The sequence below is a fragment of the Heterodontus francisci genome, chromosome 25, assembly GCF_036365525.1.
Source record: "Heterodontus francisci isolate sHetFra1 chromosome 25, sHetFra1.hap1, whole genome shotgun sequence".
NCBI lineage: Eukaryota > Metazoa > Chordata > Chondrichthyes > Heterodontiformes > Heterodontidae > Heterodontus > Heterodontus francisci.
The window spans coordinates 52,955,775-53,244,132 of NC_090395.1; the positions used below are offsets into that span (position 1 = coordinate 52,955,775).

Consider the following 288,358-nt stretch of genomic DNA (forward strand, 5'->3'; position numbering starts at 1 on the left):
TCTGAGTGTCCACTATACCATCATCGCAGGAGGGACAGATAATCAGTAGCATAAAAAAAAATTGAAGGTCTGAAAAGGGGAGAAAAGCAGAAATTATAGGCAGAGAATGAACAAAAATACAAAGGGAGACACTGACAGCACAGATCCTGGAGTATAGACACCATTATTGGCAATATCTTAAACAGAAAAAAAGAGATAAATGTAGTGTAAAATATAATGAGAGCAAGAAATAGACAGAATGAACTTAGGGAAATTGTAGCCTTTTTGGAGGGTTAGGATAAAAAGACATTTTTTTTAGCACACTTGCGACAAGTTGCTGGTAAATAATGAAGTGCAAATTGGCTGCTTGTGTTTCCTGTGATAATACTGAACCCTTCTTTTAACATATTCACGTTAGAGATACATTGAAATGGAAGCAGCTGATCAGCATTTATATGATAGAAAATTTGGATGTATCAGAATCTGTAAATTAAATGTTGTGCTTAAAAGATTATTAAGAATGAGCTAACCAATTCTTACGTGCCGTTTGCAAAAGAAAACCGACAGGAATGAGAATTTTCAACACATAAATAATCTTATATTAAAATTTACTTGGTTTGAAAAAGGTTAAGATAAATGTCAGAGGTTTTTTGGCAGGTGTGATTTAATAGAATAGATCTTCATTAACGTGGGCACTGGTAGGTTTAGTTAACACAGGTCCCTGCAGTGTAATTGAAAATTTTCAGCATACAGTCAAACAACAGAAGACACGAAGCTCAAGAGAATGCCTAATCAATAGCTACCATCTGCTAGGAAAGCAGTGTTTACTTTATAATGCAATAAAATTGTCTCCCAAGGGCTGTTTTGGTGGTAAATATGCAATATGCCACCTGTCATAGCACATAGAATGAGATGCATTATTTTAGAATCGTGGAGTTTCTTCTATGTTGTTGTAATTTGGGATTTTTATAAAACTATTTTTTTCTTCAGGATCTTCTTTTCTACAATACAGCAGCTGCATCTTTTGCGGCATTACCCTTTGCAGAGATGTGAACTCAAATTGGCTTATTCTAGAGACAGAAAAGAGTTCCCACAAATTAAAGCAACAAATATATTTAATTAAAATTAAACAGTGGTAGGAAACACGCTAAGTGGCAAAAACTTAAAGTACATTACCTATAAGCAGTCATAGAATGAGAAAGTCCACATTGGTCAATTTTCCATTATAAGAATCTCTTTATAAGACTCTGATGAAACTTGTACATTGTTCTGTTTCTGAATAGCAAATTGCAGTTCGTGTAATATATCCGTTAGCGGAATCATGTATCGCTTATGCTAGGAACATACAATCATTTGATCATTTACTGAGACTTTGGAAGAACTAATGAAATGATACAAAGTCAATAGAAATAAAAATCAGGAGAGGTGTAAAAGGAGGTGCTGATTTGTCTATCATCCATTTTACACTATGGCACAAAATTACCCCCATGTGTGAAAGACTTAACCAAAGGTAAATAACATTGATTGAAAAAGAGAAAAATGTGACACCAAAGCATGATGGAGATAGTATAGTGTAATTAGCATTGATTAGATTTTTAGATTAGATTAGAGATACAGCACTGAAACAGGCCCTTCGGCCCACCGAGTCTGTGCCGAACATCAACCACCCATTTATACTAATCCTACACTAATCCCATATTCCTACCAAACATCCCCACCTGTCCCTATATTTCCCTACCACCTACCTATACTAGTGACAATTTATAATGGCCAATTTACCTATCAACCTGCAAGTCTTTTGGCTTGTGGGAGGAAACCGGAGCACCCGGAGAAAACATACGCAGACACAGGGAGAACTTGCAAACTCCACACATGCAGTACCCAGAATTGTACCCGGATTCCTGGAGCTGTGAGGCTGCGGTGCTAACCACTGCGCCACTGTGCCGCCCTGATGCAAGTCTGATGGTGACAGAAAAGGAATCTCAAAACTATGTGACCCAAAAAGTGTTACAGGTAATCTATGTAGGCACAGATACAAGTGGCACAAAATTCAGATCCACAGCACCCATTTTTTGAGTGCTACAAGTGGCCTTAAAGGACTAAAAAGGTGCCTGCGGTGCACGCGCACACTTCTGTAATACTGATGTGATGCCAGAACTGACATTTTGGAGTTTAACACTCCAGGTAATACTTTTTGTCAATAATGCATGGCTGAACTCATGTCAACATCAGGAAGGACACCCCCACACCCCCCACTATCAGTGCTATTTAAAGGGATCACTATTTTCAGTTTTAGTTACTGATTGATTTTTATTGGCTGTTGCTACGATTGTACAAGTGTTTGGTGCTTCCTGGAGTCTTTTAAGTTGTTAAAGTCTTCAGGGAGTGGTGTAGCAGTTGTTGAAGGACTTGGTCCTGACTTCAAAGCTTTTGCGCAAACCAGTTGCTCCCAGACATGGGTGCAGTAGTAGGCAATCACCTCGGAATACAGCAAGACTTGGAGAATGAACAAACACCATTTAGAGCAGGACAAACTGCTAGAAGAGAGGGGAGGTGGAGGGGAGAAGGCTCTAAGTAGGGTGTTCAGGGAATAATTCTCTTACCTGAACCTCAGCAAGGAACAGTGTGTGAGGCATCTCAGCTTCAGTAATGATGACCTCATTGAAAACTACCACTTGCTGCAGCCACAACTGAAGCCTCAGAGAAAGGCAAAGACTGCATTGCCAGTGGCCATGAAGGCGACCATGGTCATAAACGTTTGTGCGTCTAGCTCCTTCCAGGCTGGAGCTGGAGATAATTCCAACATCTCACAGTTTACCATCCAGTGTTGCGTGAGGGAGATCACAGACTCTGTATTCAAAGATAGCTGATTACATTTCATTCCCTCTTGCCAGAGAGCACCAGGCGGATTGTGCAAACAGCCTTGCAAAGATTGGAGGATTCCCCAATGTGCAGTGTGCCATTGACTGTACGCATATTGCTTTGCGGGTCTTGCGTGTCAACTCCGAGATGTACTTAAATGGAAAGGGATTCCACTCCTTCAATGTCCAGCTGATAAGCAACCATCTGCATCAAGTCCTGCAGGCCAATGCCCGGTATCCTGTTCATGATGCCTTCATTCTTCTGCAGTCCATTGTGCCAGCTGCATTTGAGCCACCATGGTTGCTGGGTGACAAAGGCTATCCTCTGAGAACATAGCTGTGACTCCAGTGCGCAACCCACACACAGACATGGGCAGCATGCATAAAGTGAAAGCCATGCTGCCACATGACATATGATAGAACAGACCATTGGTGAGCTGAAACAATGCATCTGCTGCCTGGTCCACTCTGGAGGAGACCTGCTGTACTCAGCAGAGCAGGTGTCATGATTCACGGTGTTTTGTTACATACTGCACTGCCTCGCCATCACGAGGGAACAGTGCTTGCTACCAAATATACGATGAGCAGCTCAGGAGCAGGAAAAGGGAGAGTAGGAGGAAGAAAAAGAGAAGGAAGTGGAAGGAAGAATCCACCACAAAACAAACATTCCAAACCAAATTTACAAATGAAAGAATACAAACATAAACTAATCACCCTTCTGCATTCCCTTAGCATCTGTCTTCTGTGTGCTTTTTTGCCTGTCCTACACCTTCTACGCAATGCTATCCCAATGGCTGCAGCATGGCTGTTGGAAGGCTGATGACTTTCAGTGGGGGAGACTGCAGATGGCCTTGGAGGATGACTTTGCACAGTTGTGGGCCTAGAAGACCAGGCTTCAGATACACCACCTCAGCACAGGCAGCAGCAGTCTGAGCTGGCTGGCTGACAGGGTGCTGGCAGAGTGGCAGTTGATGGGAGGATAAATGCAGGTTCATACAACCTTGGGGCGTGACTCAGCAATTCTTGTAATCTGTTGGAGGACAAATTGCTGGACTGCTGTGAGAGCCTGCAAGCCCCTTTGAGCACTGGTATCTGCAGCCATGATGGCAGCAATCTGAGCCTGCATGGCAACAAACTAACCTTGCACGACAGAGGTCTGAGTTTGCATAGCAGCACCCAGATGTTGGGTGACTTCTGCTGCAATGGCAGCTGAGACATTGGCCATCAGACTCTCCACCATTGTGGGGTCCACAAATGTATTAATGGAATTGGCCACCACTAACATGCTGGAAAGGATGGGCCCCAAGCTCTGCACAAAGTCCTGGGCAAAATAGGTGCCAGGTAATATTGCACACAGTTTTTCTGGAAAGCCTGTCAATGCACCAAACATTTCATTGTGCATACCCTGTGCTGTGAGGGTGAGATGAAGATATAAATGTTAGGTATGAGTCACGATTGATGGAGATTGTTGGTGGATGAGCATGGGGGAGATTGATGCATTGAGCAGTGTGTGAGGCTAGTGGTGCAGTTGAAGATGCCTGCTAATTAACCTGATTGCAGCACTCACTGCATTTGAAGATGCATCCACTGACCTTGACCATTGAAATTCTTGTGGCACTGCATCCATGCCCTCGGGTTTTGACTCCTGACACTGTTCGCTATAGCGATCAGTTCCTACTGCCTTCTGAGAGTTTCTCTGTGGGTTTCCTGTGAATGCAGCATATCTCTGCTCCACTGCACCGCCTCAACCAAGGTCTCCCGTGCAATGTCGGAAAATCTTGTGACCCGCACTGTCCCATGTTGTGCTATTATTATATCTATTTCCGTATCAGAATGAGTTCCACAATGACTTCCACCACCTGCTCCAGCCACAATGCATCTCCCCTTTGAGAGGTGCAGGCTAGCTTTAAGCAGTGCAGGCTAACTTTAAGTGGTGATAACCTCTCACAATTTTGGGCTCATTGCTGAGACATGCAGCCGTTCAACAGTGCAGTGAGTGCTGCAATCAGGTTAATTAAGAGGCAGCACCAAGTTGGTGTGCTACCTGCATCGGAAGCAATGGGTATGGGTTCCCTACTGTGATTAATATTAACAAAAGGAAGACAGCCAGTGCAGGTAATAAAATTTCATTGGTGCTATATATAGCAACACAATTACATAGACTGCAAATAGCTGAGGCCCAGCACTTATCCTTGCAGCACCCCACTAGTAACAGCCTGCATCTTGAAAATGACCTGTTTATTCCTACCTTCTGTTTTCTGTCCTTTAACCAATCCTCTATCCATGCTAAAATATTGCCTTCAACCCTCTGTGGGTGGACCTCAAGGCTTTCCTTTGGGTCTACTACCACATTCCACATAGTGATCCTTGGAAGCAGCAACATGTCAGACTGCAGGGGGAAAATCCTTTGGGGACTTTCCTATATTAATTGCTCAAAGAAAAGGAAAATTCATTTTTGATGGATAGTACAAGAAATACAAGTGGTATAGGGTTGATGACAGTGGTCGAAGCACCAGTTTAAAGGGGGCGGTAAGCTATCCAACACAATTTTCAGGCCACTAGTGCTCCATTTACGCTGGACGGGCTGACTTAAAATTGGGCCTCTGTGGTCTTGTGCTATAATTTTGTCTTTCTTTTTTTACAGTTCTTTCGATCACACTATGCAAGGCAGTTCTTCAAAGCTGGCAGCTGTAAGAAATATAACACCAGTGAGGAAAAACCAGAAGGCAGGACACAAATAGGGAAACAGATAGAGAGCTACAAATGGGTTTGTTCTTATGTTTCCTTTTTTCTAACTCCTAAGAGCAAAAGTTTTGGATTTGTCCCAGTTTTATTGAATTCCTAATTTTGCTAGCTAGCCCTTATCCAATTGAAACGTTGGTAGTGTGAGATGCAATAAACACAGGGGGAGATGTTGCTTTCCTACCCTCTCACAATCTCAATGTATTCATTCGGAGAACACCACAGTTGAATGTATTTATGGCATCATTTGACCCCATGATCATCTGCTGTGGGTCTTCAGACCAAGATTTGTTACAATTCTTAAATAATTATCAAATATAGAATGAGTAAGGAGTGAGCAGAAAAGGAGAGGAAGTATACTGCCCATTGTTGAGCTTCAGCTGTGTTTATCAGACATACAGAATAACCATATTTATTCATGGTTTGCTTCCACCTTTACTGTCTTCAAAAATATCCTGTATATTGGAAGGATTCCCTGCATTTTCTGCTGTGGATTGCCAATGAGTTACAAAAGTGATATGGTTCCAGTCTTATTTTTCATTACTCCATGCACATTACTTCATACAAATCCTGCTCACCCATCAGCCCTGTTCTTGTTGACCTACTTTGGCTTCTGGTCCTCCAACACCTCAAGTTTAAAATTCTTAACCATGTGTTTAAATCTCTCTGTGGCTTCACTTCTTATCTATCTAACCTACTCCAGCCCACAATCTCCCTATCTGAAGTCTCTATTTCGCTGATTTTGGTCTGTTGTCCATCTATCCCTACTCCTCCCTTCTCATCTCTACTGGCAGTCATGCTTTCAGACACCTAGATCCCTCACATCACCACTTTAACCAAGCTTTTGGTTATCGCTCCTAATCTCTCCTTCTTGCGTCTCTAAAATTGGATTAGTGAAAAAAAAGTCCTGCACCCTTTGCTTGCAAAATCTGCTGTGTAACCTGAATGGGTGGAAAGTATTCACTTTATTTATTTTGCAATGCCTTTCAGAACTTTTAATGCTGTGGACTGATTGCTGTTTTGGCTTACATCCATCCTTAAACATTTTCTCTTGTTTTCCTCCCTGACATTGTCATTTGCTGTGTCACATTCTCCATCTGCTGGCAGCGCCTGAGCATCTGGGCTGTTGTCAAAATTTTTCTTTTCAGTCATTTTTTTGTCCTTTCCATAGTTTGGCATTGCCATCTAGTGGTTAGAAATGAAAGCTACTGAAGAGTTTGCTCGGAACAATGGGGTAAATGAAACAAAAAAATCTGGTGGGCATTTCTTTCAAGTAACTTTTTAAATGTAAAATAAACAGAAGTGGTTATAATCTAACAATTAAAAAAAGATAACTGTAGGGTTTAATATTTTGAAGTTAATTATTGGTGCAAATAAATGAAAGTGCTTTATCTCAACAAAAAACATGCCTGATAGAAGAAAAGGACTACTTTTAAGTGTCCTGTGGGGTTCTCTATGTAATGAATGATGAATGTGAGGAAAAACAGACCCATTCCAGTAACATGAGTCAAAGGGATTTCCTTGGAGAATGTCAGCTTCTTAGATCAAGTGTGAATGTATTTGTTCAGCTGATCTGTTTAGTTTGTTTTCAGACGGGTCAGCTTGTTGTTTTTGTAAATTGAATTTCCGCTGTAGCATTCCCATGTGTTACTAAAAACCTTGAAGTAGTTCACTGCTGATCATTTTGAAAGCTGAGGGGATACATTGGTATCAGTGCTGAGAGGTAGAACATTAACAACAAAATCATCCTTTAACTACTGACTGGACCATGCCCATTTGCTCCTTTCATGAAGGACCCATGCCTCCTCTGTGGCTAACTTGACAAAATGAATAAATAAGATACATCGTGCTCCTATCTCACATAACATTCCTATAATTTATACTTTTCCTTAATGCACAAGAGCATGCTTATTTAGGTTTTGGCACATCTGGGCCCAGTTTAGGATTTGGGTTGCATTGTGTCAGAACAGAACGGATGTGGGGAACATATGCTGAATACGCACTGTCTCATTCATTAATTTCCTCAATATTTTCTTTCTTCCACTATGAATTATTATTCTCAAAATCCCACCAGGAACTCTAGTTTGTGTGTTCTCGCCACAGATTAGCAAGCATAATTGCTTGAAAGGTCTGACTCATGCTTATTTAGAAGCAGATTTCTGCAATAAAATATAACATTTGAAAAAAGGTTATCCAGATATAACAACAGAATTTAAATATATCCACTAGAGATCATGGGGTACACTTATTAAAAGTTACTTTGCCTGTAAACTGCCCGATGCAGTAAATATTCTACACACTTGTATATTCATGTGCAATGATTATGGATGTTAAAGCTTCAGCTCAACCCACCAGTGCGGTGATATCAAAGTTCATTTAGAAAATAGCCGAATAAAATGACTACTGTAATAAAGTTCAAATAGCAGATTAGAAGGCAAGTATGAAATAAGCAAGCACAGATCTCATTTTTCGTAGATCAAGTTAGAAGTTGGCTTGATAAATTACAAAGACTGAAGGGAAAGTATGTAGAATATAAATGTACAGAATTTTAAGATTTGCAACGCACATAACAACAATTTTTGATGCTGATCATATACCTGATCATTTTTAGCCACATTCATGTTACTCTAAGGTTGTTAATAGATTGTAAGGTTGTTAATGCAATTTGAATGTAGGCCTGCTGATGCCTTGCCAGTTTTAACTATGCCAGCAGAAGCCACGCCTCACCAAAGTGCTGATTTCATTCTGATATTTAGGTGTAACAACTGTGCTCGACATTCCTTGCTGGTTAGGTTGGCAAATGAATTGGACAGTGTGAAAATTAGATGTACAAGACGGGAAGTTTCTAATTTTAAAGCTAAGTTAGTTGATCTCAGGATTCCACCATTCACCTGAGCACCTCTGAATAAGAGATTCCACCTTCTCATCATTATCCATTGGTCATTTTTTTGAAGGTGCAGATGAGTGCCTGCCTACTGAGGAAAGGTTCAGGCTCAGCTATAATGCCCCACATAATCGGTTAGCTTACTGAGAGATGCAGTGGTAGAATTTTGGATCAGTTATGTTTGATGATTGAACATAAAGTTGGCATAACTACTAAGGAGAATGGGTGGAGATTTGAGGTGCCAGATCTCTGTGATTTTGTACCTTATTCAAGTTCTCAAATGTAATTTTCAAGAGTGTTGGAAGCACCTACCAGTCCATGCTGGATCCATGCATATGAGGATTACACATAATGCAATTCTGTTGTGTGTGCCAGTATTCCTTATAAAGTGGGCACCCAGGCTTGCTAGCACTGTGCTGTTTGCTGAAATAGATTTGAAGGGACGTGCAAGAAAATTGGTGTGAGCTTATGAAGGCTGTTTGGTACCTTTTATCTTGTTTACTTTTGTTTTTGTGCTAACATTACTTAGATAATTCATAGCTTTTAGGGCAATTGCTTCGGCCCTACAATTTCTCACTGTGATCACAAGACATTAGCTGGACCAGGGGTGCTGTATTCTCACAGCTGCATTTATAGAGAGAGTTGCACATAAATTGATCTGTTGGAACGGCAGTGACTCTGGAGGCCATAATTCACAGATAGCAGAGTTCAAAATGAGCCACGGACAAACTCTTCCATAGGCTAGTACTTGTCAAGGTCACAAATGTCATTAACATTTCTGTTTTGCAACTATTCTAGGCTGACACTGGTTAACACAGTAACATAAGTCAATCAGTGCTTCATAGATTTACTAAACTAATAATTGATGTCTTATTTGCGTGATCAAGAAATTTAATCTCCTTCCCATGAATAAACATGAAAGTGCATTATATCAGTGTTACAGAATAAGAGTATTCTCACTGGTCTGGGGTGACAAATTGCAACATGTGTCATTACAGTTCCCACCACTTAAAACATCCATGTTTAAAATGGGCAGTTGCTTACATCGGCCAAAATGCCTAACCATTATCCATCTGCATTAACACCAATTTCAAAATTGCCGTTTATAGCATCTTTAGTGCTTCTTGATTTTGGACAAAAGCCCTGTGCTTACTCACTAGTTTCTCTTTCATTAAATCCACCTCCATATCCAGTCCTTTTTTCTAGCTTGGAATACTCTGGAGTGATGCACAAGTTGCACTCTGATCTTCTCACCCAATTCACATTCCTACAGGTTTTACACTGCCAGTCGTTAGTATTGAAAAGGCCATGGCTTTCAGTCATTTCACATTTGAGCTCTCTAACTGTGCATTTATATTGAAGAATCACATTGATTCCCAGATGAAGAGAAAAAATTTACGGCAGCTAGAACAGTATCAAAGCAATTACACTTCGGTGAAATTGGATGGGAGCAAGTTTTTATTAAGTCAGTTTGTGATTCTAGATCTACTGCAGTACTTGTCAAGCTGACATGGGAAGATATGGACCATTCTGCTCACCTGTATGAACTGAGCTGAGCTGCCCAGCCTGCCAGCAGTCAGGAATCATTGCCATCTTCACCTCTTGCAGTTAAGAGTGATAATGCCTCTGGAGGTAACCATAGAAACTGCCTCTTTTGTTGGTGTACATGGTACCAAGATGCAGATCATTTATGTTATGCCGATGCCAATGACAAGAAATGCCTTTGGCAGCACTATGAAAGCTGGAGTTGCAATACTGGGGCCTTAAATTTCAACCTTTGGTCTACCTCAGGGTTATCGAACATACGGCCCATGGGTGTAAACTGTACCCGGGGCCATTCCTCATCTTCACTGTGACTGGAGATGAGAAATTTCCCTTTGCCAGTTTCACAGGTGACAACCACTGGCATCGGGAATAGCCATTTCCCAACAGACTTGTGGTTTTCCGGCCCAGCTTTTTGAAAAAGTCAGAACCTGCCGGAAAACCCCAAGCCTGTTGGGAAATGGTTGTTCCTGATGTCAACGTTTGTCACCTATGAAACTGACAACGATCTTTTTTTAAAAGAAATGACTTTCAAAAGAACTTTAAAAGAGCGTTCCACTCTCTACAACTGTCTGGGGGGAGGGGGGGGGGGGGGTGGAAACAGAGAGAGAGAGAAAGAGGAGAGAGGGGGAGTGAGAGAGTGGGGACAGAGTGAGAGAGACGGGGGGGAGAGAGAGGGGGGGATTAGAGAGTCAAAGAGTCATTTACTTACAGCACAGAAGGAGGCCATTCTGTTCATCGAGCCCATGCTGGCTCTCCACGGAGATATGCAGTCAGTCCCACTCCCTGACTCGATCCCCATAGCCCTGCAAGTCTATTTCTCTCAGGTGGCCATCCAACTTCCTCTTGAAGTCATTGATCATCTCCACTTCCACCACCCTTGTGCGCAGCGAGTTCCAGGTCATTACCACCCACTGTGTAAAAAGTGCTTCCTCATATTCCCCCTGCATCTTTTGCACAAAACTTTCAATCTGTGTCCCCTAGTCTTAGAAGGGAGGGGGGAGGGAAGAGAGAATGAAACACACACACACACATACACAGTGCAGTGAGAAGGGGAAGAGAGATCAAGGTCTCTCCTGAAAATTGGACATCTATCCAGAACACTCAGTATCACTGCATCAGGTGTGTGGACAGAAACTAACTACATATTAAAGAAAAAACAAGGTGGCCACTGCTGGGACTGCAGCCTAGCCAACGCCATGGACCTGAGAGAGTGGGTAAGTTTGGGTTGCCTCACCAGGGGGATCGGTCGTGCCCTGGTGAGGCTTGGGTTGTCGTTTGGGGGGAGGGGCCATCTTGCATCCCAGGGGTGAGTTGGGAGGCGGGGGCGGCCCTTGATCGGGCACCCTGTACCGGACTGCCATTCCCCCTGCCCCCCGGGGTGTGGAAAGGCCGGCAGCTATCTCTGGGTGGCCTTTCACGTCTCCAGCACACCCACTTGCCATGGGTAAAATACCTGTGGAGCCGTTAAGTGGCCACTTAAGGGTCTTGATTGGCCTCGGGCGGGTGCGCTGTTTCCCCCCCCCCCCCCCCCCCACCCCCCGCCTGACCTCCGTAAACTTGTCCGGAGGCGGAATTGGGACGGGTAGGCCTTCCGGAGTGTGACGTTCAATTTTATACTGCCCTCACGCCACCATCTGAGCCGCTGGGGCGGCATGAAATTCCGGCCACTGTAGCTGTTTCCATTCTTGAAATGAGCCCAATCCATTGTAGTTGTCTTCCATGGATCTTCTGTATAAGTGTTGTTTCTTGTCCACTCCAAGTTTTTATAGCATTCTCAATTCTTTCCATCCTGTATACTCCCAGTATTCCTCCCAACCAACTCATTTCTGCTTTTAATATCTTTTACCCATCCACTTTTCCCATGTTTCAGCACTTAGATCTGTCCAATATAAGGGGACAGCGATCAGTTCGTAAATTCTAACCTTTGTTTTTACAAAAATATTTTTAGCTTTCCATTTTAAAAATTCTTTCTTGGGGATGTGAGCATCGCTGGCAAGGCCAGCATTTGTTGTCCTTCCCTAATTGCCCTTGAGAAGGTGGTGCTTTCTTGAAAGCACAGGGCAGCACAGTGGTGCAGTGGTTAGTACTGCAGCCTCACAGCTCCAGCAACCCGGGTTCAATTCTGGGTACTGCCTGTGCGGAGTTTGCAAGTTCTCCCTGTGACTGCGTGGGTTTTTGCCGGGTGCTCCAGTTTCCTCCCACAGCCAAAGACTTGCAGGTTGATAGGTAAATTGGCCATTATAAATTGCCCCTAGTATAGGTAAGTGGTAGGGGAATTGTGGGGATGTGGTAGGAATATGGGATTAATGTAGGATTAGTATAAATGGGTGGTTGATGGTCGGCACAGACACGGTGGGCCGAAGCGCCTGTTTGAGTGCTGTATCTCTAAATAAAAATAGAAAAATAAAAATAAATAAATAACGCTGCAGTCCATCTGGTACGAGTACACCCATGGTGCTGTTAGGAAGGGAGTTCCAGAATTTTGACCCAACGACAGCGAGGGAAGGACGATATAGTTCCAAATCAGGATGGTGTGTGACTTGGAAGAGAAGTTGCAAGTGGTGGAGTTCCCATGCGTCCGCTGTCCTTATCCTTCTAGGTGGAGAAGGTCGCAGGTTTGGAAGGTGCTGTCGAAGGAGGTGTGGTGAGTTGCTGCAGTCGATCTTGTACATGGTACACACTGCTGCCTCTTTGTGCGGTGGTGGAGGGAGTGAATGTTTAAGGTGGTGGATGGGGTGCCAATCAAGAGGGCTGCTTTGTCCTGGATGGTGTCAAGGAGCTTCCTGAGTGTTGTGGGAGCCACACATATCCAGGCAAGTGGAGAGTATTCCATCACACTCCTGACTTCTGCATGCTTAATCTTGCAAACGAAACAGAAGCAAGCCCCAGCTGAAGATATATAAATATCTTCCCAGACACATTTATCTTTCTATTTTCTTTTGTTTTTTTAAGCCTTTAAGTAGACTAGGGTTGTCCAGCCTTTTCGGGCAGAGGGCCACATTGCGATTTTTGCTTGGCTTGAGGGGTCGGTGGGCAAATTTCGAAAGATAAAGGCATTAAAAATTTATCTTACCAATAAAAACAACAACAAATGTGCATTTTTGTGAAGAAGCTTTAAATGAGAAGACTAATTTATTGACTTACTTTCTCGTCACTATATTGACAACTGATTTAGTGACATATCTGGCATTGTTTTTTCGGTGACGCTGCTGAAACTAAGAGCTGCCCGCTGATTGGCCGGCAGCTCACTGAGGCGGGACCTCCTCCCTCAAGTGGGTGGAAGTCCCCCCCCTCAGGTCAATTAAAGCCTGGGGATCCGTAAAATATGGGACGGATCCCCAGGCTGGGCGGAAGCGGGTTCGTCACCGACATTTACATCGGAGTCCGGCTCCCATTCACCCACTGTAAAATTCCGGCCAATACCTTTCATGGCCCCACACACGGAGGTAACCCTATCACAGATAGGGTTAGAGATGACTGAAGCAGCCAGGGAAGTTCAGAACCAATAACAGTGGGGTGAATTAATTGGCCCTGTTGTCACTGCTGAGTTGATGCATATAAAAACATATGACATTAAAATCTTATGCTGTGCACATATCCTATTGGCAAAATTTCACTTCTAGTTTGTATGTTCCTTACTCATATTTTTCATATATGGGTCAACTTTTACCTTTATAAATTCCCATATTAAAAGTCAGAATTCTTGTTGTACACATTGTAATTACAGTGTCTAGCCACTTGGTGGCTGTGCAGTTTTGAGCTTTTCCATGTAAGTGCATGCTCTGACCTCTGCTGTTCTGTGCACAGGTTTTGAAAAAGGTCAGAGATGGCCTGTCATGTTTTCTTCTCTTTAGGTGGAATAGTCTTTTAATTGAATGAGTGATTCAGAGGTTTATTTGCATATTTTTCTATCATACATTCTTTCTACCTTTCTGCCTCGGCTGAACATTTAGACATCTGGGCTCCTCTATCTTGTGCAGGGTCTGCAAACTGTGGCTCCACAGCCACATGCAGCTCATTAAAGACTCATGTGCGGCTTCTGAACTTGATCGATTGATTGCATTTTGATGGTAATTAAATGGCTTGTTTCTGTTTTAAACTTTTATTAACATTTTACTTGTGAGAAAGTATCGTTCAAGAAACAACATTTTTGTAAAAACCTTTAAAATGCTGTTGAAATGTGTCTGTCTTGTTTTTAATTAATTTTGGCATTTGAGTAACAGCATTGCGGCTGTTAAGATATTGCATTTTCAACTAAATTTTGAAAAATGGCTCTTCTTATGAAGGTTATGAAGGTTACCGATCCCTGATCGAGTGCATTGCTAGTTTACATCCTCTTTTCCCTGTCTGTTCTTTTGGGCACGATCACTGCCCTCAGCCTTTTACTCTGAGCCAACTTTTTGACCTTTTCTCACTCAAATGAAATTTCTACCAGCTTAACCTTTTGAGTCTGTTGCCCAGAGAACACTTTGCCTCTTCACCAATCTGTAACCCATTCCAGGAAGTGGGATGACTCTGTCTCTAATCTGAGAATTTGTTTTTGAATGCTTTTAGCACTAATATTATTTAGAATGCCATAAGTACTTTAAAAACAATTTCCTCATTCCAAGATCAGAGTTGGGAATCAACTTTAAACTTATCTTCAAGGAGAATGTTAAATGGGCAGGGCAAATGTTGGAGAATAAAGGGCCGCTAAGGATCTTAAGACCTGGTTTGACCTGAAAATATTAGATGGTGAGGACTCCATAGAGCTACAATCGACAGTGAGTATGATCATATCAGGCTGTTGTTTGACTAGTCTGGACTGTCAGCAGGCAAGGGATACAAACGATGATAAGGGAGCACTGAATGATACCTTTATGCCCTGCAGCAACAACACCAACTTGTATTTATCTAGCACCTTTAACTTAGTAAAACATCTCAAGGCATTTCACAGGAAGGTCACCAAACAAAATTTGACACTAAGCCACATCAGGTCAGATGACTAAAATCTTGGTCTTAAAGGAAGAAAGAGAGGTAGAGAGACAGAGAGGTTTAGGGAGGGAATTCCAGAGCTTCGAGTCTAGGCAGCTGAAGGCACAGCCACCAATTGTGGGGTGATTAAAATCGGGGTGATTAAGAGGATAGAATTAGAAGAGTGCAGATAACTTAGAATTACAGAAATAGGGAGGGACAAGGCCATGAAGGGATTTGAAAACAAGGATGAGAATTTTAAAATTGAGACATTACTTAACTGGGAGCCAATGTAGGTCAGCGAGCACAGGGGTGGTGGGTGAATGGGACCTGCTGCAAGTTAGGACACATGCAGCAGAGTTTTGGATGACATCAAGTTTATGGAGGATATAGCATGGGAGGCCAGCCAGGAGTGCATTGGAATAGTCAGGTATTGAGGTTACAATGGCATGAATGAAGGTTTCAGCAGCAGATGAGCTGAGACAGGGGTGGAGCTAAGCATCGTTACGAAGGTGGAAACAGGCAGTCTTAGTGATGGCGCAGATATGCAGTCAGAAACTCAGCTCCGGGTCAAATCTGACACCAAGGTTGTGAACAGTCTGGTTCCGCCTCAGGCAGTTGCCAGAGAGAGGTATGGAGTCAGTAGCTAGGGAACGGAGTTTGTGGCTGGGACTGAAGACAATATCTTCCGTCTTCTTACGATTTAATGGGAGGAAATTTCTGCTCACCTAGTACTAGATGTTGGACAAGCAGTCTTAACAATTTAAATACAATAGAGAGGTCAGAGTGGTGGTGGTGAATTAGAACAGGGTGTTTATACATGTGGAAACTACCACAATCTTTTTGTCTTTTTGGTTGATTTCACTGAGGGGCAGCATACAGATGAGAAATAGGAGGGGGCCAAAGACAGATCCTTGGGCAACACTGGAGGTAACAGTATGGGAGCAGAAAGAAAAACCACTGCAGATCATTCTCTGGCAGCGACTGGTTAGATAAGAATGGAGCGCAGTCCCACCCAACTGGATGACAGCGGGGAGCTGTTGGAGGAGGATGGTGTGGTCAAACATGTCAAAGGCTGTAGACAGGCTGAGAAGGACAAGTGGGGATAGTTTACCTTTGTCAGAGTCACATAGGATGTAATTTGTGATTTTGATAAGAGCCATTTTGTTACTGTGGCAGGGGCAGAAACGTGATTGGAGGGATTAAATTGTGGTGTTCCAGGAAAGTTGGGCACAGATTTGGGAGGTGGCAACACGTTCAAGGACTTTGGAGAGGAAAGGGAGGTTGGAGGTGGGGTGTTAGTTTGAAAGGATGGAGGGGTCAAGGGTGGGTTTTTTGAGGTGAGGGGTGATGATGGCAGATTTGAAGGAGAGGCAGACAGTACATGAGCAGAGAGAACCATTAACAATATCAACTAACATGGCAGCCAGGAAGGGAAAGTTGGGTGGTCAGCAGTTTAGTGGGAATAAGGTAGGGAGAGCAAGTGGTGGGTCTCAAGAACAAGATGAGCTTGGAAAGGGCATAAGGATAGGATAGAAAAGTATAGAAAGATGCAAGTTCAGAGCTAGGGCATGGGAGACCTCAGAGAAAGACTGGCCCAGTGGGCTACAGGAAGGGACGGAAGGGGCAGAGGCAACTAATTGTGTGATCTCAATCATCGTGACAAAAAGGTCCATGAGCTCCAGGGTGATCCTGGAATATTATGCAGTTTTGGTAGATGAGAGCAGGACCTGATGGTGCTTTATGTGGTCCAGCCAGATCTAGCAGTGAATGGCTAAACCAGTCGTCTGCCGTACCTGTTCAAGTCTGCATCCCTTGGACTTAAGGGAGTGGAGATGAGATCTATACCGAAGGAAGTGAGAGACAGTAATAGTTTTAATGGGGGTGAGAGCTTCAAAGGTGGAGGGGATAATTAGATCACTTGAAGACAACAATTGGGGTTGGATTTCAGGTCCCATGGGGGGGAGGGGGCTTGTGGGGGGGGGGTGCGGAATGGAGGCAGCCAGGGGTCAAAAATAGCAGCATCAGCCGATGTGCCAGTTTCCCAATGCTGTTCCCGGCGCCGGCCATGTTCACCAGTGAAGACAGAGTTACCTGGAGAAGATTGAGAGCCAGTGTTGCAGGAGACTGCAACTCTCTGGGCAGATGGTCACAGACATCTGTCCCCTTGTTGCTAAAGGCCTCACATGTCACTGTATCCTAGAACGTCTTTGTTTCTGGTTCCTTCCAAGGATTGGCTGCAGACCTTAGTGCCATCTCACAAATGGTAGCACACCACTACATCTCACAGGTTATTGATGCCCTATTTGCTAGAGCTGGACAGTATATTCAGTTCACAACAGATGTGGCCATGGAGGCACGGAGGGCAGAGATTTCGCCACCACTGCTGGGATCCCTCCGGTGCAGGACATCATCAGTTGCACCTTTTTGGCCATCAAGGCGCCCAGTGACTGCCCACTCAGATTCATCAACAGGAAGGGCTTCCACTCCCTCAGCGCTCAGCTGGTCTGCTACTACAACAAGAGCTTCTTCCATCTGTGTGCTCACTTTCTTGGCAGCTGCCATGACTACTTCATCCTCCGCCAATCCAGGCTGCCGCTGCTCTTTAATCCAACCCCCAACGTCCATGGTAGGATCCTAGGGGACAAGGGATATCCCTTGAAGAGAAGGCTGCTCACCCCTCTACAAAAGCTCCAGACTGTGGCGATACAATCAAAGCCATCTGCTCACCATGACCACCATTGTGCAGGCAATCAGGTTTCTGAAGATGTGGTTCTGGTCCTTGGACTGGTTGGGTGGCACCCTGCAATACATTCCTGCAAGGGGCACACTCATTGTGGTTGTCTGCTGCGCTCTCCATAATGTGGCTTGCCAGAGAGGTGTGAACGTTAAGGGTGGTGAGGCCCTGGAAGGAGACAGCTCATTGGGAGAAGAGGAGGAGCAGGAGGTGGGAGAGGAGGAGGAAGAGGAGGCAGAGGGGGAGGATGCATGAGGTGCTCCGGCTTCACAGGACGGGTGGCCAAGCACTGCACAGGGTTCGAAGATCTCGTTAGGATGCCGTGAATGTCAGGGATCATCTTATTGAGGAACATTTCAACTGAGCGCCTCTGACCCAGGATGGTAGGCAGCATATGGAACTCACCCTCGTGATGCCTGTGCTAACGCTTCCATTGAAGCGCAGCCTGGAGCACGTAAATACTTACTGCCAATGAAGGATGCACATCTGCCCAGAGGTTTTGCCATTTCCGTTCAGGAACCCTTAATCTCTCTCACCACCTCATACCTCTTCTCTTGTCTCACCATCAGTAAAAGGAGTCCCACATATGTGGCTTCGTGTCCTTATTTACATAATGCTCAAAAAGGAAAACAGTGCACAGTTACAGCAAGAAGACACCCAGTGACCCACTCAGTTTCCATGCGATGCAGTTGCCTCAGCGTTTGGCCAGTTCTAGGCGGAGCTCCCCTTGTAGCCTCAGAGGAAGTGGAGGCAGCCTGCTTACTTGACTTGCAGCTGAAATGCATGTGGTGGTCATCCTTGTTGTGGAGGTGTCCATGGGGACATCTGCAGAGGCTGCTGCAACTGCATCATTGCAGGGGCAGCCTCTGTTGACTGGCCCTACTCCACAGATGCTCCCACTGTTAGAGCAGCCAAGGAGGCAGAGGATGATGAAAGTGCCCCATGAGAGTTGGCACCCTTCCCCTCCTCGTTGGCATCCTCCACCCTTGGCTGGCACTCAGGATGGCTGGAGATGAGCATCAGATGGGGCACAATTGGCATCTCTTCCAAACATCTCTGCGCTACCAGTGCCACTGACTGGTCCAGGCTACGTAGTGTGGCATGCATCCTGTGTTCATCAGTGAGCAATTCCTGCATGCACTCCAAGTGCTGCCACATGGCTCTCCATGAGACTGGACACTCTGTCAATGGAGGAGCTCATGCACTCATCGCCCTGAGCCACTGTGCCACACACGAGCTGGATGGATTCCCCCATTTTCTGCCCGTGATCCTGCACTTCCTTAGGGAACCTCAACATGTGGGAGCATATCTGCCACTGCTGGTCTAAATAGAGCCTCTTTTCCAATGATGCCTGAGGCCCTGCATCTGTGCCCAGCTCAGCAGGACTGTGTCTGTCCTCCCTCCTCTGAGGGGAACTGCCCACAGTGGCCTCTGCCTTTGGCACTTCCTCCTGCAGACTTGCACCATGCTGCTCACCCAGTGCAACCCTATCTAAATGCATATGAGAACTTACAAAAGTGTGTGTAGCTGTACTGGTGGATGGTGGACTTGTAAGGCGTGACAGTGCTTCTTCGCATCTTTGCTGGCGATCTTAGCCCAGAGATGCAGAGAGAGAAGGTCTCCTTGGGTGGACATCTGCACCTGTGGGAGACAAAAGAAATCTTGAGCCTTGGAGAACAGATGACTCTGCAGTGCTGAGGCTTCCTGATGCAACTCAATGTTCAGCATCCTGTCAGATGGTGTGGAGAGCAACGCGACCCCTTAATGGGCACATTGCCCTTTGTAATCACCATCTCCACCATGAAGGCCAATTTCACCAGGGTGGACCTCCTTATGATCTACGAGCCTGGCTATTTCCATTGTTCGCTCCTCCATAGCTGTGGTGATGTGAAGGTAGGGTATCCCTCCACCTATTTGGGCTCCCTGTCAGGAATTATGTGCGTATTTCTCCTGCAAGGACAAAAGAGAACATGATAAGGCACTGCTGTCATCGATGGCCAATGGCAACTGCTCCAATTCATTGCTGTGCAGGTTTCAGTGCTGGCAGGTCCTCAACAGCACTATGGCTCTGAGCCATTCTGAGCTGTCAGTAAGTGGCCTGAACACACACCCCTCTCATGTTCAGGATGCGCCCTGCGGCTCTTCAGCTGGTGTGTTTGCTGGAGGGGTCATACCCAGAGGCGTGTCCTGAGGATTGGGGGTAGCATTGAACTTTGCTAGAGCATATCAAGTCATTGAACCATTTCCTGCACTGGATCCAGGTTCTTCTCACCATGCTTCTGCCACTAACAGTCAATCCATGCCTGCTTGGTCTGGAAGGGTGGACTCTTCCTGCCACTCTCTGAGAAGAGGACCTCCCTGCTCTCCCTCACGTCTCCATATTAATTAAGTGGTCTCCTCTGTGATACTCAGGGCCTTTTGCTGCTTCCTCCACCCCACCCCCCCCAACACCACCGGGGGCAAGTTTGCAACCTGGAAACTGTCCAGATTTCCGTTTCCCACCCCCTGCAGTGAAAATCCAGCCCTTGGTCTTGATTCTGCATATGTAACAGCTTGGGAGATCAATTAATTTTCAAGATAAATGTTGTCATTTCGCACATCCCTCTTTAAATGTAGGGCTACTGTTGCACTGATTTTAGTGCAGTACATTATACTTTTGCTAGACAATTTTTAAATTTGAAAAGAAAATGCAATATTCTGATGAGTAAGAGCAATGTTATATCAAAAATAAAAGATATTTTAGGGGCAGCACAGTGGCGCAGTGGTTAGCACTGCAGCCTCACAGCTCCAGGGACCCGGGTTCGATTCTGGGTACTGCCTGTGCGGAGTTTGCAAGTTCTCCCTGTGGCCGCGTGGGTTTTCGCCGGGTGCTCCGGTTTCCTCCCACCACCAAAGATTTGCAGGTGATAGGTAAATTGACCATTGTAAATTTCCCCCAGTGTAGGTAGGTGGTAGGGAATATGGGATTACTGTAGGATTAGTATAATTGGGTGGTTGTTGGTTGGCACAGTCTCGGTGGGCCGAAGGGCCTGTTTCAGTGCTGTATCTCTTTAAAAAAAATTAGTAAACTCACCATTTGCATTCAGGTCATTTATAAACTGAAGTGTTTGATTGCCTTAATCAGTCAGTCCACACGGTCTGTCACTTATTCATAAAAGTCTGTACAGTGCTTTGAAAGCTAGCAGTATGGGCTGAATTATTCACTGGAACCTTGACAAACTGGAAGTAGTGTTTTTGTTCACACATCCTTCTGGTCTCTCAGCATATGTCAGAGACATTCTGAGTGGTGCTGTTGTCAAGTAGAGATTTCTTTCATAAACTTTAAAGTCAGAATAAACTATATTCACTGTGGCCTATGCTGATAAAGCAAAATGAAAGAAAAACTTTAAATTATATGAAGTTTAGAAGTATTGATATTTTTTGATTTATTTGATGTAAGTACAAATAGTCTTGAAATGTCTATTCTTTTTAATAGTGCTTCCATCATTATCTACAACATTATTTCAGCAATTTAGATGTGTTTTGTACTCGTGAGCATTTTACTTTTGCTCGCTGTCATCTACTCTCAATACTGTGACGATCAAAGCCTTGCAAAACCCCTGGTATGAATATCCAAAACTTTGTTTAAGATTTTAACTGTGTGCTTCATTCATCTTTGTTGATTTGAATGATGGTCAAGATAGGCTAAAATTTTATTTGGCAACTTTTTAGTTTCATAGGGAGAGGGTTGGACAAAAGAAAAGTATTATTTTAAAATAGTAATTGATGTGTACTTGGAGAATGGAATGGAGGATCTAATTGCAACAGTAATCTACTTGATGTGTAGATACTGAAGTTTTTAAACAGTCACTGTTCTGTCTCCAGTTTGTCTCATGTCAAAATAATGACTGGTGTGGTAAAACCACATTATGCTTTTCTCCTCATTTATTACTGCCTAAGCAAGACATGTCTGTTATCATACTCTTTTTTCATCATCCACTTATTATTCCAGAACACCAAAGCATTTCCTGATGATTTTTGTAGAACTATCCATTAATGACATAAAGGAGTTTTTTTGGCGCTGTTCTTAAATCAAAGTAATTCAGCTAGCATCAAACAAGCTCATCTAATAGTCACTATTTTCATTGGTGTTAACCTACAACCATTTACTTTATTTACCAATACTTTTATTTAATTTATCAATACATTTCTTGAAAGTAAATTAGGGTTTGAATGTTTAATATTTAATTATCAGATCTCTCATGATATTGCTTGCAGTTTTATAACAATAGAAGTGTTATTAAAAAAAGTAGAAAGGGAAATGTTACAGGAAGTAAGTGTGACACTTACAGAAAGTGCAGATAATACGCAAGACGTAAAATAGATTAGTCGATCTCCAGTGGCATTGAATACAAAGCATCAAGACCAAGGGCACTCTTCAGCGCAAGCAGGATTAGAGGGTGAAGGGTTAATTGAAGCACAGTGGGAAAGCAGACAGGAGGCAGGTGGGAAGGGGTAAGTGGAGAGAGTGAGAAAAGAAGAAAAAGCCAGAGAGGACAGGGGTGGATGAGGATTGGTGAAAATCCATTGGGTCAGGTTGAGGGATGGAACAGGGGAAAAGAGGGAGCGGAAGTGGACAGATTGAAGGGATAGGAAAGGAGAGAGGGAGAGATGAGGGGATGGAAAGTCTGAGGGATGGGGAGGTGGAGAGGGACGTGAGCAGGAAAAGAGAGGAGGGAAGCTAAGTAAATTGACTTGCAAATACCAGGGAGGAACATAGGAGCAGGTGCAGGCCATTCAGCCCATCGAGCCTGCCCCGCTATGCAATATGATCATGGCTGATCATCTACTTCAATGCCTTTTCCCCAAACTATCCTCATATCCCCTTATGCCATTTGTATTTAGAAATCTGTCAACCTCTGCTTTAAACATACTCAGTGACTGAGCTTCCACAGCCATCTGGGGTAGAGAATTCCAAAGATTCACAACCCTCTGAGGAAAGAAATTTCTCCTCATCTCTGTCCTAAGTGGCTTCCCTCTTATTTTGAAATTGTGTCCCCTGCATCTACCCTGTCTATCTCTTTAAGTATTTAGTAGCTTTCAGTGAGATCACCTCTGATTCTTCAAAACTCTAGAGAATACAGGCCCAGTTTCCCCAATCTCTCTTCATAGGACAGTCCCGCCATCCCAGGAACAAGTCTGGTGAACCTTCGTTGCACTCCCTCTATGGCAATAATATCCTTCCTAAGGTAAGCGGACCAAAACTGCACACAGTACTCTGGGTGCAGTCTAACCAAGGTTCTATACAATCGAAGCAAGATTTCACTACTCCTGTACTCAAATCCTCTTGCGATAAAGGCTAACATACCATTAGCCTTCTTAATTGCTTGCTGCATCTGCATGTTCGCTTTCAGTGACTTATTGACAAGACACCCAGGTCCCTTTGTACATCTACACTTTCTAATCTCTTACCATTTAAGAAATACTCTTGACAGCTGTTCCTCCTGCCAAAGTGGATAACCTCACATTTTTCCACATTATATTCCATCTGCCACATTCTTACCCACTCACTAAGTCTGTCCAAATCCCCTTGAAGCCGCTTTGCATCTTCCTCACAACACACATACGCACCTAGTTTTGTGTCACCCATGAACTTGGAAATACTACATTTGGTCCCCACATCCAAGTCATTGATATATATTGTGAACAGCTGGGGCCCAAGCACTGATCCCTGCAGTACCACACTAGTTGCAGCCTGTCAATGCGAGAATGGCCTGTTTAACCCTAGAGGAGAGGAACATGGGGAGAGGAAGAGCAGAGGGAAAAGGATGAGGAGAAAAAGGGGGTAGTGAGTGAAAGAGACATAGACAACAGGCAGTGTCCTGGATGATATTGCAATCAGCAGGGAGATGGATCCAGGGGTGAGATTTTTCTCTTCAGTGTGCCATTTTCTCCAAAGTTGGGGAGAGGGCTGAATGGTAATTTTCCCCACAATGGGTGAGGGATGGGCATTAGGAACATAGAAATAGACCATTCAGACCCTCCAACCTGTTCTGCCATTCATTAAGATCATGGATGATCTGTATTTTAACTACGTCCATTCGCCTTAGCTCCTTAATACCCTGGGCCTGCAAAAACCTACTGATCTCAGATTTTAAATAACTAACTGAACGAGCATCTACAGCTTCTTGTAGGAGAGAATTCCATGGCCAGGATCTTGTGGTCAGTGGTGAAGTGGAGGCATTTAAAACTACCTGCCTGCCTTTTTCATTGGCTGCAGTGGTAACTTGCTCTCCCAGCTGCATCGTGGATTCATCAGTGAGATGAGTGGGGAGGCTTAGTGGCGTGGTGTAATCCTGACAAAGCCACAACCCCTCAAATGTCACAAGCTGAAGACATGCCCCTTGAGGTCTACCTTCAGCTCAATGACAGGTAAGTGGTTTTTAATGACTGTGAATGTTTTCTTTGATCTATTTCTAATTGCAGCTGGACCCTGGCACTCAGCCCTCCACGGCACCCCCGGTTCCTCTCCACCCCCCAGCTCCTCAGTCCTGCCGAAGTCAGAGGGGAGCCAGAGGTGCCAGGAAGTTGGGGAACAGAGCAAGGGTGCCATGGGAGTAGCCACGGGTGCTTGGGGGGGGCGGGAGGGGGGGTTGGTGAGGAGTGGAGCCGTGTGTTCCAGGATGGTGGGGGGGGGGGGGGGGGGGTTGCGAGTGGTGAGGAGACAGGGATGCCAGGGAGCTAGATGTGCCTGGGCGGGAGGGAAAAGGGGGAGGTGAACAGGGATGGGGGTGGGTGTGCAGAACCATGGGTGATTGGGGGTGCAGGATGCTGGGGCTGCAGGAGTGTTTTCACACGCCTGTTGATTAAAGGGCTGAGCTCCTGAGCAGGCTGTACGCATTGTAGGAGCAGCCCTAAATAAAGCAATTTAAATACTGGGGTAAGTACAGGGCAATGAACCCAAGGTCCCTAATGACAGCTCCTGGAGCCCATTCAGGCGCATCGCAAGTTCCGGAAGCTCGCTGAAGTTGCAGTGCCCTTGCAACCCTCAATAGCCTCAAACTTCTCAGCATTCCCCACTATTGAGACTTCAGGTCCCAGGCCCGTTGTTTCTACTATGCTCTGCCACACTTTTACCACAGCATTGGCTATCTATTTCCTTCTCTTTGTGAAACTGCAGGTAATTTATTTCACAACTGTTTGGGGATACTGGAGGTAGCCAATGGATTATTTTCTCCTCTGCATGTCCTTATCAATTGTTCTGTATTTAGACCTTCGATCCATCCATGATGTCATGGACCTGACTATAATATCCTTGAGTTCTTTTCCATCTGCTTGATTGAAAGGCAATAGTCATTTTAGAATTAATCCGCTTCCAATTTTTCAAAATTGCTGTCATCTCCAAAATGGATTGTGGGAATGGGGCTTGTGTAGGTGTGGGCTGGTATGAAGTATTTTAAGCTTAGAAAAAGTGCAAGTTAAAATAGATAGACAAACGTACGTTTGCTAGAAAAATAAGGTAAAATAGAATAGATCTGGAAGAGAAATATGAGAAAAAGGAAACATAAAGAACCTGAAGACCTTAAACTTTCGTCATACTGTGAATTAAATGCTTTCTCTAGAGGTCACTAGAATGTCAGTTTCAGTAGTGACCTGTGTCATGCACTCTTAGGCTCGTTAAAAAATACACATCTTGGTCAATAAAGGCATAGCATAAAAACTTGGAGTTGCACCAATCTATATTGCAAATGTATGTATTCGTATCTCTCAGAGGGTTGTGCGAACTCTCAGCCTCGGAAGGTGGTGGAAGCAGGGTCATTAAAAACCTTTAAGGCAGGAGTAGATAAATTCTTGTTAAGCTAGGGAATCAAAGATTATCTGGAGTAGATGGGAGTGTGGAATTCAAGACACAAACAGATCAGCCGTGATCTTATTGAATGGTGGAGCAGACTAGAGGGGCCGAATGGCCTACTTCTACTCCTTATTCGTACGTAAAGAGGGACTGTGAAAATTAGGCCCTTATGAACAATAGATGGAAAGATTAATATGAAGTGCGGGAAAAAAATAAAGGAAAGAGTTAAAGAGTTAAGGGTCCTATGCTGCAATCAAAAGAATTACAGTATTTACTGAGCAAAGTTATCAAATTGCTGTAGATGTCGAAATAATAGACAGAAATACACATTCCATCAATTTGTTCAAGGATTTCTAAAGCTCACATGTAATGCAAAACAGCTGAGAGCAGAAATATAAAAAGTTACAAAAGTTAAAGGTAGTTAAATGCTGATAATTTGCAAATAGCCAGATTCAGGAGAGATTAAATGAAAAAAGGGATGATGGTGCAAAGCAAAAGGAGATGATAATGGAACAGATAAAGAAATAAAAGATGGGTCTCGAGGAAGTGTAAATGGGAAGGCAGAATCACCACCAACAACTGCTGTACAAAAAAAAGGAGCAGTGGTTATAATCTAAAATTGGTGAACTCAATGTTGAATGATGGGGGTGCTGTTCCTCAAGTGTACCTTGAGCTTCATTGGAACAGTATAGGAGGCTTAAGAGGGGTGGGAATGGGGCATAAAATTAAAATGGCAGGTTACCAGAAGCTTGTGATCACACTTGCAGACTAAATGAAGGCATTCCGTAAAACCGTCACCCAATCTGTGATTCCTCACCCCAATATAGAAGGCACCAGATTGTGAGCAGTGAACACAGCATACTAAATTGAAAGAAGTACATTTAAATTGCTGTTTCACTTGGAAGGAGTGTTTGTGCCTCGGACAGTGGGAAGGGAAGAGGTAAAGGGGCAGGTGTTGCATAGGAAGGGGAAGCAGTATTGGAGGTGACTGAGGTGTGGACCAGGTTGCTGTGTAGGGGACAGTCCTTTCAGAATTCTGAAAAGAGAACAGAAAGGAAGATATGTTTTGTGGTGGTATCATGCTGGAGATGGCATAAATGACGGAGGTTAATCTTTTGAACGTGGAGACTGGTGGAGTGGAAGGTGAGGACCGGGGGACACTAACATGGTTCTGGAAGGTAGGGGAAAGAGTGAGAGCAAAAATGTGGGAAATGGAAACAGAAGTGCGAGGGTCCCGTCAACAACCGTGGCGGGGCATCATCAGTTGAGGAAAAAGGAAACGCTAGTATGGAAGGTGGCATCGTCAGGACAGATGTGACAGAGATGGAGAAGTTGGGAAAACAGGAAGTGGGTGGGAGGAAGAGCAGCCAAGGCAGCTGTGGGAGTCAGTGGGCTTATAGTGAGTATTGGTTGATAGTCTGTCCCCAGAAATGGAGATTGGAAGAAGGGATGGGGTCAGAGGAAAGTGAAGGGAAAGAAGCATTTGGAGGGACGTTGGTATCCAAGAGTTATTGAAGCTTGCGATTCTTGACACTTGGAAGGAGGAAAAGAGATTTTTCGTTAAAGTGCCAGATGAGATGAAGGATGAAGTGGAACTGCAGACCTGGACAGCTTTGAGATAGTGGGCTGGATTTTCATGTCTGGAGGCGACTGGGGTTGAAAATACTGGCGTTGGCAGGAGTGCTGGTTTCCCGACCAGGTTCCCAGTGCCGGCCATGTTCACCAGGGCGGGAGGAAGAGCAGGCCTGCGGTTCTGCCCAATCCCTGATTAATGCCAATTAAGCTGGTTAAGGAGCTCATCGAGAGCTTGTTAATGGAGGATGTTGAGAGATTTTCATGGGGTGCAGAGGCTGCATGCGCTGTTTGGGGCAGACTAGGGTGAAGGGAGGTGAGTACACAGTGGGGAGCCACTCATGGCTGCCTCAGAGAATTATGTGGGCCCCACAAAAGGGTGAATGGCACAGAGGAGGAGTCAGCCATTGACAAATAGATGCCCTTAGCGCAGTACAGATGGTGGGGAGAATAGGCAGTAAGCACTTGGGCAGTGCAAGGGGATATCATTCTCCTGGCAGCATGGGAGCATAAGACAGGGGACAAGGCAGCCAAGGCAACTGAGTGGTCATCTGACTACAAGGAAGGCAGCAGTTGGCAATAGAGGCATGACTCTCAGATTTTGGGCCCAGTAGTGATGAGGAGCAACACTCTCTACAGGAAGACCAGCGACCCGAGCATCAGGAGGGCAGGGGACAGGGACAAAGGGCAAGAAGGACAAGGAGGCCATACCCTCAGTATTGGATCTACTGCCGAAGGCAGAGCTACCTGGAGATGACCAAGAACCGCAGGTGACTGCAACTCTCCAAGCAGATGGTCACAGACATCTGTGCCTTCGTCGCCAAAGACCTCACACCTCACAGCACTGGTCGCCATGCCCTGTAAGTAGCCGTCAAAGTCACTTTGACCTTGAACTTCTCTTCTGGCTCCTTCAGCTGTGGACCTTGGTGGCATCTTGCAAATGGCAGCACACCATTGCATCTCACAGGTTACTGATGCCCTATTTTCCAGAGCCAGTGTATTCAGTTCATGACAGACATGACCTCGCAGGCATAGAGGACAGTGGATTTTGCAGCCATCACTGGATTCCCTCAGGTGCAGGGCATTATTGATTGCCCCCAGTGATCACCCACTCAGATTCATCACCAGGAAGAATTTCTACTCAACGTTCAGCTACTCTGCGACTACAACAGGAACTTCGACCACGTGTGCATCACTTTCCTGGCAGCTGTCATGACTCCTTCATCCTCTGCTGGGCCAAGCTGCTGCAGCTCCTCACTCCAAATCCCAAAGCCTGCGAATGGTTCCTAGGGTCACGGGATATTCCTTGAAGGGATGGCTGCTCACCCCTCTACAAGAGCCCCAGACAAGGCAGATACAAAGCTACCTGCTCACTAGGCCCGCATTTGAGCAGGCAATCGGGTGTCTCAAGATGCATTTCCAGTGCTTGAACCAGTCGGGTAGCGCCCTGCTATACACTCCTGCAAGGGTCTTGCTCATTGTGATAGTCTGCGGCGTTCTCCATAACATGGCCCTCTGAAGAGGTGTGGACCTTGAGGATGGTGAGGCCTGGGAAGGAGACAGCTCATCAGGGAAGAGCAGGAGGTGAGAGTGGAGGAGGAACAGGAGACGGAGGGGAGGATGCAGAACAGTGAGGTGCTCCTGCTGCACAGGGAGGTGGCCGAGCATGGTAGGGGATCAAAGGTCTTGACAGGATGCCATGAATGGCAGGGATCATCTTATTCAGGAATGGTTCAACGTAGCCCTCTGACCCAGGATGAAGGGCATGCTATGGAACTCAGTCTGAGGTGCCTGTGCCAACACTTCCATTGAAGACGCAGTCAGGAACATGTAAACACTTACCACCAATGAAGGATGCACCGCTGCCCAGAAGTTTTGCCATCACCATTGAGGAACCCTTGATCTCCTTCACCACCTCAGACCTCTTCTCTTGACCCCCCTATCAATAAAAGGAGTGTTACACCTCTGGCATCATGTGTCATTATTTACATGGTGCTCAGTTACAGCAAGTAGGCATCCCAGTGACCCATTCAGTTCTCCGTGTGACTCCATGGCCTCCACGCTAGGCCACTTCTACGTGGTGCTCCCCTTGTGGCCTCGGAGGAAGTGGAGGCAGCCTGCTCACTTGTCTTAGTTTGCGGCGGAGACATTTGTGGCATTTGTCCTCATTGTGAATGTGCCCATGGGTGCACCTCCAGTGGCTGTTGCGCCTGCATTATTTCAGGGGTAGCCTCAGTTACTTCGCCCTGCTGCACAGATGCTCCCACTGTCAGAGGAGCCAAGGAGGCCAAGAATGATGATGGCGCCCCATGTGGGTGGCACCCTCATCCTCCACGGTGATATCCTCAGCCCTTGGCTGATGCTGCAGCTGGCTGGGGGGGAGCATCAGCTGGGGCCTAGTCTGTGAAAACTTACCCAGGGTCCGCAATACAATTTGAAAGTCTTTATTAAGCGGGGCCAATCTACTTGTAGGCGATGCGGGCATCTGCCTAGGGTGCCATGCTACCTACACAGGGACACACAGCTGGTATCCCTCCAAGGGGAGGCGGTGGTGTAGTGGTATTGTCACTGGACTAGTAACACAGAGACCCAGGATATTGCTCTGGGGGCATGGGTTCAAATCCCACCAAAGCAGAAGGTGCAATTTGAATTCAATTAATGAATCTGGAATGAAAAGCTAGTCCAATGATGGCCATGAAACCAATGTCGATTGTTGTAAAAATCCATCTGGTTCACGAATGTCCTTCAGGGAAGGAAATCTGCTGTCCTTACCTGGTCTGACCTACATGTGACTCCAGACCCATAGCAATGTGGTTGACTTTTACATGCCCTCTGAAATGGCCGAGCAAGCCACTCAGTTGTATCTAACCACTACGAAGTCAATAAAAAGGAATGAAACCAGACAGACCACCCGGCATCGACCTACGCACCGGAAATGACAATGGCAAACCCAGCCCTCTCGACCCTGCAAAGTCCTCCTCACTAACATCTGGGGGCTTGTGCCAAAGTTGGGAGAGCTGTCCCACAGACTAGTTAAGCAACAGCCTGACATATTCATATTCACGGAATCATACCTTATAGACAATGTCCCAGACACTGCCATCACCATCCCCGGGTATGTCCTGTCCCACCGGCAGGACAGACCCACCAGAGGTGGCGGCACAGTGGTATACAGTAGGGAGGGAGTTGCCTCGGGAGTCCTCAATATCGACTCTGGACCCCATGAAGTCTCATGGCATCAGATCAAACATTGACAAGGAGACCTCCTGCTGATTACCACCTACCACTCTCCCTCAGCTGATGAGTCAGTACTCCTCCATGTTGAACACCACTTGGAGGAAGTACTGAGGGTGGCGAGAGCACAAAATGTACTCTGGGTGGGAGACTTCAATGTCCATCACCAAGAGTGGCTCGGCAGCACCACTACAGACCGAGCTGGCCGAGTCCTAAACGACATATCTGCTAGACTGGGTCTGTGGCAGGTGGTGAGGAAACCAACAAGAGGGGAAAACATACTTGACCTCGTCCTCACCAATCTGCCTGCTGCAGATGCATCTGTCCATGACAGTATTGGTAGGAGTGAGCACCGCACAGTCCTTGTGGGGACGAAGTCCCGCCTTCACATTGAGGATACCCTCCATCGTGTTGTGTGGCACTACCACCATGCTAAATGGGATAGATTTCGAACAGATCGAGCAATGCAAAACTGGGCATCCATGAGGCGCTGTGGGCCATCAGCAGCTGCAGAATTGTACTCAACCACAATCTGTAACCTCATGGCCCAGCATATCCCCCACTCTACCATTACCATCAAGCCAGGAGACCAACCCTGGTTCAATGAAGAGTGCAGGAGGGCATGCCAGGAGCTGCACCAGGCATACCTCAAAATGAGGTGTCAACCTGGTGAAGCTACAACACAGGACTATTTGCATGCCAAACTGCATAAGCAGCATGCGATAGACAGAGCTAAGCGATCCCATAACCAAAGGATCAGATGTAAGCTCTGCAATTCTGCCACATCCAGCCGTGAATGGTGGTGGACAATTAAACAACTAACTGGAGGAGGTGGCTCCACAAATATCCCCATCCTCAATGATGGGGGAGCCCAGCACATCAGTGCGAAAGATAAGGCTGAAGCATTTGCAACAATCTTCAGCCAGAAGTGCCGAATTGATGATCCATCTTGGCCTCCTCCTGAAGTCCCCAGCATCACAGATTCCAGACTTCAGCCAATTCGATTGACTCCGCACAATATCAAGAAATGACTGAAGGCACTGGATACTGCAAAAGTTATGGACCCTGACAATATTCCGGCAATAGTACTGAAGACCTGTGCTCCAGAACTTGCCACGCCCCTAGCCAAGCTGTTCCAGTACAACTACAACACTGGCATCTACCTGGCAATGTAGAAAATTGCCCAGGTATGTCTGTACACAAAAAGCAGGACAAGTCCAACCTGGCCAATTACCGCCCCATCAGTCTACTCTCAATTATCAGTAAAGTGATGGAAGGTGTCATCAACAGTGCCATCAAGTGGCACTTGCTTAGCGATAACTTGCTCAGTGATGCTCAATTTGGGTTCCGTCAGGGCCACTCAGCTCCTGACCTCATTACAGCCTTGGCTCAAACATGGACAAAAGAGCTGAACTCAAGAGGTGAGGTGAGAGTGACTGCTCTTGACATCTTTGACCGAGTATGGCATCAAGAAGCCCGAACAAAACTGAGGTCAATGGGATTCAGGGGGAAAAGTCCTCACTGGCTGGAGTCATACCTAGCACAAAGGAAGATGGTTGTGGTTGTTGGAGGTCAATCATCTGAGCTCCAGGACATCACTGCAGGAGTTCCAGAGGGTAGTGTCCTAGGCCCAACCATCTTCAGCTGCTTCATCAATGACATTCCTTCAATCATAAGGTCAGAAGTGGGGATGTTCGCTGATGATTGCACAATGTTCAGCACCATTCGTGACTCGGCAGATACTGAAGCAGTCCGTGTAGAAATGCAGCAAGATCTGTACCATATCCAGGCTTGGGCTGATAAGTGGCAAGTAACATTCGCGCCACACAAGTGCCAGGCAATGACCATCTCCAACAAGAGAGAATCTAACTATCTCCCCTTGACATTCAACGGCATTACCATGGCTGAATCCCCCACTATCAACATCCTAGGGGCTACCATTGACCAGAAACTGAACTGTAGTAGCCGTATAAATACCGTGGCTACAAGAGCAGGTCAGAGGCTAGGAATCCTGAGGCGAGTAACTCACCTTCTGACTCCCCAAAGCCTGTCCACCATATACAAGGCACAAGTCAGGAGTGTGATGGAATGCTCTCCACTTGTCTGGACGGGTGCGGCTCCAAAAACACTCAAGATGCTCGACACCATCCAGGACAAAGCAGCCCGCTTGATTGGCACCCCATCTACAAACATTCACTCCCTCCACCACCGACGCACAGTGGCAGCAGTGTGTACCAGCTACAAGATGCACTGCAGCAACGCACCAAGGCTCCTTCGACAGCACCTTCCAAACCCGCAACCTCTACCAACTAGAAGGACAAGGGCAGCAAATATATGGGAACACCACCACCTGCAAATTCCCCTCCAAGTCACACACCATCCTGACTTGGAACTATATCGCCGTTCCTTCACTGTCGCTGGGTCAAAATCCTGGAACTCCCTTCCCAACAGCACTGTGGGTATACCTACTCGAAATGGACTGCAGTGGTTCAAGAAGGCAGCTCACCACCACCTTCTCAAGGGCAAGTAGGGATGGGCAATGAATGCTGGCCTGGCCAGTGATGCCCACATCCCATGAATGAATTTTAAAAAAATCTCTGCGCCACCAACACCACTGACCAGTCCACGCTACATACAGTGACCTACATCCTGTGTTCAGTCCAGGTATTGCAGCATATGGCTCTCCATGAAGTTAGCCACTCTCTCCATGGAGGAGCACATGCATTCATAACCCTAAGCCATGGTGGCGCACATGAGCTGGATGGAATCCTCCATTCTCTGCCCAAGACCCAGCACTGCCTCAGGGAATGCCAACATAAGGAACCATATCTGCTGCTGTTGGTCTCGGTAAACCCTCCTTTCCAGTGACTCCTGAGGCCCTGCATCGGTGCCCACAGCCTTTACCGCCTCCTCCCGCAGTTGTGCTGTGCAGCTCATCCAGTGCCAGCCTATCTAAATGCATGTGAGGACCCACCAAGGTGAAGGTATCTGCGCTGGAGGATGGTGCGTTTGTAAGGTGCGATAATGTTTCTTCAGATCTTTGCTGGTCATCTTGGCCTATTAATGGAGAGGGAAAAGGTCTCCTTGGGTGGAGGTCTACACCTGTGGGAGACACAGGAAGATATCATGAGGGCTAGCCTTGGACAGCAGAATCCTTTGCAATGCTGAGGCTTCCCAATGCAACTCGGTATTTGGCATGGGGTGGAATGCAATACACCCCCTTATTGAGTGAATTGCCCTCTGTAATCACCATTGCCACCATGAGTGCCCATTTCGCCAGGACCGACTTCCTCATGGTCTGTGAGCCTGGCTATTTCCATTGCTCTATTCTCCATTGGTGTGACGATCCGGAGGTAGGGTGCCCCCTCCATCCGTTTGGGCCCTCTCTTGGGCATTATGTGCCTGTTTCCCCTGTAAGGGCAAAAGAGAGCATGATAAGGCACTACTGTCCTCTATGGTCAATGGCAGCTGCTCCAATTCATTGGAGGGTGCATGTCTCAGTGCTGGCAGGTCCTCAGAGGGATCACACAGCCCTCCCATCTTCAGTAGCAGCATGTGCTCTGAGGTTCCTCAGCTAATGTGTCTGCTCAAGGGTGAACACCCAGCCACCTGTCCTGAGAGTTGGGGTAGAACTCACCTTGCCAGAGTGTATCAGGTCAATGAACCGTTTCTTGCCCTGGATCCAGGTTCTTCTTGCTATGCTTCTGCCACTGACAGCGACAGCGATGTCTATCCAGGGCTACTTGGTCTTTGTGGGTGGCCTCCTCCTGCCTCCCTCCGGGAAGAGGACCCACTTTCTCTCCCTCATGGTGTCCCGCATCACCTCCAGGTTGGTGTCTGTAACATGAGGGGGTGTCCTGCCCCGGGTTCCAGGCCAGCTGAGACATCCCTGCAATGAAGTTTCTGTGAGTCTTCACCTTCCAGTCACAGCAGTGAAATGGCAGCCACAGTAATGGATGCCGTGGTGAGTTTAAATCGGGCCTGCACTTGAGTTGGCTTGTTTCCACTTCTACACCCGCGGGCTCTACTTTGCCGCCAAACCCTTCACCATATCAATTAAGTGGTTGCCCCTGTGAAACTCGGCGCCCGTTTCTGCTTTCCTCCAGGGGTGTGACTGCACCCAGAAATGGTCCCAACTTCAGATTCCCCAAGAGTGAGGTTGGGAACATGCCATGTGGCGGCACATGGCGTTGAGCGTGGATCTCAGGATGTAGCGAGAGCAGTGGTTCGAAGAATGCTGAATGTTTTGGAGATATCTCTAAGCATGGGTGGATCCAAAATAAAAGGGTGGACTTTCAGTTGGAATTCCTGCAGAATAAGTCAGAGCTGGAGACAGTTGCTGAGGAAAGAGACGTGGCTGTGAAAGTGAGTTCTTGTAGATATCTGATCAAACATGAGATGTAAAACTGAAAGTAGTGAAGATGACCAAGGTAAGAGACAAACACATATCTCGTCTGAAAGAAGAGCAGAACTTCATTAACTTTCAATTTGGTTCAGCTCTTGCCCCTGGATTAATCATATAGGAGAACCTCATTATTACAATCCCTGCTGCTATAAGCTTGTCCTTACAATATATTTTAAATATCACAAAAAACACTGTCCGAAAAGCAATGTTTTGTGTTCAAGTCCCATGAGTGGTAATAATGAGGTTCAAATGTTATGTAAATTGTACAGACTTTAACTTTACTCTGCTTGATTCATTGACTTCCCAAAACTACATAGTACTTGTTTTTTTTAAATTCCATTTACTTTGCTAATAATCTCACACATAGCAAGATTGGCTGTTGCTTCTGCACTGTATATGTGTTAGAATTTATCATGTTCTAAATCTGTAAAATTAATTTTGCACATTAACCTTTACTGAGATAATAAACTTGTCTTCGAGATATGATTGACATTTGACTTGGCAATTATCAGGAACAGCTGATGTGATACAGTCTGGTGCTCCTGCTTCCTTCACTGGTGAAATGATAGGGTGAACATATTGAAACAAAAGACTCAGCATGTGACACTGGCAGCTTCAGGCTCTCTCAGTTTTGAAGTAGTCTTCGTCTGCAGACAAATCCAATGTGCCTACTTAGCTGTAGTTCGAAGGAGACAAGGGTTTGTTTATAATCCCGTGTTAATTAACTAAATATAAGTCATTGCTTAGTCCCTCTGGCTAAAGCTGTCATGTCCCATTCAAATAAATTGCAGTATTTGCTGAGGAAAGCTATCAAATTACTGTAGATGTCAAAATAATGGACACAAATGCACATTACACTAATTTGTTCAGGGATTTATAAAAGTCACATGTAATGCAGAACAGCTGAGACCAGAAACATTGAAAAAATTACCAAGATGAAATTACTTAAATTCTCAACTGCCTGACTGAATAAATGGCCAATCTGGGAAGATGCACAGAGAACAGAAAGGTATAAAATTTATTATCAAAACAAACACAACATTAACTCTAATTCCATCTAGTGATGTGATCCTTATCGAAAAATTGTATATGATTAAACTTATTATAATTATGCACATTTTTGTTGCTATATCTATTAGAATAGTAATAATATAATGTCTCTTAGGATGGTATTCTAATATGTAACATGATTCTAGTACTATGCAATATTATGTTGTAATACTAAAGATGAGAATGTATATTCAATGTAAGAAAGAGCTTTTTGGATATATAGTGTATATTAAACATTAAATCATTTTGCAATCCTTGATTGATTTAGGATTGGCCCTGAACCTATGTAATTTTGAACAGAGCTTATGAATGGAAGGAACATTCCCTTTCATTGAGAATATAAGGAAGGCTGGTCTGTCCTGTCCCTTATTAAATGACAATCATTGGACTGCTAACAAAAGGGTGGGAGTTCAAACCTCGACCTGTGTGCTTTCTTCTTCAGTTGTGTCACTTGGCTAGCAATAAACATGACAAAACTTTTATTTAATTACAGGATATTTCCATATTGGTTTCTCATCAAGATGACCATGTGTTCTGTTAGCTAGTATTAAACGACCTATAGTAGCCCCAGAACTGATTAGCTATAATATTCCACAAATTAAGCAGCCCCGTTGCTAAGGTACTCACTTCACTCTGCTATGATTAATTTTGTCTTAGCTGTGGCAGTTGCTTAAACTGACCAGCCTTAAATGTAATGAGCTTTGCCAGGTTGCAGCTGGGACTCATTGTAGGCCACCTATCTCATTGTAAAACAAAACAGCTCATCTGTCTAATTCACCAGTATATTTATCATCAACTAAATTACATAGCAGAGTCTGAAAAAGGCACAAAGGGATTCAGTCTTATTCCCACATGAAAGATGAATTATTTTAATGTTAAGGGAAAATTAAATGGATTAAAAGAAAATGCAGCGAAAGTAATAACCCCTGTGAGGGTCAAACTGAGGCCAATAAATGTTTGTGTGCAGAATACTCTAAAATAAAGTGACAATTATAGACACAAATTTCATGACAGAAAGGGAAGAACAAAATAAACAATACACAAATTTGACACCTTTCACATAATGAGACATCCCAAATGTTTCTGTGGACACCAAGTAATTGCAAATTGGTGGATATGAGCAAAAACATGGTTAAAGAGCTAGGTTTAGAAGAGAGTTCTGGAGGTAGAGAGAGAGAGACAGAGGCCAAAGTGGTTTTGGAAGAGAATTCCAGAGTGTGGGGTTTTATTTTTAGATATCACTTCATTTATTTTATTGAACTGATGAACTCTGATTAACACGAGTAGATCTCCCATTGTTGGACTAGAACCTGGAAAATTATATAGAAATATATAGAATGCATGGCACAGAAACAGACCATTCAGCCAACTGGTCCACGTCGGTGTTTATGTTCCACACAAACCTCCTCCCATCCCTCTTCATCTAACCCTATCTGCATAACCTTTGATTTCTTTCTCCCTAGTATGTTTATCTAGCATTCCCTTAAATGCAGCTATGCTATTCACCTCAACTACCCCTTGTGGTAGGGAGTTTCACATTCTCACCACTCTCTGGGTAATGAAGTTTCTCTTAAATTCCCAATTGGGTTTATTAATGACTGCCTTATATTAATGGTGATTAGTTTTAGACTACCCCGCAAGTGTTATTATCTGTTTTCCCTATCAAACTTTATCATATTTTAAAAGGCATTTGTCAGGCCACCTTTCAGCCTTCTCTTTCCTAGAGAAAAGAGCCCAGCCTGTTCAATCTTTGCTGATTGGTATAATCTCTCAGTTCTGGTATCATAGATGTACATCTATTTTGCACCTTCTCTAGTGCCTCCATATCCTTTTATAATATGGAGACCAGAACTGTGCACTCTAAGGGCCTGATTTTAACATGGTGTAAATGAATGGGTTTTGAGTTAAAATTTCGCCCTTGTGTGGTCTAACACAGGTTCTATGCAAGTTTAACATAACTTGTATGCTTTTCAATTCTACCCCTCCAAAAATGAAGGCCATTGCTTTTATAATGTTCTTATCAAACTGCATCGCCATTTTTAGTGATTTGTGTATTTGCAACCCTAGATCCCCTTTCTCCACTACCTCATTTAGGCTCTTCGGAGGGAATTTTAACTTGAAAACGTGAGTGGATTTGGGAGCTGCAGCTGGTTAAAAGGGTGAAATTGATAGTATGTTAGAAGCTGTCAGCGACCAGCTGAAATCTGCCCTTATCTTCGGCACATTTGGCTGCTTGCAGGAAACTGCCTCAGGAGAGGCAGGTTGCCAAATATATCAAGTAAAGTGCTCCGAAAGCTTTGTTAACTGTGGATTTGAAGTTTAACTGTGAACTTGTAAGATGTTGAAATCCAATTTCTTTTTTATTCTTTCACAGGATGTGAGCATTGTTGGCTAGGCCAGCATTTATTGCCATCCCTAATTGCCCTTGGGAAGGAGGTGATGAGCCGCCTTCTTGAGCCGTTGCAGTCCAAGTGGTATAGGTATACCCACAGTGCTGTTAGGAAGGGAGTTCCAAGATTTTGACCCAGTGACAGCGAAGGGACAGCAATATAGTTCCAAGTCAGGATGGTGTGTGGCTTTGTGAGGAACTTGCAGGTGATGATGTTCCCATGCATCTGCTGCCCTTGTTCTTCTAGGTAGTAGAGGTCGAGGGATTGGACGGTGCTGTCGAAGGAGCCTTGGTGAGTTGCTGCTGTGCATCTTGTATATGATACCCATTGCTGCAACTGTGCATCGGTGGTGAAGGGAGTGAATGTTGTTGGTGGCGGACGGGACGCCAATCAGGTGGGCTGCTTTGTCCTGGATGGTGTTTAGCTTCTTGAGTGTTGGAGCTGCACCCATCCAGGCAAGTGGACAGTATTCCATCACACTCCTGAATAGTGCCTTGTAGATAGTGGGCAGGCTTTGGGGAGTCAGGAGATGAGTTACTCACCTCAGAATTCCCAGCCTCTGACCTGCTCTTGTAGCCACAGCCCAGTTCAGTTTCTGGTCAATGTTAACCCCAATATCATGCAGGTCCCCCACCTGCCAAGAATGAGCCATATTAATTTTGTCGTATGAAGTTTGATTTTAAACTGTTGCTGGGGAGAAAAAAGGACTTGTTAACAAAATCAGCAGACACTTGGCTGGAAGGACATTTGCATACGAACAGACAGTGCTTGTGGAGACAAAGGGCTATTCCCTGGTCCACTTAACCCACAATGGATTTTGATCACCAGACATTGAGGTGTAAGGAAAAGCAATCAAGAGACTGCTGAGGTGATACAATCCACAAAAGTCAGGACTGGTTAAATTAGCTGGTCACATGACTTACTGGCTGGTCCAGGGCTTTTTTTTTGAACTAGCCACAGAGAGTTTTAACTGAGAAAGACGGTTTGCTCCTGGACTGAGAAGACCACTCCTGTCTGCTCCCTCTCTTTCTCACGGAACTCCAAACTCACTGAAGACACGTGAACCTCAAGAGAGAAAAGTCTCCTACATCGAACAAGTTTTAAGAATACTGGGCCCCAACGAAAAGCAAGACCTACCTACAATCAAGGACTTTACAGTGAACTCGAAGAACAGTAACAAAACCATCTTCAGAGATTGCCTCAAACTTTTCCACTTTATTTCTTCTGCTCTTTTCTGTCTCTATTTGCATGTGTGTATCGCGTATGCATGCTAGTGTGGGTGAGTCACATATCCGTAGGAGTTAACCAAATTAGAGTTTAAGTTGAATAAAGTTCAACCTTTCTTCTTTAAATCTAAGAAAAACTGTTTGGCTGGTTTCTTTGCCTTATAATTGGAAAGCAGTGAACAAGGATTCATCAAAGGGGAGGTAAAAACACAGTTTAAATTAAACTCTGTTACGGTAAGGCCAGGTGAAGGCTGAGAGGGAACCTTGGACCCCTTTCTCAGCGGGTCGTAACACCCAGGATGTTGATGGTGGGGGATTCAGCGATGGTAATGCCATTGAATGTCAAGGGGAGATGGTTGGATTCTCTCTTGTTGGAGATGGTCATTGCCTGGCATTTATGTGGCACGAATGTAACTTGCCACTTCTCAGCCCAAGCCTGAATGTTGTCCAGGTCTTGCTGCATATGGACACAGACTGTTTCAGTATCTGAGGAGTTGCGAATGGTGCTGAACATGGTGCAATCACCAGCGAACATCCCCACTTCTGACCTTATGATGGAGGGAAGGTCATTGACGAAGCAGCTGCAGATGGTTGGGCCTAGGACACAACCCTGAGAAACTCCTGCAGTGATGTCCTGGGGCAGAGATGATTGGCCTCTAACAACAACAACCATCTTCCTTGTGCAAGGTACAACTCCAACCAATGGAGAGTTTTCCCCTGATTTTCATTGACTTCAGTTTTGCTCCTCGATGCCACACTCGGTCAAATGCTCTCTTGATGTCAATGGAAGTCACGATCAGCTCACCTCTGGAATTCAGCTCATTTGTCCATGTTTGGACCAAGGATGGAATGTAGTCTAGAGCCGCTTGGCCCTGGCAGAACCCAAACTGAGCATCAGTGAGGGAGCAGGCTGTTTCGAAGTAAGTGCTGCTTGATAGTACTGTCAATTACATCTTTCATCACTTTGCTGATGATTGAGAGCACACTGAGGGGCTGTCATTGGCTAGATTGGACTTGTTGTGCTTTTTGAGGACAGGACATACCTGGGTAATTTTCTACATTGTCGGGTAGATGCCAGTGTTTCAGCTGTACTGGAACAGCTTGGCTAGAGGCGTGGCTAGTACTGGAGCATAAGTCTTTAGTATTACGTTAGGGATGTTGTCAGGGCCCACACCTTTGCTGTATCTAGTGCCTTCAGCTGTTTCTTGATGTCATGTGGAGTTAGTCGATTTAGCTGAAGACTGGCATCTGTGATGCTCGGGATCTCAGGAGAAGAAATATTAAACATCTTGCTGACGTTGGCTAAAATAGTATTTGTAATACAATTTGCCAAAACATGCTTAAGCTGCTAATCTGGTACATGAGCAAGGCAGATCTGCAGTATTCTATTACTCTGTTCATCAGCCAACCTAGCTCACTAATGAAACCAGGAAGGGTAAACCTGTAACTGGGGACTGAAATTCTTCACACTTGGCTCCAGATAACCCAATTATCCAAAGCCCTAGTGAATAAGCAATAGGATGCTTACAAGTGTTCTGTACTGTTAAGCTGTGTGGCTTTAGCTGGTTAAACTCCAGCGCTGCACCTGCACACAATGGGAATTCCTGATTCTTTTCTCTACCAATACTCTGATTTAGACAGGTCCCCACATGGAGAGCTGCATGAATTTCTCAGCAGCCTGGCTTGCAGACTCTTAAACATGATGATGGGTTTCCATATGTGTTAAGATTGTTGCTGGTTCAAAATCCTGGAACTTCCTATCCAACAACACTCTGGGAATACCTTCACCACAAGGATTGCAGTGTGTCAAGAAGAGGGCTCACCACCATCTCAAGGGCAGCTAGGGTTGATTAATAAATGCTAGCCTTATTAGCAATGCCCATATCCCAAGAATTAATTAAAAGACAAACTGTATTCTCATTTATCCTCTTTTTGTGTAACTAAAAGCTCTCAGTGCTAAGTTATTGGTTTATGCATTTATTTTGCTGATTTCAGTTTTTTCCAGGTGTACTTCAGATCTTTTTTTTTAGGGTATTGAAATTTGCCAGTAACAGAGGTGAGCAGTAGTAGCAGCTCGAGTTGTGGTGTCACAATAGCTGAGTAACAAGCAGATATAGTAACTGACCTAACAAGCTCATCCTGCCTGTGGTGCTGATCTCAATCTACAAAATAGACATTTTAATGGATAAGAGGATGGTGGTGAAATTACAACAACAAGGAAGTGAAAGTACCATATGCAGTTGTTTAACATTACAAAACAGAAACAGACACTTTAAGTGGCAGAGAATAAACAGGGCCTGTAACTACAGTCCGCACCGTGGGTGGCACTGGTCTAGTTTGTCTTGATACATTAGGGGTACTGGCCTAAAGCTTTAGACTCCGTAATTAAATGTTTTCCATATGCGAGTAAGATTAACAGCAGCCTGTTTTAAAATGGCGTGCCTTTCTAACTCAAATGCATTTTAAAACTTTTAAAGTTCTTCTATGGGATGAGTTGGTAGTAATTAACACAAAGTTCCTGTGCTGATGCCACTGGCCTCTGCTGTTTACTCCTTTGTTCATCATAATTGCAAGGTTAATAACCCCATGGCCAGAAGTCAGCAACATCTATACAGTAATTATTTGTTACTGGTATTGATCCCAGTAGAAAAAAAATCCAAAAGCTTTGAGACAATTTCAATTTGAAGAGCAATGGTTCTCAGATAGGCTTCTTCAGATTGTATTTATTCAGGAGACGTTTAACTGCAGCTTTAACAGAGCATACAAATAATTATATAAACCCTAAAAAATCCTATTTTATAATATCAATAGAAGATTTACTAAAGGTTAAAAAACTTTGCATATATTTGTGCTGACTAGCTTCCAGTAATTCGATGAACAATGAACAGATTAGCATTGGCAATGGTGATAATTGGGATTGTGGACAGAAAAGGAATATACTTCACAGAGAATTATCCATATCTTATTGCATCTAGCATTGATTTCAAAGAAACAGAGAAGGGGAATTTGAGCATTTGTAGAATTGTGTATTTAAAAAAGGGAATATACTTGAAGCCTGAACAAAAGAAGATAGGAAGACAAATTGGCACCAATACTAAAGATGCAATGGAAATGCAGCCTTCATACCAAAAAAGCCTGTCCCACAGCAACGATTTCCTGAATGGAGCTAAACCACTCAGGTAATGTGCAATCGTTAAATATGGGGAGGTATATAACAGTGGATGTCAGTACTGTTCAGAGGGAATCAATTGTCTGAGTCTAACTCTGTAGAAAATTTTGGAGATGTATATAATTTTTGATGATATGGTATATTTTAAAACTGATTGCAATTTACCATTACTATAACTTTCAATGAGTACAGAGCAAAAAAAAAAGATTCAGAGTGTAAACAGAGATAAGTTATCAAGAAAGTTCCTGCCTAAAATAGATCAAGGAAAATCCATTGAAATATTTAAAATATTAAGTGGTACAGATAAAACAAACTCTTGATTATTAGTTAATCCAGAGTACACAAATGGAAATGAATGAAAAATATGTTCAAAGCAGATATTACAAAGATGCTTTTTTTATATTGATTATATAAAGATGCTGGCCAGCACATGTGCAAATCGTCTGCGCAGTATACATTCACATGTTTTTTTTAACTCTGGATATGCCTTGGCTTATAACTGTTAGGTAGTTTCAGCTATTCTCTTTGCCATTCTCCCTAACTGAGGGAGATTGCCTGCAAGGGGGATGGGTATGTGAAAGCCTTTAAGAGGAAAAGGAGAAAGAAGATCTTTAATGGGGTTGGATTTACAGTGTGTTGATATGGAATCTTTTTGTTTTTAAAAACTGCTGTAAGTTTTCCTATGTACAGTATTTTTTTCATTTTTGATGCATAGCATCAAACTACCATTGGACAAATAGTTAAATTAAATGAGCACGATCTTCATGATAAAGTATTTACTCACTCACGTGGTTGTGTCAGTTGCACTGAAGCAGATCATTGTGTCACTTGCCTGTGATGTCATTGTGCACTATTCTTTCTGCCCACTTCAAACAAAGAAATTAATTTTCCACCCGTTTTTGTATCTTTTAACCATTGGGTATTTGAAACATGAAGAAACTCATCATTATGCTATGAGATTCCTACCAATTATTGAGAAAGTGGCATAGCAGTTGCTAGCTATCTGATGTAGAGTGCAAACTCTTACAAGAACAAACTTAGGGGTACCACTGGAGTTTAATTTTGCTACAACTTGTAGAGAACACTGGAAAACTTTATGCTTTTGCCCATCTAAGTTCACATTTCATGTTACATCATTGGCTTGAAGGGTTATCCGGCATCGAGTGTGAGGAATCCGAGCCAAAATTGGCTTATAAATGTCCTTTACGGATGGGTACCTGCCACATACCCAGCCTGACCTAAATGTCACCACAGTCTTATATAATGTCTCAATGGCTCTGATGTGATCAAGTGAAGATATGAAGAAGAGCCATCAACACTACCTTTATGGGGCAACTAGGGATTGGCAATAAATGTGGCCTTGCCAGACATTGAAAATTATGACTGACAGTGAACAACCTTACTTCACTCCTTTTTCAAGAAAGTTAGGATCAATGAGTCTCCCATCTTTCCTTATGTACATCTTGTTCCTTGAGTACAAATTCCTGATAAACTCCAAGGTTAAGCCATACACGCTCATAACTTTCAGTTTCTTCAAAAGGGCTACATCAACATAGGAACAGGAGTAGGCCATTCAGCCATTCAAGTCTGTTCTACTATTCAGCCACATCTTGGCTGACCTACACCTCAATTCTGTTTATGCACCCTTAGTTGACAAAAATCTCTCAATCTCAGTCTTGAAAATTTCAATCAATCCAGCCTCACAGTCTTTTAAGGGAGGGAGAGAGTTCCAGATTTCCACAATCTTTCCCGATTTCACTTTGAATTGGCCTACCTGTACTTCAAGATTATTTCCCCCAATTTTGCCATAATACGTGATAGTTTGTAACTATCCTACTGAATATCTTCATCATTTTAAAAGCCTCAATTTGATCGTCCTTCAATGTTCTAAACTCAAGGGACAAGAAACCAAGTTTACGTACCCTGCTGTCATAATTTAACTAAATCGCTGGTATAGTTTTGGTAAATTTGCACTGTTACACCTTCCAAGGCTAATATACTTTCCCGAGTCCAAAAGCAAAATACTGTGAATGCTGGAAGTACACAGTAGGTCAGCCAGCATCTTTTGAGAGAAGAACAGAGTTAATATTTCCAATTGATAAACTTTTGTCAGAACAGTGTTGGATTTCTATTTTTATATCTTTCCTGAGATTCGGTGCCCCAAATTGCATGAAGTAGTTGAGCTCTGGCTCTGTAGAACTGAAGCATCACTTCCTTACTTTTGTATTCCAACCACTTTGAGATAGAAGGTCACGATTCAATTAGACTTTTTGATTACTTTTTGCACAAGCGATTATTGAGTTTTGCACATGGTCATCCAAAAATCCCTTTGCTGTTCCACACCTCTTTCATCATGAAGTACTAGATTAAAAGCTTTATGAAAATTAATCGCCCTACTTTATGAAGCATGCATATTAGCATAGTTTCCTAGTTTTTTTGTTTCATTAATATCTTTTGGCGAAAAAATTACAGTTGTACTTTCCAGCATCAAGATAGCATGAGTAACTCAAATGTATATGTGCCTCAAAGACATTCCTAATCCCCAGTTACAAAAGAGTGAATTAGTAATTCTTGGCACTGATCTCTTCCACAATTACCCTGACAGGATTTTGCTTTTGGCATTGGAGATGGTGGCCTTTCTAAAATAAATTGTTAGTTTAAATGCGGTTTATAAGAAAGAAAACGAACCCCCAAAAATTGATCAGACCTCTTGAAACGGAGCAGAATTTGCGAACTGACAACCTTCCCCGAATGAGTTCCTTTTTTTGGAGTCAAACTATCTTGATGCTTTAGTCTTTCGTTCTTTCTACTATGATTGGTCAATCCTCTTCCTGGGCCCGCCCATTCGGAGAATCCCTGGATGTGACTGGTGGATGGAAACATCACTCTTGACCGGACCCCGCCCACCGAGCAGGTTCGGTTGCCTGGCAATGAGCACTCTGGGCTGCTTGAGGCTGACTTTGGATGTTGCATTGCGGATTTGTAGCGACTACAATGTAACACAGGATGTTGCAAATGCAATCGTGCCGCTGCCGTCTTGATCCCGTTAACTATAGGATGACACGCTTCAAGTTCTGTGAAAAATATGTTTGTATTTATTTGTACCTTAAATACACTGCGCTGCCATCTCAGTAGGTCAGTGATTTTCCTTTCATTGAATGAAGCTTAGATAGCGCACGCTGCACAAAAATAATGGCGACTAATCAAGACGGCTGTAGTGTCAAAGTCGCTTTAAGGTAAGACAGCTTCTTATTTATTACAGGGTTGAGTCAGTGCCAAAAGCGTGTGGCAATATTACAGGACAGTAAAGAGCCGGGAAGCCATTGTGTGGGTGCTCTGTGTTATTGTGCTGTGCTGTTGGCTTGAATAGGTGATAGAGACTCAATAGATTCGTATTTTTAAATAAATTGTGAATCTACTGTGTCATTTTGTCATTGACTGCATTTTGACCTCAAAACAAACGATTTCATGTTGACTGGTATTGAGTTCTTGCAGGTCTTAACATTGGTAATACATTTTTGATTTGGTTGGCTTCTGTATTTAATAGTTGGAGACAATGGACTTCTAATAAAATAAGACTTGTGAAAAGGAACCATAAATAACCTCTCTTTTTTTAAATCTTTGGGGAACTGCAATAAAATAACACCACCCATGTTATTGTGGCATGTTTGACATCACATTCTTTCAAAAAATACACTACTGCACATACCATTTTCCCTCAGCTCCCCCATTCAGTCTTTGTTCATCAGAGTGAGTTCTGTTGATGCAGGAGTTAAAATGGTGAATGAATAGAATTATTACATGGGCATGGAAATGATATCACATGGGCTGAGGATAATACATTGCTGCTTTTCATAACTATAAGATCATTTCTGACCCGAGTGAGCTGTAAAGGGATTCTTACTAACCAATTGAAGATAATGTAACATCAGTAATATAATAATACAATGATTTAATGTTACCCTTTTCAGTATTCCAGTTCCCCTCCCTTCCTCCAAAGTGATGACAATGACAGTTTTATGATGCTGATTACCAGCAACGAATCATTTGGAAATAAATGTACCATGAAATATGTTTTTGATGTTTCATAATGACCATTATGCTGCTCCTTTAATAGATTTTGATTATAGTGATCATTTTAAAGAAACCATGAAACCTTCTTTTAGACCGATGGCGAATGAGAACAAAGAGTGTGTGTATGGACTGGAACATTTTGATCAGAAAAGTGGCAATTGGAAGAATTATTATTAACGCGCCATTAGGTATACAGAAGATATAAGTGCGACTAGAGAACAAAATAAGGACAGGAGAGGGAAGTGACAATAAGGTGCAATGACAGTCAGTGGAATCCAGAGTATTTAATTTATTCCGTGGTCACTGGCTTTGGTTCTCTCCTAATTGTGAACCCCATTCAGACATTTCATAAAATTAATTTTCATTTTATTTTACATACTAAATGGGCAATTTACAATGTCATCTGTTACCCAAGATAATGGAAGCTTTAGTTCCTGTCACATAATGAAAAATATCTTTAGTTAAAATTTGACAACCTACTTTATTAACATTTTGCTCGTGGTTTGACCTCTGGCACAACTATCACAAAAGAATAGGATTTTTCTTAAAGATCCAATCAACAATGGATAATAATTGCAGACGAATTTAATACTTAATTCAATCTCGAGGGATCCGCTGACTTTCATGAGCCACAATAGTATTTTGGGATCAAAAACTCACTCAATTGATTTACATCTTAGTAAATAACTGCCAACTATCTGTTATCTTATTTAGCATCATTGAAATAAATTGGATTGGAAACCATGAACATAAACCATAGCTGTGTTCAAGAGTTAATTCTCTGCGATAGGGCAACAAAGCTTGTTGTGATTTTATTCCAGTTGTTTATTGGAAAAAATGAATCTCCTCCTTGATGTTAAAAGGGTAATACTTAATCCATCAGCAGTGTAATCATATTCAAATTGATTAATGAATGACTCCTCTCTATAGTAAGTAGATACTACAAAATCCCTGATATCCAAATAAACTGTTGGCCTAGCTGAAGACAGTATTTTGGTTTGAAACAAATGTTCTTCAAATCATGTAGCTTTTTTCCTCTTGGGTTTGGTAGATGTGGGATTAAGTTTAATTTAGTATAATTTCTTATTTTGTATCTGACTATAGTAAAATAATCAGTTTCACAAATATTGTTTGATAACAGTAGAACATAGTGCAGAGAAAATGTGAAATTATGATTATTGACAACAGTCCTAATTAATTCTCCACAAAAGATGGGTCAACTATTGAAAATGCAGTTTATAAGAAGTGGCTTCTTGAAGCAAATTGACCTTATGCAGTACTATGCACCTGAAAGTGATTGTAAAACAGATTCTTCAAGATGATTGAAAGGGATGTCGCTCACTTGCATTTGTGGGTGCTTCATAACAAAAACAGGCAGTCATTGACAAAGGCTAGCATTCTAGGTCGCTATATGCTGGGGAAGTTGTGTGCTGAACAAGACTAAGAGACTTTATCTGTTAAAAACATTATTGTTTAATTGAGTCATTTTACTTCAAAGCAAAACTCAATTTCTATCAACTGGTTTGAATCAAATCAATTGATCAGTTACAATGAAATTAATCTTTCAGATGTAGAATTTGTGGAATGTCTTTTTTTGACATACTTTGGCACTCGGATTCAATGCGCAGACATTATTTCCTACCATCGCTGTTCAAAGCTGTACAGCAAAGAATCAGGAAGTGTCAGTAAAACGCAGTTTCAGGAAGGATGTAGGCCTGTTGTTGAACTTAAACCAAATTTTTCTACTGTCATTGTGTGTGATAAAAGTTTATCTGTATCTGTTTGGCAGAGGAGTGATTGCAAACAAAACCTCCAATGTTTACAAAACAAACATGCACTCAGTTTGCACAGGGATAAATTTGCCTTTTCAGTATATATTACATAGTACATCAATGGGAACTAACTACAGAAAATGCAATTCTTGACTTAATGGGTGTGCTTATATTTTTGAGATAAGCTTCGAGGAAGCCTGGTGCAGGGAAATGGTATGTCAGAGCAGTAATGGTGGAGGATGGGGCAGGCATGCAGGTTTGACTATCCTCTGTGTATATCTACCCTGCTACATTAGAATGTGATAACAGGAGGGATATTCTAAGGAGCTATCTCCATATCACTGTTGTGCATCTCTGATCTTGCAGTTAAGATGATTGACAGAGGCCCATGATGTGTGGTCCAGGAGGACTGGTGAGAAAATGGAGAGATTTAAACCCTTTTAACATTTAAATGAGCAAGTTCACAGTCAGTGCAATCCTGATCAATATATGTTATTTATAATGCCACTGATTATGAAATTTGTAGCTAGTAAAAAAAAAAAATCACGAGCTGAAGGTTAAAGTTTTACTGGGGTAACTAAGTGATGTTCTGAACTGGTTTAAGTCCTTTAGGTGTCAGCTGTAGGTTGCACTTCTGCCTGTGAGTTATCAGATTATGGGTTCAAGTCCCAATCCAGATACTGTTTGAAGAAGAGCAGCGAAGTTCTCCATGGCTACCTCAACTTTCATCACTTTAAAGCAGATTATCTACTCATTCAATGGTAGACTCCTCATTGTTTGAGTAGGTCCAAGCTGTAAATGATTTCATTCTCTTTTGTGGGTTCTATCAGGACTGAGGAATCCTATGCGGGATCAGCATGGATGCCCAAAGAACTGGCAGTTCATATTGTCATCGTTGATGCTTGGGGGAACATCTGCAGCTGCGCCACTTCTGGCCTTTCTTTGGGCACGTCGGATGTTGCGAGTTTGGTGTCGATGGTCCTTGATACATGTGGGTCAGCTGTGGCTAAATTAGTAGAACTCTTGCCTCAGAGTCACGATGCTGAGTATTCAAGTCCCACTCCCTGCGCCTAATTCGTATGTTCGTATGTCCAGGATTTGAGCGCAAAAATCAAGGCTGACACTCCACAAAGAAAGTCTTGCATTTTATAGCATCTTTCATGATCACTAGACATCTCGAAGTACTTTTTGAAATGCAGTCACTGTTGTAATGCAGGAAATGCAGCAGCCAGTGCACAGCAAGCTTTCACAAACCACAAGGTGATAATGACCAGATAATCTCTTTTTGTGATGTTGAGGGATAAATATTGGCCAGGACACCAGGGATAACTCCCTTGCTCTTCTTCGAAATAGTGCAGTTGGATCTTTTACATCCACCCAAGCAAACAGACGAGGCCTTAGTTTAACATCTCATCCAAAAAATGACACCTCCAGCAGTGCAGCTCTCCCTCAGTATTGCACTGGACTGGCAGCCTTGATTTTTGTGCTCCAGCCCTGGAGTGGAACTTGTACCCAGAACTTTGTGACTCAGAGGTGAGAGTGCTACCAACTGAACCAGAGCTGACAAGCTCCAGTGCCGTATCGAGGGCCTGTTGCACTCTCGGAGGTGCCATATGCTCATTCTATCTTATTGCTGTTTGTGGGATCTTGTGCACAAATTGACTGCTGCATGTCCAACATTACAACAGTGACTACACCTCAGAAGTACTTCATTGACTAAAGCTGTTTGTATGTCCTGAGGTTGTGAGAGCTACTGTCTCTTTTTCACCAAAAATGCATGGTATTATTTAAAGAAGAAATTACATTAATCTGGCTATGTAATCTCAATTGGTACAAGGGAAAACTTGTGAACCCTTTCTTAGTTTCTGTTTGTTGCTAGATTTTATGGTTTTGAAACTGCTGATCAATGATGCCATAACTTTCTGCTGTATGAGGGAATTAAGTTAAATACATTCAGTTAAATACTGCTTACAACACTGCCATGTCACCACTGGAACTTGCCTTTTAATTGCACCTAAATGATGAAGTAGATAATCTCCAACAACTGTAAGGATCCTGAAGTTAGATTGTTGGGCTATCAGTTTGAATAGGTATTAAGTCACAGACCAAAATTGGTTAATGCTGAAACTTCATTTGACAAATGCAGCATTTCCTAAACCAAACTTAAATTCTCCAGTGACATCATAAATGGCAGTTTTGCCCACAGACCATTGTCTCCATTCAGTCAGTCACCATTCAGGATGTTGCTGGGAGTGCACAGAAAGATCTGCTGTCTAAATGATTCAGATCAGCAGTTTAAAACATAAGTCACTGCAAGAAGTCTTCAGTCAAGCAGGCTTGGGCCAGGCACAGTGCTGTACTTTCCAAATATCACCTTCATTATTTAGTAGTTAGAAGTAAGCAATTACTGGATTTAAGAACGTAAGAAAAAAATGAGAAAGCTATTTGGCTCTTTGAGGTTCACACCTCTAATATTGCAACTGCCCCACTAGAACACATGGCAGCAGTGTGAACAACCTTAATGTTTCTGCTTCTGCTATTTTGCCTGCGCGATTATTCTAAACATCACTCTTTGAGTAAGAAAGAACCTGCATTTATATAGCAGCTCGGCATTCCAAAGTGCTTCACAGACAATGAATTTAAATGTAGCCACTGTTGTTATGTTCGTAAACACGGGAGCAAATTTGTTCACAGCAAGGTCCCATGAACAGCAGAGATGAATGACCAATTAATCTGTTCTGACGGGGTTGGTTGAGTGATAAATGTTGACCTTGATCTTCTTTGCAAAATGCCATGGGATCTTCTGCATTAATCGGGACAGATAAAGGGGTGTAAATTCCACATTGCATCTAAAAGATGGCATCTTTAACAATGCAATACTCCAAGTACTGAGATGTCAGTTTAGAGAATGGGCTAATGTTCAGGAGTAGGGTTGAACACACAGCCTTCTGAGTGAGAAGTAAACAAAACTTTTCTTCCTAAAATTATGCCTTCTAGCCCAACTATCCTGCTTTAAAATAACATTTCACTTAACGTTCTCTGCACTGAGTCTCCCCGACTTTCTTTCGAGACTCAATTTTTGCTGGTTATTCTTTGGAGCTCATCCTTTACTGAGATTAATCTTATTGTTTTCTGCATTTTCACCAAAGAATATATTTTTTTTCCTGAAAGCAAATGCTGGAAATCTGAAACAAAAACAGAAAGTGCTGGAAATACTCAGCAGGTCTGGCAGCATCTGTGGAGAGAGAAGCAGAGTTAACGTTTCAGGTCTGTGACCTTTCATTAGAACTGGCAAAGGTTAGAAAAGAATTAAGTTTTAAGCAAGTTTGTGGCGGTGGGGGGGTGGCGGTGGTTGGTGGGGAAGAGAACAAAAGGAAAGGTGTGTGATAGCGCAGAGGGCAGGAAAGATTAAATAACAAAGGTGTCATAGGACAAAGGCAAAGAATGTGTTATAAAAACAAGAAATGCTGGAAATACTCAGCAGGTCTGGCAGCATCTGTGGAGAGAGAAGCAGAGTTAACGTTTCAGGTCAGTGACCCTTCTTCAGAACTCAAAGAATGTGTTAATGCTTGTGAAAGACAAAGCATTAGTCCAGAGAGAGTGTTAATGGCAGAGTAATAAGCAACTCTGTCCACATGAAAAAACAGGCACATGGTTAAAAAATAAAATAAAAATGATAAAAACAAGTAGAAATATATTAAAAAATGGCCAGTTACGCTCTGAAATTATTGAACTCAATGGTGAGCCCAGAAGGTTGTAGAGTGCCTCATCGAAAGATCAGGTACTGTTCCTCGAGCTTGTGTTGTTGTTCACAGGAACACTGCAGCAGGCCAAGTACCGAAAAGTGGGCATGAGAGCGGTGGGGGGGGTGGGGAGGGAGGCGGAGAGTGGGTGTTGAAATGGTAAGCAACTGGAAGCTCAGGGTTATGCTTTCGGCCTGAGTGGAGATGTTCCACAAAGTGGTCATCCAATGCTCACAATGCGGTTGCCTCTACATTGGGGAGATCAATGGCTAGAGTGTGATGCAAAATAATGCCAACAGCATGGGTTCAATCCCCGTACCAACTGAAGTAGTTCTTGGGGCATGTCTCCAAGCCTTGCCCCATAGTGATATCATGGCATAAGCCATGATTAGCAACCCTCGGGCAATGAGGATGCTAAATAGAGAGAAAGAGAGAGGACATGAAAGGTTCTATATAAATGCAAGATGGTTCTTTTAATTATTGCAGATAACTGGCTTCTATGATAAGCATTTTAACATAATTCTTCCTGTATGAGAGAGTGATCTGTAAAAGGAATGTTTAGGATTCTGCCAGTGTCATTTGTTTTCAAAAAAACACAATCTCTTTACTATTTCCTTGCAGTCAGTGAGACTTTATAGATAGTTGGAAATACTGAATTTCATTTTTGCCAGCACATAATTGAAGTCTAGGAGGATATCTGCTCCTGGTAAATATTTCAGTTCTTTAAGCTTTTATCTGAAATTCAAAGCCTTATTTTAAGGAATATAACTGCCGCATGTGATTTTAGTTAAGGAAATTGTGCTATTATTAATGTATTTGAATATAAGTTTATAAAACAATTCAGAAAAAAAGCTTTCTCTTACTTTAAAACCTAGTGGTTGTGGCTGATGAGTCAGTTTTTCAGGAGTTGAGTGTCTACCTATAACAGCCCAGAGAGATAGAGTTGTGGTGCAGTGTCAGAGGATGTAAAGCGTGGAACAAAAACAGCCTGAATTAAAAGTGCACAGTAGGTACTGCAGTGCAGTTTTTTTTTAAAAAAGCCTTTCGTTCTAGAAGGTGAATTGGGTCACGGCTGCTTTTGTGTCATTAACAACCATTTGGACCACACTTGATCCTCTAATTCGGCAGCAGTGGTACCATTCCTTTTGCAGTGCCCAGTCCTAGGAAGATGCCAGATGGTGTCTGATTGCAGTCATGTAGAGCTGATGAAATCACCAGGGTGGAATTAATAAATTAAATTTAATTGCAATTTCTCAAAATACCTAGTTGTGTTTATGCAATGCTGTCAGGGCATCACCTAAAATCTTCAAATGAAGCAATATTTTAGAAATATTCAACCAACAATTAAAAGTTTCCTCTCCATTGCCATATAGAGAAATGGAACTCATTGTTCCATTAATTGAGGTTAGTCCAAGTATACACTTTGAAGGGACTTGGCTCTATTTTGTGTGACACTGTGGGTTCATTAATGGTACTCACTTTCATCTCATCCTTTAGGTGCTCTACTTTCACCTGAAAGGGAAGAGAGGGAAAGATTAACATTTAGAGTCATGGATAAATAGAAACAGATCTGTGGCTGTTGAAAAGCAGCTGCACTTTGTCATGCAAAGTGGGTTGCTGCGAGTTTTTAGTGAGAAGAGTTAAATTGCCTACAGGACACATTCTCCAACCTCCAAAACCATCATGTCCCAGACGTGACTCTTGCCCACGATCTTCGTGAGGTTCTTATTGATTTGAGGAGAGGATATTAATGGGCATTCTCACTCCTCCCATACTCACCTGCTTCCTGTTATTGCTTATGAGCTTGACCTGTAATAAAGAAGGAAGATTGTTAATGGTAACCTAGTGAGATGATTTCATGATGTATTTCCCAATTTAGAATCATGGTGCTGGCATTTGAAGTATTGCAGAGGTGTGAGGAGTTTAAAAAAAAAAATCCATTCGTGGGATGTGGGTGTCGGTGGCTAGGCCATCATTTATTGCCCATCCCTAATTGCCCTTGAGAACATGATGGTGAGCTGCCTTCTTGAACCCCTGCAGTCCATATGATGTAGGTACACCCACAGTGCTGTTAGGAAGGGAGTTCCAGGATTTTGACCCAGCAACAGTGAAGGAACGGCGATATAGTTGCAAGTCAGGATGGTGTGTGACTTGGAGGGGAACTTGCAGGTGGTGGTGTCCCCATGCATTTGCTGCCCTTATCCTTCTAGCTGGTAGAGGTCGCGGGTTTGGAAGGTGCTGTTTAAGGAGCCTTGGTGCATTGCTGCAGTGCATCTTGTAGGTGGTACACACTGCTGCCACTGTGCGTAGGTGGTGGAGGGAGTGAATGTTTGTGGATAGGGTGCCAATCAAGTGGGCTGCTTTGTCCTGGATGGTGTTGAGATTCGTGAGTGTTGTTGGAGCTGCACCCATCCAGACAAGTGAAGCGTATTCCATCACACTCCTGACTTGTGCCTTGTAAATGGTGGACAGGCTTTGGGGAGTCAGGAGGTGAGTTACTCACTGCAGGATTCCTAGCCTCTGACCTGCTCTTATAGCTACGGTATTTATATGGCTACTGCAGTTCAGTTTCTGGTCAATGGTGACCCCTAGGATGTTGATAGTGGGGGTTTCAGCGATGGTAATGCCATTGAATTTCAAGGGGAGATGGTTATATTCTCTCTTGTTGGAGATGGTCATTGCCTGGCACTTGTGTGGCGTGAATGTTACTTGCCACTTATCAGCCCAAGCCTGGATATTGTCCAGGGCTTGCTGCATTTCTACACGGACTGCTTCAGTACGAGGAGTTAGAGTGAAGTATGCTGCAGTGAATCTAGGAGAATGCTGGTAATTGGACGAGGGAAGAGTTATGAGTGCTGGGACTACAGATAGATCTCTAATTATTCTGCTTAACCCTGCACTGAGTTAGTCATTATCAGGGAAGTTCACTGTGTGTCATGATATTATGGATGAATCCATTCTCATCTCGAGATTTGATTATTGGTAAGATAAAAAAGGAAAATTTCTGGGGTTTATTCCCCTAAAATTCAAGAGGAAGTTAGTTTCTTCTAATTCAGAACAAAACAACCCAGAACTTATCCCTGGGAAATCAATAAAAACTTATTTTAGAAGGTCCCTTATCTTAGGGTAGGCACCCAAATTAAATTGTTCCTGGACACACAAATTAGTTGAGTGACTAGCAATTGAAACGAACAAAAATATTTGGGGAGAGAAACAGAGTTAACATTTCAGATCTCTGATGAATGGTCAGCGACCTGAAACGTTGGGCAGGATTTTAGTTCCCGGCTCCCAATCCTGCTGTCGAGATGAAATGTGGGTGCAGAACCCACAAATGCTGGCAGCTGGAGCTAGAGTGTGATTTTGGAGGAGGCAGCCAATTAAGTGGCCACCTCCAGGAGCCCCATCCAATTTAAGATGGCAGGCAGCCTCCTGAATCTGGAGGGCCAATATAAGGCTGTCCAGCAGTCAAAGATTGGCAGCCCCCCTTCATTTCAGGTCACTGGCAACAAAATGGGTAAATAAGAGGGCCACAAGTGTTGGGAGTGTCTGAAATGAGGGAGTAATTGCCTCCGCCCCCACCACCCTCCCACAGTAACGGGCACTGCCACGGTTGTGACTGATTTTTGGAGTAGCTCTGACATCTACCTGGCCTCCCACTGGGAATCCATCACCGTTTCATGGATGGGCACCTGATCTGTTGGGTGCCACATACACCGGCTGGAAAATCCAGTCAGCGTCGGGAGAGTGCCGTTATGTTAAATCTTTAGATGGTAAACATGATGGTGATTAAATTGCAACTTGTATTCTATTTTAGACACCAATGGCTCCAGCCAGTATTAATGTAGCCAATACATCAAAGCTATGGTATAGTGTAATTGAGATTTCAGAATACTTTCATCTATCTCAGGTCACATTTTGTTATTGTTTGACAGAATGTGTAATATCAAAATTAACTAATTCTTGTCAGGGACAGTTGCTTTGCACTGAAATTGATTTGTAACTAGAAAAACCTTGAAGCATGTTGACACATCACAGTACTGATGAAGTGAGGACCTATATTCGTGAGAGTTAGTATTGCAACTCCGAATAATTATTAAAAGATCTAGTAGTATAAAGTTCTTTTTTACAGCCATTGTCTCAAGTATAGGCCTAGATTTCGGAGTGATGTATTTCACAAGTAATGTGATGTTACTTGCGTAATTTGCAGTAGTTTTGAAAATTTATCATTTTGCCAGCACATGTTTTGAAAATCTATGCAAGAGTGTCAATTGACTTGACAACCAGTCCTTTTTAAAAGAACAACCTGAGCTGAACTATTATAATGAGAAAATAAAAGAGAATGCCACAGAGAATTGTTAAGTTCTGGTGACTGAGTGTTGATGCAGAGCAAGATAAAGCTTGTTTCCATGTCAACTCATGTACAGAAATCTGTTTATAGACTAAGTATCAGATGAAGTTCTTTGCTGCTAGCTTCTTCACTGTAACAGAGATTGTGATTCATAGATTGATGCTAATTTAGGTAAAAGTTTAGTACAATATTGACAGCACAAAAACTTCATGTTTATGCTGCAAAAAAAAATCACCTTCAATTGGTTCCACTGAAATCAGATTTGCATTAGCTGGCAGCACAGGAGCAGAGCTTAAACTCTGCATCAGTCACCATAGCCAGTCAGGCTCCAGCAGGAAGCTTGGATGAAAAGAGTTTTAAAACATATCACCTTCAATTTTCTCTTTATTTTTAACAGCTTCTGGACTCTAGTTTTCATAGAGTCAGTATATTATGATAGCGCCAAATTCATCTTGGTTTTTTTTTCTCCATGATAGTAAAATCAAATAAATCCTCGGCTATGCTCTTCACTTAGTGTTGGAAATAGTTTGAAAGAAAATCTGTTGACTGAACAGAAAAGAAGTTGGCCTATCCCATTCTTGACCTAATCATGATACCAGTTTCTCAATTTTAACACTGGCAGAGAGCAAAAATATTCAATTTTAATGGGAACATAAACCCTCCGTCTACATCAATGACAGAGATAATTATACACCCACTTCAGTAAATATCTTTTTTTATGGTTTCCAGTACTAACATGGATTCAGATGGGGAAGATCATGCTTGACTAACCTTCTTGACTTTGAGGAAGTAACATCCCAAGTGGATTGGTCGAAAGCTCTATGAAATAATATTCCTAGACTTGCAAAATTAATTTGACAAAATTCCCTGTGAAAGATGATGAATGGGGATTCAGGGTATGGATTCAGAAATGGAAGAGAAACTGGTTGAAGGATAGAAAACAGTGATTGCTCATTAGAAATATCATGCTGAACTGGGTTGGCTGGGAAAGCTGGTGATGTACTGAGGATTTGATCTTGGGTCCACCACTGTTCCTGATATACATAAATGGTTTAGACTCGAAAGCTAAATGTGAATTGGTCAAATTTGTTGATGATGCAAAACTGGCAAGGACAGTGAAATTCGAGGAAGGAGCTCGGAAATTACAGTGTGAGTTTGACAAATTAGTTACATTGGCAGATTGGTGACCAATTAGTAAGAGGTTAAAGAGGCAACATAGGATGTGTACATTTGGAAGCACACACCCTGCAGGTCCTGAAGGGATGCCATTAGGCTCAGAAGCCTTACTGGAGTTCAAAAACTTCAGGAAGCAATAGATTTGTCAAGGTAAAACATCAGAATCAATCGTCTTTAATCAAACCTGATAATTAGTCACTGAAAGATAACTTCTGAAATTCAGTTAAACCTGATAATACTTCGAAGGATCAGTGCACGTACTGCATTTCAGGAGTGGCATACAGCCATTTCCCATGTTTGGCACAGTGATTTACCAACTCTCTATTGATTCAGTGTCAATGCATGTACAGAAGGCTAAAGAAAGTTTCATTGAGGATGAGGCAGCAAATAAAGGCTTAAATTATTTGGATAGGTTGCATAAATTTTGTTGGTATTTCCTTGAGTTTAGAAGATTGAGGGGTGATCTAATTGAGGTGATTAAAATTACAAAAAGATTCAATAAATCACCTGATGGGGATTCCAAAGCAAGGGGGTACAATCTTAAAATTAGAGCTAGATCTTTCAGACATGAATTGCATGCACCTTTCTCCAAAAGGCCTTGGTTGTTGGGTCAATTGAAATTTTCAAGACTGAGTTTGATGGAATTTTATTAGGTCAGGGCATAGGCAGATATGAATCAAAGGTGGGTTAATGGAGTTGAGGTACAGATCAACCATGATCTAATTGAATGGCAGAACATTCGGGGTGGCACAGTGGCGCAGTGGTTAGCACCGCAGCCTCACAGCTCCAGCGACCCGGGTTCAATTCTGGGTACTGCCTGTGTGGAGTTTGCAAGTTCTCCCTGTGTCTGCGTGGGTTTCCTCCGGGTGCTCCGGTTTCCTCCTACATGCCAAAAGACTTGCAGGTTGATAGGTAAATTGGCCATTATAAATTGCCCCTAGTATAGGTAGGTGGTAGGGAAATATAGGGACAGGTGGGGATGTGGTAGGAATATGGAATTAGTGTAGTAGTATAAATGGGTGGTTGATGGTCGGCACAGACTCAGTGGGCCGACGGGCCTGTTTCAGTGCTGTATCTCTAACTAACTAACTAACTAACCTGCTCGAGGGGCTGAATGGTCCATTCCTGTTCCGCTGTCCTATGAATAAGCAGATAATAATGCATATTTCAATGTTATACTGGTTGAAACCCATTAGGTGTTTTATATTTGTTCCTGCAAAGTTATTAAACCCAAAGTTTCCAATTAAAATTTTTTAGTCTAAAGTACAAAATCTTTGCTGATATCTATCACCCAATTCTTCACCCTGATTCTGAAAAAGAGAAATGCAAAAATCAAAAAGACTACCCATAATAGTCAAACAAACTGGAGTAATGAAGAGAGGTTCTTTTAATCAATTAAGTTAGAATTGTTTAGACTACTGGTTAAACATCTCACAGAACATACTTTGAATAATGTAAATCTTAATTTGTACGACAGCTACAGAAATAGTTACCTAAAAGTTAAAAACCCTCAAATGAGTGAAAGGGAAATGTTAAGTTTAAACTGAAGAGGGATTGTAACGATTCATCTCCCTTACAAAAGAAGGAGGTAGTTGATGAGACAGACGGAGACTGGTGATTTATTGAAGGAATTTGTTGTATTACATTAATTGTGCAGTAAGTTAGTGACTGTGCTTCACGTAATACAGCGGCTGACCTTTCAGTAATGATGTTTACAATATAGGTGTGCAGGGTAAAATGAAAAATTGGGGGAGGATTTTTAGCCCCCGCCGAGGCCTGGAAAGGAGGCTAAAAATAATGCGGCCGGCTGGCATACAAGTTCGCCGGCTCTGTCCAGCCTCTGGGCCATTTTCCCAGAGATGAGGTGGGAGGGGTGCTGGTGGTGCAGCAGGGCTATCTGCCCTCAAGTTACAGGTAGCCCATTGAGCCCATTAATGGCCACTTAAGGCCAATTGAAGGAGGCCAACCGGGATTTTCCATTCAGACTCCAGGTCCCTGCATTTAGCTGGGCACAGTTTAGCTGTCTGGAGGTTATCTCCTGGTGTTTTATCTGGGGGCCAAAGCTCCAGGTAAGCTTAGAGGTCCTCCCTGCCTGCTTGGATGCAGCAGCAGCTACAGGCCACCCTGTGGAAGGGTTCCCTCCCCTCCAAGTGGTGGCCTGGCTACAAAGGCCATTTTTTATTTCAAATTTGAAAAAGTTGGAGAGAGGGTGTCTCCATTTTGGGGTGCCCTCTCCCTCACTTACCTACCATGGCATCCTGCTGCTGCTTTCAAGCTTGAAGGACTCCTATTTGCCCTTCAACTTTGAGTGCCCACCCATCCTTAATTGGACGACGAGCCCACCCTCTGGCCACTAATTGGCCAACTTGGAGAAATTCACAGGTGAGTGACTGTTTGCCACACAGTGTGGGCTTCTGACCCCCATTTTCCCTTGGACTGAATGAGGCATTATTATTATTTTTTTCCCAATTTTAGTGGATTTGTAAGAGATGTTTTTGTTCGGACTTTTTTCCTGCTGATCTAGATGAAGAATCTTTATGCTGGAATTTAACTAATTCTAGCACCCATTATCCGTATTGACTCTCACAATTCTGGGATAGCACAACCAGATATAAAGTGAAGCTCCAACTGCTCAGTGCATACCAGCATATAATCTTACTGAGTGAGACTTCTGTAATGTGGTTCGTTCATTGCTCTGGACTAAACTACTAGAAACTGGATTGAGATTGAACAAAGTCTGAGCACACAGTTATTAAAGAAGGCAGATGTTCATGCCCTCACTTGAGACAGTATTCAAATAATCCGCTAAACATTAAAAGCCAGGGCACTATGCTAATATGCAATGTCTCTTTATCCCCTGATAATGATCATGTTTGCCATTATTTGGACTTTTTAAATTAAGAATTGCTTTCTTCAAATTGACTTGTATTGGGTCATATTAACTAAGAGCCAGTCCTGAAAAATGCACCGTAAACAAAACTATAGATTTTTGTTCACCCGGGGGACTGTAGGTTTAACAATCCTTGATTTGTTGAATGTTGTATAACATATTATTGTGTGTTTTTGGAATCTGGTGTCCATCCCCAGGGCTTGGATTTAACCTTGGTGAATTAAGGCTTAAAACAATCCCAGTTCTGGATCAGCCAGTTGCCAGCTGTTGCTGGTGTATGGTCTCCCATGAGGATTCATGATATAGAGCAAAAGCTGAAGGAGTGCTACTTACAGTCCTACTGGCTGGCAACAGCCTCTCTTTATTTAAAAAAAAATGTAGTTCCTCCTAACATCTAAAAGCTCGAGTTCCCTGGGATTGTATTTTTTAATACAGCATACGGGATTCTTCCACCGATCACAAATGGGGGAGGGAGTGTTGTGGTCATTTTGATTTAAATCTCGAGCACGTTTCTTCTGGGTTAGATGATGTTTTGTGGGGATAAAATGATTATTATATATTTCACAACCATCAGGTTTGTCCAAGAGATGCTGTGTTTCAGTTTTATGTGAGGTTTCTCCAGTGGGACTGTGGTAGGACTTAGCAGCTGCCACAAACATCCATTGTCTGCATCACAGCAGTTCAGCAGTTGTGGTCATGCAGCACATGGTATTTAATCATGTATTAGCCCAGAGTTGCTTGTGCACTGTTGCACCTAAATTGAGGGATATCATCAGCAGATGGCTCAAGTAGGTGAAATTGAGAGAGATCTGAGTCAAAGGGTGGTTGAATGACTTTAAGCCTAAAATTGTCCTAATTGCTGTGAATCATTATGGATGACTTGAGTCCTGTCACAGTGAGGATAAGACTCCAATGATTGAAGTGGGAAAATCCCTTTTTCCCCCAAAATAGATAAATAATCTAAATTACTTATTGTATTTTTTAAACCCTGACTGCTGCTGTGTACTGTTAATATTAGAGCTATTTGCTGATCAATGCGGTCTAGATACTAGCATTTTGGTTGCATTATTCCTGTCTCTCAGATCTGACCTTGCAGGGTTGCAGTAGGTTGCTGGAGAAAGAAGGAAATCATAAAGTTTCTTTCAGATAGACTCATTATTCTTATCCCACAAACGGGGAAGTATTTTATATAAAGGGTATTTTTCCTCCTGTTCTTATTCCTCTACCCATACAGTCATGACCTTTTTGAATTAATGATCCAAAACCATGTGAATGCCTTGCTTGCAGTCGCATGAGTTATGGAAATTCTATGAATGCATTGGACCCACATACAGATGTTTTGAGTTTGAAAATGGTACAAAAATGCTTACATTGCTTCTGATGATTTGTATTCTATGCAAAGGGTTACAATCTGAATCTTCAGTTGCTATTATTCTGCATGTTTAATTTTATTACTTTTATTTTTCTGTCTTCTCTATGTCCTGACACACTCTAGAACATCGCAAATAAATACCTCTTTTGTCTTGGAGGCCAACCAAGCTATTTATGCCTTGGTCTCTGTCAAAGACATAATTTGAAGTTCCAGTATGTATGAAGGTGCAGGTTAATTCTCTCCTTAATTTGCATTTGCTACAACTTGTGGTGCTGTACATGTATCAGTTGCCTTGGCGACCTTGATAAATAATATTGGCCGGTGTGTTTGATCAGTATCAGTTGTTTGGCACCAAGATGGAAGATGTTCTTTTTGAGTTGATCCAAGAGTCAGAGTGGATGCTGACTAGTTTGCAAAATGCTCATACTAACTTGATGTTGCCAAGTCTGTTCTCATTCGCCCAATCTGGATTTGAACACATGAACTAGGCTGACAATCAAATGAAATTCTGTTGCTCTGTAGGAAGTGCAATCCTTGGGATGAATTGTTAAACTTAAGTCTGTCTGCCTGTACAGGTGGATGCGTAAGATCCTGTGGCACTATTCTCACAAGAGCAAGGAGTTTTTCCTGTTCCTGCTCCTGCTCCTCCTCTCTTGAATGTGGAATGCTGCTGTGACAGAGTTTGATATGGGAACAGTTAAATTTTTTTTTAAATTATATAACTTTGATACACTCCAAGTAGCTTCTCTGCCAAGATGTCCATAAAGTGTGGAGTCATGTGAAATGAACGTGTTCTAATTGTAAGACTTTGGTTATGGTTAATTGAAATAACACTGATTGAATATTTCAGATTACTGAGGAGAGGTAAAAAGCACCAGCTATCAACTGCTGAACAATAAATTATTGTGTCCTGCTGCAGTTTAGTGACTGTTCCAATACATTGACATGAATTACCTGGCTTTTGACCAATGTAGTTATACAATGCTTAGATAAAGTAAAGTCTTACATGTTTCTAGCATATCTTTTCAGTTGAGTCAGAGAACATAAGTCACGTGCATAGAGAACATGCTTTTAAATTGGCTAGTATGCTTGTATTTGTGTGATTAATCAAAATGGTACTTGCATATCAGAGTATTCAGACTTATGTGAGACAGTAACAAGAGTCAGCCATTCAGTTCTTTGAACCCATCCCACCATTCAGTGACGTCATAGCCAATGCTCCCTCTAAGCTGCGTGAGTGTTGTGTGCAATTGGCAGTGTGCCTTCCAACGGACAAACAGGCTGCACACAAGCCGTGGTCCCTTTAAGATGTGCCATGTGCCGCCGCGTGGCAATCTTAAAAGGAATGTGCAGTGCAGCAGCTGGGCTGCGCACAGTGAAGGGAAATTAGAGGAAGCATTGGTCAAGGCTGATTTGTACCTCAACTCCATTTACCTGCCTTCTCTCTTTATTTTGTGATACCCTTATCTAAAAATCTATTGCTCACAGAATTGAAAATTTGAAGTGACCCAGCATCCACCGACATTTGGGGAGAAGGTTCTATATTTCCACTACTCTTGGTGTGAAAATGTCCTAAATGGTCCTCCATCCTGATTCGCCCACCAGAGGAAATAGTTTCTTTGTACATAACCTATTGAATTCCTTTATCATTCTAAAGACCTTGAATAGTTCACCCCCCCAATCTTCTCACAGAAAGTCTCGGATGAAGCTAATAAAGCTGGCAACCTGTAAGGTTGCATTTTTCTTTCATGTTGTTCGCACAGTTGAAAATCTGTTTTAAAGAACGTTTTCATTCAGATCTGAATTAGGGAGATGCTTTGTGTTTTTTTAAAAGAAACAATGCAATATAAAAGTTATGACAATATATTTTATTGTAATTCTCTTCACTTTGTGGAATGCTTATTGAGTAAAAAATTGCTTGTTATGCTTATCCCATTTTCTGCTTGTGAACTGTCCTGTATTGCGTGGGGATACTTGAATGATTGTGAATTTTACAGCATTTGAAATACCAATGGAAATACAATATGAAGAACTAAGTCTGAAATGTTTTCCATTAAAGGTTGAATAACCTGTCTACATTCCCTGTTTTGTCTACTCATGAGGAATAGCCACTTCAGTGAGGTACCCAGCAGAACCATAAGCCACTTGGTGTCTGAGGGCTATCTGTGGAACCATAAGCTACTAGGGTGAGGCACCCACTATAAGGCAATGCCTTCAGGAAAGCAAGAGAAAAATGGAGAGAGGAAGAAAATAAATATTCTGGGCTGCCTAAGTTCTGTGATTGCTGTTAAGAAGAACTGGGAAGTCCTGTACTTTTCCTTGATGCCATAGGTACTTGTAGAGCAAAACCCACATGTTCATTTGTCACACATGCACTATGTCAGTATGCTGCCTGTGCTCTACTATCTAGGACTGAGGTGCAGTTTGAACAGCAGAACTGTGGAGGTATAATTTTCAAGAAAACCTATGCACAAGATGGAATGTGAATAGTGATTAACAAACATTTCTCAGCAGCCAATTACAGTTATACTTTCAAATTATTTATGAAGAACGGTAGATAATTCTATTTTGGCGGGGGTTGGGTGGTGTTGGGTGTAGATTTGCATGAAGAACTGTGCAAAGGAATGCAGAGATGAGACTGTATTTATTGAGGGAACTGAACTACCCCGATAAACCTTTCCCAACATATGCTGGGATAAAAAGTTTATTATGTTTACAAAATTAAATTGTCAGTGTGTCCCCAGATACTACTTTATGCTGACCTCTTAGAAGCTCTTAACTAATGAGAAACCACTTAGCTTGCCCATTTGTCTGATGCCTAGTTACAATACAATATGGTACAGGCATATATTTTTTGTACTTGTTTCAGTGACTATATGTACAATAGTTGTTATATACCTTTATTTGTAATACGTTTATTGAATTAACTTGAAAGTTTGTCATTATGAATGTATTCTAAAAATTTGCACAATTGGTACAATCATGGATTTTGAAGCTAATATAGTTTATAGAAAAGACTTTAAAAAAAAAAATGATTCAATGTCCAGCATGTTAACCCATGAGTTAAGTTCTTGTTACAGTGGGAACTCTGGATTATTTTTTGTGATAGTGTATGAGTATGATCAATGTTTATGATATAATTGAATTACCAATCATGTTACTACACATTTTTTCACAAACTTGTTAAAATTATCTTTCTGACATCTTACAAATAAATGATTCTTTTTGAACAATGGAAGACTGGATCTTCTTCAGCCCTCTGAGTAAATCGCCTGCAATGAAAATGAAGATAGTTGCTGAAAAAGAAGTCCTCAAGCATTGTGTTACATTTTTACATTTTCTGAGAGCAAAAACCAGCTTCAGTTTCCAAAAAGAACTACTTCCTCATATCTTAGCTAATTCTAGCCTTACATAATTTGAAATTGAGATCCCTGGTTCTCCCTTATCTGCTTAGTTGAAACAAGCTGTTTACATGAACACAATCTATTCCCTTAATCATCTTATAAATCTTGATCAAATCACCCCTGTCTACATTTCTCTAAAGTGTAGCATTCCAGCTTTAATCTATTTAGATAACTGAGATGCCTTGATTGGCACGGTAGAAGGCGTGCCCTAAAGGAGGCAGCGCAGGTCTCTCACCGGTTCTCTAGCTGGTGGCCGAGACCCCCGTCAGCTCTGTAAAATTCCCCCCAGAATGTACTTCAGTCCTGTTTTTCTCTCTTTATTGATTGAGGTGGTTGAGACTTGTCCTGGAGTAGAAGGCTGAGTTGAGTCTGAAGATTCAAATTGAGATCTACTAAATATGCCTTCAAAAACAGAAGTAAAATGAAACACTAGGTAACTTATGGGGAAGTGATTTTTATATTGAACAGGGCCCCAATCAATAGATGTTGGATGCAACAACTGGTTTGGGGTTGGGGAGAGGAAAGAGGTAGACAATATCTAGACCCAGTATGAAAAGGAATATGTTGACCATAATAACCTAGTACCAATATACATTGGCATTATCCATCCAACAGGGGATACCAACATAGGAAAATTAGGTTCATTGAGCTTCTGTTACGGTGTGACTTCAACACACCATCACCCCAACTGTCCTCCAACCTCTCATCCATCAGACATGTGAAAAAGAAAAACTTTACACCAATTTGGGAAGCAAATTCTGCGAAATTCACCTCTGACCCCCAAAGGTGCGAAAGATTCCAGGTCAATACTGTAACTGGGAGATGCCTCCTCCAGTACCAGTACCTTTTTTTATATGCAGTTATGTCGGTTACACTCAGAAACTAGCTCCCTTATGAATGCTTGCAGTGAAACTGCACTCGTTGCATATGCCAGCAACATATTCCAGAGCTCAGCGATTGTTCAAAAAGAGGTTCCTCGGATTTAACTTAGCACTTGCATAATTTACACCTGTGTTCCATGGTCCTCCCTGTTCTAACTAGCTCTATTAGCTTATCAACGTAGACTAAGTCAGATTCTTTATTTTAAAGTCCTCAATCATTATTTCAAATTCTAAATTTATCCTTTACTCGCTAAGCCTTTTGTGGTAACTGAAAGCCTTTAACTTAGATAACAATGTAGTTGCAATTCTCAGAACCGACTCCAGGGCTTCAATATCAACCACCATGTAAGGGGACCAAACTAGGCGCAGTATTTTAGACAAAGCCTTGTGCAGGGACAAGGTAGTATGTCTTGCCTTGTATTTAATCATTCTGGCAATACTTCCTTACACTCTATTTGTTTTTGAAATAACCTTGACTTTAAGTGATTCATGTACTATCACATCAAGGTCCTCCTCCCACTCAGCAGCCTTGAATGCACAGCTGTTACTGTTGTGTATTGTAGCGTAGAACAAGTGTTGTCTACAGAAATCTCGAAGACTTTATAGGGCTAAAGAATAACTCATTTATTTTATACATATAATTATTTACACTCTCCAAAAGTCTGTCTCGCCAGCACACCTCGTGCTGCTTCTAGCTTCTTCGAAGCCTAATAACAAAGTGACTATTACATCATCGTCACTGCAGTGGGAGTGGTTTACTCCCACTGTCTCAACATTAATCTTTTCAGGCCCTTATACCACAATTACATGGTGTGGACATGCATGATGTTGCCCCTACCCAAGTGCATAATGCTACATTTATCTAGGTGTAAGGTTTAGCTTCTTTTCCACATCTGCCCACCCCCAAATTCAATGTTTCTGAGTTATGGCAGCAATGATATAAAATGGATGACTTGATCAAGCAGATTTGATCAAATTTTGGATGAGTATAATTTATTATGTTTGGCACAATATTGGCACCGTAGCCATTTTTACAGTATATAGATACAGAAAGGCAATGAAGCTGACACTTTGGGGCAATAGTATTGTTGCCCAATGCATTGTAACTCAATGTGTATTATATCTTCCAGTAAATTTGAGTACTGAGTGTCCTCAGTACCTTGCTCTATGGCAGCGAGGCCTGGACAACGTATGTCAGCCAAGAGCAACGTCTCAATTCATTCCATCTTCGCTGCCTCCGGAGAATACTTGGCATCAGGTGGCAGGACCGTATCTCCAACACAGAAGTCCTCGAGGCGGCCAACATCCCCAGCTTGTACACACTACTGAGTCAGCGGCGCTTGAGATGGCTTGGCCATGTGAGCCGCATGGAAGATGGCAGGATCCCCAAAGACACATTGTACAGCGAGCTCGCCACTGGTATCAGACCCACCGGCCGTCCATGTCTCCGCTATAAAGACGTCTGCAAACGCGACATGAAATCCTGTGACATTGATCACAAGTCGTGGGAGTCAGTTGCCAGCGATCGCCAGAGCTGGCGGGCAGCCATAAAGACGGGGCTAAAATGTGGCGAGTCGAAGAGACTTAGTAGTTGGCAGAAAAAAAGACAGAGGCGCAAGGGGAGAGCCAATTGTGCAACAGCCCCGACAAACAAATTTCTCTGCAGCACCTGTGGAAAAGCCTGTCACTCTAGAATTGGCCTTTATAGCCACTCCAGGCGCTGCTTCACAAACCACTGACCACCTCCAGGCGCGTATCCATTGTCTCTCGAGATAAGGAGGCCCAAAGAAGAAAAGAAATTTGAGTAACCTTATTAATAAAAACAGTCCTATGATAAATTAAATATGTTGAACATTTAAACTTTTGTGTGCTGTAGCTACATTAAACTTTTCTGTGATCCTCATGGCTCCAATAATAGGTGATGCTGTGGGTGATTAGTTACTGTGTGCATATATTAAGGTTTCCATCAGCTGGCCTTCTGCTACATGTTATTTGAACTGTGATGTGATACTTACAAAAAAAAATGCAGATATGTAGCTATTTTGTCTTTGATCCCAGCTGGTTGGGGCATTGTTGCAATTGTGGGGCATTTTTGGGCTGGCTTTAGTTCCCACTGGGACATTATGGAAAAAGTTTGTCCTGAATTTCTGCCAGGACCACCACATTGGACGTAGATCACAAGATATGTCTTGAGAGTGAATTTTGTATAATGTGAGATTTTAATCTTAATTTTGTCAAGTTGTAACATTTTCTAGATTGAGGCTTAGCTGGCAGAATACTTTATTGTAGTAATCTGATAAAGCAATCCTGTTTAAGAAACTGAGCAGCAAAGCTGAAGAGAAGAAACATGAGAGATTAAAAGTGATTTTATTACGAGAACGACTAAGGAAAGTTCACTGGTTCTATTCAGCTTTTTTTGGGAAGGTTTATAGTTTGATTGAAAAAAGCCAGATTGAGGATGTCAGAAAATCCTGTTTTCACCAGCTTCTCTACACTTAAAAGATTTTTCTTGACCTTGGCCTTTGCGGTCGGACCGAATAGCTGGGTGTGACTAGATTATCACAGCCTGGAACGAATGCTTTGAGATAAGTGTGGGGTTAGTCTGGATTGACTTCCTGTGTTACTTCTGGAGCATATACTGGAAGGCAGACTGTTTTAATTGGGAAGATTAAGTATTTTTAAGCATGATCTGAAATGCAGTGTTTAGGGAAGCATCCAGACTGAGAACAATGGAATCAACGATGGTGGCTAATTGGGGGAGATGAGGGGGAAGGGGAATATTTTAGATAGTTTTGCATCAATCTGCACAACTGGATTGCATTTGAAGATGGCAGGTAAAGTGTTTGTATTTTGGTGTTGGTACCAACGTTGCAGCAAATAGTAATTTTGTGTGGCATGGTTAGAAATAACCCATTTCATTTGCCTGCATTAAGATGAAGCAACATTTTTCTTAATAAGAGCAAAATACTACAGATGCTATTTTTTGTTCAGGAATTGTATCTTGGTGCCATCATCACACTGTATCTAAGGGGACAATATTGAGCTGCTAAATCAATAATGAAAGGCTGTCAGCTTGTCAATTCAGACTGCCTCTATCATATCAGTACTGACAACTGAATTTGATGCTGTAACTGATGGAGATTAATTTAGTGCTGGGATACATGATGCTAAGTTGCATCAGTGACATGGTTAGAGACATCAGTGCAATGCCATTGTCTCTTAATGTAAAATGGTACTGTTTCCCTGATCCATGCCCCTCTCTCCCTCTGCTCCCTGTTGGAATCCTTCCAATTAGGTTTTCACATTTCCCCAGCATCAAAGTGGGTCTACCCAATGACATTTTCTATGACCATGATACATTCTCCCTCCTCGTCCTTCTCGACTTTGCTGTAGACTTTGGCATGGTTGATCCCACTGTCCTCCAATACTGTTTCCCCATTGTCGAGCTTGGTGTATTTGTCCTTGCTTGGTTCAATTCTCAATTATCTTATAGCATACCGACCTAAAATCCGATAGGTAAATATTAGCTTCTCCTCCTCCCAGCCCTGCCCCTACCACTGGAATCCCATAAGGATCCATTCTTGACCACTACCTCTTCCTTATCTACATGATGCCCCTAGTATATTCAGCACAAGCTTGTGGTCAATAGGCACGTGTATCTTGACAACACCCAGCTCTACCTGTCCACCATCTCTTGACCCCTCCATTGTCTTTGTGCTATCAGACTGCATGTTCAACATCTGGTCTCGGATGGGTTGGCTTTTCCCTCCAGTTAAATGTTAAGAAGTTATTGTCTTTGGCCCCCAGTACAATCACTGTGTCCTCACCACCAATTCGATCTTTCTCCCTGACAACTGTCTCAGGCACACTGTTTGTACCCTCAGCATACCGTTCAACTGTGGGCTGTGTTTTTGATCCCATATTCTTACCATCACAAAGACTGCTTCTTTCCACCTCCAACATTGCCTACCTCTGCCTCTACTTCAACCCATTGCTGCTGAAACCCCCATTTATGCCTTTCTATCCTCCCGACTCAACTATTCCAATGCTTCCCTGGCTGGTTTTCCATTCTCTACCCTCCATAAGTTCATTGAAGCAGATGCCTACTTGTTCATTTTCCCTATTTTCGCTGCCCTACATCGGTTTCCAGTGCTTTTTAAAGTCTCGTCCAGTACCCCAGCAGTGATTTACCACCTTGCAGAGACATGAAACAAATTTGATAGAAAAGGAGAAAGATGAAAAGTACATGTCTGCTAATAAATCACTTTTGTAGTATTCTTTATTGCAGTCCTCATGTTTAACTGACAGAATTATATATTAATGGATATCCGTCCATTTTGAGTATGAACATCTCAGCTTTGTGGTCTGCCAGGTTTTGGGGGAGGTTCAGTCTTCAAAGTGCTGCCAGACTACATTTATCCAGAGAGGTCACACAATAGATAAAAGTAACCATGACAGCACAGCTTCAATAGTGATTGTGACAGAGACAAATCTTGCTGAACACAGTACTTATATTCCAAGGCTACCGTTATCAAAGTTTTTGCTTTCGTACATGTAAATGCTGTGTGTTAAGAACTCTTGACTTTTGAACCAGAAATTTGTTCTAACAAGTAACTTGAATGCATCTCTTTTCTGAACTTTGCAGAAGTGTGGTATTTGTAATGTGGACTTGTATTTTGTCTCCCTTTCAGGATCGTGCACCACCACCCCCCCCCCACCCCCAACCTCTAGCAATGTTCATATATATGGCTGAGTATGTAAGGAATAATTTTCCAACCTAGTACATACTTCCCCATTGGGAGTACGAATCAGAAATTTGATAATGCAATGTTTCAAGCACCAATGCAAATGGTTGGAGGATCCTGTGCCATTGCGTGCCCACATTTCTGATATTGGCACTTGCTCATTGAGGCATGCAAAGTTGGAAAATTATCCTTACAGAGGTGCACAAGAATAATTGGGGCAAATTGCCCTCTGGCTTCCAATCCACCTTTGTAGGGCTTTTCAGTTGATATAACAGAATTGAAACTTACTGTTTAGGTTCATGTTTTTGACCCTACCTTTGGATTAACTGAACTAATACAGTTTGATTGAATATTTTCAATGTTCCCAGTATTTAAGTGGATAAATGCATTTGGTTTGGCACTGAACCAACCGCACCAGGAGAATCCTAACTCTCTGCTCAGTTAGCTGATTTCAGCAATCTCATACTTTAGCTGGCAGTCCTGGGCTAAAGGAAGGGAAAACTTGGCCTAACAATCTGCTCTCAGTTGCAGTTATTGCCTTGACTTTGGTTAACGTCACTGCCCCTGAGGAACAACTCAGCCTTGTTAAGAACATAAAATATCAGCACAGGAGTAGGCAATTTGGCCCTTTGAGCCTGCTCCACCTTTCAATACAATTGTCACTGTTATTCTACCTCCATTTCACCTTAGTATTTTTATATGGAGAGGAATGAAATGGCTTTTGACCTTGTGAAGGGTAGGCCATGTCTGAATGATCTGATTGTATTTTCTGTGGAGATTCACAGACATAGTGGATAGCAGAGTGTCTATTGATGTTGTCTACACAGATTTCCAGAAGGCATTTGATAAGATTCTGCAGATGATATTACTAGCAAAAATGAGACTGCATGGAATTTTAGGTACTGGGGTTATGGTAGCGTAGTGGTTATGTTACTGGACTAGTAGTGCAGAGGCCTGGACTAATGATTCGCAGCCACGGGTTCAAATTCTACCATGGCAGCTGAGGAATTTAGATTCAATTAATTTTAAAAAATGAAATAAAAAGCTGATATCAGTGATGACCATGAAGCTATTGAATTGTTGTAAAGACCCATCTGGTTCATTAAATGTTCTTTTAAGAAAGGAAATCTGCTGCTTTTACCCGGTCTGGCCGATATGTGACTCTAGACCCACAGCAATGTAGTTGACTCTTAACTGCCCTCTGAAATGGCGTAGCAAACTACCCAGTTGTACAGTTCTATTTACAAAGGGGGCTCACCACCACCTTCTCAAGGGCAATGAGAGATAGACAGTAAATACTAGCTTTGCCAGCAATTTCCACATTCCATGAATGAATTAAAAAAACCTTGTGACGTGGGCTGATAATTAGTTGGGAGGTAGGAGATAGAGAGTGGGGGTAAAGGGTTCATTATTGGATTGCTAGATTGTGACAAACTGTTTTCTCCAGAGATCTGTACTCAGGCATTATCTTTTCACCCTTTGGATAAAGGACTAGATAGTTGTAAATCCAAGTTTGAAGATGACTCTAAGTTAGGAGGCACAGTAAATTTTGTGGATAGAAGGAGGAAGTTTCTAAGGGACATTGAAGCCTGAGTGAGTAGATGTCATTGCTATTAGCTGGTTAATTAACAACTGCTGTTACGATCAAGTGAGGAGGGATCAAAGGGCTTCCCTTTTTTCCCACTCCTTGTTTGATCACAACAGGTATAATACTTTCTTAAAGTGAATACACTGGCCAATTCAGTAGGTGTTTGATTACGTCCTTGCTATGATCATAACAAAAACCAATCGGACAGGTTTTCTTGAGTTAAAAAAGAAAAAGGTTAACTTTATTGTACCTAAACTGAGCTAATAAAATAATAAACAATGCACCAACTTTCATTCACACACACACACACACACTGGAGGTTTACACGCACACAAATAGGTTACAGAGTGGGGAAAGGCAGATTGGTTGAGTTATAGAGTCCATAAAACAAAAAGGTATACCGTCTGTGGGGTTTGGTGATTTGGCTGGCTTCTAGGTGAATTCGGTGGACCTGAGACTTCTAGTTTGAAGAGGTAGATGACTGGGTTCGGTGGGTCTCTTTGGAGATAACAGCAAGCAGTTAAGAAGGCAAATGGTATGTTGGCCTTCATTGCAAGGGAATTTGAGTACAGGAGTAAAGATGTATTGCTTCAATTGTATAAAGCCTTGGTGAGACCGCACCTGGAGTATTTTGTACAGTTTTGATCTCCTTATCTAAGGAAGGATATACTTGCCACAGAGGGAGTGCAATGGAGGTTCACCAGACCAATCCCTGGGAGGGCGGGATTGTCTTATGAGGAGAAATTGCAGAAACTGGGCCTGTATTCTCTAGAGCTTCGAAGAATGAGAGGTGATCACATTGAAACTTACAAAATTCTCACAGGACGTGACAGGGTAGATGTGGAGAGGATGTTTCCTCTGGCTGGTGAGTCTAGAACAAGGGGACACAGTCCTAGAATAAGGGGCAGGCCTTTTAAGACTGAAATGAGGAGAAATTTCTTTACTCAGAGGAAGGTGAACCTGTGGAATTCTCTACACCAGAGGGCTACGGCAGCTCAATCATTGTGCATGTTCAAGGCAGAAATCTAAGGCTTCTGAATACTAACGATATCAAGGGATATAGAGGAAAAATGGCGTAGAGGTAGATGGTCCGCCATGATCTGTTTGAATGGCGTAGCAGGCTCGACGGGCTGAATGGCCTACTCCTGCTCCTATTTCCTATGATCCTGTAAGCAATGCGGATGATTTCCTCCAGTGGGCTTTCTAATTGTAGCTGTATGCAAAGGTGGTCAGTTAACAAGCAGCATTTGAAAGCTTTCAAGCTGGAATGCAGAGAGAGAGAGGCTGCTGTGCTGTTTTATCTCTCTAAATGACAATAAGTTCCACTGTCAAATCCCATCGAAAGTTTGTGGGCATGTGTAATAAATATTTGGCGCCTTACATTTGCCTCTGAGAGCAAAATCCAGCCCATGTAAATCTTGTGAACTTATGTTATTCATGTGTAAATCCACGCCACCATGAAAAGTATTTGAGTGGTTTTGACAGTTGGTGAATTTTAAAGCAGGAGCTACAGCCATCTGGACTGTTTAACAGTCATAATTTTGGGTAGAAAGATGAGAAAATAGCAATTAAATCACCAAGCTTTGAACAGAGGAATAAGAAATAGCTGACAAATATTCATCAGTCTTAAATCTTGAGATGAATTTGTCATGTAATGAAAAGTTTTTGGATAAACTTGGAGCACCCTTGACCTGCAATAGATAAATTTTAGATAATGACAATGATCTGTTACTAGATCCATTATTATGCATTTGACATTCTTGAATCTACAGTTTTAATAGAATGAAAAGGTTTTATTGACTGGAAATAACTATGTAGTTGTTCATGCTGTTTGTTTGACTAGGAATATTTTATTACATTTTTGAGGATATTTCCTTACATTTTAAAAATATTCCAACCATTCAACTATGTGAATGATGAAATTGTATATTGTGACAGTGAACGAATGCCAGTGACTTAATTTTTCCTGCCATGGTGGGATTGATAATCCGTTCTTGTGTTTCATTCGTGAGAATGGAAAACCAACACTATCCTTGTGATGGATTTTGGTTCTCAGCTCAATTTGCAGTACTCCTGGTCGCATCCTAGAGAGGTTTATTGGATGAACTGTTTTATTTTGCAAGCCCGAAAAGAACACACAATGGTAGGAGCAAAAGGAAGCAAGTTTAAAGATTTAATGAATAGATAATGGGTTCACTGAATAGAAAGAAAAATGTTCCTTCAGTCCACTTCAATAATGTGTGAATTGGTTGGGACAATGTTATATAATTATTCTCATATATGAGATTGAATTTCAAAACATAACACACTTGACCTTGTAGAACCCGTCTAGCTGTGTCATAAGTAATGCAATGAATGAGCTGATTCATAGATGCATGAATTTATCACATCTGATGATATACACTGATTACTGACCTGTGGTTGTTAACCTCTTGAAAAGAAATAAATGGTGGCAAAGATCAGATGGAAACTGAATTTTGAAATCTGTTTTCATAAATGGTACAATTGATTAACTGCCTGTATTACTAACTGCATTTTTACTGTGATTTTAAAGACATCACCACTATGGTGGTCCTGTCTTTTAGTATGCCTGTGGCACCAAAGGAAGCAGTTGTATTTTTTAATGTGTAGCCTTATGTCGTGTAACTGCCTTATCCCACGCAACACATGGCAGCTGAAGTGTTGGTGATCTATGTTTCTGTTTCTGATCAGTGTTCAGGTACTGGGATGCTGGAATAGGGCCCCATTAGCAAACCACATCACCAGATAGAACTGGACACATTCCTACAATCTGCAGAAGATGTCTTGCATCAGAAATCTTGGAAATACAGACAACATTCACTTTATCTGGCATAAATATATAATCCATTTATGTAGACCAACATTACCACTGGTGTGCATTCATACAATTTGCCCCATAGAGTCATCCTAAAGTCACAACCACTGAGGAAATACATTTGATATTCATTGGGCTTGGGCTGATAAATGGTAAGTAACATTCACGCCACAGAAGTGCCAGGCAATGACCATCTCAAAGAAGAGAGAATCTAACCATCTACCTTTGACGTTCAGTGGCATTACCATTGCTGAATCCTCCACTATCAACATCCTGGGGGTCACCATTGACCAGAAACTGAACTGGACCAGCCACATAAATGCTGTGGCTACAAGAGCAGGTCAGAGGCTAGGAATTCTGCGGCGAGTAACTCACTTCCTGACTCCCTAATGCCTGTCCACCATCTACTAGACACAGGTCAGGAGTGTGATGGAATACCCTCCACTTGCCTGGATGGGTGCAGTTCCAATAACGCTCAAGAAGCTCGACACCATTTAGGACAAAGCAGCCCACTTGATTGGCACCCCATCCACCACCTTCAGCATTCACTCCCTTCACTGCTGACGCACAGTGGCAGCAGTGTGTACCATCTACAAGATGCACTGCAGCAACTCACCAAGGCTCCATAGACAGCACCTTCCAAACCCCCAACCTCTACCACCTAGAAGGACAAGGGCAGCAGATACATGGGAACACCATCACCTGCAAGTTCCCCTCCAAGCCACACACCATCCTGACTTGGAACTATATGGCTGTTCCTTCACTGTTGCTGGGTCAAAATCCTGGAACTCCCTTCCTAACAGCACTGTTGGTGTACCAACACCCCAAGGACTGCAGCGGTTCAAGAAGACAACTCACCACCACCTTCTCAAGGGCAATTAAGGATGGGCAATAAATGCTGGCATAGCCAGCAACACCCACATCCGCTGAACAAATAAAAAAAAAAGTTATATTCTTGGATGGCAATCCACTTCTGTAGAATTTTATTACCACTTTTTATAATTAGATTATGTTGAAGAATACCTGTCTTGATACAGTGTATCCTTAGAACAGAGTTTATTAAAACCCAGTAATGACTAGTTCCAACAGACATCTGCCCATCTACTAATGCATTGGTGATAAAAAGAAAGTCTTGAATGTTGGAAATTAGAAATAAAAGCCACTTTTATATTGGTGTTTTGATTTGGATTCCTGATGCACAGCAACAGTGATCTGGATTTTTTAGATCAGTAGTAAACTTACACAGGTGGGTAAAATGCTTGGAATCCAAGTTCAGACATGACCATGACAAAAGCTGTTAGAGCCCTTAAAAACAGCAAATTTTGGAAATGCACGGCTGTTTGCTTAGTATCTCGAAGAGAACAACACACTAACATTTTGTGTTTGACTCTGCTTCAGGTCTGATTAAAGGCCATACCTGAAATGTGAACCTGAAAGTGTCCAAGTGATCCAAATACTATGCACTTCAGAATTTGTTTTTTTTAATTGTGAATATATATTGGTACCCAATCTGCAATGCTAAACTGTTTCGAGATAATCAAAATATCATTAGACATACATGATTATAATAACTCAGAAAGTTAAAATCCTTTCAAGTATATTCCACAATCATGAAACTCTTCCATACAGCTGAAGTTGAGAGTGCTATCCTTTTTTGAATGTCTCTCCTGAAACTGTTGTCTTAGTAACAGAGATTCTTTAAAGGTACAGAGATTGTTGAATCAGGCAGGAGGGTATTTGGTGAGCAGATCGTCTTTGATGAAATCTGCTCTCCAAGAATTTTGACAAAAGTCAAGCGTGTAATGAAGAGTGAGAATCACCCCGTCTCAGTTTTACTGTTGGATGCGTTCAGGGAAAAGGCTACAATCCCTTAGATGTAGGCCAAATTGTTTCTTGAACTCGTGTGTGCCTTTATAAGAACTTTTAACAGGAGCTTGATGAATGGATGATGGGACTCATTGACTGATTATTTACATGTACTGCAATTAGTTTTTAACATATTTTAATTAAATTAGATTTTTAGTGATTTTAAAAAAATTTTCATTGTTGTTATTCATATGTAGTATATTAATGAATGAGCAATGTCACCCGAAATGAATTTCCATAATGGGCAATAAATTGAATTGAATTGACTTGAGAAACACAAACCTGGGCTCAAATCGCTGGATGGGATTTAAACTAGTGTATCTTGGATTGAAGCAGAAGTTTTGACCATGGTTAAATGTCCAGTGTCTCTGCCTGCTGCAAATGTGAGTGCAACCAAAAAAGGCAGATGTTTAAAATTTGTACCTCTCCATTGAGGATGGTTGGTGGCACAAGACCCTTTGCTGAGTTCTGCAGTAATTGATTTGGATACTTTAATACAAGAGCCTATTTACCATTGATAGAATTCGTTAAGCAGTTCTCTGGAGAAGTCATTGGTGCTTCAGGTAGATGGCTGTTAAATGTGTTGTTTTCTCTGGAGAATTAAGGGACTTAAAATCTTGTTGCCAGAGGTTTCTTGCTCATGAACAAAAGAACCTATCTGAAATATTTAACACAGTGTAAGTGTGCTTAGGGCATTCCAAAGCATTTCAACATATCTCTGTGGTTAATAGCTCAATTTATTGTACGCCGTGTCTGTGTGTGTCTGTGTGTGTCTGTGTCTGTGTGTCCCCCACCGTCACCATGGTACACACTGTAACCATGTGCGGGGGGTAGTATTCACATCCAAAATAAGTTCGTCTTGTTGATTGTGATGTATGTACAAACATGTGCATCAGTTGTTCAGCTGCACAGGAAATATGGCCTTTACTGTTTATAAATGCATTGGTGTTGTGGAAGCTAAGAAATCTTTGTATCTATTTGCCTTTTGCTCTTTCTCATGATAAACACTAAACTGTGTTCTCTGTAATAGAGGAAGGTATTTTTGAAGAATCACCCACAGAGGTGAGAACTGGCATTAACATTTTTAAAGTATTTCCACAATACGCATAGTAATTGCGCTCTTTTAAATCTAACTACTGCATACTGTATACCAATACCTCCATAAATCTATGCCCTCGAAAGATGGGGTAGTGGGGTGAGCATCCTTTAGTAAGTACACAATTTCTGTGAATCTTGAACATTTTCTGAACAAATATTAATAAAGAAAAGAAAGTGATGGTAAACATCCTATTTGATCTCTTGTTAAATATCCAACCTTTGTTTAGCTTCCAAAATGATTGGCAACTCCTCAATGTGTTTTTCAGCCATGGCTCAGTGGTAGCACTGTTGCCTCTTGAATCAGAAGGTCATGGGTCCCACTCCGGAGACTTGAGCACACATCTATGCTGGCCGTGCAGTGCAGTACTGAGGGAGTGCTGTACTGTCTGAGGTGCCATCTTCTGAATGAGATGTTAAACCAATGTATACCCTGTCAGGTGGACATAAAAGTTCCTATGGTACTCTTGGAAATAGAGCTGGGAATTTCTTCTTGGTGTCCGTGGCCAATATTTATCCTTCAACCGACATCATTAATATAGATTATCTGATCATTATCTCATTGCTGTTTGTGGAACCTTTTAGTGTGCAAATTGGCTCCCTCACTTACATTACAACAGTGGCTACACTTCAAAAGTACTGAGGTCATGAAAGGCTGTATATAAATACAAACATTTTCTTTTTTTCTTCCTTTTTTGCAAACTGCAAGCTTCAAGTTGCTAAATGTCACGCTTCTTTATGCATCACAGGTCTGCTATTGTGATATGTTCATCAAAAAACAGTAGTAGGTCAACCTTTCTTTGTTTTACCACTATACCTGTGATCTGACTTAAAATTTATGGAAATTAATTTATACTAGCTGACCTGCTTCAGCATAATTCTCTTGAGCTCTTTTTATTCATGCATCGTAACACAATTGGATCAAGGTTAAATGGTAAAAGGTAGATCTGTTATTGCTTTTCAGTGATGTGATTAATAATTTACAGAGTCAAGAGACAATAAAATGGTCTACTGCAGGCTTCCTGTGAAAGTAATTCAGGAATTGTGTTGCTCTGGCCCCCCATAACAACAACAATTTGTATTTATAGAGTGCCTTTAATGTAATAAAACATCCCAAGGTGCTTTATAGAGGCATCATAAAACAAAATCTGACACCGAATCACATAAGGAGATATTAGGGCAGATGACCAAAAGCTTGGTCAAAAAGGTAGGTTTTAAGGAGTGGATTAAAAGAGGAAAGCAAGTTAAAGAGGCAGAAAGATTTAGGGAGAAAATTCCAAAGCTTAGGTCCGAGGCAGCTAAAGGCACGGCCACCAATGGTAGAGTGATTAAAATCAAGGATGCTCAAGAGGGCAGAATTAGAGAAGTGCACATCTTTTAGAGGGTTGTAGGTCTGGAGGAGGTTACCGAGATAGGGAGAGGCGAGGCCGTGGAGGAACTTGAAAACAAGGATGATAATTTTAAAATCGAGCTGTTGTTAAACTGGGAGCCAGTGTAGGTCAGCAAGCACAGGAGTGATGGGTGAACAGCATTTGGTGCGAGTTAGGACACGGGCATTAGGATTTGAATGGCCCAAGTTTACAGAGGGTTGAATGTGGGAGGCCGCCAGGAGTGCATTAGAATAGTCAGGTCTGGAGGTTACAAAGGTATGGATGAGGGTTTCAGCACAGATGAGCTGAGGAAGGGGTGGTGTTAGCCTTGGCAAAATAACAGAAGTGTTACTTTCCTTCAAACTAATCTTAAAGACATAACCTAGGGATTTCTTATTGCTCAGCCAGTAAAAGCACTCTGTTGTAATGTGGTACTGAGCTTTGCAGACCAGGAAGATCCCAAGTTTCATTCCTGATCTGTGCTGAACTAAGTTGACCTTAGCGACAGAAATGGTGGAGTGCGTAATTGGTAGTGTTGTCCCTGGGTTATAGAGGGGATATTGGATGAGAACAGGATTTCCCTCAGCTAGGATAGCATACATCAGGGGTGTCCAAACAGTTGCTCATCGACCACATATGTTTTTGACCGCCTGACAATTCCAAAGCCTAGATCACAAAACTGTTTATTTTTCTCATTTGCTGGTTTGTCCTCTTTATATTTTGTGGGCTTGGAGGTTTGGAAACACCCAGGTTTGAAGCTTTTGTCTAATTCATAGATAAATCCTAAATCCACACACCAAGATCTGTTCATGTCAGCGTCTTGAGTCTTTGCAGATTGAAGTGGAATGTAGATTTAGATTTTATATGAGGCTCCAAGGAATGTACCTATGTGACCCATGGAATCAAGATAGACACCCCAGCCCTCCAAATTTCAAAGGCCTGCCAGTGCTCACTGCATGGAATCAAGTAATGTATAGCCAATTGAGTGAGGTACTGGAGAGCTGCAAGTGCCCATACAGTGCTGAAGAAAGGAAGGAGATAATTATTAGGTGCAGTGGGGGTGGGTAATGAATTATTTATTAAAAAAAAACGATTAGTAGTATAATGGCAACATTAACAACTCCACTGCAAATAGTGTCAAACAGGATATAGAAATTAATAATGAGGCATGAGCAACATTTGGTCAGATACCCTATGGGCCTTTTGAAAATCAAATCCTGCTAACAGTGGTTCACAAACACTTTTTTGCTGCATTTCCTTCAGCGATTCTTATCCTGTGCACACCCCTCTCTTTCTAAGCAACAGTGGAAAGGATTTTCAGCCTCGGGGTAAAGTGTTTGAAGTTGCCAGCACAGTCTCGATGGGTTGAATAGCCTCTTTCTGTCGAATAATGTCAGCCATGACTCAGTTGATAGTCTCTGAGTCAGAAGGTTGGGGGTTCAAGTCCCACTCCAAGACATGAGCACAAAAATCAAGGCTGACAGTCCAGTGCTGCACTGTCAGAGGTCCTGTCATTTGGATGAGACATTAAATCGAGGCCCTGCCTACCCCCTCAAGTCAACGTAAAAGCTCCGTTGGCACCATTTCGAAGAAGAGCAGGAGAGTTATCTCTGGTGTCCTGGCCAATATTTATCCCTCAATCAACATCACCAAACAGATTATCTGATCATTATCACCTTTGCTGTGTGGTCATAATTGGTGCTATATAAATGCATGACTTTTTTCTTTCTGTACCATTCTATGGTTCTAAAGCGGCCAGTAATGGTGCAGCTGCTCGTTACATACCCCACCAGATTTTCCTCTCCACTGACTTCAGTGGAAAGGAAGATTGGTGTATAAATGAGTGCCTGATCCACTGCTGCCCATTTTATGCCCCTACCAAAGTTGAGAGTTCCATGTAGAATTTTTACATAGAACTAGTGAATTTTATTTTCTCAGCTATCATAACATACATTAGTAATGGTACCAGAGTCAGGAGGGGAAGGTGAATCCATACACTCTGGCTTGAACGCAGTTTGAGTTCCAGTTTGTCCCTGGTGATCTCTGCTATTGGAGCACGAATCCTAATGATTGCATGTGGCTCTCGCTGATATTGTGCCCCCAGCTGCAGGAAAACAGCAACAGGATTCACCCTTAATAATAAATGATATATAAAATATAATAAATAAAAACAAGAAATGCTAGAAATACTCAGGAGGTCTGGCAGCCAGAGAAGTAGAGTTAGATTTTCAGGTCAGTGACCCTTCTTCAGAAGGGTCACTGACCTGAAACGTTAAATCTACTTCTCTCTCCACAGATGCTGCGAGACCTGCTGACTATTTCCAGCATTTCTTGTTTTTATTTTTGATTATCAGCATCTGCAGTATTTTGCTTTTATTACAGGATTCACCCTTCACTGGATGGCGATCAGTGTGAGTGCAGCCATTTATTAAATGCGATCAACTTGTGTTTGTTGTAACCTCCTTCTGCCACCTCCCAATAGCCCGCTGTTTGGAAACCTCTGCTCTATGTGTCACTGACTTCTGTCAGTGGGACCACTTCAACATAAAACTGCTTTTAAATTGTTTTGGTCGTAAAAGGAACCAATTATAGAGTTCAATAATCCATTAGTTCCTTTTGTTTTTTTCCGCTTATTCACAAGGCCATTTGGTTATCCACGTGACCATTTCTTCTCAGTACAGATAATGGAATGATGATTTAAGTAACATAAGTTGTGCACGTCCTGTTCCATAGTTTGCATGTGGTGTTTGTTTGTTATCCACAATGCTGGAAAAAGTGCTTGCTTCTTAGGAAATGAAGTGTTTCATTCCAGAAAGCTATGTTCCTGCTTCCCATCAGTGAAATGATGATGTCTATTATCAGATTGCACCATTAGCGAATCACTGTTGCCTATTAGTACAGTCCTAACACTTCTCTCTAGCTTTCTCCTTGCATAATGCTAACCAATTCATTCAGTTACCTCCTCTACATAGTAAAATTGTTGCACTTCTGTAGAATGATAATTAAATTCATTGATAAATTGGGGGAGGGGGAGTTGAAGTAGGACAGAAGGCAGCAGCCAAGTCCTGTCGTGAAAAGCAGTACTTTAGACAAAGAAGCGGATTCAATGACTAAAACTGTGGTACAGAGCAAAAGAACTGCTTGCTTCATTTACTTCCCAACCACAGCACATAACTTTATAGCACAACTGTGTGTAATGTGAAATATGATATTTGGCTTGATAACCATAAAAATAAATAGAACAATAATCCATGCTCAAGATATGTTCAGTTTTAAGTTTTTTGTGAGATTTCTAATGAAGTGAATATTTCAGTTTAAAATGCAGACAAAACTTATTGGCATAGCTATTGCATGTTTCCTAGTTTTGCTGTTTTAGTTGCTTAAGGACTGGTTTTTAATCTTTTTTAATCAAAGGCTGTGCGAAGTGTTGCTTTGTAGAACACTGGAAGCATTGTGATGTGTAAGTAAATCAGCATAATATTCAAAGATAATTACATAAATAGGCCTGCTCAGCCATTTTGGTTTTCTTAAACTTATTCCTTGGTAGCAGTGACTGTTTGAGTTGCTGTGGGCCATTGTCATTTCACCAATAAAAACAACCATTCACCTCCTGCCAGTAGGGAAACAGGCCAACACTTGACGCCCTGCAGAAATGTCACCTTTATTTTTATAATTATTCCTTCTTCCATCATTGGCTTGTCCTATTGGGTTTTGATCAAACAGGAAGGAGGCTATCTCACTGAAGATTCTTTTGTGCGTAAAAATAAATACACACAATATTCCACTGTAATTTCTGTGCAATCATTTCCAATATTTATCAAAATACGTATATAATGGGGGGAAAAGTTCAGTATGGTGCAAGATATAAATCAGTAGATCATATTGTATGCAATGAGTTAAAGAGTGAATTACAGGGCAGCTGCACCAGTGAGAGGTTTGAAGGAAACTGGAAGCCACAAGATAAGCCGAAGTCACAGAAACACTTTATGCATCTGCCTCGTGGCATTTGATCTTGAAACTTTAGTGTGTTGTTTCAGCCGTAGACAATGTAAAATATGCAAAGAAGAGTATACACTCAGCAGGAATTTTGATAAAATCTTCTCATTAAAATGGAATTAATAAGCTTAGTCACAGGAAGTATTGTGTTTTCACCTATCTGAAATACATGAGGACTTTAATAGGCCATGACTGAAGTTCAAAACAAAGGCAAATCTCTTAAACTTACCTCGGCCTCTTCTGGCCAGTTGAATCCTCCCACTGTGGTTCCGTTGCTGGACAGCAAACAGAATAGGGTTCCACCTGGCTTGCCATTGATATAATGTTGTGGTGCTGATTACATCACCAGACCGTGACTTCTGCATGTTAAGTAGGCCGCCGCTTGCCTTTAGCAGGAGTCTGGTCGATGAATGATGGCCCGAATTACCACCATTAATATTATGGTGGCCTGGAAAGTGTTGGGTTGGAGGCAGGGTCACAATTTTCAATATTTTAACCCCTTCCCAACCCTTTCCTGCCCATTTTGGGGCAGGGTGGGGGTAGGAGAGGGAGAAATCAAGGCCGTTGTGTCAGGTGTCTTCTGTTAAACACAATTATAAATAATAAGACGTACCTTTCTATGCTTGGGATGAAATTAGCAATGGCAACATCACTTTTTTATTTCTGAAATTGAAATTTTATAAATCAGTTTACGCAAATCACTGGAGTGCAGTTTTATTAAACTCGTGTCATGAGTATTGGGTGTAGAATATGTAATATAGATGACGTTCATGAGTTTTGCAGTTGTCATGTACCAATTAAACACTAGGGACAGTCCATCATAAACCTGGTACTGAGCAAAGTAAGATTAATAGAAATCAGACCTTCATTTTAAAAATCTTTCAATATAAACATAAAGAACTGTCATATAAAAACAAAAGCTCATTAAATCATTTGCATACAAATAGGGTCTCCCCATTGCTAAACAATTAACAGAATACTTGTGTGAGGGAATTTTGTTTTTTGAAAGTTCTTTACAAATGGAGTGAGGTAAAACTGGATAAGATTTCTCATACAGTAGCCTACAGGAAATATTTTTTAAAAATTGAATATTGTCTGTCTGCTGTTCGCAAAGAATGTGGTTGGGAAAAATATTCAGAGTGAAAGAACTACAACAGTGTGCATGTGTGGGGAAAATTGTGCTGAAGTAGAGAAGTTAGGCAGAGTTTTCTTGGTCAGCACTAACTGAAGAGAGTTGAAGCGCAGTGTTTCACAACATCATATTGTAACAATACCTTTTCCCTCCCTGCCTCCCTCCCCAATATTTGGAGTGGACAAGAGTATTTTCTCCAAAAATATGTGTTGCAGGCGGAAAATAAACAAATGTTATAATTGATTAATTTCTCCCTGACCACACATATATATCCAATAGTTAAATGTTTGTATGCTTGAATGTGTGTACATATGTTATTGTCTTACCCATTCTTGTTTAGCCTTTTTTTGGGAAAAAAAAGTTGTGTTAATGGGTAAAAGAAATCATAAACATCATAACTGACCCAGTTTGACAAACGTTGCTGCTATTTCCTGTATTAAGCCTTAGTGCTGCAGCTCACAATTGTATTAGGAACTTCCTGGCAGGTGAATGACCTCCATCTCTTGAGGATAATGAAGCACTGAGCGGCACTTGCTCTTTGTCTAGTCAGCAGTTCCTCAACATATAAGTTATCCTTGCTCATTAGATGTTGTGCATTTGTAATCATTTGAAATGTCTCGACAATTGACCAGGAAATTAACCTTGCTAACTCATTAATGTAGTATTAATGCATAATGTAGCTGATGGTATGCTTTTAAAAAGCCAATGCAATATTAAATACAACACAATGTATTGATTATCAATGTTTCAAAAATGTACAGTGTCTTTGAAGAATGCAATTGGCTTAATGCCTTTACTTCATAGATTTTGTAGGATATGCATTATTCATTTAAAGTGGGCAAAGATTTTTCATGAAGGACGGGAAGAAGCTTTTAAGAACTAAAAGCTGTAACTTATACTGTAGTTGAGGCCATCTGCTTCCCTAGGTATAATCTATTAAAATTAATATGAATTTTTTCACCTTCCAGATACCTTTACATTTGTGTGGAGTGACACTCTGGTATGATTGAGAATGTGAGGTAAACTTGGGTTACGTTGCTCAGCTGGACACATTGAGAGTAATTTTGACTTTTGCTGATAGTGTAAGGTGAATGGTATCGACTCAGCCGCCTATTATACATCTCTCCCAATTTTTGTTTCCATTTGGGAGAGATGTATAACTAGTGGCTAATTCACCTGCTTTATACTATCTCTCAAAGTCAAAAATATCCCCTTTTATGCTGATATAACTTATTTTCTTGGACCAAACTTTTGTTTAAAGTTCCCTGATACTGTATTAAAACCTGCTTAGCCATACTTGTGTGAATAGACTAGCAATGCTGAATTCAGACAGTAAGAGGTAGTTTCAGTGATGGATTCAGTTTCATATGATTTTGATAGAGTAAATAGGGATAAACAAAGAAAACTCATAATACATCATTCCAGTAACCTCATTAATGTATTTTATTATGTTATGTAGTGATCAGCATATATTTGTTACTGCTCATTTCTTTGTAACCACTTTTACACAGTTCCTTACACGGCTAGTTTTAAACTTCGACAAAGTTACCAACTAAGTTATTGCACAGTTGCTAGGTTTCATGATATGTTTGGCAATAGATCAGCTAAAAAACTGGCTGGGATTTTGTGTGGCCTCCTGAGGAGGTGTCGGAGGTGGGATGGGTGGCGGGGATGGAGGGCCTGTTGCCTGCCCCTCGCCAAGCGATCTTCCCCGGGGTAGAATAGGCTGACAACGGCCTTCCTGCCCAGAAGCTAATTGAGGCCCTTAAGTGGCCTATTAATGGCCCATTAAGAACCTCTTCCTGCTGCCGCTGGTGTCTTACCAGCGGTGGGGGGTAGGGGGGGTCCTCCACCAGGCAGGGAGGAGGACATCTTGCAACATGAGGTGCCCTCCCTGTGGGCTTGGGGTGGGGAGATGGGTCTCTCCTTCCTGGGCAATTTGTGGCCCACGGAGGACCCCCACCGGGAACAACTTTACGCCCCCGAGACCTGTCTCCCCCTGGACTGCATGACCAACCCTCACCCGCCCTCGCCGGGGCTTTCCGAACTGGCTCCAGTGACTGCCTCACCCACCTATCGTCCATGGCTCCAGCACTGCTCCTGGGTCTGAAGCCTCTGCAGTACCGGTAGTGACCAATGCTCCTGGTGGCGCTGCCGATACTGCTGAGCTGCCCGCCCTGTGATTGGCTGGCAGTTCTTGGATGCGGGACCCCGTCTTTAAAGGTACGGGGATCCTGGCTCCTGAAACCTTTGATTTAAAAAGACCGGAGGATCGCTGCTGGGAGGGAGGGGGGGCAACGAAAAAGCAGAGGCGCGATTTCCACCCCCAGCCTTCTTGGTCCGTGCCAGGAGCCCTGCCTTCAGCACAAAATCCAGCCCACTGCTTTTCCCTGATCTGCTTAATATTCTCAGAAAAGTTACAATATAAGCATATGGATGATGGATTCAGCAATGGATAATTTCTTCTAAGCTGTGGCACTCTGTGCCACTGGATAGTTTAATCAAAATTATCCAACAAGGAAACAATTGCAGGGGAGTGGGACAAATTGGATAGCTTTTTCAAAGAGATGGGCAATGGTATGATGAGACAAATTAACTTTATCTGCTTTATGATTCTATATAGCTTAGAACCATTTCATCCATTAGGCCCTTTTTTGCAAGTTTCCTCTATACACTGCCCCCTGTCCCCTCCCACCCAGTGTTCATGCTTTATTTAAGCCCATTGGACTGTTTTGAAGATGTCCTTAAGAGTGCTGATAATACTGTGTAGTGATAACATTGCGAGTGGAATACATTTTCCCCAGAAGAAGACTTGAAATTTCGGGGAGCAGGAGTTAAAAACATTTAGGTTTATTAGACTTGCATTTGTGCTTTTTGTGGAGTTCATGCATTTTGGCCAAATCACTCCACAACAGGGAGCTGAACTGAGACTCAACTGGATTACTTTTCATCAGCATTAAAGACTGAATAGTCTGAGTTAATATTAAACTAATACTTTAATGGCATTCAAGATAATAATGAATGAACATGAATGTTAAACTCATAACTGCATACACTGGGTCTGATAACAAAATAGACACTGTTATAGCATGCATCTGACATTCACAGTACTTTGTGTGGTCATATGCATTTTTGTTTCCATTTAAAAGATTTTCTATTTCAAAGATATTGGTGTTGTCTTGTTCTTTTTGACTGCACAACATCTCATCCAACAAAATGGGCCTGTTTCTGATTGAACCCTGCATTACGTTTAAGCATTCGATGGTGTTTGTGAACCTATCTGAACCCTTCTTTATGACTAACTTTATTGTGATTATACAGTAATGGACATCATGGAGGGAGCTACAGGACTGTAACTCAATTTAGGGTGTCCAGTATTCAAGTGAATACTAACAGCAGCAAGATTGATTAGTCCCGATTCCAATTTTTTTTCTATCTCCCTCTTGAGTCTTTTCCTATTCAAACAACATCTGGATATTAAAATTCTCATCCTTATTTTAAAATTCCGCCATGGCCTCTCCCTCCTTATCTCTGTAATCTCCTCCAGCCGAACAACACTCCAAGACATCTGTGCTCATCTAATTCTGGCCTCTTGAGCATCCTCGATTTTAATTGCTGCACTGTTGGTGGTCGTGCCTTCAGTTTTCTAGGCCCTAAGCTCTGGAATTCCCTCCCGACACCTCTCTGCCTCTCTACCTCAACATCCTTCTTTAAGACACAACTTAAAACCTACACCAAGCTTTTGGTCATTTGACTTAATATCTCCTTGTGTAGTTCAGTGTCATATTTTGTTTTATAATGCACCTTGGGACTGTTTTATTACATTAAAAGCACTATATGAATATAAGTTGTTCTTTTTTATACAATACAGGACTTGAGCACAAAAATCAAGGCTGACACTCCAGTGCAGTACTGAGGGAGTGATTTCACATATTTATATCATAAATTTCAAAGTGTCACAGCAAACCATGAAAATGATCTATGTAAAACAAAAAATTAGATGAGGAAGGTTTCTGGTTTCAAATGGCATTTATTGTATACTCAAACTACTGTAAAAGGCTGACTATAAACAGGTCACATTCTTTACTCACTGAAGTCAGTGGTTGAATGTAAACAGGGAGCAACCTGCAACTGTCTCTTTCTTCATTCCCTGTCTCTGCACTGTGAACACCTGTCCGTGTTTAGACCCAGCTCTCTCCACGTCCACAGAGTTTGTTGGAATTGTCAGACAGCGCCGTGCTAGCCTTGCAAGGTGGGGGATTCTGCATTCCATGGAGTTCCAAAACTGCAGCACAGGCAAAGTTCAATCTGCCTCTTTTGCAAAGCTTTTATATGCAGGAATCACCAGCCTACAGTTCTTGTCAAAGCCAGGAATCATAGAAATTTTAAGGCACAGAAAGAGGCCACTTGGCCCATCATGTCTGTGCCAGCCAAAAAAATGATTCACTTATTCTAATCCAACATTCCAGCATTTGGTCCATCGCCCTGCAGGTATCAGCACTTGAGGTGCATATCCAGACTCCTTTTGAATGAGTTGAGGGCCTCTTACTCAACTACCCTTTCAGGCTGTGAGTTCCAGACCATCCCCACCTCTGGGTGAAAAAGTCTTTCCTCATCTCCCCTCTAATTTTTTTACCAATCACTTTAAATCTATGCCCCCTCGTCACTGACCTCTCTGTTAAGGTGAATAGACCCTTCACCTCCACTCTATCCAGGCCCCTCAAAATTTTGTACATTTCAGTCAGATCTCCCCTCAGCCTTCTCTGTTCCAAGGAGAACAACCCCAGCCTATCCAATCTTTCCTCATAGCTGCATTTTCCCAGTCCTAGCAACATCCTCATAAATCTCCTCTGTACCCTGTCTAGTGCAATTACATGCTTTCTGTAATGAGGTGACCAGAACTGCACACAGTACTCAAGTTGTGGCCTAACCTATGAGCTATACAGTTCCAGCATAACCTCTCTGTTCTTATATTCTATAGCTCGGCTAATAAAGGAAAGGATTCCCATGTGCCGCCTTAACCACCTTATCGACCTATCCTGCTACCTTCAGGGATCTGTGGACATTCACTCCAAGGTCCCTTATTTTCTCTACACTTCTCAGTATTTTCCCTTGTTTGACCTCCCCAAATGCATCACCTCACACTTCTCCAAGTTGAATTCCATTTGCCAGTTCTCTGCCCATCTGACCAGACCATCACTAACTTCCTGTAGCCTAGAGCTATCCTCGCTACTTACCACACGGTCAATCTTTGCGTCGTCTGCAAACTTCTTGATCATGCCCTCTACGTTTACGTCCAAATCGTTAATATTCACCACAAAAAGCAGGGACCCAATACTGAGCCCTGCAGAACGCCACTGGAAACAGCCCTCCAGTCGCTAAAACAGCCATCAACAATTACCCTTTGTTTTCTGCCACTCAGCCAATTTTGTATCCACCTTGCTGTAGTTCCCTGGATCCCGTGGGATTTTATTTTTTTTAACCACATCAAATGAGTTTAAATCCTCCATCGACAAGTGCATTTGTGCAGGATCAAAATCATATGCATAGCTTTCAGGAACACTGCAGAAGGTTGTTGAAACCCTTGAGCCGCTTTTTCTTCACCGTTTGACTCTTCCCCGTAGCAGTAATATTGTTTGAGCTTCTTTGCCATGCAAGAAAACACATGTTGAGCACAGGCATTTAATTCAGCATGATCAGAGTGTTGTTCGTTTGACTGTGTTTCAGGCTAGGACAGTACATCCATTACTTTGTTGTAAGCTTTGTGGATTGTGACGTGTCGAGATTCAAACCAAGTGATTAAATCCATCAGTCGTGTAGTATTCTTGGCAACAAACTGAACCTCCTCATTAAGCTGAGTTACAATGTCTGTTAAAATCTGTGTTTTCGGTATCAGTTGAGGTCTTCTGAGATGAAGTTTGTGTAGTATTTCAGGTGAGCTGCATGACACTGTACTGCCCGAAACCAAGAATTCCAACATGTAATTACTGGCTCTGGAGGAAGGGTGACGTTTTGTTCCCCAATTTCAGCGGCATTTGCAAAGTGTTGCCTGTATCGAAGTTTGCGGCTAGGGCAGTGTTTGATGTAGTTTTTAATGTAGTTTTTAATGTAGTTCACCAGTTTGTCCACTTTACCAAGCTCGCTTTTCCACAGCTCACTGACAAGAGAAATTATATGTGCATTACATGTAATATGGTCAGCATTCGGTATTACACATTGGAGCACAGATTTGAAAGATTTTGTGTTGTAAGTTGCATTGTCACCGAATGAAAGCAGACACTTTGTTGAAATCTGCACCATATTTTGAAATGGTTTTGATTGTCGCTTGAGAAACTGTGATTTAATTAACAGCTTCTAAGTGGACGTAGTCTGCGAGCACTGTTGTTAGCTTTCCTGACTCTCTATCTTCGGCCTTACCAGACTTAAAATCAAACAAACTTGCAGCACATAGTGGTCTTGCTCATCGGTGGACTCATCACAAATAATTGCAAAAGAGTCGTGTGTGTTAATCTGTGACTTCATCTCCTCACAATGTGTAGCAAAAACATTGGGTAGGTAGTCCTGTCATAGTTTATTTGCATTTGGCAAGCAACCACCATTTTGCACATTACGTCGGGTGATCATGTTTTTCCAATAGTATGTTGGCGCTTGCAAAAGCATCCACAAGTTCCATTGTAACCAACTGACGAGTTTCTGAGCTCTCTGTCAACTTCTTAAAAAGAGATTAAATCATTTTTCGATTCTTGTGTGTTCGTTTTCCAGCGGTGCGGTGTCGGTTGCTGTCTTTCTGCTGCGATGGCTTTCAGCCTCTAAGTGGCGCTGAACCATTGCCCACCATGTGTGATCCAATGAAACGTTGCAACTTGTACAAAACAGTATTCCACCATTGGCATGCAGAATTTGACTTCCAAGTTCTTTCACTCGATGTGCTGCAGTAATGGTTGTGGCCATTTTTGATTTGCTGATTCTGGCATTCTCACTTGTCTGCTAATACTTGAAAATTCTTCTTTCATCACTGTTCTCTTCGTGACTGTGACAGATGGCAGAATATTAGAAATTATTGAACATTAGAAACATTTGGATTTCTGCTTCTAGAAAAGAGTGTGGGGGTGAAATTGCTCCTGACATCTGCGCAAAAGGGATAAAACCGATTGGCATCCCATCTTACACCCTGCCTGCATTTCTTGCCCATTAACAGGGCATAAAATAGACTGCCAGTTTATTATTGCCTGTTTTGTTCTAAAGGCCAATTTCAACCCTGTGTATCTTGATTGACCTCAGACCTTAGAGGGCTACCAGTGCGATTGGCTGGAGTGTTGTGCAACGCTGTCCTTGCACCCTACCTAATTAGGAATAAAGAAAAAATCTGAAGTTTGTTGTAGCACAATGAATCGATTCATCCTAGCACTACTAATGGAGTTCCAAGTTGCCTTAAGAAAAAAATTTAAGTTGCGCACTTTTTGTTTTCCTGCTGAAATTTGGGTTCACAGATGCATGCACACCACAACATTGACCTTAGCACAACACTTACAACATGCATTGTTTGTGTTTGACATTCCACCCATATCTCTAGACCTAATTTTTCATTTTTTCCTCAGATTTGGGAAGAAATTATTCTCTTAGCAATTTACCATCCAAATGCAAATCACGTAATTATATGGGGGAATTTATTTAAAAACTAGCTCTGCAAATGTAACTGTGCCTCAGGCACACTATTGTCAGTACCTTTGATCTATCTGACCTACTTTGTAGCTCCATAATAAAGGATCATATTAATCAAATATTCTTGGTGACAACAAATAATTTATTTCCTGTATGACCTCCTATCAGAAAAATTAAATGCTGTGTTGGGGAAGAAATTATCAGTCATATCTCAGTCATGATTTTCATTCTTCCTGGAATGAAATGTTTCTACAAGTAAGGTAATAATCAGAAGTCCCTCAACATTGATCTATTTAAAAACTGGCTTTCTGTTTTCAATGTGCGCTACAGCATTTTGTCACTATAATCAAAGCTATGCCCTTAATTGGGATCACAATGCTGAAACTGATGGGAAAATGCATTAAACACCCAAATTGTATCCAGGATAGAAAATATACTCTGACCTCAGTACTGATGGATTTTAGGATGGAGGACTTGCAGCTTCTGATGCAGACTGGAAAGCTTTTGAGCAAATTCTGTGTGTCAGAAGCTATGTTCTGCATGTCAGTGATGTGTACCTTTATTTGAAGATTCAGTCACCAGGGAAAGTGTTAGTGGTTCTGGGCCATGGTTGAGATGGCAGCAGCGCCACAGGCAAAAGTCCGCATACCCCTGCAATCTGCTTTTGAGGGAGCTGGTAAGAGGGCAGCCTGATAGTACCAAACAGTAGGTGAAGGAATAAGGAAAGCAAGTGGGCAAATAGGAGGAAGCTGCCAGTTTAACTGAGAGGCTTCACTTTTTATTCAAGGAGCAGGTGCACCTTCAGAGGGCGGAGAGAGATTCCTACTCTGGTAGAGAAGCAATTATTAGCAGCCCAAGAGAGACCCAGGCAGATGATTCAACAGCTATCTAGATAGTTTGTGGTTGTTTGCTCTTGCCACAAAAGAGGAGAATCCATTGCACTCAATAGAAACTCCATGAATATGAGAAAAAGACTAATCATATTCTGCAACTAGTCCTGAACCACAAAACAAACTTATTCAAAATGCTGCCAAAAAGAAAGTGCTTTCTTAACAATAACAGCCTATACCCTAAGACATATAGCACCTGAATGGTAGCTCTGAAAGCAGTTTTGCCATATTTTCGTGGGAGCATTCTGCTCCTAAACCGTTAGAGGGGCATTTCAGTGGTAGGTGGAAAGTTTGCCTGAACCCCTACCCTCAGTGATGTGCTCCAATTAAGGGTGGGGGCAGTAGCCTAGGCCTTTATCTTTCCAGAGGTTGTATTGTGGTTATCCTGAGTATTTTTCTCCTCATTTCTCAAACATTTCCCTTTGCGTCTCATGAAGTGAAATGCTTTGTATGAATATTAGTGGCTTCAAAGCAGTATTGTTAATTTTTATTTTTTGAGAAAAAAAACAGTACAATTCAACTTGCTGTTGGTTCATTGAAATATTTTGCTGGAATGCGTTAGCCATCTGTGTATCAGTTCAACCACTAACTGATGTATAGAAGGTTTTTTAAAATTAGCTATGTTATCTGATTACTTCATTCCGATGTTTCCAGGTACAGGAAGTGGTTGATTTCCTATAAGGCAGTCATTGTAAACTATTTTCCTTAGCCAGAAGGCCTAATCCATTAGAGTACTAGACCCTCTTTATAATGCTTCTTTTGACGGTCTAAAATGCAAGGTTTAAACTGGACAAGTTGCCCAGAGCGTTTTTTTAATGCTCTGTCATAATGAGTTTTAAACAATGCAGTTTCTAGTGGAGGTTGTCGTATGCCAGACAGTCTTAAAGTGGAGTCAGGATTGAAGGGAAAAACTTCTGTACCTGATAAAAATGTGAATATTCCTTGTTGCATTTCCAAGTTTTGTACTTTGAAAGATTTCATCCTTTTTTAAATTGGTTTCTTTTGTTTTATCCTTTTGATATATTCTATCCCAAATGAAAGTATTTAGTTGGTAACTGATCTATTTGGAAAGTTGCCAGTATTGTTGTTTATTTTCCTCCCACAGAATCCGTCCACAGTCGGCCAAGGAGAAGATTGAGGGATGCCATATTTGTACATTGGTTACACCTGGGGAGCCACAAGTCATCCTGGGAAAAGACAAGGCTTTCACATTTGACTTTATGTTTGATATAGATGCCAGACAAGATGAGATCTATAAATCTTGTGTGCACAAACTTGTGGAAGGGTGCTTTGAAGGTTATAATGCAACAGTGTTTGCTTATGGACAGGTAAGAATTAAATACTAACATACCAGAAAGATAATAGCAGATTAGGACCAGAAAGTGAGGTGATGAATTATGTGTATTACATTTTGCAAGATTTCATAATACACACCAGACATTGTATTATAAGGCTGTCATTCACTCAAGGGTTCCTGCGACCTCGTAAATTGGGACACTGACTGGTGCATGGGGAAGAACAACATCATGTCATCACAATCCTTAACCCATTAGTGTAGAGAGTATTATGAATAAACTCCAAAATGTGCCTGTTGTGACATAAGCTGACTACAAAAACACAAAAAAAAATAAAAATAGAATTTAGCTGCTTGAAAAGTTCCATAGTGTGTGTATAATTATACAATAAAAATAAGATGCATAGGAGTAATGTTTTTGATGAGGTCATGATGCTTTGTCAAGAAAAATTGTACAGCTGGCCTGGCCTCCGATGCCCACGTCCCATGAAAGAATAAAAAAAAATTAAAATCTTAGTACAAAGTGATGTGGTGCTGCACATACACTGCTTCTCTAGTGAAAGATTATTATGCATCATGTGTGATTTATCCTGGAGTGGGGTGTTTGAACAGATGGGGTTTGCCTCCCATCTTATTTAAAACCCTGTATTGAAAACCATGTAAATGTTTGTGCCACCACTTGTTATTCTATTTTGAATAGTTTCATGAGATTTTCATCTTGTGTTACTTTTTCTCCTGCTTCTAGACCGGTTCTGGGAAGACCTACAGCATGGGTACAGGGTTTGACGTGAATATAACAGTGGAAGAGCAAGGAATAATTCCACGTGCAGTCAAGCATCTTTTTGAAGGAATTACAGAGCGAAAGCGAGCTGCTCAGGAGCAAGGAACACAGCCACCAGAGTTTAAAATTACTGCTCAGTTTCTAGAGGTTTGTTGGCAGATTTCATTACATATTAGAAAAAATCTTGAGGACTTCAATGCATTGACAAATGTCAACATTTTCTAAATCAATTAAGTGCAAGTTAAATGAGGATAGCGACTTGTATTAAAATCAACATTTCAGTTTGGGTTCATTCTATACCAAAAGATTTAGATCAGAATGTATAGGTAGGACCTCTGCTGTTAATTAGCATTCTTCAGTGAATACAGATTTAGCCCAATTCCCAGGGAATTGAAATTTGTGGCGCAGTGGTTAGCACTGCAGCCTCACAGCTCCAGCGACCCGGGTTCAATTCTGGGTACTGCCTGTGTGGAGTTTGCAAGTTCTCCCTGTGTCTGCGTGGGTTTCCTCCGGGTGCTCCGGTTTCCTCCCACATGCCAAAAGACTTTCAGGTTGATAGGTTAATTGGCCATTATAAATTGCCCCTAGTATAGGTAGGTGGTAGAGAAATATAGGGACAGGTGATGATGTGCGAGGAATATGGAATTAGTGTAGGATTAGTATAAATGGGTGGCTGATGGTCGGCACAGACTCGGTGGGCCGAAGGGCCTGTTTCAGTGCTGTATCTCTAAACTAAACTAAACATGTATCCCTGTGATCACACATGACCAGTATAGTTCCATATTGTGTACATGCCATACCTCTCATCATAGAAGAAAGGGGCATTAGGTGCTGTTCTGCATGTTTACAGAAACAAAAAAAACTTATAGAAAAATACAAACTGAATAAAGTCAAAAATGCAAAAATCAAACTAGTCCAATATTTTCTTCAATTCTCAAAACTAGGTAAAACAACGATGATCCTGAATTTTCTTTGGGTCTAGAATGTACCCAGGGAGTAATCCAGATAAGCAAGAACATGTGAGGATGGGAAATGGGACAGGGCACAGTAAAACTGGGTCTTTGCCTTGAAGATTATGAGGGAATGGGGGTGAGTGGTAGTCCCTTGAAAGCCAAAAGAATGTGGGACCAATAGGATGAGCTCATGCCCACTCTATTCCATAGTGTTAATGGGACTCAAAAGAGTGGCTGGAGCCATGGTTTAGAGAGAAAATTGTGGTCCAGTATAATCGGACCTCTTATAAAGAAGACTGATTTCTACTTTGTACAGATGATGTAACTGGATGTATTGTCCCCTCCCAATAGCAATTGACCAGCGTTGCTACATTTTGCTGCTTCCTTCCCCCCTGCTGCACATAGGTACCCAAGTTGTGCAGACATACTGGGCTGGATTTTATCGAGGCCTTGATGTCGGGATCCTTGGCGTTGGGGGGGTCGGGGCGGGGGTGGAATAAAGATTGCCCCGGATGAGGCCCACCACGGACCTCGACGCCGGCAGGGCCCATCCGATATTGCCGGCGGTGGCGAGGCCTCATGGCAGCCCCCCGCCGCTCGGTGACTGGACCGTAATCGTAATTTAAATATTCAAATTCATTAACTTACCTGAGTTAAATACATTCCCGTTGCCTCCTGAAGTGCCGCCACAATCTTCATCCCAGCAGTAGGCCCTACCAGGCCTTCGGATCCCCATCCACAGAAATGAGGCGCAGTACCTGTGGGGAGGGGAGAGGGGGTAAGTTTCTCAGTGTGGGAGGTGGGGAGCGGGGTCAAACTATTCTAATTGGTGGAGGGGATGGTGGGAATGGGTGAAAAATTAAGAGTTTGTGAACTTTTGCGGGGGGAAGGTCAGGCACACAATGTAACTATTTATGGAAGGGAAGAGGGCAAGGAATGAGTGTATTGTTAATGGGGAGGTGGGAGAGGGTCTGGAAACAATTTTTTAAATCAGTTTTATTTAACTTTCCTTTTAAACATTTAAATTAAATATAAGGGCTGGAAGCCCTTTAAAAATGGCACCAGCACGTGCGCAGTGGCGCCGGACGCTGTTGCCAGGGATGGCTCGCCTGCCCCCTCCACGTTATCGGCGGGGGTGGGGGTGCAGTCCACGGTGGCCAAGTAGATGAGCTGCCACAGATAATATCGCGGCGACTCCGCGGAGAAAAACCCACACGTGCGGGCCACCATCTTTTACGGCAGCAACATAAAATTCAGCCCACTGAGTCCCTGACTCCAGAAACTCCAGCAGGGGCAGGCTTCCTGATGAGCAGCTGGGTGCAATTCTTCCTCCACCATCACTATGGCAGCAGAATGCGTTTGAGGATTTTACATCTCATCTTGAAAATTTTGGAATATTATAAATAAATGTGAGCACTCTAATTGCGATATTTCAAAAATGGCATTACTTTTGCCTGTGTTTAAAGCCATATCCTATTTCTTTGCAGCTTTATAATGAAGAGATACTGGATCTATTTGACAGCACACGTGACCTGGATTCACGGCATAGGAAATCTAACATTAAAATTCATGAAGATGCCAATGGAACAATTTACACGAGTGGGGTTGTCTCACGTGTTGTCAATTCAGAGCAAGAGGTCAGTGAAAAAACAACTGGGCATATTGCAACTCATGTAGTATTTTTGATGGATCATTTTTAAGTGTTATTCGATCAATCATGGTCATGAATAGTTTAAAGCAAATTTGCCTGTCCAGTCCTGGTTCCAGTTCTTGTGCTTTATTTTATCAGCTGCTGTTTTAAGTGCTGATAAGATGTATGTGTGTATTGGGGACTGGGGGGGGGGGGGGGGGGGGGAGGATAATGAGGATAATGGCAATCATGCTGTGGGAGATAACAGATAATAGGCTTTCTGCAGAGGAGGTTGGCTGCAGTGAATGCAGTGTGATCAACGAGGAGATTAATGAAAGTTGACTTGCCCTGTCAAGAGCAGGAACCAGTGTCCTTTATATTCATTCAGCCTTCCTCACGACCTAAATTAATTTTTTCTTGTTTGACCTATGCTATTTTAAGTTTAGCATGATGCCCTGGAGATGTATGGGACCTGACCGGGCTGTTCTAAATCTATAATTGACTGTGTTTATGTGTGGCTTGAATGGTTAGGAACTGTTACATTTTTCAACTGATGAATCTTGAGACATAGTATCCACATATGGATTAAAACTTTAATTTTTAAAGTCACAAAATATAATTTGATTAGATTTCTGCCAATGCTGATTATATGTCCACATGAGGAAACCATGCTCAACTATTATTTTTAATAAAAATTTTCTTCTTACTTTTATGTGGAGCAAAGTAGATGTGTGTACCATATTATGATGCCTCTTTATTTATAAAATTTGATGACAGTTTTTCCCTCTCTGCCTGAAGGCATTGAATTTTTCTGGAGTTTGGTTCCACTGGAGCCAACAGCCCTCAGATAGCTCACCCAAGTGCCCATTCTTCAGTGAGTATTGTTAGGCTATTCATGATTGTTGAACCCGATCCTATGTTCTCCCAATGTCCACAGATACATGCTTTCCAGCAGGGGATAACTACTGTGAAGATATGGGAAACTGAAAATCCATCTGACTTTTCTTCCCCCTCCATACTTTAAGGGCAATGAATCTAGTTGTAGAAATCCACCTATTGCTCTGCTTGCTATTAGCTGACTCAGTACAGACTGAGAATCAAAACTAGGCTCTTCTATGACATCTAGCAGTACTTCTACCCAGCTGGTTACCGGAGAAGCTTCTAATTTGTATTTGAGTAATTTTTATCAAAAGCTCATCAAAACCAACTATAATGTGACCTAAATAAAAATAACCCAAGGAATTATATATGTATTTTCATTTTTTTTAAATTTAGGTGTAGAGTTGCAGCATTTATTTTCTGAATCCTTGTAGATATTTATAATTCGTTCTTAAAATAAAACTCACCAGGAGTTAATTATTTGTTTTGGATTCCATTTCACTGGCATTTTTAGCTTTAATAGAACGAATTACCTCACTGATGGGTTTATTTGAAAACCTTTTGAGTCTACCTTTAATTGGTTGATATTTCAGCTTACATACTCTGAAGTGAAAATGTTTATTTGAGAAAGATAACTTGAATGAATTTAAGAAAGTACATAAGGTACTGAGACCGTGAATACTGTTTTTCTTACTAATTGTCTTTTTGGAGCCTGGGACCAGAACACTAGCAATGGCTGTTTGCCAAACGGCCATGAATATACATAACTACTAATCACCTTAGGCTTGACAGAAGTTAATAATTGTATGAGAGTTCAGTCCTCTATTGATCTATAAAATAGGGGGGTCTTCTCTTGTTATGAATATGACACCTCTTTAGAACTGCACTGAACAGTTAACAGTACTTTCCTTCCTCCATGGTTTTGACAGCCCCATTTGGGAATACCCAGTTGTGTTGATGTGGTCTGTGACCTTAATTCAAGTCAGCAGGAAGCTGATGAAAGGGATGATTACTCCTCTTAACTTTTGTTTTGCAGATGGTACAATGCTTGAAGCTGGGTGCCCTTGCTCGCACCACTGCAAGCACACAGATGAATGCTGAGAGTTCCCGGTCTCATGCTATATTTACAGTGCACATCTGCCAAATGAGGGTCTGCGCCAGACAAGATATGGTAAGTTTTCCCAGACACATTTCATGCTTAATAGTAATTCTGGGCTGAAATAGAAGGGGGATTTTACAGTTCAGTGAAACCTGTTGGGTATAATTGTATTATAGAAGTGCAGACAATGAAAGCTACTGGCAACACTGCCGAGTGTAAAATCCCTGAAGTTTCAGGATCTGACTATATTGTAGACTTAAAAAAATGATGAATCTCTTATCAGAGTAAGGGAACAGTAAACACGTGGAGTCAATCATTACACTTACACTCTTTTAAGCAATTTGATGTACAATTACAGAGCTGAACCCACTGAAACTGGAGCGCAAGTAGGACGTCAAAAAGGGGAGAACAGTGCACAGAGATCTTGCTTTCTAAGTAGGAACAATGGAAAATGAACCCACCAAAGTAGCAGTGTTTCACTGAATCCCCTTCATTTGTAATCTAGTATCTCCATTTTATTAAAAGCAAAATACTGCGGATGCTGGAAATCTGAAACAAAAACAAGAAATGCTGGAATCACTCAGCAGGTCTGGCAGCATCTGTGGAAAGAGAAGCAGAGTTAACGTTTCGGGTCAGTGACCCTTCTTCAGAACTCAAGAACGTTCTGAAGAAGGGTCACTGACCCGAAACGTTAACTCTGCTTCTCTTTCCACAGATGCTGCCAGACCTGCTGAGTGATTCCAGCATTTCTTGTTTTTGTTTCAGATCTCCATTTTATTGGCTGTTTCTGCCTTTTTCTGTTTTAACCCTTTTCCTTCACATTACATTAGCCACCACAACCCAGCATTTAGGCTTGAGAAGCTTGTACTAAGATAGCATTAAGCTTCATCAATTAGCTTGTTTTTCAAAACTATGCAACCATGTGAATGTGAAGGAATTACAGAAAGATTTGTGAGAAAGTGAGATTAAAAGCTATTATTAGGCACAATAACCATTCAAAACAGCCCTAGCAACAAGGACTTTATCCCATTCTGAGAATATCCAAATGATCAGATTGGGCATAGAAAAGCATCATGTCTTTTAATGTTAACTAGACTAGGAACCTGAATAGGAGTTTTTTTGAATTTGCTCTCTGGTGACTTGAGATCATTAAATACTCTTAACTGTGTTTGCCGGTTTACTTATGTCATACAGATTAACATTAAGTGAAATTTACTTTTAATTTCTGCCTCACTTTTTAAACTTTCACTCTTCTGAAGGTGGACATTTAGTTGGGACTAGTAACACTTCGGTACCTCACTCAGGCAACCATTTTTCATTTTTAAGTCTTAAACAATCCGAATTGTAAGCATTATAGTCAGACCGCATCCAGAGATCAGAAGCAGTGGCCCTGATTCTTCTCTCTTGCATCGCCTCTCCACCACGACATAGCTTGAGGTTGCTGTAGCTAGTTAAAACAACCCCTCTACTCCCCTGGCTGTGAACAACATTGCAGACTTTGGATCACAAGCTAGAATATTTTTGCTCTGAGGTCTTGGCACTAAACCTGAACAGCGCATTTACTCATTTATGCTTTCATGTATTTTCTGAGTCGGTTCCGATTTTGTTCAATATAAATGCCCAAAGCCGCAAAGTTTCAGGTCTCCTGCAGTTTAAGCAGTCCAAGGCCAGTGTTTATGATTTCTTAATTAATCTGGAAATAAAAAGCTGATTACTGGTTAAAGTGATCATGAAGCTGTCAGATTGTTGTGAAAACCCAACTGTTTCACTGATGTCCTTTAAGAAAGGAAGCCTGCTGTCCTTCCCTGGTCTGGCCTTTATGTGGCTCCAGTCCCACACCCAATGTGGTTGACTCTTAACTGCTCTAGGAATTGATTTAGCAAGCTACTCAGTTGTGTCAGACTGCTGCAAAGCACTTGAAGACCTAACGCCACCACTTTATAAAGTGTGTAACTGTCATATTAGTTGAGCGTAAATAGTGATGTTCAGGTCCTGATTGATGCTCTTATAAATTGTGCATTTAATTTTAGCATCTCTGTTAATTTTGTCATAAAAATGACACTGCATCAAGTGAGGAAAAAATAAATTATTGGCAACTTTTGCCAATCAGATGAACATAAATTGGAGTATTTATACCTGGTCTGTACATTATCTGACAAATTGCACTTTTGTAATTGGTATATCTAAACTTGGATAGCTGTGGCCCTCAGATGGTCATTCTAACTGTGATGATATCTTTTATATATAAGGGTTAAAAGTGGATCAAGTTAGTCCAGGATGACTTTGCACTTTTTTTGTTATCCCTGACTCTAATCAGGTTTGTTTTCTCATGAGTTCTCCAAAGTTTGTTTCTTTTCATTGGCTGTTTGATTTGACAAGATTGGGGGGGGAAAGGGGAAAAACTGCTGTGCTACACTCATGCCTGGTTCTTGGTCAAACCACACTACAATCCCACTGACCACATTACCACTTCACTTGGCCATATTGACAATCCTGGTTGTTGTCACCTGGTGTTAAGAAATAAACGTTCCCTCGGATTAAAAACCTTCTAAGGATAGTGTAAGAAGTTGAGCTGATGGTAGGCTGAATTTATTTCAGGAGATTTTTTTTTGTTAAAGTTGAAGGAGATGGTTTATTTTGATGGGGAAGGCTGTGCTGGATGAATTTTCTGGAACAAGGGGGAAAGTTATTGGAGGGGAGTTAACATATTTGAAACTGGGTTTCATACCAGCTTTGCTGCTGTTGCTCCCATCCCCAGATTCAAAAGTTCCAGGAACTATGGTCAAAAATTGTAGGTGGTGTTGACAGTACCAAAGTGGAGGTGATTACCACTTCTTAGTGGTAATCACTCAGTTGTAGCATCCACCTTTGAGTGAAAAGTTTGTGGGTTCAAGCTCCATTCCAAGACATGAGCACATAATCTACACAGACACTTTAAGAACTGAAGGAGTGTCGCGTTATGAAAGTTGTTGTCTTTCAGATAATACTTTAAACCAAGACTAGATCTGGCCTATCAGGTTGGTGTAAGAGATGTCATGACATTATCCAAAGAAGAGTGAGCATGTTCTCCTCATGTCCTGGCCAACATTTATCCTTGAAAACCATTTAAAAAAACAGGTTGGCTGACCATTATCTCATTCGGCATTTGTGAGCCCGTAGGCTGCTGTATTTGCCTGCAAAAATAACAGTGTCTACAGTTAACAAGTAATTTGTTAGCTCTGAAGAGCTTTGGGATATGTAAAAACATGAAGGGCGTTATATGAAAGAACCTCATTCTATTTAGAAAATTCTACTCAAATCACTGTGATTGTATCTCTATAACTGTCCACTCTCCAGGTAAATGGTGAGGTGAATGGAGTGGCCCATGAATCACAACCAGTGAATGAGTATGAAACGCTCACAGCCAAATTCCATTTTGTTGACCTTGCTGGTTCAGAAAGGCTAAAGCGCACTGGAGCCACAGGAGAGCGGGCCAAAGAAGGCATATCTATCAACTGTGGTCTGGTAAGGAGGAAAACAAAACTGCTTAATTTCTTCACTTGCTCATTGAAATTTACCACTGAATATGCAATCCCAGTGTATGGAATGTTTTGCTATTTCAGTGAACATCCAGGTTTTGCTTCAAATCATTGGCATGAAGAATCCACTCTGATGAAACACAATGCACTCTCATAAAGATTAATCTATTGGGTCTTTTGTGGTTCGCGCTGCTAGAAATTCAATAATAATTCTTGCTAAAATGCCTATAGCAGGAGCATTGGTGCTGTGCAGTATTCATTAGTCTGTCCATAAACTAATATCGGCAATGCTCCGAGTTTATTTGCACCACGGAGTTGACCCTTCCCTTTTCCTGCAGTCTAAAATGATAACCTGTAGAGTGAAAGTACTGGACTGCCTGGCACATATCTGGTTTCCCAAGTGCACAGCACAGAAACTGCTACAGGGCACATATTTGTACATGCTTCTGCGTAATGAAAATTTTAAGTAATATATGGCAAAACGTCAGGTTTTCCCAGATAGCATCCTTGCAAGTTTACTTTTCTGCATGTATACAAAACCTGTGTGATCAGAAGCTGGCATTGCTGGAACAGATTTTTAGAGAAATCTTAAAATAGCTACTCAGATCACAAATATACATTTCTTTAACAGCCAGATTTAGGGAAAGTTTAAAAAAAAAAAGTACTCAAATGCAGAAAAACCCAACAATAGATTTTTAGGCCGGGATTTTATCCGGGCAACAGGGGGCTCGATGTCTGGCAGAAGCGGCACCAAGAACCCTGTGTTGCCTCTCCTGCGGGAAGCCAGCTGAATCGAGTGCCAATTAGGCACTCAGCTGGATAATGACTGGCCTTCCACCGGATCAAGGACCCCTGTGATGGAAGTCCCACCCTCTGAGAGCTGCCAGCCAAATAAAGGCTGGCAGCTCTTTAACTGAGCAGCGCCACCACAGAGGCAGTAGCTGCTGCCAGTGGAGCACCTACCTAAGGCCCAGGAGCGTGCTGGACCCAGGCCACAGCTAGTTCAGGGCGGAAGGGGTCTTGTGGAGTGGAGGTCATAGGGGAAGCGGGTGTAGGGGGGTGGCTCTCCGCGGGGACCCCCTCTTTTTGATGCTGGGTCCCTCGTTCAGGAACTAAGTGCCTTTTAACAAGGGAACCCCGCCCGCAGCCAGCAAACAGCCTGCATGGTCTTTCGTGCCGTGCTTCCCGTGTGGAGGCAGAGCCATCCGCCACTAATTACCGTAGTGGGATGAGGCCCTTAATTGGGCTTTAATTGCCCAGATAAGGGTCGCAGTTGGTGGTGGGGCGGGAAGGTCGTTAACCGGACTTAATTTCGGCGGAGGCGGGAAGGTGGCAGGTTTGGACTCTTCCACCTTCCCGCCCGATTATATGCTTTCTCCGCCTTCAAACCCGCTGCAGAGGAGAGCATAAAATTCGCCCCTTAATGTGTTTTCATCGATGTTAACATCACAAAAACAGAATATCTTGTCATTATCATATTGCTGTTTGTAGGAGCTTGCTTTGCGCATATTGGCTGCTGTGTTTCCCACATTACAATAGTGACTACACTTTAAAAGTACATCGTTGTCCATAATGCACTTTGGGATGTCGGGAGGTCATGAAAGACGCAATATAAATACAAAGCTGTAATTTTACGCCCCCTCCCCCAATAAGAGCAGCCAACAGTGGGCGGCACAGTGGCGCAGTGGTTAGCACCGCAGCCTCACAGCTCCAGGGACCCGGGTTCGATTCCAGGTATTGTCTGTGTGGAGTTTGCAAGTTCTCCCTGTGTCTGCGTGGGTTTTCTCCGGGTGCTCCGGTTTCCTCCCACAAGCCAAAAGACTTGCAGGTTGATAGGTAAATTGGCCATTATAAATTGTCACTAGTGTAGGTAGGTGGTAGGGAAATATAGGGACAGGTGGGGATGTTTGGTAGGAATATGGGATTAGTGTAGGATTAGTATAAATGGGTGGTTGATGTTCGGCACAGACTCGGTGGGCCGAAGGGCCTGTTTCAGTGCTGTATCTCTAATCTAATCTAATCTAATCTAAACAGCTCCATTAGGTGGGACTTCAATGAGGTGGAAGTCCCGCCCAAGACCAATTAAGGGCCTGGGGACCGTAAGATCCAGTCTGGATCCCCAAGCCCAGTGGAGGCAGGATCGCCACCGACTTTCCGGCCGGTGAATGGATTCCCCCGCCCCCCACCCACCATAAAATCCAGCCCCAAGTCGGTCTTTCTGCGTTATCTGCTGTTTCTAAATGCTTATTTTCAAATAATTTCATTGGGTTATTTATACAAACCAAGTAGTGGCAGGAAGTGTTTGTTTTTGAATTAGTGTTTTTATCTTGCTAAAGACTTCATTCCATTGCCTATTGCAGGCCTGTTCACCTGTGGAGAGTGGGCTGTTTGTTAGAAAAGACAGTATACGGGGTTCTATGTAATTAGAAGGAAGGCAAAACTATATTTTGCATCATTTACACAGCATGACTGCAACTGTTTGACACTCGTGATCATCCTTATTTACCCTTATTTCCGAAAAGGTTTGTATTGTACTGGTTAGAAAGGGAGGGAGAACCTTTAATATAAATTGAGGGTTTCATTGGCTTCCTTCCACAGGTTTCCATGGTTCAATATTGGAGCAATTTCTAGCTGCTTTAGTACTATCATGGCAGTCATTCAGATTCTGGTAGATTGGTGTCCTAGGACCAGCTTGATGGTGTTTATGTTGCTAAATCTTACTCGCTTTCTCTGGTGACAAAGTCACAGAATCATTAAAAACTGGTGGTGTTGCAGTTTGTTTTTAAAAGTTTCTACACGTAGGGGCCAATGCTTCAGTGCATCACACTTACACTCCCCTAATTATTAAAGTCCTGTAACACACTTTACGATGCCTGAAGCACCCAAATGCAGTTGGCGAATCTGAAAAGCACTGGGAGCCAGTGCACCTAAAGCCCTGAGAAAATTTTAAGAGGCTCCAGCCCAAAATCCAGCTGGAAGGTCTGAGCAGCATGTCAGCCAAAAAGGGTCGAAATAGAATCACATACAGCACAGAAACATGCCATTCTGTCCAACCGGTCCATCCAGGTGTTTATGCTCCATTTGAGCCTCCTCCCATCCTTCCTCATCGAATTCTATCAGCATAACCTTCTATTTCCCTCTCCCTCATATACTCATCTAGCTTCCCTTTAAATACATCTACTCTATTCACTCAACTACTCCCTGTGGTAGCGGGTTTCACATTCTCACCACTCTATGGGTAAAGACATTTCTTCTGAATTCCCTGTTCGATTTTTTGGTGACAATCTTATCTTGATAGCCTCTAGTTTTGCTTTTCCCCACAAGTAGCAACACTATCTCTGTTTCGATTCTATCAAAACTTTTCGTAATTTTAAGGCTGCGTTTGCTGACAATGCAACCACTAGGTGGCGCTGCACTGGCACATGCGCAAATGCAGCCTGTTCCACTAAAACGTCACACTCTGCGACGTGCAGGCAGCTGCCAGGACTAAAGATGGTGCTGCACAAATAATCACACAAAGGCAACATAAACCCATGGCAGCACACAAGCTTGCTGTCGGGAGTGCTGGGGGCAGATTAGCAGCAATCAGTACTGGGGGGATGGTGGTGGTGACGGGGTGTGGGTGTGGGAGTCTTATGATTGGGGTTGGGCAAGGCTAAAGGATTCCTTGAGCAGTCAGGGGAGCACACCTGCTCTTCCTGGCCCACAAGGAATGCTGAAAGAGGTGCTTACCTTGTGGATCTGGCAGCTCCCGTCCTTTCACTGCCAAGTTGTCTGCCACCTGGGAAACCTGTGCAACAACAGTAAGTTTTAAATTGGGCACCTAATTGCACCGTGAGAGGCACTCTGACACTCCCCCAATATCCACCGCTGTAACGAAAAAGGTGCCGGGCGCAATATGTTGGGTGTTACATTTTGTGTCTTTCACATGTTAAAGCCACCCTCAGTACTTGCCTGCCTGTCATTGGGTGGGAGTTTAATATTGAAACCAATGAGCTAAAGGAAGGGTGAAAATTTTTGTTAGTCTTTAGATTCCAAATATCAAATACCTTATATTTCAAATATATAGTTCTAAATCAGTCTTTTAAATGATCCAGACATAATTTTTTTGTGAACAATTCAAACAAAAGTAACTTAAGGAAGTGTATAAAACAAATTATCCTTGTAGTGTTATATTAACTTCAGTTTTGTAATACAGAATGATAATCTTCTGTGTTGCAGGATTATAGAGCCATAGAGAGATACAGCACCGAAACAGGCCCTTTGACCCAACGAGTCCGTGCCGACCATCAACCACCCATTTATACTAATCCTACATTAATCCCATTTTTCCCTCTCACATCCCCACCTTCCCTTAATTCTCCTACCACCTACCTAACACTAGGGCAATTTTCCTTTTTACAATGACCTATTTTATTAATTAGAAGATTAAAGGTGATTTGGACTGCAGGAATTGAAACTAATGACAGCAGATAGATGAATTCCCAACGTAGATGCAAATTATAATAGTCTACATAAAAGGGCTAAGTATTAAATGTCTTCCATTGGCTGAGCAAAGGAAGGCTTTTGTTTCCAAAGAATTCTTTAGAGGAATCAAAGAACTGAGAAACAATCCCTCAAAGGAAGTGATAACATTAATAAATAACAAAAGATAAATTTGGACTTCAATCTAGGATAGCCAAGTATCAATTGATATGCAGCAGACATTGGTGTATCCAAGTTTGCCAGTCTCCATTGGGATATCCAAGAGAAGAAAGTAGAGTTAGGGTTTGGGGAGAAAATAGGAGAACCAACTAATCCCCACATGAGCATCATTGGTTTACTTTCAATGGTAAGGTAAATGCTGATGTGTTGAAAGGGAAAAAAAGCTTATAATATTACCTTTTCTAACCATTACTCTTGCAATGTATTTTTGAGCTAGATATCTTCATTGTAATTAAGTTATGCTCTATCGTGATTTAGGTTTGGGTGTTTCACACTCATTTAAAGGATAGTTTTACATAACCTCACTAATGATCAATACTCAAGTTTCCAATTATGATTCATTGCCTATGCAAATACGTGAAATAATATTTGTATTCAGCAGTAGAATACAAAATTCAGGAACTTATAAACAAGAGTAGCTCAGTAAAAACTCTCAGAACATTGTATTTCCAGGTGTTTCTTGATGGGCAGTGGTTCCCTAAATTCTCAAATGAAGAGTATGTGTAAGAATGTAGTTCAGAATTTACATATTTTAACATTCCTATCCATGATTGGCTGCAGCATTAAAGCTTTAAATTTTAAATCTTGTCATTTGCAGTTGCTGTGATGTATTCATTGTTCTAGGTTCTGTGTGTGTGTATGTGTTATTTAAATTACTTCAGTTTTACAACGTACACAGCAAATACAGCATTGCGAAAGAATGTAATAATTCATGGCATGAAGGCTTGGTGATATTTTATATGTTGTCTAATGCATCCATTTTAAAGCACTTTAAGAAGCCTTTGACTGGCTAAATTTTTCATTATCCATGGAGCACTTAGGATGTCATAATTTTGAACATCTGAAGTGTCATGTGACCCCCAGCCTACGTTCCCAGACTAAACAATTCCCTGAAAACCTGTCAAAGGATTTTGATTCATTTGCAGAATTGGTAAACACCATTCAACTGGAGACACAGCAACAATAACTTCACTCTCTCGTTCACCCCAGCCAACTCTCTTTAGTGGTAGTCCCGTCAAGAGTGCAAATGGATATTATTGTAGCTAGTTGTTATTTGACACTTTTTTTAGTGCATATTTATAGACTGGTTCCGTACCAATCTACTGCTTGATTTAGACTGTGGTTATGCTGCACTGCTGATTTGATGTAGATGGCTGCAAAGGGCAGTTCAGATCTAGTGAAATGTTCACTTTACCGTGAACAGTCCACAGCCCTGAGTCATCCTGCCACCATTACAGAACTCTGTATTTGCATGTGTGCATATATCCATTCTCCATCCCCCAGCCCTGGTACAGAAGTTCACTCAAAGTAGTTTTTGACAACAGCATTATAAAGTCTCCAACAGACCACTCGAGCACCTTCTCAAACCTGCCAATGTAAAAGTAGCTATATAAATCAAACTTGCATGCATCTGGGTTCCAACAGGGAATTGCGGATGTAGTTTGAGGATTAAAACTGACACCCTCCCTCTTTAACTTTACGTTGTTACTTTGTGTTTGTCCGTACATGTGAAGTGCCCTCTGTACTTTTAACCATACTTTTACCCATCAGGTTCACTAATGTCCTTTAGGGAAGGAAATCTGCCATCTTTACCTGATCTGGCCTACATGTGACTTCAGACCCACAACAAGATGGTTGACTATTATAACTGCCCTCTGAAATGGCCTAGCAAGCCACTCAGTTGTCAAGGGCAATTAGGGATGGGCAACAAATGCTGGCCTAGCCTGTGATGTCCACATCCCATGAAAGAATTTTAAAAAAATGTGGGTTCTCATACGATTGTGCAGGGCGATACTTCCAAACAACCATACTCACTTATTCCAAGATTGCATTTTTTTTTAATATAGAAAGGAAGGTTAAATCAGTAGAAAGTTATGGAAGGCGTTGGAGAGTTGTAATGAACAATAGTTTTCAATAACTTTTGTATACTTTTATTTTTTAAATATTATATATACCTAATATATATACATATAAATGCATATATAAAAGATATAAAACCTGCACATTTTCAAAGAATATTCAGTGGCTGTGGTGTTTGTCAATAAACTTATCATGTCAAAAATGTAATTAACCGATTGTGAAATGTCCCAAGAACATGAAAGCTGCTATGTAAAAATGCAAATTATTTCATTTCCTATGAAAATTAAGTGCTGGTGAAAGTTGGTAATTCTGGTTGTACAAAACTCACTGCACTCTGATTTCAAGTATTCCTGCATTAAAATGAGGCTTTAATGGTACTCAAACTTGACAACAAAATGGAGTGCTTTCTAGTAGCAGATTGCTTCATCATTTAGGAAGGGGGCAGTAAAATAATAATGCAGATTATCCTGCACTGTGAACTCTACCCTCAACTGATGCTGACTTGTGTAAAAGCCCAGTGGCTGGATCTATTGAAAAATGATGGGTTGGGGCAAAGATAAATAAAGGACATAAAGTGAGGGTGATGTTCCTCGATCAAATGTAAAATGTGAAACATTTTGTCATGTGGCTGTATTGTGGAAGAAAATGTTTCCAACTGAAAAGTCCTGTCCTAGATGTGACACATACATTACTGAAATGGATATTACTTAGGTTTACTTCAATATTTCATAGCTTGTCCATTATCAGTTTAATGGTCTCATGGGATATAAATCGTACATCATGCCTCCTCATCAAATCTCTATTTTAACCTTGTCTCCCACTTCTGTTGTTACTTTAGAAATTTGCCAATTTTCTAAATGTTGTCATTCAGCGCTGTAATATTCAGCAGCTGTGAATAGTACCACCCAGTGGTACTTTGTTAAAGCAGCTCTTTTCTGATTGTTATTTAGTGTTATTACAGAATTCTGAGTACTGTACTTTTATATTTTGTCACTACTGTGTCAAAATATAGTGCATATCGTTCTCTTCCGAGAATGTACTTCGTAGAAATATATTTTATCATTGAGTTCCTGGACGTTTTTTTTATTTGTTCATGGGATGTGGGCACTGCTGGCTCAGACAGCATTTATTGCCCATCCCTAATTGCCCTTGAGAAATGATGGTGAGCTGCCTTCTTGAACCGCTGCAGTCCATGTGGGGTGGATACACCCACAGTGCTGTTGGGAAGGGAGTTTCAGGATTTTGATCAAGCGACAGTGAAGGAACAGTGATATAGTTCCAAATCAGGATGGTGTGTGACTTGGAGGGGAACTTGCAGGTGATGGTGTTCCCATGTATCTGCTGCCCTTGTCCTTCTAGGTGGTAGAGGTTGGGGGTTTGGAAGGTGCTGTCTAAGGGGCCTTAGAGACAGGAGAAAGGTAGGAGGTGTAGGAAGGTGACAAAGTGGTCGCAGGTAGTCTTATTGGTGATTGATACCTCAGAGATGGAGATGCTGCATAAAATAACATCGATATAACAGATCTCGGCTATTCAAATCTTAGTTGAAGAAATCACCTTGGTGATGTGTGGAATTGATCAAATCATAAGCTTAAATTAACTCTGAGAATAAAAAGCAATTGTCTTTTCAATTAATGTGCCTCTTGTTTTTCCGTTTGATCTTGACTGAAGCTGTCACTGGGAAATGTCATCAGTGCATTGGGAGACCAAAGCAAGAAAAACCATCATGTGCCGTACAGAGACTCTAAACTGACCAGGCTTCTTCAAGACTCACTGGGTGGAAACAGGTAGAAGAGAGCAAGAGGTCTATATCGTAAAGGAAATATTGATCTGTCTTGTTTACATCATCTATGAGATGTGATTTACAGGAAAAAACAAATAATCGTATTTGGTTTTCAAAGAAATAGTCAACAAAGTATCTTAAAAACTCTCTTCCAGGCAACATATAAATTAGGGGGAATTGCACATCTGCTAACACCTGAATATTGTTACACTCCCCGCCACATACTTCAAAGGGAAATTTATGGGAACTTCAGGAATCAGGTATTGTGAGGAACTAACTTGTTCAAAATGAGGCTGTTGAAGACAAAGGTGAGGGAGCAGTGTGGAGAAACTTTTCCAGAAGAGGGTACGAGTAGGGAGACTGAAGAAAAGTAGGAGGTGTGAGTTGTAAGGAAGGTGACCAAGTGGTTGCAGATAGTCTTATTGATGATTGATACCTCAGAGATGGAGATACTGCATGAAATAGCATGATTGAAAGGATAAGTATGGTTGGTATAGTTTGTGGAGTGAGTGAGGGCAGGAGAGCAGCTTAGGAGAGTTTAGATATAAGTTGAAATCAATAAGGCTAGTATAGGAGGCCTTGTTCAAGAAGTAACTATAGGGTTTGGGAGGATGTTTTCAAGTGAGACGCAGGATGAATGGAAAAGATAGAGTTGCTTGAAGGAGGAGAATGTGCCAAAGAAATGGATAAAAAGCTGAGCTTGGACTTCAAGATAAGATGCATCATCAACTGGGCAGTTTGAGCAGTGCAAGTGCTGGAATATGCAGCTAGGTCAGGAGAACTCACTGAGATTATATCAGGGCTAGAATATTAATGAATTCAAATGCACTGCCTTTATTGATGGCTTGGGTCTTATTTGTGAGGGAGAAGACATTGTGGAAGGCGTTACGGAGCAGGAAAGTGTTGATTGATTATTCAGCAGGTTTCGGGAAGGAGGGCAGAAGAAATAAAGGAAACAGGTTAGAGAAATTTAACCCCACTGAGTGAGCTGATTGAGTTGGTGATCAGGAACAGAGAGTAAGACAGTTGATGTGAACAAACAAGTGACAGGTGCCACGATGGGTGGTAGGACAAAAGAAAAGTATGAGGTGCCAAGAAAAGTGCAGGGTGAGATGCATGAACCTGGGAGCAAAGAGAAAGTAAGTTGGGGAATAATTGCTGAAAGAGGAAACAGGTTAAGGAGGCTTGGTGCTGAAGAATGAGATGCGCATAGGAGAGGAGCATAGCAGAATGCAATGAAGAGGTGGGCAAAGCAGAGCAAGGCCAAGATGTGGCTGAAAAGAGGGTTTGGGAATCCTGATCCATAGTGCAAGCCAAATGGACACAGTGGAAGATATTGGAATATATCAACCAGAGTAGGCATGATGAGGAAGATTCTTAGAGTAGGGACTTGGCAAAAGGACATAAGCAGTCATTACTCCAAGAGTCTGGAGGTGTCTTGAGTATAAAACCTCAAGACATTATGCTACAGAGAAGTGAAATTTGTAAGTGTCAGGAGTGCTTTTTGATCCTGCAACTGTTGGAGATACAGAAATTGATCCAAGAGCTATTGGAGAACCAGATTATGGATAAGAAGTTCCTGAAGGAGCTTTCGGTCAGTGAGTAATCAGGGAAGTGAAGTTTGGCCCAGAACCCGGGGAAAAGTGGAATTTATCAGATCAATGAAGAAGCAGAGTGAAGCTCAAAGAAAAGGAGCAGGATGAAGTCCAGGAAATTGGTAGTAGTATTGTTATTGAAATGTGTTCTGTAATGGAAATAACTAGTGTTTTCTTTTACCAATTGATACCACCAGGTGAGAAAGGGTCTCGGGGTTCCCTCTCAGCCTTTGGTGTAACCATAACCGGGTCTTTTTTTAAACACTGTTTTTAGCTCCCCCTTCAGTAAATCCTTGTTCACTGTTCTCGAATTGTAAGGCAAAGAAATCAACCAGACAGGTTTTCTTAGATTTAAACAAGAAAGGTGGAAGTTTATTAACTTTAAACTTTAGTTCGGTTAACGACTACGAATACGCGACGCGACCACACTGACATGCATATGCGATGAACACACACTCAGATAGAGACAGAAAAGTAGAAAAAATAGAATAGAAAGAATTTGGGCGGCACAGTGGCGCAGTGGTTAGCACCGCAGCCTCACAGCTCCAGGGACCCGGGTTCAATTCTGGGTACTGCCTGTGCGGAGTTTGCAAGTTCTCCCTGTGACCGCGTGGGTTTTCGCCGGGTGCTCCAGTTTCCTCCCACAGCCAAAGACTTGCAGGTGTTAGGTAAATTGGCCATTGTAAATTGCCCCTAGTGTAGGTAGGTGGTAGGGAATATGGGATTGCTGCAGGGTTAGTATAAATGGGTGGTTATTGGTCGGCACAGACTCGGTGGGCCGAAGGGCCTGTTTTAGTGCTGTATCTCTAAAATAATAAATAAAGGGGAAAAGTTTGAGGCAATAGCTGGGATTTATTTACGGTCCTTTGAGTTCAGTGTAGAGTTTTTGATTGCCGGTAGGTCTTGCAGTTTCCTTGGGGTCCAGTGCATTCTTTAAAGCCTGTTTCGATGTAGGAGTCTTTTCCCTCTCGAGGTTTAAGTGACTTCAGTGGATCCGGAGATTCCTGAGAGAGAGAGCTAGCCAGCAGAGAGGCTGTCTTCCAAGTTCAGTTGCAATCTGCCCCAAACTGTGCTGTGAGCAGTTCAAAACCAAAAACCTGGGCCAGCAGGTTAGTCATGTGACTAGTTGTTTTTAACAAACACCTGCATTTGTGGATTCTCCATCTTAGCAGACACCCTGAAGTGCTGGCTTTCTTACACATTCAATATCTGGTGATCAAAGTTCATTTGGGTTAATTGGATCAGGGAGCCGTTCTATTGTCCCTCCAGGCAACTGTCTCTTAGTATGCAAAATGTTTCCAGCCACTGCTGTGATTTCTTTAAACAGTCTTTTCAGTCCAGCAACAGTTTAAAATTAATGTTCATATGACAAAATTAATATGCCTCATTCTTGGCACGTGGGGTCTTGACGCAATACAGGTGCACTGATTAATAATTCCTATGATTACAGTAATCATTGAATACAGCACAATTTTCTAAAATATAACTCATCAACCACATCTTTATTTCTTCCTAGTAAAAAGTCTCAAATCCAATTGGGTAGCATATACTTCCATGGAACTCTTACTGTATTCCTTAAATTAACAGTTCAGACTTTTCAAGCTCATAAGAACAGTTTTTCAGAAGGGAAGAACAATTTCTTTATTAATTTGAATGAAGCCTATGACACAGATGCTGGACTTTCCCATTTGTATTAAAGGATTAAAAATTACTCTATTCCTTATAGTCGAACTGTCATGATTGCTTGCGTAAGCCCATCAGATCGTGACTTCATGGAAACTCTCAACACCCTCAAATATGCAAACAGAGCCCGTAATATCAAGAACAAAGTTGTGATTAATCAAGACAAGACCAGCCAGCAGATCAGTGCCCTGCGAGCGGAGATTGTTCGACTACAGATGGAGCTGATGGAGTACAAGACGGTAAGAAATGTGAGCAATAAATCCTGGGGAAGCAGTGGACCAGGTGTCTTTCATCACCAGAGATCCAAATCAGAATTCTTCACAGGATGAAATCCTTTTCATAATGGATTCAGTCTAATCTGGGGATTCATTGGCACACAAAATGTTGTTCTGTCACAAACATGAGTTACACTTTGGATTTTTACACACATGTAATAAAATTTTGGGCATAAATCACAAAATTACATTGGATAATTTTTTTTTCAGTAGACTACAGTAGTATGTTAATGGATGGATACATTACTTTGCAAAATGAGCTCTGGTTCACCATAACTTTGTTTGCAAAAGATTTTATAATAAACACACAATCTGCATTTTAACTGCATAGACATTTTGTAGCATGCCCAAAAGAAAAAAAATCATGACACTTTTCCAGGAGGCAGCTTCATTAACAAGTTTATTTGGGTTGCCATATGGTGATAAAATTTTAAACTACCATATACTGTGAAATTCTGTGTGACCCAAATATTCTGATCTCCATTACCGCTCAAAGAGTTATTGAAGACACTGTTATTAAGTAATTTCTGTTTGTCTTTTTAAGGGGAAACGAGTCATTGGTGAAGATGGCTCTGAAGGTTACAATGACTTATGCCATGAAAATGCGATGCTACAGAAAGAAAATGACACACTGAGAATGAGAGTAAAAGCCATGCAAGAAACAATTGATGCACTAAATAACAGAGTGACACAGCTCTTGAGTAATGAAGTCACTCAGATAATAGCTAGTGCAGGTAAAATTTAACTCATTACTTGTCATGCGTGCTGAGCCTCCTGATGAGATGGTGTTTTACTTCTCACCACTGTCCAGTGAAGCAGCTGGTATACTCAGTTGTGGTGTCATAGAAACATAGAAAATAGGAGCAGGAGTAGACCATTCGGCCCTTCGAGCCTGCTCCGCCATTCATTATGATCATGGCTGATCATCCAACTCACTTTGCCCCATATCCTTTGATCCCTTTAAACCCATATCTAACTCCTTCTTGAAAACGTGCAATGTTTTGGCCTCAACTGCTTTCTGTGGTAGTGAATTCCACAGGCTCACCACTCTCTGGGTGAAGAAATTTCTCCTCATCTCAGTCCTGAATGGTTTATTTACCCCGTATCCTTAGACTATGACCCCTGGTTCTGGACTCCCCTACCATCGGGAACATCCTTGCTGCATCTACCCTGTCAAGTCCTGTTAGAATTTTTATAGATCCCCCCTCACTCTTCTGAACTCCAGTGAATATAATCCTATCCGACTCAATCCCTCTTCATACGTCAGTCCCGCCATCCCAGGAATCAGTCTGGTAAACCTTCGCTACACTCCCTCTATAGCAAGAACATCCTTCCTCAGTTAAGGAGGCCAAAACTGCACACTGTATTCCAGGTGTGGCCTCACCAAGGCCCTGTATAATTGCAGCAAGACATCCCTGCTCCTGTACTCGAATCTTCTCACTATGAAGGCCAACATACCACTTGCCTTTTTGACCACCTGTTGGACTGTGTCATTGGGAGGTTTGATACCTTTTGTATTTATTCACTTAGTTCCAGGTTTTAAGGTTTTCTTTGTGGTACAAAGTGGCCACGGGTTTGTCAGTTTTATGGCAGTGGAATTTTAGGTGATGCCTTGTATCAGAACTGGAATTCTCATTTATCAAAGGGAAAGATTTCTAGGTTAGAATCCTGTTATCACCTCTAAGGAATTCTCCTAATTTGTTTCTTTGTAATATAGCTCAGAAACTAAGTGCTACTAAGATCTATGGCTATGATGGGATTCCTTTAAAAGATTTTTTAATACAATATGTGACCAATTGCCCAGACTCAATTCAGAGCGAATGGTTTCAGTATTTAGTTTCATGACAGTAATTTGCTGAATGAATTGGGCTTTGTTTCTGATGGTTTAAATCGTTTTGTCAGCAATTTCTACCAATTGATTGTCATGATTAAATAGTAGCCTTTTATCTTCTACTACTATTATGTAATCTTTAAGTCGCTTTTCAAAATGAAGCTGTTTGCTCACGATGTGATTGACTGTTACCTGTATTTATTGAATGGTTAATCCAGATTACTGATCGATTTGGGAGGATTGACTGGTTCTTATTACTGCTGTCTGTGGCCATCAGCATTTCCTTAGGAAGGTGGGAGTTACTGGTTGTGTCTATCGCTTGGACTTAAAGCATATAAATGTATTATCTGTACAAACTGCATTGCTAGTTTAAGTTATTGTATTTCATGACAACTGCAGCATTAGAGGTAACCCTGTAGCGTAAATGTAGCTACGCTTAAAAACTAAAATAAGCAAGCACTTGGATCTTTGTCAAAACAATGTTTCCACTTGGAATTTTTTTATTTTATGTGTCTAAATGGTTCACTTTCTCATTTCTATTTTCTCTGCAGGAGATAACAATGAAGCAATAGGTGCGTTAGTTCAAAATTATATCCGAGAAATACAGGATCTCAGGTTGGTCCATGAGCTTTAAACAATGCACCTTTTGTCTGTGGTATTGAGTGCCCCTTCCCCTGTTCCACCCTCACAGCTTAGTAAAATAAAATAGCAGAAAGGCACCCTTTAAGTTCATTACTACTCTCACAGTTCACCATTTTACTGCTTGAGATCCAACAAAACTATGACTAGTGATTCTGAGTTTTGATTGTCTTCCAGACTCTCCTAAAATCAAAATGTAGTTCGTGAAACTGGCAAGTACAACAAGTCAGAACACTGTCCTTTCACTTCTGGTGCCTCTGTTAAAACCCAGCTCAGATTGATGGAATGAGAATCTCTGTGTTGGTTACAAATGCCTATGTGAATTTATAATTCAGGCCATTCTGAATCGGGTGCTCAGTGATCTGTACCTAAAGAATAAAACTGCTGTTAACTTCATTACTAGCTGGGTAATCTCTCTCCGAGTGGAGGTTTACTAAGTTTGACAAAACTACATCTTATCATCCTGATTCTGTATTTTTCACAAACCTATCAGTCATGAAATGAAGATTAAATGTTTTGTATGATTTTAAATGTTTACTATAATAATGCTAAATGAGATACTGACATTTTTCAGACATAATAAACACTCTCTTGTGCACCTCTATTTTGGATCAATTTTACATGCAGAGAAAAGTTATATCCAATGGGCCCATTTCATGCTGTGAAGTGGAAACTAAAGTTTTTTTTTCAGATTTTTGTTTGATCTAGATGCATAAATTTCCTGTCCTAATGTTCAAGGATTGAAATTGCTTCTTTCTATTTTAATTTAAATGCGAATGCTGATAATTTCCATATCTTATAAGCCTTTGCTGTTCTTTTAGAATTTACTTCTTTAATTGACATTTTATTCTCAAAGCCCTCTGATGAATAAAGACCATTTTATTGCAGGACTAAACTGTTGGAGAGTGAAGCCATGAATGAGTCCCTCCGACGCAGTGTCTCTCGACTGACATCCAGGTCTCCGTATTCAGCAGGACTGTCTCCCATGCCTTGTTCATCGATGTCCAGTCCAGCCGTTTCTCTGGAATCTGATACTTCTGAAGTTGTTGAAATGGCAAAAAAAGATTTAGAGCTGCTTAAGAAACGGGAAAGGATACGAAAAAGAAATAGGTAATTTTGTGCATAAATTGTTATTGATAATGTGTGCATTTAATAGAATAATGAATTCCACAGCAATATGAGTTAAAAGGCTACACATAGGTGACAAACTATATTGTGCTTCAATGGTTTAAAAACTGGGGTTCCTAGACACTAGTTACCTGTAGGGGAATCCTAAGAGAAGCCATCAAATTTCAGTCCATTATGCATCAGATTTCTGGGCTGTGAAATTCGGCTCCATAGTGTCTGGTTTTGTGCTGTTTTGCCTCCAAAGTGGCATCTGTGGTGCAGGCAAGCAGTTCTGCTGTTCGCCGTGCCAGACACCATTTTAATGGTAGTGTTAGTATGTGTGCAAGGAGGGTCTGCTGAAAATAGGTGGATTGTGACATTAGTCAGTGTGTAACACCACTTCTCTCCACCTCCTGGACCAAGGCCACCAGTGCAGCATTAGAAAATCTTGGAGTCTGCTTTTGCCATGGTTAACCATGATTGGTTACTCCCCACTTCAAAATCATTTTTTAGAAAGACTTCCAGCATCTGTTCCAGCCACAGTGCACCCCCAACTTTAACAGGTGCAGACTGGCTTTCAGTAGTGCAGGCTAACCTAAACTCATGCTAGCCACTCACGATTTTGCACCCCTGCTCCAGTGTGCAGGCACTCAACATTGCACTTAGCTCTGGCTGTGCGTGACAATCATTTAAATTAGCATGCAGCATGAAGTCTGTGTGCTGCCTGCATTGGAATCCTGTATTGCCATCCCCACATCTGTTTTGGGCCGTGTCCAATTTTATGGCCCTGATCTTTTAAGTATTGTTACGACCAGGTGAGGAAGGGGTCTCAGGCTCTCCTCTTGCTCCTTCTCTGGTTTGACTGTAACAGGGTTTATCTTTTTAAACACAGTGATTGTAGCTCATCACCTCGATGAGCCCTTGCTCACTGAACTCTAATTACAACTACAAATGAACCAATCAGACAGGTTTTTTTGCGTTTAAACAAGAAAGATGTAAGTTTATTAACCTCATCACTCTAAACCAGTTAAACATTACTAAAATACGCGATGCATCCACGCTCACATGCATACGAGAGGCACATGCACACAAATGGAAACAGAGAGGAAGAAAGAATTGGGAAGTTGAAGTAGAGTTGGTAAAAAGTGGAATACAAATACTGACCTTACTGTCCTTAATGTAATTTCTTTAATTGAAGTTAAAGTCTTGGAGTCCTCGCTGGGGCCATGTGCACAATTTCAGGCTTGCTTCTCTGGTACCAGAAGGCCGAAGAGAGGCTTTGTCTGCCCTTTTGGTGATGGCCTGTAAAGGTCTGTAGTCTTGAGATCTAGAAGCTGCCACTGTGGTTTCTCTGGGACTTTGCTGGAGAGAGAGAGGTATCTTCCTCTTGGAGTTCAAAATTATAGTCCCTTTCTTTCTCTGAGGCACAATTCAAAAACCTCAGTTACCAGTAGGTATATCATGTGACCATCTCTTTCTTTGAAACAGCAACTTCTAGAGGGGTCTTTGGACTTCAGAGTCCATCAGACATACTCGGTGGCGGGTGGGGGCTGGCTCTTTGAAAGTCAAAGGGTGTTGACCACCACTATTGCCAAGACCAATCTCGCTAATTGAATCAGGGAGCACCCCCATTGTTCCAGCTAGACTGGGTAATTTCTTTCTGTCTCTCAGCCAGCCCTTGTCATCTCAGAATGTAAATGTGCAACCATTTTTTTCAGCTGTTCAGTCCTGCTTTTTCAAAAAGTAATTTGTAGTGTCCAGTAAAAAGGTTCTCCAGCAGTATTTCATACGATGAAATTAATATGTTTCCATTTGGCAGGTGTGATTTCCGTCACAGTATTTGTTGACGTACTGAGTCAGCCTTGGCTGATTCAGAATGCTGTGGGTTCAAGCCGCACTAAAGAGACTTGACACATAATCTAGATTGACACTTGAGGGAGTGCTGCACTGTCAGTGGTACAATTATTTGATAAAACATTGTATCAAGGCCACATTTTGCTTCTCGTGTAAATGTTAAAGATTCCATGACACTACTCGAGAAACAGGGAAGTTTTCTTCTTATTGGCCAACATTTATCCCTTAACTAACGCTGCTGAAATAAATGATCTGATCCTATATCTGATTGCTGTTTGTGGGAATTTGCCGTGCACAATTTGGCTGCCATGTTTCCCTACATTACAATGGTGACTACACTTGAAAAGTGCTTCATTAACTGTGAACTGCTTTGGGATGTCCTGTGGTCATGAAAGACACTGTATAAATGATTCTTTTTTTACTAGCATCATTCTTTCTATTGCTAAATATTTTGGAAAAATTGGCACTTTGAAAACCACTGCTACACATTTGCCTAGCACCTATTTGTTAACATGGGGCAGACTTTTTGCCCCCATATGGTGGTGTGTACAGAGGCACAAAAATTTGAGTTGTCGGCTGGCGTGCCGAATTGCCAGCACCATCTCACCCCCAGACCACTTTACCACACGTGGCAGGTCACCAATTGTGATAGGTAACAGCCTAATTAAGGCCAAACATCAAAGGCTGACTGAAATTTTCCAGTTGTCCAACAGGCCCCTCTGCAGCGTCTGGAACAGGCCAGCTGCCTGGAGGTGGTCTCCCAGCAGCAGACCAGCGGAGCCAGGCTCCAGGTAGGTTTTGTGATCCTCCTCACCTCCCTTGCCACAGCTGTGGCCACAGGTCGCCCTATGGATGGGCTCTCCCTTCCCGATGGTGAACCAGCTGCTGCGGACATCTTTTAATTGAAAAGTTTTAAAATGCTGAAAGGGTGCCTCAAATGGAGGTTCTGTCTCTCTCTCTCTCTCTTACCTGACATGATAGGCTGCACCTTCTTCCATGCTAGAGGGAATCCAATTGGCCCTCCAGCTTCAAGATCCTGCTCACCATCCTTAATTGGATGGTGAGCCCACCCTCTGGTCATTAATTGGCCAAGTCAAGGGAAATCACTGCCGGGTGATTGTTTCCCACAGGGCAGGATTGGGAACCCCATTTGACCCTGACCTTGTAGTCCTGACCCAAAACCCAAACCCTGCCCATGGTAACATTAAAAAAAGGTTGCCAAGTGGACTAAAATTTAGCATTGTTTCTTTAAATCTTGACCTCCGCTTATAAGGAGGTGACAGCTGTTATCTCTGGTTATATGTGCTTCAGAACAAAAAATGCTGTATTATTTGTTCTAGAAAAACATCAAAGCCTCACATTCACAAACCCAAAATCACTGAATTGAAAATAATCAAAGCCTGTGAATTGGATAGATACAGCATCATTTTGTCATGATTTTTTCCCCTCTGGTACTTATTTCCTCTTAAAGCCCAGTGAAAGAGAAGCAAAGAGGAAACCTACAGCAAGAGAATTGGGAAGAGACAGATGACAATGAAGTGGAAGGGGTAAGGAAAGACAAAGAATTCAAAAATATTTATTTTACAAACTGCAGTCTCTGAATCCAAGTAGTCTGGGTTTTCATGTACCTTTGTTGATAATTATTCCGAGGCTGCTTTTTTTTGTACAACCAGCACGATTATTGGTGCTACAAATGGGTTACTCAATGAGAATCACCCTTTTTGATCTTTTCCAAGAAGATTAAGACAACCTACTGTGGGATGTCAGATGGATCAGTCTACATTAGCGCTGATACACATATGCAGATAGAGACAGAGTGGAGCAGAATAAATAAAGTGGAAAAGTTTGAGGCAGTTTCTGAAGAGGGTTTTTTGTTACGGATCTTTGAGCTCACCATAGAGTGCTTGATTGTAGTTAGATCTTGCTTTTCGTTGGGGCCCAGTATTCTTCTTAAACCTTGTTCGTTGGAGGAGACTTTTCTCTCTTGGGGTTCATGTGTCTTCAGTGGATTTCGAGTTCCGTGAGAAAGAGATGGGAGCAGACAGGAGAGGCTGTGGCGGGCCAGCCAGGAGAGGTCTTTTCAGTCCAGGAGCAAACAGACACCCTGAGTTCAAACTGTTTGTACAATTCGGAAAACCCCAGGTTGCCAAGCAGGTTAGTCATGTGACTAGCTGGTCTGACCACATCTTGGCTCTGTGGATTGTATCATCTTAGCAGGGCCTGGAATGCACTTACCTGCCTTCAATGTCTGGTGCTCAAAATCCATTGTGGGTTAAATGGATAAGGGGAGTAACCTCTCTTATCCCTATTGGTATGTAAATATCTTCCAGTCAAGTGTCTGGCAGCCCTTGTAATTTGCCTTCCCTTCTTGCCAGCAACAATTTGAAATTTAATGTCCATGTGGCGAACTTAATATGCCCCATTCTTGGCAGGTGGGAGCCCAGCATGACACCTCCACACCCAGCAGAATGAAATGTGATTTGAGAAAAGCGCATTTCATTAAAAGAGGCGAGCGAAAATATAAGATACAGAAAATAAAACCATGCATTTCTCGCATTTATTTCCATTCATTCGTAAATCCTAAAACGTATCTTTACTTAGTAGCAGTGTTGCTTCTAATTGCCCTTTTTTCGGACTGTGGGGGAGGATTCTTTGCTAATCTCCCCTTTGTCCTCTGGGACATTCATACCTGCAGGTACATGTGCAGAATCTATTGCCCTCCCCTGTGGCACTTTGACAAGGTTTTTCTGCCCCCTAGAGGTCTTTCTTTGTCTCTGCAGGTTCCTGTAAATGCTGGTAGCCAATCTGGTGGGCTGTTTCTAGTATCTGCATTTATGTAGGAGGATGTGGGGTCTAACTTTTCACATTTTCCGGGGTTGGCTGACCGGACAGTAAGGGTTTTCATCCGGGATTCCTCCCAGATTCCCTTTAACCTGCCCTCTTGGTTACTTTTTCCCCTTCCCTGTCTAACCTTTTGCCAGCCTTGTGCCTGCCTGTCTTTTTGTTCTCGGTAGGGGTCCTATATAGTTAACCAGCCCTCTGCTGGAGGGTCTTCCTAACACCGGTACAGGACTTAGGGGTACAGGTTTCACTGTAGGTTGGGGTTTCCCCTCAACCTGGCACATGTGGCAACTCCTGCAGTACTCCACCACATCTTTGTGGAGTTTTGGCTCGTCAAACCACTGTCTTATGCACTGTCTTTCGCTGTAGTCTCGCGGGCCCTTCTTAATATTTCTCTCTGGTACCTCTGCAGCACCACTAACTGGTGAACTACTGTGCATTCTTTGCTCTCAGGTCTATGAGGAGAACTCTCCTCATCAGTACCTCATTCTTTAAATTGTAGCAATCAGGGACTCCCTCTGCTTCACTTTCAGACTGGACAGCCTGTGGTAACTCTCGCAATACTGGGTCCGTTCGCTGAGCCTCAGCTAGGGAAGATTCATTGAATTCATTAAAATAAAAGCAAAATACTGCAGATGCTGGAAATCTGAAATAAAAACAAGAAATGCTGGAAATACTGATGAAGATTCACTGACCTGAAACGTTAACTCTGCTTCTCTCTCCACACATGCTGCCAGATCTGCTGAGTATTTCCAGCATTTCTTGTTTTTATTTCATTTAATTAGCAACATAGAAAATAGGAGCAGGAGTAGGCCATTCGGCCCTTCGGGCCTGCTCTGCCATTCATTATGATCATGGCTGATCATCTAACTCAGTAACCTGTTCCCGCTTGCGCCCCATATCCTTTGATCCCTTTAAACCCAAGAGCTATATCTAACTCCTTCTTGAAAACATACAATGTTTTGGCCTCAACTGCTTTCTGTGGTAGCAAATTCCACAGGCTCACCACTCTCTGGGTGAAGAAATTTCTCCTCATCTCAGTCCTGAATGGTTTATTTACCCCGTATCCTTAGACTATGACCCCTGGTTCTGGACTCCCCTACCATCGGGAACATCCTTGCTACATCTACCCTGTCAAGTCCTGTTAGAATTTTATAGGTTTCTGTGAGATCCCCCCTCACTCTTCTGAACCCCAGAGAATATAATCCTAACCGACTCGATCTCTCCTCATACATCAGTCCTACCATCCCAGGAATCAGTCTGGTAAACCTTCACTGCACTCCCTCTATAGCAAGAACATCCTTCCTCAGATAAGGAGACCAAAACTGCACACAATATTCTAGGTGTGGCCTCACCAAGGCCCTGTATAATTGCAGCAAGACATCCCTGCTCCTGTACATGAATCTTCTCACTATGAAGGCCAACATACCATTTACCTTTTTTACCTCCTGTTGGACCTGCATGCTTACCTTCAGTGACTGGTGTACAAGAACACCCAGGTCTCGTTGCATATTCCCCTCTCTCAGTTTGTAGCCGTTCAGATAATAATCTGCCCTCCTGTTTTTGCTACCATTTATCCACATTATACTGCATCTGCCATGCATTAGCCCACTCACTCAACTTGTCCAAATCACCCTGAAGCTTCTCTGCATCCTCCTCACAACTCACCTCCCACTCAGTTTTGTGTTATCTGCAAATTTGGAGATATTACATTCAGTTCCCTCATCTAAATCATTAATAGATATTGTGAATAGCTGGGGTCCTAGCACCGATCCCTGCGGTACCCCACTAGTCACTGCCTGCCATTCGGAAAAATTCATTCCCTGGGTCTCCTAACTTTCCAAAGAAAGTCTCAGATAGACAGACCTCATGGTTATCTGCCTGCAGTGCCAATTCAGTCTCGGCTGGGGGAGCTGGTTTGATCATGGCCTGATTCATTACACATTCAGGGAAACTGCAGGGGACCATCTACTGCCACTGCCCTGTCTCTCTCTCCTCCTGTGGTCTTTCTTTCACCACTGTGGGAGCTACCACCTTCACTCCCTCCAGTGGGGCGGCGCAGTGGTTAGCACTGCAGCCTCACAGCTCCAGGGACCCGGGTTCGATTCTGGGTACTGCCTGTGCGGAGTTTGCAAGTTCTCCCTGTGTCTGCGTGGGTTTTCACCAGGTGCTCCGGTTTCCTCCCACAGCCAAAAGACTTGCAGGTGATAGGTAAATTGGCCATTTTAAATTGCCCCTACTGTAGGTGGGGAATATGGGATTACTGTAGGGTTAGTATAAATGGGTGGTTGTTGGTCGGCACAGACTCGGTGGGCAGAAGGGCCTGTTTCAGTGCTGTATCTCTAAATAAATTTTTTTTTTAAATCATTACCTAGGAGCAGGTCAACCCCGTCCACAGGCAAACTAGGGACAATCCCTACGGTCACCAGTCCTGAAACTAGGTCACACTCCAGGCGCAGGTACAGGCATACACTGCCCTCCAATACCATTCACCACCATTCTGGTGTTTACTGCACTCTCTGGGGGAAAGGTCAGGTCTTTTCCCAGTAAAACGGATCTAGTGGCCCCTGTGTCCGAGAATTACTAAGGGCCTGCTTGCCCCACTCGAGGGATATGGGGTTACATTCCCTTCAGACACAAAACTCTGATAACCTTCAGGAATCCTATTGAATTTTCCTGCACTTGCAGTTGTAAGCTTCCTGGGTCTCACTGTTACTGCAGTTAAAGCCACAGCTTGTTCTACTGCGTTTTCCATCAGGGTCACTTCTCCACTGAATGGGTGTGCCTTGATCAACCTTACAGGTTTTCCCTTTAGTTTCCAGCAGTCAACTTTTAAATGCTCTGCTTTATTACAATGGAAGCACACAGGTCTCCGGGTCTCACTCGGACTCACAGCAGCTTCCTTTTTGGCTAGAGGAGGGCTCCCTGTGTCTCCTGCTTTCCTTTCTCTCCCAGGACTGCTTCAGCTCCTATCACCTTTCCACCCTTTTATCCTTTTCTGATTTGTGGGGGTGATTAGGAAAGGTTCTCCCTTGGGAGACTGACTAATAAATTAAAGCAAACTCATCGGCCAGAATGGCCACTTGCTGGGTTGTCTGAACCTGCTGCTCCTCTACATTGGTCTTTATGGAGAGTGGGAGAGAGTGTTTAAATTCCACTAACAGAATCACTTCTCTGAGATTCTCATAGCTGCTTACTTCTTTCAAACTTCAGATAAGTTTGATTAGCTTGCTTTTTGAGGGTTCTAAACTTTTGGCAATAGGCTTCGGATACTAATTCATATGCCCCAAGGAGAGCAATTTTTGTCAGTTCATAATTTGATGAACTCTCATCTGGCAACAGGGAATAAACCTCGTGGCCAGGTTTCAACTAGCCATTTTAGCTGCCTTGCCAGTTTCCCAAAGGACCCAAAAACCTTCTACTTCCTCATTGAAATTTGGGATTAGTTGAGCTAGTTTTGGCAATTTTGTATCCAGCCCTGAATTACGCTCCGCTATATTGGCCATGCTTTCACTGGGGTTACTCTGTCGCCCCCTAGTTAACTCAAGCCACTTCAGCTCTCTCTCTTCACATTCTTTCTGGAATATTCTTTCTCTCTCCCTCTCCTGCCTTTCATTTTCTTCACGTTTCTTCTGGAAGGCTCTGCCTTTCTCCCCCTACTGCCTCTCTCTTTTTCCCTTTCCCCAAATTCAAGTTTCCTCTGTTCCAGTTGTATCTTTGCTAACAATACCCTGTCGGAGTCTGCTTCTAACCCTGTTTCTGCATCTTCAGATTCAAAGGAAAAATGGTTGGCCACTAGTCTTAGGAGTTTAGACTTCCTAGCCTTGCCACATACAGTGAGCCCACACTGCTCAGCTATTTTCTTCAACTCCTCTATAGACAGTGCTTTTAACTTATTCCAAGTTACTTCACCCTGGCTTGGGGAGCTACTAGCAGACATGTATTCGGATTCAAGCGCACACAACCACAAGAAAACCTGTATTGAAATCTTGCTCTTTTTTTGATTGGGAACAATTTGGCTTCCCACTTCCAATTTCTCTCGTTTGTCTGTGAGTAAAATCCAGCACAGTAGCCCCCAACTTTCTGTTACGATCCAGTGAGAAAGGGGTCTAAGGTTCCCTCTCAGCCTTCACTTGGTCTTACCGTAACAGGGTTTAATTTTTAAAACACCGTGTTTTTAGCTCCCCCTTGGTGAATCCTTGTTCACTGCTTTCCAATTATAAGGCAAAGAAACCAGCACAAACAGGTTTTCTTAGGTTTAAAGAAGAAAGATTGAAATTTATTAAACTTAAACTCTAATTCGGTTAACGCCTACGCATACACGACGCACCCATGCTGGCATGCATGCAGATAGAGACAGAACGGAGCAGAAGAAAGATAGTGGAAAAGTTTGAGGCAATCTCTGAAGAGGGTTTTTGTTATGGATCTTCGAGCTCACTGTAGAGTCCTTGATTGTAGTTAGATCTGGCTTTTCATTGGGGCCCAGTATTCTTCTTAAACCTTGTTCGTTGTAGGAGACTTTTCTCCCTTGGGGTTCATGTGTCTTCAGTGGATTTTGAGTTCTGTGAGAAAGAGATGGGAGCAGACAGGAGAGGCTGTGATGAGCCAGCCAGGAGAGGTCTTTTCAGTTCAGGAGCAAACAGACACTCTGAGTTCAAACTGTTTGTACAATTCAGAAAACCCCAGGTTACCAAGCAGATTAGTCATGTGACTAGCTGGTCTGACCACGTCTTGGCTCTGTGGACTATATCATCTTAGCAGGGCCTGGAATGCGCTTCCCTGCCTTCAATGTCTGGTACACAAAGTCCATTGTGGGTTAAATGGATAAGGGGAGTAACCTGTCTTGTCCCTATTGGTATGTAAATGTCTTCCAGTCAAGTGTCTGGCAGCCCTTGTAACAGGCCCTCTCTTCTCAGCAACAATTTGAAATTTAATGTCCATGTGGCAAACTTAATATGCCTCATTCTTGGCAGGTGGGGGCCCAGCATGACTAGATGTATCTATTTATAGAGTCATAGAGAGATACAGCACTGAAACAGGCCCTTCGGCCCACCGAGTCTGTGCCGACCATCAACCACCCATTTCTACTAACCCTACATTAATCCCATTTCCCTCTCACATCCCCACCTTCCCTCAATTCTCCTACCACCTACCTACACTAGGGGCAATTTACAATGGCCAATTTACCTATCAACCCGCAAGTCTTTGGCATGTGGGAGGAAACCGGAGCGCCCGGAGGAAACCCACGCAGGTCACAGGGAGAACTTGCAAACTCCGCACAGGCAGTACCCAGAACCAAACCCGGGTCGCTGGAGCTGTGAGGCTGCGGTGCCAACCACTGCGCCACCCATTTAATTCAATTCAATTTCACTTTAAATATTTAAATGTCCTGGTAGGGTAACTGCCCTTTAAAAATGGCATCAGCGACTGTGCACAGGCAGCTGACGCCATTGCCGGGGACGGACAGTCACCCTCCTCCACATGATTGGGGGGGCGCCCCACCCCGGCTATTTAAATGAGCCGCCGCGCTTGGAATCATGGCAGCTCTTTGGCGTGCGGCCCGCACAGGCAGGCCACCATTTTTTCACAAAACTGCTGCGGGCTTATAGAAGTCGGCCCATAAAATTCTTCAGGAACTTGACAGGGTAGATGCTGAAAAGATGTTTCCCCTGACTGGGGAATCTAGAACATGGGGCCACAGTCTCTGAATAAGGCTATTTATGACTGAGATGAGGAGAAATTTCTTTACTCAAAGCTACTTGTTGATAACCAAAATAACTGTCATCACTGATCAACAGAAGCCAGATGCAGCATAGGGCTGCCACAGTTAGTGATTATGCAGCTACAACCTCAAGCTATCTCCAACTCTTTACAGACCAGCTTCAATACTGACCTATGGACATGGTGGCATGGGGTGAGGAGTAGGTTACCTTCCTCACAACTTGTTTCATGCAGCACTATCAGCAGCTGTCAGCCAGGGTGGGCTGCACTATCACTTGACAGCAGAATCACTTCTGTACCTTTGGTTTCCTTTCACTTCGTTCATGTTTGTTACTTCTTGACCATCTTCTTCCTTCAAGTTCTGAAAAGGTTGCCTTTGGGTAACAGTACCTTCTGCAACTTTCCAAAGTATGCAAGAATTTTCATATCCTGTTCTGCCACTCCACTTTAATTGCCCTATGCCATTGAATTTTGCCTGCACATAGTTTTTCAGTCCCGCTATCAGTGTACTCCCTGCATCTAGACCTTTGCATAATTATGACAATAAGCTGACCATGGAAAATAGGGTACTATTAGCACATTACCATTCAAGCATGATTTGCATAAGTTCAAAACCATTTGGAACCGATTTATGTCAGTGCATGAAAATCAGCCCCATTGCATCTGCACATTAAGAACAGACTTGTCTTGTGCTTCTGACCCCCGCCTCCATATACAGTTTCTGTGTAATAAGAGGTGCAGCCTTGACTGCAGATGAGCAAGACCAACAGTGAAACAGTAGACTACAAAAAGACCCAGTTAATAAAATCTCGGCTTTCTGTCCTTGGCCAGCTAGCCACAGTTCAAGCATGTTCTGTTATCTTGAAGCTGACATTATTCTCCTGCTGACCACCAACCTGTCTGTGAGCTTTGTTTATTTCTTGTCCTCTGCGCTAAACTAAACAGCACAAAACCCAAATAATTGAGCTTAGAACAAAATCTAAATGGGAAATTAAATTCCAATTTAACTTTAGGTACATGCCTTGAAATCCAAATCAGCTGGGCACTAATAGAAAGAACATATTTATGTTGGCAATACCCAATCGTCTCCCTTCTCCTCATGATCAATGTTCATTGTATCTGCTTTTTCTATATTGCATAAGGCCCTCACAAGTCTTCCTGCATGTCAGAAGTGCTTTATAAATGCAAGTTGTTGTGCCCAGTAATCACATAACTGTTTACCTGTCTTGCCATCTACATTGCGTCCTTATGTAATGTCAGGAGGAGGAGCATGAAGAAAGTTGCTGTGAAGAAGAGGAAGGTGGGGATGATGAAGAATTTGACAGTGATGGAAGCCTGGATGAAACGGATACAGAATCAGAGGAAAAGGGTAATGATCACAACCTGTAGTGGAACTTGCTCAACTCATTAGAATGACTTCAAGTAGGTCTGAAAACAGAAGAAAATTGAAACTTTAAAGACAAGTTTCAGATGGAGTCAGCCCATTCGTAGTTAATGACACAAAATAGAGCCTTTTGTTGCATCGGAAAAGCATTTTGGAATGCTCTGAGGTGGTGAAAGCCATTATATAATGTAATTCCTTTTAAAACTAAACATTAAAAAAATAACAAGACACAGATCACAGTAGTTTAAGAATAATTTAAAGGCCACGAGAATTATTTTGCAAGATATAAGGAATCAGAAAGCAAACGTGACTAGAAATCAATTGAGGTTGATGAAAACAATTGTTTGAAGGAGTGAAAGGAAAATAGGTGAATTTATTCAGGGGGCAGGAGAGAACAGAAATTTTAGAGATTAATACGTGTGTAAATTAGGCAATGTCAAAACCACCTTTGCCATTTGGGCGAGTTAGAAATAATTTATTCATAATTTATTGGTAGGGCTATATTCTTGCAAGAGTGAAATATATTTCAGGGAAAAGCAAGCATTGCAGGGTCCAATATGCCATGTGGTGCCCATACACTGAATCCACATCAGAAGTGCACATGCATATTGGTTAGCACACCTTCTATTTTTCCAGACCACCTGTCATATACTGGCATTAGGCACAATGCCTATGCAGTTTGAGAGCTTAATGCTGGTTTGCGATACCTTTCCAACAAAATTGGTTTGCAACTGACCTTTCTCAAAGAAACATCAGCCAAACCAGTGGTCTTTAAAGGAATCATTGGAGGCTGGAAACAAAAGGGTAAGTATAGATGAATGTGGAGCCAGGAGGAGCAGGAGTGCACTTCCTAGCTTAGCATTACTGCTGCAGGATGCTGCAAACTTGCCACCCTCCCGATTCCTCTCCCCACACCAATCTCTCACCCTGCCCCCAAATTTACTCTGCTCTTGGCCAGCACCCTAGCCGGTTGCTGTTCCTCCCCCTTGTTACTGACAAGCTGCCTCTGGGGCCGTGACTGGCACCCATGGCTCACCGGTACTATGCCAATGAGGCCAACAGACCATTTTCCCATAGTCCTGCCACCAACCTCTTTAGTTAGGTGAAGTGTGCATTGCACCTGGATTGTGCCCCAATTCAGGCAATGTTCAATTTCTCGACCCTTCATTAGGATATCATTGCTTTAGAAAAGAATAACTGCAATATTCTGGTCCTCAAATCTGAGTGCAGGTTGACAGGAGAGAAAATGAATATCAGAGAGATCCGAGTCTTTATAGAAAGCTTAAATTCTGCAGATAATGTAGATACATATCCTTTGGTTTAATGTCTATTTACAAGATGGGAAAACTTTGGTGTATTATTGACAAGCCTCAAGCAAGATGAGATTAAAGAAAAAAAATTCCTCTAAAGTTAATACATATGTTGGATGAACTCTTACTAAAGCTGATTAAATTCTGCAAAAAAGGAACTGAATGAATCGCTGCTTATGAAAGGTTCTGGAATAATTATTGGTTTTGATGATTCAATACTATACTTAGTTAATCCATTGCTATATCATTGTTTATCATGATTGAAATAAAGTTGTATCAATATCTGAGATTTTTCTACTTATGTTTCTTTCTGACCCAAAGAAAAATTCAGATTTCCTTTCTTAGCTATGTATCCTGCTGAGGCTTGATCAGGTGGTCAGCAATGTCTGCCTGGGTTGAGCCTGGAGCTGAATTTTATATCCCACATTCTGTCAGTTTCCTCCTACTGCATTTTACATCTGTCTGTTGAATGACTCTACTGATTAGTCTTGCAGTTTCTGTGCTAAAACTTGGGTTAGTTTACTTTCTGAAGAACATTATTTCTGGTCCAAATCGCCTCCTTTATCATTTGGATGTGCGTTCTTTATGTTGAACATTGACTGATTTGTAACCAAGCTACACAGGCTGGCTGAAATGTCCGAGGTGTATGCTTTTCAATGTGGTGTTTAGTTTTAGTTGTGCTTCCTAATTTTGCAGATGAACTCACATACTTATATTTAAGGTTCACTCTCAGCTGCCACTTGTAATAGCACATATGCTGTTTTTTTTTAGTGAGTTATCAATATTGCATTATCTTAAATGCATTAGAGTGATTTAATATTATTAGCCTGTAATTCAATCTTGAAATTTGAATTATTGATTGTTAACTTGTGTTAATTGTTTGGCCCTTGTTTCTTTGCTTCATTCTCAGTCAATTATCAGGCTGACCTTGCTGACATAACTTGTGAGATTGAAATCAAACAAAAACTCATTGATGAGCTAGAAAATAGCCAGCGGCGATTGCAGATATTGAAACAGCAGTATGAGGAAAAACTTATCCTGCTACAGAACAAGATCCGGGACACACAGCTGGAGAGAGACCGTGTTCTCCAGAACCTTGGTATGGGTTACTTTTTCCCCCCTTTTACACTTAAGGGTATTCATTTTTTGTGGCTGGAGAAAGAACTCTCAGGACTAGTGTATAAATTTTGCTCTTAAAAACCTCAAGTACCATTGTTTTCAGTACAGATTGCAAATATAGCTACTTCATTGGCCCTAACATTTCCAGATTCACATACTTAAGTTACAGTTAACAGACTAATTCCAGTAAGCAGGAGGTAAGCAAACCAACCTCCATTCATGTCACCACCCACCCCATGAAACAAAAAAGGCCTGGGCTCTGTTGCAGTTTATTTTTGGCCAGAGGAGTAGAGAATGTATGTCATTTCTCTGCATTGACTGATAGGCATTTTTATGCTTTAAGTAATAATTATGGCTAACAGAGGGGAAGAAGAGATCCCCAATTAACTATGACTTCAGCCCATTGACTTCATGGAACAGAAATTGGTAGAGATATAGGTCTGGATTTTAAAGTCCCTCTGGCATCGGGAACGTTGGCGGGGGGGCAATGAAGATTGAAGATCGGTGCGGCGGAGGCCAGCCATCGACCCTGACGGCGACAGGCCCCATGCCGATCTCGGCGGCAGTGATGACGCCTTGTGGCAGCCGCCCAGCCACTCGGTGACGGAACCCCGATTTAAATATGTAAACTAATTTACATACCTGATTTAATGAGGGTCCTGTCACCTCCTTAATCGCCGCACCGATCTTCATTCGAGTGACTGACAATGCCGTGCTTTCGAATCCCTATTTGGGGAAATGTGGCATGACACCTGTGGGGAGGGGGGGAGGAGGATTTTTTTCTCTATGTGGGTGGGGAAGTGGGATTAAAACGCTACATCTTGGTCGGGGGGGGTGATGGGAAGGGGTAAAGGGCAAAGGTGCTGAACTTTGGTGGGGGGTGGGGGAAGGTCAAATTTTGAATATCTGTATTCTACGAGGGAAAAGGGCAGGAATGTTATGATTTACCATTGGGGGGGTGGGATGGTACGTTTATTTCTTTTAGTTTTTGGAAACTTAAACTTATCTGTCCCTTTAAATTTTAAGTGTGCGTTGAGGACTGTAAGCCCTTTAAAAATTGCGCCGGATGCCATTGCCTGCGACAGCTCGCCCGCTCCCTCCACATCATCGTGGGGGGTGGGTGGGCGGGCATCGCGACCATGCAAGTGAGCCGCCTCGTTTGAAATCACAGCGGCTTCGTGACACAGCGCCCATGTGGGCGGGCTGAATTTTTTTACGTCCCCCACCTACTTTGGTGGAGGACTGTTAAAATGCAGCCCATAAAATGATCCATCATTTTGCTACAACATGCTTTACACTATCACTCAAAGTTAAAATCTACCCCCAGGTCTCTGTCCCTTAGGTATCCCAGCATAATATTCCTTTTTAGTGGTAGATATCTTCAGCTACTGCACCCTGGCCTGGCTACATATAAATTATGGTAGGCCATGGGGTTGCATGCTGGAAAACATTTCTCTCACTTATTATCCTGTGGCCATGCAAAACAGAACACCTTGGGGAAGAGGTATTGACACCTGCTTTAGATAGACCGTGGCATTTTAGAACCCCAATGAAACTCTGGATCTTCAACGGATTATTAGCATTATATCAGTTTTTTAAAAATATTTTTTAAGTATGTAAACTCATTTTAAGTATTTAGAACTGCTTTTCGGATTTTTTTTTAGGTTTCTTCAAATTGCTTTTTAAAGTATATTTAAAGTATATAGTTACGAACGTTAAAATTATTTTGAAGTATTATTAAAGGCTTTTTGACTTTTCTTTTAAGTTTTATGGTTGCAAGCTGCATTTCTAAAATCAATGGTGTTCTTTCCTTTGTTCCTCTGCTTTGAGGGGGATAATCGGGGAGACTACTGCAGAGATGCCACGGTAGTCACTGTAGTTGACCTCTGGTGCCTGTCTGGTGGTACCCACGCCTTCATGACTCCAGATGCTAGATGGATTACTGCAATTGAGAGCAGTGTTCAAAATAGCTCTGCTTCTCTCTCAAAGCAGTAACTGAGTTGTGCCATCTGCTGTAGAGCTATAGATACAGCGCAAAAGGGAGACCGTCGGCTGACTTAAGAACCCATTGCCAGATAATTCCTGCTAGCAGAGCCCCCTTTTGGCATCAAATTCAACTCATTTGCATGCTGACATGTAGCTCTGCTGCATAACTTCCAAGGCTGCCACTTAGAGGTCATTCTGTCCCTTTTTGTGTAGGCATTCCCTCACCTTGCCCCAAATCATTCTGCACATATCCCGTCAGTAATAAATATATCTCACTGACAGTAAAGCTAACGTGTTCTTGCTATTTGAGGGCATTGTGGTCTCCTGTGTGCCTATTCAGTCTTGGGCTCCTAGTTCTTCTAAAGTGGTAGCATCTTCTGAGATGGCTGGCTGATGAATTATAGCAGGACTCTGGGGGATTGAGGTAGTACTTCCTTGTTTTTGGTTGTGAGCTAATTGTCCTTTTAAAAAGAAAAATAGTGAGTGAGAAGTTATTTTGCATACTTTTAAATGGCATGCAACCCAGGTTTTAGAAGTAATTCCCTCTTGGGGATGCATTACACTTCCAAGGCCACCACCTTCAATGAGCTAGGATCATACACTTTATAATAAAAGCAAAATACTGCAGATGCTGGAAATCGGTTCTGATGAAAGATAACTGACCTGAAACGTTAACTCTGCTTCTCTCTCCACAGATACTGCCAGACCTGCTGAGTATTTCCAGCACTTTTTGTTTTTATTTCATACACTTTATAGTCTTCTTAGAAGATGAATGTTTCTTTTCCCGATTACAGGCAGGCAGCCCTCCTGTAAGAGGCGGGGGTTGGGGAGTGTTTAAAAGCCAGCTCTGCTGTTGCAGTTGAAAAGGTTAAGACACCCATTTTCTCTTTGTAACAATGCGGTTTGGTGTTCCTTCAGGGCACTGAGTTCACAAATGTAAAGACTTCTGCTGAGTTGCGGGAGTGGCCTGTTTTGGCGCTCTCCAATTTTCCCTCTTTCACCAGCTTTCTATCTTTCCTTCCGTCCCTGCAGCCACCCCCATCAACCCTGCCAATTTCCTCCCAAATTGAAGAACTTCTACACAATGGCCGAACTGAAATTGGAAATCTCCTGTCTGGAACTGTCTTGTATAATCTCATCTCCTAGATCTCAAGCATGGAATGATGGTGCACCACTGCACTATGCTAGCATTCCAGCCCTAGGTTGAACCTTAAATTGGTAAACTGTTGAATTATTTTTGTGATTCTTTGCTCAGGATCTATGGAATGCAACACAGAAGAGCGAGCCAGCAAGATTAAAGCAGACTATGAGAAGAAATTGAAGGAAATGAATCGAGAGCTCCAGAAACTGCAGGTAGCACAGAAAGAGCATGCACGCCTCCTGAAGAATCAAACTCGGTATGAACGAGAGCTGAGGAAACTGCAGAGTGAAGTGGCTGAAATGAGGAAAACCAAGGTAACACATACACAATTTCTTTTGCCAATTTTCCTCGTTTCACTGCTGCAGGCATGGAATACTTCCTGGGATATGTTTATACAATCACCAACAGGGGCGGCATAGTGGTTAGCACTGCAGCCTCACAGCTCCAGCGACTCGGTTTCAGTTCTGGGTACAGCCTGTGTGGAGTTTGCACGTTCTCCCTGTTTCCGCTGGGTGCTCCGGTTTCCTCCCACAGCCAAAGGCTTGCAGGTTGATAGGTAAATTGGCCATTGTAAATTGCTCCTAGTGTAGGTAGGTGGTAGGAGAATGGTGGGGATGTGGTAGGGAATATGGGATTAATGTAGGATTAGTATAAATGGGTGGTTGTTGGTTGGCACAGACTCGGTGGGCCGAAGGGCCTGTTTCAGTGCTGTATTTCTCTATGACTCTATAACAACCCTCCATTATCTTGCCATCCTGTCCATTATAAATGTATTAGCCAAGACAGTGAATATTTGACCATGAGGGATGGCAAACTATAGCCAAGCCTCTTCCTGTCCTCGCACAATGTCCACACACAGACACACACACACACTTACTTTCCAGAGGATAGTGATGAGGAAATGAGATCCCTGGTTGATTTACTACTCCAACTCCCAAACATGATGACATCTACTACCATGTGGGTAATATCAGGTAACTCAGCGAGAAGCAATGATTAAACCTGGAACTTTGTTCTTTTAGCTCAGCTGCACACTGACTTCACCAGAAGACCATTGAGCGAGCTGGATGACTATTTTAATTTCAATCCGTGTAATGAATAGAACTATTATTGATACTAATTAATAGAATATCATTCCTGTTCATGTGTTTCAGGACACAAGGTTGGGATGGGATGGGTAATTTTCACCCCCATGGGGGTGGTGGGTGTGTTAAACTGGCAGAAATCTGAAACACGAACCCAATCTGCCATGAATGTGCTTACTTCTTGTTTAACCAGGTAAGTTTGGGGGCATGTGAGTCACCCCCTCTGTAGAGGCGGGTTAGTGAGTTTAGTATTTAAATTAGTGTGATTTCAAGAGATTTTCACTGCGATTTGAACTCCTGCATGGGTTTTCCTGATTTTGCAATTTTTGCTGCAGACAAGACGGAATAAGAGGTAAGGTGACCTCTCCTGATATACATCATTACTGTTGGAGATTAAACCCATCATCGCGTCTGGACTAGTCCTGGGAAGCACATTACAATGATAAACGCTAAATGCTAAATAAATGCTAAATGGCTCTTATCTTCAAGAAACGGGTTGACAAAGGCAAACAGGGAGACTCCAGATTCAAAGCCAAGATAATTGGTGGGACATAACACCACTTTTCCTGATAAGCCACATTCAAACCCCATTGTGTAACAATAGCCACATGTTCAAAGACATTGGGCGGCACAGTGACACAGTGGTTAGCACCACAGCCTCACAGCTCCAGTGACCTGGGTTCAGTTCTGGGTACTGCCTGTGTGGAGTTTGCAAGTTCTCCCTGTGACCGCGTGGGTTTCCGCCGGGTGCTCCGGTTTCCTCCCACAGCCAAAGACTTGCAGGTTGATCGGTAAATTGGCCATTGTAAGTTGCCCCTAGTGTAGGTAGGTGGTAGGAGAATTGAGGGAAGGTGGGGATGTGGTAGGGAATATGGGATTAATGTAGGATTAGTATAAATGGGTGGTTGGTGGTCAGCACAGACTCAGTGGGCCGAAGGGCTTGTTTCAGTGCTGTATCTCTCTATGACTCTATTGGGCTGGATTTCATAAGCCCGCTGCCGATTTTGGATTTCGATGGCAGGTGAAATAAATGGCGGCATGCCAAAGAGCCGCTGCTATTCCAAGCATGGAGGCTCATTGAAATAGCCTGGCGGTAGGCCCCCCTGATCACGTGGAGGGGGAGGACTGTCCATCCCCAGCAATGGCGACAGCTGCCTGTGCGCAGGTGCTGACACCATTTTTAAAGGGCTGTCAGCCCTACCGGGACATTTTAAACATTTAAAGTGGCATTGAATTAAAATAAATAAATACATTTCTTCTGCCCCTCTCCTACTCACCCCCCCAAAAAAATCAATTAATTTAATTATTTGCCCTTTTTGCCCCCAAAACACTTAACTTCACAATCTGCCCCCCCAAAAAAAAGCACAAACTTTAAACTATAACACTTCCCACCATTCCCTAAACCCATGACGCTCATTTGAACCTATTTTTCACCCCCCCCCCACCCCACCGCACTGAGAAAGTTACCTCCTCCCCCCACCCCCACCAGTGTTGCACTTTGTTTCCCCAGGCGGGGTTCTGAAGGCATGGCAGTGCCGACCGCCTGGGTGAAGATTGCGGCGGGACTTCAGGAGGTGACAGAAGACTCATTTATTCAGGCAAGTTAATTTATTTAAATGATGGTGCCATCGCTGAGCGGCGGGGGGGGGGCCGCCACGAGGCCTTGCTGCCGCTGGCAATATCGGGCTGGGCCTTACCGGTGTCGAGGTCCATGGCGGGCCTCGTCCGGGGCAGTTTTTATCCACCCCCTGCCACAGATTCCGATGTCAAGGCTCTATAAATTCCAGCCCATTGTATGAACACACCAGAGGTCACCTAACCAGAATGCAGCCTGATAAGATTTTTTTTAAAAAGAGCTCTCTGAAACACTCTATCAACAAGCCAGCCAGTGAGGGAGCTGAGAGATCCATTCAAGCCAAGAGGAAGACCCTGCCTGTAACATATTAAACCACAAAGGCAGTGACTGCAAGGTGATCTTGAAAACTCCCCACCTGAGAAACTGTAATCGGATTTCTCGCCACTGACTTTCACTGAATCTTAACCAGAAGAGTCTGCAATATTTATGTGAACCAAGAAAAGGAGCGCCAGGCCTGCACCGCTGTTTAAAAAATTCCTTCTGGAAAACCAAGAAGGTTTCACAGTGAACATTTTTTTTACAACAGTCAAGACTTAAATGCATGCTATTGTCTCATCTCTATTTCTCGTGTGTGTGCATGTGTAAGTGGGTGAGGTTCCAAATAGCTTGGGTATTGTTTAATGAATAATTTATCTTTCTTTTAATCCTATGAGAAAACCTGTCGTTTGTCTGTTTATTTGACCTCTAAAACACTCAGGGACTAAAACAATACTTCCTTTTGAAAGAAATACTGGGCTGGATTTTACAGCCACCCCCCCCCACCGATGTCAGGAGTTGTGGCCGGGGTGAGGGCCAGAAAATGCCTCTGGCAGAGGCCCGCCCTGGGCCTTGATGCCAGGAAGGCCCAGCCCAATTTTGCCAGTGGCAGCAAGGCCTCGTGGCGGCCCCCCAGCGGTCCGGCGACAACACCAAAATTTAAATATGTTAATTGAGTAAAATAAGTGAATTGCTTACTTACCCGCTCCCGCCATCCGTTCAGGTGCCATATTGGTGCTGGTGGCCGGCACTCCCGCACCTTCAGAGGGATACGGTCCCCGGAAGTGCAGAAGGCTTTAGTTTAGGCAGGCATCAAGATCGGCGCAGGCTTGGAGGGCCGAATGGCCTGTTTCTGTGCTGTACTGTACTGTTCTTTGTTATTTGTTCAGACCTCTGTCCGTTGATCTAAGGTGGGGAGGGGTAAGCAGGTAAGTTTCTCAGTGGGGGAGCAGGGTAAAACTAATTTTATTGGTCTCGGGGGTGGTGGGAAGGGATAATGTTTAAAGTTGATGAACTTTGTGAAGGGGCAGTAGGTCGGGAGCACAAGGTAAGTGTTTTGGGGGAGGAGAGGGCAGGATATTATTTCCATGGTTTGTGGGGGATGGGTAGGAGAGGGTCAGGATAAATTTATTTCATTTTTTAAAAGCACTGTATCTTTAAAAATTTAAATTGTAATGTAGGGCTCGAAGCCCTTTAAAAATGGCAGTGGCATCTGATGCTGTTGCCGGGGAAGGATCGCCCGCCCCTTTAATGTCATCAGGGTGGGCAGTCCACCCTGGCCATTTAAATGAGCCGCTGCGGTGAATATTGCGGCAGCTCCGTGACGTGCGGGCAGCACTGGCAGACCGTCATTTTTGAAGCTTGCTGCCGAGATCGACAGCGAGTTTAGTTTAGTTTAGAATTCCAGCCCACTGTTTATGGTCGGTTGAGAGATGAAAAGTCATCCACCCCATCTTCCTGCTATTCGTAACAAAAATGCTTCGGGAGAATACTTGTGAGAGACTTATTTGTACGGTTTAGAGGTTTTCACACACACAATATCAGGATGGGTGGCGCCATGACTGTTTTCCTCGTCCAGAGTCCAGTCGAAGGAAATCAGAAGTAGCAAGGGTGTGCTGTAGAGGGAGCTGCGGGGGGATACAGAGAGGGCAGCAACAGAAGGAGCGAGTTCACAGGAGGCACTACCCATCTAAGAGATGACCTATAACCTTTGGATAACCTGTCCAAACCCACAACCTCTATGACCTAAAAGGACAAGGATAGCAGAACTTGGGAACACCACACCTTCAAGTTTCCCTCCAAATCACACCATCCTGACTTGGAAATATATCACCTTTCCTTCATCTTCACTAGGTCAAAATCCTGTACCTCCATACCTAACAGCACTGTGGGAGTACCGGCACAATACAGACTGCGGCAGTTCAAGAATATGGCTCCCACCACCTACTCTAGGGCACGTAGGGATCGGTAGTACAGACAGATGCTCAATTTCCTTGATTTCTTGCAAGATCAGTCTTTCAGGAGGCTGAGATTATCATGTGAGATGATGGCAGACATCGGCAGCCTCCCAGAAGACCTGCGTTCTGCTGGACCTGATGGCCATGTGTTACCATTGGCTGTGCATGTCACCAATGCCCTCATCATTTTTGCATCTTGTTCCTTCTCGGGAGCTACCAGAGACATATTGGATGGATTGTTTGCCAGGGATGCGAGTTTTTGTTAACTTCCCTGTAATGACAGTAGCCAGAATGAGTGACCACTCGAATGAGCATCTCTGGCTGGCTTCCCATAGGTACAGGGTGCCAGATGCAAGCACACATTGATTGCACACATCTAAGCACCTCCAGATCAACCAGGAGTATTTGTTGACTGCAAGGGATTTCATTCCATCAATGGTTAGCTGGTGTACAACCACAAGAAAAGGTTCATGCAGGTCTGCACTAGATTCCCTGGCAGCTGCCATGATGCTTTCATACCCCCGACCTGTTTGTATCTGCAACTACCCTTAAGGGATGGCCACTGGGCAAAAAAGGATACCCTCTTCAAACCTAGCTGATGGTATTTCTGAGGTTCAAGATCAATGAACCCCAAAGCCCTACAATGACAGCTACATGGCAGCCAACTGCGCCATTGAGCAAGCCATTGGTATGCTCAAGATGGGCTTCACGTTCCTGGACAATCTGGAGGGGTCCTTCAGTACTTGCCAGCAAGGATCTTTAGAATAATATTCCTTGTTCCAGTCCTGCTCAGGCCCCCTCCCCCAACTCTTTTTCCAGTACATTGATGTATCGGTGCCGTTTCCTGCTCCTGCCCGGAACTCGAAAACGTTATTAACTTTGCTTCTAATTTCCACCCTTGTCTCACCTTCACATGGTCCATCTCTGACACTTCCCTTCCCTTCCTCGACTTCTCTGTCTCCATCTCTGGGTGATAGGCTGTCTACGAATTTTCATTATAAGCCCACCAACTCCCACAGTTACCTCAACTACACTTCTTCACACCCTGCCTCCTGGAAGGACTCCATTCCATTGTCCCAGTTTCTCCATCTCCGACGCATCTGCTCTGATGATGCTACCTTCCACGACAGTACTTTCGATATGTCTTCCTTTTTCCTCAACCGAGGATTTCCCCCCCATTGTGGTTGACAGGGCCCTCGACCGTGTCCAGCCTATTTCCCGCACCTCTACCCTCACCCCTTCCCCTCCCTCCCAGAACTGCGACAGGGTTCCCCTTGTCCTCATTTTCCACCCCACCAGCCTCCAGATCCAAAGGATCATCCTCCGCCTCATCCAGCGTGATGCCACCAGCAAACGCATCTTCCCCTCCCTTCCCCTATCAGCATTCCAAAGGGATCATTCCCTCGTGACACCCTCGTCCACTCCTCCATTACCCCCACCACCTCGTCCTCTTCGAATGGCACCTTCCCCTGCAATTGCAGGAAGTGTAATACCTGCCCAATTACCTCCTCTCTCCTCACTATCCAAGGCCCCAAACAATCCTTTCAGGTGAAGCAGCGATTTACTTGTATCTTTCAATTTAGTATACTGTAACAATGTGGTCTCCTCTACATTGGGGAGACCAAACGCAGATTGGGTGACCGCTTTGCGAAACACCTCCGCTCAGTCCGTAAGCATGACCCCGAGCTTCCAGTTGCTGGCCATTTCAACACACTCCCCTGCTCTCATGCTCACATCTCTGTCCTGGGATTGCTGCAGTGTTCCAGTGAACATCAACGCAAGCTCGAGGAACAGCACCGCATTTACCGATTAGGCACACTACAGCCTGCCGGACTGAACATTGAGTTCAGTAATTTCAGAGCATGGCAGGATCCCCCTTTTTATGTTGTTATTTTTTTCTTTTTTTCTTTATCCTTTTTTATTTGGTTATTTTATTTTAGTTTTTTCAGTTTGTTTCCACTGTGCTTACCCACTGTTTTGTTTTTTTTAATGTGCTTTTTTATGTTAGTGCTTGGAGTGCTCTGTGCTCTACAGTCATTCACACCCTCTCTGTACTCACGCTTTGTCTTTCAGCACACCATTAACATACCGTTCGCCCTTGTTCCATGACCTTCCGGTCAGTTGTTCTCTGTGACCCTGTCTGTCAACACCTTCGTCTTTGTTATCTCTTGCCCCAACCCTGCTTTACTTGCTTAAAACCTTTTACATTTCTAATATTTGTCAGTTCTGAAGAAGGGTCTCTGACCTGAAACGTTAACTCTGCTTCTCTCTGCACAGATGCTGCCAGACCTGCTGTGTATTTCCAGCATTTCTTGTTTTTATTTCAGATTTCCAGCATCTGCAGTATTTTGCTTTTCTTTAGAAAAATCGTTGTGTGCTGTGTTCTGCACAACGTAGTGCAGCAGCGAGGACTTCAGCTGGAGAAGAAACAAACCCTTAATCACCCATCATCTGCTGAGGATTTCAAAAGAGAGGAAGATGAAGAAGGAGCATCCAACGTCAGACCAGCTGCTCACGTTGTTACTCGAGCTGCCAGAGATATCCTAGCAGCTCAGAGGTTCATTTAGACACTCACTGGAACAAAGTAACTATCACATCCTTGGCCCCTCTTTCTCGCCAGCCTCACCCACCCCCACTGACACAAAGTAGCTCTGTAACTGACCATCGATCAGTTACACGTGGATGCATATGCATCCATTGGTCCCTGTCAATTCACTCTTCATGTTCATCATCAAAAGAGTTGGCACTCGGCATGCAACAGTGGCCAATGTGGCAGACTGGTACAAAATAATACGTTTGATGTGAGTTCATTTTTTAAAAAAAGGAAACTTCATAACTTCATAACCTGGGATCTATCCCAGGTTACTGAGGGAAGCGAGAGAGGAAATAGCTGGGGCCTTAACAGATATCTTTGCAGCATCCTTAAACACTGGTGAGGTCCCGGAGGACTGGAGAATTGCTAATGTTGTCCCCTTGTTTAAGAAGGGTAGCAGGGATAATCCAGGTAATTATAGACTGGTGAGCCTGACGTCAGTGGTAGGGAAGCTGCTGGAGAAGATACTGAGGGATAGGATTTATTTCCATTTGGAAGAAAATGGGCTTATCAGTGATGGGCAACATGGTTTTGTGCAGGGAAGGTCATGTCTTACCAACCTAATAGAATTCTTTGAGGAAGTGACAAAGTTGATTGATGAGGGAAGGGCTGTAGATGTCATATATATGGACTTCAGTAAGGTGTTTGATAAGGTTCCCCATGGTAGGTTGATGGAGAAAGTGAAGTCGCATGGGGTCCAGGGTGTACTAGCTAGATGGATAAAGAACTGGCTGGGCAACAGGAGACAGAGAATAGCAGTGGAAGGGAGTTTCTCAAAATGGAGACGTGTGACCAGTGGTGTTCCACAGGGATCCGTGCTGGGACCACTGTTGTTTGTTGATATACATAAATGATTTGGAGGAAAGTATAGGTGGTCTGATTAGCAAGTTTGCAGACGACACTAAGATTGGTGGAGTAGCAGATAGTGAAGGGGACTGTCAGAGAATACAGCAGAATATAGATAGATTGGAGAGTTGGGCAGAGAAATGGCAGATGGAGTTCAATCCGGGCAAATGCGAGGTGATGCATTTTGGAAGATCCAATTCAAGAGTGAACTATACAGTAAATGGAAAAGTCCTGGGGAAAATTGATGTACAGAGAGATTTGGGTGTTCAGGTCCATTGTTCCCTGAAGGTGGCAACGCAGGTCAATAGAGTGGTCAAGAAGGCATACGGTATGCTTTCCTTCATCGGACGGGGTATTGAGTACAAGAGTTGGCAGGTCATGTTACAGTTGTATAAGACTTTGGTTCGGCCACATTTGGAATACTGCGTGCAGTTATGGACGCCACATTACCAAAAGGATGTGGATGCTTTGGAGAGGGTGCAGAGGAGGTTCACCAGGATGTTGCCTGGTATGGAGGGCGCTAGCTATGAAGAGAGGTTGAGTAGATTAGGATTATTTTCATTAGAAAGACGGAGGTTGAGGGGGGACCTGATTGAGGTGTACAAAATCATGAGAGGTATAGACAGGTTGGATAGCAAGAAGCTTTTTCCCAGAGTGGGGGATTCAATTACTAGGGGTCACGAGTTCAAAGTGAGAGGGGAAAAGTTTAGGGGGGATATGCGTGGAAAGTTCTTTACGCAGAGGGTGGTGGGTGCCTGGAACGCGTTGCCAGCAGAGGTGGTAGACGCGGGCACGATAGCGTCTTTTAAGATGTATCTAGACAGATACATGAATGGGCAGGAAGCAAAGAGATACAGACCCTTAGAAAATAGGCGACAGGTTTAGATAGAGGATCTGGATCGGCGCAGGCTTGGAGGGCCGAAGGGCCTGTTCCTGTGCTGTAATTTTCTTTGTTCTTTGTTCTTTGACATTTTCACAAATACCCATGTGTATACCCTTGGTGAAATGCGAATCCTTTCTCTTCCTTTGTCTATCACTTCTATGTGGTGCTACCACTGTGGTCTCAGTAGAGGTAGATGCAGGCTGCCCTAATCCATGTTCTGACTTCGAAGATTTTTGGCCGACACCTCTGGATCTCTGGAACCCATGAGAGATTTTCCAAAGATTGCTGCACCTGCATCTGTGTGGGTACTTTTGGCCTTTAGTAGAGGAGGAAGCATTTCAGGTACTGCTTGAGGAGAGACAGCAGGTGAGTTGAGAGAGTGTTTTCACCATCATCTCTTTCCTGGAACAGCAGTACATCACTGTGCAGGGGAGCAGCTTGGTGCATGTACTAAGGCTACAGATAATGTAACTGTCACCCTGTTTAAGGTGGTAGACATGTTGACATCGAAGGTCTACACAACCATGGTCAGGACTTGCAGGGACTGATTAGATCTCCATGATTGAAGTTCCATGGAAGAGGCCAGTCTGTCCAAAGCAGACAACCTCGCAATGGCCTGTGACATCAATCCACAATATTTGAGCTTGAATCCTCTATCCTTTCTGCTGTTGTGGACAGTGTGCATGGCAGGACTGCTAGTATCTCATAAATTTGCTGTTATCTCTCAATTATCCTTTTCATTGATAGCCCTGGGGTTCAGCATCTCCAGCGCGGACTCGCCACAGCTGTCCCGGCCACTGCTCTCTGCTCGTGCTCACTTCTGATCTAGATGATAACCTACCTAACAATCTTAAGAGGATGTACTTAAGTACTGATATCTGCACTGGTGCTGGTAAGCTTGGATCCTGTGACATCGCACCCTCAGAAGAAATCAACTCCTCTGAGGAATCTCTTCCAGATGGACCATGGGCTGCTGTTCTTCACATGATGGCCCTGGAGAAGGGAGGAGATAAATATGAATTAGTAATGGCAATGATGAAAATGTTGCTACTTAGCATAATTAAAATAATTATATTTGACTTGGTGCTGAAATCAAGTTAACGTGGTTGAGTCTTGTATGAGATGTGTGTCAGAGATATTTAATGCTGTCACCATGCAGCTGCAAAGTCCCAGTCTCTCCATCTCCGATGGTCAGGGATACAGATGTGTCATTGTACCCCATAGCCTATTCCGGTGCAGATGTCAGCTCCACTATCTGTGGCAGGACACTTCTGGTCCTCTTCTTCCCCTGTGTGTTTTGTGCTCCCTTCTGCAAGGGCGAATGCCAACTATTAATGTCTGAAGGCGTGTGTTTACCTGATGGGTGCAGTGCATTTGGTGAGGGTGACTATTGGGCAGATACTTCATGAGTGCCACTGGCATGAAATAGAGGATGTGTGCTTTGAATCAGGTGAGTTGACTGAGGTGGTATCACATTGCATAAGGATTGGAGTGAGTGGTATTGGTGGATGGATAAAAGGTAACATGAGGAAGTGTGTAGAGAGTGAAGAGCGGATGGTCTCAATCTGTTTGGCTGTGAGGTGTGCTGTGATGGAGTGTGCATGACAAGACAAAATGGGGCTGCACTACAGGATGTAGGTGAATTTGTAGCTGTGCTAAGCTTTCCTGACCTGCTTCCTGCACTGGATCCAGGTACACAATACTCCTGCAGCTATCCTTCTCAGGAACCTCTAACCATACCTTCTTGGTGACAGTAGGAAGATTCCTCTTGCCATTATTTGGGAATATTACCTCCTTTCTGCCCCTCACTGCATCCAGTAGTACATGAAGTGTAGCGTAGTTGAATCAAGCACAGCCTTTGACTGTCCTGACTCCATTTATTTTCTTCTACTGAAATCGGCCCATCTCCAAATTCTATGATTGCAAGGCCCTTTAAATAGTCCAGGTAAAATCACATCATGTCGGCAATTGGAGATGGGAAACTCAGAAGTAAAATGAGAACAAGCTTTGCCTGTTGTATTAGGATACTCCCACATGTCTTATGATCTTCCGAGTTTTGCGGTTACTGTTGCCTCTCACTTGCTCAAAATCCATCACTAATATTATAGGCCTCAAGGTATCCTGGGGTTAATGACATAATTTGAACCCTTTCTTGCGTCTCAATTTTGAGATTTCCTTCAATTTCAGGTGCATTTTTCCTTGTTTAATAATCTAGAGATAACCTCTTGCAATTACTAGTGTGTTTCTAATTTTAATTGCTGTAACTGTCATACTTCTACTGGTCACACAGCTGCATGCTTGGGGTTACAACATCTAAAGTTTCTGCCAATTATGTTTTATTTTAAAAATAATCAATTTTGGGTAGAAAATGAAATGTATAGAAGACCTGGTCACACTTCATTTTATGCAGGTCAAGAAATTTACCAGCAATGTTAATTATTTATAAAAGTCTATTCCATTACCTCACTGCAAAACATTTGCTTTGTCTTACTATCCTTTTATGTAACTATCTAGAAGATCTGTCATTACAGTGCAATAATTTCAGTGTTTTTCCTGGAATCTTGTTTTGTCAGGTAACTCTCATGAAACAGATGAGGGAGGACCAGCAACGAATGAGGATGATTGAAAGCAAAAGGAACCGCGAGATAGCACAATTGAAAAAAGAACAGAGGCGGCAAGAAGTAAGTACTGATGAAGGGATCACATCACCAGTAGAGATGTGGGTTGGCAACAACATCCACATCGAAAACAAACAATACGTGGAAAGGATATTCACAAATGGACAGCATTAACGAGGGTTTACTGGCTAATGGGATGTTCTATCTTACAAACTGCCTTGTCCTAAACTCTGGAATTCCCTCCTTAAATTTATCTACCTCTCTATCCTCCTATAACATGCTCCTTAAAACCATCTCTGCAACCGAGCTTTTCGTCACCAGTCCTAATATTACTTTATGTGGTTGGTGTCAAATTTCGTTTGATCAAGCTCCTTGGGATATTTTACTAGTTAAAGGCACTAAATAAATGCAAGTTTTAGTTACTCAGTCCTCTGATATAACATTGATGTTAACAATAACATCATATCAGAGGATGGATGAATGTTTAATTCTGAAGATAGAAAATGGTGAACTGAATGACAAGATGGAACAGTACACTTTCACACTGGGACCAGTTTTTAACTCATTTTAACCTGATGGCATTATTTTAACTGCTCTCAGATGAAAAGGTTTTATGTAAAATTAATCTCTGCAATTTTTCAGATGGATGGATGTTTGGATAACTGCATAAAACCATTCACACTTTAGCACTTTCACACACACAGCCAATAAGGATGGCTGATATGGAAATCCATGTTGGTGCAGTAAGGGTTGCTATTAGGAGATTGGGGTTAACCTGTGAAATCCACCCTACTTCTAGTTTTGTCTATGCTTTAGCAACACTTGATGCTGACAGTGGATGTCAAAAGTGCAAAAGTGTTCATGCTACACCAGTGTAACAACACTGGAACTCTAACACGTGGAGTAGATTTTAATTATTTACCACCAGGTGGAATATTGCTGGTAGGGAATTGGCTGCCTGTTATAGATTGGTGGAAAGGGAAATTGGGCAGGATGTCGAGCAAAGGCCAAACAGTTCACCATAGAGAGGAAAAGAAAACCACCAGCAAAGTTTTGCTACTTTAGATAACTTTCGCACTTAGTTTTAGCAAAGCCTTGGCAGAAGATAAAGCATTAATGCCCTGTTAATCAGATATGGTATATGACAAGGAAGAGTCCCATGTTAATGCATAAATTATTCATTCCCAACACTGATATTTCCCACCTAAATAGCTACAAAATATTTGTTTAGGAACTATGAAAAACAACTCTAATGTTAGTTGGTGACTGCCATTCAATCCAGTTAAGTCCATTGATTAAATCCAGGTACATTTCCTTACTGAAAAAAAACTTGACCTGACAGAAATTTACAGATAAATAGAAAAATGTTGAAATTACAGATAGACTATTTTAAAATTGCTGTTATATGATGTGGATCAGTTTAGTGTCATTCCAATTGTCTGGATTCAGATTAAAGTTTGAGTGGGAAGATGATGGTGGTAGTCTGTATTCATCCTTTTGTACATTAACTTAGCTTTCAGACATTTTCCTAATTAGTTTGTTGTTTAGTCCTGAGGTTTCCTAAATCTGAGTGTTTCTATCATTTTTCATTTCAGTTCCAAATTAGGTCTTTGGAGTCGCAAAAACGGCAACAAGAAATTGTCCTACGCAGAAAAACTCAAGAGGTGGGAATTTACAGTTAAAGATCCAGATTGAAAATAACTGGCTGACTCACTGTGAACCTAATGCATTTTAAAGTAGTTGTGTCCATCGCTCTGTTTCATGCACTGTTCAGTTTACTTTGTTAGCTTCATATTTCTTTAATTTATATGACATTGTGGTCATTCTACTAAGTTAGAAACAATTTAAAGTGTCTCATCCTCATTGATCCTTTTCACAATGATTAGCTAATAAAAATAGTTCTTAAATTGAGCCGCTGTATATGATTTGAACAGGTTAATAACTCAAATAAGTAGCAGGCAAAGGTATTTGATGCAAATACACTAAGCATTTGTATAATATCAGACAGGCTGTCGAGTCTAAGGAAGGGAGTAAAATTACCAGACGCAGTTTAAATTGCAAGACAGCTAAAGGGTCAAGTATTAATGTTTAGATGTACTGATGTTAAACAAAATTTTTGACCTTTTCTGAAGTATTTGTGAGAAAAAGCCACCACTCTTCTTGTTACCTTATCAAATAATTGCAATTATTTAATTAGTATTTATAAAAATTATGCTATTCTGCAATGAAATATGTTAATTTTTCACATATTTATTGTTCCCAGCAGCTGAGAACCTTGAAAATAAAGTTATGCAGAAAGGTCCCATTTCAAGCCTCGGCTAAAACACTCTGAGAGGAAAGGAAACATTTGCTTATATACATAAATAGTTTATAGGGATATTATAGTGGAAATGAAACATTGTATGGCATTATTCTGGAGGACTCATCCTAAGCTTTAGGTCTTTTACACCACAAGACTCAGTAAGCTCCACATTCTATGTTGGCAGTGTTGAGAAATATTCCAAAAATATTACGCTACTAGCAGGAATGTTAATCAGGATTACTTTATATCCAGATAAATTTTGAAATGGGTATTGGTAATAGGAATAGTATGCTTTTCAAAGTAAAATACTTCAATTAGGAAGCATCAATGAAGAAAGAGATTCCTCCTTTAAAAAATACCTAGAGTTCATTGCATCTTCTGACATTATTCTGGTTTTTGCTACTCTTAGGTTAGTGCTCTTCGAAGATTAGCCAAGCCAATGTCCAGCCGAGTCGCCGGTCGTGTAAGCCGGAAGCAGAATATCCTGGACTCGGGAACAGAGCTTTCGGCCAGTACCACGTCTTCGGAACCAGAATCTGCCTCAAAGTCCGTGTCCAACATTGTTAAACAGTGGAACAGAAAGTTAAATGCAGCTTGGAATGAGACAGTTTCTGCAGTGAATGGAGCTAGGGCAGTGAGGTAAGCATGTAAACAGTAACACATCTTAAAAGGTCAAAAATAAATCAACATTAATGAATTCCTGTCAATATAAGAAATATTATGGGATGTGATAAACTCAGTATCCCACAACAGGGTGGGGGGGTGGTGGTGTGGATGGCGTAAAATTGAGCATGAGACTCTGGGAGGCCTTCCCAGCCGGTTCCCGCTTCTGCCCCACTTTACGTGGGCTGCAGGGGGCGAGAAACGGTCCGCCCACCCCCAGCCAATCAAGGCCCTTAAGTGGCCACTTAACTGCTACTTAAGGGCCTTCGCCCGCCTCCACGGGTATTTTACCCATGGCAAGCAGGTGTCCAGTAGACATGAAAGGCTGCCTAGTGAAACCTGGCGGCCTCTCAGTGCACCGGCGGGGGTGGGGAGGTGAGCGGTGCCCTGACAGTTGGGCACAGGATGCCCGATTGAGAGCCGCCCCCACTTCCCCAACCACCCCCAGGACTCGAGATGCCCCCCTTCTGCCAAACAACCACCCTTGCCTCGCCGGATCACAACCAGTTCCCACAGCATGGGAAACCCCAACTTAACATCAGTCCCGGCCCCATGTCCTCGGCTGGGCTGCAGTCCCAGCAATGGCCACCACTCCCGTTGGCACTGCTGGGACTAAGAGCTGCCGGCCCGATGATTGGCCGGCAGCCCAATGTGGCGGGATATCCTCCCTCAAGCGGGTGGAAGTCCCGGCTCAAAACAATTAAAGCCCAGGGACCCGTAAAATGCGGGACGGATCCCCGAGCCTGGCGGAGGCGGGTTCGCCACCGACTTTTACGTCAGTGGCCAGCTCCGTCCACCTGACGTCACATCCAGCCCTATATCATCGTTCCTACGCTGTCGCTGGATCAAAATCCTGGAACTCCCTCCCTAACAGCACTATGGGTGTACCCGCACCAGATGGACTGCAACAGTTCAGGAAGACAGCTCACCACTACCTTTTCAAGGGCAATTAGGGATAGGCCAACAAATGCTGGCCTTGCCAGCGATGCCAACATCCCAATTGAGGCCAGGATGGCTTGAATTTCATATATACGATCCTTTTTCGAGAATTTTTATGATAATGAACTGTCACTTCTGATGATAGGTATACAACTTGATTTGGCAGAGGTTGTTAAATTTCATTTGTGTGAAACAATTTACTTTTATCAGATGGTATAAATTGGATATCCCACATGTCCCTTCTGTGGCTTCCCTTTCAATTTTAATTTTCTGTTTTTAGTAATTTTGAGCTCAAGTTCAATGAGCACTGGGATTATTTTCAAGTTTTTTTTTCTGCTATACATTTCCTTCCTGGTTTTGCTTCATAGACGACCTCATCCCTGGAATTAAGTGAATGATTAACACAAAATTTTCTATTGACCAGAATCTTTGTAGTATAACATCTGGTACAGACCAGATCAAGGGAATGCAGATGAAAGGGGAAAAAGTCTTGGGAGGTGAGAGGGACTCAATTCAACTACACCAGTTTGACTGCTAATGGATCAAATTGCATTCAATGTTATGTACATTGATGACACAGCGGTTGTGCCAATTGTGATTTGCAATATGAAAAAAATGTATCTCACTAAAATAAGTGACAATATTTCATGCTCCCTGTTTTCCTGACACCTACTAATACATAAACCCACTATAACTCTTTTACTTTTTATCCTGAGGTTTTTTTTTTGTTGAGCTTGTTAACTATTACCTTTTATTCTGCAGAAAGATGAAGTACCAGAAAAAGGGAGTTGGCGAGGGCTTCTCTAAGACAGCCCGGCTAAAATGGCAGGCACTGGAGTGCAGAGTAACTGACATTGTGATGCAGAGGATGACTATTTCCAACTTGGAAGCAGATATGAATCGTCTGCTCGGGGTATTCACATTTAAGTTATTGCACAAACATGCTGAGTGACTTTCCAGGCTTTTGCAACATTCTTTTCCATTTGTATATATGCTTGTTATATATGCACTGTTGCATCTAAGGTTATAATGTGTTCATCGCTACTTGTGAGTAAATGCTACAGCAACTTTAGGCAAGGACAGATTCGTGTTACATGTGGAAATTCAAAAGTTGCACATTGAGATGTGCTGTCATGCTGTTAGCCTCAGTAATATGGCATTTCACTGTCTGGCTCAACATTGAAATACGTTCAATAGTGTGAAGTTGTTGCATTAGCACGGTAGATACAAACTAAACTTGACACAATAAGTTCGGGCTGATCTGAAGCGCTGCTAAGTTCTTAGAGCCATTTAAGTTCTACTTAATTAAGCCTGGATTAACTATTACAAGTATGGAGTCTCATTTCTTCAGGTTTTATTTTTTGTCAGAGGTTTTAAAAACGTAAAATTTTAAATTAAAATATTTTTGTACTTTTCCTTTCCAGTGATTTGACATTGAATTTGCTCAGTCTGATTTACACTTCTGCTCAGTCCTTGTGCTGTTAATTTCACAATCATTTCATCCGATTGGTTAAGGAGAGGCACAGTTGCTTGCCCTGTTCGCTCAGGTCCCAGGTGCCTGGTTACTCACTGCAACATTAGCAGCTCGCACTTCCAGCAACTTGCCACACAAAATATCATCACAATTAAACAGTCAAGGGCAAGTCTAACTAACAGCATTGCCCTGCTACAACAAATTATAGCCCCTAGTGTTATTCTTTAAAGGTTTTTTATATTTCATAATTATATGAATAATCTATGTACAGTTAGGCACACAAGTCAAAAAAATCCACAAGTTAACGTTGTCTGAATTGAGCAATTTTCAAACATCCAAGTTGCTTAAACTTAAACCGCAGCAAGTTGAGACGTTATGGAATCAGTTAATGGAGCAACTGGATCACTTTCAGCTGTATCTTGTTTGTGCATTGTTATTGCTTTACTAAAATCAAACAGTTGTCAATTTTTTTTTTTTATTCATTCGTGGGATGTGGGCGTCACTGGCCAGGCCAGCACTTATTACCCATCCCTACTTGCCCTTGAGAAGGTGGTGGTGAGCTGCCTTCTTGAACCGCTGCAGTCCATGTGGGGTAGGTACACCCACAGTGCAGTTAGGAAGGGAATTCCAAGATTTTGACCCAGCGACAGTGAAGGAACGGTGATATAGTTCCAAGTCAGGATGGTGTATGACTTGGAGGGGAACTTGCAGGTGGTGGTGTTCCCATGTATTTGCTGCCCTTGTCCTTCTAGTTGGTAGAGGTCGCGGGTTTGGAAGGTGCTGTCTAAGGATTACCTAACAATTAAACTCCAGCTGCTCAAAATCCTGGAGTGTGTTGTATGGCTGCCAATGAAAATGATTGAAAGCAATATTTTTGTTTGTGAGGAAGGTTGAATTTCTGGTGAAATCTGGAACACGCTACACTGAAATTCTGCCATATTTGCAGCTTTGACTTTATTTTGTACAAGAAAGAGGGAAAAATGTGCTATTTGAAGGAGGTAACTAAATAATATGGTAATCTAATGCTCATTTAAATTAGCTATTAAATTAGTTTTGGAGGGCATTTACCTGTTCCAGACTAGAGTTTTATGGAAAACTGGGAGTGATAATGAATTACTTATTGTGGGGGGAGGGGAACTCAATTCCCACATACTGAGGAGTGTTTTCTCATCAAAAACAATGATAGATTTTGAAGGAACATGCTTTTTTCTTTTCTACATTCGAGAGTAAACCAACAAAACAATATATTGTAAAAATGAAAGTGAAAGGCTCAGATTTACATGAATCGCTATGGTGGAAGCTGTTGAACCATTGGTTAAAGCTGATTATATTCACATTTTTTAATTAGAAAATTTGTTAAGCCTGTCAATTGGGACTAATAAATTGAAATTTTACTGGTTTGAGGTGTGGTATTACGGTATATTATACTATTGCTGCTGAAAATGTATTTAGGTTTAATTCATGAAGATGTATATCTACATTAACCAAAAGAAATTAATTTTGTAATGGTAAACAATAGTGGGAAGATTATTTTGCCTAATCTTTATCAAGTGCCATAGAATTCAAATTGGACAAGTTTGAAATGCTTCTGTTTCATTATTCCTTGAACCAACAGTTCATCTGAGCCTGAACTAGTTTTTCCTGCCTCTTTTAAAAGTATTAATGTCTGCTATTTCTTTGCAGAAACGAGAGGAATTAATTAGCCTGCAGGAAATGCTACTTGGGAAAAAGGAACGGATTCAAAAGGAAAATCCAGAAGATAAGTCCATCCAGGAAATAAATGAGGAGCTTGAGGGCTTAAATGCGAACATTGACTATATTAATGACAGCATTTTTGAATGCCAAGCTACCATAATGCAGATCGAGGAAACTAAGGTATTTGAGCTAAGGTGTTGTGGACTCGGGCAGGCATGTAAAGTTCAGTTTAGTATCTGAAACTATTATCCAATGAAGATATGCGTAAATAAAAAACCTGAAAATGTAAAACAACAATGAAAATGCTGGAAACACTCAGCAGGTCGATCAGGGTCTAAGGAGAGAACATGGCAAGTTAATGTTTCAGGAATAACCCTTCATCAGAACTAGAAATTGTAAAGATGAACAGCCTTTAAAGAGGGAACAGAACAAATGGGAGGAAAAGAAAAGGAAACCGACATGCAAGAGAGGTAACCACATAGAATGTTCCATAAGGTTCTTAAAAGAAAAGCAGGAGGCAATGGCTAAGATGGCAAAATGTGACAGTGGGGGGAAAAGCAAAAATAAAGAAATTAGGGAAATAGGGAACATGTGATTAGCTGAGGTGATGAGGGGAAGACAGGATTGAAATGGCAACACAAGAAGTTGGCTAAATGGAAGAGGGTCCAAATGGAAGCTGAGAAAAAAAAAAGCTAGTTGATACCGAGTGTGAAGACGGATTTGGCAATAGCCTTGAACCCAGTTGCGACTTTTAGGAAAGCATGAATTGTAAAAATGGTCAGTGCTAATGCTACTGATTTTTAATGGGTTTCAGTGCTGACTGCAATTACTTTTTAAATGGAAACTGAAAGGGATTCAGCCTGTTAAATGTGGGGAAAGAGTAATTGTTTGAATAGCTGAATTAAAATGTGGTATTTTTATTTTTTAAACACTCAACTTGGCTTAACGCAATATTATTTTGGGTAAATTCATTAAAAGCTTCCATTGACAGCTTCACCTTTTCAGTATTTTATGGTGAATCTGAAGGGAGGGATTGCAGGTTCCGACTGGCCTGTTGCTTTTCATGAGGTCTACTCGCTTAGCAGAGTGGAGTATTAAAGAGTCATCTTTACACTCTAGATAATACAGAAAATTTGAAAGAGACTAGGCTAGGAGTACCCATGAGTGACCAGAAATCAGGAACAGCAGAATTCCCCTTGTAACATTTATGTTGTTGCATCTCTGGGAATCCCTTGAATTTTAAACTGGAAATTCTGACTAATAACTTTCAAAACTACAGAATTCACTGACTTTTACCAACTATTTTAAGGAGAGTAGTGATAACAGAAAGAAGAAAGAAAAAAAGACTTGCATTTATATGGCACCTTCTGCGACCTCAGAATGTCCCAAAGCACTTTACAGCCAATGAAGCAAGGTCACTGCTGTAATGTAGGAGAAGCGGCAGCCAATTTCTGCATAGTCAGGTCCCACAACAGCAATGGGATAAATTACCAGATAATTTATTTTTTAGGCATTCATTGAAGGACATCATGGAGAATAGTGCCATGGGATCAATTCTGAGGTGTATTAGAATAATAAAAGCAGCCTAATAGTCAATGCAAAGCAAGATTTCTCATTGTATTTTGCTCCCTTTGGTTGAAAAATATTCAAAAAAATCGAGTGCCACTGAATTAACTTACCTGAGGACCAGAGCGGCGACAGGCGGACCTAAGAGGAATTGCATCCTGAGAGGGACCTGAAAAGGAGAGAGCGGGGCTTGAGGCCCTTACTTACCTGAGGACCGGAGCGGTGGCAGGTAGACCTGGGAGGAATTGCATCCTGAGAGGGACCTGAAAAGGAGAGAGCGGGGCTCGAGGCCCTTACTTACCTGGAGACTGGAGCGGCGACAGGCTCTATCTCCCTCTCTCCCTCTCCCTCTCTCTCTCTGTCTGTGCCGGCGCGCACTGAGGTTCAAAAGAGGAATTAAAAGACTTAGTGACATCATGGGAAATCTATAAGCTGATTGGTTGTGTAAGTAACAGCTGTTAGTGCCTGTAAATAGCTTAAAATAATAAGGGGAAAGTTTTTTTTTGAAAAAAACTCAAAACGTACCATATAAGTGATAAGGTTCGTACTACTAAAGTGTGTATTTTTCAGTTAGTGTAATTTATCAAGGACTTTAGATTGTAGTGGGTGGTGTTTGAAGTAGAACAAGGCCCCTAGCGTAATTAGTATTTTTTAATTAAAGGGAGTAACTAAGTAAACTAAAGGTAAGTCATGGCAGGAGAGCTCGCACCCCCTCCTGCGCTATGTGGGAATACAGGGACGTTTCCAGTGGCCCTGACGACCATGTGTGCAGGAAGTGTATCCATCTGCAGCTACTGGCTACCCGCATTATGGAGCTGGAGCTGCGGGTGGATTCACTGTGGAACATCCGTGATGCTGAGATCGTCGTGGATAGCACGTTTAGTGAGGTGGTCAATGCGCAGGAAAATGCAGCAAAGGCAGAAAGGGAATGGGTGACCACCAGGCAGAGTAAAGGAAGGCAAGTAGTGCAGGAGTCCCCTGTGGCCATCCCCCTCTCTAACAGATATACCGCTTCGAATATTGTTGGGGGAAATGGCTCAGTGGAAAGCAGCAACAGCCAAGTTCATGGCACCATGGTTGGCTCTGCGGCACAGGAGGGGAGGAAGAAGAGTGGCAGGGCTATAGTGATAGGGGATTCAGTCGTAAGGGGAACAGACAAGCGTTTCTGCGGCCGCAAAAGAGACTCCAGGATGGTATGTTGCCTCACTGGTACAAGGGTCAAGGATGTCATAGAGTCATAGAGAGATACAGTACCAAAATGCCCTTCGGCCCACCGAGTCCACGCCGACCATCAACCACCCATTTATACTAATCCTACATTAATCCCATTTTCCCTCTCATATCCCCACCTTCCCTCAATTCTCCTACCACCTACCTACACTAGGGGCAATTTTTTGGCAATGGCCAATTTACCTATCAAACCGCAAGTCTTTGGCATGTGGGAGGAAACCAGAGCACCCAGAGAAAACCCACATGGTCACAGGGAGAACTTGCAAACTCCGCACAGGCGGTACCCAGAACCGAACCCGGGTCGCTGGAGCTGTGAGGCTGCGGTGCTAACCACTGCACCACTGTGCCGCTCTATCTCTGAACGGCTGCAGGGCATTCTGAGGGGGGAGGGCAAGCAGCCAGTTGTTGTGGTACGTCTCGGTACCAACGACATAGGTTTAAAAAAAAAGGAATGAGTTCCTATAAGCTGAATGTAGGGAGTTAGTATGAAATTTAAAAAGTAGGATCTCAAAGTACCACGTGCTAGTGAGAGCAGAAATAGCAGGATATATCAGATGAATACATGGCTGGAGAAACGGTGTAGGGGGGAGGGATTCAGATTCATGGAACATTAGGACCGGGTCTGGGGAAGGTGGGACCAGTACAAGCTGGATGGGTTGCATCTAGGCAGGACTGGGACCAATTTCCTCGGTGGTGAGGGGGGGCTGGTGTTTGCTAGTGCCGTCGGGGAGGGTTTAAACTAGAATTGCGGGGGGATGGAAATCTGAGCAGGGAGACAGAGGAGAGGGAAACAAGGATGGAAATGAAAGACAGAAAAAAGCAAAAGTGGAAAGCAGAGGAAACAAATGGGGCCGTAGTGCAAAATAAAGCTAAGATGAATAACAATGTTAAAAAGACAAGTCTAAAGGCATTGTGTCTTCATGCATGGAGCTTTCGCAATAAGGTAGATGAATTAATGGCGCAAATAGATATACGCGGTTATGATATAGTAGCGATTACAGAGACATGGCTGCAAGGTGACCGAGGATGGCAACTGAACATCCAGACGTATTCAATATTTAGGAAGGACAGGCAAAAAGGGAAAGGAGGAGGGGTGGCGTTGTTATTAAAGGAGGATATCAATGCAATAGTGAGGAAGGGTATTGGCTTGGAAAATCATGATATGGAATCTGTATGGGTGGAGCTAAGAAACATGAAGAGGCAGAATACCTTGGTGGGGGTTGTCTATAGGCCCCCAAACAGTAGTGGAGATGTAAGGGATGGCATTAAACAGGAAATTAGAGATGCATGCAATAAGGGTACATCTGTAATCATGGGTGATTTTAATCTACATATAGATTGGTCAAACCAAATTAGCAATAATAGTGTGGAGAAGGATTTCCTGGATTGTGTACGTGACGGTTTTTTAGACCAATACGTTGAGGAACTAACTAGAGAACAGGCTATCCTAGACTGGGTATTGTGCAATGGGAAAGGATTAATTAACAACCGTGTTGTGCGGGGTCCCTTGGGGAGCAGCAACCATAACATGATAGAATTCTTCATTAAGATGGAGAGTGAATCCGAAACTAGGGTCCTGAATCTAAATAAAGGAAACTATGAAGTTATGAGGCGCGAGTTGGCTATGGTAGATTGGGGAACTTTACTAAAAGGGTTGATGGCGGATAAGCAATGGATAATATTAAAAGAACGTGTGCATGAATTACAACAATTATTCATTCCTGTCTGGCGCAAAAATAAAACCGGAAAAGTGGCTCAACCGTGGCTTACAAAAGAAATTAGGGATAGTATTAGATCCAAAGAGGAGGCATATAAAATTGCCAGAAAAAAAGCAGCAAGTCTGAGGATTGGGAGAAGTTTAGAATTCAGCAAAGGAGGATAAAGAGATTGATTAAGCGAGGGAAAATAGAGTACGAGAGTAAACTTGAGGGGAACATAAAAACTGACTGTAAAAGCTTCTATAAAAATGTGAAGAGAAAAAGATTAGTGAAGATAAATGTTGGTCCCTTACAGTCAGAAACGGGGGAAATTATAATTGGGAACAAAGAATTGGCAGAACAATTAAACATATACTTTGGTTCTGTCTTCACAAAAATGTTAGGGAACCAAAGACCTAATGAGAGGGAGGAACTGAAGGAAATCAGTATTAGTAAAAAAAAAGTGCTAGGGAAATTAATGGGGTTAAAGGCTGACAAATCCCCAGGGCCTGATAATCTACATCCCAGAGTACTAAAGGAAGTGGCCCTGGAAATAGTGGATGCATTGGTGGTCATCTTCCAAAATTCTATAGACTCTGGAGCAGTTCCTACAGATTGGAGGGTGACAGACGTAACCCCACTATTTAAAAAAGGAGGGAGAGAAAAAACAGGAACTACAGACCAGTTAGCCTGAAATCAGTAGTGGGGAAAATGCTAGAGTCTATTATAAAGGATGCAATAGCAGAACACCTAGAAAGCATAAACCGAATTGAGAAAAGTCAGCATGGGTTTACAAATGGGAAGTCATGCTTAACAAACCTACTGGAGTTTTTTGAGGATGTAACTAGTAGAATAGATAAGGGAGAACCAGTGGATGTGGCATATTTGGATTTTCAGAAGGCTTTTGATAAGGTCCCACATAAGGGGTTAGTGTGCAAAATTAAAGCACATGGGATTGGGGGTAATATACTGGCATGGATTGAAAATTGGTGGACAGACAGGACACAGAGCAGGAATAAACGGGTCTTTTTCCGTGTGGCAGGCAGTGACTAGTGGGGTACCGCAGGGATCAGTGCTTGGACCCCAGCTATGCACAATATATATTAATGACTTGGGTGAGGGAACTAAATTTAACATTTCCAAGTTTGCAGACGACATAAAGCTCGGGGGGCGGGTGGGAGGCGTGAATGTGAGCTGTGAGGAGGATGCAAAGAGGCTCCAATGTGATTTGGACAAGTTGGATGAGTGGGCAAATACATGGCAGATGCAGTATAACGTGGGTAAATGTGAGGTTATCCACTTTGGTTGTAAAAACAGAAAGGCAGATTATTATCTGAATGGTGATAGATTGGGACAAGGGGAGGTGCAACAAGACCTGGGTGTCCTTGTACACCAGTTGCTGAAAGCAAGCATTCCGGTGCAGCAAGCAGTTAGGAAGGCGAATGGTATGTTGGCCTTCATTGCAAGAGGATTTGAGTACAGGAGCAAGGATGTCTTACTGCAGTTATACTGGGCTTTGGTGAGACCACATCTGGAGTATTGTGTGCAGTTTTGGTCTCCTTATCTGAGGAAGGATGTTCTTGCCTTGGAGGGAGTGCAAAGAAGATTTACTAGGCTGATTCCTGGGATGGCAGGATTGATGTATGAGGAGAGATTGGGTTGACTAGGCCTATATTCATTAGAGTTTAGAAAAATGAGAGGGGATCTTATAGAAACCTATAAAATTCTAACATGGCTAGACAGGCTAGATGCAAGGAAGATGTTCCCGATGGCTGGGGAGTCCAGAACCAGTGGTCACAGTCTCAGGATATGGGGTATACCATTTGGAACCGAGATGAGGAGAAATTTCTGAGAGGATTGTGAACCTGTGGAATTCTCTACTGCAGAAGGCAGTGGGGGCCAAGTCATTAAATATGTTCAAGAAGGATCAAAAGGGATCAAGGGACATGGGGAGAAAACGGGAACAGGGTACTGAATTAGATGATCAGCCATAATCTTTTTTGAATGGCAGAGCAGGCCTGAAGGGCTGAATGGCCTACTCCTGCTCCTATTTTCTATGTTTCTATGATGGAAAATTGAGGGGTTAGGTGTCCTGTTGCCTGATCCATATACTTTTACTGGTAAAATTTGCAAATCTGGCTTAAAGTCTCCCAGGTACAATAATGTCGTGTTTGTGTGCTTGTCTTCTACGAAACAATTAAGATTGTGGGTTGATGAAGTTGTGCAAAAATCTCACTAAAGTTAATTTGTAGAATTTGCCACTCTGCAGATGTCCAGAGACAGGTTGGTTGTTTGTCGTCTGTTGGAAACATTTGCATTATCTCAGATGGGAGCAATCAAAAATAGGAGAAAAATATAATTTGTGCAAATGGAAGAAATGAAAATTACAGATTAATGTAAATACAAAGATCCCAGATTTTGTGAATATTCTAATTTGTTGTGACCACTCTGCGGTGAAATAGCCATTATGGTGACGAGCAATTATACTGTCTGACTGCCAGTCTGCTCTGAATGGAATGCATTACTGTTACAAAAGCAGCACGGGCTGGACCTGAGTAAAAGATGCTTATGTTATTGGACCGTCAGTGTTCTCACCAATGGCCATTGGTTTTATATTGACTTCTTTCTCATTGTTCTTTGCAGGATGAGATTAACTCAACAGACACATCTGTTGTCATTAGTTCATGTTCCTTGGCTGAAGCGCGCCATCTGCTGGATTACTTTCTTAAAATGTCCATTGACAAGGTGAGAGCTCATCTCTAAACTCTTTTGTAAGTGTAATGGAGATATTGCTGTTTAACTATCTCCTCGGGGCTGGAAAGTGGTTAACCAGCTGTAAAACAAAAGTATTTGTTTAGTAACCGACTAGTTTTATTCTTTCATATCATTAGTTCTTGATCCGATGCATTGCACCTGGACACATTTTTATTTCAGGCATTTTATGGTGATGGTAGAAGACTGAAGCAGCACTGGTGCCTTTAGTTTCCACATAATGACATGTGATGAACATCTAAGTAAATACTTGTTTGGCTTTGTGATTAATCCACGTAGCCTGAAAGTGTACTGCCTCCATGATGCAATGCATTGTATTTGGGACTGAGATGATTCTGTGCTTTTTCAACGTTTAATCCTCTGTATGGTATTTTCAAGATTCCATAAAGATTCTCGCTGATGGCTGACATGACTTTGTGTTTGGTGAATATCAGTCCTTTGCATATGAATATATCCTCACGAGATGGCTCCTCCATTGGCTCGGTAGGGTTACACAAAACAGCTGAGCAGTATAGACCATGAGATCCTAGGTTCAGTCTTTTCATGGTGGCTTAGCTGATCTAAATGAAAGTTGTGGTTCTAAAATTGACTGTGGTGCCACATTGGCCCTGATTCATGCTTCTGATTGCTTTCTAATAAACCCCCACTGGATGAGCATATGTGTGGATATTGGGTGAAGGCAGAATTGGGCTCGATCTATGATGTCCATGGGCTGAAGTATCCTGTTGACACATAAAGGGGAATTATAACTCTCAAAGGTGAAGCTAGTGAGGCGCATGGCCCACTTGACCAGGGGCATGTGGGAGGCCCAGCCCATATTAACGGCCAGGCTCCGTATACATCTTGCTGGCCACCTGCCCCTCTAAGCAGGCAGCAGAAAATTGGACAGCTCAGAGGCTGTCCATTGGCAGTCGGGTAAGTTGTGGGATGGGGTTTTGATGGGGTCTCACTGGTGGGAAGGGGGCGAAACCTCGGGTATAGACTTCCATTGTGGCACCTGGAGGTTTAAACTTGCCTTTTAGAGTCTCCACACATGTTTCATTGAATGGGGTACCTGCAGTTAATGGGCACATAGGTGAGACAGTGAAAAGCACCTGGCATCTAAACTGCAGTCAAATTGATGTCAGTAAGAAGTGAAGGAAAAGAATTGAAGAGGGGCAAGAAAGGGAATAATATTCTCATGAAAAATAAATAAAATGTAGTTTTAAATGTTGGCTTTTTAAAGGGCTCTATTTAAAGTACTTGTTCCCCAAGGTAGAATTGTAGCATTAAAGCATTACTTCCTCTTGTCAGTTAATAAATTATTAATAACACATACAATTTAAACACCAGGAGAAGTATTTTGTATTGCAAGCAGTTCCTGTATTGGCAGATTCCCTGATTGGGCACTCGCAGAATGGAACAGTGTTCTACAGGGAGGACTGGCCAGGAATTTATGGGCCTGCAATGCTTGATGCCCCATCTATAGAAAATGAAGGGCACCAGGCCCATGATTTCCCAACTAGCACAGCCTATGACCATTGCTTCAGGCCGGGAACACCCAATTGGGGAGTCAGCTCTGTGAAGTACATAAGGGTTGCATTGCTTGCTAATTTACTAGGCAGCTCGGTCTTTAAATTTATTTGGATTATTTCATTAATAACGTAAGCATGTAAGAAACCAGTATAAAATAACATAATGTAAGGTTCTGTAGTTCCTGAAATTTGTCTCAAATTCAAATTAGAATTTTCATTTATACTGATGTAACAATTTAGTAAATTTTAATGGAGGAAACTGTTCTCGGTGTTAGTTGTAGATATGGACTCGCAAAGCACTACGGACCAGAGTGTCATCCTAATGAGTCCCTTGAAGCCTCAATAAAATAATATGGGATGGATTCAGTTATTGGAAAATGTTAAGCAATTTTTACATTGACTCACGCTCTTTCATTGTTTTCAACTCCAGGGCATGCAGGTTGCGCAGAAAGAGGCTCAGATCAAGCTCCTGGAAGGTCGATTAAAGCAAATAGATGCGACTGATTCTGTTCCAACTCAGCTGATTAACATGCTAAGGGAAAAAGCTGAGTCTATTCCTGAACTACAGACATTGCTTCAAAGTGTCTCACAAGGTATTGTACTCATTACTGATTACAATGTCTCTTGGGGTTTATATATTTTACTATGAAATATTCATAAATAGCACAGACTGTAAGATTTGTAGTTGTGCATCTTTTATTCCAGGCTTCCACACTTACTTAGTTTAATTTTTCATAGCAACTGTTTGAACTGTGAGATACTGAAGCATTTGCAACCATCTTCAGCCAGACGTGCTGAGTTGATGATCCATCTTGGCCTCCTCCTGAGGCCCCCATCATCACAGATAGCAGTCTTCAGCCAATTTGATTCAATCCACCTGTTATCAAGAAATGGATGAACGTACTGGACATAGCAAAGGCCATGGGCCCTGACAACATCCGGCTGTAGACTGAAGACAGAACTAGCCGTGTCCTTAGCCAAGCTGTCCAGTACAGCTACAACACTGGCATCTACCCAACAATGTAGAAAATTGCTGAAGTATGTCCTGTCCAGATAAAACAGGACAAATCCAATCCGGCCAATTACCATCTCATCAGTCCACTCTGAATCTTCAGCAAAGTGATGGAAGGGGTCATCGACAGTGCTATCAAGTGGCACTCACTCAGCAATAACCTGCTCACTATGCGCATTTTGGTTTCAGCAAGGGCTATTTGGCTCCAGACCTCATTACAGCCTTGGTCCAAACATGGACGATAAAGCTGAATTCCGGAGGTGAGGTGAGACATCAAGGCAGCATTTGATCAAGTGAGGCATCAAGGAGCCCGAGCAAAATTGAAGTCAATGGGAATCGGGGTGGGGGTTGGTGGAAATTCTCACTAGTTGGAGTCAAATCAAGTGCAAAGGAAAATGGTTGTGGTCGTTGGAGGCCAATCATCTCAGCCCCAGGACATGACTGCAGGAATTCCACAGGGTAATGTCCTAGGCCCAACCATCTTCAGTTGCTTCATCAATGACTTTCCCTCCATGATAAAGTCAGAATTGGAGATGTTTGCTGATGATTGCACATTGTTCAGTCCCATTCACAACTCCTCAGCTTCTGAAGCAGTCTGTGCCTCCATGCAGCAAGAGCTGGACAACATTCAGGCTTGGGCTGATAAGTGGCAAGTAACATTTGTGTCACGCAAGTGCCAGGCAATGACCATCTCCAACAAGAGAAAATCAAACCATCTCCCCTTGCCGTTCAATGGCACTACCATCGCTGAGTTCCCAGCCATCAACATCCTGGGGGTTACCATTGACCAGAAACTTAACTGGACCAACTTTATAAATTCTGTGGCTACGAGAGTAGTTCAGAGGCTGGGAATTCTGCAGCGAGTGACTTGCCTCCTGACTCCCCGAAGCCTGTCCATCATCTTCAAGACTCAAGTTTGGAGTGTGATGGAATACTTTCTACTTGCCTGGATGAGTGCATCTCCAGCAACACCAAGAAGTTTGACACCATCCAGGACAAAGCAGCCTCCTTGATCAGGACCCCATCCACCACCTTAAGCATTCACTCCCTCCACCATTGGCACACAGTGGCTACAGTGTGTACCATCTACAAAATGCACTGCAGCAACTTGCCAAGTCTGCTTTGACAGCACCTTCCAAACCTGTGACCTTTACCATCTAGAGGGCTAAAAGCAGCAGACGCATGGGAACTCCACTATCTGCATGTTCCCCTCCTTCAAACACCTTCCTGACTTGGAACTATATCATCATTGCTTCAGTGTCGCAGGGTCAAAATCCTGGAACCCCCTCCCTAACTGCACTGTCAGTGTACCTATAACACATGGACTGCAGTAGTTCAAGAAGGCAGCTCACCGCCATCTCTCGAGCTATTAGTGTTGGGCAACAAGTGCTAGTCTTGCCAGCTTCGCCCACATCCTATGGATGAATTAAAAAAGGAGTTTCAAATGTTCTGTAGGAACTAACAATTTACTGAACAGTATGCCATTAACATATTAAATTGAAGACCTTTTTTACACAATTTGAAATAGGTAGCTCAGAGAATTTATCATTTTCCACAGCAAACACATGTTACATAGCAACATATGTAGGTGTGCTTAGAGGATTACAAAATGATTTTAAATTAAATTTAAATTACTAGTTTACAGGATTTAAATCCAAGTGTTGCCATAGTTCTTCATAGATTAAAAAAGATTGACTTTTCTCCATAATTTGGATACCAAACTTGCTTGATTTCAGGGCCTGGTATGTTCACATTATACAAATAGAAAAAATGTCCTGTGGTTCTGCATTGATAATAAACAGCATCAGAAACTCTATTATTTATTGTGCATGTTCGTGAAACACCAAATGACAAGGTGACAGAACTAAAGATATAAGAGTTTTGTTTTTACGTGGGAATTTTGGAGCACAATCTTACATGAAGACTTTGAGATATGACAAATTGAACAATCAGTTTTTTTTATATCTAACCTTTGTGACTTTCAGAAAATGGAGAGCTCAGCAGTGATGAGGAAATATCTGAGTGCAGCACAGGATTAGAGAGCAGGTAAGCTTTTGAGAAATGCTTATAACATTGTTATTAATAGGTAACTTATTTAATGAAGTGCCCTCCTAATATTACATTGCCATCACTGACTTCCTGCACCAGAGAAGAATCATATGGATAATACTGTATTGGAGCCATTAGCAATATCTCAGTACAAATAATGTGCTCTCCCAATAATTGATTAAGGCAGCAAGTAGCTGCAGGTCAGGAAGATCCCAGGTTAGAACTCAGCCATGGCAACAGTTTGGATATTACAATTGGCTTCAGCACTTAAGGGATGGAGGGGATGCAGAAATTGTCCAGGGTTCCCAGTCCTTATTGCTATCCAGCATTATTTGTGGGTGTGTTTGTTTGTGTTTGTATGTGGGTTGGGAACAGGATTGGATGCTGTAGTCAAAGGCATCTACTGACACTCTCCACCCAAGCTCACAAATGAAGAATGGTCACTTGGCTGTGATACACGTGAGCACTCAATGCCCATGGAACCATACTCCCAACAAGGAGGGGGAAGAAAAGCAGAAAGGCTTAAAATGCTTCTATTCAAAAATTCGGCAATTTTTCTTATTGTAAAACTTCTTCTGAAATGTTAATATACTGGTATCTGAGATTTGTTTCCTACAGAAAAAATGTACAATAATATAAAATATTGGTTGTGCAAAATAATGAAGGATCTGAATTAACAAAACTTTTTTTTTTATTATTCATTCATGGGATGTGGGCGTCGCTGGCCAGGCCAGCACTTATTGCCCATCCCTAATTGCCCTTGAGAAGGTGGTGGTGAGCTGCCTTCTTGAACCGCTGCAGTCCATGTGGGGTAGGTACACCCACAGTGCTGTTAGGAAGGGAGTTCCAGGATTTTGACCCAGCGACAGTGAAGGAACGGTGATATAGTTCCAAGTCAGGATGGTGTGTGACTTGGAGGGGAACTTGCAGGTGGTGGTGTTCCCATGTATTTGCTGCCCTTGTCCTTCTAGTTGGTAGAGGTTGCGGGTTTGGAAGGTGCTGTCAAAGGAGCCTTGGTGCATTGCTGCAGTGCATTTTGTAGATGGTACACACTGTTGCCACTGTGCGTCGGTGGTGGAGGGAGTGAATGTGTGTAGATGGGGTGCCAATCAAGCGGGCTGCTTTGTCCTGGATGGTGTCGAGCTTCTTGAGTGTTGTTGGAGCTGCACCCATCCAGGCAAGTGGAGAGTATTCCATCACACTCCTGACTTGTGCCTTGTAGATTGTGAACAGGCTTTGGGGAGTCAGGAGGTGAGTTACTCGCCTCAAGATTCCTAGCCTCTGACCTGCTCTTGCAGCCACGGTGTTTATATGGCTACTCCAATTCAGTTTTCAGTCAATGGTAGCCTCTAGGATGTTGATAGTGGGGGATTCAGCGATGGTAATGCCGTTGAATGTCAAGGGGAGATGGTTAGATTCTCTTTTGTTGGAGATGGTCATTGCCTGGCACTTGTGTGGCACAAATGTTACTTGCCACTTATCAGCCCAAGCCTGGATATTGTACAGGTCTTGCTGCATTTCTACACGGACTGCTTCAGTATCTGAGGAGTTGCGAATGGTGCTGAACATTGTGCAATCATCAGCGAACATCCCCACTTCTGACCTTATTATTGAAGGAAGGTCATTGATGAAGCAGCTGAAGATGGTTGGGCCTAGGACACTACCCCGAGGTACTCCTGCAGTGATGTCCTGGAGCTCAGATGATTGACCTCCAACAACCACAACCATCTTCCTTTGCGCGAGGTCTGACTCCAGCCAGCGGAGGGTTTTCCCCCGATTCCCATTGACCTCAGTTTTGCTAGGGCTCCTTGATGCCATACTTGGTCAAATGCTGCCTTGATGTCAAGGGCAGTCACTCTCACCTCACCTCAACTCTTCAGAAGCGGAGGCAATCGAGCTCCATGCTCATGTAGCCAAAATCCTGAGAACTGGACTATCTTTTTGCCTCCATAATATTTTCCATTGCTCTCAAACAGTATTGGATGATATTTTAATGTTGCTGGTAGCTGAAAAGACATTCTAATATCAACAGTACCATGTTTTGATATGGCTGTAACAGTAAGGTATTCATAACAACCTCTTATGTTTGCCCTCTGCTGAGTGTCAATGACAGGATCCAGCCCTTTGCAATTCCATCACTGATTTTGCCTTGCCCTTGATTGTTCATGTTGCTGTCTTACTTAAGAAAGGATATAATTGCACTGGAAGCAGTTTAGAGAAGGTTCACTTGGCTGATTCCTGAGATGAGAGAATTATCTTATGAGGAAAGGTTGGACAGGTTGGTGTCTGTATTCATTGGAGTTTCGAAGGATGAGAGATGATCTTATAGAAACATATAAGATCCTGAGGGGACTTGACAGGGTGAATATTGAAAGGAGGTTTCCCCTTGTTGGAGAGACTAAAACTAGGGGGCACAGTTTAAAAATAAGGGGTCTCTCATTTAAGACAGGGATGAGAATTTTTTTCTCTGAGTGTCGTGAGTCTGTGGAACTCGCTTCCCCGGAGAGCAGCGTCATTGAATGTTTTTAAGGCAGAGGTAGACAGATTCTTGACAAATGGGGAAGTCAAAGAGTATTGGGGGTTTATATGTTCATATGTATTGTACTTATACCTAGTTGGAAACTGGTATTATCTCCATCACAATGACTGCATTATTCTATCAACTACACAATGGAAGCCTGTTGCATATTTTCACTGCAACTGTATTTAAAAACAAATAGCACTTACCTTTTGGGCGAAAAGAACCCACTGTGAACTGATAGCAGCTGACAGAAATCACTAATACAATTGTGGCAAGATGTTTTTAAGATTACAATAGGTGAAATAGAAAGCCAGCCATGGGGAAATTCAATGTGAATCATCCATTAGTCAGAAATCATTCTTTTTTTTATCGCTCTGGAATACCACCCCACACCTCTCCACGTCGCTTTCCTCCTTTAAGACACTTCTTAGAACCTATCTCTTTGACTAAGCTTTTGGTCATCTGACCGAATATCTCCTTTTGTGGCTCAATGTCATACTTTGTTTTAGAATACTCCTGAAAAGCACCTTAGGACGTTATATTACATTAAAGGCACTATATAAATGTAAAAGTAGTTGTTATTGTACATGTATGACATTTTTATGTGGTACTTAAAGTTTAACAGTCAGTCTTTAAATGTTGAAAATAATATATTGTGTTTAAAGGTTTGTACGTGATTATCTGCCCATTTCTGAGATGTTAAATCTGTACATTTAAAAGTTTATTCTAATAACTTTTATGTGCTCTCTTTCCAGTTTAATATCCAGTTCTTACTCAAAGCGTTCCCTAAGCCAGGGAGATTTTAGAATAAAGGTATGACAGTTATTTTATCACCAAGATGTGCTAACTGATCTAAATTATCCCTGCAATCTATTTTAGTGCCAGCAGTTATTGTGTTTAGTGTAGCCCAAGCTTTGTACCAGCATTTGTACCAAAAATACTGTACCAGCATTATCATTTAGTGTGCCATTTTGCAGTAGATTGTCCAGGTGTCGTGTTTTTAATAATTTGTAACATTTCAACAGTGCGTTTTACTCAGAGGTGATTACATACCCAAATTAAGAGATGTTTCCTATGATTTCTTGCTAATTATGGAACTCTGACTGTGATGACTGTTTATTTTATAAAGGATGTATGCATTTCACATCTGCTCCTACTTGACCTGGCAACCATTCCAATAAAAATTTAATTTAGTCGTTTAGTAGTACAGAACTTGAGTATTGCTGAAAATAGAAACATGTTGTCGAAGCTTTTCATCTTGCACTCATCAGGACAATCGACTCATCTTTGACAACATGTCTCTATTTTGAGCAAAAAATTCATTCACACTCAAAAGTACAACCTTGCTGCAAACTAACCACACTTTTTTTAACATCAAGTTTTTAAAAATCTGTCAACAGAGTGGAAATGACTAATTCGTTTCTCATATCGGGCACTAATGGTTTCTACATAGTTGAGGTTGGGACGGGACCTGGTACTGGTGCGACAACTGTGTTGTTACTACCACTGATTTTTATTTTTAAACTAACATATTAAATTTTGACTCTTGCTGTGGCATTATGATTTTGGTTTTTAATTTCTAGACTGAGCAAAAGACGGAGTTGCCGTACCGGGAAGGTTATGGATCCGCTCTGGACTTGCCCACTTCAACTCTCTTAAGATCAGCTGACGTAAAAGAGAATGGCATCAAGCCAATTGACGTACTCTCACGAGTTCCAAAGGATAAGGAATCCATAGCTCTTCAACCTAGATCTGGAAACACTTTGTAAGTCATTGTACTATTCTTATCTTGCAGTGGAGAGTTGATTTATTTCAAAATAATAGGAAATATCACAAATACAGCCTCTATCCTTGTTGAGTTTGGGAAACTTCAACTGGTAATTGTGTAAGTTACTGAAGATAGAAATAAGCAAAGCAGATTCAGTTGTTTTGGTACAAACTTCTAAATTTTGCATATAAACCACTTGAGTCAAGGATAAACCTTTTTTCAACAAAATATGCAACTGAGATGCTAAAATGTTTTTGCAACTTATTTCAAAATTGCCACAGGATGCTGCCCTTTTCCAAATATAGACCACCAGAATGTCTATATTGAAAATGCTGGTCCCTTTAATGAAACAGGACTTAATTCAATGTTAATAGAGAGCAGTTGATGCTCATTGCAGTTTGCATTTAAGAGCTAGGTTTTTCCCCAGTCAGGGAGTTATCTCTGGACAGAGAGTTAGTCCAGAAAGGAAGAGTGGGAACTGATATTTGGACTGAACTATGAATTGACAATAAAACAGTTGTGGATCAGAGAATGTCATCGGCTTCCTCATTTTGGTGAATGGACATCTGTCTGTTTAACACAGAAAGGCACTGACTCCGAGCCTTGCTACTTCAATCACAGACTGTTCCTGCTAATCACTATGAAACAATGAAAATTGCATTGTGTCTGTAATCTGAGCCTGGCATATTGCAACATATTCAGTTGTCTGACTCACTTCAATGTCGAGTCCACTAAAATCACTTTGTAACTCCATTTATAACTTGTCCCATCTATTTGAAAGTTTCAATTAATTTCACTTGTCCTGTGCTCCTGGAGCTGCCTGTTGGCTACAGAGTAGTACAACAGAGTTTGTGCATCCAGTTCTCACATAGCAATAGAAAATTACAGGGAGAACCCTGATATGCTCTCATCCACATTCTGATGGGCAGCTGCCACCCATGACTTAGTTTGGAATGTAAGCAACGTCCAGCCTTCTTGAGCAGAGGGGTGTGTGATGTAAAGAAACAGAAGAAGGAATGGGAGACTTAAAGTGAAGAGGACCCTGCTCTTTGGCAATATTGCTTTCATATTATACATTAGAGAGATGTTTTATATTTTGCAGTGGGTGGTGCTATTTTTTCAGTCCATTATAAAATGGATTGATCACTTGACACTCTGTTAGAACAGTGCAGCTGGCCAGAGTTATATCTGATGCGCAATTATAATGAGCTGGATTTTATTTGCACGCCACGCTCCACAGTGGTGCACTTTGAGCTTGGCAGCCTTCCGCCATGGAAGTGCCGCTGCACAGCCCCCGTGATATTACGCGTGGGGGCTGATTTAAACAGAGGGGGCGGAGCAGCCGCCCCCGATGACGTAGAAGAGGCGGCGGCTGCATCCCCGGCAACAGAGTCCAGCGCCATTGCACAGGCGCCGGTCCCATTTTTAAAGAGCTTTAAGGTCTTAACACGGATTTAAATTTTTAAAGCTGTATTGCACTTAATATGTTTTTAATAAATAATTAGGAGATGGAGGCCCTTCCGTAACCCCCCAATGGACATTTCACTGCCCAATATTTGTTAAACTTGCCTTATTCCCTTCTCAAGCTTCCCCCCCCCCAACTTCAAACTTTTGCCCATCAACTCCTTCTTACCATCCCCACGTCCAATAAAAAATGTTTTCCCTGCTCCCCCACCCCTCCTGCCCTGAAGATTTTATTCCTCCCCCTTCCCCACCAGGTTCTTGCCCTGGAACTCCATATGGAGTTTTGAAGGCGCGCGAGGTACGAGCAGCGGCTGTAAAATCGGCGTGGGATGGCCGCCGCCTGCAGGTAAATTCAATTTCATATAATTTAGGTTGATTTAAATATTTATATGAAGGGCCCGCCGCCATGCGGCAGAGGGTGGCAGGGTGGGGGGGTGGTTGGGTGCGGTGGGGGGCAGCACCGAGGTCTCCCTGCTGCCGGTAATATGCGGCAAGCCCTTCTCGACGTTGGGGGTCGAGGTGGGCCTCTCTCCACATAATTTTACCAGCCCCTCCGCCACACCCCGTGTCTTCGAGAGGCTAGTAAAATTCAGCCCAATGTGTCCTATTGAACCAGAACAGATTTTATCTGGGTACTAAATGATGGTTACATGAAATATTGTATACTTCAGTTTATGATATAAAAAATCTGATGCTTATGTGCGCTTCCTAGCAACAAAAAGTCTATATTGGGGACTAAAATCCACTTCCATGCCCTAGTCAAATTATCCCCGCCCTCTAACCCTGTTTCATCCGAAGACTACATTTGACCTTGAATTCCCATGTAGGTGAGTAATATTGAAATAAATATTGAGAAGATAAATTTAAATGTCCAAGGTCCATTGATAATTTACTAATAATGTTTCTTTTCTCCACAGTCCCAGGCAATCTGTTAAGAAACTGCAAGATACTTCACCACTCTTGAGGAGAAAGTCCTATGAGAAAGTACAGATCTCAACTGACAAATCCAGGTTAATATAAGACAAAGCAGCATATTCACATAGGGATTTATGCTAGAGTACTGCTATTTGAAATAGACATATTTACTCTCATTAAAACTTTTGAATAAAAGTTAATCTAATGCAAATGTAGTTAGAGTAGAGTCACTTTAATCTGATACTCCTGTTATCTGAACATAAGTAATGTCAGACACAAGTATCATTCGCGCCACCCAATGACCATCTCCAACAAAAGAGAATCTCTCCATCTCCCCTTGACATTCAATGGCATTACCATCGCTGAATCCCCCACTATCAACATCCTAGGGACTACCATTGACCAGAAACTGAACTGGAGCAGCTACCGTGGCTACAAGAGCAGGTCAGAGGCTAGGAATCCTGCGGCTAGTAACTCATCTCCTGACTCCCCAAAGCCTGTCCACCATCTACAAGGCAAAAGTCAGGATTGTGATGGAATACTCTCCACTTGCCTGGATGGGTGCAGCTCCAACAACACTCAAGAAGCTCGACACCATCCAGGACAAAGCAGCCCGCTTGATTGGCACCCCATCCTCAAACATTCACTCCCTCCACCACCGACGCACAGTGGCAGCAGTGTGTACCATCTACAAGATGCACTGCAGCAACGCACCAAGGCTTTTTAGACAGCACCTTCCAAACCCGCTACCTCTACCAACTAGAAGGACAAGGGCAGCAAATGCATGGGAACACCACCACCTGCAAGTTCCCCTCCAAGTCACACACCATCCTGACTTGGAACTATATCACCGTTCCTTCACTGTGACTGGATCAAAATCCTGGAACTCCCTTCCCAACAGCACTGTGAGTGTACCTACCCCACATGGACTGCAGAAGTTCAAGAAAGCAGCTCACCACCACCTTCTCAAGAGCAATTAGGGATGGGCAATAAATGCTGGCCTAGCTAGCGATGCCCACATCCCATGAATGAATAAAAAAATACACCATAATGTGAGCATGTATCTATCAGAGTGAAATTAGCTCACAATGCAAGGGAATAGGAAGATGCAATAGTCAAATCTTGTACCAGTATGTGTAAATAAACAGCGATTTCTGTACTTTTGAAACAAAGTTTTATCATCATTCCATTACATTATTCTCGCACTTTGGGCCTCAGAGTCGAAACTGGGAGGTGCTGATCAAGCAAAGGTTGACATCTCAAAAATTCATTCAATATTTTAAGTAGTTAGCAGCACCGGATTCATTTTCTATCACCAGGTATGTTACAAGTTCTCATCTCTTCAGTTGGATGATCTATTTCAGATTAGAGCTCACCTCTTGTGTTGGAATTCCATTTTTCTCCTGATTTCAGATAACACCCTAAAACATTAACAGTCAGTCAGGATAATTAAAGAACCAGATTACAGGCATGCATTATGATTCCCAAGGGCCTAGTCATCTTAGGAAATCATCTGTTGTATTCCACACCAATTTGCTTGTTCCATTTCATCACTGTGTCAGAAACATTGTATATATTTACAGTAGACCCTGAGACATACGAACATATGAATTAGGAGCAGGAGTAGGCCATGAGACCTCATGCCGTTAATAAAAATATTGACAGGATGAATATTTTGATCACAGTAAATCTAGATGGCAAGCATTCATTATTTCACAAGTAGCAGAATTATAAGATTAATTTTTATTGCCTATTCTAATCTAATCAGTGCAATAACTAAGAGCCTGTATGTTTATTGTAATTGATTATTCGTAACAAGCTGCAGTTTAATAGTGCAATTACATGACAGATTTCATTTTCCCAATCCCCCATCGTAACTTAAGTAGAAGATTGGCAGAAACCCTACAGAATCAACAGAAACGACCATTCATGACATTTCTGCAGGTTTCTGCCAAAGTTTTGGCCAGAGTTCAGGAGAACCCCTGTGAAAATTCAGGTAATGGTAGATGAATTGCATGCAAACCCCAAATTGACTCTAAAGTAGAGTGAGATTACATTCTCAAGGGATTCTCAATCCAATTGGAGTCAGGTCAAGTGCATACACCAGAATAATGCTACATTTGCACTACCATTACAGTGTCAAGGCAATGAGCCGATGCTCCAGTTGTTTTGTAAACATATTGTAAAATATTTTCCTGAAATAGTTGTTGAAGAGTTGCACCCAAGTTTGCCAACTAAATTTATATCAATTTTTAATAGTTCTCTTCCTAACCGTTAGGTAGTATGTCTTACCTTTCAACCAGTTTCAATGGAAAGCCCATTGAAAAGTGGTAACAGCATAGTCCTTAGCTGTCCTTTTGGATTCATTGGAATTTGTAATAAATGTAAAAATACTAAACTCTTAGCTTTGCTCACTGCTTTCTAGCTGTCATGGCCTTGGCGTTTGGATCATAATGTCAACAGTAACCGTTTCATTTTAAAACATTACAATTCTTGTTAAGATTGGAAATCATAGGCTCATATGTTTCTGACCATTATGCTCTGCAGTCAATGAATTTTTAATTTACACAGGATACAACTAAAGTGAATTTGTCTCTCCTGCTAAGTTCTTTGCATTTGTTCTACGAGTTGTGCAACTTACAGCCTCATCCTCATTAATGAAAAAAGGATGGCGGAAGTTGAATACATTGAAAGAATGAGTAGGCTTAATATTTAATATAATATTGTAATAACTACATACTGAATGATGACTTGGCTCTGACTAAATCTGTTTTCCTTACAGGTCTGAATGGAGGTCCTCTGAAATTAATATTACTCCTCCTTCCTCCCCTCCAACCCGAGCTCGTAATGACAGGAACGTGTTCTCCCGACTCACCAGTACCCAACTTCAGACTTTCCCTGCCCATGACAAGTAAGTGCATAATAGAAGGAATTTACACTGTCCTCTTTTTGATAAATGCACTGGTGCCATTATGAAAACTTTGTTCAAATTTATCGACTCCTTCTCATTTCTGGAACTTTTGAAATCCTTTTTTGACCAGGTATTAATCTTATATGAAATTGTCTTGTGTGAAATATGAAATCATCATTATGATAATTTACTATCAGGATGATTATATGTTATGAAAAATGTAATTCTTTTGGAATTTAACAAGTTAATCCAGATATTTACCATTGTCAATTTCCTCAATTATCGATTCATTTATGCCCGGCAGAGATTGATTTAGTCATGTAGAGAATATGAGAATATAGTGAGAATATGGAAATAGTAATTAGCTTTTACTATCAAAATTTAAATATACAAATATAGATATTTTTCCTCCAGAAAAAACAGCACCTTTTGTAATACATAATCTATATGTTGATGCTCCCATTATATTAGAATTAAAAATAATATCCTTGTAAACTGATTTGTTTGCATGTTTTCATTGTAGAGTATAAAAGTGAAATGAATATTTTCTGAAAACTGAACACTTTCCCCGAGTCGTTTCCTCATTGGGATTTCTATTATTTTTACAGGGAATTGTCTGATTTAGTTAAGTTGCTGCAGGAAGGAGTCCATAATTTCTTTCTAATATGTAATGAGATGGAATTTCTAATGCTTTTTGAAGAGAATCTAGAACCTTATAATGTTCATGTTGTGACAGTAGCTCCCTTCCAGTTCTGATTTTGATTAATGATCTCTTATATTGTTCTCAGGGTGATCTAGTCAAAAGCTCTCTCTGTTGCATGATATTAACCCCTAACAAGCTGTTTCGAGTCTCAGCATCTGCTTTTCCTATACGCGACTGTACAGTCTATGGATTGTTATGCTTATTGTTTATGCCACTTAACCTATTGGAAAAAGTCCTTCAAGGGATAAAGAGAGAGAGATTAATTCCATTCCCCATTTGGTAATCAAAGTTTTAACACACTTTATTTTTGGTACTGGGTGAGGATTGGAGAATGGAATTTTTCCTTTGTGTTTGGTAACGCCAGGAACACACAAGTTGTTTTCACTTGGAATCACTGTTCTAGTGACTCTGCAATCTAAAGTAGGTAAATGTTAAATACATTTAAGAAGAAGAAAACTGTGATTCAAGCAGCTAATCTGTGTGGGCTGATGTCCACTATGCACAACAATTCACTCCCCTCGATTAATCTGTTAGTAGCTATGAGCTAGAAAGGATGATGAAGATTTTCTACCTGTGCCTTCTGGGCATTGGAGATGTCAACCTGCCTGAAATAACACTAATGAAGCACCTGTAGTTGTAATATTACTTGGTTTTGTAACTACAGTCCTCATTGCTTATAGTAGGCCTGTGTGAGCGCAACGGTATAACACAGCAGCAGTAATAGAACTAAAAATCCTTGCACGAATAGCAGTGATGGCTGGAAACCGTCTAGGCTAACATTGTTATGGACCTAAATATTTATCAAAACATTTTTAAAATTCTTACCACCTTCATAGATGGACAGAAAATAAGAGGAATGACATTAGCTGACCAGTAGTTACTTGCTGACATAAATAGCTAACCAATTAATAAGGAGCAACAAGGTAAAAGCCACTTTAGAGAAATTTGTAATCATTTTTCTTACTAGCAAAACAATATTATACACTGTTATCATTATACTAGAGGGAGTATTTTTATTACAACCCTCCCTTTTGCTATTTTAGCATTTACCCAAAAAAGTTAGTGACAGAAATGAACACACTCATTAATAATTTTCTATCCTTGTGCAACTAGCATCAATTTAGTCTTGGCTTGCACAAGACCTGTTTTGTATGATAAATTATTATTGAAGTGTTTAAAAGATTTCCTGTGGAAAATTTTATGCAAGAATAACCAATTGATCAACCTTTAATATGTGCAGCAGTTTTATGCAAATATTTGCAGAATCTTAGCAAGATTACCAGCACTGTTTTGTACCTGCAGTAGTAAATCAGTCATTTTTACTGTCTTGAGCTTTGAGCAATGTTATGCACAGCATTAGTTTACATAATATCAGCCATAATTTCAATTGATGGCAATATTTTTTTAAATATATACTTTATTAAAGACTGCAAAGGCTCTGTGATTACATTCAGTGCACCTCAACAAGGTGAGAACTTCAGTAAACACTGCTGTTTCCACACAAAATAAACTGAGCAATTAAAATGCTATAACTGGCAGCTTTGAAATCAACATTAATGAAAGTGGATAATGGTTATCACTTTTTGGACAATATAAATGACTGCCTGTTTTAAGCATAGATGTTTTAAGTAGTGGGGACTGTAATTAATATGAACCTTGTAATAACAGAACCTTAAGCACCATTTGATGATTTCCTCCAGTCCACTGCCAACTTTGTGGCATCTCTCAGTTTAAAATCTTTTGTCTATTAAAGCTACAGCTGTCTAATCAGATGTTCCATATCCAACTCGATGCTGGATCTTTCCATTCTCCACACGCTTAAGCCTGGTTTGCCATAGATTTTTAAAACATTTATTTTCTTAGAAACGGTTTGACCAAAATGAGAAACATGAATTTTGCATAACTAAAAGTTATTAACTCATATTACTTAAAATATAACTTTGCGATATATATTGTGCCTTGTCTTGTTTCTGAAGGCCCTCCAGGAAGCATAACTGAAGGAGGGCTGTCAGTGCTATATGTTTGTCTGTCTCTCAGAACCCATGAACTTTCCATGAACATTCCAATCGATAAATGGAATAGACAAGTTCTACTTGTGTTTCTTGTTCATAAATTCTGTATGTTTGCCTGTTCCAATAACATTAACTTTGTTGGTCTGCCTCATCAAAGTTTGTCTTTTTTCACAATGTTGGCTGTGTTATACATGTCTTAGTCACCATACTATGTGTAGGTATGCCAAGTAACATTTTATTTAAAGATTCTATTCTTATGCCAAGCATTTGGTACTTTATTCTTGATTGCTTGACTGTAGCTCCTTTACAGTCCAATATGGATTACATGCCTCCTGAACATGCTTTTAACAATAGACCAGAAAATTTAAGAAATATTACAAGAAACTAAGTAAAAGCTGGTAAGGAAGTTAAAATACTTTGATATTTCATTATGATTATTAAAGTAAAGTTGCAGAGGATTTTATTCAACCAAAGTTTTGTTTCTGAAGGCGTACCTTGTTCCAGTGTCGTTCACTCAGTTCCAGCAATTTGACCCAAATTGATGTAGCAGCCAAGGTCAGCATCTATTTCTCTAGGTATAGACTGCAACACATCTAGTTCCAAATACATTCTTGAGTTACTCTGCATATTCACAATATGTCCAGTATTCTGCAAACTCATCCTACATTCATTCTGGCTTCTTAAAGAACCAGTTTAGTTTTAGGATCAATTTTAAGAAAGTTTGGCTTGCTTGCTGTAAAAGCGCACAAATGAGTTTACTTACAATCCTATTTATTGATCTTTAGACAGTGTTGTGACATTGCATCATATAATTTCAAAATTTAACAGGTGTCTTGACATTGCTGTTTTTAGTTGCATCCTTATTCTGCAGCTCAGACACCCTCTTTCCCCTCTAAATAAAAAACTGAGAATTGTAGGTAGAGTAATCCTGGTGCAGTTTAGAAGAGAAGATTAAACACTTGTACCCGCATGTGGTAAAAGAATACAGCAGGAGTTCCTTAGAAATCTTCCTTTGGCAAGCAAACCATTATTTTAATCCAAACTTTCATCTTAAATGAGCACTAATATGTTGACCGATGATAATTCCCTGAGTCAGTATTCCTCAGATAAATGTCCATTAATGTAGCCTTTTAGTAGGCATGCATTTTACCTCATTTAGCCAGGAAATTAAAATTCTCCCAGACTAGCAAGAGCTATATGGTCTTTTTGCTAAATTTCAGAAAGTTTGTTATGGAAGCATAATGCTAGAGCCTATATTTGCTAAGTAAAGTAGAGCACTATATAAGTAAAAGGATTACAAAATGTAGCTCCTCACTCAAAACCCTCCATCAGTCTCAGTGTCTGCTTATAAGTGCTCAACTAAGACCCCCAATTAACACCCTTCACCTGCATAAAATCAAACCATTGATATACAATTAACACTTTCCCTTTTCCCCCTCCTCCTTCTGAAAGTGATAATGAAGTATGATTTTGTAAATGAGTATACTATGAATATGTGAGAGCTAAAAGCTTTGCAGCAGTGATGCAACTTGCCTCTAGGCATTTATACGTTGGAAGTTCTTCAGTTCAGATTGCTGATGATTGACATCTGTGAACTAGTGCTCTACATTACTACTCCTAAATGTGGATCGCTTATCACATTGGCAAGACCATAGACCCATAAAACATATTGCGGGGATAAAGGAGCCAGATTTAGCATATCAGCACATGAAACTTGTGGATACCACTCACTCGGAATGTGAACTAACCAAATCTCAGATAGGTGACTTTCCCATTAATAAAAAAAGGTGCTTTGAAACCCCTACTTATGTGAGAATGTTCAGTGAGTTTGCTGCATTAGTGTGAACATGTATCAAAGCTTGCATTCAACTAGGGAAAATTGCTAAACATGTAGTTTTAGGATAATCTGATTAAGAGAATGTTGGCTACCCAAGGCAGAAATTCAGGAGTTTGAACCTTACTCATAACTGACACTGGAGATTTTTTTGGCAATTCACAGCTGAGCCACTAGGTGGAACTAAAAGTGGTTGGAAAACTGGTGGGACAATTGTGTGGAAGTGTTCAATCAGAGCACACTATAGAATTGGGGTATGGGGTTGAGAGATTTCCATCACAATTCTTTTATATTCCTCCTTACCTATCACTCCCCACCACACACACATACACACACAACACACACCAGTTGGCAAAGAAAAGCACACTATACTCTGAACATATAGTAATAACAAGAAGTGAGATTTGCTTTTGGATAAATGAGAAATATGACTTTTTTTTAAAGGTGACTTTTATCTTTAATTGTCATATTTTCTTATACTGTATGTCCTTTAGTTTAGTTTTTGCTTGCTCTGTATTTCCCCTATCTTTTCCACCTTTATTCCTTCATACTTCTGCTATAGTATGAGGATCACACTGAATATTAGAGCAAGACATGGCTAATAGTAAAGAAAGCAGGGAACAATTGGAAGTAGTCAGGAGAAGGAGAGAAATGTTTGCTTCAGGTGATCAAAGTGGGATACAGATTGTTTGGGTGACTACAGATGGATAAGCAAGATCCAAGGCAATCTCAGACTAGTTAGGCGACAGCTGGAGTACTGTGTACAGTTCTGGGCACCATACTATAGGAAGGATGTGATTGCACTGGAGAGGGTGCAGAAAAGATTCACCAGAATGTTGCCTGGGCTGGAGCATTTCAGCTATGACGAGAGACTGAAAAGGCTAGGGTTGTTTTCCTTGGAGCAGAGAAGGCTGAGGGGGGACATGATTGAGGTATACAAAATTATGTGCTGCATTGATAGGTTAGATAGGAAGAAACTTTTTCCCTTAGCGGAGGGGTCAATAACCAGAGAGCATAGATTTAAAGTAAGGGACAGGAGGTTTAGAGGGGATTTGAGGAAAAGATTTTTCACCCAGAGGGTGGTTGGAATCTGGAACACACTGCCTGAAGAGGTGGTAGAGGCAGGAACCCGCACAACATTTAAGAAGTATTTAGATGAGCACTTGAAACGCCGTAGCATACAAGGCTACGGGCCAAGTGCTGGAAAATGGGATTAGAATAGTGAGGTACTTGATGGTTGGCACAGACATGATGGGCCGAAGGGCCTGTTTCTGTGCTGTAGGACTCTATGACTCGAGTGAGTTAATCTAGATTGGTGGCACATACATGTTAAAATGTTAATGATACAAGATTAAGGGTTTTGTACTTATAAGCATGCTAGCCTGCATTTTTTTCCACCCATTAAAGTGAATGGGCAGCGAATGATGGGCTGGCAGTGCAGAATTGGAAAACCCCAGCAAAGATCTTTGGTTCCGCTATCCTGTTGAAGACGTGGCAATAATAACATAGCTGAATAGAAAGAAATTGCACTGTGCTGCACTTAATTTGATTATATGTGAAGTGGATTAATATTTAGTACATCGAATATACTTGAACATACAACCACAACATATTTTTTAAAACGCTGTTCCATGAAAGTACAAAAACTTTTTTTTTAAATGAGGGCAAAATTCATTTTGGACTTCTCTGGTTTCTAAGACTTGGAGACTGAGACTTCATCTCTGCACCATTGGCATTGTTTGGAAGATATATAAGACATCTAACTTTTCATTAAATTACCTTTATTAAAGACAGTTTTAATTTGATTTTAATAAATTTAGTGGGGTTTGCACGCACCTGGATGGTGTTACTGAATCGATTATGTGCTAAGGGGGCCAAGGACTAAATGCTGCAATTTTTAATTTTTTCTGTGTAGTGTATAAGCCATCCTGGTTCATGCAAGACATTTTTTGATCAAACTGAACCATGCAGGTTCATTTTCTTTGGTAGGAGTACGTATAATTGAAAGTCTTTTGGATGGATTTTTAAGAATATCCTGATTTCTTTTTAGCAGAAGTGTTTCTTTCAGTATTGATCCAGAGCAGAGTGACACACATTTTGGAAGTAATTTTACAAACCTGCACTGCTGACTTTGGCTGTGAGCATTGCAACTCAGAAATTTGCATGTCCCACTGCCTGCAGTTTTTTGATGATTTAATGTGAATGGAATGAATCGGAAACTGCAGGTAATATGCATGCAAATTTCCAATTTGCACTGCAAGCGAACGAGACTACCCATGAACAGTGTAAACTCGTAAATTAAGCCCTTCACGAGTCCTTTTTTTATACTGATTGTCAGTAAAATAGAGAAAGTAAATTCAGTAATTGAAGGCGTGCTATATGCTGAATTAATTGTTTTGAAAGGTACTTTTTCAGGTTTGTTAATACTGTGGAGTGATATCTTTGGGTGGGAGATGACAACATGATCCTTTGGGTAACTAAAGATTATTTTCAACCAAACAAAAACACTTTGAACAATGAGCTTTCTCATGGCAGCCAACTTAGCAGAATTTGAGAACATATGTTCTTGGTTGTTACTCAGCTAGCAGTATATCTTTGAATTCATTTTAACTTGGTCTATGAAACAACAATTTGTTAGTATGATTATGCATTGCTCTTTTGGAGAGATAGGCAGTGTTATTTTCAAGTTAAAGGAAAAGTGAATGCTAAATTGTGGGGGACTCAAAGAAGCATTGATTTAAAGGTGCCTGTTGTGGGCTGGTGGTAACCCCCTCTCTCTGTTGGAGCTCTCTTCCTATTCAACATGTCTGAGATCAGGAATTTGAGTTTGCATCTTATCACTCCAATAAATTCATGCTATCCATTCACCTATTATCCTATTAACTGAATTCGCATTAAAAATAAAATCAATATTGCATAATAGAGTTTTGTGGACCGTAGTCACATCACAGAAGATCTCTACTTGCTCTCCAACACTTTCCACTTCACCTATGTTTCAGAATAATAATCTGTTAGTTCATATTCTAACCAAAGGATTTTGTGCAACTTATGATATCCCATTCACTACCTTACCAGCTTCCTGACCCTATCAGCCTCCTCTAAGGCATTGTAAAATTCAAAATAACTGTCATCTAGTCTTGAGCAAAATCGATTTAATAGTCTGTGTATAACCACATGAACAAGAATAAGTGAATTTCTCAGTTAGCCTGTGATTTATGGTTTAGATCAAGCACTTTAAAATGCCAGTGCCTTGAAATTGTGCATGCAATGAGCCAATCTGTTCTTATGGAATTCCTTTTTGCTGTGTTAATGAAGATCTTAACCTGCTTAAAGTAAGCTGGTTATTATCTATGTTAGCCAATAAATATTTGTCATTAATATCGCATAGCACAATTTCAGCCCATAATTTTCAGGCTGTAATCATCTCTTAGAAATATATAGCTTGTTCAGAAGACTATGTAATGGACAAGTCTGAGGAAATAATTCCTGGCAAAATAAAAATGTTCTTAATGTTTTCTCTATTATAAGTTTCTGTCTTTTGTGGCACTCAATGTTGCTTAACTTGGCACACCTACTGTTGCTCTGACTTGTTCCCATCAATTACTCTACTCAACAGTCCAACACGCTGGAGCTCTTCCATCTTTCTTCCCCATAATCCTGCTGCTGTTTTGTTCATAGGTCTGATGACAGTGACTCCTCTCTCTCGGAGGTTCCCAGGTACAAGTTTCTTTTGTCACCTCTTGCATTGCGCAGGCCTCTGCTTCTGGTCTGACTGGGCAACACAGCTGATTGCTTTACTGTTTGCATGTTACTATTTGTGTTATATCTGCTCAGCACTGCATCTTGTACCAAAAAGCAACACTATTCTGCACATTAGTTGGTTGGTTGTTGACTGTTGCATTTTTAGTGGAGCGCACTCTAATGTAAGGATAGTTTCATTTCTCAATCTGTTTTTTGGTTTATGTGTCTTTTGGTTGGGCTGATTTGCATGCACCTTTCATTTGGCTTTGAGACAGTCAAAATAGAAATTATCTGTCAATATTTGTTAAGTTGGATCACCTGGTGATGGTAACTTTTCATTAGAATGACTAACATAAACAAATGGAATGATTGGATCCAGAGCAAAGAGTTTAAATAACTGTAAATAAAATAAAGTTTTGTTCTATGGATTCACTCACAGGATTAGTGTCAATGGTTTCAGATTCAAAATGGAGGTAAGAATTTAAAAGCCAATGCTGCAGTTGCTCAAAATATATTTTTCCTGAGGCCGCATGTCTACACCGCTGCTTTGTTAATTGATCGTAAATGTTGCAGATGCATCCTCCATCTAAACAAATCTTACAACTCAGTATTACCATCAGACCTAACATCAATTTACACATAACTGTTAATGAAATGAACCACTTTAAAATTCTAACGAACTGATTTGCTCATCATGACTAACAACATTATTTTAGATTCACTGTTGTTAAGTACAGATAACATAAAAAGAAAACATAGTTCACAGTTCCTGTGCTAAAGTATTACACATTTTAGAGTGCACAAGATATTCTGTTGAGATCAACATCCCTGGTCACTGTCTAAGTGGATCGTATGCCCCCTATAATCAGGAGCTTTCTTTTATGGCTCAATATCTAGTTATTTTAGGGTGATCAAGAGGCTGTAGCAATCAGACTCATCATTGTGTGTACTGGATTCAGTGTACATGCTCCATCTGCATTCCCCCATCTACCAGAAGGCGACTGATAAGCACCCTAGTAAGATGGTTCATTTTTGTCAAAAGGAGGATAAATGACACTATGTATCTATGATCATTATGAGGTAGTCAATGAACATTAGGGAGGTACCAATTAAAATACTGAAGGAAACATCTGTTAGATCACTCCCACCCCCGCCTCCAAAAAAAAAGTCAGTACCTTTAAGATAAGTTAGATGGAAGTGCTGGAAAGGATAAAAGGGCATAGATTATCCCAAATTATGAAGCGAGACTAGGGAAGATATTTGTGAAGCACTATTATCATTATGAGGGGGTCAATGGACACTAAAATGTACCAGTTTATTGGAAATAGGCAAAGATGGTGCCCGTATGCAAAAAGGGTAGCAAAACACACACAGGCAATTACACCCATTAGCCTTTATTCTGTTCCATGTGAAACAATGGGATTGATTATCAGGAGTAAAGAGATTGAATTAAAATTTGTGGGGACTCAGGATAAACCCTTGGCATGGCTAAGTAGCTAGTTGAAGGGTAGGAAACAAGAAGTATTCATTAGAGCATTCTATTAGGCATTTTTGGTTATTTTCTGTACCTGTTCATGATATTTTAGTGATCTATGTACATGGACTCCCAAGTCTCTTTGGACTTGCACTGTTTCTAGCTGTTTACCATTTTAAGAAGTACCCTGTTCTATCCCTTTTAGTGGATGGCCTCATATTTGCCTACAGTTTTGCCCATTCAGTTAATCTGTCAATATATCTTTTTATTTTTTGCTTCTATCTACACTGTTTACAAGGCCACCAATCTTTGTGTCATCGGCAAATTTGGATATGTGGCTTTATATCCCATCATCTAAGTCATAACGATTGCAGGACATCATTAGTCACATTCTGCCCATTAGAGTACCTGCTCATTATCCTTACTCATTGTCTACTGCCTCTCAGCCAATTTCCTAATCAGGTCAATAATTTGCCTTCAATTCTATGAACTTCAACTTTAGCTAACACTCTCTTATGGGGGACTTTATTAAATGCCTTCTGGAAGTATATATAAATAACATCCAAAGACATTTTGCTCTCCACTAGGCATTTAAAGATCAATTGAATGATAAAGTGGGATAAAATTTAGGCTCTGTATGTCTGGATGGATGAATTAAGATGGGCAAGTGGCCTCCCTCAACCATATTGATCTTATGATCTCCTTTTCTAACCTAACTCAGAAGTGATTTATTTAATTATGTTTTCTAGTATTAAAATCTTCAGCATAAAACTCTGGTGGGGGGGGGGGGAGGGGTAGAGGTTTGTTGGCACCAAGTTTCAGGCAGGAAGGCAGCAATGTGGCCACCATGTGTACCTGAACCAGGGGAACCAAGGATAGCCTGATATTGGGCCTTGGCCTTAATTAATATTAATTAAGGAAGCTGCCAGTCCCTGTTGCGTCTCCACAGGCATCTCATCTGGAAAGAGTTGTGGAGCAGCAAAGGAGTGGAATGGGAGTACTGTTGTGTCAGGGAGCATTCCTGCTCCTTCTGGCTCTACAGGGATGATTTTTAAATATTCTTTTTTGAAAAAAAAATCACCTTTTGGTTATGGCTGTTGCTTAGGCCACAGTGAACGCTGAAGAACCCTGCGTGGAGCAGGTCAGGCTCCTGCTCTGCTCAATCCAAACTAATTTCTATTAGGTGTAAAACAAGCATTAAGCTACCTGCATACGTAAATCAGGAGCCAATGTCTTTTTTTTTGGGGTGTCCACTAGTGATGCCTGAAAATGGCCAACCCAATATTAGGTCAGATGTCTTTCAGACATCCTCTGGGTGCATGACTGTGGTCCCCAAAATTGTCCCTCATAGTCCTGATCTTACACTGAAGGGTGAAGGAGTGGAGGCCATCCGGGAAGTCATTGGAATAGTCACGTCTGTAGGTGACTAAGGCATGGATGAGCATTTTCTCAGGGGATGGGCGGAAGTGGAGATAGACAGTCTTTCAGATGGAGAGGATATAGGTTAAAGGTTCAGCTTGATGTTGAAATCAACATTTGTCTTTACAATGGATTTTCATTAAATTTTGTAACACATCTATAGAAGTGGCAGGGAAGCATTGTTGTAATTTTTATAATAGCAGCTGTGCTATTTTCAATATAGACCATGAATATATTTCAAAATTCACACATTGGGTAAACAGTATTCTGTTTAATTCATTTGAATTTTTAACCTCTTTCTTTGTTAATACCAAAGCCTATAAATTTGTGCCCATTATTTAGATGTAAATTGGCCTACTAATGCCCCAAAATAGTGGATGGGAAGCATGTATATATTTCCAGCTGGAAGTGCGCAGATTGCTATAGTGGCACTAACCGGCAGGAAGCACCCCCCATACTCACCTCAATATACTCCAACTGACCACATGTTTAAAGAAAAAAGCCACTGTCTGCTTCCATGTACCCTGGAATTTAACTTGTTTTGTTAATTTTTGCTTATTGCCACTTTTTTGAATACATATACTACTGCTATACTGACAAAAAAACTAAAGGGAAGTCTGTGATTGGTTGAAGATAGGAGAGATTAAATGACAAAAGGAATGATGGTGCAAAGAAAACAGAGATGGTAATGGGACAAATCAAGAAACTAAAGATGGGCTTAGAGGAGGTGTAAATGGCAATAGCAGAATATCACCAACAGCTGTCATCTGAAAAAATGGGGGGCAAAGATGATGATCTGAAATTATTGAACTGAGTCTGGAAAAATGGAAAGATGAGGTGCTGCTCCTCGAGCTTATGTTGAGCTTCGTCGGAACAGTTGTAAGGATGAGGACAGAAAGGTCAGAGTCGGAGTGGAGCTGAGAATTAAACTGACGGGCGACCGGAAGCTTGGATCACACTTGTGGACTGAACAGATGTGTTCTGCAAAGCGGTCACCCAGTAAGCATTTGGTATCCCTAATGCAGAGGAGACCACATCATGAGCAACAAATATGGAATACAAACTGGAAAGAAGTGCAAATAAATCACTGCTTCACCTGGAAGGAGTGTTTGGGGCCCTAGACAATGGGAAGGAGGGAGGTAAAATGGTAGGTGTTGCATCTCCTGCAACTCTATGCATAGGTGCCATGGAAAGAGGAGGGGATGTTGAGGGTGATTGAGAAATGGACCAAGGTGTCGCAGAGAGAAAGGTCTCTTAGGAATGCTGAAAGGGGGGAGAATGTTTCTGATAATTGCATCATACTGGAGGTGGCAGACATAGCAGAGGATGATCCTTTGAATGTGGAGGCTGGTGAGATGGTAGGTGAGGACAAGGGGAAACCTAATGCGGTTCTGGGAGGAAGTAGGAAAAGGGGTGAGAACGTAACTGTGGGAAAAGCAATGGACACGATTGAGGACCCTGTCGGCCAAGGTGGACGAGAATTCTCGGTTGAGGAAAAAGGAAGACATATCGGAAGCACTGGTATGGAAGATGGCATCATCAGAACAGAAGCAACGGATATGGAGAAACTGAGAGAAGGAATGGAGTCCTTACAGGAAGTTTGGAGGGGAGGGGAGGCGGTGGTGTGGCAGGAAGTATAGTCAAGGTAGCTGTTGGAGTCAGTGGGCTTACAGTGAATATTGATTGATAGACTATCCCCAAAAATGGAGATAGAGAAGCCAAGGAAGGAAAGGGAAGAGTTGGAGCTGCACCATGTGAAGGTGAGGGAGGGGTTAAAATTTGAAGAAAAGTTGATGAAATTTTCAGTTTGGGGCGAAAGCAGGAATCTGCACCAATGCAGTCAAAAGTGTACTTCATAAAAGAGGTGAGTGAGGGGACCCAAGTATGACTGGAGCAGAGAATATTCTACCTATCCCACGAAAAGGAGGGCATGGCTAAGACTCCTATAGGTTCCCATCGCAACTCAGTTTATTTGGAGGAAGTGAGTGAAGTCAAAGGAGAAGTTATTCAATGTGAGAACAGGGTCAGCCAGGTGGAGGAGGGTGGTGAAGGATGGGGCCTGATTGGGCCTCCGTTCAAGGAAGAAGCGGGAAACCCTAAGGCTGTCCTGGTGGGAGATGGAGGGTTAGAGGAATTGGACACCCTTGCTAAAAGGAGACAGTTAGAACGAGAACACTGGAAACAGTTAAGGGTGTCAAAAGAGTCGTATATGCAGGAGAGAAGATACTGGACAAGGTGTGGAAAAATAGAGTCAAGTTAGGAAGAAATCAGTTCTCTGGGGCAACAAGTTGAATTGATGGGTCCAGCAGGGAAATCTTATTTATGGATCTTGAGGAGGTAGAAGCAGGTTGTGCAGTGTTGGGGAACTGAGGTTGGAGGCTGTGGAGGAAAGGTGAGATAAAGTCAGTGACGGCCTTGGAAACAATACCTTGATGTTTGGTGGTGGAATTATAGAAGAAGTGAGTTAGGAAGAAGTGTCAGAGTTGGCGTTCGCTTTCCACTAGATAGAGGTCAGTTCACCAAAGAACATGAGCATCACCATTGTCAGAAAGTTTATATTGGAGTTGAACCTGAGAGAATGGAGTGCTGCGAGTTCAGAGGAAGATAGCTTAGAGTGAGTGAGGGGAGCAGAGAAATTGAGACAGCCGATGTTATGCTGGCAGTTCACAATGAAAAGATCTAAAGAGGGAGGAGTCTAGAGCTACATCTCGATGGGCTGAATTTTATAGGGCCCTCGACGTCGGGAATGGTGGTATGATGGGGGTGGGGGCATGAAGATTGCTCCAGATGAGGCCCGCCACCGACCTCAAAGCCACATGACCCTTCCCGATCTCGGCCGCAGCGGTGGCGAGGCCTCGTGTCGGCCTCCCCGCTGTCGCTTGGCGACGGGACCCGCATTACAATATGCAGATGGCGCTTACCATTCATTAACATCCAGGCCGCTGCAATTCAGACAGCAGGTTGAGAGCTTCATCCTGGCGGCTGGCATCGACGCACCTTAGGATCCCCCTCTGGGGAAAACGAGGTGCAACTCCTGTGGTGGGGGAGTGCGGGGGTACTTTTCTCAGTGCAGGAGTGGGGGGAGCAGGGTCAAACTCTTTGGATTGGTTAGGGGGATGGTGGGAAGGGGTTGAAGGTTAGAGGTTATGAACTTTGGGGGGGTGGCAAAAGGTCACATAGTCAAGGTAGGTATTTTGGGGGTGAGTGGGCAAGGAATTAAATGTAAGGCTATTGGAGGGGCAGGAGAGGGAATGGAAAGGTTTTAAAAATTATTTTCAATACTTTTAAATGCAATTTGCCTTTAAGATTTCAACTGTCATTTGGGGCTCTAAGTCCTTTAAAAATGACGACGACGACACCTGCACAGTGGCAGCGGATGCTGTTGATAGAGACATCTCGCCTGCCCCCTCCATGTCGTTGGGGGAGGTGGCCGACCCAGGCATGCTAATGAGCCGCCATGTTTAGGATCACGGTGGCTCTGCGACATGCAGCCCAAGTGTGAGGGCTGCCATTTTTTTCTCACCTGCTGCTGATTTCAGCGGCAGGCCTACAGAATCCAGCCCCGTGTCGGGATGGTGTGTGACTTGGAGCAAAACCTAGATATGGTGTTCCCATGCACCTGCTGCTTGTCCTTCAGAGGTTGAGGTTGCAGGTTTGGGAAATGCTGATGAAGATGCCTTGGTGAATTGCTCCACTGCATCCTATGGGTAGTACACATTACGGCCACAGTGGGTAGGATTTTCCCGTGGGCTGTGGGACCCCGCGGCGGGACCAAATAGTGGTCTTGAGCTCGCATTTGCCGGGAGCCAGACCGGGGAGTTATTTTTCCAGAGGCTGCCTCCTAATTTGGCCACCTCGATGCTCACCATTCTATTAAGGATGGCTGATAAGCCCCCGATGCTGCTGACCCAATAACAGGGCCGTTTGCTCGAGAATCTCAGCAGCCCCATCGGGAGAGATTGCATTGCTGAGACAGGTAGGACACCTTGAGGGCGCCTCAAAATGGAGGCATAAATGTAAACTATACATTCAGAGGGGCCATGGAGCCAGGTCCCTCAGAGCAGAGGGGGAACCCCTCCAGTGGCAATGCCCGGGCTGCAAGTGCAGCCTTTGCTGCCGATGGACCCCTCTTTGGGAGATGGAGCCTCTGGTGCCCTAGCCTGCCACATGGAGCTGGTGGCCGCCTCCTCACGTGATGGGGGAGGCCACTGCACCCCCAGCAAAATCGCTCCAATTGCTCTCTTAATATTTAAATTAGTTGCCCGCTTCTGTTCAGTGGAAAATATTTTTGCTTTTTCAAAAGTGCAACATTTGTTTATTGCCAAATTTTATTTACTATAAAATGCTTATTTAATAGTTACAGAACTGACGCAAATTGACCAAAACTAAGAAAATTGATCATTTACTTTCTATAAATAGTGTGTATTTTGTGTTTCTATGTTTTGAAAGGTTGTAAAATGCCCAAACATAATATTTGAATAAGATTTATTGAACTGATAATGTTGCAAATGTGCAGTAGTTCATATCTGGAGTGTTGGCTTTTGCGTGGGTTCACATTGGTTCTTTTTAAATTGGTTTTCGGAAAGTGAAAGTAGTGTAGAATTTTCATCAAAATCACCACGTGTTATTGTTCTTTTTAATCAATAGAAGCCATTTCCAAACAAACCAATCACTGTCTTGAGCACAGCTCTTATGTTCAAGAGAGTTTGTTAACCCATCATCTGTTCTTTTATCAGGGGTGTCATTAATCCAGTTGGTGGTGCCAAGGGCAGCAGGACTGCCCCACTCCAATGCATTTCTGTTGCTGAAGGGCACTCTAAACCTGTGCTGTGTCTAGATGCAACTAATGACCTGCTATTCACAGGCTCAAAAGGTAAGAACCAATGAGGGAAGGGGAGTTGTGGAGGCCAGGTGGCACAGGGGTATTGAAACTGTCTTTTTATATTCTGTCTAACCCTAAGTGGTAAACCTCTTTGTTTCTGGCCGGGAGGATGTACTGTAAGATGAGTCTGAATAGTCTCAACAGGCCCACAGAACAGCATTGGCATGAAATTAGATATCTTGCTCAGAGAAGCCACTGGATGATGATGGAAAATGAAAATGCCTTTCCCGCTCGGGAGTGGATGTCCTTCTGAGGTTGAGATGAATATGATTTCTTGGACAGTGTTAAATGAGCTTTATTTTACATTTAGCTGTGTCGTTGCTGATATGGGAAAATCTCATCCCGACGCTGGAATTAGGAAAAAGTGTTCCATGCCCAACTTTCACATTGCCTTGGTTAATTTTGTGCTTTTGTCCTCAATTTTCCCTCAGAGGTCTATTGCCAATAAAATATTTCATGATATGGGTAAGCAAGTCTAAGGCTGGATTTTAAGAGCCCGCCGCTGATTTCGGCGGCGAGATCAAAAAAATGGCGGGCTGCATGCCAAAGAGCCGCTGCAATCTCCTGTGTGGCAGTTCATTTAAATAACCAGGGTGGTGGCTCTTTTAAATAGCTGGGGTGGCCCGCCCACCCGCCACCCACCCCCCCAATCTCGTGGAGGGGGCGGGCTGTCCGTCTCTGCCAATGGCGTCAGCTGCCTGTGCGCTGGTGCTGGTGCCATTTTTAAAGGGCAGCCAGCCCTCCCAGTCAGTTTGAATTTGAATGCCTGAAAAATTGATTGCAGAAATATTGATATTGAAAGGAACCACTTTTCATTTGAATACACAAACCATTTAAGATTGTGATTTTATCACAAATAGCAAACAATCAATATAAAGTGTATTTATGATGTTATATGTTTGCAAATGGTAGAACTTTTTCACTGTTCATTGTAAAAATGATTTCCAATTCCAGCAATATCCACTTAAGGAGAAGATACTGAACTTTTTCAATTCATACATGTAGCAGATACAATCTTTGCAACATGGTTAAAAACCATTTTTTCTCTAGATTTGTCACCTGCTACTCTGACATACCATACGTCATGTACCCAGAGCTATGCCAATGCCAGCATGTAACCAGTTGGTTGAAAGTGGCAGGGACTGGTGCAGGTTATTTTTTTTCCATTTTCATTTCACCATCCTGTGGACAGCTTGGCTGAGATTGAGACACCTGTTTGTGAGGAATTGCGAATGTTAGTCTTTTTGTTACCACACTGTTGGACATCAAGTCATGCCAACAGATTGTCAAACTCAAATGTAGCAGTTTAGGCAGTGAAATTATAGGTATTTTTAGCTGTTCAGAGGCATACTTGTGATGTTGGGGGAAAAATGGAGGCTCCACTATTAACAATAAATATAAACATATTTAATCCTATCTTCCTATGTATGTTTCTATAAATTAATATATAATATAAATGGAAACGCTTTATGCTTTAAAAATGATTGGCTTATCCCAGAACAGATTTGTGTAAAACTCCCCTATTGTGATGTAATAAATGGCCTGTTGGATGGTGGACAACACTGCCTGTGTTGGGGAGGCGTTCTACAAAATGTCTGTTGCTAGGTTGCTTTTAACCAGCAATTTAAAAGCATAAAAAACAGTAATATGGGACACATTTAAATGTGCAAGCAGTTTTTCTTATGTGACAATTTAGATGAATACGTTCCTCCTTCATAATTGAGATACTATATTTAATAATGCAGTTCTATCTTAAAATCAGAGGTCAAATTAAAGTTGTTTGTTTTAAATGTCCTTGAGTGTTCAGAAAAATCTCTTAATTCTGGATTTCTGAATTTCCTGTTCTTTATTTAGTTCTGTGCTCTGTAATTCTTTCAGATCGTACCTGTAAAGTATGGAATTTGGCCACTGGACAGGAAATCAGTACCCTGAAAGGTCATCCGAATAATGTAGTCTCTGTCAAGTACTGCAGTTACTCCAGCCTTGTGTTTACTGTCTCCACATCGTACATCAAAGTTTGGGATATCCGAGAAAGCCCCAAATGCATCAGGACACTAACGTAAGAAACTGCCCATCCTATAGTCTATTGGAACACACCATTCATCACACATATGCTAAATCCCCATCACTAATTCTAACTGAATTTTAGATTTATTAATAAAAATGCAAGAGTCATGGAACAAGAGACGCTTATTTAGCCCAGCTGGTCCATGTGCAATCCACTTGATCATAGGCTGTGCCCCCACTTTGTATTCTGCTAAGTGAAAGTTCTCTGATTTTCTCCCAAAACCTGAAGATCACTCAGTGAATCTGTAGAATGTCTATCTAGCTTTACTCCATTATTTATATCTAGCTAATTTCTTTTTGCAAATGATATTTCCTTGATTCCAGCAGCTTGGAGAATATTCCTACAGTAGAGGACCTTTGGTTGGAGTGTCTTGCAGAAAAGGGTTTATTTGTGTATTTATCTGTTATTACTTTTTTGAATTAACTTGAATCTGTTCCATATGTAATATTTGTAAGATTATCTGGCAGTCTGCATCTGTAAGGGACAGAAAAAAAATCTGAATGTAGAAATACAAATTCAAACAAATAAGAGAGGAACTTCAACATTAACTGGGAAATATTGTTGAAAGATAGCTCGGCTGAGGAAGAATGAAATATATAATCTTAAATATGCCAAATAAAATAAGTGTGAGCTAAACAAACATTCCCCAGACTAGATGAATAGTTAATCTGAAGTGGGAGTAAGGAAGAAAAATTGAACAATAGAAAGCCAAGAGGGTAAAAGGAAGGAGAGAACTCCAGAAGGAGCATAGGACAAATTGAAAAGGATATTAGATGTGTAAAAAGAAAACGCCTTCAGAATAAATATAGCTAAAGATGTTATACTTAGTAATGAGTAGAGAGAAAGTTAGAAGTCTAAAATATAGAAATGATGAAGTTAAAGAAGACAAAAATAGTTGAAATCTTAAATATATTTTCTCGAACTACTCAGTAACAAGCATAATATCCTATTTAACTGTTATGTTCCATATCCCAAGGGATTTTAAAATGTGGCACAGATACTTACTAAGTTAAATGGGACTTATGATTAACAAATTTTATGGACCATATTTCTTGGGTGGTGGAGGGGACCATTGTAGTGAAGTGGCCATTAATGTTAAGAAATAATTCGGCATGGTTGAGGATCTGCACATCTGGAATCAAGCACATGGAGTGACACTGTTCAAAAACTGCCCAAACATTTTGAAGATAATTGCAAATTCAACAGGAAGATCTTACCTAACGCATTTGCTTCATTTACTTGAAGATTTCATTAATACAGTAAATAGTGATGTTTATTTGGATTTGCAGTATGCTTTTGATGACATTTTACACAAAAGCCTTCTGAATTTTAAAAAAATCCCACAGGAATCTAGGTACAGCATGTAATTGGATACTTGAAAAAAATCAAGAACCCAAGCGTTCTTGTGAGATATGCAATTTCGGTTTGAAGGATGTACTTGGTGGTGTCCCACAAAGCTCTCCAGATTCAGGAATTTTGCCTTTGGACTAGAAAATTACATAGTCACTCCATTACTTAAGAAGAGAGGGAGCAAAAAACCAGGAAACTACAGAACTGTCAGTTTTACATCAGTTGTGGGCAACTTACTGGAATCCATCATCATGCATAGTCGGCCTTGAACACGAATGAGCTGATCAAAGAAAATTGTTATGAATTTATGAGGGGTAGGTCATTTTTGACTAATCTAGTTTAATTTTTAGGTCACTAACACAGTGGACAGGAAGTTATCTATAGATGTTGCCTTTATGGACTTCCAGAGGCATTTGATAACATTCTTTTCAAGAGATTATTAGTAAAGATAAAAATGCATGGAGGTAACCATGTGGCATGAGTTGGGAGGTAGGAGACAAAATATAGTGATAAAATGAATGTACTCCGATGAGATGTGACAAGCAGTGTTCCCTTGGGATCAGTCATGGGGTCTCAGCTTTTCATCATGTCTTATCAATGACTTGAATGAAGTAATTGAGAGGTTGTATATCCAAGTTTTCGGAGAACAGTAAGCTAGGAGACACAGTAAGTTGTGTAGATAGGACAAAAAGTTACGAAGAAACATAGATAAATTAAGTGGGCAAAACTATGGCAGATGGAGTTCAATCTGGGTAAGTTTGAGGTCATTCACTTTGGATCTGAGAAAGACTATTGGAATATTTTCTTAATGGTGATAGACTAGGTACTGTGGTGGAGCAAAGGTATTTGGAAAGGGATGGGTGCCCCAATACAAACATCGATGAAGGCTAGTGCACAGTTATAAGAAGCAATCAAAAAAGTTGTTATGACCGATGCTGCAGGAGTGCACTGTCTTTCTCTAGTTCAACTTCTCCACAGGTCACAACATATATTTAAATGTTTTACCCAGTTATTGATGCAGCCAATTATATACGTTATCTATTTTAGTTTCAGAATAAAATTCACCAATCATGTTTCTTAAATAAGTAGCAAAATTATTAATTTACGATAAAACAGGACTTATTCAATACAGGTGCAAAGTTTATTAACACAAGTTGAAATATGAAAATTCCCTTCTAAAATAACAACGCACACACACAAAAAAGACACAAAAAAAATACTTTGGCCAAATACTCTTTAATTCTTGAAGAAAAAAGGGATAAGATATGGAATGATCTCACTTTTCCCTTTATTCTGGCGACCCGATACACGTAGACGGCTGTCGCTGGAATCTTTTTGGAGTAGTTCTCTTGAGGCAACGTCGAGGATTAGTCTGGCAGGTTTTCCAGGAGAAATCAATGCATCAGGGGTTTCAGCTATCACAATGGATTCACAGGGTTTCTCAAAGAGGTGGAAAAAGGATGAGCTGATGGCTTCTCTCTTAGCAGGCTTACCTCCAACTGACTCAAAACAATATCCGAAATGAAACCACTCTTGACCACTATAAGTCTTGACATGTCACTTCTCTGTAAACAACTCCCCTAGTCAGAAGGGTCCTGCTGTTTATTTAGCTGTGGACATGTGACTTCCAGTAAGTGTGTTTTTAAACAAAGTCCCAAAGTCTTTTCAGTAACCTTTTTTACAAAAAAAGTCCACCATCTATGGAATCTCTTCAGTCTTTCAAATGAATCAATTTCCACAATTTTTAAATGAGTCTTCAAAATATATTAATAAAATGGAATCACTTACATAATAAAGTCAATAATAGGTTGACCTTATCACACGGTGTCTTCCGTTGTAAACCAATCAGCTGTTGTAAGGAAAGCAGATGTTACAAATGTCACATTCAATGTCCAGACAATGTGGCACAGTAATTATATATATTGTCACGGCCAAGTGGTGAGGCTTGGGTGGTTCCCACTGTTCAACTCACACCTGAACGCCGCAACTATGTTTTGTCAATAGGGTTTAACCCCTTTTTATTTTATTTGCCAAATAAACAGACAGCGACAGGTTTTCTTGTAGGCTTAAAACAGAAAATCAATTGTTAATTGATCAATATGCCATAACCCAAAATTGTTACAACCGCATCTACTCACGTGTTCGCGCACACACATCATGAGAGACCGAGAGGGAAAAAAGGGTAAGCGATTATAAGTGGAGTATAGTTTTGGGGGGAAGTCACAGTAAACCTGTTGAATTCTGTTGGAAGTCAAGTTCTCGTTGGTTGCAGGCCTGAGGTGTTTATATATTTCTCTCCAGGTTGAAAGTTCAGTTGAAGACAGTGGATCACTACTAGTTCACTGCTGTATAAAGTGTAGATGTAGAATTCTACAGCAGGGCACATGCCTTCTGACTTGTTGGAAATGAGCTTCTGGGATGCTGCTTTCTGGGTGTCTCTCTCTCTCTCTCTCTCTCTCTTTCTCTCAAGGCTGCTTTTTAAGGTAAAGCTGTGTTACATCTTGCCTCCTGGTTTGGGACACATTGGTCTTTGCCCCATGGTGATTACACAATGGCTTAGGACATGGCTACTTCACCTTCTTTGTTTCAGAAGAACCAATTCATTTTGAAAGAGTCTCTTAATGGGTTCAGGATGAGAATAATCCGGTTATAATGTTTCCACTTCACACCTTCGTTGTTTCAGAAGAACCCATTCAATTCTGGAATATTTTAGGATGGGTGTAGGATGCATGCAGTTGACATCTCTTAGCTTTGAACATTTTCCTTTGTCCCTGTCAAACAGTTGGAATATACAAAGACCGTGACCTTTTCCTTCAGCGGCCATTTTGGAGCATTATTCACTTTTTAAAAGACTAGGTCAATTTTTATAACTCTTCAGACTTTGTCCATAATTTTAGTATCATCGCACTTCTTGTGCATGTGTGAAGGAGAGGGAGAGGTTAGGACAAGTTTAAAGAAGTTATGTTAAAGCTTTTCAGACTATATTTGGAGTACTGTGTTCAGTTGTGTTCATCATGTTAGATAGAAGGTATGCCAGCAACAGAAAGTATAGAAGATAAATATAAAAAGACTGGCTTCAAGTGTTGAGGGACACCAGTTGAATTAATTCATCAAGAACTAGAACTTCAGTTCCAACTTCATAGCAACCCTGTGCTCAAAACATAATTCATGTGTCAGATTCACTGAAGACAATGCAAAGAGTACCTTTCAGGATTTTAAATGATATTTAAAATTGATTGATGTAATCAGTTTCTAAATTGCCCTTCTCACTTTGCTATTAGTTATCCATTTTAAATGAATTATTTTAGGGAGAAGGGAGTTCAAGAGAGACATGTAAGATTAAGCCAGTAACTTTGCAAGGCTGAATATAATTTTATTGGTAATTTATGTGAAAATTCTGTTTCTGGTTGGGAATGGGGAGAGAGCAACACCTGGTTAAATGCAGATTGGATGTCCATTTATTACCATGTATTCCTGCTGTAATGACATGTTCTGGAATGATATTGGGTGATGAGTTTGCAGATAGCAAGCCACTTCATGGGAGTCATCGAGGCTGAATTAAATAAATTAATAAATTCCAAGAAGTTAATGTGCAACAGTTTGAAGACAAATAACTATTTTTTTTTCTATGATCAGTTCCTCTGGTCAGGTGATTTCAGGTGATGCTTGTGCTAGCACAGCCAGTCGCACTGTCAGTATTGCACAAGGTGAGCACCAGATTAATCAGATCGCATTGAATCCTACTGGCACTCTCCTCTATGCTGCTACAGGCAACTCTGTTCGGATCTGGGATCTTAAGAAGTAAGGCACCTTTCCTGAACATGTTTCATTATTTTATTTTTATGTAGCATACATGTAATTTTAACCTCTTTTAGTGTATTTGATTAGATTAGAGATTCATAATGGATGGTTTCCTTGGAATACAACAGCTTGGTTCCCTGATACACTTCATTCCCTTTTTCCAGCTCAAGTTTTAAGTTTTCTCTTTCTCATCATATAGAATTCAGCCTGTTGGGAAGCTCATGGGCCACATTGGTCCAGTGATGTGCCTCACAGTGGAGAGAATGGCAACAAAACATGACCTGGTCATCACTGGATCCAAAGATCATTATGTGAAGGTAATGTTCTTTTTGATTTAAACCACCACCTCATCCACTTCCTGAAGGAACACTTCATAATGTTTAGACAAAAACCTAAAATAGAGAGAATAACAATGTACCCTTAAAGTGTGTGTGTCATTTTGAACATTGTTACTGGTGTAATAAAAACAAACAGTATTTTAAGTATATTTTAGCACCATATTCTACAGTCAAGTGTACTATGGATTATTTACCAGGTTAGTATAGCCCAATGATATTCTGGGTTATGCAAGAGTAACTCAGATTGGAACTGGTACTATCTTTTTGTAATTGATATTGAGCTTAACCTTATTGAAGAGTTTCTTTTTAGAACAGATTCATTACCTTGTTATGATCAGGTGAGGAGGGGTTGAATGGTTCCCTTTTTTCCCTCCTTGTTTGACCACAACAGGTTTACTTCTTTTTTGAAAAGGATACAGTTGCCAATTCAGTGAGTGTTCATAACTGTTTATGTGCTGTGATCATAAGAATCAGACATGTTTTCTTGAGTTTAACAAAGAAAAAAGTTAGCTTTATTATACTTAAATCAATCTAAGTAAAATAGTGAAGTATGGTCAGACTTTCTCTCACACACACACACACACACACACACACACACACACACACACACACACACACACACACACACACACAGTTGAAGTTCACACATGCACAAAAATAGGTTACAGAGTGGGAAAGGATAGATTGATCAAGTTAGAGTCCAGAGAAATAAAAGGGGTATACAGTTTGGAGGTTGGTGACTCGGCTGGCTTCAGGCACTGAATTCTGTGCTTGTGTGACTTTCCCTCAGTGGTCTTGAGGTTTCTGATTTGAAGATGTGAACATTTGGAGACAGGAGTGCAGGGCTGATTTCCTTCAAGGAGTCTCTGTCTGCAGCAGGGGCATACCTGAGTGGTCATGGTCAGCAAACAGGGTTCGAAGATTGCAAGGTGGCTTGGAGAGAGACAGGGAGGAAGGAGGGGCTCCACTCTGGTCTTCTCTTGTCAGCGTCTAGCTGCTTGTCTGCTTGTTGCAGAGAAAACAGAAGCTTAAGCGCACAAAGGATGGGTCTGTCACATGACTGTGACCCAGTGATTCAAGCATGGTTGTTACAAGTGTATTCCTTCTTGCAACTTAAGTAGTCTAGAAATCCCCTTCTCACAGCTAGGATCCAATTGTTCAAGCGATTAGGTCGAATGGTTCGTCTCCACAAGTTGAATACCTCAGGTGATGGCCTCGATGCCTTGCTAATGGGAACAGGATATGTGGTTCACTCAGATTCCCCAGGTCATTGTCCTTGATGAGACATGCTGTCTCCATCTCAGTGTACTGGAATGAGGAAAGTACAGTGATGCAAATTGCAGTAGTCATCTTTAGGTGCAAGCATCGCCTTTAGTCTCTGTTTTTAAAAATTTAATTTGGGTTTCCAGCCGGTGGATTAAAAATCATCATTCGAAATAAAGCACGTTTTTGTGAGAACCTACTGAAGTACAGATTTGTCACAATGGTTATTCTGATGATCTAGCTGTAGTTCACAGATCAAACTTACTTGCTATTTCAGAAAATAATATTCCTTCAGAGTTTAAACTGCACTGCCATTTGATTCTGTTAAATTATATTCTGAATATGTTTACATTTATATTAATTTATGAAATATTAACAACTATGTATTTGCTCGATAGAAGTTCGAAATTGCTGAAAGCACTCTGGGAAATGTTGGTCCCACTCACAATTTTGAGCCTCCCCATTATGATGGAATTGAATCTCTGGCAATCCATGCAGACATCCTGTTTAGTGGATCTAGAGACAATGGAATTAAAAAATGGGACCTGGAACGGCAAGAGCTAATACAGGTGCAGAACTGGATCTGTGACCTCCGCATTTGGAGCTAAAGGCTGCTGATTAGTTTTATAATTAATTTCTTCTTTGTTGCTTTATATTTTCTAATGTAATAAATAGAAAAGATGTAACTGTTCTCTATCATATCCAGGAAAAACATACCTGCAGCGTTATATGATTTTCCTTGCTGTATTCACAACTCTTAGACCCACTCATCTTGGCTCCATTCATTAAACCTGAACCTTTATAAAATGATAAATCATGGTGATCCTGCTGTGGACTTTCAGCCAATTGTACAGTATAATACTCATTTAATTAATTTGAATATTATGCATATGTTATGGCACAATATCATTTTAATATGCCCATCCATATATGGGAAGACATTCTGAAGGTTACTGGTGGGACATACATTAGGCATGGATACTGCAACACACATCCCCAACATCAAATCTATCATTGGGAATTAACTGGGACTTGTATAGCAAATGGAAATGTCCAGCCTTCTGTTTAAAAAATATATATATTCTCTGTTATAATTTAATCTTCACTAGTGGTAACTTTAAGAATTGTAAAATTATCCAACAAAAATCTATTTAAAGATATTTTGTGCTTCATTACCTTCAGAATTTCTAGAGGAATATGTTAATTTCATTGAATCATGCTTTTCTACATTTTTATATAGTATATGTATTTTAATTTTATTTAGCAAATTCCTAATGCTCATAAGGATTGGGTATGTGCTCTGGCATTTGTACCTGGCCGCGCTCTGTTGCTAAGTGGTTGCCGAGGGGGAATGCTTAAAGTTTGGAACATAGACAACTTTACACCACTGGGAGAGATCAGAGGGCATGACAGTCCCATTAATGCCATCTGCACCAACTCCAGCAGGATTTTCACTGCTTCAAGGTATGTCATTAACACTCATGCAGGTTAACAGGAGTCAATTAACGCAGTGACTCTGCCAAGAAAAGACATATTTGTTTAATGAGGGGAAAAATACTGCTGCAGAGTTTCAGAAATTGGGCAGAATCATAGTTCTGGTCACTGATGCACATCAGTTTGTAAAAATGCTGTTTTACTCTGCTCTTTAGTGTAATTTAAAGTGCCAAATAGATATTAACAAGAATATTTGAACCTGTCGCAGTTAAATTTCAACTTTTTTTTTAAATGATGTAAGAAGGACTGTTTTTGGACTCCTGAATTATTAGGCTTGGGCCAAGAATTCCTGTTTCTTTTATGTTTCATGTGAAATGTTGAGGTGTTGTACAATAAATACTCAATTCATCGGGAAGAGAGGAATAGCAATAATGTATGTCTTAAAAATGTATCCCAAAAGATGGACTCAACACATTTTACTACAATACAAAACTGATATTTTACTTTTTAATACTCAGCATAGGAGAGTACTAAGTGTTAAAACCAAGTAAGAAAGGGGTCCAGGGTTCCCTATCAGCCTTCACCTGGTCTTACCGTAACAGGGTTTAATTTTAAACACACCATTTTTTTTTAGTTCCCCCTTAGTGAATCTTTGCCTTATAATTGGAAGTTAGTGAACAAAGAAACTAGCCAAACAGGTTTTCTTAGGTTTAAAAAAAAGGTTGAACTTTATTGAACTTGAACTCTAATTCGGTTAACATCTACGGATATGCGATGCGATACACACATGCAGGTAGAGACAGAAAACAGCAGAAGAAATAAAGTGGAAAGGTTTAAGGCAATATCTGAACATGGTTTTGGTTACTGTTTTTTGAGCTCACTGTAGAGTCCTTGATTGTAGGTAGGTCTTGCTTTTCATTGGGGCCCAGTATTCTTCTTAAACCCTGTTCAATGTAGGAGACTTTTCTCTCATGTGGTTCATGTGTCCTCAGTGGGTCCAGAGGCTTGTGAGAAAGAGGTGGGAGCAGACAGGAGATGTCTTCTCACTCCAGGAGCAAACAGTCTTTGAGTTCAAAAATTCTGTGGCTAGTTCAAAAAAGCCCTGGACCAGCCAGTTAGTCATGTGACCAGCTGGTTTAACCAGTCCTGGCTTTTGTGGATTGTATCACCATAGCAGCCTCTGGAATGCTCTTCCTTACACCTTCAATGTCTGATGATCTAAATCCATTGTGAGTTGAATGTGTCGGAGTGGTCCTGAGTTGCTCCTGATTATTGAAGAACGCTTTATTTTTCTTTAATTGTGCCTTAATCTAACCTAGGAGAGTTTGATGCTTTTGTTGAGTGTACAATAGGAGAGGACAGTCCAATTTTCTAACATGGCTATGCTCTCAATGAACCATGTACTCATTTAATAACTGGTTAATAAAAAGGAGAAACCTTTATTTACAGTTCCTATGTTGGGCATCAATAGATCTGTAGGTCTTTTTCTCGCTCATCTTCCAAACTTGTATTATATCCCTGTATCTCTCTTTTTCTCTTTCCTTTCTGCTACAGTGATTGCCGGGTGAAGCTATGGAATTATGTTGCAGGCCTTACTCCTTGTTTGCCTCGACGTGTCCTTGCCATTAAGAGCCGTGCCAGTAGTATACCTTAATCTCCTGATTTCTGCTCTGCTCCGTACTTGATTCTTCTTTGCTGCTCATTGGTATGGTGATTTGTCTTAAAAGCCTTTCTGAATAAAAGGGAAAGCCATAAATTTCACCATTTTGAAAATTAAGTCGAGCAGGTTTTTTGAAGTTGGTATGGCATTTCAATGACTATTAGTTTTAGTTTCCTCTAGAAAAGCCATTTCTTCATGTTCCCCTAAAATTGGGTTTTCTGGGGCAGTTGTTTTTTGTTAGATTTAAGAATTTATTCTCTTCTAATCGTTTTTGGCCTTTTATGACAGGAAGTGTTAATGATTATGTTAAGAAATAAACTATTTCATGGTGGTCCAGTTGTGCCACTGGGGATGCTGAACTTCCAGAGGACTCAAACATAGTCCACAATTTTACGCCTCCCCCAACGGGCTGGTGGTGGTGGGGGGGTGGGGAATAAAATTTTGAGTGGGAGGCGGGGGGGGGGGGGGGGGTGCATTCCAGACCCCCTCCCGTCCCCCTGCATATTTATGCAGGGCAGTGACAGCGAGAAATGGCCTGCCTGCCCCTTGCCAATTAAGGCTCTTGAGTGGCCAATTAACTGCCAATTAAGGGCCTCCTCCCGCCACCATGGGTATTTTACCCTCGGCGGCTGGACAGTAAAGGCCCCAAGAACCCCATGGAGGTCCATGAAGCCACAACTGCCCCCAATGCACAACACTCCCCCAACCCCCAGCCCAACCCCGACCTCCCTTGCCTCGCCAGGGCCTGGTTGATTGTCCCCAGCGAGGCCCTAAAAATTTACCAGAGTTGTGGGGCCTTCCTTCCTGTTGCCTCTGATGTTTGGGTGTAGTCCCAGCAGTGGCCACTGCTCCCAGTGGCGCTGCTGGGACGAAGAGCTGCCAGCCCACTAATTGGCCGGTACCTCTATTAGGCCAGACATCCTGCCTCAAGGAGGTGTAAGTCCCGCCCAAGACCAATTAAGGACCTGGGGACCAAAAAAATTCCAGCCTGGTTCCCCAGGCCCAGTGGAGGTGGGCTCACCACCAACCTTTCAGCTGGTGGGCGGGGCCTCCTGCCCAACATAAAATTCTGGTCATAGACTCGAACCAAAATCCCTCTTCAACCTCCGCTACCCACACTGGCAAATCTCCCCAATTTTTAAACCTGCTTATTTAGCAAGGCGAGGAATAAAATTGATGAGGCTCACCCCAAGTGCAGAATTGCACATCCTGACTTGATACCTATGGTGTAGAATTAAAGACCTCCCTTAGGTCTCTGTAGCAGCTAATAGTCCAACTCATGTATCTGATGGAGGAATTGGGCAATTGAAGTGAAAAGACAGGGAGGGAATACAATACCAAAAGATCTTGCCAAATTTGTGTGGCTTTACACTTAATGTTTTTACAGAAACGTGTCAAATCCAAATCAATACTTGAAATTTATTTTGAGTCACACATCTGTTCGTCACCTTCAAATTGTTACAATTTTGGATGCATCTCCGTTATCTATTTTCCATAACTTTTCTTCCATGTTTTACTATAATATTTGAGCTGTGAGGTTAATATTACACCAAGTAAAATTTGCACATTTACTTTAAACATTTTTCCTTCCATTCCTTTTTCATTTTATCGTCTATCTTTCTCATCCATTCATCTTCATTCTATTTTTTTCCTCCCTGAATCCACACAATCCTTGAGCTTGAAAGGCTGAACAGAATCTAAAAAGGTTTGTGTTTCCTGGAACTAGAGTGTCATTTTATAAAATAGTCATTTCATACGTGGTAGGGAAATATAGGGACAGGTGGGGATGTGGTAGGCATATGGAATTAGTGTAGGATTAGTATAAATGGGTGGTTGATGGTCGGCACAGACTCGGTGGGCCGAAGGGCCGGTTTCAGTGCTGTATCTCTAAACTAAACTAAACTAATAACCTATTGACTGCAGATACCTAGTTGTGTGAGGTGTGTAATTATATTATTAGAAAGTGGCAAAAGGTCAAAATTTGTGTGATGCTGGCAGTAAAGTAGGGCATATATAGCAGTTTATTGCGTTTCAAATAAATGTGTGTTTTAGTTCACCAAAAATAGAAATATACTAGTATATAGTTACCAAGTAGAATTTTTTTAAAGGGATCATTATATTATAAAAGCCCCTTTTTTTCCTTTTGAAATAATTCAAGCATTTGCAGCTCATTCTGCCAGTAACCTCTGGATGACTTGATGCTTTTCAGTTGGACATATTTTTAAAAATGACAGTGAGTAGAGAGGAGAAGTGTGTCTAATGTGTGCTTCCTGTTGACCAAACAAAGATTAGCGCTGATTGTTATGCTATGTTACACTATGCTAGCCTTCCAGCTAAAGGATGATGTCTGGTCATAAGACCCTCCCTGTGAAAAAATGAGAAAAGTTAGAATTTGAAAAGTCTTCCAAAAGGCCCAACTAGTCATAAAATATATTCATATTTTCTTCAGAAGCCACTAAGTGTTGGAATGATATCTATTAATGTGCAATTTAATGCTGATCACAGAAAATAAAACATTGGGAATTGGCATTAATAATTGTTCAAGAAGCTTCGCAGTCATGGAGAGCAACATTTTAACAGAAAACTACAACAGATGAGAATTTGCGTGAGCATATAATTAAAAACAGTTAAATAAATCTAATTACAGTTTTTTGTGGGGGAACATAAAACAGGATAAAAATGCATTTGGAATAAGAAAGAGGCAAGTAGATATGGATTGTAGGTGGCCAATTTGAATCAGGCTAATAGGTTTGAGTGTCTCATTAGAACAGACCATTCTACTTTAAGGGAATGAGCTTATTTGACTATCTATATTTCTTACTATAAGCTCTTGATGGCTAATCAGAACTGGACTGGGCGCATCATGGAAAAATGCGTTGTCTAGAAAGCTGTGCCATCTCACCTGAAAATGCTATAAAGGTCACAAATTCCACAAGAGGAAACTAGAAAAACACTATGGCCAGGATCAAAGGCGAGGAGGCACAAAGTATTGCGACGGGTAGTGGGGTGGGGGTGGGGGGCAGGGGAGGCCCGTCGCCCAGCAGTCTTCCCGGGCGGGATAGGCTGATGACAGCCTTCCTGCCCAAAGGCCAATTGAGGCCCTTAAGAGCCTATTAACGAGGCGTCCTCCCTGCGGGCTTGGTGGAGTGGGGTGCAATTTGTGGCCCACGGAGGACCCCCACTAGGAACAACTTTATCCCCAAGACCACCCTCCCCCTAGACTAAATGAAGGCCTCCCACCCATTATCATCGGGGCCTTCGGACTGGCCCTGGCGACCCCGCTTCACCTACCTCTTTTCCGGGGTTCCACCTCTGGGCCTGGGTCCAAGACCTCTGCAGTACCAGCAGGGCCACTGATCACGGTGGCAGTACCAAAACTGCTGAGCTGCCGGCCCTCTGATTAGCCGGCAGCTCTTGTCAGGCTGAAAGACTTTAAAGGGATGGGGATCCTGCCTCTTAAAACTTCTACACAAAAAGACCGAAGGATCGCTCCAGCGGTCAGGGAATGAAAAGGCAGAGGCAGGGATCCACGCGCCTTTTCGGCCCGCGCTTTGAGCCCCGCCTCCAGCACAAAATCCAGCCCTTTGCTGTGGAAACAGACAAGGAACAATCTCGAGAAAAAATACTCCATTTGAGGAGGCCCAATTTCAGTGGGATGAGAACAGATCTGTCCAAGGTAAATTGAAATCAAAGATTGGCAGGCAAAACTGTAAACAAACAATGGGCTGCCTTTAAAGAGAAGATGGTCATGTCGAGTTGAGGTACATTCCCATAAGGGGGAAAGGTATGGCAACCAAAGCCAGAGCTCTTTGGATGACGAAGGAGATGGAGAGTAAGTGGAAGCAGAAAAAGAGGGCATATGACCGATGTCAGGTTGATAATTCAAGTGAGAAGCAGGCTGAATATAGAAAGTTCAGAGGGGGAGGTGAAAAAGGAAATGAGAGACAAAGAACGAGTATGAGAAGAGTCTGGTAGCTAACATAAAAAGGAATTAAAATGTCTCCTATAGGCATATGAGTAGTAAAAGTGTAGTAAGAGGAGGGGTGAGGTTGATTAGGGACCAAAAAGGGGATCTACATATGGAGGCAGAGGGCATGGTTGAGGTACTAAAGGAGTATGTTGTATCTGTATTTACCAAGGAAGAAGATGCTGCCAAAGTCATAGTGAAAGAGGAAGTAGTTGAGATACTGGATGAGCTAAAAATTGATAGAGGAAATATTAGAAAGACTGGCTGTACTTAAAATTGATACGTCAACAGGACTAGGTGGGATGCATCCGAGGATGCTGAGCAATGTAAGGGTGGAAATTGTGGATACACAGGCCATAATCTTCCAATCCTCATTAGATATGGGGGTGGTGCCAGAGGACTGGAGAATTGCAAATATTATACCCTTGTTTAAAAAATGGTATAAGGATGAACCCAGAAACTACAGGCCAGTCAATTTAAACTCGGTGGTAGGAAAGCTTTTGGAGACGATAATCTGGGACAAAATTAATAGTTACTTGGACAAATGTGGATTAATTAAGGAAAGCCAGCACAGATTTGTTGAAGGCAAATCATATTTAACTTACTTGCTTGAGGTTTTCGCTGAGGTAACAGAGAGGGTTGATGAGAGTAATGCTGTTGAAGTGGTGTACATGGACTTCCAAAAGGCATTTTATAAATTGCCACATAACAGGGTTGCCAGCAAAGTTGAAGCCCAGGAATAAAAGGAACAGTGGCAACATGGATACGAAGTTAGCTGAGTGACAGGAGACATAGTCGTGCTTTCAGATTGGAGGAAGTTATACAATGGCGTTCCTCAGGGGTCTGCACTAGGGCCAGTGGTTTTCTTGATATATATTAATGACGTGGGTGTACAGGGCACAATTTCAAAATTTGCAGATGACATAAAACTTGGAAGTATTGTGAACTGTGAGGAGGATAGTGATAGACTTCAAGAGGACACAGTAAGGCTGATGGAATGACTGGACACCTGGTAGATGAAATTTAATGCAGAGAAATGTGAAGTGGGAAGAACGAAGACAACATATGGGTACAATTCTAAAAGGAGTGATGTACACAAATTATTGAAGGTGATAGGTCAGCTTGAGAAAGTGGATAAAAAAGCATCCAGGATCCTGGGCTTCATAAACAGAGGCATAGTGTGGAAAAGCAAGGGGGGTTATGATGAACCAAAACACTGGTTCAGCCTCAACTCGACTATTGTGTTCAATTCTGGGCACCACACTTCAGGAAAAATGTGAAAGCTTTCGAGAGAGTTTAGAAAAGATTTACAAGAATAGTTCCAGGGATGAAGCACTTCAGTTATGAGAATAGATAGGAGAACTGGAGTGGTTCTCCTTAAAGAGAAGATTTGATAGAGGTGTTCAAACTCATGAAGAGTTCAGACAGACTGGGTAGAGAGAGAGACTGTTCCCATTGGCGGAAGAGTCAAGAACCAAAGGACATCAATTTAAGATGATTGGAAAAAGAATCAAAGGTGGCATGAGGAAAGACTTTTTTTACGCAGGATCTGGAATGCACTGTCCGAGAGCATGGTAGAGGCAGACTTGATTGTGGTTTTCAAATTGGATAAGCACCTGAAGGGAAAAAATTAGCATGGCTAATTGGAAAGAGTGACGGAGTGGGAATAGCTGAGTTGTTCTTGCAGAGAGCCAACACAGACACGACAGGCTGAATGGCCTCCTTCTGTGCTGTAACCATTGCATGACTCTATGGCCTTCTAGCCTATTTTCGGGTTTTAAGTGGTATTATCACTGGACTAGTAACCCAGAGACCCAGGGTACTTCTCTGGGGACATGGGTTCAAATCCCACCACAGCAGAAGGTGGAATTTGAATTTAATTAATAAATCTGGAATTAAAAAGCTAGTCTAATGATAGCCATGAAACCATTGTCGATTGTTGTAAAAACCCATCTGGTTCACTAATGTCCTTTAGGGAAGGAAATCTGCTGTCCTTACCTGGTCTGGCCTACATGTGACTCCAGACCCGCAGCAATGTGGTTGACTCTTACATGCCCTCTGAAATGGCCTAGCAAGCCACTCAGTACAAGGGCAATTAGGGATTGGCAATAAATGGTGGCCTAGCCAGCAACACCCACATCCCATGAATGAATAAAAAAAAACCAGGTGGAAAATTGAAATGTATTCCGTTATTTTCTAACAATGTATTTCCATAATGTAACAATACCTCATTACAAAAACAAAAGTAGGGTTTACTATGGTTATTGATCAAAATGCATTTTCTAAATGTGTCTTTCACTTATTTCTTTCAGTGACTGCACAGTAAAAACTTGGAACTCAAAAGGATTAACAAATGGGCACATGTTGAACATTAGAGACATTAGTCAGGAATTGTCTGGCAGCATCTAAATGTATTTAACTAAACAAGCTATATTTAAAGAAGAGTTATGTTTTGGAATGAAATGGAAGCCATGCAATCAAGGTTTTCTGAGCTGAAGAAGAAAAGCATTTGTTTTCCATTGTGAATTGATGCGCAGCAAGACAAAACTGCAAGCAATAACTTTGCAAGTATCTTATTCGAAATGTAATTTGCAACAGCACCAACAGTGATGTCCCGAGAGCAACAAGAAATATTGAGCTGCACTCTAACTTTGTAAGTCAGACAAAAGCGTATGTATGTTGAAGAGTGGGGTTATTTTTTATTCAGACATTATTCCCTGCAACTTTATACTGCTTTCATTTGACTGCAAATTATTAATATTCCCCACATTTCCATCCTTGATCTTGTCCTCACATTCCATTTATCTTCAATTGAGCACAACCTTACAATTAGAAGAAAATATTTTCCATCAAAGAATAATGGGTATATTGTATTGGGCTGTAGATGTACAAGCCCTAATGGACTACTCAGTAGAGCCATAAGTGAAGAAAATGAAAAACTTTGCCATGACTCTACCAGTTTTGACTATCGATGCTTTAGTGAACCTTTTGGAGGAAAAATGACTATTCAAAGGTTACATGATAATGCTGCCATCTTGTGCTAGTGTTAGTTAGATATTGCAGATCATCACTACGATCTCTTGTAGGCATAAGTATTGACTATAAATATTTATATGGCCAGTCTACTCAGATGATACACATATCCTGGAAGAGCAGATCTTCAGAATAGCCCTTCTTATCCAAATAATGGACATTACAGCTCAAAAAACCTTCTTTAAAACTGTGCTTTAGTCACTAAGCAACATTTATCCACCATCTTCTGTGAAACATGAAGATAGAAAGTTTGAGTTTTTAATTTGTCTTGGAAACACCTCTACAGATCCTGTCATAAAACTTCAGACACTGGCATCACATCAGCTGAGTAGGATGGATGAGGAAAATATCCCTTGGCTATAATGTTTATTGCCATAAAAAGTAAACTAGTTTTCACCAGTGCTTGGTGCTGCTATTTCTGTTAGATACATGTGAATGCTGGACCAGAATACAATACACCTGAACACATTGGATGCCTTCAATCACCAATGCCTTTGGAAGGTTGAGCTTAGTTGGTGTAATTGAGTTTCCAGTTTGAACTAAAGTATACTGTGCACTAAATAACAATTCTCTTTGTCCCCAGTAAGAACATTGTGATTCTAAGTGTTCAAATGCATTTTTTCAATAAGCTTTGGATAAGCAAAAGCATAATTTTACTTTTTCCTCTGTATCTCATGGATCTATATTGCTGTTGCAACTGTAGCAAAATAAGATGGGGTTTTTTAGTGACTATCTCATTTTTGTCTTTTAAAAAAAATTCCCTGAAGTCTACGCATTTTGTGATAGACAAAGTTCATTGACAGCGCATCCCTGGCTGTTTTTTTTAAATAATAAATTAATCTTAAGCATATACAAATCAAAACATTTTGATTTTAGAGAAAAGGTTTTTTGGTTGGTTCTATTGTTTTATAGATGTACATATATACAAAATTTTCTGGCTGCAGCTCCAAACACACATGGCAAAAAGGATCTTCCTTGTGGCCCTAAGTGTGTTAGGGGACAACTATAATTTCTGGTGACAGCAACTTTGCTTGTTGAACAGAACTGTATATAAATGATTTTATGTTTACAATTTTAGGTGTTCTGGAATTCTCTAAACAACATACCATTGTAATATTATTTCAACTGTAGTACTGTGCCATTATCAAAATACTGAGCCATTTGAAAGGAGTTGGCCACTTAAATATGTCTGACTTGAATGTTTGTAGTCTGTCATTTGGTTAAATCTTAGAATTCAGTAGGTTTAGATTGCCCAGAAATAATGTAGCATAATATTCTTTGATGGCACATTAGTAATTGGCAAGTAGAAAACATGTAATATTTTACTGCAATATAGCAGTGTTTATCTTTAGAAAAACAAAATTAAAACTGGGGCCAACAGTAAATGTTAAAAAGTACCCATAAATAAGTCTGTTGCTGCTGTAGTACACATATTGGTATCAGGACCATTCCTCTTTGAATTCTTCTGGTGCTCTTTGAACAAATATATGTCATATGTGAAGCGTTGCATTGCACGACTTGAATTGACATCAAGTTGATGACAACTCAGTAATATTTTGCAGGGAGGGGAAGGTTAGATAAATGGATTTAAACATCAGTATTTGGTCAATGAATGTTGTAAATGTCGCTGTTGTACTTTGGACATTTGTTGTATTCTTGACCGTTTATTTTTCAGGCTCGAAATGTCTTTAGCTGTTATTGCCAAAACAGTTCATAGGAATTCGGTTCAAAATTTAACTAAATTATTTTTTGTTTGGAGGGAGGGGGGAATCCTTTGGCATTTTGTTTGAGAAAAGCTGAACTGTATCTCCTATAGGATTTCAAGTGAATTTAGTAGAATTTTTGATATTAGATAATCCCTTGTGCTCAAGGTGTAAGAAAAATTGAATTGTTTTCATTGTACAGGTAAATGATCCATGTTACTTAGAATGGCATGCCTATGAATGTGTTACTGAAGTCATCACTTTGCCAACATACTTTACAGCTGTCAAGACTCTAATTTCTGTGGGAAATGGAGCTTACGTCTTTAAGATCCACCATTGATATTCAGCCTTTTCTCTTGTGTTTTACTGAATTGTCTTTCTGAAATTTCCACATAAATCAGTGGAAATGTACACTTTTTAAAAAAAAAGTTATATTCCCATGGAACAGAATAAGAGGCAGAGGGCCTGTCACTTTTGACATGTTGGTCACACTGCAGGCAAGAGGAGCTTCTTTCCATTTTCAAAATAGTAATGTTTAGCAGAAACTGAAAACAGTGTTAATCTTAATCTTAATGCTACTGTGAAGATAATAAGTGCCTTTATAATTATATTGTTTTGCCTGTACATTTCTGTAAAAAATAGGTTTCTATATTATGTAAGACCTTTTAGAAATGTAAGATGTATAAACTGTTACAAATGTAAAAAGATTTATTTAAGATGTTAGATAACTGTTGAATGTAAATACTATTCAACTGAAATAAAATGTGTTAAATGGCAGTCCTTAATTAAATACAGTGACAAATTAATTAAATCAACACCAGTCACAAATACAACAAATATATTTTAAGGCTGCAATATAACTTCACACAAGAGCTGCATTTGATTTAAGCAATTACTTTTTTAAAAATTCAGTGAAAATTAATTGCATTCTGCATTCTAAGATCACTTTCAAATTTTTAATTGGGATGGATTTGGGGCATAAAGTGCTCAGTTAAACAACTACTTGTTTCCAACAATGTTGTTCAGCCAGAGTGTGAATGTTCAGGATAGGAATGTCATATATAATATATAAAACATATTATTTATAGTTTTGTTTGTTAAAAGGCTACCTATATGGTGAACCTTTTAATAATGCCCCCTAGCAACAAGCTTTCAGGATGTTTCCCTCAGAGCTATCTAAGGGAAGGATCTGACGCTATACTAAAATAGGATAATGGACTGATCTAATGGCTACATCTGTAAATTACTCATTTGCATTGTTTTTAAAAAGATTTCAGCAGTGAATTTGGGCTCTGTGGCGCTGGTGCTACAGAAGTCGTGAAGGCATAAAATGGAATGGGCCTCAGTGCTGACCACTGCCGGCGCAGCCCATGAGACGCCCCATGCTGGCAATTGTGCAAATGCGGGAAGGCCATGCGTAGGCCAGTAGTGTCAGGAGTGGTTGGAGCATGACGTCAATCAGCCATTCCAGTTGATTTGATGTACCTCTATGAAACCCGGACCATACAGGTCCAGTGAATGCCTGTGCTAATCTCTCACAGCAGCTACACTAGAATTAGTTAAAGGGCCAGCCATCCAACTTGCAGGTGAAGTGCTTTTGACTTACTATTTTGGAGAAGTATTGTGGCTTGTTTGTGGAGGTCTGTTGGTGAGCTGGTGCATCCACTCAGGGAGGACAGAGGATTTGGTCACCCAAGTCTAAAAATGGTATGGGGGCTGTGCTTGCTGTGCTCCTGGGTCCAGGCAACATGACTGAGAAATGGAGCAAAGGCTGCAGAGAATGGAAGCTCTGTGAAGAGGGAGGAGGAGGGCTCTCCACGGAAGGCCCTACCCATCGTGGGTTTTCAGAGTTTCTTATCTTCACCTCAGCCAGGAGCAATGCCTGAGGTGACTCAGATTCAACAAAGAGGTGGTCACTGAACTGTGCCACTGCCTTCAACAGGACCTGGAGACTTTGTTCAAGGTGAGATGGCACCGCCAATGACTGTAAAAGTCACAGTCACATTAAAGCTCTACATGACCAGATCATTCTAAGCGGGAACCGGTGAAATATCCAACATCTTCAGTACGCCATCCATCAGTATATCCAGGCAGTGATAGAGGTCATATATATGAAAAAAGGTAATTCCATTGTGTTCTCTCTAAGCAGGGTGAGCGGGCACGCAGGTTTGCCAGGATGGTGGGATTCCCAATGGTGCATGGAGCTATCAGCTGTACACAGTGGCTCTGCGGGCCCCATGTCAACAGGAGAAGTGCAAAAACCTCCAGGGCTACTTTTCCATCAGTGTACAGTTGGTGAGTAACGGTGCACAGACCACAATGCCTACTATCCTGGCTACAGCCACGTGCCTTCATTCTGAGGCTGTCTGCCATTCCTGCCGTCTTCAGGCTTCAAAGAAGAACCAGACAGTGGCTCCTTGGAGACCAAGAATACCCCATTTACACCAGACTAATGAACCCATCTTCCACTTGCCCACAAGAAAACAACAGGCATATAATGAAAGTCATGGAGCCACCTGGAACATCGTGGAGCAGACTATTGGTGTGCTAAAACAACATTTCCACTGCCTGTACTGCTTGGGAGCGGTGGTGGGGGTACATGCTGGAGCGCATCTCCAAGTTTGTGCTGACCTGTGGTGTCCTATACAACATTGCCATCATGAGGGCTCAGCTGTTGTCACCAGGTATCCTCTGGAGGAGGAGACAAGGAGAATGCATGCGGAACATTTTTGCTCCGGACAAGCTGTCCGTGAGCGGTTACTCAGACTCCGGTTCCCCATGCTCAACCATTCCCTACCTTTCCATCCATCTGAGATGCCCCATCACTGTTACTGCCTTAGCCAAGATCCTCCACTAAAAGTCGCCAACAGCAACCTTTCCATAACATCATTATCCAAAAACACATCCACTTATACAAACAAATGAGCTAATTACACTTATGCATTTCCTTAGTGCCTGTCTTGCGGATGCCTTTGCCTGACCTGGTGCTCCTACGCAGAGTTTCCACAGTGGCTGCAGCATGGCTGGTGGAAGGCTGCTCACTTTCACTGGGGGAGGCTGCAGATGGCCTTGGAGGACTTTGGCCCAGCTTTGGACTGCACCACCTCAGCATGAATGGCAGATGTCAGGGCTAACTGGCTGAGGGAACAACAAGGGCACTGGTGAAATGGCAGTGACAGAAGCATGAATGCTGTAATCTTCAGCCAGCATAGCAAGTTCATGCTTCATGTTGTCACTTCCACTCCCACAGTGCAGCACCTCAGCAATACTAGTCATCTGTCGCAGGACAGATTGCTGAACTTCTGCGAGAGCCTGCGCGCCCCTTTTGAGCACTGAGAGCCACAGCCGTGATGGCAGCAGTCTGAGCTGCGTGACAGCAAGTGTGGATCTCATGACCTTTGTTTGAGCTTCCACTGAGACACTGAGTGGCTTCCGCTTGTTGCTGCACTGGAATCTTGGATAGCAGCCGTCAGACGCTGCATCAAGGATGGGTCCGCTGGTGCTTACATGGAGCTGACCACCACTTCCACACTAGAACGGATAGGCTCCAAGCTCTGTGCAATGCCCTCTGCCGCATTGGAGCTGGGCTCCTTCATGCTCCTTAACAACAGGAGGCTGTCTGGCAGGCTGCTAATGCATCAGGCATCTCAGTGTGTGTCCTCATCAGCATTCTCCTGTAAGCTGCAACCCCCCCCAACCCCCACCCCACCACCACCACACCGTCAAGGTCCTTATTTCAGTCTCCTGGAGCAGAAGTCATCTGTGACCTCACCCTCTAGTGAGCTGACACACAAGCTATCCTTTCCCCTGGCCTGTCTGCAGCTCACTTATGTCCAGTGACTCACTGTTCCCAATTCTACTAGCTTCTAAAGTTCACGCAGGGCCAGTATCTGAGCTGGTGGCTGCAAGTGTCAGATCAAGTGAAGGTGCTTCTTCTTCAGTGGTACAGGTGTTGCTCTCTCTCTTCCTCCTGAGGCAGCTCTGGCTGGGCAGGTGGCAGTTCTTGGGTATCTGGAAGCAGAAAATCAGAAGGGGAGTGTTGGGATAGGAAGCAAGAGGGCCATGATCACACCATTTACAACTTACACTTCATGCCGTATAACAGGGTGAGGTGGGTGTTGAGACGGGGAAAAAGGCATTCATCCTGAATGTTCTCAGTGATGCTGGATGCAACGGGCTCTGCCGCAGCTGGCTCCATGATGTGGAGAACCATCTCTTCAGTGGGGCTCAGGGCTGTAGCCGTGCCTGTTGCCCACCTGCTCCCTGTTGCTCCCTTCTATTTTGAGTGACCTTGTCCTGCAAGAGAGGGAGAAGAATGGCAGTAGTTGTGTTGCACTATGTTTGCTTGATGTTCCTGCCATAGCTGAAGAGGTGAGAGGTGGATGTGAGACTGACATCAGTGGAAGGTGTGTGAGGGTGAGGTGCAGTATCTGAATGATAGGGACTGCTGCTGGGTGACTGATTGGGATGTGCTGTATTGAGCAGTGTGAGAGGTTGGTGTGCAGTGAACAGGAGATGTCTTGTGAAGATACATTCACTGAACTTGATCACCTACATAAGGCCATTAAACTTCTTCTGGAACTGCTGCCAGGATCTTGGGACCAGATTCTGGGACTTGACCTCCCTGGCCACCTGCTCCCGTCCCCTCCTGGACCCCTGTGGAAACATGGCCTCTCTCCCCCGGCAACCTCCTGGACTAAGGTCTCCAGCACTTCATCTGTAAACCTGGTAATCCTCTCTCTGCCCTGATGGTCCATTTCCTTTGTTTCCAATTGAAGACACTGCAGACCGGCAGCATCCTCCTTTTCAGTCAATGCTGCTCTCCTTTAAGAGGAGCAGATTGCCTTTAAGTGCTGGAGGTGAGCTGGACCATGTGCTAGCTTCACATGATGCTCGGCCCCCTGTGGAGCATTCAGTCAGCCAGCCTGCCAGCAGCACAGGACACACTGAGCTGATTGCAACAATCATGGAAATGAGGCAGCATGAAATTTGTGGCCTCTGTGCCCAAAACTGGGAGCAAACGAATTTTAGCCCTGGGGCTAATGGAGTGAGCGACTTAGCTACTCCTTTCCTATTCCAATTTGGCCGACTGCAATTTTAAATAGTAGGTGGCAAGGACACCGGCCCCAAGCCAGTGGATTTCTCTTTAAATATGTAGATTGTATTTATTTTTTATTTATTTAGAGATACAGCAGTGAAACAGGCCCTTCGGCCCACCGAGTCTGTGCCGACCAACAACCACCCATTTATACTAACCCTACAGTAATCCCATATTCCCGACCACCTACCTACACTAGGGGCAATTTACAATGGCCAATTTACCTATCACCTGCAAGTCTTTGGCGGTGGGAGGAAACCGGAGCACCCGGCGAAAACCCACGCAGTCACAGGGAGAACTTGCAAACTCCACACAGGCAGTACCCAGAATTGAACCCGGGTCCCTGGAGCTGTGAGGCTGCGGTGCTAACCACTGCGCCACTGTGCTTCATTATGTGCTTCAATCGTGGGCTTGTCTGCCATTTTAACCTGTGGCCTGAGTAGGGGTTACCCTTCAGGCAAAACATACTGGAAGCAGCAGCCGGGGCCAGAAGACACCCAGCAAAAAAAGTTCTGTTTATAAAAAAAAAAGTTTCCTTATAGGCTAAGAGAAGCAGGAGTGCTTCTTTGGGTACCACATGGAAATCTTGGGCCTCCCTACTTCCTTCATACCATGACCCTACCTGCCTGGGATTCCCCTCCTGGAGTACTTACTCTACACCAGACAGTATGCTCAGCAATTAAAATCAGCTAAACCTGCTTACTGCCACTCCCAGAGGCCTTGCCTTGATCCTATCTGTGAGTTAGAATCAAGCCATCGTGGTGAGTGCCTTGTATTTTTACTTCTTTTTGTGGCCGCAATCACAATTTTAAAATCTTGACTCTTGAATGAACTGAGCTGCTGTTCTGAGCTTCCACTAATATTGGCATACTAAGTTGGTATTCACGTACATTGCTGATAGCAATGGTTGTCTTGCCAGAAGTGCAGTCTGAGGCTATTTCAATCTTCTTATTTCTTTCAAGCTTTAAAGCAAAAGATTAAGGCTTCTGTCACCTATTGCTGCAATCTCTGTACTAGAAAATACTGAGACTAAGCTCTTGTTCCCCAGATTATTCTATATCCACAGACCATAATTATCTTTTTAACTAAAATAGAACTTTTTGTTAGTATAGTTCATCATCCATTGTGCAATTTGATAAAAGACCATTTCAAAAGGCTTTGCCTTTTCAACCGAGATCAAAATCTTCAAAAAAAAACTCATGAGATCACAAACCTCTCTCATCAAATGACTCAACGGGCTAAATTTTATCAGGCGGGGGGTGGAGTGCTCATTGCCTTCCCCAAGCCATTCAATTTGTCAGGAGTGGGTAGGCTGAAGACGACCTACTTGCCCAGAGGCCAATTGAAGCCCTTAAGTGGCCAATTAATGGCCAGTTGAGGGCCTTTTCCCACTGCCACTGGTGGGAGGCCCACAACATGGAGAGGATACCCAGTAACACCAGGAGGCCTCCCTGCGGGCTGGGGGTAGGGCAATCAGTGCCCCATGGAGGGCATCCAGCAGTAAAGGTCACCCTTGTGCCAACGCTCTCCCCTCACTCCCACTCCCTACAACCACCCCCACACCTCACCGAGACCTGCCTGAGTGACCCTGTCAAGCCCTCCACCTTTACCTGCACTCCAGGCTTCCATCCTGCTCCTGGTCCTGGGCCTACTGCAGTTCCAGCAGTGGTCACTGCTCCCAGTAGTGCTCCTGAGCTGCTGGCGCAGCTCTTGGAGGCAGGATCCACATCCATAAAGGGACGGGGACCCTGGGGGCAGGCGACCAACGCAGGGTTCCCTTCGTCTATCTGGCCTGGCATTGGGACCCCCACTGCCTACATAAAATCCAGTCCAACTTAAGTAAAAGTTTTATTGAATATTGTCAAGATTCCACCTGCTTTTCAGTGACTATATATTGTCCATTATTAGGTTTCTTTATTTTCATTTTTAATTGCCTGGGAAATTTTCAGATTTTTAATTTAATGTATTAAATACAGGAGATTTTTTTTTACTTTTTCTGGGTAAGTAATGTCATATTACAAAAGCACAGCCAAATGGTTTGCAGACTTGTGTCAATTTTTCTGCTGAAATAGCTCTTTTTTTTAATATTCTAACTAAAATCAAGAACAAATGAACTGGAAAACCTCAGTCACTTCTTTTATGGTGAATGAATTGTTTTAAAACATTTTTTAAACTTAAAGGTAAAGTTAGGGCACTAAAACCCAATTCATCTCAGGAGGACTAACATTTATCATGTTGAAATGCTGAGAGAAAAAAATGCCTAAATAATGATTTCCAGTCTCATGTCAGGTTGCACATTGGATCAGGAACTCCTCCACTGAGTAGTCTTGGATGGCTACTTCAGATATCCTGTGGTGTGGGTTAATAGGAAGACACATGATTTACTGACTTATTAAATCATTGTTGCCATCTTGCCAGAGATCAGCACATTGACTAATTCTCAAGAAGGTAATATTTTGAGATTGTAAAGATCTTAAAATATTCAGCAGAGTAATTTAAAGATGCAGATCATAGCCAGCAGAGATGCTCATCCTGCCTATATGGGGATATTGTGTCAACAATGAAATATTGGAGTTAAAGCATCTTAACTAAATTTACCAAATGTGTAATTTCAAATAGGCTAAGATAGAGCATTTGTTTCTATATTTTTTAAACTAAGCATTTTAAATCTTTATAACTTCTGCAAATTCAATCCACTACAGACTTGGTGTGTATGTTGGGCTATGAGGATTGTGTTGAAACATTAGTGTATTAATTGTAAGATTAACGTCAGACTATAAAATGAAGAAAAAGCATAGTCATATTCTCTTTTCACTCAACTGATCAATGCATATGACAGTTGGATGTGAATAAATTGCATATTATTTTCAGCCACTCATAACTTTAAAGTCACTGCTCCCCTGTTAAGGCTAATAACGAGTAAGTTCTTGATTCCTAACACAGTTATATATTGGAACATTTTTGCCTTGTTCACGTGACCTTGTTATTTCTCAACCAGGCTTATAAATAGAGGGTTGCAATGATAATGAGAGATTTCACTCATGGGGAAAGGAGACAATATGGTATCTGTTCATCTTGCCATCTGCTCTTCTTGTCAAGTCTCATACCAACTATTCATTGAAATGAATGCTGCTAAACTTCTGGCTGGAAGAAAAGGTAGGGAGTAGCAAGGAGGGGTAATGCAAGTCAAACAGTTTGTGATGCATCTATACACACTGCCATATGATACGCCAACATGAAACTACAGTGAAATCTACATGTTTTTAATCATTTCAGTTTATTTTACATGACACTTCCCTCCAACACTTTCACTGTCATTTTAATTGCAGATTTTTTTTTCCCTGTGACTCAACTTGAGCATCGCAGCTAAGTCTTCTCTTCCAAATCAAACACATTTGTAGGTGTGCATGTAAGGATTTGCCTTATGTTGTGAAATGAACACTTGACTTATTCTTTCATGATAATTCAATCTCTTCAATTCAAACTAGGGGTGATCAGATTTAGCGGAATCTATTTTGTTAATAAATAAATGTATGAAACTACAGAGCTAGGTCTAAGTAACTTGAGGGTAATTTTGCCTTTGATGTAAAACGGACAGTATTGATTCAGTAAAAATTGAGAGAGATGTACAAGAAGCTGAATCGATATTACCCATTTTACACTAAGTCAAAATTACCCCTGACATCTTCAGTGTGTAGTATGGAGCTACTATGTGTCTCAGTTCCCTCCATGAACCTCTCTATATTCCACTCCTTTATTTAAAAAAAAACCTTCTCAAAGCCCATTTCTTCGATCAAACTTTTGGTCATCCCTCCTTGCTGGCTCAAAATTCATTTTCTTTACACCTATCTCTCTAGATGCTTGAATTGTTCTTCACAGTAAGAGTACCATATTAATGCAGTTTGTTATTGATCTTCAAATTGTCCTTTTAGGACAGATTTTGACGCAGCCTGCCAGACAGAAATGGAGCAGCAGCAGAGTTAAAATTGCTGTGCACCACTTACTGCCCCATTCATGGGCTTCTACCATATTTACTAGGGCCTTCTGTTGGGCAGCGTAGGCCCCTGCCTAAATCAAGTGGGAGCCTGATTACTGTATGCAAATCGGTGTCCAGGAAGAGCATGTACCACACATTCAGTCCAGTTGAACTGGGTGGTGAAGAGGAGGAGGTCGCAAAAACCTAAGTGAATAATTATTTTTGCAGAGGCAGAAGGAGCAGGAATACATCTCCAGGTTCTAAAAGAATAACATGGGCCACTGCTACCCCAGAATGTTTCTGCTGGCCAGGTTGGCCTCTGGGCCACCTGGGGTCTGGTGCCAGACAACGGCAGCTGGATGCTTGTTCAGGGCATGCAGCTCACTGGCAGCAAGCTAATGAGAGACATCCCTTTGAAATGGACCAGGCCTCCCGCCAGCAGGTGTGAGTAACCATTCTGCCTGCTTCCCACTTGTAATGGGCTGGGAGTTAGAACGATGCCTTTGACTATTTACCTTGAGAACTTTGCACAAAGAATAGTTCAAGGTATAACAAGTAATCTTTATATAAACTAATCCCCAGACTTCCTAATGGTAATTACAATCACTTTTTAAAATTGCAATCATTTAATAATATCTGTATAAATTGTGTTTAATTCTATTCATTTTCATTTGACTGTGTCTTGATTGTCTCCTGATTCTATTTTTTTTCCTCATTGCCCACTTTATTTTGTTCTGTTATTCCTTGCAGCACAACCTTTTTAGGCTTGTGTTCCTCACAGATTTACAGTGAAACTGTTCATCTTGTTTGAAATATTAACAATACCAGAACTTCCATTGAATTACCTCGAGTTACACTAATAAGGTTTTTTTTTAAATTGGACTTGCACTGTGTAAAGTTCACCATTGTTGTCTGCCAGCATCCAGTAACTCTGGAAAATTCCAATACATCTTTCTGTAATGCATAATGAAGTAAAGAAGCAATTTTTGAGCTCAAGTAGAAGTTGAGTGGAATAACATTGGGAGCACTGCTTCTGTGTGGTATATGCAACCAAATGGAAAACCTGGGTTTTAAAAGAGGTTTGCAGTTTTGTTGTGTATAACGCACAAAAGAAGTCTTTACCTCAGTTTGAATAAAGACAAAAATCTCTCAAATAATAGAAATACAAGGTAAAACTGGTGCTGTCCTTTAAATATCAAAACAAGCATAATGTGTGAAATCTAATTCTCTTGTAGCTATTATAAGAGTAAATTGTAAAGTTCACAACCACACATCAATGCAATTCTGAGTCACGTTCAATTTCATGTACTTAAAGAAGGAAATGTCATTCTCAAAATATCCAGCTGCTAAAAATAACTGATTAGTTTTACTTCTGTTTTTATTCCATTTATGTTTAAACTGTGATTGCTTATGACATAATTGGGGGAGTAGTTTGGAAGTAATACTGAAGCCCCAATGTGAGAGCTGAATTAGCATTGGTGGATCTGATCATTAAACTGGAATGCTTCAATAATTTTGTCATCTTAACTGTGCATGCTACTTAGCTTTCTTACAGATTTGACTCATTAACTCCTCAGTTCTCCAATGATGGCTTTAATTATGTCTTAATATAGTCATATAAAGATCGGTTCTAACTGTAAGCAGTTGTAATACTACAAAACTCCTACTGGTGGCATTGATGATCTATGAGAAGTTATTGTGAAGATCACCAACTCATTTACAAAGTTACTGTGAAATTTAGTGTACAACCTTCTTGAACAATTTATTTCTTAGAAATGATGTGCGAATAACTTGCCTACTTAACTGTGTGCTTGGTCCCGAGTGGGTCAAAAATTGGAATACTGGTATCAAAGGAATTTCTGTTCACAAGTATCTGGCAAGCATTCTCAGTTTAGGTACAGGGAGCAAGGGACAGAGGGAAAGAAGAGAATTAGAGAGAAAGAGAGAAGTGAAGAAGATAAATGTTTGCAGTGTCGGCTGTGTTTGGTGAAGTGATGCTTTATTGTGCTATTAACTGTATAATTGCAACTGCCATACTGTGAATACATGCACTTTTGAAGGATATTGTACAATGATACCCCAACCCTTCGTTTTCCACTCCTCCCTCTCCTGCCGTTAATGTTCTATCAATAGAATTCTGCAGTAACTCACCTCCTGACTCCCCGAAGTCTGTCCATCATCTACAACGCACAAGTCAGGAGTGTGATGGAATACTGCCCCTCTTGCTTGGATGAGTGCAGCTTCAACAACACTCAAGAAGCTTGACACCATTCAGGACAAAGCAGCCTGTTTGATCAGCACCCCATCCACCATATTGAATATTCACTTCCTCCACCACTGGTACACAAGGCAGCAGTGTGTACCATCTACAAGATACACTGCAGGAACTCACCAAGGCTCTTTCAACAACATTTTCCTATCCCACGACTCTACCACCTAGAAGGACAATGGCAGTAGATGCATGGGAATACCACCACCTGCAAGTTCCCCTCCAAGTCACACACCATCCTGACTTGGAACTATATCGCGATTCCTTCACTGTCACTGGATCAAAATCCTGGAATTCCCTACCTAACAGCACTGTGGCTGTACCTACATCACATGGACTGCAGCGGTTCAAGAAGGCAGCTCACCACCACCTTCTCAAGGGCAATTAGGGATGGGAAATAAATACTGGCCTTTGCAGTGATGCCCAAATCCCATGAATGAATAATAAAAGCAAATAGGCAGCTGAAAAATTAATTTGGAAAGTTTAAAAGTTCTTCTGAGTTTAAATATATAATTCAATACTAAAAAGATACTTGCTGATTTTGTGTTTTATCCCTACTAGACTGCATGGTTTCATTAACTGGTCTGAATATGATTAGCCCTGCATTCTGAAAACTTCCCCAACATTGAAGATGTGTGAAGACAAAGAGTTAAAGTTATCATTCATTCAATTAGGCAGTTTCTCCGCAATTAAGTGTTGTCAAAAGGCTAATAATGTTGCTTTCTCAACTTCCTCTTTGTGAAAGGACCCACAAAACCGTAACATAATATGCAGTAATTACAATTATTACTAAGTCCTGCATCCTGAAAGTGCACTAAATACTACAGTATTAAGGACAGCACATTCACAAACTGACTGAAGAGCACAGTGGCAAGCACCGGACTCATGTCGCTACCATGGGTAATGAATAATTAAAAGTATGCAGCCCTTGTGACTCAAATATGGTCTTTTCACATCCAGAAAAGGCTTTTAAAGATGTGACTGGTATTTATAACATACCATTGTGTGTACTTTGATAAATATTGGGAGGAAAAATGTCTGTAATCCCTAGCAGGATGATTTTTATATGCACCTCTCCATTAGTTTTGCCTACCACTGAAAAAATTTGAGTTCAGATTCTTGTTTCTTCACTTTAACTGCTAAAATAGTTTATATTCTATATTGAATAGATTAATTCAGAGACTAAAATATTGTAGTCCATGAAAAGAATACTGTGTAAAGAATCTGTGGCTAATTCATAAAGGATTTTATTGTTAAACGCCATGATCCGAGAATCAATCTCAAACCACTACATATGCAGTGAGCTCTTCTGATATTGCACCCTGCTGTCTGCAAATAGTGTGTTTAATTAAATCTTTCCTTAAATTATTGTATAATGTTTGTGGTCTTATCCTTAACTTTGCATGGATGTAAAGATCAACTGACCACCAAGAGAATATGAATATTTGATTTTCCATTTACATTACAATAGGAACATAGGAACAGGAGTAGGCCAATCGGCCCATGATGCCTGTTCTGCCGTTCAATACGATCATGGCTGATCATCCACTTCAATGCCTTTTTCCCACACTATCCCCCGATCCCTTTATGTCATTGGTATTTAGAAATCTGTCAATCTCTGCTTTAAACGTACTCAATGACTGAGCTTCCACAGCCCTCTGAGGTAGAGAATTCCAAAGATTCAGAACCCTCTAAGAAATTTCTCTTCATCTCGGTCCTAAGTGGCTTCCCCCTCATTTTGAAATTGTGTCCCCTTGGCTCTAGACTCCCCAAACCGGGGAAACATTTTAGCTGCATCTACCCTGTCTATCCCTTTAAGTATTTTGTAAGTTTTAACGAGATCACACTCATTCTTCGAAACTATAGAGAATACAGGCCCAGTTTCCCCAATCTCTCTTCATAGAAAAGTCCCGCCATCCCGGGAACAAGTCTGGTGAACTTTATTGCCGTAGAGGGAGTGCAACATTATCCTTCCTAAAGTAAGGGGACTAAAACTACACACAGTACTCCAGGTGCGTTCTAACCAAGTTTCTATACAATTGAAGCAAGACTTCACTATTCCTGTACTCAAATCCTCTTGCAATAAAGGTTAACATACCATTAGCCTTCCTAAAATAAATACGATTTCAAAGCTCATTGAACAGTTTTACTTATTTTTGCTTGTTTTGATAGAACTAAGATCCAAACTGCTAGAGTTCTCTTTAATCAAAGAATAAGATTTATGTTATATGCTCTGTGGATTGGTGTATTCTGTAAAGTGAATGGTACATCTTATAAATCAAGGGAAAGGGTGCACAATCACCTGTGCTAATTGCAACTCAGAGATTTTAGACAAAGCTTTGTACTACAGTCCTTTGGTTAGTATATGTTGCATTGCGATTGAAAATCTAATTCTTGACTATACAGTTAATGATGATTCAATCATGTTCAAATATTGGTACTCCTGACTATTATATTATGCACACACACGAATGTATAAGAATGACCACAATGAATTCTAGGATAAACTACAATTGAAGGGAGGGCCAGTCTCTCCAAGTGTTGCAGACTGTCCATTACCAAATACAAACAACTTAGTGCCAATTCAATTTTTAATGAAACTCGTTTTGTTCAAATTAAAATGTCAGTATAATTCACTGCATGCTGAGAAGACTACCTAAGTCAGGGCAGAGATACACTATTATTGGTATCTTGATTGGAGAACTGGCTATTCTCAGCTCCTAGCTGTGACACAAGATAGATGGTTGAACCTGGAAAGCCTTACTCAACCATCAATTTCACTCCCCAGCCTGATTGTTGAGAACAGGCTGCTGCTGTGTGAGATTCAACTGTTGTGTTCAACTGTGTAACATTATGCACAATGTCAATTTCCGTTTATTTCTATTAAAGTAGTTATTTACAGGTATCAGTCTCAGTACTTGTGGAATGTGATGAGCAGCCTGCAGGCTCACATTATACTGCCAGTTCCACATTGCACCCTGCTCAGTGATGAGTTTTCTTTAACCATGTAAGCATATATGCAGAGTCTCACCTGCCTGCTTGTTAAATCCTGAAGTTAGGAAGAGAGTCAGCAGGAACATCAATTCAAGTAGTTCCCAAGAGGTCCAATGGATGGGAACTTCTTAAAATGTAACTTTGCATGACAGCGCAGTTACACTACAGCCAGTGTGAAGCCCAAGTGATGACAGTCTGTTTCCTGATGGTAGTCTCATATCTATTGGTTTGACTGTGTTAAAGGTCAGATCACTTACCTGACTCTTAAATACACTACTGCTCTTTTATCAACATAAAAACAGTAGTATAACTGTACCACTATAAAATTCATTATGTAAATTAAAATCAACTTCCCAGGCTGCAAGTTATTATTGAAGTGTAATATCAAGCTGTTTTGTATTTTGTTAGAAGGCAATCCATTGATTTGGTTACTGAAACTAACTGTACACTTGTCAAGTTTCTTGATATTAAAATAGGGGCAGCAGCAGATCTAACAATGCAACTAAAGAACTGCAGGGAAATGGCACATTAATTTAATACTGAGGAATTTAAAGTATCATACATAGGGCAAAAGATTGTATCATAAGTCTACAATGAATGGAACTGAAATAGCAGAAGGACTAGAAATGGTCTAAGGAGTATTATTGCAACCACCAATGTTTGTTCAATGTAACAAAGCAATTATAAAGGTAATAGAATGCTAGACTATAAAACCAGAAACACCACAATACAGATATGTAGAAATCATGGTAAGACTCCACAATGCACTGGTCACTGACCCGAAACGTTAACGCTGCTTCTCTTTCCACAGATGCTACCAGACCTGCTGAGTGGTTCCAGCATTTCTTGTTTTTATTTCACATTTCCAGCATCCGCAGTATTTTGCTTTTATATTAGATGAGTTACTGACCACAGGATTCCTAGCCTCTGACCTGCTCTTGTAACCACGGTATTTATATGGCTACTCCAGTTCAGTTTCTGGTCAATGGTCACCCCCAGGATGTTGATAGTGGAGGGTTCAGTGATCGTAATGCTATTGAATGTCAAGGGGAGATGCTACTAGGATTGGAATAATTTGGCAGGCAGAATAGTTAAGTAAAAACTATTGAAGGCATTGCAAATTAAAATAAATATGAAGGATGGTCAGGTTAGGGTTGTACAGGGAACAGCTTCAGAAGGCCAAACCATTAACCTGATGAACTGCCTGTTTCTGTGGTCCATGTGGACATTATAGATTTTCTTACACTGTTTGAAGAAGAGCTTGCCATTCTCACAGTGTCTTGGGCAATATACCTCTTTCAACTAATGCCACCAAAAATAGATTAAATGTTAATTCATTCAATTGTTGTTTGTGCGATCTTTGTGCACAATTTGGCTGCCATCTTTGCCTATACTTAACAGTTGTTTCACTTAAAAAATAATTCATTATAATGTGTAGCACGTTTGGTTGGTTCTGAGAAACATTATATGGCAGTTTCTAAGTATAAATCTTTCTGTACTAGGTAAATAATCCACAGCCACATGCCACCAAGAGGCAATGATTGATATTTAATCACTTGAGTATATAATTTGTATAAATTGGCTTCTGTTCTTGTTTACATTGAATTAACAATCATAGGATAAATATTTGACAATTAGCTATTTTTAATCTGCAGTTCATAGAAACCCTGATCTAGGCAGAATCCTGATGTGATCATTAACAGTGCTGGCAAAATAATTTTAAAATGTTTAAAATTAATCTGCAATAATCAAGATCTATTATTTAACTGGATTAATTAGATATTCTTCTAGGGTTTCTGTATTATTTGCTAGTCTGGGGACAATCGAAGGATCCACTAAGCATGACTATGCAAATATATTACCCAACAACGAGTTTCTCATCTGAGGAGCAACAGAAATTGTTCCCCACCAGAATAAAGGTAATCTATAATGATAATGATGCTCTGGATTTCTTGAACAGCAGCTTCACCTCGCTCTTAATCGGTCATATAGTTCCCAATTTTTTCCATCTGTTATGCCTTGGTCATCCTTCACATGACAGTTCCAACTCAATGATTTCAAGACTTACACTCAATTTGTACCTTCAAGAACAGTCTGAGTTGGATCAATCTTGGGTTTCTTTGCAAAGCCTCCTAGTTTAAAATATTATGGTGCTCTTTCAGATTTGGGTTTTTAACTTCAGGTTGGCAGGGTGTGGTCCAATGAAAAGTTTTCTTCACTTGAGCTTCCCAGCAAAATAAAAATTGGAACATATTACTTACAGGTAAAGATAGAAGGGCAACACTTTTATGATAGCCTATCTTGCTCGATCAGTGAATAGCTTCAATCAATTCAAAATCTCACAGCATGTTATTCACTGATGGGTTGCACCAGATGCCCAGCCCTCGCTTTTTAAAAATGTTTAATCACATTTTTAATGCTACAAATGTCTCTAGTTATCATTGTACATGGTACGTGCAAGATGGTAAATTGACTCCACGTTAACAGTAACTTATTGCAAGCGTTTAGATTTATAAGTAACGAGACAATTTAAAAATGTCATTCATGAACTCCCCTCAAATCCAAAAGGTGTTTAAAAAAATAAAATTCAATGGAAACTAGTCCAATCCAAGAGTTTCATGTTGGGGGTACCGGCGTTGAAATCGAATCATTGGAGTTTTGTCACAACTTCATGTATGGGGCCTCCAGAGGACAAACTTATGGTTTCGACATCCAGAGTCCAAGGTTTGCATAAGAAAAGAAAAATCAGTCAACTTTCTTTTTTAGTGGTTTAAGTGCTCGAATGGCCGTTTCCTCTTCGCCAATGACTTCGGTATTCCTTGGCAGAAAGTTGTAAGAGAAAGTAGCAAAGATTAAGTAAGCCACCGTGCCAGCATATCCCCCCAGCAGCAGGCAAAGAGGCTGGACAATCAGAAACAGACAGGCCACATTCACAGAGGCTCGATTATCTAGTATTAGCTCATTCCTCTTGCAGCTGGTGACAACTTTGTAAAAGTAAATCAAAGCGACCATTGCAAACAGCGCCTGATCGTGCATCGTTGCTCACTTGTTTCTTTGAAAAATTATGCAACTGGCCCAAGATTTCCTCCTTCCGCATCACCGAGATCCGTTGTAATCGACCTCGACCTCTTTGACCCTGACAGGTAATTATTAACCCGACTGTGTCTTGTGTTTTGTTGATCTTGGACTTTGTTGGTTTACAAGCTGTACGTTACTGATGGGAGGACTTTTATGATCTTCTCCGCATATTCCATTTATTTTCCTGTGTTTACAGTCGTTTCCCCGCCTTTTAATTTCCTTTTTGCTGCTTTCATCTTTTCTCCCACATTGCCCTCTTTCCCGACCTCCTACTTTCGCCTCAGTACCCTCCCCCCCCTCCCCCCCAGTTTTAGCCTGTCGGTTTCCACTTGTCTCCTACACTATTATGTTCTTTCCATTCGAGAATGCATTTCCAGCTTGTCTTTTTTTATCACACACCTTGTATTTTCCTTGCCTTGCCCTTTACCAGTTCAACAGTATCATTCAATCAGGTGACTTTTAACTAATAGTTCTATTTGTTTTACTGTAACTTACTCCTTTAAGGAGATACTCTATATCTTTAATATCATATATAAATACATTTTGCAGGAACGCTTTGTTATAGTGTTCTTTGTCGTTGGTGTTTTAAGCCCAGTTCGTGCTCCTTTTATGATGTAAAAATCGGCAGAATAGCAAAATAATTTAAATAACGTGACTGTCGGGAAGGGGATTTGATTGAATTCACTTTAGCAACAATATGTGAATGACGATTTGGTAAGTGGGTGCCTTTTATGAAATTAAAGTGATCGATCAGAGACGCAAATCCGTCGGACTTTGTGTAGAAAGCCATAACTTCTTCAATCTTCGTTGATGCCCTCCCTCTTGCTCATTGATTTGTCACATTAGACCAACCTATGGTCATTAATCTATGCAAGTGTATACAATAACTGTGTAGTCATTGTCGTAGGTAGACACCCAAAAATCAAATTGATCTAAGAGTTGGTTACAATAATTGTACTTGTCAGTATTCAGATATTATTTTATCCATACTTGCATATTTATCTGCAGATAATTCAATATATTTGCTATAGAATGTATATAATATTTAGAAGTCCAAATGTTCAGAAATTATGATTTCTGGTAAATAATTTAAAAATAACTGATGTTGAAAATATTTTTGGCAAATTGTCCTGCAGAATAAAGTGAGACTAGAGGAGAATGTTGTCTGACTACCGGTTCCCAACACTTATGATGAAGTAAAATGCAATAAAGCCAGAATGAACCACATGCAATTGAAAGAAAGTTCCCTTTGTGGAACAAGATTTCCTCTAAGGTAAAGATTTCAAAGTATGGTCCGGGTGTTGGTGGAAGCCTTGAATGGTTGTACATCTGTCGCAGATGTTCACTGGCAGCCAATCTAGTGGCTTTAGCACATAAGCTATCAAAGCAAGTTTACTGGCCTTTGCCAGGAATTGAGCCTGGCTAATAAAATCCAGTTGAGACAATAGTACCTGTTAATATTCAAGGAATATTGTAGCAACATGTGATGGTATTTTATAATTCCAGCTCCATGGGTGTTGCAATGAAGAAAACAAAATGTCACATTGGGCAATTGAAATGAAAAGAAACGGGATTTTTGATCGTCATTTTTTTCCTGAAGGAAAATGCTTGCCTTACTGATCAAAGTGATGGAAACAACATTTAAAGTAAAAGCTGGGATATAAAATACAATATCAACACGTGTAGGACTTGTTGGACTATCACTACCAATTCCTGAAGTGATAAATGTTTTTTTCCCCCAAACTTGCTGTTTACCACCCATAAGTTTTCAGAGAAATAGTTTATTAACCAACTAATGTCATGCATATTGTTCCACTGGACAGAGGAACCTCCTGACTGATTTATCTCACCTTCTAAGCCTGAAGAAACATAAGCTAACTTCAGGACTATTATTGCTGACCCAGAAAGGTCACCTTGATTTAGAGATCAAATCTGAAACCTTTCTGTTGTGAGCAGTATCACCACATAGGACATTTGGTGACTGAGCCCTATAAAAAAGCTTCATTTGTTGCTGCAATGTTACAGTGAAGATGTGGTTTGGTACATTCCAGAAATATGAAATGCATCTTGCTATGCTAAAGGCATATGGGATGGAAATATAGGAAAATCTCAAGTCTGGAGGAAGGGACTCAGCTGCATTTTAAAGCAAAACTCTGGTAACAAGTGAGCTCAATAAGTGTACATTGGAATATTTTAATTAAGTGTTGTGGAAAGTCCATGGGATTAAAGCAAAGACTTTATTTCGAGCATATGCAAGGGAGAAGCTTCTGGTAATCCAAGAACTTCTCCATGATAGAGTTTACAGCAGATTTACAGGATAGAATAGTCATTACTCATTGATCACACTACCCCCGATGCATACAAGGCTTACAACTTGATCAATGAACTGGACTGTATGGCCCCCAACAAATGTTTCCTGTTATCTCAGCCCCAAACCTTGACACTGCTGGTGCTCATGGTTTATTGTTGCTTGTCCACCCTCTAATTTCCCCTTGTCTTTTAGTGAAGCAAGTACAGCATGTTTACACAGGCTGTTTTGAGGCAATTAAGTACTGAGCTGTACAATCCCAGAATAATGGTCAAGTATCCCATCTGGCCAACGGGTCCCCCATAACTACAGTGTTTCTTCTAAGATTATTAATGCATTCTAATGCTAAATCTGCTAAAGTTGACCCTTTGGCCCCACGTCATTAAGTATCTATTCAGTTAACAGAAATGAATGCATTAGGTATTCTGAACCTTCTGCCTCCTTTTCCCAATGATGAGTTGCTTTTCATAGTAGTAAGGCGTAAACTTAAAAAAAAATTAGATATTGTTTGCTTTATTGTGGTAAGAGACTTGCTGAAAGTGGTTGTTTTGACAATGACCAACAGAGGGCACTCCAGCAATACGCTGGAGATCTATACGAGTGTATTAGTTCAAATATCACAAGTTCTGCAACCGGAAAAGATTACTTGGGTTCTTTTTTTTTGAAAAAAAGAAATCATAAAGCTAGCAAACATTTTGGAAAAAGAACGCTCGTTGTGGTTATTAGTGCGAAAAAGAACAATGGCCCTGAGAATTCCAAGTTTTGTTGAATCATATATTTCTTAGCAAGGATTTACAGAAGTAAATAGCAACCACTCACTGCTATCTAAATTAAACTAGCTAACAAGGTTCTTTATATAAAGGTCACGTTACTAATGGAATTTTGTATTTTCCCGCTGTAATGATATCGTGCCCACTGGCTACTAGTAATGCAGTTTAAGACTACAGACAAGGCTCACACGATTGTGGTGCAGACACAGTTTTGGTCACCTTGAGCTTCTTATTCCTGCGACTGCCATGAGAGGATACAAACAAAATCGTCCTCCATTGTAATCGTAACTTTTTTTAACTGACCTTTGATTATTTCTGGCTAACGGTCCAAATGGTACCTTTTATTAAACGCTTAATTAAAAACAAACCATGTGTAAAGACCTTTTATATCTTGTCCCATTGACCAGTCATATCGTCATTAAGGATTCGAACCCAAATTGGATTTCTGTTCACCATGTCGACAACCCCTGCCGTGAGGATTCCATCATAACTTGAATAACTTTAAAGGTTTACAGGGAAAATCCATCATTTATTTGCAAAAATGTTTTCATTTTCACAGGCATCCATTGTATCTTTTTTCAGCCTCTTTTTGAAAGATGGCACTTGGCTATGCAAATGAACGCTTCATGCCCAAGACTCACTTCCTTATTTCGATGTGTTACACTTGAGACGGTGAATTACAATCTCTCTTTTTAATTATAGGATTTATTGAATGACTCCTGGCGTTTTAAAATCAGCCAACGTGTGAAAATACCGAATGTTTTAACTAAGCAATTACTTTCGAACTCACAGTTACGTTCAATTGAGCTTCGAATCTCTTTCATGCCCAGCATCAAAACCGTGCCTGTCATTGCTAGCGGGTTATTCTGAAAGTTTTGCTTATTTATGTTTTATTGTGTCAGTTACGATGCTTCTTTGTGGAAATTATTTAAATATTAGAATATCATCCTGCTATTTTAACCAAAGCCACAAGCTCATGATCAATGTTCTTCCCTGTGGCTCTGTTCAATTGTAACACCTAATGTTAAAATAATGGTTTATCGCAAAAATCAGGTTTTAAGAACTAGCCATATAGATGACACCAATGAGGATAAAATAGGACACTTGACAGCATCGTAGAGCAACCCGCCTTCTTAAATGTGGACAATCCCAAAACTACAAATGATCAGTCATATTATCTAGGAGACAGAAAAGCTACTGGTTCCTGAGTATAAAGAATTAACTTGCATTTATATATCGCCTTTGACGACCTCGGGATCTTCCCAGCTAATGAAGAACTTTTATGAAGTGTGGTACTGTGGTGATATAGGAAACCCGGCAGCCAATTTGGGCACAGCAAGATCTCACAAGCGGCGATGAGATAATGACATCAGTTTCAGTGGGGGTTTTTTTTAGGGCTAGATATTGGCCAGTGTACTGGGAGAACTCGGCTGCTCTTCTGCAAAATCGTGCTATTGGATCTTTTACTTCCACCTGAGATTGCATTTGGGAGCTCTGTGAGTGTGGGTCTCTCAGTGCTGCACTGAAGCGTCAGACTAGATTTTGTGCTCAAATCTCTGGAGTGGGACTTGAACACACAACCTTTATTTTCGAGTCACATATACATTGCAATATGGTATTCAACAATGTTTAAGGATGAGGTATATGGGCTGTTGCGGGAGATAAGGTCTAATTGAAATAAAAGCAAAATACTGCGGATGCTGGAAATCTGAAATAAAAACAAGAAATGCTGGAATCACTCAGCAGGTCTGGCAGCATCTGTGGAAAGAGAAGCAGAGTTAACGTTTCGGGTCAGTGACCCTTCATCGGAACTCCCAAGGTCTAATTGAACACTTAATTGTTTAATTAAAATATCAGCTTCATATAACAGCAAGATGCAAATTTTGATGTGGAAAGGCAATTTCCTATGCAAACTTAACGATCTGCTTTAATGTAATATACAAGCAAATCGAATTAGAACAAAGTTTGTTTACCAGCTGCAGACATTGATGCTAATTCTTGGCGATTACTTTGCTTCAAAAGCCCCGAACCCGGCAAAGCAGCTGTGAGAGAAACAAGTTGAACATGTTACTTGATATTGCTAGCGGTCTGGTTAGCAGCAGCTTTATACAGATTGCTGTACTGACTGTGTTTCGATGTATTACAGCACGTAGCTAGAATCCTGTATTATTTCACTACAGTTGATTGTAATATATTCTGAATGAAGAGTGGGAAGAAAGAGGCCTTCAAATGTTTGTTCGTTGTTGTGAGATCCCTTTATTAAATACTCGCTTTGCAAAGTTTGCCCTTTAGGGGGCGCGGAAGAGTTCTTGTATTTCTGGTGTTTCCAGCATTTTTTGTTTTTATTTCAGATTTCCAGCATCCGCAGTATTTTGCTTTTAATTATTATCTTGTATTTCTGGTGCTGCAATTATGGAATTTGAAAAGTTAATGCTACCGCATTAGAAAATAAATTAAAATACTGCAGCACTATAGTGAAGGAGCAGCGGATTCTATCTTAAAAACAAAGCTACATTTTCACAAACACTTGGCAGAATTGTGCTGTGATTAAAGTTAATGGGTGACACGCAGCTTTATTTTTCACTAGTCTTTAATAGTTCGTGCAGGCTTGGTATTAGAGTTGGTTAGACTGCAAAATAATCCAGTCATTTCGCCAACTTCTCCATTTAATGTGTTAAATGGGAGACTGGGAGTTACATTTTTGACAATGTTATCAGTGATATCTATCACTCGGAAATATTGGTTGTGCTGTTAAAACTATAGTTCAGGATCAGAAGGCTTTTTTAGTATTGATGCACATGACTAATAAGGCGTCATTACTGTCTGCTTTGGATGAAGGGATTCACTTTATTTGCACACTATTCATTATTAATGAGCCACATCTACATGATTGAGGCACTGTGTGACTATCAATATTGAGAGGGAAAATGTTTGTGCCATCACATTAATAATGCTTCAGTAGTCGGGTTCTAGTACTTTCCTGAAAGCTGACAGTGATAAGCAATGTAAGTTATCTTTAGACCGGAGGGCGGAGCATATCATTTCAGTCCGTAAACTGTAATTAAGGGAACGTCTGAGCTGTGCAATTAGACCACGAAAAAGGGCTGCGCTGAATAATTTGTGCGCAGCAGTGTTTAGTATCAAAGGCAAAGTCTAGTGTAGGCAGTCCTAACTCTGATTCCTGAATTTTCCAGGAGGGTAGGCAGCCTTTAACTGCCTTTCCTTGGGCTTTGTTGTGGTGTGACGTTGGTGCTGGGAGAACCAGCCTGGAATTACTGGATGCCGATGGAAGACGCTATGGACAAATTCGATGATATGGCTTCTGTGAGCGAATTCGACCCTATCCAAGGAAGCATCCCGGCTACTAAAGTGGAGATTACCGTGTCCTGCAGGTATGTGCACGGCTGTGTATGCTGACCCAAAGAGCGGTTACTATCTCTCCTCAGGTTGTATAAAGAATGCTGCAGGTGGTCTCAAGTTTGATTTTTATCTTTTTTAAAGAATGAAGGTTGTACAATTATAACTATAAATACAGTTGTGAAAATGCAATTTAAGATGTAGAGAAACAAAGGCATTATTACAGAATACATCTGTTCTTACCAATATCTTGCATTGGGGTGGCAGTTATTACTATCATGGCAAGATGAATCTTTTTGATGTCTAATAGTATATTAAGTTAAGCGTGGTTGGAAATTCACTACCTTGTTTTGCAGCTCGTTAAGATCACGGATCTTGGAAACAATTTGTAAAGCGACGGTACGATAGTGAGGTATAAACAGCAATTCCACTGTAACATTACCTGGTGAAAGAAGCACTCGGGTGTTAGATGAACTTTGGTACATTTTTGAATGTGATGGGAAATAATCCTCGGATTGAACCGACAGATTGTGTGTGTGTGTATGTGAGCAAAGAACAAGCGGGAACCGCTCTGACCCAGGCACTCATCTAGTTTTAACACCAATAACAATCAAAAGGTCTTAGCATCGTTTTTTGGGAAAAAGGTTGTCTTTCAGCCGAAACCCATTTTTTGAAGCATGTTAAATCTTCCCAACTAATAATAACCAGATGACTGGTTGGTCACCAGTTGACATTTTTTTTTCTCCTTGTTTCTTGCCTATATAAAATCGCCCCTCTAGATTAGTGTGTTTTTCAGGAATACTGTGTGAATTTAAGTTTTTTTTTAAAATGAGCAGTAAGTTGGAGTTATTTTCTGCAATGTTGGTTTGTATTTAATTCCTTCCCTTACAACCACGATATTCGTATTCCTAAACGATGACTGTCGTATAGGTAGGAATGTGAAGAGTTTGATCCCTGGATTTTCCTGCGGTTTCGCGCTCCCTCGTGTACATCCACATCTCCCTCCTTATTGGTCGCTGAATGAGTCAGTCAAGGGTTCGTGGTAAGACTCGAGTTCAGGGATTGCTTCTATAGCAACATCTATATTGTTGGAATCGATATTCTTCGATTAACATTTGATTGTCTTTCAATCACGAATGCTCAAGAATGAAATAGGTGCTTTTCTTTCGGATCTGTGTTACAGAACCTAGTCCGATGCATTTCTTTGATGTTGCCAGGTCAGGATGGTGTATTACTTGGAGGGGTGCATGGAAGTCGTGGTGTCTCTATGCATCTGCTGCCTTTGCCTTTTGGAAGTCATGGATGTGGGAGATGCCCCCAGAGAAACTTTGAGTTGATGCAGGGAACCCCGCAGATAATACACACTGTAGCCACGCAGTAAGTTGGAGTGGGTACAGTGCTGATCAAGTGGATTACTCTGTCCTGGATAGTATCAAGCTTCTCAAATGTTGTTGAAGTTGCACCCATCCAGCCAAGCAGAGAGTATTCCATCACACTCCAGACGTGTGACTCATAGGTGGTAGAGTGGCTTTGGTGCGTCAAGAGGTGAGCTGCTTGCTACAAAATACCCACCCTCTGACTTGCTTTAATAGCCCCGTTGGGTATCAGTTAACAAACAAACACTTCAGTTTTCAGAATTCCCTCTTCCCCTTCTTGCTCAGAACTATTTTAGGTAACATTGTCTCTTTTCACTATAAATGATTAACTGATAATGTGAATATATTTTCAGAATTCAGTGCACAATGGTGAGTTGACAGTTACAGTTTTAGTAGGAAATCTTTTTCTTTTTCTTTAAACTTATAAACGTAAGGACACATTTAGTCTGGGGTTATTGATTAATTGTTGCTACTGGAAATATGCAGATTTGCAAATTGACTTCTCCAATGTTGCATGATCACACAGAGCTACTGTCAAGGGATTGAGTGACTACCTTGAAATACTCAGTTCCAGGGAAGCATAAAAGTTTAGAATCAACTCTTTTACTTACCCAAGTACTTCATTTGCAAGAATGACCTATATGTTGAGAACTGCTTTGGAAACATGAGAGCAGATCAGATTTAAAAATAATGAAATTAGGGGATGCATTGGATTATAAATTCTAAACATAGTATTGGAGTTGTTACTTACAGAAGATGTAAAGTGTATTAATAAGAACTTCCTGGAATTTCCAAACTAAACAAATTCTCAAGTGTTTCAGGTATACGACTATTTAATTGTTCATTTTTGGTAATTTTGATTTCTCCACAATTTTTTATTTACTAAGTGACATTGTTATTGCATTGGGTTTTTTTCAGGATTTTTTTTTCCTTCCTCCCCAACACAACCTCACGTCGTTACAGTACTACCTCTGTATTGAAGTGAAAGTGCTAGAACAACTCGGGAGTTCAAACCTGATCTAATTCTGAGAGTGCTAATATCAAATGGTTGTAGAATCACTTCTGAATGGTAGAAATTGCACACCAAGTGCAATATATCTCCAACCTGTTAAATGTCAGGTTTTACAACCAGTGTGATAGATGTTCAAAGGACTTGATTGAGGGAAGAGACTGCTCCCATACCCATATGGCTATTAAAAATATAGCTATCATGTAGCAGATTTTTGCACATATTTTCATTCAGGTATACATTCTACTACTGTTACTGACCTCATTATCACTGAAAGCAATATATATTTAGACTGTAGTTATACTGCTTTTAGCTGCACTTTGTATTTCATAAAGACTGCATTGAGACTGGTAGCTACAATATAACTTCAACTTAAGTCCTAGATTTCCACTGTTAAATTAGAAGAACAGTTCCTTCAACTGATGAAAATTTAAAAAACTTGTAACTAGAACAAATAGATTAAAAACAAAACATTTCACAGTTTGTTTTTAAACACCTTTGCACACTAAGTAATGACAAGCTATTTAATTTCTTATGTTGCAAGTCCCTCTTCCATTTTTGTATATTGCTTGCTAATGTATTCTGTTTCACTACATATTCTTGTAGTTTAAAACCTAAAACAAATGTGTAGATACTTAAATGATCATATAAACTAACAGGTTAATTTATGTAACTTTTTGTTTTTTTATTTCCCCATGCAGTGGTTTTCCAATACAATTTCTATACATTTTGAAATGTACATAATCTTGACCTAGTTGCTACTCTTACTGTTTCTAGAATGTTATGCCAGATGTGATGCTCTTTTACGCATTGGCTCCTAGCTTTATTGACACCCTTAGTAAGCAGGTGGCTTGACCTTTATGCATTTAAACTTGGCAATTATGTCTTTTTTGCAAATATGTTAAATGTTTCAGAACAATGAATTTTGTATGATGCAATACAAATATTGGGCAGCAGTGTTAGAAAGCCTGTTGGAATTAAAGAAAGGCATCACCTATATCCGGAAAGTTTTTTTTTCTGTTCTGAAATTTTGTTAGGTACATGACAAATGATGTACATAAGGAATTTAAATGTTCTTGATCGGCTGAGTGGTAGTAAAATCTAGCCCAATGGACTTCTAGTATTATAGAAACTTGCAATGTTGCCCAAGTTAATCGCCCCTACTTATTGCCTAAATTGGTGTGCTTTTATTCATTGGTAATCATTTTACTGCACCCATAAACCTCTCCTAGCATATGTAGAGTAGGATTGAATTTGTACTGCCTAAACTGTAAGTAGAAGTTACAATTTCTAGCATCACAAATATTTTCCCTTTTTGCTTTTTGTCACCTATTTCAGTATAGGCAGAGAAGCAAAAAAAAACATGCAATTTTTACAATAACTTCGGGATGAAAAGGGCCACCATCTAAATGGTAACACAGACAAAATAAGATATTGAAAGTATGGATACATTTGTAAGGAAAGTAGAATATCATAGTTAGCATATTCACACAAAGTCAGTTACTAGAGCTTCGAAAGCTTGTTATTTCTGATATAATCACCAGGGATACAGGTAGTAAAGCATTCCATAAGTCAAGATCTTGAATAATGGAAAATTCTTGAGTGCACTAGTACAAGATTAAATCGGTGTACCATTAATGCATGATCCATTGATTTTTGCAAATGCCTTCAGTGGAGCTTTGTCAGATGCTGTATCAACCACTTTCCTATTTATCTCATAGAGTATGCTGAGAGATTCCACAATTGGTACTAATGCTCAGCATGACATATGCTGTCAATTTTTCTTGCCCTTATGCAAGGTCTTCCTTGTTTGGGGATTGCAGTAATGCCATGTCAGAGCAAGTCACCAAATTCTTCAAGTGTAGTAATAGCCCTGGAGCTTCACATTGCAATCCCAGAGTTATGAAGTTTTTCTTATTTTTCAGTAATGGTTGAATGGAAAGCTATTTTACAACCTTTACACTTCTACTGGAATTTTTTCCTGAAATGTTGTGACTCCATTACAACATGCATTCAGATTTTCACACTGACTATTTATCAGTTTAGAATTAAACATGTCGATGACCACATCACAAGGTACTCAGAAGATTGAGGCGTCTGGTTAGAATGAGATTTGAGCACCAGATTTTTATGTAACACTTAAATTTCCTTGTGACACAAAGCAACTTTTGAGTGCAAAGATTGCCTGGATGCTGTACACAAGTAATCATGATTTTAAGTCAACTTAAATGTTGATCCTATTGGGTTAATATGGGTTACCGAAATAACGAATTGAGCTGCATCAATCATGATGCTCGTATCTTTCAGATAAACATAAACACATCTTGTAGGAGATGTACATTGTCCAGTTAATGGAAGTTATTGAACAATACATGTCCGCATGCTTTTTTGTGGCAACAGTAGATGTTGTTACGACCAGGTGAGGAGGGGTCTAGGGGTTCTCTCTCAGCTTTTGCCTGGTTTAACTGTAACAGTGTTTAATTTTAAAACACTTTTTAGCTCCCCTCGGTGAATCCTTGTACATTGCTCCAATTATAAGGCAAAGATTTAAACAAGAAAGGTGGAAATTTATTAATCTTAAACTCTAATCCAGTTAACACCTACGAATATGCGACGTGACCACACGAGCATGCATATGTGATAAATGCACACGCTTATAGAGACAGAAAAAGTAGAAGGAATAAAGGGGAAAAATTTGAGGCAATATCTGGTCGTTACAGTCCTTTAAGTTTATTGTGGAGTCTTTGGTTGCTGGTAAGTCTTGCAATTTGTTGGAGCCCAGTACACGCTTCAACGTGTTCCGATGTCTTTTCTCTGTTGTGGTTTACGTGTCTTCCGTGGGCCTGGTGGCTTGGGAAGAAGCGAGAGAGAGAGAGAGAAGCTTCCTTGTTTCAGCTTTAGTTGCACGCTGTCTTCTGAATTCAAACTGTCCTGTGGCTAGTTCAGAAAACCTGGACAAGCCAGTTAGTCATGTGACCATCTGGTTTAACCAGTCCTGGCTCTGGATTGTACCATCTTAGCAGGGCCTGGAATGCGCTTCCTTACACCTTCAATGTCTGGTGATCAAAATCCAATTGGGTTAATTGGAGCAGGGAATAGTCCTTTTAGTTTAGAGATACAGCACTGAAACAGGCCCTTCGGCCCACCGAGTCTGTGCCGACCATCAACCACCCATTTATACTAATCCTACACGAATTCCATATTCCTACCACATCCCCACCTGTCCCTACCACCTACCTATACTAAGGTTAATTGGCCATTATAAATTGCCCCATCAACCTGCAAGTCTTTGGCATGTGGGAGGAAACCGGAGCACCCGGAGGAAACCCACGCAGACACAGGGAGAACTTGCAAACTCCACACAGGCAGTACCCAGAATTGAACCCGGGTCGCTGGAGCTGTGAGGCTGCAGTGCTAACCACTGCGCCACTGTCCTTTGTCTCCACAAGCATTGTTTCTTAGTATGCAAATATCCTTTCAGCCCAGTGTCTGGTGATCTTCAAACAAGTCATTTCTTCACTCCAGCAACAGTTTAAAATCAATGTTCATATGACAAAATTAATATGTCTTATTCTTGTCAGGTGGGGATCTGCCTGATGATCTGAATCCACTGAGTGTTCAGTTAGTTTATTTTAGCAGTGAGTTATTGTGTAGAGTATCAGCAATGCAGCCAAAACATAGAAGATATCCAGGAAGAAATGACTTGCCATTATAACACCACAAACCTCCCGTAAGTTAGCACTTCAATAAAAGTTTACTGCACAGGTGGGTGAATGAATGATACAGACTGTCACAAGGGTGGCGCAGTGGTTAGCACCGCAGTCTCACAGCTCCAGCGACCCGGGTTCAATTCTGGGTACTGCCTGTGTGGAGTTTGCAAGTTCTCCCTGTGTCTGCGTGGGTTTTCTCCGGGTGCTCCGGTTTCCTCCCACAAGCCAAAAGACTTGCAGGTTGGTAGGTAAATTGGCCATTATAAATTGTCACTAGTATAGATAGGTGGTAGGGAAATATAGGGACAGGTGGGGATGTTTGGTAGGAATATGGAATTAGTGTAGGATTAGTATAAATGGGTGGTTGATGGTCGGCACAGACTCGGTGGGTCGAAGGGCCTGTTTCAGTGCTGTATCTCTAATCTAATCTAACACAAGAAATAGGAGTAGGCCATTCAGCCCTTTGACCCTGCTCTGCCATTCAATGAGATTATGGCTGATCATCTGCTTCACCATTTTCCTGCACTCTCCCCATAATCCTTGATGTTTTTAATATGTAGAAATCAATCGATCTCAGTCTTGAACATATTCAATGACTGAGCCTCCACAGCCTTCTGGGGCAGAGTATTCCAAAGATTCACCACCCTCAGAGTGAAGAAATTCCTCCTCATCTCAGTCCCAAATGGCCTGCCCCTTATTAGACTGTGTTCCCTGGTTCTGGATTCCCCAGCCACGGGAAACATCCTTCCTGCATCAACCCTGTCAAGCCCAGTTTTTAAAAAAAAAATGTGTGTTTGAATGAGATCACCTCTCATTCTCTGGAGTTTACATAAAGGCCCAGTCTATTTAATCTTTCCTCAGTGGACAATCCCTCCATCCCAGGAATTAGTCTGGTGAACCTCCATTGCACTCCCTCTATGGAAAGTAAAACTTTCCTTAGGTAAGGAGACCAAAACTGCCCACTATACTCCAGGTGCAGTCTCTCCAAGGCTCTATATAATTGCAGTAAGACATCTTTACTCCTATATTCAAATCCTTTTGTAATGAAGGTCAACATACCATTTACCGCCTTAATTGCTTGCTGTACCTGCATGTTAGCTTTCAGTGACTCATGAGCAGAGACGCCCAAGAGCCTTTGAAATTCAACACTTCCCAGCCTCTAACCATTTAAGAAATGCACTGTATTTCTGTTTTTCTTACTAAATTGGATAACCTCACATTTTTCCACATTGTATTCAACCTGTCAATTTTTGCTCACTTGTTTTAGCCTCTCCAAATGCCCTTGAAGCATCTTTGCATCCTCCTCAGTACTCACACTTCCACTTAGTTTTATGTCTTCTGCAAACTTTGAAATATTATATTTAATCCAAACATTCCAAATCATTGATATAGATTGTGAATAACACTGATCATTGCCATACCCCAGTAGTCACAGCCTGCCAATCCAAAAATTTATTCCTACTGTGTTTTCTGTCAATTCTCAATCCATGACAGTATATTGTCTTCCCCTTGTTACCCCCCACCCCCAGTCCCAATTTTGTTTACTAACCTCTTGTGTTGGACCTTTATCAAAAGCTTTCTGAAAATCTAAATATACCACACCCACCGGTTCGCCCTTATCAATTCTGCTAGTTACATCCTCAAAAAAACTCCAACAGGTTTGTCAGACATGATTTCCCTTTCATAAATCCATGCTGGCTCTGCCCAATCCAACCATTATTTTCTAAGTGTCCTGTTATCACATCCTTTATTATAGATCCTCTGTCTGAGAAGAGCAATTAATTTGGGTAAATTAGCACATTTTAAAAAGGAACTGAATTGGTATCTGCTGAGAAGGGGGATTGAGTATTGTAGAGATATTAATAGCACTCTCTTTTTGTCAATGAAACTGAGGAAAGAAATTAATGTTCAAATCAACGATAGAGTAATGTAGGGGAGAAGTTTCACTATGAATTTGGATGGAGCTGACTTGCTGGCCAAGTTTTTAAATTTCTTCAGGATATGGGTAATGACAAGGTTGCATTTATTGTCCATCTCTAGTTACTGTAAAGAAGTGATGATGAGCTTCCACACTGCAGTCCTTGTGCTGATGATGCTTCTACAATGGATAGAAAATTACAGGATATTGATCCAGCAATGATGAAGGATGGTGGTATATGTTAAAGTCAAGATGGTATGTTTGCAGGGGAACTTGGAGAGGATATTCACATGATGACACTGTTGCTCTTGTTCTTTTCAGTGGTGGGGGACTGAGATGTAAAGTAAGAGTAATTAGTAACATCTGTATATACTGCTGCTACAGTGGTGAAAAGATTGAGTTTGAGGCAGGACTGCCAATTAAATGAATTTCTCTAGTCTGATGGCCTTGAGCTTCTTGAGTGTTGTCAGCACCTATCCAGGTGAGTATTGCAACACCTGACTTGAGCTGTCTAGATGAAGAGGCTTTGAGGTGTCAGGAGGTGAGCCACTAATGCAACCATTCTGCTCTTGTACCCATGGTGTTGATATGGCTGGTCCAGTTAAGCTTTAGGGCAGCTGGGTCCCCCAGGGTGTTGATGTGGGAAATGTGATGTTGGTGCTGTTGAAGGTCAGTGGGAGGTAGTTTAGCAATTGCTTGGTGGATGTGATTATTAACTGGCACTTGCACGGTTTGAATGTTGCCTACCATTTGTCAGTCCTAAATTGGATGTTCTTGTTCAGTTCTTGCTGTAGGCAGGCATAGGTTGTTTCATTAATCAAGAAGATGTGAAAGAATCTGAATGCTGTTAATGAAGACACAACTGACACTGTGACCAAGGGAATGTCATCGATGAAGCAGTGGAAGATGGTTTAGCTAAGGATGCTGTCCTGGGAAACTACTCCAGTGTTCTCTGCAGCTGGGATAATTAGCCTCCAATTAGCATGATCATCTTCTTGTGCCAAGTAGCATTCTAGAGTTTTCCTATAGCTCCCACCTTGCAGTGATCTAAATTTTGCCAGGACTCACTTAAATGCTGACTTGATATTGAGGGAAGCTACCCTTAACTTACCTCTGGTATTTTGTTTTTATTCTTTGTCTGGTTCAAAGCTATGACAAAATCCGGAACTGATGCTGATGAATGAGAGGAAGCTGGAAACAGAATAGTTGGCCAGGTTAGATTTGCCCTGCTTTTTGTGAATAGGACATGCTTAGGCTGTTGAACAGATGCCAGTATCATAGCTGTAATGGAACTGCTTGGTTAGAAGTCTTGAGTACTATAGCCAAGATGTTATCAGGGCCTACAATCTTTGCTGCAATCAAATGTACTCTGCTGCTGCTTGATATCAAAATATACTGAATCAAATTTGCTGGACACTGGCATCTATGATGGGGTCCACCAGAGGAGATCCAGTAGGATTGTCGACTTGGCACTTTGACTGAGACACCTTTTCTTAGTCGAACCATCCTTGTGTTCTTATGAACACAAAACATGAAGATGATGAAATTTAGGATCTTCAAGGTGATTCATTTTACCAAGAAATTCAACATGAGTATAAAATGGAAAACCATTTTTTCAATACTTGCCTTTGGCCTTGAAATTACATAAAGATATTGGCAGATGACTGCTGTGCATGTTCTCTGTGTAGAGAAATGAACCTATTTCATTCCTACTTGACATCGAAAGATTTTAGAGTGGCAATTTTAAAATATATAGTGGTAATCCAATCTCCATCTGAAATATATTGTGGGTGACTTCATCAAGTTTACCATATATTACAATATCAGAAGTTCATGTATTATTTAACATCAATATGCCTCAATGGAAAACATCAGCTGCTTCAGGAATAATCAGTCTCCTCTGCAAGTTAACAGATTTTGAGGAACATGTAAAGGTTTTGGCCTGTTGATTAGGGAAATGGGGTGTTATATTAACAAAGGTAAGTGAAATCATGGTTTAATAAAATAACCAATGATCTAAGTGGTTATTGGCTTCCCATTTGAATAATTTGACTGATTTTTGTAATATTTGTATGATGAACCAAATAGTGCAGAAATGAATACATTTAATTCAACCTCGATGTCTTTGATCTTGAGCTGAGCTTTTGACCTCATATCCTCTCCATCATCAAGACCACCTATTTTCACCTCAGTAGCCTTGTCCATCTTTGCCCCTGCCTCAGCTCATCTGCTGAAACCCTCATTCATGCCTTTGTTACCTCCAGACTCAACTATTCCAATGAACTCCTGACCAGTTTCTACCTTCCATAATCTTGAACTCATTTGAAACTCTGTATCCTAACCCACAACAAGCTCTATTCATCCATCACCCCTGTGCTCACTGATCTACATTGGTCTGCCAAAGCCTCAATTTTTAAAATTATCCTTCTATTTTTAAATCTCTCCTTGGCTGTGCCCCTCCCAATCTCTGTAACCTCCTTCACTCTGGAAATTCATGAGATCTCTGCAGTCCTCCAATTTTGGCTTCTTGCAACCCTAATTTTCATTGCTCCACCACTGGTGCCTGTGCCTTCAGCTGCCTGGGCCCTGTGCCTGGGCGGCACAGTGGCGCAGTGGTTAGCACCGCAGCCTCACAGCTCCAGGGACCTGGGTTCGATTCCGGGTACTGCCTGTGTGGAGTTTGCAAGTTCTCCCTGTGTCTGCGTGGGTTTTCTCCGGGTGCTCCGGTTTCCTCCCACAAGCCAAAAGACTTGCAGGTTGATAGGTAAATTGGCCATTATAAAGTGTCACTAGTATAGGTAGGTGGTAGGGAAATATAGGGACAGGTGGGGATGTTTGGTAGGAATATGGGATTAGTGTAGGATTAGTATAAATGGGTGGTTGATGTTCGGCACAGACTCGGTGGGCCGAAGGGCCTGTTTCAGTGCTGTATCTCTAATCTAATCTAATCTAATCTAAACTCTGGAATTCCCTCGCTAAACCCCTCCAACTCTCTCTCCTGCTTTAAGATGCTCCTTTAAATGTACTCTTTCCCTGTCGTCTTATCTCCCAACATGGCTTGATGTCAAATGTTGTTACAGGCACTACACAGAAGCATTAGGGCATTTACTACATTTGAGGCACTATATAAATGCAAGTTATTTGTCATAGGGTCCCCCTTTCTATCCCAGTGGCTCTACTTTTCTATTCCATTGTTGCTTTGTGACATGGAAATGTTAAAGCACCTTGTTGCCAGCATTTTAACTATTGCTTTTGACTTAATTAATATCTCGTCTGGTGTGTCTGTCAGATTTCAGACACAAAATCAACAAATCACATTTAAAAAAAAAATTAATAAAACACAAGATCAGCCATTTCCTGTTTTGTTTTTTTTCTCTGAGTTAACCTGGCTTCTTTTCAAAGAAAATGTCAAGTAACTGCCAGTGGAGGAAAACATATTGGCAGTTAGTGTCCTGATAGATCCAGAATTGAATAGAAAACCCTCCAGGATTGTATTGGAATCTCCAAGTATTGAAGATTAATCTCCTGGACATTATTGTGAGCAACCGTCTATGATTAGAAAAATCATAGATGCATTAAAATAAAAATAAAACACTCTTATAAACATTGGAAATGGGGAGACGGGTATTAAGGATGTTGACTGGGCAAGGGGTGTGGTCATTTGATGAAATCTCCAGGAATGCATCCAACCAGAGTTGGCAACCTTACCTGTGCTGTGACTATTCCATAGGGAGTATTTTAATGGCTTTGAAAGGATAGGGTTGTGTTAGTAAATTAACATTAAAACTGCTTTGCAATATACCTGCAAGCAGCGCCATCGAGAGATCAGCTAGTTTTATATACCGGAACAAAATCTTAACTTAAAATCTCATCAAAATTTATAAGCAGCTACTCTGAGCTGCTCACTGAACTGGTAGTCCTTATTGCACAGGGGATATGTCCTATTGTAAAATCACTGAAGCCCATTGTCTCTTGTGCTTATCATGTAACATAATCTTCAAATTCTGTTTGAGAAATTGGAACTATTACCTCCTCGCACTGTCTTTTAAAGAGTTCTGTATTTGTCAAATTCACATCCTCAAACAGCAACACAGGTAAATACAAATGTTGAATGAAACCGACTGAAGACATTGTATACAAATGAATTCAGTCTTGATGGTCAAAGACTGATCATTTATTTCCAGTAGGTGCTAATCTATATTCATTCCAATGATTCTGGCACGAGCTTGAATATAGGATATTGCCTTCAGCCAAACATATTATTTACCATCTTCTGTAGCTTTTGAGTCAAGTTTGGAGATACTGTTATACTGCCACTTTTGTCTTGCTGCACTGCTTTTGAGTGTGGATCTAGGCAAAAACAGCAATATCACTTGGGCATCCAGTCTGGGTTTGACTCAAGCATAGGACAGTTGGGGGTTGTGAAGTGAAACCTCCTCCAGGATGAGCTTGTGTTCACGGGTGTAACTCCAGCCTGCTGCAAATCCACAATTGAACAGCACAAGCACTTTTATTGAACCCCCCCCAGTCCCCCCGGGTATTTTCTCATGGAATCATAGAATCACCTTCTTTTTCTAATTTTGTAATGATTCAGCCTGTCATGTCTGTGCTGGCTTTCTGCAAAAGCAACTCAGTTAGTCCCACTTCCCTGCCCTTTCCCTGTAGCCATAGTCATTTACAGCACAGAATGAGGCCATTCAGCCCATCAAGTCCATGCCAGCTGTCCATGGAGCTAAGCAGTCAGTCCCACTTCCCGGCTTGATCCTGTAGCCCTGCAAGTCTATTTCCCTCCGGTGGCCATCCAATTTCCTCTTGAAGTCCGTGATTGTCTCCGCTTCTACCGCCCTTGTGGGTAGCAAGATCCAGGTCATTACCACCCGCTGCGTTTATTTAAAAAAAAAAAATCTTCCTTATATACCCCCTGCATCTTTTGCCAAAAGCTTTCAGTCTGTGTCCTCCAGTCCTTGTGCCATTAATTTATGGGAACCGTTTTCCTTGTCAGGCTATCATAAGCCTATCATAAACATGTACACTTGTATTAAATCTCCGCTCAATCTCCTCTGTTCTAAGGAGAACTACTCCAGCTTTTCCAACTTAACCTTGTAACTATAATCCCTGGAACCATTCTGGTAAATCTCCTTTGTACCCTCAAGGACCCTTACATCCTGCCTGATGTGTGATGACCAGAATTGGATGTAGTACTCCAGTTGGGGTCTAACCAGAGCTTTATAAAGGTTCAGCATAACTTCCCTGCTTTTGTACTCAATGCTCTAATTTATGAATCCCAAGATCCCATATGCTTTGCTAACCCCTCTCTCAATATGTCCTGCCACCTTCAAAGATTGATGCACATGCACTCCCAAGGCCCTCTGTTCCTGCACACAGTTTAGAACTATGCCATTAAGTATATATTGCCTTGCCCTATTCCTTCTGCCAAAATGCATCACCTCACACTTGCCAATATTAAATTCCATATGCCACCTCTCTGCCCGTTCTGCTAGCCAATCTATGTCCTGTTGCAGGCAGTTCATATCATCTTCACTGTTTGCCTCACCTCCAAGTTTGGTGTCATCAGTAAATTTTGAGATTCTACTCTTTATTCCAAGTTATTTATATATAGCAAAAAAAAGCAGTGGTCCCACCACTGTCTACCATCCTCCAGTCTGAAAGGTAGTCATTTACTATGACTCACTGCTTTCTGTCCTTAAGCCAATTTTTTTTATCCAATTGGACACTTACCCTCCTATTCCATTAGTCTCAATTTTGTTAACCAGCCTTTCATGTGTTATCAAATGCTTTCTTAAAATCCAAATAAACAACATTCACTGCATTCCCTTCATGAACCTTTTCTGTTACTTCATCAAAAAATTCGATTAAATTAGTCAAGCATGATCTGCCTTTTACAAATCCATGCTGGCTGTTTTTAATTAACTCAAACCTCTCTAAGTGTCCATTGATATTTTGCCTGATTATTGTTTCTAAAACTTTACCCACCACTGATGTTAAACTAACTGACCTGTAGTTGCAAGGACTGTCCTTACACCTTTTTCTTGAATAAGGGTATCACATTTGTCACTCTCCAATCCTCTGGCGCCTACCCTGTATCCAGGGAAGATTGGAAGATTTTGGCAAGCCCTTCAGCTATCTCCATCCCCACTTCCTTTAGCAACCTGGGATGCAAGCCATCCGGACCAGGTGACTTATCAATCCTAAGCATTGCCAACCTTCCCCCCTCAATTTTTATTCTAACCATTGCCTCTGCTCTCTCTGCTGCTACCGATATTTTGTCAGCCTCCATTTCCTTAGTGAACGCTGATGACAGGTACTCTTAAGTATATTAGCTCTACAACTTTTTCCCCTTTTTTAGGTGCTTGTCCAGTTCCCTTTAGAAAGCTATGATTAAACCTGTCTCCATCACACTCTTAGGCAGTGCATTCCAGGTCCTAACCACTTGCTGTATATATCCTCATGTCATTGTTTCTTTTGCCGATTGCTGTAAATCTATGCCCTCTGGTTCTTAACTCTTCAGTCAATGGGAACAATTTCTTTCTACCTACTCTCATTAGACCCCTCATGATTTTGAGCACTTCTATCAAATTGCTCATCAGCCTTCTCTCCTCAAAGATGAGAAACTTCAGCTTCTCCAATCTATCCATGTTACTAAAGTGCCTCATCCCTGAAACCATTCTTGTAAGTCTTTTCTGCACCCTTGCTAAAGCCTTCACATCCTTCCTGAAAAGCAATGCCTGGAATTGGACACAATGCTCCAGTTGAGGCCAAACCCGTGTTTCATAAAGGTTCTTCATAACTTCAATGCTTTTGTACTCTTTGCCTCTATCTATAAAGCCACAGATCCAGTATGCCTTTTTCACCATTTTCTGAATCTGCCCTGCCACCTTCATTGATTTGTGCATATGTAAATCAAGATCTCTCTGTTCGTAAACCCCCATTAGAATTGTACCATTTGTTTTATATTTCCTTTCCTCAATCTTCCTACCAAAATGAATCACTTCACACTTCCCTGCATTAAATTTCATCTGCCATGTGTCTGCCCATTCCATCAATCTGTCTTTGTCCTCTTCACAGTTAACAACAGTTTTGTGTCATCTGCAAATTTTGAAATTGTGCCCTGTACACCCAAGTCTAGATCATTCATATATATCAAGAAAAACATTGGTCCTAACACCGGCTCCTGGGGAACATCATTGTATACATTCCTCCAGTCCAATAGTACAACTGTTCACCACTACTGTTTCCTGTCACTCAGTCAGCTTCATATCTATACTGTCCCTGTCCCTTTTGTTCCATAGGCTTCAACTTTGCTGAGAAGCCTACATGTGACACTTTATCAAATGCCTTTTGGAAGTCCATGTTCACCACATCAACTAAATTACCCCCCATCATCCCTCCCTGTTACCTCACCAAAAAACTGTCAAACTAGTTCAACGTGATTTGCTTTTAACAAATCCATGCTGGCTTTCCTTTAATTAATCCACACTTGTTCAAGTGACGGTTTGTCCCAGATTGTCATTTCTTAAAACTTTCCCACCACTGAGGTTAAACTGACTGGCCTGTAGTTGCTGGGATTGTCTTTTTCTTGAACAATTCTCCAATCCTCTGGCACCACCCCCTAATGAGGATTGGAATATTATGGCCTGTATCTCCACAATTTCTATCCTTGCATCCTTCAGTATCCTCATATGCATCCCATCTCGTCCTGGTGACTTATCAAATGTAAGTACAGTCAGCCTTTCTCATACCTCTATCAATTTTTGGCCCATCCGGTATCTCAACTACCTCCTTTCACTGACTTTGGCAGCATCTTCTTCCTTGGTAAAGACAGATGCAAAGTACTCATTTAGTACCTCCAGACATACCCTCTGCCTTCATGCATAGATCCCATTTTGGTTCATAATTAGCCCAACCCCCCCTCTTACTAACCTTTTACTATCTATATTCCTATAGAAGACTTTCCGATTCTCTAATGTTAGCTGCCAGTCTCCTCTTATTTCCTTTTTGCCCTTCTCATTTCCTTTCTCACTTCCACTTTGAATTTTCTATTCAGCCTGGTTCACACTTGTAACATCAGACATCTGTCATACACGTCCTTTCTCTGCTTCATCTTACTCTCTCTCTCTTTTTCTTTCCTCATCCAGGGAGCTCTGGGTTTGATTGCCCAACCTTTCCCCCTCATGGGAATGTGGCTTGACTCTACCAAACCACCTTCTCTCTAAAAGTAGCCCATTATTCTGTTAACAATTTTACCTGCAAATCTTTGATTCCTGTTTACCTAGGACAGATGCTTTTTCACTCCATTGAAATTGGCCTTCCTCTAAGTATTTTTACTCTTGATTGCTCCTTGTTCTTTTTCTATGGCTAACCTAAGCCTTATAATGTTACAATCGCTGTACCCTGAATGTTCCTGTACTGTCACTTGATCCATTTGACCCACCACATTCCCCAGAACCAGATCTAGCAATACCTCCTCCTTGGTTGGGCTGGAAAAATACTGAGCAAGAAAAGTCTCCTGAACACACAAACTCTTGCCCCTATTTTCCTTCACATTATTACTACTGTACTGTTCCCATTGGTGGATGGATCGAGAACATGAGGGCACAAATTTAAGGTAATTGGCAAATGAAGCAATGTGACATCAGGAAAGACTTTTTCATGCAGTGAGTGGTTAGGATCTGGAATGCACTACCTGAGGGTGTGGTGGAGGCAGGTTCAATTGAGGCAATCATGAGGGAATTGAATTGTTATCTGAAAAGGAAGAATGTGCAGGGCTACCGGGAGAAGGCGGGGGTGTGGCACTAGGTAAATTGCTCCTTTGGCGAGCTGGCACAAACACAACGAGATGACTGGCTGCACCCTGTACTGTAACAATTCTGTGATTCTCTTAGGATAATTAAAGGCTCCCATTAACATTGTTTCATATTTTTTGCACCTCTGTAATTTCCATGCAAATTTGTTCCTCCATTTTTTTTGAATATTTCCTTATTTTGCATCGTCCTTTTCCTTTTTAAAAGAAAGTGGACACTGTGTGCCCCACTCTGAAATTAGCCACCTGAGGAGCAGAGTTTTGCAAATACTTGCCCAAAGCAGCTTTTTTTTTAACCTCAATATATGTCATTGCTGCACACCTAGCAGTATAACTCTGATCTATGCTGAAGCATAACTGCAACCCACAACATGCAGCTCTAACAAGCTGTCTATTTATGCATTATGTTGTTGGAATATATCTTCTCTTTTTAATATTCATTAGCTCACTGGTTATAATTTACCATTGTCCCGTCCCCACCAACCCCAAAGAACTCTTATCTCTGATTAACTAAGTCATGATACAGATTGATCTGCCTTTTATATTAAAAATCTTATACATAGAAAATTACATTTTAAAAACTCTACTGATTTGTTTCCAGAGATTAAATACACAGTTCAAATCCAGCCTAAGAATTGAATAATGAAGATCGCTTCTTGCTAATAGCCATCGAGAGTAGCATTTGATTAGTTTTGGCCATCTTTTTAGTCTCCAGTGACTGTGAATACAAAATGCATTTTTTTGTTCCTACTTGGATACCATAATTTCTGAACTGATCTGATTCGTATTGTCATGAATGTAAATTGCAGTTTTTTAAAATTTTAATTTGAAATAGGGTTACAGGTCTAAGGAAATACAATGTTGCAGTCATTTCCTCTTTCAGGAATTAACTGAAAATGTTCCTTATAATTCTTCTCGTGTATTCTCACCGGCTGCAACATGAACATATAATGCCGTAATGTCAGGCAGCATTCAATGTGATTTTAAGTTTGGTACCCCCAAATTGACATGATCGAGACAGTAGTTTTCTAGCTAACGGAGATGACAGTTTCTGCAAAGAAGCACTGTTTTTCTTGATTTCAGTGACAGAATTATGAAATCACACATTTGTTTTGAAAGAAATACTCTCATAATGGCTTTATCCTCCGCTGTTCAAGCCAAACATACAACTTTACCAAAATCTAAATTTCCATGTAGATCACCAGTTGACCTCCTGCATAATTGCGCATTATCATTTTTAAAATGTGTCATTCTCTCATCTCCGATTCTATCCCCTCTTGAGTTGACTTATTCCGTATTTCTTTTTTGTCTTTTCTTTCTACCTTTTTCTAACTCTATCTCTATAGATGGGAGACTTCTGTGAGTCTTCTCTGCTCTTCAACTGTCTTTTTGTACACCTATCACACACATTCTTCTCTCTGAATGTTTCCCTTTCTTTCCTTTGTCTTTCACAAACATAAGAAAAATCTAATCCCTATTATATAATTTCCTGCAAGCTCTGAGCAGGTTGCTTGGTGTACTGATTAGCAGTGCAAGATGGATATTTAGCAAGACAAAAACCCACAAAAAATCCAAATAAATAATGCTTGTGAGTTGTAGGAACAGACGGCTGAGTAATAGGGCCAAATAAATTTGAAAGGTTATGAGATGTCAAATTGTAGCTCCCTTGTGACATTCCACGTGTATTTTTATAAAGAAGCTACATTAATTATAAAATTTAGTAGTGTATCCCTCACCAGCAGCAGGTAGCTAAGGAAAGAAATGTATGTCCGTCAAAGACTGTAGTTACAGGAATACATTTACATGTGATACAAACCTTAGTAGCAAAATGAATTTCAATCATAAATTTATTTTGCTAATACTAATTTTGCCTGCCTGTGGAAGATGGTACTGTGCAGCCGAATGGCCCAAGTTGTTATCCATGATGTTTCCTATTGTCTGCTTTCCCTATCAATTTTATCTTTCTGCAGCTCAGTTGGTTCCCTAATGCAATTTAAAATTGAAGTCAAAACACTACTTCAGAGAAGCAGCCTTTAAACGTAAGTTGTAATTTAAAAATAATTAAGACACTTCATATGTAAAATTGTATTAAATGCAGAATATTTAACCGCTTAGGTGATTTTGAAAAACCTGATTCTTGCTTAAGTCAATGCCAGTCAGCCATTGCTGGACTTTGCAGTTACATCATCCAAGTATGTCTTTTGCAGCTGGGGGAACCTATTTGGGAGACTTTCTTCTGGATGAAATGAAGAAAACATCCTCATTTCCTATGACTTTTTTTTTTCTCATCAGTACTTCTGGGGCAAGCACTGCAAATTAAAAGGACTCCTAGCCCTGCATAGAATTTTTCCCCTTCAAAATATTTTGAAATCAAAAATGGAAGCTCTTAAAGATTAAGATTCTATCCAGCCTTTGAGGAATAGGAAGCAAATAACTCAGTCCCTGCAAAGCCTATTGTTCAGAAACAACACGTAATGCTTGTGCCCCCAATTTGACTGAAGGATTATCAGAATAAATATGCTGCCCTGGATTAACACTTTGCACAAATGCAGCAAAATGTTTCTTGTAACTGAGAGCTGAAAGAAAAGGAAGTACACGACAATAGGAATGCCTTCTCTGTATCTGATTCTAATTCTCAACACAAACTCAAAAGTATTAAGTAAGGGTTTGAGAAGGCTTGATTACTTGATCCCATACTCTGTAAACTTAGCAATGCACCAAAATTAATTCAGTTATATGGATACATTGGATATTGCTGGAATCTCCCAATTCCCAGCTGAATATAAAGTGGTCCAGATGAAAAGTTCAATCAAGCATAGTATTTATACAAAGGATAATTCATTATGTTGTCATGTGACAGAGTGCCCTCCTGTGGGCATTCAAGGCAGTTTTTTTTCTAACTTTACGTTTTATGTGGAAAACCCCTCTCAGACCTGAAATTGAACTCAAAATAAATCATTAACAACCATTCTTATTAGAGAGATGGGAAAACCAAATGTAATTTTTTCCTGGAAGACAAGTTTTCATTTGCAACTGAAACAAGGGTATTAAAGACACAAAACTTCATATCGGAATAATTTCTGAGATGCATCTCTGCAGTGCATTTCAACTATTATTTTGGCACAACTAACCAAATATTCCATTGCTACATTTTCCTGTGCTGCAACACAACTTTGAAGTGCTAATTATGCAGGATAAACACCACAGTGAAAGTAAATCTCAATTTTTTTTGTTTTAAAAAAAGCAAGGAAACATATTCTTTTCCTAACAACCTGGGCGGCACAGTGGCGCAGTGGTTTGCACCGCAGCCTCACAACTCCAGCGACCCAGGTTCGATTCTGGGTACTGCCTGTGCGGAGTTTGCAAGTTCTCCCAGTGACCGCGTGGGATTCCGCCGGGTGCTCCGGTTTCCTCCTACAGCCAAAGACTTGCAGGTTGATAGGTAAATTGGCCATTGTAAATTGCCCCTAGTGTAGGTAGGTGGTAGGGGAATTGAGGGGATGTGGTAGGAATATGGAATTAATGTAGGATTAGTATAAGTGGGTGGTTGATTGTCAGCACAGACACGGTGGGTCGAAGGGCCTGTTTTAGTGCTGTATCTCTAAATAAACTAAATAAATAAATAAACCTGAACACCACTGTTCTTTAGCTCATGATTAGATGATAAATATCCAGGAACGTCCAATCTCCCCAAGTTAAGCTATTGGGGAAATTTTCCTCTGTTTGAAATCAAATGGTTTTAAATTTTTAACACTGTCATTTTATAATGACACTGGTCACCACATTATAGGAAGGATGTGGAAGCTTTGAAAGGGTGCAGAGGAGATTTACTAGGATGTTGCCTGGTATGGAGGGAAGGTCTTACGAGGAAAGGCTGAGGGACTTGAGGTTGTTTTCGTTGGAGAGGAGGAGGAGAGGTGACTTAATAGAGACATATAAGATAATCAGAGGGTTAGATAGGGTGGATAGTGAGAGTCTTTTTCCTCGGATGGCGATGGCAAACACGAGGGGACATAGCTTTAAGTTGAGGGGTGATAGATATAGGACAGATGTCAGAGGTAGTTTCTTTACTCAGAGTAGTAGGGGCGTGGAACGCCCTGCCTGCAACAGTAGTAGACTCGCCAACTTTAAGGGCATTTAAGTGGTCATTGGATAGACATATGGATGAAAATGGAATAGTGTAGGCCAGATGGTTTCACAGGTCGGCGCAACATCGAGGGCCGAAGGGCCTGTACTGCGCTGTAATGTTCTAATTCTAAATAATGCAAGTATAATACCTTTCTTTCAAATAAGGTGAAAAGATTGAAGGTGCTATTTAAATAGTTGAGTCACAATGTGCTGTACTGGGTTCATTATCCAATAGAACTAAAAGGTTGCCAGAGCTCGAATAATGGGACCAAGCTCAATAAATTACAATGTGCCAATCCTGGCAAAGTGAAGAATCACTCCGTTGCTCTGAAGGGAGTCAAAGATGATTCTGCTGCTCGCATGCAGTGAACTCTATTCATTGTGATGCAGAATTCTTAGAAATTTAGGAACTTTTCTGCAAGGAAATTGTGGCATTCCCTTCTTGGTCCTCAGCCATATTAAAAAAAAATCTACTGTTAGTTTTGCATATGCTATACAAGCTGCTGATTTTTAGTTGAATCAATTTATCCCTCTTCAAGAAAAAACAGCTCATCAATCATGGTAAAAGGTAGATCATCTTCAGAACTGTCTTTGACTCCATTGATCAGTACCTCTGTGTATATGGGTCATAAGATGCATATCTCTGGAAACCTGTTGAAAGCCTGAAAATTTGTTAGAATACTCAAAAATCAGTAAGTACCAGGCTACGGTTAATAATGCTAATACCAAAAATGATTAAAATTTTACATTAATATTTGTCAAAAGACTGCCCTTTTTAAAAATGATTAGTAAACCTTTCTTGTTTACTTACAAATGTGCTGCAATGATGTAAATTGTGTCCAAAACACTTCTCTTGTGCAAAATACCTCCCTTGCCATTCAAAAACTGGTTTCACACAGTCTGTCCAAAAAACAGTGATATAACAAATGGTCTGTAATAAGGTGGGGCCATCAGTTTTTTGTTACATTAAAAGTAAAAATAAATGCAGCATAAGTTAAAACTAAACAGTCCACCATAAGATGTGCTGGTGCAAAATGGCAAAGAGTGATTGTTACGAATGAGAAAGAAGTCTAGGGTTCCCTTTCAGCCTTCACCTGGTCTTTCTGTAACAGGGTTCTAATTTTTAAAGTGTTTTTAGCTCCCCCTTGGTGAATCCTTGTTCACTACTTCCCAAATATAAGGCAAAGAAACCAGCACAACAGGCTTTCTCGGGTTTAGAGAAAAGTGAAATTTTATTAAACTTAAACTCTAATTTGGTTAACGCGATTTGGATACACGACAAGCCCAAGCCAGCATGCATATGTGATAGACACATGCAAGTAGGGACAGAAAAGAACAGAAGAAAAATAAAGTGGAAAAGTTTGAGGCAATCTCTGAAGAGTTTTTCTTTGTTACTGTGCTTCAAGCTTGCTGTGGAGTCCTTTATTATAGATAGGTCTTGCTTTTTATTGGGGCCCACTATTCTTATTAAACCCTGTTCAATGTAGGAGACTTTTTTCTCTTGGTTCATGTGTCTTCAGTAGATTTTGGAGTTCTGTGAGAAAGAGATGGGAGCAGCCAGGAGAGGTCTTTTCAATCCAGGAGCAAATAGCTTTCTGCAGCTCTCAGTTTAAAACTGTACAATTCAGAAAAAAACCCAGACTGCCAAGCCAGTCAGTCATGTGACTAACTGGTTTGACCACGTCAGTTTGTGGATTGTCTTGGAGCAGGGGATAGCTCCTCTGTTCCGCGCACTGTCTGTTAATATGCAAATATGTCTTTCCAGCCAGGGGCCTGGCAACCTCTTGTCACAGGCCTTGTCTTCTTCCCAGCAACAATTTAAAATTTAATGTCCATGTGGCAAAATTTAATATGCCTCATTCTTGTCAGGTGGAGGCCTGCATGACAGTGATCCTAATGAATGCATTTCAAATGTTAATCAGCACCTGATCTTTAGATGGACATGTTTAAATCTTATGTAAAATACATTATACTAGTGACTGGAGAGCTTAGGATATGAGAACATCTATGAAATAGAATACTTAAATAATTACTCTTATTCCATATACAAACCTAGGGAGTTCTGAATATTTAAAGAGAAATTGGCAGTCCATTCACATACAAGGGAGTTGTCTGATAAGACCAGAAATGCTTAGCTGGAAATCCTACTGGCAATAATGAATGTATTAAAAACTTTGACTTAAAGGATGCAAGTAAAGTTCTCGAGCAATACCATGTTGCCATTTGAAAAGCAATAAAAGCAACATAAATAGTGCATCAATGTAATTCAGATTCCCATTAAAACAGCCTGTTATTTTCTATAATGCTTTTAATTTTATATGATTTAGGAGAAAAAATGCATAGGAATTTGGGAAGCACCAGGCCTTCTGAGATGCCAACTTGATGAAGCTACAACATAGGACTATATGCATGCTGGACAATGGAAACAGCAAGGGATAGGCAGAGCTAAGTAGTCCCATGACCATCGGATCAGAGCTTTGCAGTGTTGCCACATCCGGTCATGAATGGTGGTGGGCAATTAAAACAACTGACAGGAGGAGGAAGCTCTCCAACATCCCCATCCTCAATGATGGTAGATCCCTGCAAGTCAGTGAAAAAGACCAGGCTGAAACTTTTGCATCATCTTTAGCCAGAAGTGCCAAGTGGATGATCCATCTCTGCCTCCTCCTGAGGTTTCCAGCATTGTAGATGCCAGTCTTCAGACAATTCTATTCACTCCATGTGATATCACAAAATGGCTGACGGCAATGGATATATCAAAGGCTATGGGCCCGACAACATCCCAGCTGTAGTACTGAAGGCGTGCTCCAGAACTGTCTGTACCCCTAAACAAGCTGTTCCAGTGCAGTGACAATACTGGCAACAGTGGGCGATGTGGAAAATTGCCGAAATATCTCCTGTCTATAAAAAAAATCAGGACAAATCCAATCCTGCCAATTACCACACCATCAGTCTACTCTCAATTGTAAGCAAAGTGATGAGGTATCGTCGACTGTGCTATCAAGCATCTCTTACTCAGCAATAATCTGCTCAGTTTGACCAAGTGTGGCACCAAGGAGCCCTAGAAAAAGTGAAGTCAATGGAAATCAAGGGGGAAAACTCTCCACTGAATAGTCATACCTAGCACAATGGAAGATGGTTGTGGCTGTTGGAGGCCAATCATTTACACTCCAGGACATTGCTACAGGAGTTCCTCATGGTAGTGTCCTAGGCCCAACCATCTTCAGCTGCTTCATCAATGACCTACCCTCCGTTCTAAGGTCAGAAGTGGGGATATGTGCTGCTGATTGCAGAGTGTTTAGTCCCATTCGTAACTGCTCAGATACTGAAGCAGTCCATGTCCACGTGCAGCAAGACCTGGGCAATGCTCTGCCTTGGGCTGATGATTGGTAAGTGATATTGGTGCGACACATGTGCCAGGCAATGACTGTCTCCAATAAGAGCAAATCTAACCAGCTTTCCTTGACACTCAATGGCATTATCACTGAACCCCCCACCATCAAAATCCTAGGGGTTATCATTGACCAGAAATTTAACTGGACCAGCCATATTGTTACAACCGAGGTAGGAGGAGTGCACTGTTAATTCAGTCCCACTTCTCCACTGGTCACAGCATATCAATAAAGTTTCCCACTTACTGAAGCAGCCAATTAGATACTCCTATTTGTCCCTGAATAAAGCACACCAACCAGATTTCTTTAATCAACAACAAAATTAACTGTTTATTATAAAACCAAGTCTTAACCAATAGTGACATAAATCTGTATATGAATTGAGATATTAAAGCTTCTTATTTCCCCTAACCCTCATGCACACACACATAATCCAAAAACCAGTTAACTGGAGGAAAAAAAGGATTTTTGTTGACAGCTGTTTAATAGAAATGAAAGGAATAATAAAAACTTAGCCTGTCATTATCTGGAAGAAAGTTCTTTGGGTTGGTGAGGTGTCCCAAAGTCAAATAGTTGGATGCCACTTGAAGTCTTTCCAGGCAAGGTTGAAGAGCAGTCTGTGATATGTAGATGTTCAAAGAACTTCAACAGTAGAAGGTTTGACATAAGGTCTTCCATCAGGTGAGCAGCAACAAGGATGATCTTGGCTCTTACAGTAGCAGTAAAAGGTTTCTTCCAATATTATGGATTTCCTAAACCCAGGAGGGAATAGGGACCACACTTGATGCAGGGATTCTTTAGAGACAGGAGGCAATAGGAATCTGCCACCTTTTGAAATACATGGTTTCTTAAGAGATGCAGGATTCCTTTATAGAGAGATACATTTTTTGAATCATCTTCTGATTTCCAGGCAGATCGAAATCAAATTTTCAAATGCCTGCTTTTTGTCCAAACTCACTGGCTTTTTAGTGTTCAAAACAGAAACCAAAACCTTCCATAAACAAGTCACATGACCAGTCATAAGTTATTTCTGGTCATAAGAGGGTAGCTCTGAGGTCAACCCCCTGCTGGTTTCCTTGAAATTACCTGCATTCCAGTCCTTGTTTACCAGTTCAGCTTTTATTGATCATATAGATCATAGCACTGAAACAGGCCCTTCAGCCCACCGAGTCTGTGGCGACCATCAATCACCCAATTTTGTTGAACTTCCTTTCAAAACATCCATAAAGTTCAACTATTTGCAGGTGTCTCAATGTCCACTGAAATCCTTTTCAGATTTTAACAACACAGAATCCTAGGTTTTAACACACAAAAAAAATCGTCGTAACAGTATAAATACTGGGACTGCAGGTCAGAGGCTGGGAATTCTGTAGCAAATAACTTGCCTCCTGACTCCCCAAAGCCCATCCACCATCTACACGGTGCAATGTAGGACTGTGATGGAATACTTGCCGCTTGCTTGGATGAATGCAGCTCTAATGACACCCAAGTACACCATCCAGGACAAAGCAGCCCGCTTGATCATCATCCCATCCACCACCTTAAACATTTACTCCCTGCACCAATGGCGCACCTTGGCTGCAATGTGTACCATCTACAAGCTGCACTGCAGCAACTCGCCAAGGCTCCCTAGACAGCACCTTCCAAACCCATGACCTCTACCACCTAGAAGGACAAGGGTGGAAGATGCATGGGAACACCACCTGCAAGTTCTCCAAGTCACACACCATCCTGATTTGGAACTATATCATTGCTCCATCACTGTACTGGAACTCCCTTTCTCATAGCCCTGTAGCCATACATACACCACATGGACTCCAGTGGTTCAAGAAGGTGGCTCACCACCACCTTCTCAAGGGCAATTAGGGTTGGGCAATAAATGCTGGCCTTGCCAGTGATGCTGTCATCCTATGAATTAAAAAAAAAAATCAATCTGTTCCTTTCACCCTCATGTATTTATCTAGTTTTCCCTTCAATGTATCTATGCTAGTCACCTTAATTACTCCTTCTGGGAGTAAGTTCCAAATCCTAACCACTCTTTTTAGGTTGTTATGGAAGCTCCACATGCCAAATGGGAAATATTAATTTAATCGATTGGAACTTTGCCTGAGACTTTTACTGGAAATTGTTACAAATAACTTTAAAAAGAAAAGCTAGCAGCCGAGATGGCCACAGCAATTTGCACATGAATCATCAATACAGCAGACCAGAGACAAACATGATTGACTCAACCTATCCAGAATAATGGGGTACGCTCTAACTCAGTTATCTGAGATGGCCTTATCAATGTGGTCATCAAGAGCCATCGACACCCGTTGACTCTGAAAGAGCCAACACCTCCACCAAGTGTGACTGGAGAGTCTGAGGGGAGAGCCTTGAATCTCAGAACATTCCAGAAGAACCTCATTAAAACACCAAAGAGGTGGTCATGTCATGGGATGACTGTGCATCTCTGGGGAGACTGAGGGTTTTTGCTAGTCAGAAGGCAGAACAGTAACAGAGAAGCCATCCACAGAATGTCTCTCTATATCTCTGCAGTCCAGATCCAGAGAAAGCCCGATGCAGCTAGTAAAGCCAAGTCTACAGACCACCATAACCAACAACTAGGATACAAGGGTCAAAACCCCCTCTTCTGCCTTCCGGAGCCTGAGAAGAAAGCCCAAAATGTACATGTGGCCCAGTGAGGACTTCAGGATCACAATTCTAACTAAGAGCACTGGGACTCCTGAACTGTATTTAAATTTAATTTATTTCAGACTCTACTCCAACCACTCAACTCCGTTTCCCTCTGACATCAGTTTGTGTATGTGTGTCTCTCTCACTCTCGTGTGAATGTGAGCATGGACACGCAGCGTATTTTAGTAATTTTAACCTGTTTGAAGTGTTAAGGATCATTAACTTGCATCTTTCTTGTTTAAACTCAAAACCTGTCTGGTTCTTTTGCAATTATATTAGAGGAACAGGAGCAAGCACTCACTGAGGTGATAAGTTCAATCACTGTTAAAGGATAAACCCTGTTGTGGTCAAACCAGAGAAGGGGCAAAAGGGGAGCCTGAGACCCCTTCCTCACCGGTTGTAACAAGGTAAATAAGTTTCTCCTGAATTCTGTATTAGATTTATTAGTAATTATCTTATTCATCACCCCTAGTTCCGGTCATCCCCAGAGGTGGAAAGATCTTCTCTAAGTCTGCTCTATCAACTGCTTCTGTAATCTTAGGCCATGACCAGGTCACCCTCAGTTTTCTCTTTTCTAGTGAAAAGTGACCCAGACTGTTCAATCTTTCCTGATGGATAATACCTAGAATCATAAAATGGAATCCTGGAATAGTTACAGCACGGAAGGTGGCCATTCAGCCATCAAGCCTGCGCCTACTCTTTGCAAGAGCAATTTAGCTACTCCCCTCCCCTGCCCTTTACCCTGTCAATTGTTTTTGCCTTCAGGTGCTTTCCAATTCCCTTTTGAAAGCCACAATTGAATTTCCCTCCATTGCCTTTTCAGGACCATAACCACTCATTGCTTTTAAAAAAAAAATCTTCATGTCGTCTTTTCTTTTGTTAATTACTTGAAATCTGTGTTTTATTTTTATTCTTTCATGGGATATGGGCATCGCTGAGAAGGCCAGCATTTGTTAATTGCCTTTGACAACTGAATGGTTTGTTAAGCCATTTCAGAGGGAAGTTACGAGTAAAACCACATTGCTGTGGGTCTGGAGTCACATGTAGGCCAGACCAGTAAGGACAGCAGATTTCGTCCCCTAAAGGACATAAGTGAACCAGATGGGTTCAATCGATTTCATGGCACCATTACGGAGACTAGCTTTCAATTCCAGATTTTTATTGATTAATTGAATTTAAATTCCACCAGCTGCCATGGTGGGGTTTGAACCCCTGTCCCCAGGGTATTAGCCTGGGCCTCTGGATTACTAGCCCAGTGATATTGCAACTATGCCACCATCTGCCCTTTGTCCTCTGGTTCTATACCCTTCTGCAAATGGGAACAGTTTCTCTGTCTATTCTGTCGAGATCCTCATGATTTTTAACATTTCTATCAAATCTCCCCTCAATCTTTTCTAAGGACAACTCCAGCTTCTCTAATCTATCCATGTAACTGAAGTGCGTTACCCCAAAACCATTTTCATAATTCTTTTAGTTTAGTTTAGAGATACAGCATTGAAACAGGCCCTTCGGCCCTCCGAGTCTGTGCCGACCATCAACCACCCATTTATACTAATCCTACATTTATCCCATATTCCTACCACATCCCCACCTGTCCCCTATATTTTCCCTACCACCTACCTATACTAGGGGCAATTTATAATGGCCAATTTACCTACCAACCTGCAAGTCTTTTGGCTTGTGGGAGGAAACCGGAGCACCCGGAGAAAACCCACGCAGACACAGGGAGAACTTGCAAACTCCACACAGGCAGTACCCAGAATTGAACCCGGGTCGCTGGAGCTGTGAGGCTGCGGTGCTAACCACTGCGTCACTGTGCACCCTCTCTATAAAGCCTCTTAGTTTTGTATCATTCCAGTAAATCTGTTTTGCATTCATCTTGAATTATTTATTCTAAAAAAAAAATGAGTTGTACCCCATGCTTGAATTGAAGCTGTGGGTGTTAGACATTTATCACTTAACGTCTGAATGTGTATGTCTGTACACTGCCCATTACACTTTGAATAAAAGCATTCATTTTGGTCCAACAGCAGGAAACATTTATCAGCATTTTTTTTTTGCAAAGTGTGTAGTCCATTTCGAGCTGGTGCAATAAGTTGAAGTAAAACTTAAATTGATTAGTCTCAGGTAATCAATGATGAAAATGCAACAGTGTTTACTGTAATGGGTTTAATTTTTATTTGCTCTTTTATCTAATTGCCACAGTTTGATTAACTGACTCCTGATAGAATGGAAGTAAAAAAAGAACAGAATATTTCAAACAAAAACTCTCAATCTAATAACAAAATACTGCAGATGCTGGAAATTCTGAAATAAAAACTAGAAATGCTGAAAATATGCAGCAGGTCTGGCAGCATCTGTGGAGACAGAAGCAGAGTTAACATTTCAGGTCAGTGACCCTTGATCAGAACTGGCAGAGGTTAGAAGTGTAATAGGTTTTGAGCAAGTAAAGCGGGGGTGGGGCAAGAGATAACAAAAGAGGTGTTAATAGGATAAAAACACTAAGTCAGTTGGCATTGTCAAATGGCTTGCATTCTGGGTGTGCGTCCATCTTCAAAAATGAAAAATGATTGGGGGAAAAGGGGAGAGTATATATGATAGAGACGAGGATACATCACTGAAGTGATGTAATGGGCAAAATCATTAAGACATTTTTTTAAAAATGTGTGAATAACTAAAAATAATTGAGATGGAAAGCCTGAGTTATGTATGAAATGAAAACAGATTTGTAAATGAAGATTTAATTGAAGTCTGAAATTGCTAAAGTCATTCAGGCCAGAGACATTTCGGGTGTCAAGGGGAAAAATGGAATATAGGCAATAATGTGGCAGAGGAGATTGCCTGCTCATTATAGAACTCATTCCATTCCATGGAATGAAATTTGGATGATTTGTACAATTTGGGTGATCCACTCCACCATATCACATCCCAGGCATCAAATTTTAAAGTTGCCTCCATTGGTCTGAAGGTAGTGTATGAGGCCAATGATTGGAAGATCAGAATGGCATTGGAGGAGGACAGAGAGGATTGAAGTGACGATTCACAGGAGGTTTGCAGATGAACTTGCAAACCGAGCCGAGATGGTTCGCAAAGTGATCCTCTAAATTACATTTGGTTTCCTCCTCTGTAGAGGAGACTACACCATGGAGCAGTGATTACAATCTACCAGATGAGATAAAGTGTACATAAGATGGTGCCTGTCATGGAACGACTGTTTGGAGGGCATTGAATGTGCTGGTCTGCGTTTGTACAGGAATGGCAGCTCGAGAAATTGAGTTGGTGAAAGAGTGAACCAGGATGCTGTGAAGGAATAGCAGAATGAAAGGTTGGGACTAGGGAAACCTGTCACAGTTGTAGGAGGATGAGAGCTAAACCATAGGAAATTAGATGAGTTCAGTGAAAGGCCCTATTGACCATTACAGAGAGGAATCCTTGTTTGCCTCTGCAAAACAAAAAGGAAAATGTTTCAGAATCAGCAGGTTGCGTCTTCAGAGTAGATAACATGTAGACAGAGAAATTGGCTCAACTGATGTCCATCAACCACCATCTTCCTCCATCTGATAGAACCTGCTCTCACCTCGAACAACTTCTTTGTAAACTTTACTCACTTACTTCTGATAAAAGATGTCATGAACTCACATGGATCTCAGCTACACCAGTCTATTTTTAGGACATAATTAATCTTCTTTGTTCCAGTCCTAGACTTCCCTGATCTGTCTTACCATTGACAATTGCTTGTTGCTCTCTTTTTTTTCAGGTCTGGAGAATTTCATTTAATTCTGCTTTTAATTTCCTTTGTTCCCTCACTGTTACTAGGTCTGTAATGGAAACAGAAAATAATTGAAATACTCAGGTCAGGCAGCATTTGTGGAGAGAGACACAAAGTTAATGTTTTATGTCATTGACCTTTCATCTGAATGCATCGACCTGGAATGCTCACTCTGTTTCTCTCTCTACAGATCCTTCCTGACCTGTTGAGTAGTTCCAACAAGTTCTGCTTATTTCAGATTTCCAGCATCCATTGTTTTGCTTCTGTATTATTATGACTATCTCTGACTCCATCTGTCCATCCATAACTACCTGGTGTATGCTTCTTGCCATATAATATCCATTAAAGACTTTATCCGTTTCTCATTTTTCTATTAACATTGAATCTGCTCTGATGGCTTTCCTTTCCACACCAGAGCTTGTGAAATGGCCTCCTCTTTCCTCAGCTGAGGATTGTTTCTGATCCTCACCAGCAGCCCACTACATCCAATCATCTTCCAGCATTTCTGCCACCTACATGCGCCCAGCACGATACACATCTTTCCCTTCCCTTCTCTTTTCCAGAGGGATTGATTCATTTGTCCACCATCCCAGTTTCCAGCTGCCCTTCCTCTGATGTTTTCCCATGCAAATTCAGGAGAATCAACATCTGTCCATTCATCATCTGCCACAGTGTGATCATGAGCCCCAAACATTCCTTTCGCATGAGATAACAATTTGCATGTTTCTCTAATTTTGGTATTATATTTGCAGCTCATGTGGTGCCGTCTGCTCTGCAGCAGGGAGACCAAATGCTGATTAAATGACTGAACATCTCTCTTCTGTCTGCAAGAGTAGCAGAGCTTCCTGCAGCTTGACACTTTAACTCCTCCTAGTCCCACTCTGATTTCTTTGCCATTGGCTTTGTGTACTGTTCCAATGACGTTTGACACGAGCTTGACAACAATATCTTCTCTTTCTCCTGGGCATCTTGCTACCCTCTGGCTTGAACATTGACTTCAGTAGCTTGAGACTTGAGTTATATTATCATTTTCAAGCCTATTTAGATTTCATATCTAACTGTCCAATTTTCCCATCTCTCCAATGGTCTTGCATTTACCTGTGATCTTTCATTTCTATACCTATACACATACCCTTTGATTTTTTTAAAAAACATGTTAATGCTTCTATTTAGACTGAACTGATCAATGACATCATTCCACTGATGCATTGTTTGCCTGTTTTAAAAAAATTACCTCTTTTTCTGACTATTAATATGTTTGTCTTTTTTTTGTTCTGAAGAAGAGTTTGCAATTAGAATCTTGTCTGTCCTCTCCTGCTTGACATACTGAGAGTTTTGTTCCTGATACAATGGGATATGTTTGGGTTTCACTGCATACTAATCTAAATAAAATAGGTAATCGACTGATGCATTTTTCATAGAAGACATTAAAGACCATCCCAGAGAATTACCTTGGGGCAAAAGAATTAAATTCCCCTTTATCATTACTATCAAATCAATGTAAGAAGACTACAGTTAGCTTTCATCACTTGTCTGAATTGCCAGAGAATTTTTTTTAAAAAGTTAAATCTTTTACTACGAAGACTGAAAAAAAAACAATTACTTTAAACAATAGTCTTTGGTCAAAAGGAAACAAAAGCACACCATCTTAGCTTTCTTTAATTTATTTTTCTTTCTCTGAATTTAATTTGATAAATCTTAATTATTTCCCTGAAATTAAATTTTAGAGAATATATTCAATACAACTTCAAAACCAGCACACACAATTAAACACTTAGTGGATTATACTTCAGGCATTTAGTATAAATATTCCAAATAATATCATGTTGTGTAGATTAACCTACTGAGTGAATTGCCTCTGTGCCTTTCAGAATAACAGTCTTCTGCTACATAATATTTGCTGACTGGATGCTCTAAGAAATGTTAATACAAATTGTAAAGTGGAATTATTCAAATTATGGCCAGACTTAAAATTTCATAGTTTATATTTGTTGCTGAATCTGTTTTAAAAGTTGCCACCTTGGTTTATGTAAATTCATTAATGGTAACATTTTTGTTGTATGAGACCCATCAGAAGAATAAGAACTTCTATTGGGTTCATGTTTACAGATAAACATGCTTTCCAAGGTGAAAGCTTTACTCGAGAACATGAACTGACTTAATGTTTTTTTTAAAACTTTGTTTTGTTGCAGTTGTTGTTAATGGTTATGTTCCAAGCCAATTTTAGCTTGCTAGTATCATGAGATGGCATTTGGCTCTCATCAGTCATGTTCTGCAGTGCAAAAGATTTTTTTATTGCCAACAAAATTGATTTTAATTAAATTTGATCAAAGAGCACTATATGCAAATGACAAAATGGTTGTTGAAAATGCAAGCAGCCCTTTGAGCCCGAATGAGTAAAATATGCTGGAAAGGATACTGGCTTGTTAGTCAGTTTCTTTTAAGGTTCCTTTGACAAAGACATTTCACAATAAGGAATGTGAAGGTTTTATTTTGGCATTGATTACCCCCCAAAAAATGCTGAATTACTGATCCAAAAGCAGAGAGAAGCTGTCACATTTAGACTTTTAGACAAATCATCCAAATCCTAAGTGAAGTCTGAAGAGGGGAGGAATGAAACACAACTGTTTGCTTGAGGAGGCCTTCATGACCAAGGAAACAAACGGCACAGACCAATGTGCCAAGCTGTCAGGCAAATGTACGTTGATATAGGCACAGGTCTACTAACATTGAAGTTGATACCAACAGAAAATGTAAACTTCAAACATGGCAATGCATTTTTTTCATCAGTTTTCTTTTGGAATTTTGCAGGATATAGGAAGTAATATTTACGGGTACACTGCCATTTACACTGCAACATTGCAAATTGTCAGGCTGCATTCACAGTACAGAAATCTTTCACATGGTGCAGAAGAGAAGTTTGAAGAGTGGTATTTTCAGCACTGCTTTGCATTATGGGAGTGACTTGGTGTTACTACTGGGCATCAACTCAGGATTCCACAAAATTACCAAGACTGTACCAATGCTCATTCTGGCCAAGTCAAATTTCAATACCCACATACTTTAAACTATTTAAACAACAATATGCATAAATATTGCAATGATACTGGCAAAGCATTGTTTTACGCATGCAGAACAGAAACAGACAGAAGATCATGCCTGCTCTTGCTGCAGCAGCAGTCCTGTTTTGTTAATGTAACTGTCAATCTGAATTGTGACTCTGTCTTACTTAATGTTTCCAGATCGGCGGTTTCAGAAAATTGATGAGAGCCCATTAGCAATTTGCACACTAATTTTGATTTTTAATTTCAAATTTTGTCCACATGACTAATACTCATTTCAATGTAAGACTTGCTAAGTGTTGATCAGGAGAGTTTGAATTACGTATGCTATGGCTGCTATTGGTATTCATACTTGATCAGACGACAAGAGGTCTGATTTAAAGTAATTAGATTCTACCTGTTTTTCCATTCAGTGAGATAACTGTCTCGGTGCCATGTTGGGCTTCATCAAGCAGCCTGAAAATCAAGACTAGTTTGAGACACAATTACAGCACTTGAATGTGTTCCTGGATAGAGTTGACTTTTTAACCATTAAGTTGAACCTATTTGAGTGGATCTTTTTTCTGTGTTGAGAGTTTGCCAATCAGGGAAAGCTGGAATTGCCATAATGATGGGTAACAGTTCAAAATACAATAAGAACAAGACCATTTGTAGAATAAAGTGATTCAGTAGTAGCTTCTTGTGAGCCATGTATAATGCTGCCAATGTATTGCAGATCTGTGAAATGAAACAGAACAGCAGTGGGGAACATTTAAACTGGTGACCGATAGAGTCCAGCTGAAAAATATCCCACTAAAAAATGAGAACTAGCCAGCAATGACACTCCATCAATGAAGAAAGTAATAGGGGCAAAATTGAAACTTAAAGGCAGATACGAAGTACATTGACAACAAAGAAACAGATGATAAAAGGGTTTATGAAAAGGTTAAAAATGAAGCCAAAAATCAACTAGGAAGGCGGAAAGAAACATGAAATTAAATTATCAAGGAACGTAAAACTAAATAGTAAAGTATTCCACAGACACATAAATAAAACAAAAAGCAGGATATGGATAGGGCCATGAAGGGATACAATAAACTCGCAGCTAATAGCAAAATGATAAAAATATGAAATAATTACTTGGTTCTCCTGGAGCATGCCAACAGTGGACATATTGGAAGAAATCAAAAATATATATTAAGACGCTTAAGATAGAAACTGGGAAGGTAATTGATCAAAATTGAGAGGATAAGATACATGGTACAGATAGATTTCATCAGCAAGAATCTAGGGAAGGACTAACAGAGGCACTGTTAGAATAGTGCTAGAGGACTGGCAGACAGATAATGTGATTCCTAGATTTAGAACAAGGAGATGGAACAAGTCTAGTGAACTATAGACCAATTAGCTTAACATTGGCAGGAAAGATCATGGAATCCTTACTCTAAGATGTAATAGAAAAACACCTAAAAACTGAAAATAAAGAAAAACAGTGATCAGCATGGGTTCCAAAAGGGAAAGTCATGCTTGACCAACCTTATTGTGTAGATAAGGGCAATGCAATAGACATAATATAGTTGGATTTCCAAAAGGCCTGCAGAGTAAGGACAGAATATGTGGAGTCAGGGGACAAGCAGCAAGCTGGCTGCAAAATAGAGAGTAGGGATTAAAAAACAGTTACGCGAAGTGGTGTTCCACAAGGATTATTGACAGGGCCATTGTTTTTCACCATTTATAGAAACAATTTGGAATTGCAATTACAATTTCAAAATTTGCAGTTGACACTAAATTGAGGAGTGTAGTTAGTGCAGACCAGTCCTACAACAAAATGCACGAAGACTTTAAACTTGCAGAATGGGTGTGTAAATGGCAAATGAATTTCAATATAGATAGGTGCAAGTGATGCATTTTAGTAGGAAAATAAAAAGGCCACACACTCTTTGGAAAATCAGTCTTTAAATGGGTTAGAGGAGCAGGGGGATTTGTCCGTACAGATACACAAATCAGTAAAAGTAACAACACCGGTTGATAAGGCCATTCGAAAAAACAAAGCACTTGGGTTAATTTCTAGAGGAATAGAATTGAAAAAGAGAAGTTATGTTAAATTTGTATAGAACCTTGGTTGACCATATTTGGAGTACTGTGAAGAGTTCTGGTCACCATATTATAAAAGGAACATGGAAACACTGGAAAAGGTGCAAACATTATTTGAGAATGACACCGGAACTGAGAGGTTATATCTCTCGGGAAAGATTGGATAGTCTGAGGATCTTTCTCCTAGAAAGGAGAAGAATGACAACCTGATAGAGATCTTTAAAATTATGAAAGGATTTGATAGGGTAGACATAGAGAAGACGTTTCCATTTGCCCGCGACATCAGAACTGGGGGCCATAAATATAAGGTATTCAATAAATCCAATAGGGAATTCAGGAGAAACTTCTTCGCCCAGTGAGAGAATGCAAGACTCGCTACCACAAGGAGTAGTTGAGACGAACAGCATAGATGTATTTGAGGGGAAGCTAGATAAAGACACGAAGTAGAATGGAATGGAGGGATATATTGATGGGGTTAGACGAAGAAAGGGGAAGAGGCTCGTGTGGAGCATAAATACCAGTGAGGATCTGTTGGATCGAATGGCTTGTTTTGTCTGCTGTAAATACTACATAATACAGTGCTGACTTTAGTAGTTTGATCTGTAGCTCGGTCAATTTTTATAGGAACAGGAGTAGATCTTTCAGCCCCTCAAGCCTGTTCTGTTGTTCAATTGGATCTTAAGTCGATCTGTATCTTTTCTCCATCTACTTGCCTTGGTTCTTTAATCCTTAATGCTTTTGCCTGACAACAAGCTATCGATCTCGGTTTTGAAATGTTCAATGGACCTAACCTCAGCAGTATTTCGGGGAGAGATTCTCAGATTTCCATTGGGCGTTGTGTGAAGATCTGCTTCTCGACATCACCCAATTGTTGTATCCTTTAGCTCAATAATGGGGAGAATTGTCCCTCAATCATTTGTTACAAACAAATGTTCTTTGAATTACTATATTAAATTGATGCACAAGGATTAGCGAAGTAACTCATTCTCGTGTACAGATCACGTTATTGCGTACACGTTTACAATGTCAAAAGTAAGGCACAATTTTACACGTTATAATAAGTGTACTACCAGAGGAAATTAAGCCCCAAGGATAGTTTTTAATGGGATATTTGATTTTTCATTATCCAGGTATACTTGCTGTTTCTCTATTATTAAACTTTATTTTGATTTTATTTGGCTACAAAATCTAAATACAGATCTTTCCTACAGCATGCTCTTCATCGAAGGATGACAATCACTCGGTCATTGGATGTTCAATATTATGAAGGAAATTGGCAAAATTGATCCAGACATTGGGGATAAAATTTGGGAACATAGGAACATTCACATGATCTCTTACATCATCATAGTGGGAGCTGTTACTCACACTGTCCCAAACACTAACCCTTTCAAATCCTTAAACTACACCTTCTCCCCGCTTCCCCCAAGTCTTTGTCCTTTTGATGTTTGTTTACATTAATTTTTACATTTACATACTATTCCATCTCTTTCTCCCCACCCCCCAAATGTTTCTGACATCACCGATTCAGTCTGTCAGGAGGCTTCACAACTCTCCCTGATTGTGTTCTCGTCAGACTCAACAGATTAATAGACTTTTCTCTGAACTCTTGTTTCTTGACTGGGATGGATCTGTCGAGGTTTGTAGTATCCGGTGTTCTGAATTTCAGGATCAATATCTGGTTCATCCAAAAGTATGACTGATGGACATCTTTGATGAATAGGAATAAGATTTCTCCTGTTTCTTCTTGTAGTACCTTCTGAAGTAGGTACTAAATAAGATCTCTGTTGATTATCATCTCTCTGATTACTCCTTCTCCGCCTTGGTCTCGTACCCATACCTTTTCTCCTTCCATCAAATTGGGTAGCTTCCTGGTACGATATCTCCTGTTACAGTTACAAGCTTGTTTCCCATAAGACCTTTCTCTTTCTTGAACTCTCTGATAATCCTGGACTTCTAGCCCTGGAAGTAATTTTTTGGGTAGGATGGAAAGTTGTGTTTTGAGCTTCCTCCCTATCAACAGTTTGATGGTGCTAATCCACATAGCAATGAAGTAGATCTGTAGTTTAGGAGTGCTGCTTGAAAATCTTCATTCTTCTTTAACAGTGCTTTGATCGTTCTGACTCCTCTTTCAGCTTCAACATTAGATTGAGGATATCTAGGGGAACTTGGAACTTGTAAGATGTACAAATCCACAGTTTTCTGCAAAGTGCCTGAAGTAGTCATTTGCAAATTGTGGACCATTATCTGACACAATCTCATCAGGAATGCCTTGTGTTGCAAAGATCTCAGTTAAAGCTCGAATGACTGTGTGCACAATGCCAACTGAGACTAAGGTTTGACTTCAATCCACCTTGAAAAATAATTGATAGCAATCTGGTAGAATTTCCCATTAAACATAAGTAGCTCCATCCCCAGTCGTTTCCACAGTCTGGTTGGAAACTGGGTCGAGATAAGGGAGTTCCTGCTGGTCTGGTCTTTGCACTGCACATACCTGAAGTATCAGAAGTCATTTCTTCTATATAATCTCTCGATTATTCCCGGCCACCGCATGGACAACTGAACCGTGCTCTGCATTTCCTGATACCCATGTGGCTCTGGTGTATTTTTTCCAAAATGTCTGTCCAGAGTCACTCTGGAATCACCAGCCTCTCCTCATATACCAGCAAATCATCCGCAATAGTAAAGTGCTTTCTGTATTCAAAGATGATTTTCATCACCTTACCACTGGGGCTCTACTGTGGCCAACCTTGCATGCAATATTAACATACGGATGCGTTCCTCAACTTGCATTTGAGTATGACTAATTTCTTCGAGCTTTTTTTGAGCTTGCCAGACATTGTGATGCAGTGAACTGAGAATATGACTCAATCCCATATATGAAGTTAACATCCTGTTGTGTAGGATGGTCAACAGTAGCTCTGGACAATGCATCTGCTGATGTTTGCAGCTTGCCCTGTACATATACCGTTTCAAACATGAATCTCATTATCCTCAACCGGAATCTCTGGATTCTCAGAGGCATTCTAGCGAGTTCCTTTTCATCAAATAAGGAAGCTAGACGTTTGTGGTCTGTCTCGATGACGACCTTTAAGCCGACGGATATAATCTGCAAACTTTTTCGCAAGCCCACGTGACTGAGAGCTGCTTTCTCTGACGGTGTACCTCATCTCCAACAATGCTTGAGACGCATAATAAACTGGCTGTTCTTGTAAAAGGACTGACCCTAACCTTGTAGATAAGGCGTCTGCTGCAATTGTGGCCGGTAATGAAGAGTGATAATGTGCTAAAATATCTGGCAAAGTCAGCATTTCCTTGATCCTTTGAAATGCCTGCTCCTGATGTGCATTCCAACTACATGCTTGAACTTTCTTTAATTGTCTTAATGGTTCAGTAACTTGCACTAGATGGGGCAGAGATTTTGCCAACTGATTTAACCATTCCATGGAATCATTGAAGATCTTGGACAGAAGTAGGAATTGGGAATTCATTAATTGCTCTCATCTTTTGTTGGTCTTCCATTATACCCTTGCTACTAACAATGTGCCCTAGGAAACAAATAGACGTTTTTAAAAATTCACAGTTCTCATTAAGTGTCAGGCCATCGCCTTGTAGACCATTCTAAACTGCTCTAACCCTCAGGTCATGTTCTTCAACGGGTTCCCCATGGACTAAGAAGTCGTCATGTGGCATTTAACTCCTTTTAAGGCCCTGTAGAATGTTCGACATAGTTCTTTGGAATATTTTCAGAGCTGCTGTTATACCAAATGGTAAATGATTAAAACAAAATCTTCTGAACGAAGTGATGAATGTTGTCAGTAATCTTGACTTCTCATCCAAAGGGACTTGCCAAAAGCCACTATTTGCTTTGTGAATGTGATACTTTTGGATAACTTTGCCAAGCTTTTGTCTGCTGAGGCCATTGGATGGATTTCTCCTGCGACAGCCTTATTAAGTTGGGTTAACTTAAAGAGTACCATTAGGTTTAGGAACGGGAACCATTCCAGAGCACTACTGTCATGACCGGGTCATGAGCTCGCACTTGCAGCAAGACCGATGGCACAATCTTTCCGGACGTGGCCTCCTAATTGGCCCCCTCCGAGCTTATCGTCCTATTGAGAATGGTGGGCAGGCTTTCAGCAGCCGGCAGCAAACAGCTGGCAGTACTAGACCCATGGAGAGGTGGGCACTGCTGTTGCAGTTTGGGGACAGTGAGTGTGTCTCAACCTGGAAGCTGGGATATAGACCAGTTGGTGAATCAGGGCAGAGGGGAAACCGGTTCATGGATCAGTCCCAGCTGCGTTCGCAACCTTTCGTGAATTCAGCCCCTCTTTCCAGCATGGAGCCTCCAGTTTCAATACCCACCTCCCCCTCCCACCCACCTCCACCCCGGCCTGCTGCAGAGAAGTCACCTCCGTTGAGCTGGCGGCCTCCACGTGTGGCAGGAGGCTGCTCCACTGCCAGCAAAATAGTAGAGATGCCACAAAATCGCCCCATTTGGGGCCTTGAGTAAGCAAATTGGGATGGGCAGCTGGCACACTTCCCAGACCACTCCGGGAAACCTCCCCGGCAGCGTGATTAAATTCTGGAGCTATCCTGATGCAGCTCCTACTTTTTTTTTTTTTGTTCCCTCTCCCTCCTGCCTCCAACCTCAACACCACAGGGCTGGGAAAATTCAGCCTAAAGACTCTTAAATAGATCCATCAATAATGTCTCCTATCGATGTCACATATATGAAATGAATGACAGTGCAATTCTATTCTCCAGAGCCTTTCAGGTCCCTTGTGTTTGTATAAGAGCTGACACAGTTGGCAGTGAACAATATTTAAACTAGCCAATTAAATCAATTTACAAGTCTTTTTACCTGTGGTGTATAGGTTCAAATCCAATCTCTTTCGTAGATATTGAGAATCCTTCATGAAATGAACTTGGATAGTGTAATCCTAACATTGTTTCCCAGGTCATGACATTTCAGCAATAATTGCCACTAATTTGTTCAAGGAATCAATTAACAATAGAGAAAAGGGGAATTGAAATCATTTGTCTGCTTCGTCGGGTTATGCGCACACGGACCAAAACATCTAAGTCAATTTACTATAACCAGAAATGTGAAATCAGTGCAATTATGGATGACATTTAATACACTAGTTGGAAGACCACAGGTGAAACTCAATCTTTCCTCCAATCTGTTAGCTGATCAGTTTTCAAATAGTGGAGCTTGGTGCAGAGCATGAAATGAGTGCACTGGTTGATGAGCTTTTGGAATTTGATCTAAATGCTAATGCATTTAACTTTCTAACCATCAGGAATTCTATTTGCAGGTAGCAGAAATGTATCTGCTTATGGTGAGAGAACTCTCAGATAAAAGTACGCTATGAAGACTTTAGAAGTTAACATATTTAACTTGCACTTTTTTTTTTAAAAGAATAACAGTTTAGATTTATATAGCACCTTGAACATAATAAAGCATCCCAAAGCAGTTCACAGGAGGATTACCAGGCAAAATTTGACACCAAGCCACATAAAGAAATATCAGGACAGATGAACAGAAGCTTGGTCAAAAAGTTAGTTTTTATGGAAAGTAAGCAAGGGAATTCGGGTTTAGGGCCCAGATTGCTGAAGTCATGGCCATCCATAGTGGAGCGAAGGAAATTGGAAATGTGCAAGAGGCTGGAATTGGAAGAACAAAGAGATCTCGAGGTTTGTAGACATGGGAAAGGGCAAGGCCATGGTGGAATTTGAACAGAAGGAGGAGAACTGTTAAGTCAAGTTGGGAATTTTATGCCCCCCTAACCCTCCCCCCCCCCCCCCCCCCCCCCCAATGAGCAGGCTGGTGGCGGGGGGCAGTAAAATTGAGTGGGAGGGGGCCGTTCCCGGTAATTGGAAATACTGGTAGTAGTTGGCCCCCCTTAAAAACCATTAAATAAAGTATCTATCTATTCATGTTTGAACTGTAGCGTTCTAACCAATTGAATCCATACTTCTAAACTTGATTGTGTGTCGCCCAGATCAGTTGAGCACATCTTCACAGGACACCAATCTGTTGGGTGTTTATTCGCGACAATGTAGCACAATGTTTGCTGTTTATCAGTTGCCCAATGGGAAAATAGATCATGTTTTACAGCTACTACAGTTAAAAATTAAATGTTTTCAATTTCATTCTGAACATGTGCCATAAAATCAAAGTTCTACAACTTTGTCTATTATATATTAAATCTCTTATGTCTGTACACACCTCTGGTGTACAATACATTCCTTCCTGTTGTGACATTTTTGTCACACATGGGTCAAATTTTCCTTTATGAATTTCTGTTTATTCTTATAATGGAAGCAGCCTATATAAACTTGTCACGCTAGAATCACACCCTCCCACTGGTGATGTTGTGGTGACTTTTCTCTCAGTCTCTACTGCAGAAAATGTCCCAAGCTCCAATTCTCTGCTTCCCAAATTGCAGTAAGTTTTGTTTCCTAAGCATAAATAATATCAAAGCATTACATAAAAATATAAACGGGATGTATGACTACAAAATGAGCACTGGCTGTTTACTGTTGATGTCTCTATGTTCTGTGATATGCTGTTCCATCATTTACTCATCTGTAGCTATCATAGCTATCTCTCTTTCTCTGAACATAGCTATTTGATCAGTTCCTGTTCAGTGCTGCCCTGGAATTTCTTTCAACAGAACAATTTTTAAATTAGGGTGAATAGTGATGTGGGATTGCAACTTCTGGTTTTTGCTCTCCTTGTTCAATGATTGAGTTTATTTTGCAGAGTGGATAAGACTTTCAATTCTCTTAGCAATTTCCTCTCCAGAGATTAGCCCCACCCTCACTGCACCATCAGCAGCAAAGAAACATTTATATACAGGACCTGAGTCAAATAGATTGCCTTTTTTTTGTCTTCATTTCAGTTTTACCTACACTTGTGATAATTTTTAAACTGATTTCAGGTGAAGGTAATTAAATGTCCTCAGTAATAAAGTACTGAAATTTTACCTTCAGGTTGTCATCTGACTTGCATCCTAGAATTTCACTTTCTTCAGTATATTTACTTTCAAAAGGCAAGCTCATTCAAATTCTACCTGAGTGTGCACTGGGATTTAGCACCACTGTCTTTTCTGATAATGAACTACTATATCATTTTCTGGTGGTTTTTGCAATTGCCAGCTCCATGCTGCCTCAGCTTGGGTACCTCTTAGCTATATTTGTTACACAATCACACGGATGTTCATGGACATAATTTTAAGAGGCAGTGTTTACTTCTAGCTTGGAATCAAATGTGAAAGTGCTTCATGTTCTACATCTAGGATACAATACAATTTTATTTTTACATAAATTCTGCAAGCTTGTCAAATTTAAGATGCTTTGTAGGCAGATTTGAGCGTTACCATTCAACTTTCCTGATTGTCATCCAGTTAAGGTTTGTTCTTCCACTCTTGCTGTAGTTAAAATTGGCGAACCTGTTGGAAATAAAATCACTCTATTTTTGATCTTCACAAAAGATATATAGTGGAAAATGGTCATTTTTCTCTCTCTCTCAATTTCTGATTCTTTTCATAATAGCTCAGTAATACAACAAACCAGACTCGACCAAAGATATAAAATAGAGACTTACTAAAAACAAGTCGTCAACAAACTTGACTAATGCCTAGTTTATAGTAGTAACTGAACTAGTAACTAAATATATCCATGTATCCACGTTGACCTTTTCCAAATCATTCAAGAGGTGAAGAGCCGGCAGGCCTTGCTTTTTGCTGCAGAGACCTCCAAGATCATCATCTGGTTCAGAGTCCACTCCTTGGAGCAGGATGAGATGTACTTGTTTCTTTTTCCAAAAGGTACACAGAGCTCTGATCAGCAGCCTGAAGGAAGAAGACAGCTCAGTAAGGTCATCACAGCTTGACATACTAAGGATCAGCAAATCCTTTTATTCTGGGCTGTGTGACAGAGCTCGCAGACAGCACGGCCTCCCATTCCTTCCTGTTTTCTATCACTGAGGTCTTAGTACGTGAGCGAATCTGAACAAACTGCCAATTCTGATTGTGCTGACAAAGGCCGTCGGGTCCTTTTGAGACAAGTAAATCTCATGGAAGTGGCGATTTACCGGTCGAGTTGTATTCGACTTTGGAACTGGATTGGTCAGACCTACGAGAGGGAAGTGTAACAGAGTATGCTTCTGGCCGGCAGCATGTCAGAATCCATGAAAGGCATCATCACCCTTACCTACAAACAGAAGGAGGAGAGGGAGATCATCAGAAATTGGTAGCCTGCTTCACTGCTTAATGTGAACTGCAAAATTCTGTAAAAGGTCATTATTAATCAGGTCAAGTCTGCACTGGAATTGGTGATTCACCCCGATCAGACCTGCACTGTAGCTGGCAGAAAGATCTCTGATAGCCTCCGCTACACGGGGATTGATTGCCAATGTATGGGACGTGCCTCATCAGCTTGGACGAGGCCAAGGTCTTTGACAGAATATTGCACATCTACATGATGGATGTGCTCTCCAAAATGGGGTTTGTATGAAACTGCGTAGAGGAGTTGGAATCAGTGGGTGGGAATCAAAAATGTTTCGATCAAATCTAGTCAGGCAGGGCTGTCCTCTCTGCTCTGGCATGCTCGTGTGCTGTATCAAACCTTTTGTCAAGACCATCAGGAAGGATTCAGGCGTAAGAGTGGTGAAAATCCCAGTCAGCGGAGGTACTCTGGTCAGAGCCTCCCTTGTACATGGATGACGTCGCCATCTTCTGCTCGGATTCGCTTTCGGTTCACAGACTGATGAGCATCTACAACCAAATCAAGGTGGCCTCGGGAGTCAAAGTAAATTGCAGCAAGAGCAAAGCTATGTTCTTTGGGAACTGGGCTGACCGATCTTTTGTCCCCTTTCTTTGTCAGTCAGGTTACCTGAAGTTGCTGCAGATATGCTTCAGAGCAGCTGGGGCGTGAAACAAAAAATGGTCATGTGGGAGCAATGCTCATGCTCTATTGTGGGTAAGAACCTGATCATCAGATGCCAGGCGCTCCTGGTGTTGCTGTACATGACGCAGGTCTAGCCCATACCCCACTTCTGCGTCATGGTGGTTACCCAAGCCATCTTCCACTTTATCTGGAGATCAAAAATGGACTGTGTCCACAGGGACACAATCTACAAAGCCCTACATAAAGGGATCAAGCTGTGTGTAGACCTGTGTGTCACGACATGCTGAGGTTCTATCTGTCCCCAGTGTTGTGAAGGATGGGTCTGGCCATATTGCAGCAGAATGCTCCATTCAATTGGACCATGCTGTACCACCTATTCCTCATGGAAAAGTTTGTACAGAAGAGTGCCTTTGACCACAAGTCCATCAAGCAGTGGTCTGCACAGAGCTTCCTCGAGGCCCTGCTGAAAAGGAGATGGTGGATCTCGTTGGGTGGCTCACTGAGAAGACTGTCAAACTCATTTGGCAGAATGCCTCATCACCAGAACTTTCATGCAAGCACTAAGACATTGTTTGGCTAGTGGTTAGAAGGGCTCTTGGCAAGCTGCCCTAAAGGTAGCTGCAGTGGGGAAGAGACTGTCGTCCAACTCCTTCTGGAATGCGCCTTCACAAAGCAGGTCTAGAAAGTGTTGCAGTGGTTTTGTCAAGGTTCATCCCGAGCAGCTTCGTAATGCAGGACTCAGTGCAAGAACAACAGGGCAATAATAGGGGATTTTAATTACCACAATATTAACTGGGGTAGTTTTAGAGTAAAAAGGAATTGAGGGAGCAGAATTCTTGAAGTGCATCCAGGAGAACTTTTTTGGCCATTATGTAGCAAGTCCAACAAGAGAGGGCACAGTTTTAGACTTTGTTTTAGGAAATGAAGATGGGTAGGTGGAAGAGCATTTTGGTGGTAGTGATCATAATTCAGTCAGTTTTAACATACTTATGGAAAAGGATAAGGATAGAACAGGATTTAAGAGTTCTCAATTGGGGCAAGGCCAATTTTACTAAACCGAGGAGTGATTTAGGGAAAGTGGACTGGAAGCAGCTACTTGAAGGTAAATCAGTGTCAGCATTGGGAGGCATTCAAAGGGGAGATTCAATGGGTTCAGAATAAATATGTTCCCACAAAGAAAAGGGGTGGGGTGGCCAAATCTAGAGCTGCATGGATGTCAAGGAGCCTACAAGATAAGATAAGGCAGAAAATGAAAGTTTATGCCTGACACAGAGAACTCAATACTACAGAAAGCTGAGAGGAGTATAGAAAGTGGAGGGGTGAAATCAAAAAGGAAATTAGGAAAGCAAAGAATATTGGCAAGCAAAATCAAGGTGAATCCAAAGATGTTTTATCAATACATTAAGAGTAAGAGGATAACTAAGGAGAGAGTAGGGCCCATAAAAGACCGAAAAGGTAACCTATGTGTAGGCATAGAAGATATTGGTATGGCTCTCGATGAATAATTTGCGTCTGTCTTCACAAAAGAGGGGGACGATGCAGATATTGTAGTTAAGGAGGAGGAGTGTGAAGTATTGAATGTGATAAACATAGGGAGAGAGGCAGGATTAATGGGATTAGCATCCTGGAAAGGTGATAAATCACCAGGGCCGAATGAAAACAGCCTAGGCTGTTAAAAGAAGCAAGAGAGGAAATAGCAGAGGGTCTGACCATTTTCAAGTCCTTACTGTATCCAGTGAGGTGCTGGAGGATTGAAGAATTGCTAACATTGTACCTCTCTTTAAAAAGGGAGCAAAGGATAGACCGAATAATTACAGGCCAGTCAGTCTAACCTCAGTAGTGGCCAAATTATTGGAATCTATTCTGAAAGACAGGATAAGCTGTCACTTAGAAATGCATGGATTAATCAAGGATAGTCAGCTTGGATTTGTTAAGGGAAGATCTTAACCAACCAAAATGAGTTTGACCAACTTGATCGAATTTTTTGAAGTAACAAGGAGCATTGCTGAGGGTAGTGCAGTTGATATGATATGGATATGGAAACAAAGGATAGTTGTTGGGTGTTTTTGCGACTGGAGGGCTGTTTCCAGTGGTGTTCTGCAGGGCTCAGTACTGGGTCCCCTGCTTTTTGTGGTGTATATTAATGATTTGGACATAAATGCAGGGGGCATGATCAAGAAGTTTGCGGATGACACAAAGATTGGCCATGTGGTAGATAGTGAGGAGGATAGCTGTAGGCTGCAGGAAGATATAGATGGTCTGGTTAGATGGGTGGAAAAGTAGCAAATGGAATTCAACCTGGAGAAGTGTGAGGTGATGCATTTGGGGAGGTCAAACAAGGCAAAGGAATATGCGATTAATGGGAAAATACTGAAGTGTAGAGGAGGTTCGGGACCTTGGAGTGAATGTCCACAGTTTCCTGGAGGTAGCAAGACAGGTCGATAAAATGGTTACGAAGGCATATGGAATCCTTTATTAGCCGTGATATAGAATCCAAGAGCAGGCAGGTTATGCTGGAACTGTGTAACTCATTGGTTAGGCCACAACTTGAGTACTGTGTGCAGTTCTGATCACCTCATTACAGAAAGGATGTAATTGCATGAGACAGGGTATCGAGGAGACTTACGTGGATGTTGCCAGGACTGGAAAAATGCAGCTATGAGGAAAGATTGGATAGGCTGGGGTTGCTCTCCTTGGAACAGAGAAGGCTAAGGGGAGATCTGATTGAAATGTACAAAATTTTGAGGGGCTTGGATAGAGTGGAAGTGAAGTGTCCATTCACCTTAGCAGAGAGGTCAGTGACTAGGGGGCATAGATTTAAAGTGATTGGTAGAAAAATTAGGGGGAGATGAGGCAAAACATTTTTCACCCCGAGGGTGGTGATGGTCTGGAACTCATTGTCTGAAAGGATAGTTGAGGCAGAGACCCTCAACTCATTCAAAAGGAGTCTGGATATGCACCTTAAGTGCAATCAGCTGCAGGGCTACGGACCAAATGCTGGAAGGTGGGATTAGAATAGGTGGATCGTTTTTCGGCTGGCACAGACACGATGGGCCAAGTGGCCTCTTTCTGTGCCTTAAACTTTCTATGATTCTACCATCTGTTCCCAGGGAAGCACAGAGATAAACAACTGCTGCTGGAGGACCATCAATTCGGTGAAAGATACACTCTGGTTTGCCTGAAACTTGCTGGTCTTCCAGTGCAAAGAGCTTTCGACAACTGAGTGTTGTAGACTGGTACATTCCAAGGTTCAGGGATGCACTAAAACTTGGGATAACCGCCGCAATAGTTCAATGGTGAAAGGCCACTATATAAGGCACTCCTGCCGTAGTATACGGAGGGGTTGAAAACAGTATATGTTTTTAAAAAAAAACCTCCTTGGGCTGTATGCATCAGAGAATGTTGACATGCAATGTAAATTTACAGTGTAAATATAAACTGTAATGGCCAATGTAGGGAGGCACCTTGTACTGCATTGTAAGAAACTGATCTGCATTGCAATTCATGTAATACCAAATTTGAACTGTTATGCAATCTACTTCTACAAATTTTTATGTATTAAGTATATTTTTGGAAAAAAATAGTATATTCTGTGTGCAGGCCATCAAAAAAAACCAGCTGAAAGCTCCTATTATGTACTTTTCAAACATACATAGGGCTGAATTCTATAAATCTCCTTCTGGAACAAAGCAGGTCTGGAAAGTTCATCCTGAGCTGCTCCGTAATGCAGGACTTGGTGCTCTGCGGTCTGTTCCCAGGGAGTCATACTGAGATAAACGGTGGCGAGCGAAACAAATGGTTGCCAGTCCAGGCAGGCCGCACGCCAAAGAACCACTGCAATTCCAAGCCCTGCAACTCCTTTAAATTGCCAGGGCTGGCAACTCCCCCCACCCCCAATCACATGGAGGGGCGGGCTGTCTGTCCCTGGCAATGGTGGCAGCTACCTGTGTGCAGGCACTGACGCCATTTTTAAAAGGCTGTCAACCCTAATGGGACACTCAAATATTTAAAGTGAAATTGAAATGAAATAAATACATTGATTTTTGCCCTTCTTCTTTCCCTCCCCCCCCCCCATATCAATGAAATTAATGATTTGCCTCCCCTCCCCCACCAAAACACTTACCTTCACAATCTGACCTTCCCATCACCCCCCCCCCCCCCCCACCCCACACTGCACAAACTTTAAACTATAACGCTTCCCACCATCATGATGTTCATTTGATCCCGTTCCCCGTTATTTGAAAATTTAAAGGAAATATTTCAAAAAATCTGCATAGCATTTTGTGATCTATACTAATGCCCAATATGTTAACCACCAGCCACGCGGTCTCAGAAGATACAAGTGGTCTCCTGGAAGTTAATTACATTTTCAGCTGTGGAACTACACATTTATGCAGTAAGACTCTCTGGGTTAGCAGGTCCCAACACCACAGTGTGCAATTTACATTTCTTAACAAAGACAATTTCTTTTTCATGGGAAGTTTATTTCCAGTAGATAGGGATAGTAATAGGTTCTTAAGTTTTTGACAAATAGATTGATGCTCCTTTTATCCAAGATGGATAACTGCTATTGACAAACATTGTTTTTCACTGATGGTAATCTCTGTAAAAACTAACCTAATATGCAAAAGTGATTTTTTTTTTTTCAATCTTCTACCATTTGTCTATTTTAGCTTTAACTGTACATTGGTGTTGATGAATATGATTTTAAGCAGCATTACTGCCAGTCTAAGTTGTTGCAATGCGGTTAGCTGGACCTCTGTTAAAATGGCAGCTATCAAGTGAGAACAGTGCCGATGTTTGCTTTCACACATGTGCAGCGCTCCACTCATATACAAGTTGAAAGTATAGCCACATATTGTTACAAAATGGAGTACTCATCCAAGGCACTGTGGGAACAAGATTGGCTAAGTCATATCCCTGGGAATGGTACCGTGAGACCCAGACAGTTAGGCTGACCAAGGAGGCCCCTCATATCAGTGTATAAGACAGCTGCTTTGTGTAACTGCAGACTGCACGAAGCAATCAGGAATGCAAGTTTGATAAAGGTAGAAGAATTCATTGTGAAGACTCGAGGATAGTTGATAAGGGGGTCTGGGAAACATCACAAGATGATCGGGGGCTTGCATGAACCGATCACGTAGCCACATGATGCCTAATGAGTAATCTAATTGGTAATATGTGTAATGTATGTAATCAATAACCGTTATGATTGGATTATGTCCAGCCGGGATGGGCTGAGTAACTGTATATCCGTTGTGGATTTTCCTTTGTTCGGTGGAGAGGCATCTGGACAGACCAGTGACCTGCTCCCTGCTGGCGTAACTAAATAAACTGTTTGACATTGGAGCAGACCTGAGTGTCGAGTGATTCTTCTAGATTCATTCCCACTCACACCATTAAAGGGAATGTGCCAGCATTGATAAGAAGTTGGCTAACAGAAGGAAAAAGAAAGTCAGAGTGTTTGCAATAGTGGTGTCCTCTTTGGGCTTGTTGAAAATAGTTAACATGATGAATTGTGGAAAAAAATTGAGTAAGTTCAGGAGGGCATTAATGGGTTTTTAGATTAGACAGATTGTCATATGGATGGAATGTGGGGAAATGTGAGGTGATACATTTTGATATAATTACACCTTTTGGTTTGCTTACATTAAGGTAAATGCTGCTAATCTTGTCGGAGAGGTTAAGTAGAGTGTATTTGTTGTATTAACTAAACTACTATGCAAATATTACTGTCGACAGAATCTTAATTTCCTTGCATCTTGAGATAACTGTTCCAAACTTGAGTATACAATGGCACGTGACAGCATTCTATTTTTACCATCAAATCCTGCCTTATCAGGAAAGCTGAAAATAAATGAATGGTTTACCAGTTGAGTCAATATTTGTGTCGAGCTCACTGCAATTAAATCTTAATAGGACTCTGGAATATTATTTGGAAATGGCCTAAGGTGAAATACCCAGTTTACTTCAAAATTGAGAGAACAAATAGCTCAAATGAATTCAAAGGTTTTCTACGAGTTGTATAAAATGGATATTTTGATACTCCCTACTGTGTGTATTCTTTCCATATAACAGGTTCTGGGATAATTTTGATTTAAAATGGAATAATTTAATACTAAAGCATACAAGAGGAGACAGTGTAGTAATTAGATAGGATAATTATAGAAAATGAGAACAGAAAAAGTCAGTGGAACTCGAGTGG

The 288,358-nt window shown here is 41.4% G+C and overlaps 2 protein-coding genes across 8 annotated transcripts in view; both read left to right on the plus strand.

The window, feature by feature from the left end:
- The first annotated feature begins 45,516 nt into the window (after window positions 1–45,516).
- kif21b (kinesin family member 21B) lies at window positions 45,517–214,220 on the plus strand. 2 transcript variants are annotated; one of them, XM_068057204.1, is made up of 35 exons: window positions 45,517–45,814; window positions 94,524–94,746; window positions 95,458–95,640; window positions 97,934–98,083; window positions 99,992–100,126; window positions 103,391–103,558; window positions 111,805–111,920; window positions 115,238–115,433; window positions 116,014–116,203; window positions 117,852–117,915; window positions 118,828–119,049; window positions 122,372–122,447; window positions 130,723–130,831; window positions 133,067–133,255; window positions 136,517–136,716; window positions 148,232–148,339; window positions 149,872–149,940; window positions 150,988–151,217; window positions 152,943–153,093; window positions 155,338–155,529; window positions 162,486–162,587; window positions 164,559–164,721; window positions 167,126–167,186; window positions 170,466–170,523; window positions 171,294–171,475; window positions 173,860–173,952; window positions 176,640–176,768; window positions 184,996–185,034; window positions 192,688–192,824; window positions 194,712–194,892; window positions 199,888–200,052; window positions 200,252–200,369; window positions 202,052–202,222; window positions 202,918–203,117; window positions 211,027–214,220. In XM_068057204.1, the coding sequence occupies exons 1-35, from the start codon at window positions 45,771–45,773 to the stop codon at window positions 211,121–211,123; spliced, it is 4,911 nt and encodes a 1,636-aa protein (XP_067913305.1). In that variant the 5' UTR covers window positions 45,517–45,770; the 3' UTR covers window positions 211,124–214,220. The 2 variants fall into 2 exon arrangements, with proteins under 2 accessions (XP_067913305.1, XP_067913306.1); XM_068057205.1 differs by lacking the exon at window positions 184,996–185,034.
- Window positions 214,221–230,806: 16,586 nt separating this feature from the next.
- Window positions 230,807–288,358, plus strand: part of LOC137383870 (copine-8-like) — a 699,632-nt gene continuing 642,080 nt past the window's right edge. For 5 of the 6 annotated variants that reach the window (XM_068057206.1, XM_068057208.1, XM_068057209.1 and 2 more), the window contains exons 1-2: window positions 230,807–230,930; window positions 237,138–237,335. In XM_068057206.1, coding sequence (XP_067913307.1) covers window positions 237,223–237,335 — 113 coding nt within the window. In that variant the 5' untranslated portion in view covers window positions 230,807–230,930; window positions 237,138–237,222. Of the gene's footprint in view, window positions 230,931–231,201; window positions 231,318–237,137; window positions 237,336–288,358 lie in introns of those variants that run through there. The other variant, XM_068057207.1, reaches the window with a different exon arrangement.

What these genes read in the sequence shown, in the direction of transcription:
- kif21b (XM_068057204.1), top strand. Translation starts at nt 45,771, where the DNA reads ATGGCGACTAATCAAGACGGCTGTAGTGTCAAAGTCGCTTTAAG. An exon ending in TTAAAATGTCCATTGACAAG is followed by an intron (nt 162,588 to 164,558) that starts GTGAGAGCTCAT and finishes TTTCAACTCCAG; the next exon opens with GGCATGCAGGTTGCGCAGAA. An exon ending in GCTTCAAAGTGTCTCACAAG is followed by an intron (nt 164,722 to 167,125) that starts GTATTGTACTCA and finishes TGTGACTTTCAG; the next exon opens with AAAATGGAGAGCTCAGCAGT.